The sequence below is a fragment of the Oncorhynchus tshawytscha genome, linkage group LG10, assembly GCF_018296145.1.
Source record: "Oncorhynchus tshawytscha isolate Ot180627B linkage group LG10, Otsh_v2.0, whole genome shotgun sequence".
NCBI lineage: Eukaryota > Metazoa > Chordata > Actinopteri > Salmoniformes > Salmonidae > Oncorhynchus > Oncorhynchus tshawytscha.
Window position 1 is genome coordinate 46687475 of NC_056438.1, and position 288358 is coordinate 46975832.

The 288358-nt window shown below is 42.3% G+C and overlaps 12 protein-coding genes across 20 annotated transcripts in view; 7 read left to right on the forward strand and 5 right to left on the reverse strand.

Annotated features, from left to right (window-relative positions):
* The first annotated feature begins 10223 nt into the window (after positions 1 to 10223).
* On the forward strand, positions 10224 to 41602 carry LOC112260315 (ras-related protein Rab-3A). The gene is made up of 5 exons (XM_024435328.2): positions 10224 to 10390; positions 32002 to 32226; positions 37271 to 37389; positions 38763 to 38887; positions 39145 to 41602. The coding sequence occupies exons 2-5, from the start codon at positions 32002 to 32004 to the stop codon at positions 39333 to 39335; spliced, it is 660 nt and encodes a 219-aa protein (XP_024291096.1). The 5' UTR covers positions 10224 to 10390; the 3' UTR covers positions 39336 to 41602.
* A 340-nt stretch (positions 41603 to 41942) lies between these two features.
* On the reverse strand, positions 41943 to 43774 carry LOC112260314 (transcription factor jun-D). The gene has a single exon (XM_024435327.2). It carries the CDS (start codon positions 43460 to 43462, stop codon positions 42557 to 42559), a length of 906 nt encoding a protein of 301 aa, XP_024291095.1. The 5' UTR covers positions 43463 to 43774; the 3' UTR covers positions 41943 to 42556.
* A 7998-nt stretch (positions 43775 to 51772) lies between these two features.
* LOC112260317 (pyroglutamyl-peptidase 1) lies at positions 51773 to 56286 on the forward strand. Of its 2 annotated transcripts, none has more exons than XM_024435332.2 (5): positions 51773 to 51973; positions 52172 to 52708; positions 53160 to 53276; positions 53563 to 53795; positions 55321 to 56286. In XM_024435332.2, exons 2-5 carry the CDS (start codon positions 52643 to 52645, stop codon positions 55538 to 55540), a joined length of 636 nt encoding a protein of 211 aa, XP_024291100.1. In that variant the 5' UTR covers positions 51773 to 51973; positions 52172 to 52642; the 3' UTR covers positions 55541 to 56286. The 2 variants fall into 2 exon arrangements, with proteins under 2 accessions (XP_024291100.1, XP_024291099.1); XM_024435331.2 differs by having other exon boundaries at positions 52656 to 52708.
* Positions 56287 to 56564: 278 nt separating this feature from the next.
* Positions 56565 to 67590, forward strand: LOC112260316 (regulator of nonsense transcripts 1). 2 transcript variants are annotated; one of them, XM_024435329.2, is made up of 23 exons: positions 56565 to 56929; positions 57481 to 57617; positions 57768 to 57857; positions 58160 to 58327; positions 58499 to 58679; positions 58835 to 58996; positions 59114 to 59201; positions 59456 to 59554; positions 59751 to 59859; positions 59949 to 60108; positions 60215 to 60333; positions 60525 to 60689; positions 60961 to 61075; positions 61213 to 61356; positions 61679 to 61892; positions 62238 to 62355; positions 62480 to 62636; positions 62833 to 62975; positions 63201 to 63375; positions 63556 to 63637; positions 63727 to 64124; positions 64243 to 64362; positions 64534 to 67590. In XM_024435329.2, the coding sequence occupies exons 1-22, from the start codon at positions 56762 to 56764 to the stop codon at positions 64357 to 64359; spliced, it is 3309 nt and encodes a 1102-aa protein (XP_024291097.1). In that variant the 5' UTR covers positions 56565 to 56761; the 3' UTR covers positions 64360 to 64362; positions 64534 to 67590. The 2 variants fall into 2 exon arrangements, with proteins under 2 accessions (XP_024291097.1, XP_024291098.1); XM_024435330.2 differs by having other exon boundaries at positions 59114 to 59198.
* A 4126-nt stretch (positions 67591 to 71716) lies between these two features.
* On the forward strand, positions 71717 to 106994 carry LOC112260318 (homer protein homolog 3). 2 transcript variants are annotated; one of them, XM_024435333.2, is made up of 11 exons: positions 71717 to 72256; positions 72617 to 72665; positions 79911 to 80067; positions 81387 to 81518; positions 81688 to 81795; positions 84155 to 84163; positions 95165 to 95298; positions 96003 to 96159; positions 103453 to 103560; positions 103916 to 103996; positions 105524 to 106994. In XM_024435333.2, the coding sequence occupies exons 2-11, from the start codon at positions 72643 to 72645 to the stop codon at positions 105707 to 105709; spliced, it is 1095 nt and encodes a 364-aa protein (XP_024291101.1). In that variant the 5' UTR covers positions 71717 to 72256; positions 72617 to 72642; the 3' UTR covers positions 105710 to 106994. The 2 variants fall into 2 exon arrangements, with proteins under 2 accessions (XP_024291101.1, XP_024291102.1); XM_024435334.2 differs by lacking the exon at positions 84155 to 84163.
* Positions 106995 to 107259: 265 nt separating this feature from the next.
* Positions 107260 to 109341, reverse strand: LOC112260320 (ubiquitin-60S ribosomal protein L40). Its single transcript, XM_024435335.2, has 5 exons — positions 109188 to 109341; positions 108465 to 108576; positions 108026 to 108112; positions 107535 to 107637; positions 107260 to 107409 (listed from the first exon to the last, which is right to left on the reverse strand). The coding sequence occupies exons 2-5, from the start codon at positions 108565 to 108567 to the stop codon at positions 107316 to 107318; spliced, it is 387 nt and encodes a 128-aa protein (XP_024291103.1). The 5' UTR covers positions 108568 to 108576; positions 109188 to 109341; the 3' UTR covers positions 107260 to 107315.
* A 1259-nt stretch (positions 109342 to 110600) lies between these two features.
* Positions 110601 to 130958, reverse strand: LOC112260321 (ceramide synthase 2). The gene is made up of 11 exons (XM_024435336.2): positions 130711 to 130958; positions 123442 to 123603; positions 122465 to 122582; positions 121998 to 122116; positions 119227 to 119284; positions 118674 to 118724; positions 115598 to 115690; positions 114997 to 115125; positions 112416 to 112525; positions 111967 to 112123; positions 110601 to 111874 (listed from the first exon to the last, which is right to left on the reverse strand). The coding sequence occupies exons 2-11, from the start codon at positions 123600 to 123602 to the stop codon at positions 111656 to 111658; spliced, it is 1215 nt and encodes a 404-aa protein (XP_024291104.2). The 5' UTR covers position 123603; positions 130711 to 130958; the 3' UTR covers positions 110601 to 111655.
* A 13366-nt stretch (positions 130959 to 144324) lies between these two features.
* Positions 144325 to 150999, reverse strand: LOC112260322 (mitochondrial import inner membrane translocase subunit TIM44). 3 transcript variants are annotated; one of them, XM_024435341.2, is made up of 13 exons: positions 150383 to 150880; positions 149431 to 149535; positions 149122 to 149295; positions 148753 to 148833; positions 147697 to 147846; positions 147274 to 147404; positions 147043 to 147128; positions 146660 to 146752; positions 146321 to 146445; positions 145988 to 146038; positions 145447 to 145536; positions 145169 to 145304; positions 144325 to 144917 (listed from the first exon to the last, which is right to left on the reverse strand). In XM_024435341.2, exons 1-12 carry the CDS (start codon positions 150416 to 150418, stop codon positions 145200 to 145202), a joined length of 1227 nt encoding a protein of 408 aa, XP_024291109.1. In that variant the 5' UTR covers positions 150419 to 150880; the 3' UTR covers positions 144325 to 144917; positions 145169 to 145199. The 3 variants fall into 3 exon arrangements, with proteins under 3 accessions (XP_024291109.1, XP_024291107.2, XP_024291108.2); XM_024435339.2 differs by having other exon boundaries at positions 144327 to 144917; positions 145169 to 145279; positions 150383 to 150877; XM_024435340.2 differs by lacking the exon at positions 150383 to 150880 and adding an exon at positions 150895 to 150999 and having other exon boundaries at positions 144328 to 144917; positions 145169 to 145279.
* Positions 151000 to 154574: 3575 nt separating this feature from the next.
* Positions 154575 to 166660, forward strand: LOC112260323 (ras-related protein Rab-11B). The gene is made up of 5 exons (XM_024435342.2): positions 154575 to 154795; positions 157681 to 157876; positions 165558 to 165751; positions 166141 to 166221; positions 166368 to 166660. The coding sequence occupies exons 1-5, from the start codon at positions 154756 to 154758 to the stop codon at positions 166508 to 166510; spliced, it is 654 nt and encodes a 217-aa protein (XP_024291110.1). The 5' UTR covers positions 154575 to 154755; the 3' UTR covers positions 166511 to 166660.
* A 407-nt stretch (positions 166661 to 167067) lies between these two features.
* On the reverse strand, positions 167068 to 176082 carry LOC112260324 (E3 ubiquitin-protein ligase MARCHF2). 2 transcript variants are annotated; one of them, XM_024435343.2, is made up of 6 exons: positions 175752 to 176081; positions 174032 to 174095; positions 173469 to 173726; positions 169148 to 169343; positions 168840 to 169049; positions 167068 to 167784 (listed from the first exon to the last, which is right to left on the reverse strand). In XM_024435343.2, exons 3-6 carry the CDS (start codon positions 173642 to 173644, stop codon positions 167629 to 167631), a joined length of 738 nt encoding a protein of 245 aa, XP_024291111.1. In that variant the 5' UTR covers positions 173645 to 173726; positions 174032 to 174095; positions 175752 to 176081; the 3' UTR covers positions 167068 to 167628. The 2 variants fall into 2 exon arrangements, with proteins under 2 accessions (XP_024291111.1, XP_024291112.1); XM_024435344.2 differs by lacking the exon at positions 174032 to 174095 and having other exon boundaries at positions 175752 to 176082.
* A 20221-nt stretch (positions 176083 to 196303) lies between these two features.
* Positions 196304 to 225957, forward strand: LOC112260325 (solute carrier family 25 member 36-A). Its single transcript, XM_024435345.2, has 7 exons — positions 196304 to 196771; positions 200228 to 200392; positions 207469 to 207546; positions 209825 to 209925; positions 219773 to 219839; positions 220215 to 220507; positions 220846 to 225957. The coding sequence occupies exons 1-7, from the start codon at positions 196731 to 196733 to the stop codon at positions 221037 to 221039; spliced, it is 939 nt and encodes a 312-aa protein (XP_024291113.1). The 5' UTR covers positions 196304 to 196730; the 3' UTR covers positions 221040 to 225957.
* Positions 225958 to 227780: 1823 nt separating this feature from the next.
* Positions 227781 to 288358, forward strand: part of LOC112260326 (SPRY domain-containing SOCS box protein 4) — a 112397-nt gene continuing 51819 nt past the window's right edge. The window contains exons 1-2 of one of the 3 annotated variants that reach the window (XM_024435346.2): positions 227781 to 227974; positions 270353 to 270433. The gene's annotated coding sequence lies outside the window, so the exon portion shown is untranslated. The other 2 variants (XM_024435348.2, XM_024435347.1) reach the window with 2 other exon arrangements.

Genomic DNA, 288358 nt, shown 5'->3' on the forward strand with positions numbered 1-288358 from the left:
AAATTCCTTGTTTTAGGTCAGTTAGGATCACCACTTTATTTTAAGAATGTGACATGTCAGAATAATAGTAGAGAGAATTATTTATTTCAGCTTTTATTTCTTTCATTACATTCCCAGTGGGTCACAAGTTTACATACACTCAATTAATATTTGGTAGCATTGCCTTTAAATTGTTTAACTTGGGTCAAACGTTTCGGGTAGCCTTCCACAAGCTTCCCACAGTAAGTTGGGTGAATTTTGGCCCATTCCTCCTGACAGAGCTGGTATAACTGAGTCAGGTTTGTAGGCCTCCTTGTAGGACTCAGTTATGCCCACAAATTTTCTATAGGATTGAGGTCAGGGCTTTGTGGTGGCCACTGCAATACCTTGACTTTGTTGTCCTTAAGCCATTTTGCCACAACTTTGGAAGTATGTTTGGGGTCATTGTCCATTTGGAAGACCCATTTGTGACCAAGCTTTAACTTCCTGACTGATGTCTTGAGAGGTTGCTTCAATATATCCACATAATTTTCCATCCTCATGATGCCATCTATGTTATGAAGTGCACCAGTCCCTCCTGCAGCAAAACACCCCCACAACATGATGCTGCCACCCCCGTGCATCATGGTTGGGATGGTGTTCTTCGGCTTCAGTGGTCATTATGGCCAAACAGTTCTATTTTTGTTTCATCAGGCCAGAGGACATTTCTCCAAAAAGTACGATCTTTGTCCCCATGTGCAGTTGCAAACTGTAGTCTGGCTTATTATGGTGGTTTTGGAGCAGTGGCTTCTTCCTTGGTGAGCGGCCTATAGATACTTTTGTACGTGTTTCCTCCAGCATCTTCACAAGGGCCTTTGCTGTTGTTCTGGGATTGATTTGCACTTTTTGTACAAAAGTACGTTCATCTCTAGGAGACAGAACGCGTCTCCTTCCTGAGCGGTATGATGGCTGCATGGTCCCATGGTGTTTATACTTGCATACTATTGCTTGTACAGATGAACGTGGTACCTTCAGGCATTTGTAAATTGCTCCCAAGGATGAACCAGACTTGTGGAGGTCTTGGCTCATTTCTTTTGATTTTCCCATGATGTCAAGCAAAGAGGCACTGAGTTTGAAGGTAGGCCTTGAAATACATCCACAGGTACACCTACAATTGACTCAAATGATGTCAATTAGCCTATTAGAAGCTTCTAAAGCCATGACATAAATTTCTGGTATTTTCCAAGCTGTTTAAAGGCACAGTCAACATAGTGTATATAAACTTCTGACCCACTGGAATTGTGATACAGTGAAATATAAGTTAAATAATCTGTCTGTAAACAATTGTTGGAAAAATGACAGATGTCCTAACTGACTTGCCAAAACTATAGTTTGTTAACAAGACATTTGTAGAGTGGTTGAAAAACGAGTTTAAATGACTCCAACCTAAGTGTATGTAATCTTCTTTATTCAACTGTAGCTCAGCATTCAACACCATAGTACCCTCCAAGCTCATCATTAAGCTTGAGGGCCTGGGTCTGAACCTCTCCCTGTGCAATTGGGTTCTAGACTTCCTGACAGACCATACCCAGGTGGTGAAGGTAGGAAACAACATCTCCACTTCACCGATCCTCAACACTGGGGCCCCACAAGGGTGCGTGCTCCGCCCCCTCCTGTACTCCCTGTTCACCCATGACTGTGTGGCCAAGCACGCAGACAAGCATGCAGACAACACAACAATAGTAGGCTTGATTACCAACAACGACGAGACAGCCTACAGGGAGGAGGTGAGGGCTCTGGGAGTGTGGTGCAAGGAAAATAACCACTCAATGTCAACAAATCAAAAGGACATGATCGGGGACTTCAGGAAACAACAGAGGGAGCACCCCCCTATCCAGCGCCCCTTCAACCTCAGGAGGCTGAAGAAATTTGGCTTGTAACCTAAAACCCTAACAAACTTTTACAGATGCACAATTGAGAGCATCCTGTCTGGCTGTATCACCTCCTGGTACAGCAACTGCACCGCCCACAACATCAGGGCTTTCATGAGGGTGGTGCGGTCTGCACAATGCATCACCGGGGCAAACTACCTGCCCTCCAGGACACCTACAGCACCCGATGTCACACGAATGCCAAAATTATTATCAAGGACAACAATCACCCGAGCCACTGCCTGTTCACCCCGCTATCATCCAGAAGGTGAGGTCAGTACAGGTGCATCAAAGCGGGGACAGAGAGACTGAAAAGCAGCTTCTATCTCAAGGCTCAAGGTCTGTTAAATAGCCATCACAAGCACAAAGAGGCTGCTGCCTATACACAGACTTGAAATCATTGGCCACTTTAATAAATGGAACACTACTAAATTTAAAAATGTCACTTTAATAATGTTTAAATATCCTACATTACTCATCTCATATGTATATTCTGCATTCTATACTTCCTACTGTATCTTAGTCTCTGCCGCTCTAACATTGCTTGTCCAAATATTTATATATTCTTAATTCCATTCCTTTACTTAGATTTGTGTGTATTGGGTATATGTTGTAAAATTGTTAGATATTACTTGTTTGACATTGCTGCACTGTCTGAACTAGAAGCCCAAGCATTCATTACACCCACAATAGCATCTGCTGAACAAGTGTATGTGACCAATACAATTTGATTTTATTACAGCATATTGGATGACTGTCATTCATATTCCATTCACCCAGCTCAATGTAACATTGATAGGTTTAGGCTACTACATGATACTCACATGTACCCATCACGAGGTTGCTACAACCTAGCCTATGAATTAACGTTTACAGTAGGTACACAGGTCGAGAGAAATTTGAGTGATCAAGGTGACAGACATTGATACATTCATTGAATGTGTTGGATAGCCATAGCCAGCTAGCCAACATAATCATTAGTCCAATAGTTGCAAACGAGAGTCCTGTAGTCCATAATCAGCTCATTGGTTTTACTGAAGTTGCAATGTGGGGGCGAGCACTGCTGCCAGACCCAGAGGAGCTCACCTGCCTGAATTGTTTGTTTGTTCATAGTTATATTGCTCAATTTTGTTTCGTTTTTGTTGAACACCAACAGTGTCATTGCGCAAAATGGTACGCAGCATCATCTGTTGTGTGCAACAAAAGTTCAACCTTCACCTTCTGCTTCACCTTCTGTCAAGCCGTCTATGCATACTGTGCATTTTTCGCATATGTTAGATAAATCTATGCGCCACACAGAACGCACTGTAACTGTCTCTGCAAAGCAATGCTGCAAGGCAAACGCAGAGTTCCATTTGAAATTAATGTACTTCTGGTGCACCAAAATGCAATTTAATGTAATTATTTAACCAGGCAAGTCAGTTAAGAACATTTTCTAATTTAAAATGACAGCCTACCCTAACCTATGGGACTCACAATCACGGCCGGTTGTGATACAGTTTGGAATCGAACCTGGGTCTTTAGTGACCCCTCTAGCACTGAACTGCAGTTTCTTAGACCGCTGCGCCACCCGGAAGCCTCAATGTGTGATGAGGTGTAATTCCAAGTGTGTCATAAATTTGAAAGTGGATTGTACATGGCATGTGTGACTTTCTCAATCCTAATCGCTGTAATATGCGCAAAATTTTACAATCTATACCGGAAGTTGTATGGATTCAGTGAGTAAATCAACAACCATCCCCTACTCCTGTGAGTTTCGGCTTTCTTTTCGAGATAAAGCTCACACTCTCGAAAACAGCATTGCTTTGCCTGATGTTTGTTCTACAAAGTCAAAAATGGAAACTAAAGAAGCGAGGCTGAAGAGGTGGTGTTAGGAACAGACTACGGAGGCGGGGAAACCGGAGTCTTCACACCACTCCTGCTGAGCACCTGTACAGTGCCAAACAATCCTGGAAGGTGTTGATCATTGTACCAGTGCCTAAGAAGTCAGGGGCCAGATCATCAAATTACTTTTGACCTGTGGCCCTCGTGCACACATTTTATGCACACATTTTATTTATTGATTTGAGTTCATCTTTCAATACAATGCAAATACACACACTGCTGAAACGACTACTGGACCTGAATGTAAACGGAGGCCTTGGATCAAGTTGGATCAAGGAGCTTTTAACAGAGCGCCCGCAGAGGGTCCTCAGGAATGGGGCCCTCTCTGATGAACTGACCCTAAACACAGGGGCGCCCCAGGGGTGTGTCCTTTCAGCGTGGTTGTTCTCTATCTACACTAATGAGATGAAGATCCAAGGAAACAATGTGAGCCTTTTCAAGTACTTGGATGACATGGCTCTGGTAGGACTATTTTTTAAAGATGCTACGTCAGATGGGGACAGCTATTTTAAACAGACCAACAACCTTCAAGAATGTTGCGGGTCAAGTGCCCTCCATATCAATGTGGAAAAGACAACGGAGTTGATCATCAATGACAACAACTTGCCAATGCCCCAATCACTCTCTCTGAACGACCAACCAGTGGTGGCAGTTGAGTGTTTCAAATACACAAATTGATAACAAGCTGAGTTTTACAGAGAATAAAGACGGTATTATTTTTTTTAAAGCAAGCCAACGCCTGTTTTTAATCAGGAAATTGAAGGGGGTTAGTGTCATCCAGGATGTTCTGGAGAGGGTGTACAGCGCCTTGGTGGAGAGCATCCTCACGTTCAATATGACAGTCTGGTATGGTAATCTGAGCATGAGGGGCAAACGCAAACTGACCAAAATAGTAAACACAGCCAGCAAAGTAATTGGTCGACCACAGGCACATTTGAGCAGTCTGTTCCACAAGGCAACCAAAAAGAAGGTTACTTACTGGCTGTTATTGTCAGCTCGAGAGGCTTCCATCTGGCCGGCGCTTCAGAATGCCCATGGCCAAGAACGTGTTAAAACAATTTGTTCCTTGTGCTGTTGGACTACTAAACTCAACGTAAATTATATTGGTATATGTACTTATCAGTCCAGTGCAGTTGTGAGTGAATGTATCAATGTTCTCTATGTTTTTAGTGTGTGCAGTATGATGGACTGGCTGGTTTAAATGTGTGTGATGTGAGAATATGTATATGTGATCCTTTTAATGGAAGGTGATGCCAAAAAAATATATGCATCCTGGATGGACAATAAAGTTTTATTATATTCTACTGGACACATTCAGATATGTTTATCCCCGTTTCGTTCTGTTTGTCTATGTTTAATAAACTTTTTTTCAACAGAAGCAGCGGAATGAATACACCCCTGATCACACGCAAACACATTTCACTTTTATAGTAGCCACATGCAAACAGCACGATCCCTTTAATCGTTGTATAATTCCTTCTCACATCTACGCACTCTCCTCCTCTCACCTTTTCCCTTCGCTTGTGGACTTCAGTGCACAACACATCAGCTGTCTGTGACCAAGCGAAAAAACCTTTCCAAGCCAAACCTTCATATAATAACCGCTAATCTCTACACACAGCCTACATCGTTGTCACCATATTAACGTCATTGTCAACATAGCTACTAGAAATAACGCATTACAGACCCACTACAATCATACAGTACAGTGTACAGTCAGCAGCAAGCAGTTTTGCAGTTTACACTGGCGCGCCCCGATGGCATTACATTTATAAAACCAAAAGCATGACTTGGAAGAGTTCCAGTGTTCTACAGCCATAGCCAGCAAGCTAGCTAACACTGCATTCCTCTCTGTTTGAGCCAGGTATTTGAGTAGGCCAAACTAGCTAGCTGCATTCGCTGGTTAAGTAAGTGAACTTGAAAAAAACCTCTCTTTCGCTTGTAATTGTTCAAAACTATTCAACTATTTTCTTTCCCTCTCTTTGCGGTCATCTACTCACCACATTAACTTATGCTTTCAGTACTAGATTCATTCTCTGATCTTTTGATTGGGTGGACAGCATGTCAGTTCATGCTGCAAGTCCTCTGATAGGTTGGAAGACATCCTTTGGAAGTTGTCATAATTACTGTTTAAGGCTATGGAAGGGGAAGGATGGAAACTAGCTGTCCTCCGGCTACACCATGGTGCTACCCTACAGAGGTCTGTTGAGACTACTGTAGACCTTCATTGCAAAACAGTGTTTTAATCAATTATTTGGTGACGTGAACATATTTAGTACAGCTTTATCAAAAAATGATAACTTTTTTATGTTTCATTATTTGTATTTTTCTGAAATTCACCGAGGAGGATGGTCCTCCCCTTCCTCCTTTGAGGAGCCTCCACTGATGGATATAGATCTTCCATGAACCCGCAAACGTGAATAGATTACCTTGAAAACAACGGGCAGACATCTTGGATGCAGTTCAGTTCTTCCTACTCCTCGATCACATCGACAGCGTAATGGCATTTTGGTACACCAGAAATACATTACTTTTCAAGGGAACGCTGAGTTTGCCTTGCAGCATTGCATTGCAGAGGCAGTTGCAGTGTTTTCTGTGTGGTGCATATGTTGGATTAATCGAACGTACACTACCGGTCAAAAGTTTTGGAACACCTACTCAATCAGGGGTTTTTCTTTATTTTTACTATTTTCTACATTGTAGAATAATAGTGAAGATATCAAAACTATGAAATAACACATATGGAATCATGTAGTAACCAAAAAAGTGTTATTTTATGTTCTTCAAATAGCCACCCTTTGCCTTGATGACAGCTTTCACACTCTTAGCATTCTCTCAACTAGCTTCACCTGGAATTATTTTCCAACAGTCTTGAAGGAGTTTCCACATATGCTGAGCACTTGTTGGCTGCTTTTCCTTCACTATGCGGTCCGACTCATCCCAAAACATCTCAATTTGGTTGAGGTCGGGTGATTGTGGAGGCCAAGTACTCTGATACAGCACTCCATCACTCTCCCTCTTGATCAAATAGCCCTTACACAGCCTGGAGGTGTGTTGGGTCATTGTCCCATTGAAAAACAAATGATAGTCCCACTAAGCGCAAACCAGATGGGATGGTGTATCGCTGCAGAATGCTGTGGTAACCATGCTGGTTAAGTGTGCCTTGAATTCTAAATAAATCACAGACAGGGTCACCAGCAAAGCACCGCCATACAATAACACCTCCTCCTCCATGCTTTATGGTGGGGGAAACACATGCGGAGATCATCAGTTCACCCACACTGTGTCTCACAAAGACACAGTTGGAACCAAAAATCTCCAATTTGGACTCCAGACCAAAGTACAAATTTCCACCGGTCAAATGTCCATTGCTCCTGTTTCTTGGCCCAAGCAAGTCTATTCTTCTTATTGGTGTCCTTTAATAGTGGTTTCTTTGCAGCAAATAAACCATGAAGGCCTGATTCACGCAGTCTCCTCTGAACAGTTGATATTGCGATGTGTCTGTTACTTGAACTCTGTGAAGCATTTATTTGGGCTGCAATTTCTGAGGCTGGTAAATCTAATGAACTTATCCTCTGCGGCAGAGGTAACTCTGGGTCTTCCATTCCTGCGGCGGTCCTCATGAGAGCCAGTTTCATCATAGCGCTTGATGGTTTTACGACTGCACTTGAAGAAACTTTCAAATGTTCTGTATTAACTGACCTTCATGTCTTCAAGTAATGATGGACTGTCGTTTCCCTTTGCTTATTTGAGCTGTTCTTGCCATAATATGGACTTGGTCTTTTACCAAATAAGCCTATCTTCTGTATACGCCCCTACCTTGTCACAACATAACTGATTGGCTCAAACGCTGTAAGAAGGAAAGAAATTCCACAAATTCACTTTTAAGAAAGCACACCTGTTCATTGAAATGCATTCCAGGTGTCTATCTCATGAATCTGGTTGACAGAATGCAAAGAATGTGCAAAGCTGTTATCAAGGCAAACGGTGGCTATTTGAAGAATATAAAATATATTTTGATTTGTTTAACACTTTTTTGGTTACTACATGACTCCATGTGTTATTTCATAGTTTTGATGTCTTCGCTATTATTCTACAATGTAGAAAATAGTAAAAATAAAGAAAAACGCTTGAATGAGTAGGTGGTCTTAAACTGTTGACCAGTTTGACCATCATACCATCAAGCACAAGTTTCCTTTTAGATGGTTGCCTATGGTCTTCACATATTTGGGCATAAAGGTGGATGGTAATCTGAACAACCTCTATAAACTCAATCTGGCCAGTTTGTTGCAAAAGGTGGAGGGTGACCTTTGTAAATGGATGGACTTACCTCTCACTCTACTGGGTAGAATCAATGTAATTAAAATGAATGTCCTGCCCAGATTTCTATATCTGTTTCAATCTCTCCCTATCCCTGTTCCCGCAGCATTCTTTTCCTCTCTCGACAAGCTGACCAGACGGTTTATCTGGCACGGCAAAACCCCTAGGGTAGGCCTGGATAAACTGACCCTTGATTACAGTCGAGGGGGCTTAAACCTCCCCAATTTTAGAATGTACTACTGGGCTGCACAGTCTAGGTTTCTGGCTCAGAGGTTTGACAATGGTCCCTCTCCCTCATGGTTGAACATTGAAAAGCTTGAGGTAAATGATGACACTGGGGCAGAATTGTTTTACAAATGGGACAGAAAATCTGTAAAAACCATCACAGACAACCCTTTAAATCATACATTCTGTCCTGGCATGGTGCAAACTGTATGAGCTGATCAGACCAGGGGGATTCCTTTCCCCTAAAACCCCTTTATGGAACAATAGATTGATTCCTATGTTTTTCCAGAATAGTAACTTTAGACCCTGGTCTGATAAGGGGATCACTCTTCTGGAACATTGTTATGAGGAGGGAGTTCTTCTGTCTTTTGATCAGCTGAAACAGAAATACCACTTGCCTAACAGGGACTTCTTTAGCTACCTACAACTATGAAACTTTATCAGGGTGACTCTCAAGGGACAATGGAACCTACCTAAGATGTCAGCTATTGAACAACTCTGCCACGCAGACCAACCACTGTCCAAGCCCATTTCCCGTGTTTACGATGCTCTTTTGTCAGGACTAACACTGCCTGGGCTAGATAGACCCCGACTTAGATGGGTAAAAGATCTGGGTATTGATCTTGATGAGGATCTATGGAGTGACCTATGCAGGGATGGTGTTACATCCACATTGAACTCCAGATACAGATTGATCCAGTTTAATTTCCTCCATCAGCTCTATATCACCCCATCTAGACTGCACAAGTTCAACCCTGATATCTCCTCCCTATGTTTTAGATGTGGCTCAGATGAAGGAACATTCCTCCATTCCACTTGGCAGTGTTCTAAACTACACAGTTTCTGACAGGGGGTATGCAATACCATATCCTCAATTCACGGGGTTGCATTCCCTTCAGACCCGGAGGTCTGTCTACTGGGCAACTTTACTAACAACAATCTTAGGCAAAGCCATACTATAAAGCTAACAGAAATATTGCTAGCGATTGCCAAGAAATGTATTGCCTTGAAATGGAAATTGGATTCCTCCCTGCCAGTTGCAATGTGGCTATCAGAAGTTAATAGTTGTATCCCACTGGAGAAAATCACTTACTGCTTGAGGAATAAGTTAAAGACATTTTACAGAATTTGGCAACCTTTTATTGACTATAACGAGAATCTCCCTCCACATCACATTGATTGAATCTCTATATAATCCTCACATAATGTTTCACACGTAATGTATAATATGTGACCATATGATCCAATGTCTCATTATTAAATATATATGTATTGTATGTTTGTAATAAAAAAAAATGTTTTTTTACTCTCGTCTGTTACTGTCACTTTGTCCTATTGTTGTCTAACATGTTTTCACTTTTATTTTATTTTGAATGTTCTTAATTGGAAAATGCAAAAAAATATATATATATGTTGACCGGTAGTGTATGCGTCAAACTGTATGTAGGCTTGACCGAAATGGTAGCAGAAGGTGAATGTTGAACTTTTGTTGCACACATATCTAGATGATGCTGCGTAAAAACACAATAGGTGTGATCAAGGCATTATACCTCAGTGGCCAAGTCCCCAACAACCTGGATGCTCTGGATTTCAGAGGAAATGGAAAGAGAGCCTGTGACGAGTCTTCTGCCTTTGGACATTAACAAGGGTCATCACTAGTTACCACAGCCACAACGTCATAAACCCCGCCTATTTTTTAAATGTATCTTCTTAAAATTGTATTTTAAACCTAACCCTAACCTTAACCACACCGCTAAGATGACCCTAACCTTAAATTAAGACCTTAAAGCAACAATGTTTTTACATTTCTACTACGTAGCTGGACTTGACTTTGTGGCTGTAATAACTACTGTGAACCGGTAGAAAGACGCTCCATCGTAACTCTTCCACCACATTTACTGGATTGGTTGAATAGTGCCTCAAATTGCTCAGCAAGCGTAACAGTATTGATTGGTCCACCAGTCTGTCAGTCATTGTCTAGCTCTACTGTCACGCAAGTGACGCCCTAGTTTCTGCAGGTGCAACACTGGGTACTACTGCAACGGAGCTACAGATAAAACAGACAATTCACGGTAAGCCGCAACCTGTATCGTCTGGCGAGGCATTTAAACAAATTAACAGTAGCACCAAAAAGTGTTTGAATATTTCGGCAAATGTAAATCAAATAATGGAGAGGGCAAATGTAGTCGCAAAATAAGGAAGAGTAACCTTCATTTGACATATAGACAAGGATGCTTCGCTAGCATCAATAATAGACTAGTATGCTAGCTAAACCTAATTGCAGGGAGACATGTATTTTCTGGTGAAATAATGTTTATGCTGTCAATGCGGCTCTTTAAAACGAAGAATAGCGACATTTTGTCATTAAAGCAACAGTCCTTTTGATTGACCGTGAGCAGCTATTATTGGGTAGAAGTGTTATTTTTTTCCTTCTGATTGAGTTGTGCGCGAGACCCGGTACCATTTATCCAGCTTGTGGACCTAGCTAGGAAACAGTGGTGACCCAAAGGGATGGTCTTAGCCTAATTGATCTCCCTGTGACCAAGACGGCTAACCCATGCAAATGCAATTAGCTACCAACATACGTTGACTATAGCAAATGTCAAGTTAAACCGCCTGATGTAACTGCATGTCCATTCAATGTTAGACATGCGCTAAAATCTATTCTCAAGACACCCAGCCATAGCTTGTTAGCCAGTTTAGCCAATGATTGCCTAAGCCGCAACGTTTCCGCCTTGTTGATCTTGGTCGGGTGCGTTGGCAAAGACAGGAGTGCCATATACGATTTTAGTGTCTGAAATGTCCAAGCAATGTAAAGCAGTAACTATATACGTTCATCTATAACAACATGTTTGTTTAATTGAATTGCTAAACTGTGAATAATAAAAAGATTATCGCAGCATCGTTTATTTCTGGTTAAACGTTATAAGCGCACTATAATATGCAGGGGCAGACTATAGCACCCCAGGGCACGACATGGGACGCTCACCTTTACCGTTTTCCCCTATGTTGTTGAAGATGATGGGGGGATTGGGGGGAATACCCTACATTTGGGAAGAGATGCTAAGGAAATTTCCACCTCCCCAAGATGGGGTTATGGACATGTTATTTTGGGGGGGTAAATCTGTTTTGATCCTGTGCTTTAGTGGAAAGATGTATTTTGAAAGTAGGTTAGCTGATTAAACTCAACTCCACGATTTACAATGGGGTTGAGTGGCGACTAGTGTGGGCGGGCTGCAGCGCTGACATCACACAATTGTTTTTAATCAAAAACGACTGATTACAGCACCCAAAGAATAGCCTGCAATTACAGGGAATTTGGAAAGTATTCAGACCCCTTGATTTTGTTTCCCCCCCCCACAGATTTATTCTAAAATTGATTCAATTGTTTCTCTCAATCCACACACACTGCCCCATAATGACAAACTGGCTTTTAGACATGTTGCAAAAATAAGAATTAAATATGAAAGCTGGTGGTTCCTTTTAACATGAGTCTTCAATATTCCCAGGTAAGAAGTTTTAGGTTGTAGTTATCATAGGAATTATAGGACTATTTGTCTCTATAACATTTGTATTTCATTAAGCTTTGACTATTGGATGTTCTTATAGGCACTTTAGTATTGCCAGTGTAACAGTATAGCTTCCATCCCTCTCCTCGCCCCTACCTGGGCTCGAACCAGGAACACATCGACAACAGCCACCCTTGAAGCAGCGTTACCCATGCAGAGCAAGGTGAACAACCATTCCAAGTCTCAGAGCGAGTGACGTTTGAAAAGCTATTAGCGCGCACCCCGCTAACTAGCTAGCCACTTCACATTGGTTACACCAGCCTAATCTAGGGAGTTCATAGGCTTGAAGTCATAAACAGCGCAATGCTTGAAGCATTGCGAAGAGCTGCTGTCAATGAATGCTTACGAGCCTGCTGGTGCCTACCAACGCCCAGTCAGACTGCTCTATCAAATCATAGACTTATTTATAACATAATAACACACAGACATACACGGTCATTAATATGGTCGAATCCGAGAACTATCATCACGAAAACCAGACGTTTTTTCTTTCATTGAAATACTGAACCGTTCCGTATTTTATCTAACGGGTGGCATCCATAAGTCAAAATATTCCTGTTACATTGCACAACCTTAATTCTGGCAAATTAGGCGGCCCAAACTGTTGCATATACCATGACTCTGCGTGCAATGAATGCAAGAGAAGTGACACAATTTCACCTGGTTAATATTGCCTGCTAACCTGGATTTATTTTAGCTAAATATGCAGGTTTAAAAATATGTACTTCTGTGTATTGATTTTAAGAAAGGCATTGATGTTTATGGTTAGGTACACATTGGATCAATGACAGTCCTTTTTCGCGAATACGCACTGAATCTGAATGGGGCGGCAGCGTAGCCTAGCGGTTAGAGCGTTGGACTAGTAACCGGAAGGTTGCGAGTTCAAACCCCCGAGCTGACAAGGTACAAATCTGTCATTCTGCCCCTGAACAGGCAGTTAACCCACTGTTCCCAGGCCGTCATTGTAAATAAGAATGTGTTCTTAACTGACTTGCCTGGTTAAATAAAAGGTTAAAAAAAAAATATATATATATGCAACGCAGGACACGCTAGATAAACTAGTAATATCATCAACCATATGTAGTTAACTAGTGATTATGATTAATTGTTTTTTTTATAAGATAAATTTAATGCTAGCTAGCAACTTACTGCATTCGTGTAACAGGCAGGCTCCTTGTGGAGTGCAATGTAATCAGGTGGTTAGAGCGTTGGACTAGTTAACTGTAAGGTTGCAAGATTGAATCCCCGAGCAGTCAATGTAAAAAATCTGTCGTTCTGTCCCTGAAGAAGGCAGTTAACCCACCATTCCTAGGCCGTCATTGAAAATAAGAATGTGTCCTTAACTGACTTGCCTAGTTAAATAAAGATTAAATTAAGGTGTAATAAAATAAAAAATTGTCCAAAAATACAGATTTCCGATTGATTGAAATCGGCCCTAATTAATCGGTCAACCTCTAGTTCATACATTTTTTACGTAGTTAATACACATTGATTACACTATCACTCGTATTTGATATGTCACAATGATTCATCGATATGTATGCAATGATGCTGGTAAGTTGCACCTACAGTGCTGGTCATAAAAAAAAGCTAGCTAGCTCATGGATGCAAACAATGTTCTTCCCCAAAAACATAGCAAAACAACATCATTTGTTTCAGTAGCTATAGTTAGCTAGCTAACTATATAGCTTGGTATCATCATCTAAAATAACCCTAATTTATAAGAAATGTCTTATTTGATTAACGGTGGTCGGACCCATCTATGTGAAGCTAACCACAATAAGGATTAGCCACAATAGTGGACTTTGCGGCTAGCCTTCAAAATAAAAGTATAGCATAATTCTACTATTTGTATTCGCTGTCAATGACATACTTTTATTTTGAAGGCAAACCGCAAATTCCGCTATTGTGTCTAGCTTCATAACACGTAACCCGGTCCGGTCGAGCCTCACTAGCCAGATGAAGCTAGCTGGCTGCTTATAATGTTAGCTTTGGGCAACACGGTTAAAAGTATGTCTAAGTCTAAATATTGCTGTTACATTGCACAACCTTCAATGTTGTCATAATTACATTCTAATTCTGGAAAATTAATTACGGTCTTTGTTAAGGACGAGCCAGGCGGCCCAAACTGTTGCATATACCCTGACTCTACTTGTACTGAACGCAAGAGAAGTGACACAATTTCTGCCTGCTAACATGCATTTATTTTAACTAAATATGCAGGTTTCAAAAAAATATACTTCTGTGTATTGATTTTAAGAAAGGCATTGATGTTTATGGTTAGGTACATTTGTGCAACGAATGTGCTTTTTTTCACGAATGCGCTTTTGTCTTGTCTAATCATCACCCTTTTGGCAAAGTTGAAGTAGGCTGTGATTCGATTATAAATTAATAGGCACCGCATTGATTATATGCAACACGGGACAAGCTAGTTAACCTTGTAATATCATCAACCATGTGTAGTTAACTAGTGATTATGTGAAGATAAGGTGCTATACAAAGTGCTATACAGAAACCCAGCTCAAAACCCCAAACAGGAAGCAATGCAGATGTAAAAGCACGGTGGCTAGGAAAAACTCCCTAGAATGGCAGGAACCTAGGAAGAAACCTAGAGAGGAACCAGGCTCTTAGGGATGGCCAGTCCTCTTCTGGCTGTGCCGGGTGGAGATTATAGCAGTACACGGCGAAGATGTTCAACCATTCATAGATGACCAGCAGGGTCAAATAATAATAATCACAGTGGTTGTAGATGGTGCAACAGGTCAGCACCTCAGGAGTAAATGTCAGTTGGCTTTTCATAGCCGATCAGTTAGTTAGAGAGAGAGAGAGAGAGAATAATATACACTTAAATTCACACAGGACACCGGATAAGACAGGAGAAATACTCCAGATATAACAAACTGACCCTAGCCCCCCGACACATATACTATTGCAGAATGATTACTAGAGGCTGAGACTGGAGGGGTCAGGACTAGAGGTCGACCGATTCATCGGAATGGCTGATTAATTAGGGCCGATTGGACGCCGATTTAGCCTTTTTATTTTTTTATTTACACCTTTATTTAACTAGGCAAGTCAGTTAAGAACACATTCTTATTAACAATGATGGCCAAGGAACGGTGGGTCAACTGCCTTGTTCAAGTGCAGAACGAAATCAAATCAAATCAAATCAAATTTTATTTGTCACATACACATGGTTAGCAGATGTTAATGCGAGTGTAGCGAAATGCTTGTGCTTCTAGTTCCGACAATGCAGTAATAACGAACAAGTAATCTAACTAACAATTCCAAAAAAACTACTGTCTTATACACAGTGTAAGGGGATAAAGAATATGTACATAAGGATATATGAGTATATGAATGAGTGATGGTACAGAGCAGCATAGGCAAGATACAGTAGATGATATCGAGTACAGTATATACATATGAGATGAGTATGTAAACCAAGTGGCATAGTTAAAGTGGCTAGTGATACATGTATTACATAAGGATGCAGTCGATGATATAGAGTACAGTATCTACGTATGCATATGAGATGAATAATGTAGGGTAAGTAACATTATATAAGGTAGCATTGTTTAAAGTGGCTAGTGATATATTTACATTTCCCATCAATTCCCATTATTAAAGTGGCTGGAGTAGAGTCAGTGTCATTGACAGTGTGTTGGCAGTAGCCACTCAATGTTAGTGGTGGCTGTTTAACAGTCTGATGGCCTTGAGATAGAAGCTGTTTTTCAGTCTCTCGGTCCCAGCTTTGATGCACCTGTACTGACCTCGCCTTCTGGATGACAGCGGGGTGAACAGGCAGTGGCTCGGGTGGTTGATGTCCTTGATGATCTTTATGGCCTTCCTGTAGCATCGGGTGGTGTAGGTGTCCTGGAGGGCAGGTAGTTTGCCCCCGGTGATGCGTTGTGCAGACCTCACTACCCTCTGGAGAGCCTTACGGTTGAGGGCGGTGCAGTTGCCATACCAGGCGGTGATACAGCCCGCCAGGATGCTCTCGATTGTGCATCTGTAGAAGTTTGTGAGTGCTTTTGGTGACAAGCCAAATTTCTTCAGCCTCCTGAGGTTGAAGAGGCGCTGCTGCGCCTTCCTCACGATGCTGTCTGTGTGAGTGGACCAATTCAGTTTGTCTGTGATGTGTATACCGAGGAACTTAAAACTTGCTACCCTCTCCACTACTGTTCCATCGATGTGGATGGGGGTGTTCCCTCTGCTGTTTCCTGAAGTCCACAATCATCTCCTTAGTTTTGTTGACGTTGAGTGTGAGGTTATTTTCCTGACACCACACTCCGAGGGCCCTCACCTCCTCCCTGTAGGCCGTCTCGTCGTTGTTGGTAATCAAGCCTACCACTGTTGTGTCGTCCGCAAACTTGATGATTGAGTTGGAGGCGTGCATGGCCACGCAGTCGTGGGTGAACAGGGAGTACAGGAGAGGGCTCAGAACGCACCCTTGTGGGGCCCCAGTGTTGAGGATCAGCGGGGAGGAGATGTTGTTGCCTACCCTCACCACCTGGGGCGGCCCGTCAGGAAGTCCAGAACCCAGTTGCACAGGGGCGGGGTCGAGACCCAGGGTCTCGAGCTTGATGACGAGCTTGGAGGGTACTATGGTGTTGAATGCCGAGCTGTAGTCGATGAACAGCATTCTCACATAGGTATTCCTCTTGTCCAGATGGGTTAGGGCAGTGTGCAGTGTGGTTGAGATTGCATCGTCTGTGGACCTATTTGGGCGGTAAGCAAATTGGAGTGGGTCTAGGGTGTCAGGTAGGGTGGAGGTGATATGGTCCTTGACTAGTCTCTCAAAGCACTTCATGATGACGGATGTGAGTGCTACGGGGCGGTAGTCATTTAGCTCAGTTACCTTAGCTTTCTTGGGAACAGGAACAATGGTGGCCCTCTTGAAGCATGTGGGAACAGCAGACTGGTATAGGGATTGATTAAATATGTCCGTAAACACACCGGCCAGCTGGTCTGCGCATGCTCTGAGGGCGCGGCTGGGGATGCCGTCTGGGCCTGCAGCCTTGCGAGGGTTAACACGTTTAAATGTCTTACTCACTTCGGCTGCAGTGAAGGAGAGACCGCATGTTTTCGTTGCAGGCCGTGTCAGTGGCACTGTATTGTCCTCAAAGCGGGCAAAAAGTTATTTAGTCTGCCTGGGAGCAAGACATCCTGGTCCGTGACTGGGCTGGGTTTCTTCCTGTAGTCCGTGATTGACTGTAGACCCTGCCACATGCCTCTTGTGTCTGAGCTGTTGAATTGAGATTCTACTTTGTCTCTGTACTGGCGCTTAGCTTGTTTGATAGCCTTGCGGAGGGAATAGCTGCACTGTTTGTATTCAGTCATGTTACCAGACACCTTGCCCTGATTAAAAGCAGTGGTTCGTGCCTTCCTGCCATCAATCCAAGGTTTCTGGTTAGGGAATGTTTTAATCGTTGCTATGGGAACGACATCTTCAACGCACGTTCTAATGAACTCGCACACCGAATCAGCGTATTCGTCAATGTTGTTGTCTGACGCAATACGAAACATCTCCCAGTCCACGTGATGGAAGCAGTCTTGGAGTGTGGAGTCAGCTTGGTCGGACCAGCGTTGGACAGACCTCAGCGTGGGAGCCTCTTGTTTTAGTTTCTGTCTGTAGGCAGGGATCAACAAAATGGAGTCGTGGTCAGCTTTTCCGAAAGGGGGCGGGGCAGGGCCTTATATGCGTCGCGGAAGTTAGAGTAACAATGATCCAGGGTCTTTCCACCCCTGGTTGCGCAATCGATATGCTGATAAAATTTAGGGAGTCTTGTTTTCAGATTAGCCTTGTTAAAATCCCCAGCTACAATGAATGCAGCCACCGGATAAATCGTTTCCAGTTTGCAGAGAGTTAAATAAAGTTCGTTCAGAGCCATCGATGTGTCTGCTTGGGGGATATATACGGCTGTGATTATAATCGAAGAGAATTCTCTTGGTAGATAATGCGGTCTACATTTGATTGTGAGGAATTCTAAATCAGGTGAACAGAAGGATTTGAGTTCCTGTATGTTTCTGTCATCACACCATGTCACGTTAGTCATAAGGCATACGCCCCCGCCCCTCTTCTTACCAGAAAGATGTTTGTTTCTGTCGGCGCGATGCGTGGAGAAACCCGCTGGCTGCACCGCTTCGGATAGCGTCTCTCCGGTTAGCCATGTTTCCGTGAAGCAGAGAACGTTGCAGTCTCTGATGTCCCTCTGGAATGCTACCCTTGCTCGGATTTCATCAACCTTGTTGTCAAGAGACTGGACATTGGCAAGAAGAATGCTAGGGAGTGGTGCACGATGTGCCCGTCTCCGGAGTCTGACCAGAAGACCGCTTCGTTTCCCTCTTTTTCTGAGTAGTTTTTTTGGGTCGCTGCATGTAATCCACTCCGTTACACTGGTTGTAAGGCAGAACACAGGATCCGCATCGCGAAAAACATATTCTTGGTCGTACTGATGGTGAGTTGACGCTGATCTTATATTCAGTAGTTCTTCTCGGCTGTATGTAATGAAACCTAAGATGACCTGGGGTACTAGTGTAAGAAATAACACGTAAAAAAACTGCATAGTTTCCTAGGAACGCGAAGCGAGGCGGCCATCTCTGTCGGCGCCGGAAGTACGTAGATTTTTACCTTGTCAGCTCGGGGTTTCAATCTTGCAACCTTACGGTTAACTAGTCCAACGCTCTCACCTGCCTCACGAGGAGCCTGCCTGTTACGCGAATGCAGTAAGAAGCCATGGTAAGTTGCTAGCTAGCATTAAACTTATCTTATAAAAAACAATCAATCAATCATAATCACTAGTTAACTACTCATGGTTGGTGATATTACTAGTTATCTAGTGTGTCCTGCGTTGCATATAATCGATGAGGTGCGCATTCGCAAAAAAAGACTGTTGTTACTCCAAAGTGTACCTAACCATAAACATCAATGTCTTTCTTAAAATCAATACACAAGTATATATTTTGAAAACTGCATATTTATCTAAAAGAAAAGTTAGCAGGCAATATTAACCAGGTGAAATTGTCACTTCTCTTGCGTTCATTGCACGCAGAGTCAGGGTATATGCAACAGTTTGGGCCGCCTGGCTCATTGCGAACTAATTTGCCAGAATCTTACGTAATTATGACATAACATTGAAGGTTGTGCAATGTAACAGCAATATTTAGACTTAGAGATGCCATCCGTTAGATAAAATACCGAACGGTTCCGTATTTCACTGAAAGAATAAACATTTTGTTTTTGAAATTATAGTTTCCCAATTCGACCATATTAATGACCTAAGGCTCGTATTTCTGTGTGTTATTATGTTATAATTAAGTCTATGATTTGATAGAGCAGTCTGACTGAGCGATGGTAGGCACCAGCAGGCTCGTAAGCATTCATTCAAACAGCACTTTTATGCGTTTTGCCAGCAGCTCTTCGCAATGCTTCAAGCATTGAGCTGTTTGACTTCAAGCCTATCAACTCCCAAGATTAGCCCGGTGTAACCGATGTGAAATGGCTAGCTAGTTAGCGGGTAGCGCGCTAATAGCGTTTCAAACGTCACTCGCTCTGAGACTTGGAGTAGTTGTTCCCCTTGCTCTGCAAGGGCCGCGGCTTTTGTGGAGCGATGGGTAATGCTGCTTCGAGGGTGGCTGTTGTCAATGTGTTCCTGGTTCGAGCCCAGGTAAGGGCGAGGAGAGGGATGGAAGCTATACTGTTACACTGGCAATACTAAAGTGCCTATAAGAACATCCAATAGTCAAAGCTTAATGAAATACAAATGGTATAGAGAGAAATAGTCCTATAATTCCTATAATAACTACAACCTAAAACTTCTTACCTGGGAATATTGAAGACTCATGTTAAAAGGAACCACCAGCTTTCATATGTTCTCATGTTCTGAGCAAGGAACTTAAACGTTAGCTTTCTTACATGGCACATATTGCACTTTTACTTTCTTCTCCAACACTTTGTTTTTGCATTATTTAAACCAAATTGAACATGTTTTATTTTTTATTTGAGGCTAAATTGATTTTATTGATGTATTATATTAAGTTAAAATAAGTGTTAATTCAGTATTGTTGTTATTGTCATTAATACATTTTTAAAAATGGTCCGATTAATCGGTATCTGCTTTTTTTGGCCCTCCAATAATCGGCATCAGCGTTGAAAAATCATAATCGGTCAACCTCTAGTCAGGAGACACTGTGGCTCCGTCCGACTATACCCCCGGACAGGGCCAAACAGGCAGGATATAACCCCACCCACTTTGCCAAAGCACAGCCCCCAAACCACTAGAGGGATATCAATTCAATTCAATTCAAGGGCTTTATTGACATGGGAAACGTGTTAACATTGCCAAAGCAAGTGAGGTAGACAACATACAAAGTGGATATATAAAGTGAAAAACAACAAAAATTAACAGTAAACATTACACATACAGAAGTTTCAAAACGGTAAAGACATTACAAATGTCATATTATATATATATATATATATATATATATATATATATATATATACAGTGTTTTAGCAATGTACAAATGGTTAAAGGACACAAGATAAAATAAATAAGCATAAATATGGGTTGTATTTACAATGGTGTTTGTTCTTCACTGGTTGCCCTTTTCTCGTGGCAACAGGTCACAAATCTTGCTGCTGTGATGGCACACTGTGGAATTTCACCCAGTAGATATGGGAGTTTTTCCAAATTGGATTTGTTTTCAAATTCTTTGTGGTTCTGTGTAATCTGAGGGAAATATGTCTCTCTAATATGGTCATACATTGGGCAGGAGGTTAGGAAGTGCAGCTCAGTTTCCACCTCATTTTGTGGGCAGTGAGCACATAGCCTGTCTTCTCTTGAGAGCCATGTCTGCCTACGGCGGCCTTTCTCAATAGCAAGGCTATGCTCACTGAGTCTGTACATAGTCAAAGCTTTCCTTAATTTTGGGTCAGTCACAGTGGTCAGGTATTCTGCCGCTGTGTACTATCTGTGTAGGGCCAAATAGCATTCTAGTTTGCTCTGTTTTTTTGTTAATTCTTTCCAATGTGTTAAGTAATTATCTTTTTGTTTTCTCATGATTTGGTTGGGTCTAATTGTGCTGTTGTCCTGGGGCTCTGTAGGGTGTGTTTGTGTTTGTGAACAGAGCCCCAGGACCAGCTTGCTTAGGGGACTCTTCTCCAGGTTCATCTCTCTGTAGGTGATGGCTTTGTTATGGAAGGTTTGTGAATCGCTTCCTTTTAGGTGGTTGTAGAATTTAATGGCTCTTTTCTGGATTTTGATAATTAGTGGGTATCGGCCTAATTCTGCTCTGCATGCATTATTTGGTGTTCTACGTTGTACACGGAGGATATTTTTGCAGAATTCTGCGTGCAGAGTCTCAATTTGGTGTTTGTCCCATTTTGTGAAGTCTTGGTTGGTGAGCGGACCCCAGACCTCACAACCATAAAGGGCAATGGGCTCTATGACTGATTCAAGTATTTTTAGCCAAATCCTAATTGGTATGTTGAAATTTATGTTTCTTTTGATGGCATAGAATGCCCTTCTTGCCTTGTCTCTCAGATCGTTCACAGCTTTGTGGAAGTTACCTGTGGTGTTGATGTTTAGGCCAAGGTATGTATAGTTTTTGTGTGCTCTAGGGCAACAGTGTCTAGATGGAATTTGTATTTGTGGTCCTGGTGACTGGACCTTTTTGGAACACCATTATTTTGGTCTTACTGAGATTTACTGTCAGGGCCCAGGTCTGACAGAATCTGTGCATAAGATCTAGGTGCTGCTGTAGGCCCTCCTTGGTTGGTGACAGAAGCACCAGATCATCAGCAAACAGCAGACATTTGACTTCGGATTCTAGCAGGGTGAGGCCGGGTGCTGCAGACTTTTCTAGTGCCCGCGCCAATTCGTTGATATATATGTTGAAGAGGGTGGGGCTTAAGCTGCATCCCTGTCTAACCCCACGACCCTGTGTGAAGAAATGTGTGTTTTTTGCCAATTTTAACCGCACACTTGTTGTTTGTGTACATGGATTTTATAATGTCGTATGTTTTACCCCGACACCACTTTCCATCAGTTTGTATAGCAGACCCTCATGCCAGATTGAGTCCAAGGCTTTTTGAAATCAACAAAGCATGAGAAGACTTTGCCTTTGTTTTGGTTTGTTTGGTTGTCAATTAGGGTGTGCAGGGTGAATACATGGTCTGTTGTACGGTAATTTGGTAAAAAGCCAATTTGACATTTGCTCAGTGCATTGTTTTCATTGAGGAAATGTATGAGTCTGCTGTTAATAATAATGCAGAGGATTTTCCCAAGGTTACTGTTGACACATATTCCACGGTAGTTATTGGGGTCAAATTTGTCTCCACTTTTGTGGATTGGGGTTATCAGTCCTTGGTTCCAAATATTGGGGAAGATGCCAGAGCTAAGTATGATGTTAAAGAGTTTTAGTATAGCCAATTGGAATTTGTTGTCTGTATATTTGATCATTTCATTGAGGATACCATCAACACCACAGGCCTTTTTGGGTTGGAGGGTTTTTATTTTGTCCTGTAACTCATTCAATGTAATTGGAGAATCCAGTGGGTTCTAAGATCTGTATTTGATCATGTATATGTTTTTGCTCTTTATTCTTTGTTATAGAGCCAAAAAGATTGGAGAAGTGGTTTACCCATACATCTCCATTTTGGATAGATAACTCTTCGTGTTGTTGTTTGTTTAGTGTTTTCCAATTTTCCCAGAAGTGGTTAGAGTCTATGGATTCTTCAATTGCATTGAGCTGATTTCTGACATGCTGTTCCTTCTTTTTCCGTAGTGTATTTCTGTATTGTTTTAGTAATTCACCATAGTGAAGGCATAGACTCAGGTTTTCCGGGTCTCTATGTTTTTGGTTGGACAGGTTTCTCAATTTCTTTCTTAGATTTTTGCATTCTTCATCAAACCATTTGTCATTATTGTTAATTTTCTTCAGTTTTCTATTTGAGATTTTTAGATTTGATAGGGAAGCTGAGAGGTCAAATATACTGTTAAGATTTTCTACTGCCAAGTTTACACCTTCACTATTACAGTGGAACGTTTTACCCAGGAAATTGTCTAAAAGGGATTGAATTTGTTGTTGCCTAATTGTTTTTCGGTAGGTTTCCAAACTGCATTCCTTCCATCTATAGCATTTCTTAATGTTACTCAGTTCCTTTGGCTTTGATGCCTCATGATTGAGTATTGCTCTGTTTAAGTAGACTGATTTTGCTGTGGTCTGATAGGGGTGTCAGTGGGCTGACTGTGAACGCTCTGAGAGACTCTGGGTTGAGGTCAGTGATAAAGTAGTCTACAGTACTACTGCCAAGAGATGAGCTATAGGTGTACCTACCATAGGAGTCCCCTCGAAGCCTACCGTTGACTATGTACATACCCCGCGTGCGACAGAGCTGCAGGAGTTGTGACCCGTTTTCGTTGGTTATGTTGTCATAGTTGTGCCTAGGGGGGCATATGTGGGAGGGAATGCTGTCACCTCCAGGCAGGTGTTTGTCCCCCTGTGTGCTGAGGGTGTCAGGTTCTTGTCCGGTTCTGGCATTTAGGTCGCCACAGACTAGTACATGTCCCTGGGCCTGGAAGTGATTGATTTACCCCTCCAGGATGGAGAAGCTGTCTTCATTAAAATATGGGGATTCTAGTGGGGGATATAGGTAGCACACAGGAGGACATTTTCTCTGTTAGGATAATTTCCTTTTGAATTTCTAGCCAAATGTAGAATGTTCCTGTTTTGATTAATTTAATGGAGTGAGTTAGGTCTGCTCTATACCAAATTAGCATACCCCCTGAGTCCCTTCCCTGTTTCACACCTGGTAGTTTGGTGGATGGGACTACCAGCTCTCTGTAACCTAGAGGGCAACCAGTGGGTCCGTCTCCTCTATACCAGGTTTCTTGCAGGATGACAATGTCTGTATTACCGATTTCTTTGGTGAAGTCCGGGCTTCTGCTCTTTAGGCCAAAGGCAGATGACCTCAGGCCTTGGATATTCCAGGATAATATAGTGAAGGCTTTTTGTTCCATAGAGAGACCAATGTTGTTGGTCGTGGTTTGGCCTCAGGCCAGTATGTGTGAGCAGAGCCTGCTGAGCATCTGGTACATGCCATTGGCTTTGGGCGAGTGTGAGAGTGGGGGTTGGGACTGTTTGCCCGCTCACTACCTGGGCGTATATGTGGCTTCCATGTTGAGGCCCTCTTTGTGGGGGTGGGGTGCATGGGGTGGGCAGGAGTGGCATAGGTCTGATCTGAGGGGGCCTAAATGGGGTGTGGTCATGGTTGACGTGGGGGGGTGTTGATTGGTTGGGGTGGGGGTGTGGATGTGTCTGGGTGTACTGTGGTCTGGATGTAATTCCTCTTGGCGTGGGTCCTCTATGTGTAGGTCCAGGGGGTCCTGCAGATCTGGGAGGGTGTCTCGCTGGTCTGGGTGGGGTGTCTATTGATCTGTTGCTCCTGTGTGAAGTGTTAGGGATACGTTTGAGAGCGATGTCCTTTAGAGTTCGGGCAAAGGTGGGCACTGCTGCCTTGTAGAGGTGGACCTGGTCATAGAGGCTGTTCAAGTCCAGGGTGGAGTGGTGGGCCAGGAAAACGTTTGGTTTTGAGGCACAGTCACGGGAAATGCTTGCATTTACCCGCTGTATTGTGGCAGGGTGGAAGTCTTTTTGTGGTAGCAGGGTGGAGATAACCACTTGTGCGTTGGGGAAAGTAGAAGAAGCCTTTTCAATCACTCCCTTCAGTGCTGTGGCCACTCTTTCCTGCTGTGCTCTCAGGTCGTTTGTGCCTGTGTGTATTATTATGTGGCTGGGTGAGCCTAGTTTGGCCTCGGACAGAAGGTCTAGGGCGCGCTGGGTGTTTGGACACCAGAGTTTAGACACACTGTGTTTGGGAAAAAGTTTTTTTTCTTCTATATATTTCCCATTTGAGTCCATAAGTAGTACAATCTGTGTCTTGTGTTTGTCCTCAGTGGGTGTGGGGGGTTGTCAGAAGGGCTATCAGGGTGGCTGACAGGGGGGGGTGCTCAGAGGGGTGAGAGCCTCTGGGCTTGGGGTTCTTCATTTGTCTGTTCTGCTGTGATGTCGACTCTATGGTCAGGGTCTGGTGTGGACTGTTCTGCTGTGGTGTCGAGACTTTTGTTGGGTGCTGAGGTGGGCTGTTCTGCTGGCTTCTCTGTGGGGGTGGCCACCTCTCTAGTGGGTTGTTCTCTGTCACACGCCGTCCCCCTCAACTTCTCCTCCATCCCCCTCAACCTCTCCTCCACCAGCAGTCTGATCCTCTCCTCTAATGCTCTGTTCTGCTCCTCTTTCTCCTGTTGTATTTGTCTCACCACTGTCCAAAGTGCAGATATGTCTCTGTCCACCTCCAGCTCTCCGGGTCTGGTTAAGGGGCTGTTGTTGTGCTGGACTGTTGTCTGGGTCTGTGCTGACTGAAGTGTAATCACCTGCTGTTCCAGCTCCACCTGCCTTATCTCCAGCTGGGTGAATTTGTACTTCATTTCAATGAGGGAGTGGTAATCTGTGCTGGAAGGTTGACTCTCCGCTGGGGGTTGCTCGTCTGTGGGGTTACATAATGAAGAGGTCTGGTCTGACCCGCTCGGTGTGGGGGTATCTTTATCAAGGGAGAGCTTCTCCTGCTGGGCTAATTCTTTGATTAGGTGAAAGTCCAGCTGAAACTGTTTGGGGTTACTCTGTACCATTACTGTTCCGGACTTCAACCTCCGGATCTTCAACCACCAACTTACTACCCTGAACAAAGGCAGAGTATAGCCCACGAAGATCTCCCCCACGGCACGAAACCGAGGGGGGCGCCAACCCGGACAGGATGATCACGTCAGAGACTCAACCCACTCAAGTGACGCACCCCTCCCAGGGATGGCATGGAAGAGCACCAGTAAGCCAGTGACTCAGCCCCCATAATAGGATTAGAGGCAGAGAATCCCAGTGGAGAGAGGGGAACTGGCCAGGCAGAGACAGCAAGGGAGGTTCGTCACTCCAGTACCTTTCCGTTCACCTTCACACCCATGGGCCAGACTACACTCAATCATAGGACCAACTGAAGAGATGAGTATTCAATAAAGACTTAAAGGTTGAGACCGAGTCTGCGCCTCACATGGATAGGCAGACCATTCCATAAAAATGTAGCTCTATAGGAGAAAGCCCCTGCCTCCAGCTGTTTGCTTAGATGTTCTCGGGACAGTAAGGAGGCCTGCGTCTTGTGAACGTAATGTGTACGTGTAAGTATGTATGGCAGGACCAAATCGGGAAGATAGATAGGAGCAAGCCCATGTAATACTTTGTAGGTTAGCAGTAAAACCCAGCCCTAGTCTTACCAGGAAGCCAGTGTAGAGGCTAGCATTGGAGTAATGTGATCAGAAGATAGCCCTATTTGGTAAAAGACCAAGTCCATCATATGGCCAGAACAGCTCATATAAGCAAAGAGAAACGACAGTCCATCATTACTTTAAGACATGAAGGTCAGTCAATATGGAAAATGTATATCTTTATCTTTTATATCTTTAGAGTTTAAGTCGGGAGATAGTAACTTGTTAAACAACTTTTCCCGTGGCGCCCCAACTTCCTAATGAGTTGATTGTTACATGAATTTAATCGAGTAACACTTAAACATAGTTAGTTGATAAAATAAGTAAGTCATCAGATTAACTCTTAGTGCTGAAACCCCGCCAAATTCAAAATACAAAATCGTAATATTAAACATTCATGAAAATACATTCATCAAAATGAAAAGTGTCCTACATCATTTAAAAGCTTAACATCTTGTTACTCCAGCCGCTTTGTCAGATTTCAAAAAGGCTTTACGGCGAAAGTATACCATGCGATTATCTGAGGACAGCGCCCCGCGTACAAAAGCATAACAAACATTTTCCAAACAAGCAGAGGCGTCACACAAGTCAGAAATAGCGATAAAATAAATCACTTACCTTTTGAAGATCTGCCTCTGTTTGCAATCCCAAGGGTCCCAGCTACACATCAAATGATCGTTTTGTTCTATAAAGTCCTTCTTTATGTCCCAAAAAAGTCAGTTTAGTTGGCGCTTGATTCAGTAATCCACCTCTTTCCCTCGTTCAAAATGCATACAAAGGACTCCCAAAAGTTACCAATGAACTTCGTCCAAACAAGTCAAACAACATTTGTAATCAATCCTCTGGTATCCTAATATGTACATAAATGATCAAATTTAAGACGGCGAATAGTATGTTCATTACCGGAGATAAATAACGAAGTGCGCGCCCTCATCCATGCGCGCCACAATACTGCAGTCAAAATGGGAGCCACCTAGAAAAACTACAAATTCTAGCTCATTTTTCAAAAACCAAGCCTGAAACTCTTTCTAAAGAGTTAGTGGAAGCCCTAGGCTCCATCAATTCCATTTATTTTCCCAATAATAAGGATTAGAATGGGCAGACACCTCAAAAAAAAAGAATCTGGATGGATTCTCCTCAGGGCTTCGCCTGCCATATCAGTTCTGTTATACTCACAGACATTATTTTAGCAGTTTTAGAAACTTCAGAATGTTTTCTGTCCAATGCTGTCCAATATATGCATATCCTAGCTGCTGGGCCTGAGTAACAGGCAGTTTACTTTGGGCACATCAGTCATCTGAATTTCCAAGTACTGCCCCTGGCCCTCAAGAAGTTAATGATAGTCACGTCACGACAATGCGTAGGCACAAATCTGTGCGGAAACCATGTGTGGGATCACAAACTGAGTACCACCACCACAGTTTTTCCACAGCTAGAGTTCCTGCACCTCTTACGCCTCGATCACACCGACAGCGTCATTGAGCAAAATAGTACGAGGCATCATCTGGATATGTGTGCAACCAAAGTTTAACATTTACCTTCTGCTACCATTTCTGTCAAACCGTCTACGAATACAGTTTGACACACATTTGATAAATCAAACGTATGCACCACACAGAACGCACTGCAACTACCTCTGCGATGCTGCAAGGAAAGCTCAGCATTCCATTGGAAATGAATGTACTTCTGGTGTACCAAAATGAAATAACGCTAACGGTGTGATCGAGGCGTTTTATATAGTATTAGCGCAAAAGTATTGCAGAGTTCTTGCACCTAAAGGTAAACAGTACCGGCACTTAAAATGAGTAGCGGCACCTATTTCAGTCCAAGTCAAGCCCTGATAGCATTCCACAAAAATATATTGCTTTAGGTTATTTTAAGACCTCGTTCTCTTTAGTTGATTTAAATACATTTTGACGGTTTTTCTCTGTGTAACTTCCCAAGTCAATAATTTAGTAAAAGGCTTTACGGCTCATTGAACATAGATCATACTGATTGATGTTGACTAATGTACTGCAGTTTTGACATAAGTTATCTGTCCCTTTCCCAGCAGTAGACTTCTCATTCTATTGGCCACTGCTGTTGAAATATTTCAAAACTAGTTTGATGCCAGAAACATGTTGACTTTTATTAAAACTATACTTTTTTATTAAACTATTTTTCATAAAGTGGAATACTGGTGACATGAGTGATAATGATTTGGTAGGTCAGTCTACTTAACTGCACTATATAAATTAGTCATCCCACAGTGTTTGTCATTATACCCTGATGAAGACAGCTTATCTGTTGAAACGTTGGACATAAATATTTTTGCATCTGAGCTCCTAGAGTGTGCGGCTCTCCTTTTGTTTTTTTTAAGTGTTCCACTCCGCTAGCCAGCCTAAAGAGGTGTGCGTTTCTTTCGCCTCTAGATCAGCCTACTTAACTGCACATTTCCTCCATGAACTTCTGTCATTTTGAATGAAGACATTAATACTTTTGTGTCATCCATCCTCTTCTACAGTGTGCAAATTAAAGGGCCCAGGGAGCTCAGTTGGTTCATGTTCTTTCAATCGCATTCATCGCTCTACTCCCACTGTCTTTCGCTAGCAAACTTACATCATTCTATTGACTGGGTCCAGCCAGCTAGTGAACTTGCAACATTGTTTCAACTGGGCCCTTCAGTTTCCCGGGACAGCTGTATTTGCCTCCTGTATTTCAGACCCTTTTCAGGTCTCCCAGCTTTCCTTTTGACAAAGAAGGTCAATTTGTCAGCAAGACGCATCAATTAACTCGGGCTACAAGAGTGTAGGCCTAATGACAATTGCCGAATGTCGTTACAGTTTTTGGTGTTTTGTAACCGATGTCTCTTTCCATTCCTCACATGGCAGGTGTAGTGGCGATTCCCTTTGAAAAGCCACTGGCAGATGAGAGAGCCGTCAATCACGCTTCCACAAGAAACCGCTTTCCAAGCGTTACTCTTTTGAAGTTTTAATGTCACATGCACAAGTACAGTGAAATGCCTGTCTTGCAAGATCTAAACCCAACAATGCAGTAATCAATGTAGTACTAAAAATAACATAAGGTAAAACATCACAAGAAATAAAATAAGAACACGGGAATTAAGTAAGCTATATACAGGATCAGCTCCAATACCATATTTACAACGTGCAGGGATACTGGAGTGAGAGCGGTAGATATGTATAGATAGGAGTAAGGTGACTAGGCATCAGGATATGATAAACAGAGTAGCAGCAGTGTGTGTGGAGTCAGTATAAATGTGTGTGCATTAGGCTTGGGCGGTATGTCGTTTACTGAGTTATTTGGAAATAGCCATGGGATGATTTTCACTACCTTCAATACCATTTGAAACTCTTTCTTTGAAGTATTTCAATAAATTGTCATATTTGTAGCTACTTTTTAAAGTAATAAATACCGGCAGTCAACTTGTGCAATACGTTAGGAGATAAAGCAGATCTCTTTTCTTTTTCTCCTGTCACATTATTTCACATTAGGAAGCTTACCGTAGTTCCCCAGAACAGTTGAGACAGTCATGTGTTTATTTGTAAATGGCACAACGGGAGAAAGCAGGAGCAGGTCCAGCTGTGTATAGACGGGGGTCGTGTTTTGTAATGCAAGTAAAGGTTTTTTTTTTCTTCAATATGTCACGCCCTGGTCTTAGTATTTTGTGTTTTCTATTTATTTGGTCAGGCCAGGGTGTGACATGGGTTTATTTTGTGTTGTGTTTTTGTATTGGGGTTTTAGTAGGTATTGGGATTGTGGCTGAGTAGGGTTGTCTAGCATAGTCTATGGCTGCCTGAGGCGGTTCTCAATCAGTCAGGTGATTCTCGTTGTCTCTGATTGGGAACCATATTTAGGTAGCCTGGGTTTCACTGTGGGTTTTGTGGGTGATTGTTCCTGTCTCTGTGTTAGTTGTCACCAGACAGGCTGTATTAGGTTTTCACATTTCCGTTTGTTGTTTTTGTATGTTTCGTATTTATCGTCATTAAAGATGTCTCGATTTAACCACGCTGCATTTTGGTCAGACTCTCCTTCGACGGAAGAAAGCCGTAACACAATAGAGTAATCAGGGACGTGCAACTATAGTATTCATTCACAGAAAATACATTAGTGCAACACATTCATGAGAAAATAGCTTAATTTTCATCAGATGACACACAAGTGGGCTAAATGAGCTTACAATGAAAAAGCCTGGTCTTTTTGAGAAAAAAAAACTATGCATGGCCATCAGATTTCTAATGTTTATTATAAAAAGAATGTAGCCAGCTACATTTCCTAAGGTTTTGCTTAAATGTAGTCTTGCATTTTTACCTGAGAAAAGTAGCTACACATCAGTCAGAGCGCTGTCTGCGGATAGAAAGCCCGTAAGGGGAATGAATTCTCAGTGGAGAAGTGTAGCTGAAGCACTAAATGTGTCTTGATGTCGAGCAGAAATGACAATAAGAAGCATTTCAGATCTGCATTTACAAAACGCAGAAAGATACAACGCATAAGAAATATCTTATTTTCCTGTAAGAAAAATGCAGAATTCTGCATTAACCCAACCCCTAAATTTGACTTGCTAGTTAATCGAAGTAAGTGGCTGAATTAAGGTGACTGGGCATCATATTGCTCTCTGCCATGTTTGAGATATCTAAACCCCTTTTGGATGAGTTGGTGGCAGCTGTACAAATATCTAGATTTCCTAGTTTTTTTTTTCTCCTCTCACTTCTCGGCTGTTTTCTCTCTTCTTAGAGCAGAGCAGGCCTGTTGCCCTAGCGATTTAAGATTTACACACAGACACCACGTGTACACATGCTACTTCAGAGCCGGTACTGTTCATCCTTCAGACGATCATGCGTCAACTTTGTTCATTTGCACAGTTTATCTCATTCACATTTGCTTATCCAAGCTCACCAAAAATGACATTCGGTAGCTCCTAACTATATATGTATGACTTTATGAGCTGGATTACCTGTCTTTGCAATTAGTTTATTTTTGTTTGCGCTCGTTAGCATATTTAGCTAGCAGCCTCCATGGAAATCCCTTATTGTGCTTTTTTGTTAACATTCTGGTAATAGACGCCCAATGGGCTTTTTTTTCTCAGTTTTGGCGCCCCCTTGTGTACTAAACCAGTAATACCGTATATTCCGGTATGATGATATGAAAATCTGGATACCGCCCAACCCGTGTGTGTGTGTGTGTGTGTGTGTGTGTGTTGGTGTGTCAGTGTGCATAGACAGTGCAAAAATAAAATACAAGGGGCAACTCTGATAGTCCGTGTAGCCATTTTGTTAGCTATTTAGCAGTCTTATGGCTTGGGGATAGAAGCTGTTCAGGAGCCTGTTGGTGTCAGACTTGATGCACGTTCGGAAGCTGATAGAACAGTCTATGGCTTAGGTGGCTGGAGTTTTTAACCATTTTCCGGGCCTTAAGGTGAAGTTACCTTTTTATATTAGGCATATAAAATATAAATAGCTCCAATACACATATTCCCATACAAAAGCTGCAGAGAGATGCAGTCTATAAGCTTCATGGCTCCTACAGCGGGCTCAAAATGCACTGTTTGAAAACAAATTATTTTGTAGTGGACCAACGTGCGCAGGTCTACTAAGTGATTTGTTTGACAATCGGAAGAGAACCTCTAGGCAGGTTGTGTTCATGCCACATTAATAGGTAATGCATATTTACCATTAAAATGCATGTCTTTACTATTAGTCCCATTTAAAAAATAATAATCACAAACTGAAAGTCCTGGGAAAGAAATTTAGACCCCGAATGTCCCGGTGTGATTTGCGCTCTGCTTTTCTCCCTTCAAAGATGGCCTCAGCAACAGCCACCTATGGACAGAAGGAGTCCTCCGACCAGAACTTCGACTACATGTTCAAGATCCTGATCATTGGCAACAGCAGTGTGGGTAAAACCTCCTTCCTGTTTCGCTATGCTGATGACTCCTTCACGCCGGCTTTCGTCAGCACGGTGGGCATCGACTTCAAGGTGAAGACCATCTACAGGAACGACAAAAGAATAAAGCTGCAGATCTGGGTGAGACACTGACCTTAACTGATTCTGTCATCCCTCTGTTAACCACAAATGAGGTCATGTTTGTTATTAGGGGTGTTCTGGCTTTAAAGGTCCAATGCAACTGTTTTTATCTCAATATCAAATACTTTCTGGGTAACAATGAAGTACTTTACTGTGATTGTTTTCAATTAAAATGGTTTAAAAAAAAGAAACAAACACAGCTTCTTAGCAAAGAGAAATTTCTCAAGCAAGAATTTTGCTTGAAGTGTCTAAGAGTGAGGAGAGAAACTGAAAACGACCTGTTATTGGCAGAGCGGTTTGGAACCGTGATGTCACAAGGCAGGCCAAAACTCCATCCCACCAACACAGGCTGACATTTCAGGCAGTCTTTTGAAACAACTCTTACACTAAAAGAGCAGTATCATACTTTTCACAATTTCACATTATTTCTAACTTCATTGTGTATATATATATATATATATTAGTTAAAAGTTTGGACACACTTACTCATGCAAGGGTTTTTCTTTATTTGTATATAATAATAATAGTAAAGACATCAAAACTATGAAATAACACATGTATTAATCAAAAAAGTGTTAAACAAATTTAAATATATTTTAGATTCCTCAAAGTAGCCAATCAATCAAATGTATTTATAAAGCCCTTCTCACATCAGTTGATGTCACAAAGTGCTGAACAGAAACCCAGCCTAGAACCCCAAACAGCAAGCAATGCAGGTGTAGAAGCACGGCGGCTAGGAAAAACTCCAGAGTAAGACCGGAACCAAGGAAGAAACCTAGAGAGGAACCAGGCTATGAGGGGTGGCCAGTCCTCTTCTGGCTGTGCCGGGTGGAGATTATAACAGAACATGGCCAAGATGTTCAAATGTTCATAGATGACCAGCAGGGTAAAATAATAATAATCACAGTGGTTGTAGATGGTGCAACAGGTCAGCACCTCAGGAGTAAATGTTAGTTGGCTTTTTCATAGCTGATCATTCAGAGTATCTCTACCGCTCCTGCTGTCTCTAGAGAGTTGAAAACAGCAGGTCTGGAACAGGTAGCACATCTGGTAAACAGGTCAGGGTTCCATAGCCTCAGGCAGAACAGTTGAAACTGGAGCAGCAGCACGACCAAGTGGACTGGGGACAGCAAGGAGTCATCAGGCCAGGTAGTCCTGAGGCATGGTCCTAGGGCTCAGGTCCTCTGAGAAAGATGGCGCGAGAGAATTAGAGAGCATACTTAAATTCACGCAGGACACCGGATAAGACAGGAGAAATACTCCAGATAACAGACTGACCCTAGCCCCCTGACACAAACTATTGCAGCATAAATACTGGAGGCTGAGACAGAAGGGGTTGGGAGACACTGTGGTCCCGTCCGACGATACTCCCGAACAGGGACAAACAGCCACCCTTTGCCTTGATGACAACTTTGCACACTCTTGGCATTCTCTCAATCAGCTTCACCTGGAATGCTTTTCCAACAGTCTTGAAGGAGTTCCCACATATGCTGAACACTTGTTGGCTGCTTTTCCTTGACTCTGTGGTCCAACTCATCCAAAACCATCTCAATTGGGTTGAGGTCAGGTGATTGTGGAGGCCAGGTCATCTGATGCAGTACTCCATCACTCTCCTTCTTGGTCAAATAGCCCTTACATAGCCTGGAGGTGTGTTGGGTCATTGTCCTGTTGAAAAACAAATGATAGTCCCACTAAGAGCAAACCAGATGGGATGGCATATCACTGCAGAATGTGTGGTATCACTGCAGAATGTGTGGTAGCCATGCAGGTTAAGTGTGCCTTGAATTCTAGATAAATCACAGACTGTCACCAGCAAAGCACCCCTACACCACCACACCACCTCCATGCTTCACGGTGGGAACCACACATGCGGAGATCATCCGTTCACCTACTCTGTGTCTCACAAAGACACTGCGGTTGGGACCAAAAATCTCAAATTTGAGCTCATCAGACCAAAGGACAGATTTCCACCTGTCTAATGTCCATTGCTTGTGTTTCTTGGCCAAAGCTAGTCTTTTCTTCTTATTGGTGTCCTTTAGTAGTGGTTTCTTTGCAGCAATTCGACCACGAAGGCCTGATTCACACAGTCTCCTCTGAACGATTAATGTTGATGTGTCTGTTACTTGAACTCTGAAGCATTTATTTGGGATGCAATTTCTGAGGCTTGTAACTCGAATGAACTTATCCTCTGCAGCAGAGGTAACTCTGGGTCTTCCTTTCCTGTGGCTGTCCTCATGAGAGCCAGCTTCATCATAGTGCTTGATGGTTTTTGCGACTGCACTTGAAGAAACTTTCAAAGTTCTTGAAATGTTCCATATTGACTGACCTTCATGTCTTAAAATAATGATGGATGACAACTTCTCTTTGCTTATTTGAGCTGTTCTTGCCATAATATGGGCTTGGTCTTTTACTAAATAGGGCTATTTTCTGTATACCACCACTACCTTGTCACAACACAACTGATTGGCTCAAACACATTAAGAAGGAAAGATATTTCACTTTTAACAAGGCACACCTGTTAATTGAAATGCATTCCAGGTGACTACCTCATGAAGCTGGTTGAGGGAATGCCAAGAGTGTGCAAAGCTGTCATCAAGGCAAAGGGTGACTACTTTGAAGAATCTAAAATATATTTTGATTTTGTTTTACTTTTTTTGGTTACTATATGATTCCATACATGTTTTTTCATGGTTTTGATGTCTTCACTATTATTCTACAGTGTAGAAAATAGTAAAAATAAAGAACCCTTGAATGAGTAGGTGTGTCCAAACTTTTGACTGGTGCTGTATATAACACAGAACAATCTGGGTTTTGACTGCACTGGGGATTGCTCCCCCAAATGACAAATGTATCTCATCTTATGGATACATAGTCGCCTGGTTTAGGTGGAAAACTGACATTGACAGATTTCACCACAGTGGTAAGTAATCGCCAACACTGGCCTTGGAGATCAAATGTACAGGCTTTTGTTTCAACCAAGCACTAACACACCCGATCCAAAGAATAACTGCTCGACAAGGGCGTGATTAATTGACTCGGGTGTGTTAGTGTTGGACTGGAACAAAGGCTTGCATAACCTGTATGTAGCACACCAGGACCAGGGTTGGTGACTACTGTTTTACCTTATTTTCATATGAATGAGCTCAAAGGTCTTGGCATGCAGGCTAGTTCTCCAAGTTTGATACCAATAGGCTATACAGTAATGGGGGAAAGATGGGAAATATCGCATGACAATAGGCTAGACTCATACTATAATAGTAATATATGCCATTTAGCAGATGCTTTTCCGTACGAAAGTTTGGCTTTTTAGGGGGCGAGTTTGTTTAGGATTTTGGCAGACCCCTATGCTTTCATGCACACATCTCCATTAGAGGCCTATGACAGCGGTGCCTGGAGAGGGGAGGAGCAGTATCCGCAGTATCGGTACACTGGCAGGAGGTTTGTGTCTCTAGTGCCAGTCTCTCTCTCTCTCTCTTTCTCTCTGTCTGTGGCTCCTGTGAGGAATACATTTAGTTCTGAAGAAGATTGGTTGTGACACCACGTGCGTCATGGTGGGTCGTCTGCATCCACCCCTTTCAGCAGAGTAGACCTCGCTGTTGAACAACACATACATTACCAGTCAAAGGTTTGGGGACACCTACTCATTCCAGGGTTTTTATTTATTTTTACATTGTAGAATAATAGTGAAGACATAAGGAATCATGTAGTAACCAAAAAAGTGTTAAACAAATCTAAATATATTTTATATGTGAGATTCTTCAAAGTAGCCACCCTTTGCCTTGATGACAGCTTTGCACACTCTTGGCATTCTCTCAACCAGCTACATGAGGTAGTCACCTGGAATGCATTTCAATTAACAGGTGTGCCATATTTAAAAGTTAATTTGTGGAATTTCTTTCCTCACTGCGTTTGACTAAATCAGTTGTACTGTGACATGGTAGGGTTGATATACAGAAGATAGCCCTATTTGGTCAAAGAACAGCTCAAATAAGCAATACACACACTGCTCAGATCTAAGGTGATGGTAGCTATTCTCATCACAAGACTTTAATAAGGAGGGTACATCCACACCCATTATATAATCTTGATTTATATGATGCTTGACGTGTGGAATAAACTAAGATTATATGCTGTCAGTGTGGGTTTACTCTCTTCATATGATCTTGTGAGCACGACCACGTCCCTGTGTCATAAGATAGCTGAAGACCGAAAAAATGAACAGAGATGCTGATAAATGTGTGTGGTTTCCTAAATTGCCTCGATTAATTTGCCAAAGCGGCTGCCATTGCTGTCTCTCAAGTGTAGAATCATTTATGGGCTAATGACGCCCATCTATCGCACTGCCATCTCACTGCTTGTTTAAATGTGAAATATGCATAAATTGCTCCGCCATTTCCGGGTTGCTAAAATTCAAATAGTTCGCCTAATTTCAGTTTGTGACAAAACAAGCAATGGATAATGTAGAGAATCATTGTACCATCTAAACCGTTGTGAAATATGTTTTTAATAAACCAAAAACATTGTTTTCAGCTGTTTGAAGCTGGTGTTCAAAACCGAATGTAAAAGACAAACTAAACTTAAGAATGGGAAGCATAGAAATAGAGCACATAGAACCGATCTACCACTTCTTAAACAAGCTCCTTTCACTTCAAGGAGAGTGGCAGATTTATATCTCGCATTTCAATGTGAATGTGGTCGGCTCGTCGCCCCAAAAGTTACATATTTCAGGTATAAAACAGTGTTTTACCCTGATATACTGCACTGCGGCATGTGCTGGCTATAAATTGATACTATAACTAAACTTCTGACATCACATAGAATATTCTGATGTTAGTATTTTGTCTTTTTTTTTAAATCCACAACTACATTGTTATATGCATCTACAATGTTTAAACGTGGATGTGGGGTTCAACTTAATGCGTTCTTCTTATATGCTGTAGTACATTGGGATTTGGAGTGCTTTTTCTGCTGCAGGACTATTTTTGTGCGTGATTATGTGTGTGTAAGATAATGATTAATTGTGTGATATGTGTGTTTCTCCCAGGATACTGCCGGACAGGAGCGCTACAGGACCATCACCACGGCCTACTACAGAGGAGCCATGGGCTTCATCCTCATGTATGACATCACCAACGAGGACTCCTTCAACGCCGTGCAGGACTGGTACGGGACCTGTGTGTGTGAAACAACTGTATGCATGTTTGTCTGTCTGTATCGGTATTTACACGATATACAAAAGTATGTGGACAGCCACACCCGTTGCCGACAGGTTAATAAAATCGAGCACACCGCCATGCAATCTCCATAGACAAACATTGGCAGTAGAATGGCCTTACTGAAGAGCTCAGTGACTTTCAATGTGGCACCGTTCAACAACTGTAAGTGCTGTTATTGTGAAGAGGAACGATCTAGTAGCAACCATGGCTCAGCCACGAAGTGGTAGGCCACACAAGCTCACAGAACAGGACCGCAGAGTGCTGAAGCGGGTAGCGAGTAAAAATTGTCTGTCCTCGGTTGCAACACTCACTGCCGAGTTCCAAACTGGCTCTGGAAGCAACATCAGCACAATAACTGTTCGTCAAGAGCTTCATGAAATGGCTTTCCATGGCCGAGCAGCTGCACACAAGCCTAAGATGGTATTGCGAATGGTGTCGCAATACCAAGCGTCAGCTGGAGTGGTGTGAAGCTACCTCCATTGGACTCTGGAGCAGTGGAAAAGTGTTCTCTGGCGTGTTGAATCATGTTTCACCACCTGGCCGTCCATCGGACGAATCTTGGTTTTACTGATGCCAGGAGAACGCTACCTACCCCAATGCATAGCGTCAAGTTTGGTGGAGGAGGAATAATGGTCTGGGTCTGTTTTTCATGGTTCGGCATTGCCCCTTAGTTCCAGTGAAGGGAAATCTTAATGCTGCAGCATACAATGACATTCTAGATGATTCTGTGCATCCAACTTTGTGGAAACAGTTTGGGGAAGGCCTTTTCCTGTTTCAGCATGACAATGCCCCCGTGCACAAAGCGAGGTCCATTCAGAAATGGTTTGTCGATCGGTGTGGAAGAACTTTACTGGCCTGCACAGAGCCCTGACCTCAACCCCATCGGACACCTTTGGGATGATTTGGAACACCGACTGCGAGCCAGGCCTAATCACCCAACATTCGTGCCCGACCTCACTAATGCTCTTGTGGCTGAATGGAAGCGAGTCCCCCGCAGCAATGTTCCAACATCTAGTGGAAACCCTTTCCAGAAGAGAGGACTGTTTTAGCAGCAAGGGGGGGGAACTAACTCCGTATTAATGCCCATGATTTTGGAATGAGATGTTTGATGAGCAGGTGTCCACACTTTCTTTTTTTTGGTCATGTAGTGTATGTACTGCAAAATGTGAATAATTTGACGACTGGGTGAAACAATGGCAGTACCAGTCAAGCGTCACTTGCTTTGCCCGTTAGGATGAGGGTCAATGCATGGAACTCAATTTTCTTTAGCTGTGATTGGATCCGTAATATAACTACAACAGTTGAATGCGTGCGTGTCAGGTCCACCCAGATCAAGACGTACTCCTGGGACAACGCCCAGGTCCTGCTGGTGGGAAACAAGTGTGACATGGAAGACGAGAGGGTGGTGGCAGCAGACAGGGGCCGGCAGCTCTCTGACCAACTGGGTGAGTTAATTACCCAGTAATATAGTAATAAATCCTGTGTCCTTTCCCTAGAAAATGAGTCATTGTTTAATGTGCCTACTCTGCTGTTACTGTGTACAGCTGAGTAATTACGTTCTGCTTGCCGGAGTAGTTATTGAGCAACTTCACGCCATAAGTACAAGTTCATGTAAAGTGTTGCTCATTACAACAAATACACATTGCGTTACATTCAAACGACTCTTAATTAATCAGACATCTGTCTTTCCTCTCCTCTGCAGGCTTCGAGTACTTTGAGTGCAGTGCCAAGGACAACATCAACGTCAAGCAGACGTTTGAGCGGCTGGTGGACATCATCTGTGAGAAGATGTCGGAGAGCTTAGACAACGCCGACCCCGCCGTCACAGGGGCCAAACAGGGGCCCCAGCTCACCGAGCAGCCCGAACGCCCCCACCAGGACTGTGCTTGCTAAACACCCACTACACACGTACCACACACACCTGACCCCTCACACACCCCTTCCTACAGCCTCCTCAGCTGGTGGAAGAGGTCTGTGATGGGTTTGTGTTTTAGATGGAAGAGCCTGGCTGAAAACTCAGTTATTCCATATTTCAGTCCCCCGTCCATCCATAGGTGTTTAGAGTCCAAAGTTCACATTCGGACTCCCCTTACTGCGGCCTCGAACCTGAAGGGATTTCATGTATTTTTTCGAAGGGCCACATTGCTGATGATCTGTTTACTGTTGATAGCTTTGTTGTTTTTTTCGATGTCCTCGATTGGCTGGTTAACAATCAAATCCATTTAAGTGGCGTGAGTGAGGTATGTTCTAAGTCCACATTTTGGATAACAAATATTTTTATGAGATTTGTTTTTTCAAACATATCTGACCAAAATCCCATGCATATCAGTTATCAGTCATGGTCATTTCCTAATATTCTATCATTGCTGGATTTAAGAAAAAGAGAACTTGATGATGTGGTAAGTACTGGTCCCTGTCCCAGTTTTTTTTGTTATTTTTTTAACTCCTCTTTTGTTTTTTTTAGCAAACCTAGAAGTGTCTTTAAGTAGAAGAGTATATATAAATGTTCCACTTCGTAATATAATAAATATGCATTTTAGAATTCAATAATATATAAACAAATGGTGTAAAATTACAATAATTTAAGGTGTAAAAATATCTGTGCTTTGTGAGAGGTGCATGTTGCGTTTTTTAAATGTATATATATTTTTTTTTTTACCATGGAACGTCTAAGAGCTGTTGGCCACTTCCTGCTGAATCAAACTGGCTTGTTTGTTTCACTGTTAGGGTCGTGTGAACAACAGTTGAAAATGTAGCTTCTTATTCCTTGTCAGTGTGCATCACTGCTATTCTACAGCACAATCGCCTCTAATTCATGTGTATAACGCGAGCACACGCGCACACACAGTCAGGACAACACTGGGCTACTGCACCCATATACTACAACACTGACCAATGTTAACATCACGTTCCAATCTCTTTCCCATTGTCCGTTTGACTTTTAAATTGATTTTTTGGATAGATTTTTTATTTTTTTGCATGTTCAACGTCATGTTTGTGTGATTTTGATCTGTTTCAGTGTAGAGATAATTGCTTGTTGGTATATACATGAGGATAACGTAGTCAATGAAATACACTCAGGCACATGAAGGTATTTGGTCAGTTATGTTACGACCATCTATATTTACACAGTATTATGTCTTATTTTTTTAGATGAGGTTCTTCATAGATTGTTTGCGGGCTGCGCTCTATCATGGTTGGAAAAAAGACTTATCAGTATTGTATGGGGTGGTTGGTTTAAACCAGGCTGTCCTTTTTGAGATTGAATTGGGTTGTCATACTCCTGTCCGAAAACACTTACATTCCACTGTATGTTCTCCTGATTATGTACAAGCTGTTTCAAGGAACTGCTTTTACTTCCATTTTCCATGTTTCTAAACCAACTGAACCGTTTAGGGTGGTTGTAGTACCAGTGTGAATACTGTATTACTCTCAGAGAAATACTGTGTCATTCGCCAGCCTGGTTCTCCAATATTAACTGCCAACAAACCTGCTAAAGGTCATGTCTGTTACAAATACTGTTTGTGTTTAGTCTTAAGGCAGCTTTGCTTTAATGTTTTTTTCCAAAGACGTCCCAATTAGACTACCAAGCCAAAAATGACACCCACTGGGACAAGACTTGTTTGACATGTTTTTGGAGCTGCACTGAGTAAAAGGCCTGTAGTACTGTAGTACAAGAGAAGCATTTGGTATGTATGCCTACTCCCTGTGGCAGTTTCCAATAAGGGAGAAGTGTGTAAAGTATAATCAGTACTTTATTTAACTTAGCAAGTCAGTTAAGAAAAAAAATATTCACAATGACGGCCTACCGGGGAAAAATGGGTTAACTGCCTTTTTCAGGGGCAGAACGACAGATTTTTACCTTGTCAGCTCGGGGATTCGATTACTGGCCCAGCTCGGGATTTGGTTACACGCTCTAGCCACTCGGCAACCTGCCGCCCCTAATCACTTCCTATTAAACAACTTTAGTTTTCTTTGATTTTGTGTTTTGCTGTAAACTTGCCTCTGACTTAGGTATGTGTCCAATTCAGCTTTCTTAGCTCTCCTCCCTTCCTTCCCCCTGTAAATAAGCATTTTTTTGTTGGGTTTTAGTCTTGAATTGTGCTGTAATACTCCAGGTTTGCTAAAACCAAGGAATTAATAAACAAAATATAAAAGCAGTATTTGTATAAACTTAGTTAACATTTATTTGAATCTGAGGCAACTCCACATTTTAGCTTTCGATGTCCCTTAGTCCAAACTGATAATTGTATCACCCTCATCGAGCCACTAGGTGGCATAAGTGTAGAGCTCCCAGTACATCAAATGCATTTAGGGATGAAGTTCAGTTCAAGCATTCTGGTGACCTGTATTGTACTAATGTAATACAACAGGATAATAGAGGGGGGGAGGAGGAGGAGGAGAGACATATGCACCTATACTAATGTCTCTGGGAGAGGCCCTAATAATAGCTAGCACAGTGTGTGATAGGGCAGTCAGCCCACAATAAGACTTGACAGATTAAATAATTCAGTGAATTTAATAAACATCTTTGAGAGATAAAATCCCATTAAAAATGGCTACATGGGGCCAACAACAATGAAGGCTACATTCATGGTGACAACACAGAACTGCACAACAGAATGAACAGAATTACTGTACACGAGCTTACAAGACATGCACAATTCATATTTGCAAAATAAGACGTTTTGGTAAATAAAATATAAATTTGTCATTGGTAAGTGCTTGTAAACAAGTAAGGCATATATTACACAGTGGATGACAGGCACTCAATGACATCCTGGTGTTTAGTTGCACTCATTGAGATTGTCCAGTTTACATGCAGATAATGCTATCCTTGTAGGTAGGCTATGTATTGAATTTGTCCATTGGAGAGCTGATATGCATGTTGCCCGACAGAGGGCAGCAAAAATGGTCTGTTTGCTACAAAACGGGCTTATAAGCCAACATTTTTAAGAGACCCATAGTGTTCCAGTTCTAATGGATTTTCAGGTGTGAATTTGTATTCTATTATATGAGAAAAGGCAAATAGCCTACTGTGTTTCAGTTAGTCAATATCCTCAGAGGATAACTAACCCCATAATGTTGGTTGCCTCAAAGGCCTAAACAATCCTCTAGTAAACTTGTACTTGCTTTGGCATAAGCTGACATCCATTACTGACATGGTTCATAACCTTTTGTTTCAACTGGGCCACCTGCTCTCTGAGCACACTGGCTGTGGAGGCCAGTTCAGTGTTCTGAGTCTTCAAGTTTTTGACCTTGTCTTCAAGACGCGATATTCTCTCCAGCTTTCTTTTGCGGCACTTGGACGCCGCTATTCTGTTGCGCAGCTTTTTCCTCTCTGCTTTGATGCGCTCCTGGTTGTCCATGTCAATGGGAGACAACGGCGGGCTGTCTACAAAGCACTGCATGTCGGGGACCGTCTGCGGCTCGTCCTTGAACGCCTGGAGTCGTGACAGCGCTGCCGCAGCCGCCTGTTGATGGGCGCTCATCAGATTAGAAGGTGGCGGTGGGAATGGAATGGTATCCGTGGAATAATTCACTGTGGTGCCCAGTGGGCTATTTCCATAGCCGTTCAAAGTCGTGTACACTGGCAGATCTGACGGCAAGCCGACCGGGGCTGCGTTGGAGCCGATTAGGTCCAGTCTGTCCGGTGGTGCGCACGTCCCCTCGCTCAGTTGGTTCTGCTTGTGAAGATCCTCCAGCGCCTTCACGAAGCCTTCCGCGAATTCTTGTTCGTCGCTGGCTGACTTCGGGTAGAGGAACTGAGAGGTTGGGGTCGTCGTAACCATTCCATTCGATTGGATAATCAACCGTTCTAGGTCCGGGGTGGCCAATTTCAAGAGTCCCAAGTCCGAAGAGTTCAGAATTCCGTCTGCGTCCCGGAGATTCGGTTTCAGATTGGAGCTTTGGTCGTCCAGGTTTAGACTCATGTCTTTTTTCATCATGCTGTTGTAGGAATAGAGGCTTGCGATCCCTCGAGTATTCAGCACACTACCAGGGTAGAGGGTTATTTCCATTATAACCCTTCACATGAGGGTCTGTTGAGCTTCACGCATAAACTAAGACGATTCAACAGTTAAACTCAGGCAATAAAACACAGTTCAGGTTAATTTCCTGTATTTTTCCTCTCTTCAAACTCTGATCGAGTTAATCGACTGTCCCCCTTTAGCCTACCTTTTATGCCTGAGGCTAAAACAATAGTAGTGGCTTAGCTTTTCCTGCTCTTCTCGCCCGCTTCCAGCGCTTTTTTCCCAATGGAACGACTGCTATGCACACACCCAACCCTCTGCTTGCTTGCTTGCTTGCTTCCTAACCCTAAAAATTCCATTATGTCACTTCAGCGCGCTAAGATTGGCCCAAAATGACGTATGCTTCCGGTCTGATTTAAATAATGGGCTGAACCAGTCATTATTACCATGGAGACTTTAGGTAAACTGCAAACAGTGCAGTGCATTGTGGTTTGATGTCATAAAATAGAATACTCGGGGTCGCCAAAAGAGACTGGGCGGGGCATTATTGGAAACTAGGAAGGCGCAAATAAATTATATTCAGCTCACTCAATTTGAATTTAGACAATGGGGTCGTTTTGAGTGGTAAAGCGAAAGCAACCGACTGTAGATTGAAGTCGACGAGTGAAGTTGGGGGAGGTGCATCTGTGACAGCCGAAAATCGGACACGTGGTTATCCAAAATCTAGGTTTAGTGCGACACGGCAGTCTTGCCATTGTTTATAATGCCGAAATAAACAACCCCCATATCACACACTCACAAGCTGAAAAAATATGTGTGCATTGTAAACCAATTGTTGAGAGTTCCTCAAATATCACGTTCATTTGAATTACAGTAAAGTTGGTTCCTGGTTCAGTCACGTCTTTGGTCACGTTCGCGTGGGTCAAACAAAAACACCCTAATGATTGGTTGACAAATGAACCTCCAACAATGTAGGCGATTGCTGCAGGATGAAGTTGGTGAAGAGCAACTGCAGAAACTTGCAGTCGACTACAGTCAAAACTTCAGGAGCTTTAATCACATGATTTTTTTGCAAGTCAGACACTTTTTATCCCCAAAATGCAACACGGTGAAAGGCGGTGACCATGACAACTGTTCCACTCGAACGCGCCCATTGTTCACACGCCATTTCAAATCAAATTGTATTTATCATATGCGCCGAATACAACCGGTATAGACCTTACAGTGAAATGCTTACTTACAAGCCCTTAACCAACAATGCAGTTTTAAGAAAAATACCTACAAAAAAAGCTACAAATAATTAAAGAGAAGCAGTAAAATAACAATAACAAGGCTATATACATGGGTACCGGTACAGAGTCAAGGTAATTGAGGTAATATGTGCATGTAGGTTGAGTTAAAGTGACTATGCATAGATAATAAACGGAGAGCAGCAGTGTAAAAGAGGGGTCTGGGTAGCCCTTTGATTAGCTGCTCAGGAGTCATATGACTTAAGGGGGTAGGAGCTGTTAAGAAGCCTTTTGGACCGAGACTTGGCACTCTGGTACCTCTTGCCGTAGTAGAGAGAACAGTCTATGACTAAGGTGGCTGGAGTCTTTGACAATTTCTAGGGCTTTCCTCTGACACCGCCTGGTATAGAGGTCCTGGATGGCAGGAAGCTTGGCCCCAGTGATGTACTAGGCCGTACCCAGTACAGATGGAGAGATTGTTGTCCTGGCATCACACGGCCAGGTCTCTGACCTCCCTATAGGCTGTATCATCGTTATTGATGATCAGGCCGACCACTATTGTGTCATCGGAAAACGTGATGTTGTTGGAGTTGTGCCTGGCCATACAGTCATGAGTGAACAGGGAGTACAGGAGGGGACTGAGCACCCACCCCTGAGGGGCCCCCGTGTTGAGGATCAGCGTGGCGGATGTGTTGATACCTACCCTTACCACCTGGGGCGGCCCGTGAGGAAGTCCAGGATCCAGTTGTAGGGGGAGGTGTTTAGTCCCAGGGTCCTTAGCTTAGTGATGAGCTTTGAGGGCACTATGGTGTTGAATGCTGAGCTGTAGTCAATGAATAGCTTTCTCACATAGGTGTTTCTTTGGTCCAGGTGGTAAAGGGCAGTGTGGAGTGCAATAGAGATTGCCTCATCTGTGGATCTGTTGGGGCGATATGCAAATTGGAGTGGCTCTGGGGTTTCTGGGATAATGGTGTTGATGTGAGCCAACACCAACCTTTCAAAGCACTTCATGGCTATGGACGTGAGTGCTACGGGTCGGTAGTCATTTAGGCAGGTTACCTTAGTGTTTTTTGGACACAGGGACTATGGTGGTCTGCTTGAAACATGTTGGTATTACAGACTCCGACAGGGACATGTTGAAAATGTCAGTGTTGCCAGTTGGTCAGCACATGCTCGGAGTACACGTCCTGGTAATCTGTCTGGACCTGCAGCCTTGTGAATGTTGACCTGTTTAAAGGTCTTACTCACGTCAGCTACGGAGAGCGTGATCACACAGTCGTCCGGGAACAGCTGATGCTCTCATGCATGCTTCAGTGTTACTTGCCTTGAATGAGCATAGAAGTAATTTAGCTCCTCTGGTAGGCTCGCGTCACTGGGCAGCTCGCGGCTGTGTTTCCCTTTGTAGTCCGTAATATTTTTCAAGCCCTGCCACAACTGAGCCGGTGTAGTAGCCGGTGTGGTAGGATTCAAACTTAGTCCTGTATTGTTGCTTTGCCTGTTTGATGGTTCGTCTGAGGGCATAGCTGGATTTCTAATAAGTGTCCGGATTAGGGTCCCGCTCCCTGAAAGCGGCAGCTCTAGCCTTTAGCTCGGTGCTGATGTTGCCTGTAACCCATGGCTTCTGGTTGGGAAATGTACGTACGGTCACTGTTCGGACGATGTCGCCGATGTACTTATTGATGAAGCCGGCGACTGAGGTGGTGTACTTCTCAATGCCATTGGATAAATCCCAGAACATATGTGCTAGCAAAACAGCCCTGTAGCATAGCATCCGCGCCATCTGACCACTTCCGTATTGAGTGAGTCACTGGTACTACTTGCTTTTAGTTTTTGCTTGTAAGGAGGTTTCAGGAGGATAGAATTATGGTCAGATTTCCCAAATTAAGGGCGAGGGAGAGCTTTGTATGCGTCTCTGTGTGTGGAGTAAAGGTGGTCTAGAATTAGTTATTTTCACCCTCTGGTTGCACATGTGACATGTTGGTAGAAATGAGGTAAAACAGATTTAAGTTTGCCTGCATTAAAGTCCACGGCCACTAGGAGTGCCGATTATGGCCTTATACAGCTCGTTGAGTGCGGTCTTAGTGCCAACATCAGTTTGTGGTGGTAAATAGATGGTTACGAATAATATAGATTAGAACTCTCTTGGTAGATAGTGTGGTCTACAGCTTATCATAAGGTACTCTACCTCAGGCGATCAATACCTTGAGACATCTTTAATGTTAGACATTGCGCACCAGCAGTTATTGACAAATAGACACACACCCCCACCCCTCATCTTACCAGACATAGCTGCTCTGTCCTGCCAATGCACGGAGAAGCCAGACAGCTCTATATTATCTGTGTCGTCGTTCAGCCAAGTCTCGGTGAAACATAAGATATTACAGTTTTTAATGTCCCGTTGGTAGGATAGTCTTAATCCTAGATCGTCCCGTTTGTTTTCTAATGATTGTACATTGGCCAATAATACGGAGGGAAGTGGTGGTTTACCTACTCGTCGGCACGTTCTTACAAGGCACCCTGCCCTGTAAGAATTCATTAATAGGTGTGCAGTCAAACACTGAGTGGAAACATTTGATCTCAAAAATGGTTTAATAATGTGTCTTTCAATCCAAGCACATTTCTAAGAGAGACGGCACAGCTTCGCCAAATAGATTAAGGGGCATTTTATTGAGGATACAATTACCTATAGGTTTTAACAGAAAAGAGGAAGGAAATACTGCAAAGAGAAAAGGAAACCATGTTTTTTTCTTAGTCAAACATCGGCTGTTATTTTCTAAGAACTCAACCAAAAAAATGTGAATGGTTAGCTTATAGCTCTTCTGTTGGTTATTGCAAAGGATATTTTATCTGCCCGGAAACACAATATTAGACTGGTTAAGCATGAGAGATATGTCAACTCAGACCAGAAAGCCCGAGTGAGAAATAAGGAGTGATGAAAAATGGTTTCAAGCTCTAGGCCAATAACACTGTAAAGGGTAATGGCTGTCTGCTGTTCCTATGAATAGCCCAGCGCAGCGGGGTGATAGGCAGCCAAAATAGCCAAATTCCCCCAGTAAAAAAGTAATGACGTCCATAGACTGGCTGCATCAGCACCACAGAATAGCAAGGGCATCAGTTGTTACCATGGCAACATTGACATAGGCTGTGACGCAAGAGCAGGTGAATGAATGGGGGGGAGGGGGGGGGGTCGAGCTTGTTGAAGACTGCAGTACAGGATGATGCGTGGGTGGTGAATGGAGGATCGGGCAGTATGTGTGTGTGATTGTCTCTCACCAATAAACACACACACACAATCTCCAGATTTACGTCTTCCAGCATTCTTCAGAATATTATACATTAAAAATACAAATGGTTAGGATGTCATCAGTTAAAATATGTTCCTTTAGTGAAATCATCTCCCTTTGATGTCTCTTTCTTGGAATAGATTACTCAAACCAACCAAAAGTTTCCTATTTATGTCAGAAACAACTGCCTTTTTTCTTTATTCATCCAGAATCAGCATGGCATCTAAAATCAGGCTAGAATGTATGAGTCATGTCCCGAAACAGGGGTGTGGCCTGAACACAAAACATGTTATTATGGTGAACAGATATCAATATGGGAGTGCCTTTATTATCAAATTCAATTAATGGATTCATATTTTGCTTTGCATATGTGATAAAGCTGAGAAGATAGCTGAAGTGAGATGTAACAACATTTACCTTTTTTGTAATGAAGTTTATAAATGGCTAAATGCGAACCCTATCAGGTCCTATGAATTTAAAGGCCTCTACAGCTGACATTGCTCTATTCTGCTGAACCTGTCCTCATTTTGGAAGTTGGGATTTTTTAAATATGATTTACATTTTATTATATGCAAAGTGCCAATGTTACCAAATGAAGAGATTAAAAATGCATGAGGAAAATACATCTGATAGTGAAAAGAAGACTTGAAATGCCTTATAAATACAAACATTTATTAATATACATTTACTATCTTCTGGCTTTAGACAGCCTTTACAAATTGATCATCGCATGTGTCATTTCAACAATAGGCAGAGCAAATTAGTCAAGCCAATAAACTCAGGAGAATGAACTATGGGAGGATGCATGCAGGGTCAGCTCTAGCATTTTGGGGGCCCTGAGCAAGATTTGATTGGGTACCCCCCCACCTTGCGGCAAAACAAGTTTTAAAGATAATTGGGCACAGAGAAAATGTTGCAATTTCATAACAAATTTCATGCAATTCTACTAATTTTGCCATGGAACAGAGATATTCGTTTTCTCAGTTTTAAAGCTAATTTCCTGCAATTCTACACATTTTGCCATGACTTATGCCATGTTAATATGATATCTGAGTGAGAATGACTAACAAAATGATTGGCCATGATTACTACAAGTTTAGATATCTGGCTAGACTAACTACCAATCTCAAAATTGTTAGCTGACAAAGGGAAGCCCAGCCTCGACCTACCCGGTGACACAAACCTATTAAACTAGCTAAATTACTTCCATGCACGCTTCAAGGCAAGCAACACTGAAGCATGCATAAGAGCACCAGCTGTGGCGGATGACTGTGTGATCACACTATCCGTAGTCGATGTGAGTAAGACCTTTAAACAGATCAACATTCACAAGGCCACAGGACAAAACGGATGACCAGAACGTGTACTCAGAGTATACGCTGACCAACTGGCAAGTGTCTTCACTGACATTTTCAACCTGTCCCTGACCTACATGCAGACCACCATAGTCCCCGTGCCCAAGAATGCCAAGGTAACCTGCCTAAATGACTACCGACCCGTAACACTCACGTCTGTAGCCATGAAGTGCTTTGAAAGGCTGTCATGGCTCACATCAACACCATCATCACAGAAACCCCAGACCCACTCCAATTCGCATACCGCCCCAACAGATCCACAAATGACGCAATCTCTATTGCACTCCACACTGCCCTTTCCCACCTGGACAAAAGGAACCCCTACATGAGAATTATGTTCATTGATTACAGCTCAGCATTTAACACCATAGTGCCCTCAAAGCTCATTACTAAGCTAAGGACCCTAGGACTAAACTCCTCCCTCTGCATCTGGATCCTGGAATTCCAATTGGCTGCCCCAAGGTGGTAAGGGTAGGCAACAACACACCTGCCACGCTGATCTTCAGCATGGTGGCCCCTCAGGGGTGCGTGCTCAGTCCCCTCCTGTACTCCCTGTTCACCCACGACTGTGTGGCCAAGCACGACACCATCTTTAAGTTTGTCGATGACACAACGGTGGTAGGTCTGATCACCGACAAGCTTCCTGCCATCCAGGACCTCTATACCAGGAGGTGTCAGAGGAAGGCCCTAAAACTTGTCAAGGACTCCAGCCACCCTAGTCATAGGCTGGACCTAAGTCTATGTCCAAAATGCTCCTTAAGAGCTTCTACCCCCAAGCCACAAGACTGATGAACAGTCAAATGACTACTCTATTTACATTAACCGCCCCTTTTTTTTAAACCTCTGCTGCTACACGCTGTTTATTATCTATGCATAGTCACTTTACACATTACCTACATTGAAAGTCACTCAATTATCCATGTCAAATCAAATTGTATTTGTCACTTGCGCCGAATAAAACAAGTGTAGACATTACCGTGAAATGCTTACTTACAAGCCCTTAACCAACGATGCAGTTTTAAGAAAAATAAGTTAAGAAATGATTTACTAAATAATCTAAAGTAGAAGAAAATAGGTAACACAATCAAAGAACAATACCGAGGCTATTTACAGGGGGGGCCGGCAACAAGTCAATGTGCGGGGTACAAGCATCTCCAATCCAAAATTAAATCTAGAATCGGCTTCCTATTTCGCAAAAAAAGCATCATTCACTCATGCTGCCAAACATACCCTCGTAAAACTGAGAGCATACAGGTCGCAGTGGTGGGTAGTATATGGGGCTTTGGTGACAAAACGGATTGCACTGTGATAGATGGCATCCAATTTGCTGAGTGGAGTGTTGGAGGCTATTTTGTAAATGACATCACCGAAGTCGAGGAACGGTAGGATAGTCAGTTTTACGAGGGTAAGCTTGGCAGCATGAGTGAAGGATGTCGATGACATTTTTTTGCGAAATAGGAAGCCAATTCTAGATTTAGTTTTGGATTGGAGATGCTTAATGTGGGTCTGGAAGGAGAGTTTACAGTCTAACCAGACACCTTGGTTTTTGTAGTTGTCCACATATTCTAGGTCAGAACCTTCCAGAGTAGTGATGCTGGACGGGCGGGCAGGTGCGGGCAGCGATCGGTAGGTAAAGCACCTTCCTTATCTAAGCTCACTGGTCACCATAGCAGCACCCACCTGTGGCACACTCTCCTGCAGGTATATTGCACTGGTCATCCCCAAAGCCAACACTTGCTTTGGCCGCCTTTCCTTCCGGTTCTGCCAATGACTGGAACGAATTGCAAAAATCACTGAAGCTGGAGATTCTCCCTCACTAACTTTAAGCATCAGCTGTTAGAGCAGCTTACAGGTCATTGCACCTGTCCATAGCCCATCTGTAAAAAGCCCACCCAGCTACCTCATCCCCATATTGTTATTTATTTATTTGCTCCTTTGCACCCTAGTATCCCTACTTGCACATTCATCTTCTGCTCATCTATCACTCCGGAGTTTAATTGCTAAATTGTAATTATTTGACCACTATGGCCTATTTATTGCCTTACCTCCCTAATCTTACTTAATTTGCACACACTGTATATCGACTTTTCTATTGTGTTTTGACTGTACTTTTGTTTATTCCATGGGTAACTCTGTGTTTATGTCGCACTGCTTTGCTTTATCTTGGCCAGGTCTCAGTTGTAAATGAGAACTTGTTCTCAACTAGCCTATGTTGTTAAATAAAGGTGAAATAAAAATAATAAAAACAGGTTAGTCAAGGTAATTGAGGTAATTTGTATGTGACTGACAAAACAAGAGAGAAACTGCCAAATGATGCCATCCTGATGTATTCTACTATTGTTACTCTCAATAGCAAATTGCGTTGCTAAATTACTCATATTTTTTTTGTTTGTATTTTATTTATCTATTGGGTTGGTGGCCCCCTATTGGTCGAGAGAGCCGGCCCTGCATGCATGCCATTACAGTAGATGGCGATAGACCGCTGGATGTTGAGGTGTACAGTGTTGTCAAAGCGTCGAAGAAAGAACGAGAACGCTTGAGCTCCTGCAAAAATAACGAATCAATAGATAGCGAAAGAGAATCGAGGAGGAATTCTCAACTCAACGGCGTTCAGAAATAATTGATGAAATCTTTGCAGAATTTACAATAACTCACAAATTATGGCGACTAAAAGCACGGTAATAGTGACAGGTAATTAATTTATGTAAATTGCTGATAGTTTGCTGTCAGTTTTCACCAAACTGTTGATTGAAATTAGTTGCCTGCACTATTTGAGCCATAAGAATAACCATTTTAGGTTTGAATGACTTTAACCTATAATGTTGTTTCTACACCTTGAAAACTACATTATTTTTAAACTACTGTACAGTATTGTCATCTTCCATTCAGGAAATGTCTGTCTGTCAGATAGCTGACGAAACTCAACTCCGTGATGAAGCAGAAGAGCAAACCAACCAATGACAAGCATATCAAGACAGAGGCGGCAATGTAGCCATTCAGCCATTCATGGATACATTGTTGCGGTGTGACACTCCTGTGAATTATGTATTGACAAGAAGTCTGGTCTTCTCCTATACAACTAAAATGAAAATTATAGCAGCCTATAGTGTCACCTCATCTATAAAACCCATGCACTGATTGGCATATATTGTTTGACAATTGACTGTAGGTGTCAGCTGTTGTAATGGATAATATTTAACTTGATCTAACCTTTAGACTTTGAATGAAGAGTCTTGCCACTCTCATTTACATAGGCCTAGAGTGATAAAGCAGCTACCTATAAAAAACAGTGTTTCCCACCGGCGTTGGGGTATACTGGTGTTGCTATGCGATGACTTTAAAAGGCTATCGATATCATCTATGTTTTTTTTAGGGTTTGAACCTTTTGGAGATCACACCATCAATGCTAGCTGGGTGGCAGTACAGGTACGTGAGTTCGAGTGCTCTGCATGGCGCATCATTAGGAGGTCTAATCTTATTGGTAACACTGATTGCACGTGTACATCAGTAGTAACACTGCTATTATTTAGTAGCAAAATTGTATCCCATGAAATGTAATTTAGTAATTACTTAGTAACACTGTTATTATTTAGTAACACAGTTGTATAACATTAAATGTCATTTAGTAATTACATAGTAATGGAGTTTAGCGTTTTTCTTTATTACACGAGTGGAATAAAGAATAGCACGAATACCTATTTAACAATGTGTGAATGTTGTTACTACAGTTATTAGTGTTATCACGGCACACTACACAGGTATAAAATCAACAGGTTTTTAAAACAATGATGCGCTTCTCAAGAGGTATAATAAAGCTTTAGCAAATAAAATAGGGTTTTGTGGTTTCTCGCACCCTTCCTGTTTCCTCTGTGTACAGGAACTGGAGCGGTTAGGCTTGGCTCAGAATGTGGATCTGCACATCTGTGAGGTGCCAGTGGAGTACCAGGCAGTTCAAAGTCTGCTTCCATCTCTATGGAAACAGCACCAGCCACAGGTAGCCAAAAGAAATCATGGCAAGAGTCAAGTGTTGTTCCTCACTTTATATTTATTTATGACATGGCATAAAAGCCCTGACGTAGTGTCTAGGTGCACAGTCTGCACACTTACTGTATGACATACTGTAGGCTATTTATTTCTACTGTATGATGTAAACATAATGACATCATTTATTGCCTTTATTGATATTACTCAGTATCTCATGATACAGTGAATACAATCATCTCTTTAAATTCCCGCTAACAACCCCCACCCAACACATCCTCTTCTCCGCTGGTCAACAGTTGGTGGTCCATGTCGGAGTCTCTGGCATAGCCACCACGGTCACCTTGGAGAAATGTGGCCGCAACCACGGCTACAAGCGGGTGGACAACTGCAGCTTCTGTCCAGACTCTCAGTGCTGTATGGAGGGGGGCCCTGAATGCATCGATTCAGTCATAGACATGGACCTGGTATGCAAGAGGGTCAACTCCTCAAGGCTGGGTGTGGCAGTGTCGGTATCAAAGGACGCAGGCCGGTGAGTGATGTGCTAGACTCTACTCTCAATCAACCAATCATACTGTATACATCTGGCTCTTCTTAAGTCACTGTGCTAACAAACCTCCAAACGAGCTTCAACGCCATACAACACTCCTTCTGTGGCCTCCAACTGCTTGTAAAACCAAGTGCATGATCCTCAACCAATTGCTGCCCGCACCCTCCCCCACGACTAGCATTACTACTCTGGATGGTTCTGACTTAGAATATGTGGACAACTACAAATACCTAGGTGTCTGGTTAGACTGTAAACTCTCCTTCCAGACTCACATTAAGCATCTCCAATCCAAAATTAAATCTAGAATCGGCTTCCTATTTCACAAAAAAAGCCTCCTTCACTCATGCCGCCAAACATACCCTCGTAAAACTGACTATCCTACCGATCCTTGACTTCGGCGATGTCATTTACAAAATAGCCCCCAACACTCTACTCAGCAAATTGGATGCAGTCTATCACAGTGCCATCCGTTTTGTTACCAAAGCCCCATATACTACCCACCACTGCGACCTGTATGCTTTCGTTGGCTGGCCCGCACTATATATCCGTCGCCAAACCCACTGGCTCCGGGTCATCTATAAGTCTTTGCTAGGTAAATCCCCGCCTTATCTCAGCTCAGTGGTCACCATAGAAACACCCACCCGTAGCATGCGCTCCAGCAGGTATATTGCACTGGTCATCCCCAAAGCCAACACTTCCTTTTCCTTCTAGTTCTTTGCTGCCAATGACTGGAACGAATTGCAAAAATCTCTGAAGCTGGAGTCTTATATCTCCCTCTCTAACTTTAAGCATCAGCTAGCTGTCTGAGCAGCTTACCGATCACTGTACCTGTACACAGCCAATCTGTAAATAGCACACCCGACTACATCATCCCCATATTATTACTTACCCTTTTGCACCCCAGTGTCTCTACTTGCACATTATCATCTGCACATCTATCACTCCAGTATTAATGCTAAATTGCAATTATTTCCCCCTCTAGGGCCTATTTATTGCCTACCTCTCTACTCTTCTACATTAGCACACACTGTACATAGATTTTTCAATGATTTTTTATTTTGTGTTATTGACTATACGTTTGTTTATGTGTAACTGTGTTGTTTTTGTCACACTGCTTTGCTTTATCTTGGCCAGGTTGTAGTTGTAAATGAGAACTTGTTCTCAACTGGTCTACCTGGTTAAATAAAGGTTAAATAAAACAAATACTGCACTATTTATGATCCCTTAATTTTTTTCAATGAAACTCCATTAAAGGGAGAGTTTACTCAAATTACAAATGTATTCTATCTAGAAACATCCGAATCTGTAATTGTAGCATACTTTTTAGGTATTGATAAGATAGTGCTATGCCAACATTTGGGTGGTGTATGCCTTTATAATCTGAATTTCTAATTTTAGTTTCCGCTTCAGAAATCCTATTCACCTGAATGGCAAATCCATTGATTCTGATAAAAGCTAATGCTTCTTTTTGTCTCTCTTACCCTAACTCAACCTCTGTCCCTGTCAGATACCTATGTGACTACACCTACTACACGTCACTGTACCTGGGGAAGGGCAGGTCAGCGTTCGTTCACGTTCCTCCTCTGGGGAAGCCCTACAATGCCCAGGACCTAGGCAGAGCCTTGCAGGCCATAGTGGGGGAGATGCTGGAGCTTGTGGGTCAAGCTGAGGGCGATGACCATCACCGCCACCACTGCAGCCACCAGCACCATCAGCATGCTCACTAAAGAAAGACTTCCGGTGACCTTTGTCCTCAACTCACTGCTGCTGTCCTCAATGGACAGATAAAGCACTTAAAACATCATCAGCATCTACCCATGGTAGTCTGGGGAGCGTTAGCTAAAGAGAGGGGCATCGGCACTCCACTGTTGTAGAAACTAGAGAAAGGAAGAGTATGTGAATAAACATAGGCAGAGCCATGGCTCTATCCATGGATAGTAGATCTATGGCTCTGGGTGTGGATGTTTGACTGCATTTCACAAACAGAGTAATGGTCCAATGAACGGCGCTGTAGATGAGAGAAACATCTTTGTATATCCAGTGTGCACAGACGTGTGCTTTTATGCCAAGTCCTCCTGACAGAAATACCATTGGCTGCCTCTCACTATTTTCAATAGTTCCCCTTTTAGTTCCTTATTCACCTCACCAATCACTCTCGCTTTGACATAATGGTTCATGTAGTGTGCCGTTTATTGGATCAGCTCCAGCTCCCCCTTTGTCTGTTATTAATGTTTGTTGTGAAATTGTACAATAGCTGTATATTACTATAGTGTACAATATAAGGAGGAAAAAATATGTTTTCTTTGATAAATGTACCTCAATCATGTGTTAATATCTCAGGTAATTTATTGCATATACAATCAATATTTATAATGTGATGAATAATGATATGACGTTTTTTATCTTGTGTTCGGTATCTGTATTCTCTACTTCAGAACAGGTCTAATTCTGTGATTAAATCACTAATGTCAGAGTTAGCCTCTTCTGTATTTTTGTAAGAAATTCACAAAATAACTATTGCTGTGGTGTATACGGTAGTAGAGTACTTGCTGTTCTTCATTACATCTATTGCAAATGAAAAGCATTCAGTTGAATGTCATCTGACATAATATTATCAGGAAGGGTAAGCACTTGTGCTAAACCATTTCTGACTGTGCCCTAAAGCTCCGTGGACTGTACAGTGGGCCTAATCAAGGATGGTGAAAAATATAGACGTTTGTGTAAACGTCATGGACACTCCTGTGCTCTATGCATTTGTTCTGCGGTGCAAGGTGATACGTCATTATTTCGAGTGGGAGTTGAGGCTCTCGATCTCGTCAGTTCTTTATTCATTTGCGCAGGTTTTTCGACATTTGTTCAAGTACACTTTTGACAGGGATATCTACACATTGCTGAGTTAGCTACTGTACCTAAAATATCATTCTGAAATATCACTGTTGGTGGAGAACATGAGTGTTGAGGCGTACGGGCCGAGCTCGCAGACTCTCACGTTCCTGGACACTGAGGAAGCCGACTTGCTTGGAGCAGATACCCAGGGTTCGGAATATGAGTTCACAGATTTTACCCTACCGAGCCAGACTCAAACAGGCCAGACGCAGAGTCAGTTGGACAACCAGGTTCGTGGAGTAATTGTTGCCTGTTTTGTGGCAAACTAGCTCGCTAACAGCGTTCTTAATATGGATCTTGGAGGTAGGTAGCTAGCTAGCTAGTTAGTTAGCAGAAGCTACTAGGTTAACATAGCTAGCTTTCGAGCTACATAGAAAACACATGCATCTGCCCCACAGGCCACGCAGCTGGCTAACGAATTAGCTTAGCCAGAATGTTTACATAATGATTTAGCATGCTAACATGAGTAAATATGCGTTCAGAGATGGACACCAGGAGTATTTGACGAGCAGTCTGTCGTTTTCTTGATAAGGTAGCCATGACTGAACCATTTATCTGCATGACAGTCACAACAGGTAGTTGGCATGCTTTAGATAGTAGGCATAACGTTACTAGCTAGCTGCTCCGAGTTTGCTACAGCAAGTGCATGTGATGGCAAGTTATCTAACTAGCTGTCAAATGCACTTGTAGCTAAAACCTTTTTATTTGTGGTGGTGTGTCCTTTTCCAGGTTATTTACATTATTTTTGCCACTGTCTTTAAATGTCCACGTTACTCTCCAGGTGAATGGACCTGATGGAGTTCTGCAGAATGGGGAAGACTCTGTTGTAAAAACAAGTCAACTCCTTGCAGAGTTGAACTTTGAAGAAGACGAGGAGGACACCTATTATACTAAAGACCTCCCAGTCCATGCATGCAGGTAATGTTCAGAACTACTTTTTAGTTCTGTCGGACAGATAACGAAAAGAAAAGAGGTTTGAAGTGTTGATAGCTTGTTTTATCCGACGTTACCTTGCTCTAAACACCAATATTAAAGTTGTCATTGTGTTATTTATTTCCTTTTGCCCAGTTACTGTGGTATTCACGATCCGGCATGCGTGGTGTATTGCAACACCAGCAAGAAGTGGTTTTGCAATGGACGCGGCAATACGTCTGGCAGGTAGGCTTCAAAGACCAACCAACGGGCGGTTGTTGACCTTCCATCTGTGGTGTATTTAGCTAAATGTAGTTGTTGTCTACTCGATGTGGGAGGCTGCACACATGAAGTAGGAATGTGATGCAAATGGAGACTGAATTGACTTGTACCATTTTAACATGGGTCAGAAAGACATTTACCTGAAATGTTGATAAACCTACATTTCACAATTACATTTGAGTCATTTAGCAGACACTCTTATTCAGAGCAACTTACGGTAGTGAGCGCATACATTTTTGTGCTTTTTCTCTCATCTACCATCTCAGTCACATTGTGAACCACCTGGTCAGAGCAAAGTCCAAGGAGGTGACTCTGCACAAGGACGGTCCTCTGGGTGAGACGGTGCTGGAGTGCTACAACTGTGGCTGTCGCAACGTCTTTCTCCTCGGGTTCATCCCCGCCAAGGCCGACTCTGTGGTAGTACTGCTTTGCAGGTAATGCAGATCTATGGTGTTTGTTAACCTTTATACCGTTCTGTATCACAATGATCAGATGCCCTGTTCTTAGGCCTTCTCAGACCCAGATCCAGTGGCTCTAATCATTGAATCAAATAGATTTTGTAATAGTGTGTTGATAGACGTAATGTGTGTGTTTTGGTAATGCAGGCAGCCATGTGCCAGTCAGAGCAGTCTGAAAGACATCAACTGGGACAGCTCCCAGTGGCAGCCGCTGATCCAGGACCGCTGCTTCCTCTCCTGGCTGGTGAAGATCCCCTCAGAACAGGAGCAGCTTCGGGCCCGCCAGATCACCGCCCAGCAGATCAATAAGCTGGAGGAGCTCTGGAAGGTTTATGAGATGCCTTATTTAGCATAAGTTAACCAGCAATTTGCTACAGGCCAGTGGCCTACTACTTTGGTCCTTTTGATATAAAAGCCAATTATAGAGCAGCACTCTTTTAGTTGTTGTTGTTTGACTGTATCTATCTGTCTTGGTGTCTTCAGGAAAACCCCACAGCCACTCTGGAGGACCTTGAGAAGCCCGGCGTGGACGAGGAGCCTCAGCACGTGCTGCTGCGCTATGAGGATGCCTACCAGTACCAGAACATATTTGGCCCCCTGGTCAAACTGGAGGCCGACTACGATAAGAAACTCAAAGAGTCCCAGGTAAGACCAACTGTGTTCTGCCGGACTGTTCAGGCTAGCTCTTCCTGCTTTTGGATGTAAAAGCAGTTTTGGTTTTACATGTATGATTGATCGTTCTCTCGTCTGTTTGTTTCACAGACCCAAGACAATATAACTGTCAGGTGGGACTTGGGACTCAATAAAAAGCGGATTGCTTATTTCAGCCTTCCCAAGACGGACTCAGGTGGTAATTCCTTTTTTTGTTCATCTCCATCAACGTCACGTGGTCCATGTCCATTCCATTCCGGCCACAACCTCCCCTTACATTCTCCCTGACGCGCATGCTGGCCTGTCTTCTAGTCTAAGTCTGAATGTGTGTGCATGTACGATTACATTTTTGTATGATGAATGTTCCATAATCTATCAATTCTATATTGTGCATTTCATAAGCTAATTCCCTTTCCCTTGCTGTCCCTCTTTTCATTCTCTGTATTTCTGTAGACATGCGCCTGATGCAGGGTGATGAAATTTGCCTGAGGTACAAGGGAGATCTTGCCCCACTCTGGAAGGGTATTGGACATGTCATCAAAGTACCAGACAGTATCCTTTTCATTGCTATGCTGTAACGTTGCTATCTTTTACTCTTCAGCATCTTGTTTGCCGCACAATTGATTGACGTAATTGTTTCTTTGTTTGGCGTTATCCTTTCAATAGCACCGCAGTATCGCCACATTAGTTTCTGGGAGGAATAGGTGTAAGGTTTTGTGGTGTATTGTCCTTAATCCTTCCCTAATAGACTATGGCGACGAGATAGCCATCGAGCTGAGGAGCAGTGCTGGGGCTCCCGTGGAAGTACCACATAACTTCCAGGTTGACTTTGTGTGGAAGTCCACCTCTTTTGACAGGTAGGAATCTTCTGACACAAATCAATATGTGATGCAATGGGTTGGGCTCAGCTGGCTTGACACGGGGACTTGTTACAACTTTCCTCCAGGATGCAGAGTGCCCTGAAGACCTTTGCCGTGGACGAGACCTCTGTGTCCGGGTACATCTACCACAAGCTGCTGGGTCACGAGGTGGAGGACGTGGTCATCAAGTGTCAGCTGCCCAAACGCTTCACCGCCCAGGGCCTGCCTGACCTCAACCACTCACAGGTGGGTGTTGTCGTAGACAGAATCTATGAGTATATTTGAGTTATTCCTTCGACGATTACGTTCGCTGACCGTTTGCCAGATGCCAACGTCGTGTGTCGTCACGTAGGTGTATGCTGTGAAGACCGTGCTGCAGCGTCCTCTCAGTCTCATTCAGGGGCCCCCTGGCACGGGGAAAACGGTCACCTCTGCCACTGTAGTCTACCACCTGGCCAGACAGGGCAACGGGTAAGATGTGCTCACTTAATAGGGGACACTATACACAGTACTTAGTAAACAACTTCCACTACAATAGTGACTACATTAGTGTTGGTAGAGGTCATCATTGCAAATGACACATTGTTCTCAGTTGAGCAACCAAAGGGTTAATAAAAGCCCCTTTTATCCGTCCCTAACACCAGTTGTGTGTGTTTCCTCAGGCCAGTGCTGGTGTGCGCTCCCAGCAACATCGCGGTGGACCAGCTGACTGAGAAGATCCACATGTCGGGCCTGAAGGTGGTGAGGCTCTGTGCCAAGAGCAGAGAGGCCATCGACTCTCCCGTGTCCTTCCTGGCTCTGCACAACCAGATCCGCAACATGGACAGGTAACCTGGGACTGCTACCCGGGGAGGAATGGTATCTTTATCTCATCAGGTGTCCTGTTAACTAGAGACAAAGGATCGATTCCACTTGAGAACTTAGCTATGGGCCACGAGAGTTGCCTCAGTTTGGAAGCATAGATGCGCAGGTCATGTTCCCGAGGTCTTTCCTCTGTCTTACAGCTTTTCTGCACGTTAGCCTTCATTATAGGCTACATAATTTCAGCACAGTAAAGAGCACTGTTTTCTCAGTTTGTTTTTCTGTATTTGTGTGCAGTATACCAGAGCTTCAGAAGCTGCAGCAGCTGAAGGACGAGACTGGGGAGCTGTCCTCCTCTGATGAGAAGCGATACAGGGCCCTGAAGCGCACCGCCGAGAGGGAACTACTCACGGTAACGCCTGCTCCTTTTCCACTCTCCCTTAAAACAAAGTCCTTCAAATGTCTTAATTCCACTGTGAATAAATATCTACTTCCTCAAGTTGATTATCACTGACCACGTCTCCCTTCACTCCCATCTCTGCTCCTCAGAATGCTGATGTGATCTGCTGTACCTGTGTGGGGGCAGGAGACCCCCGCCTGGCCAAGATGCAGTTCCGCTCCATCCTCATTGATGAGAGCACGCAGGCCACTGAGCCCGAGTGCATGGTGCCTGTCATACTGGGGGCCAAACAGGTACGTCTCAGTCTCTTAAGAAATCTCAAACCTCTAAGAAAAATGATGCCCAGTCACTTAGTTCAATGACAGGCCCCAACTTCTCTCTGTTTCTCATACAGAATGTTTATCAAAAGTTGTTGCTGATGGAAACGTGTAGTGCCATTTATTGCCTGCAGGTGTCTGTGCTTGGTTGAATTCAACATTGTTGCAGGTGCAGAACACTGAGTGAGGCACACTACCTACACCCAATGCTAGTTCCCAAACCACACGATTGGATTTGAATTGGAATGACCTTTCTGTTCATAGTAAATCTAGGATTTCTCGGTCTGTTTCTCTCCAGCTGATTCTGGTGGGAGACCACTGCCAGCTGGGTCCAGTAGTGATGTGTAAGAAGGCAGCCAAAGCGGGCCTGTCCCAGTCCCTGTTTGAGCGTCTGGTGGTGCTGGGCATCAGGCCCATCCGTCTGCAGGTGCAGTACCGTATGCACCCGGCCCTCAGCGCCTTCCCCTCCAACATTTTCTACGAGGGCTCCCTGCAGAACGGAGTCACCGCGGGTAAGTCACTGAGGGAGAAGGGATCGGGGCCAGTGTGTAGAACCCTCACAAACAGAGGTTAGGGTTAGCTTGTTCTGCTGATGTGCTTGGCCATCAAGCGGGGAATGGACTCCCTGCTGTCTACTAGCTAGATGGGCAGTTTACATAATCTGTCTCGAAAAGACCAAGAAAACAGAACAATCGTGTATTGCTTTATAACAGCAAGTTTTACTAAGTTTGCACAAGGTGGAAAACACTGAAAACAAAGCTAAAACATGTCACTGGCTTCTACACTTAATTCTGGATTAACCTTCATGTAAATGCGCTAACTCTCCCCAACTTGACCCCTTTCTTTTATTTATACAGCTGACCGCATCAAGAAAGGCTTTGACTTCCAGTGGCCACAGCCAGACAAGCCCATGTTCTTCTATGTGACCCAGGGCCAGGAGGAAATCGCAAGCTCCGGAACCTCCTATCTAAACAGGTATTTGACAAATGGAAGCATTTGTCATTTTTGACCAAACAGACAGACTTCATTCATAAAAAGTGTATTTCATTTTTGATTTTTTATGAATAAGCTTTTCTTTTCTCTTTCTCTCTGTGTACAGAACTGAGGCTTCCAACGTGGAGAAGATCACCACTAGGCTGCTAAAGGCCGGGGCCAAGCCTGACCAGATAGGCATCATCACCCCCTACGAGGGCCAGAGGTCCTACCTGGTCCAGTACATGCAGTTCAGTGGCTCCCTCCACACCAAGCTCTATCAGGTACAGCATGCTCACAGGGTTAGGGAGAAAGAACATAAAATAATGGCACGCCACTGTGGCACTCAAGTCTGTAGTGCTTTCTGCAGTGACCTTAAAAAAAAAGAAAAATGGCTACCTTTACTGTTTTTAAGTGGAGGCCAGATGGTGATTGGAACAGTACTAGTTCATAGTTTCTCTGTCTCTTGGCTCTCCCCAGGAGGTGGAGATAGCCAGTGTCGATGCCTTCCAGGGCAGAGAGAAGGACTTCATCATCCTGTCCTGTGTCAGAGCCAACGAGCACCAGGGCATCGGCTTCCTCAACGACCCACGACGTCTCAACGTGGCTCTCACCAGGGCCAGGTAAGTAACACCAGGACATGTGCAGTCCCTCTGTCTCCTGATGCTCAACAGATATTTTGAAACATCTTATTATTCTGTCTTTAAAAAAAATATATATCTTTTGCAAGACTATTTCAATGTTTGTCTTTGGTGGTATGTCAACCTTTTGCTGTGAGGATTCACAAATGATCATTACTCTGACAGTAAAGGAACTGTGTGTGTGTGTGTGTGTGTGTGTGTGTGTAGGTATGGGGTTATCATCGTGGGCAACCCCAAGGCCCTGTCCAAGCAGCCTCTGTGGAACCACCTTCTCAACTACTACAAGGAGCAGAAGGTTCTGGTGGAGGGACCCCTCAACAACCTGAGGGAGAGCCTCATGCAGTTCAGCAAGCCTCGCAAGCTGGTCAACGCCGTCAACCCTGTGAGTCTTGTCCAGCCCCTTGAGCACGCGCGTGTGTCTGACCGTGTACATGTTTACGCGGTGCGCTGTTTTTCCCGATTTTACTTTAGTGTAGACGGTACACCGTTATTAAAAAAAGAACGTGCGTCAGCTTCTGTTTCGACTTAGTGAAGTGTTTTTTTCTATGTGTGGGTTTTTCAGGGGGGCCGTTTCATGAGCACAGCCATGTATGATGCCAGGGAAGCTCTTATTCCTGGATCTGTGTATGACCGCAGCAGCACTGGTGAGAGGCGACGTCAAACTGTAAACTTGTGTGTCTTTGTACTTGTTTTGCCTTTGTCTAAAAATGGTCTCTTTTTATTCTCCCTTCAGCACGTACATCCAACATGTACTTCCAGACCCACGACCAGATTGGCATGATTGGCCCAGGCCCCATGGCCTCTCTGAACATCCCCATCCCCTTCAACCTGGTCATGCCCCCCATGCCCCCGCCAGGCTACCTGGGCCAGGTCAACGGCCCCCAAGCAGGCCGTGGCGGAGGTATGAAGAGTAAGGCGGGCGGAGGGGCACGAGGCGGACGCCAGAGGAGCCGTGGTATGGCGAGCCATGGCGGGGGCAACGGGCAGCACGGCCACATGAGTGGCAGCCAGGCCAGCCAGGACCTGGGCTCCCAGCCCTTCTCCCAAGGACCCCTCACACAGGGCTACATCACCATGAGCCAGCCCTCCCAGATGAGCCAGCCTGGCCTGTCCCAGCCTGAACTCTCCCAGGTAAGTCAGCAGAACCCTTTACATATTCATCTTTTAGCAGACTTTATTGGTATGACGTAGACATACAGGCATGAAAATCAGCAGGCTAAAAGCTTCTCCTTTGTTGTTTTCCTTACAGGACAGCTACCTTGGCGATGAGTTCAAGTCCCAGATTGACGTGGCCCTCTCCCAAGACTCCACCTACCAGGGTGAACGAGCCTATCAACATGGCGTGACTGGACTGTCCCAGTACTAGAGTGTAAGACGACAGTTATCTGTGAACTTTTTGCACTGTACATTCTATGAGCTAAGCCAACAGTTACTGTAAGATGTTATTTAGTAATATCATAGTATCAGGTGGAGTAAGTAGGATACCAGAAGCTCTCTATCAGGGTATTACAATTATCTTTTGTTTTTATTTTACTCTTAGGTCGTGGGAAAAGGAGCTAAGCCTGTGCTGAGCTTAGTTCGCCTGCATTTTAATCTGGGTAAAATCAAAAAAAGAAACATGGATACCCGTTTTCCACGGCTACAACTGAAGCACCACTGTGTGAAAGCAACAGGAGAGAGACCGAGAGAGACCAACCAATCACAAGAGTGAGAGCAAAATGGGGGTTGAGCTGGACAGGCCGAGCGAGTGGGAGGGAGGGAGAGAGGAGGCCCTGCTCGCACACGGAGAAATGGAGAAAAAGGAGAAGCAGCATACGTCGGAAGTAGCGCCATCGGAGAGATGGGACCTCCGGTGATGATTTGAGGGACGAAGGTTGTGGATCCTCTTTGGGGGACACAGGAGTCACATCTCCCCGCCTCCCGGGACCACCAGTTAGTTGGCCGAGTTCCTTGCTCTTGGAGCAGAGAGACTGAGAAGAGGAGTTCTAACACAACCCTTCAAGCTCAATCCACAAAACCGTCTCCTGCCAGCCAGAAGGGGGGGGGGGAAGCAGTCAGTCGATTTGGGAAAATTTCTAACCTCAAAGTTGAACCGTGCTCTGCATTTGAACATGTTTGAGAGAGGAGAGGGCTCGTGCGGACCAAGAGGTCTTGGTGGAACATCTCAAGCGGAATCAAATGGTGCAGGAGTCGGGAAAGGGTTCTGACCCTTCATCTTTTTCAGCTTTGAGTTGGAAAGTTTTCTACACGAGGTCTGTCGTCGCAGAGGTTCTGAAATAAGAAGCTTGTGAATTTCGCTGGCTTTCCGCTTGGGTCTTTCAAGGTGGTCTACTAAGGAAAAGTGGTGGAATGGCTCTTGGAAACTATTAAAGGAAGACATTATTGTCTCGAGATCCAAAGTGGTAGTTTGCGAGACAAGTTTTCATTTTTTTCCTGCTGTGTATCGTTCTGTAGTACAAAAAGAGTAAAAAGAATATCATAACCAACTGATTGTAATCGATTGAAGCAGCTATCACTTGATCTTCTAAATGACATCCAGGTTATTAGTTTAAAAAGCATCACAGCTCCACAGACATGAAAGCGCTTGTAGGACACACATCTTTTCCATGGCTACAATTCATTAACCCCACAGTAAGGGGGGGAAGTTATCCCTAGAGCCCTAAGTTTAAACATGAAATTCTGTATTAAATCATGTTTTCCTTTTATTGGTCATGATTCGCTTAGCTTCAGATAAGAGGTGCTTCACATGGGAACATGAATTTATGTTCAGAGAGGTTATAGACATGAAGCTTGTGAATACTACAGTCATAAGACTGGAAGTCTTGAAGTATAACTGACTACAAAGGAAGGTTGGAAGCGTCTGGCACCTGCTAAATGTAGGTATTCAGTGCTGGCTATCATTGGCCCCATATGAAAAAGATAACTGAAATGTATGAGTTTCTTGACAGATGGGAGGCATTTCTGTCTGCCAGAGGACGTGAATTCATTTTGGTCCACGTTGGTGTTGTAGACACAGGTAGTTTTTATTTAGTGCCCATTTTTAAAGGGTGTGGTGTAGATTTGTCTAGCCCCCACCACATCTTGCCCCCTTTAAAAAGTGTTGGGGGATGTAGTAGATTGCGTGAACTGTATTTTCCAGTTGAAGTTGACATTTGACTTTTGCCCTCAATGTCCTTTTAGTTTTGATGAAAACGCCAATACTTACATCTTCAAACATGAAGTAGGCCTACCCTGTCTCACACAGAGAGATGTTGATGTCGTTTGTATCATTCATGGTAAAGTTTCCCACGTGTAAAGTAGTATTTTGTGTAAGTCCTATTTCTGTCACTTCCCTGCCATGCAGTGCTTGACTTGGACAGAAATAGGTACCGGTACTTATTTTGTGTGCCGGTACTGCTTATATTTATGTGCAGGAGCTAGGGTTCGGCGGTATCCAGATTTTCTTACAGTTTCTGTACCATACTGGGGTATACGGTATTACCGGAAGTGCACACAAGGGGCGCTATTTCAAAACAATAATAAGCACAAACCCCCCCCCACCCATACCGTGGGCAGTATTGAAAATCATACTGTCTGTATTTTGAAATATCCTGGTATATCGCCAAGCCTAGCAGGACTCCACAATACTTTTGAGCTAATATTCTATAAGAGGTACAGCAGTTCAAGCAGTAGAACATTTTAGGTGCCGGGTCTCCGCTCCGGTGAGCTCCTGCCCAAGTCTAGCGCTGCTGCCATGTTCGTTTTAGGTTTGAGATCTTTCACTCTGATATGATGAAATGTGTGTAACCATCACTCAGTAATTGTGGTACCCTTCCTTCCATGCTTGTGATAATTAAGTATCATTTGACATTTTTCATGTAATTTTGCTGAGTCGTGAGAGGCTGCGATTTTCACAAGTCGTAGTTGTATGCTAGTGACGTGGTTAAACAGTCTGTTATGAACACCTGTGGAAAGATGTTTAAGATGCCACCCATTCTGACTAAATCTTTGTACTTACCAAAATATCTGATGATATCTGTATCTTATAGACATTAACCACTACCCTCAGATAAATTATGAAAATGTGTTATTTTCCCGTGACAACTATCCCTATCTGACAAACTGTGTATGTGCCATTCAATAGTACACATCAATTGGCAGTTTTCATCACTAAACATTCATGTATTTTTGTTGTTCCTTTATGAAATCGGCCTATAATTTCAAAGGGGGAACTACTGAAGAGAAAGGAAATGTTGCTACAACTAAATGCAGAGCATTGAAATTCAAGTAGATTAATTATCAGCAAATGACCCTTTGAACTGTGTTTGAAGATGAGCAAACAACATCACTTTTGAGTGCTCCATGAGGTACAGGGAATTTAGAATGCAAAGAACCTTCAATTTGGACAAAATAGCCAACCCCCCCCCTTGCCTGTCTGATCTTAGTATTATTTGCCTCTGAGGGGGTTTTGTATTGAAGTGAGCGAAGTGATATTTCTTTCTCTGTGGAAATAGTTTGAATATGATTGTAGTTCTTTGGTCATCTGTGTTGCTCACTGCAATATCATCCTTGTAAAATCTTTGAAAAATAAAAGGTTGCTTCTTTTTGTTCATTTTAAGTGATTTAACTTCTTTAACGAATCACTGGAATTATGATTAACTCAACTGCTACCAGCACTGAGCTTTAAAGACTTGACATCTAGGCCCCATAGGTTATTGCAGAACCCAAAACTCAAGCTTAGGCCTACATGTGGACTTCAGAATTGTTGTCCTCGTTAGCCTATCATTGTAAACCCTTGTGTGGTGTTCATGTTCTTGATATTCACTTAATGTTCGCGGGTCTGATGGACCATAACAATTTACGTAAAAATACTTAATACTTAGATGTTGCCTTTAATCAATTACAAGCACTATAGACAGCATACATGGTTCATATTTACATCTGCTAGATCACATTTATCAATAAAAGCGCACATTTTTTGGCAAACATCTATGAAAATCATGACGGGTGGAATAAATCATGTTTATCTTGAACAAATATAAGTGAAACAAGGTTTTCATCACTAATGTGTATTGCTTTGAACTGAACAAATTGGAAGGACACATTTTTGTATTTTATGGAAATGATAAATGAGCCCCATTGAACACAGGCCGGTCTACACCACAAATGAAGGCCTGTCTACACCACATGAGGGACAGAGTTTTACTGTGTGTGTTGCATATGTATTTCTTGCACTTGATGCATGTGTACTGTGTCTTCCTGTCCTTGGGTCCACACACATTACAGCACTGCTTCTTGTTGCTACCGGCTTCATTTAGAATGATGAAAACACTTAGTTCAGGAATTTTACTAACATCTCACTCACTCACATATATACAGTTGAAGTCAGAAGATTACGTACACTTAGGTTGGAGTCATTAAAACTCATTTTTCAACCACTCCACAAATTTCTTGTTAATTAACGAACTATAATTTTGGCAAGTCGGTTAGGACATCTACTTTGTGCATGACACAAGTCATTTTTCCAACAATTGTTAACAGACAGATTATTTCACTTAATTAATTCACTGTATCACAATTCCAGTGGGTCAGATGTTTACATACACTAAGTTGACAATGCCTTTAAACAGCTTGGGAAATTCCAGAAAATGACGCCATGGCTTTAGAAGCTTCTGATTGGCTAATTAATATAATTTGAGTCAATTGGAGGTGTACCTGTGGATGTATTTCAAGGCCTTCCTTCAAACTAAGTGCCTCTGCTTGACATCATGGGAAAATCTAAAGAAATCAGCCAAGAACTCAGATAAAAAATTGTAGACCTCCACAAGTCTGGTTCATCCTTGGGAGCAATTTCTAAATGCCTGAAGGTACCATGTTCATCTGTACAAACAATAGTATGCACTTATAAACAGCATGGGGCCACGCAGCCGTCATACCGCTCAGGAAGGAGACGCGTTCTGTCTCCTAGATATGAACGTACTTTTGTGCGAGAAGTGCAAATCAATCCCAGAAAAACAGCATGGACATTGTGAAGATGCTGGAGGAAACCGATACAAAAAGTATCTATATCAACAGTCAAACGAGTCCTATATCGACATAACCTGAAAGGCCGCTCAGCAAGGAAGAAGCCACTGCTCCAAAACCACCATAAAAAAGCCAGACTACGGTTTGTAACTGCACATGGGGACAAAGATCATACTTTTTGGAGAAATGTCCTCTGGTCTGATGAAACAAAAATAGAACTGTTTAGCCATAATGACCATTGTTATGTTTGGAGGAAAAATGGGGAGGCTTGCAAGCTGAAGAACTCCATCCCATCTGTGAAGCACGGGGGTGGCAGCATCAAGTTGTGGGGGTGCTTTGCTGCAGGAGGGACTGGTGCACTTCACAAAATAGATGTCATCATGAGGCAGGAAAATCGTGGATATATTGAAGCAACATCTCAATATATCAGTCAGGAAGTTAAAGCTTGGTCGCAAATGGGTCTTCCAAATGGACAATGACCCTGAACATGCTTCCAAAGTTGTGGCAAAATGGCTTAAGGACAGCAAAGTCAAGGAATTGGTGTGGCCATCACAAAGCCCTGCCCTCAATCCTATAGAAAATGTGTGGGCAAAACTGAGAAAGCGTGTAAGGAGGCCTACAAACCTGACTCAGTTACACCAGCTCTGTAAGGAGGAATGGGCCAAAATTCACCCAACTTCTTGTGGGAAGCTTGTGGAAGACTACCCAAAATGTTTGACCCAAGTTAAACAATTTAAAGGAAATGCTACTAAATACTATTTGAGTGTATGTAAACTTCTGACCCACTGGGAACGTGATGAAAGAAACAAAAGCTGAAATAAAACATTCTCTCTACTTTTATTCTGACATTTCACATTCTTAAAATAAAGTGGTGACCCTAACTGACCTAAAACAGGGAATTTTTTACTTGGATTAAATGTCAGGAATTGTGAAAAATAGAGTTTAAATGTATTTGACTAAGATGTATGTAAACATCCGACTTCAACTGTAGTGACAGCAGACCAAAGTAGGAGAGTCAGACACACACACATGAAACATCACACACTTACCTCCGGTATTGGAGTTGTTGGTTCTGCGGGCCGGGTGGATGGGGCACCAGCATCCTTCTCATGAATCCTCCTCACGATGGCTGCAGAAGCTGGGGTCCTTGGATTGTAGGTCTTACCAATGCCTTGCCCAACTCCTCGAGAAAGCTGTCTCCTCTGGAGCTTCCCTCCGTCCCAATCTGGGTTCAACATCATCCAGATGACAAATGTGCACGTTGTATGAGCTGGTCTGGTGTCTCGGTTATTGAAGCGGATAATCTTGGAAATAATGTGGAAGTTTTCCAGAGACGTTGCATGGAAAAGTTATCTGCCAGTTTCTGCATCCCACATGGATTCTGTGGATTCTGCATTGGATCTGAAAACACCAACAAGGATAACAACCCTAAAGTATGCATGTAAATGAGTTTGGTCCATCTCTCCCCAATAACACGCCTTCCCTCCATATTAGTGCAGCCCAGAATGATTTTCTGGATAGTTTCTGGGATGAACAGTTCAAAAGAAGACTATGTCCTGTACATAAGTAACCTCCATCCGTGTCGGTCCTGGTTGCATCCTTATCACATTGGCAGCCATGCGGGGTGGCTCATTCCTTCAGCAAGAAGACCATTCAATTTCACTTTTTTTTTACATCTGTATTTCTCCTCCTTCAGGCTGCTGATGATCTGGTTGCTAACGGGCTGGTCCTGGACAGGCTGAGGGTCAACCTCATCCTCTCCTTCCAACTCACTGTCAGACTCCGAATTGACAGAGACATGATCCTCATATTCGGAAGATTTTTCATCTTCCAAAGAGGAAGGATGCTCCTTCCACACCAGCTTCTCTCTCTGCAAAAAAAAATATTTCTAAGGCCCTCTGAGCAGAGATTATTTTTGCCATACTGATTGATTGTGGTAAGGAGCCACACATGCAAAGCTATTTATTTATGTCCCTCCCCCAATTTGCACCTGGCTGGGGTCGAATGTGGGAAAATACATTATTTCGATATGTTGTAAAAAAATTTAAAAAAAATGTAAATAAAAAATTGAAATTATGTATTGTAATAACATTGTGCAGGATCCCGCAAGACATTGTGTAGTTTCACACACTACCAAGGGTAAAGAGTGCGAGAAAAGCGGGAGACAGACAGGTTCTTGGTGTTATGTTGAAACAGCAGGCCCAGGGAGGAGGAAGACAAAGTGAAGGCACATAGCAAACCTTTTTGTTTAGTTTTTACTTGTTTTCACCTACACACACACTTTTCCACACTTTTATTACCCTCGGGTCAAGTGGATCCGAATACCACATATGTAATATAAATGTGTAGGGGGGTACACAGTGTGCACTCAATAAAAATGTGTTATTTTACAGAAAATGTGCCAAGGCCCATGAGTCTCAGGTTGAAAACAATAATGAATTGTATAATTTTTATTTGAGTCAACTTTGAAAATGGGTCCCACAGTCCCCAACACCACACAAGGGTTATTGAATTTATTTTAATGTGAGCAATATGAAAATGAAATAGTGTATGGCCTTAATTAGTGTTAAGTAGGCCATATTTATTTGCCTATGGTCAACAATGAAGTAGTTTACAGCACGAGTTTTGTCATTAAAATGAAATGGAATTTGACCCACCACCAAACTGTAACCAGCAGGTGGTGGTATATCGACTGGTTATAAACACAACTGTAGGAAATCGTTACCATGAAGCGCTGCACCGCGCGAGGTTCTTGACGGGATAAGAAATGTAACCAATATAAAAGTAGCGATACTTTGTAGCCTACCAGTGCATAACACTGTATGCTTGCGTCTCACATTGAGCCGTCAAGAGGAGTATAGCCTAGAACCAGAGCTTCGCAGGGCACTGCGCTACAACAAGGTTACTGAAGTACAGCCAAAGATAAGAAAATCGGAGAAATATGCACATGATGGACCGCCCGGACTGTGGCAACTGATACACGTTGCTCCAGTTTAGTGATGCCATCGATGTCCAACGTCGTAGTAAGCCTTTCCAAGTGAAGGGACAGAGCGCATATCATTTCATTGGCAGCTAATGTCCACAGTAGCCTATTCACAGTCAAGTCTTGCCCTTTGCAGTGAAATTCCGGTGGTAAATTGGGAAGCATCCGTATCCGGACACAGGAGAGGAAGGATTTCAGCGCCACTATTCTAAAACATAAAGGAGCCCGTATTAGATCTGGATCAATACATCTCATTAATATTTTACAACGACATGAGGTGAGTGTTTCGAGTAACTATTCAACTCTCACTGACTTATTGCATTGGACCGCTGCTAAATTTGCTATGGGAGAAAAGTTTAGGCTATGCTGCAGTCAGGACCATATTTCAATAGACGGGACAATTCGTTTTAATATTGGTGTACACAAACCTTGATCTGTAAATTGAAAGGCTATTGATACATTGACCAACCGATCACTTTTTTCCCCCGGTCATTATTATCTAGTCCAGTTGTCTGTTTATGTCAAAATATTGTTTGCTGTTGAAACCATAATCTTGATGTGCGTACATCAAGATGACGTTTTCACCCGAAACATTTTGTAACACAAATCAGTGTGTGTTAATTTCCTTCTTCCATAGAAAGAACACATCTCCTGCTTAATAAGATGTATCCACACCATCGAGAAAGGTAAGTGGCTGTCATTACAGTGGTGATATCCTCTCCTGAACACCTACTCAATAGCCCCTGTTGTCTGTTGTCGGTGGTGGCATAATGACCACAAAGTCCAAAGAGATCCATCCCAACAGTTGTCAGTAAAAATATTGGTGTAATGACCTTGGGATGCCTATGACTCTTACAGGACCTCTACTTCAACAGGACGAGAGAGAGAGTCTTCTCTTGTGTCTTATGGAGTAGTAGTCTGATAGTGCACGGATCTGTGATCACAACGCAAGTAGGTCAAATGGCTCTGGAATTACATTTACAAGTTTTGGAGTGATGTTGATGTTGCATCTGAGAATATCGCACTAGATTCATTGTTTCTTGATGTTATATTGATAATAAGTGGTTTCAAACTTGATTTACAAAGTAAACCAGTTAGTGTTTATGCTGTTTATCCGTTTATCTCATGTTATGTTAGTGGTACTGCAGAGACCAGCACTACCTTATTTGAGCAGTACATTTATGTAATTGCTCTAAGGCCACTGTTGGGCTATTATTGCTGTACTCATTCAGGGAGAGTAGTACTCGCCGAGCACAGTATGCCACCAGAATCTCCTCTACAGAAGCATCCATGTAAATTGTTCTGTTTACAGCGTGGTGAGGAATCTACTGTAATACTATGCCAAGAAACCCGTTAGAACTGATAGTGGGAGTGGTACACCATTCTACAAAAAGAGAACATGAATTAAAGTGGTTGTTAATCATAATAGATATAGGAAAAGCATCGTTGTGGATTTCCATCATCAGAAGCTTGTTTTTCATTATCTGAAATCGGATTCTTCTCCCTACCTCTATCCTGGTGGAATTCAGCTCACCTATTTAACAGCTGGAGCATATCTAATGAAACCAATCAATATTTTCAAACCGTGTGCAGGGTACAAATTAGGGCCCCCTATAACAATTCAAATATAAATGTGAGCACCCCCCTGAAATTGTGACTGTGTGTGCGCGCACGACTGTGCACATACTATGTGTGTGTGTGTGTGTGTGTGTGTGTGTGTGTGTGTGTGTGTGTCTGTGCAGCATATGTACACACAGCACACGTACGCACATCCCACTAAGCCATGTCCATCTGTTTAACATGAAGGATGAATAGTGGATCCTGGAAAGAGATCCGTTATCCATTTAGCTCCAACAGAGAGACAGTCGTCTGAAACACTGAAACATCTGGCTTGCGCTGTGCCTGATGCAAGCCCTCAGGTCTCTCGTAGCGCCACACCTCCTTGGCACTGGAGGAATGCGTGTGGAGGTTAAAGAGGCAGCTCCCTGGCGTCCCGGTGGCTCAGGCTCTGCAGGGTGATCTCATCGCATTGGGGTGATCCCTGTGGAGCCGGGAGCCAGTAAAGTTGCTCCCTATGATAATAGAGGCTTGAAGGACAAACCCAACTGACCAAAAGACCAATCAGATGGATGGAGGGTGTAGCTCAGTCCCCATAGAGGATAATTTCTCATGCCTGGTCAAAGTTGGGCTAACAAACCCTTCCCTAATTTCGGCACCAAACGCTCCATGAAAATAACAATCTAATCCAGAATGTCAATCAATTTTCTCATATGTAAAGTAATAATCGGGAAGCTTCGGTGCCAACATGGTAGTCGCTGAATTTCCATGTCTCAAAGTGAGATTGCCGAACTTTGTAGCCTACCGTTTCTGTCCGACTCTGTTCCATGGCACTGCTTCCGTCCCCTGCCTGGCCAACCCTCTGATCAGTGTCTGTCTGAGCCTAGGGTGACTGCCAGCCTTATAGAAGCTGGTTATTAAGCACGAGATCAGCTGACAAGAGTGGGATTACTGTGTGATGAGACAGAGAATTACAGCTCAGGGTTTTTATCAGGGAGTTTGCCAAACATGGTCCACAAGCCCATCGAGGGGTGTGTGTGTGTGTTAGAGAGGGGGAGAGAGAGTCTGTGGGTCTGCTTTGATGGTGGTAGTTGTTATTAGCAGTAGGGTTAATGTGAAGAAAAGTCTTGACGTGGAAAGTAATAACGCTGGCTAGCAACCAATAGTTGTCATTGTAAGCTCATTGTTTTTGTATACTTGGGATTCTTGAGGTTGGAATGTTAGTCCTGTGCTAATTTACACCAAAACTCATGAGATTTAGAGATCCTGGCACATAGAATTAGAGCAAAGATTCAACACCCATTAACTTAAATCTGACCCTGTGTCTGCTTACCTTCATCACCGAAGAGGTCAGACTAGAGTTCATTTGAATACAGTTTAATGTGCACAGTGACCTGGTATTTGCCATGTCTTAAATCATCCATAAATGATCTAGTTGATATTCGTGCTAGATTTATTTTACTTATCGCATTTATTTTACTTATCAATGTTGCGGGTGATACCTGGGTGTCCAGTGGTGAGGGATGTATGTGCCTAGGTCAACAGCCGATCTCTCACCCCCATGGGGACTTAGATGCGTTCTGGAGGGCAGGTAGCAGGAGCAGATATGAAGTTCAGGGAGGAGGCGAGGCCCTGGTCGATGAAGTTCCCAGCGGCACCGGAGTCCACTAGAGCTGTAGAGACAACACTTGAGGGACAGCCAGCCAGTGAAATAGGAACCATAAAGGGTTTGGTGGGAAACAATGATAATGGCGTACTCACTCCTAACCTGGGAAATGGAAGATCACGGGGCTGCCTGGGTTAGGGCGCACCGGACACCGCTGAAGCTGGTGCCCCTCCTGGTGGCAATAGGAACAGAGCCCCAGCTGTCTCTGGCGACGCCGCTCTGCCACGGAGAGGTGTGTGGCCCGTACCTCCATGGGTTCAGGCTCTGCCTCAGGACAGCCAAAGGAGGGAGGAGAGTGGTGATCTGTACACCGGTGCTCCCGAGGAAGGTTATCCAGACGAATGGGCATCGAGATGAGAGTGTCAAAGGATATGTTGTCATCCCGACATGCCAACTCCGTCAGGGCCTCCTTGCGCAGTCCACTGCGGAATAGAGGGCGGAGCGGCGGCTCATTCCATCCGCTGGAGGCTGCCACAGTCTGAAAGGTGAGGGCGTACTCCGCAACAGTCTGGGCCCTCTGCCGGTGCTGGAAAAGTCGCTCACCTCCCTCTCTGCCCTCTGGAGGATGGTCGAAGACTGCCCTGAACAGAGCCATGAACCTCTCATAGGAACCCAGCTCGTTCTCTCTCCCAGATGGCCGTAGCCCACTTCAACGCCCGTCTGGCCAGCAGGGATATTACCATGGCAACCTTGGACCTCTCGGTGGTGGGAGCTCTCGTCTGATAGGCGAAATAGAGAGGGAACTGGAGTAGGAAGCCACAGAATTTTGATGGAGTACTGTCATATTTCTCTGGAAGGGACAGTCAGCATTCCTGACCTGGGTGGAAGAATGGGTAGTGTGGGGGGCTGGCTCACTGTAACAACCCATGGTAGGAGGCCCTCTGATAGGGGTATAGAGAACCTCACTGGCGGTGTCGAGGCACTAGAGAACGTACCCAGTTTTGCCAGCTGGTCATGGTGTTTATGGAGTAGATACTGTAACCTTGTTCGTTAACCGTCTGGAAGAGCGTTGAATCTTCTGCTGCTTCCATATTGTGAGGTGTCATTCTGTAATGTACAGGTGCAGAAGGTGAGTTTAATACTGAACAGATACAAAGAACAAACATGGGAAGGGTACTGAACGCGAGAGAAAACCAATAACACCTAAGGACTGATGACAACTGAGGATTAAATAAAGAGGGAGTAATCAGGGCATTGATAAAGTCGAGGTGTGTCGAATTATGGGACGCAGGTGTGAATAATGATTGTTTGCCAGAACCGATGGTTAGTAAACTGGCTACGTTTTTTTTGTTAGTGGGGGAATAAGACTGAGATGTCTTATTTAAGATAATCTTTGTTTGAAGGGGTTTCAGACATTTTTGGAAGATGGGCAGGGATAGGGGAAACTTCTTCCACCATTGGGGTACCAGGACAGAAAAGAGTTTTGACTGGGCTGAGTGGGAGCTGACCCCTGTAGGGGTAGGAGGGCCAAGAGACCTGAGGTGGCAGAACGGGGTGCTCGGGTTGGGGTGTAGGGTTTGAGCATCGCCTGAAGTTATGGACCAGGGTCTTGAAGTGGATGCAAGCTTAAAATGGAAGCCAGTAGAGTGTGCTGAGGAGCGGAGTGACATTGGATAACTTGGGAAGGATGAACACAGTGGCGTCAGTTCAGCTAAACGTGGGCATGGCAAAGTGGGTATGGCAAAGTGGGGTGTACACCAAGCCGAGTGATTTGGTGTATAGAGAAAAGAGGAGAGGTCCTAGAAACGAGCCCTGGGGGACACCAATAGTGAGAGCATGTGGTGCAGACACAGATCCTCTCCACGTCACCTGGTAGGAGCGACCTGCCAGGTAGGATGCAATCCAGGAGTGTACAGAGTCTGAGATGTCTATCCTTGAGATGGTGGAGAGGATGTGATGGTTCAGTGTTGATGGCAGCGGGTAGATCTAGGAGGATGAGAATAGAGGAGAGAGAGTCAGCTTTTGCAGAGAAGAGAGCCTCCGTAACACAGAGGAGAGTGGTCTCAGTTTAGTGAGCCGTCTTAAAACTTGACTGGTTAGGGTCAAGAATGTCGTTCTGAGAGAGATAACAAGAAAGTTGGTCATAGACAGCATGCTCAAGTGTTTTGGAAAGCATAGAAAGAAGGGATACTGGTCTGTAGTCAGAGGGGTCGAGTGTTGGTTTCTTGAGGAGGGAAGCGACTCTGACCGTCTTGAGCCAATGGTCAGGGAGGAAGGAAGTGAAGAATGGGAGGTCTCCAGAGATCGTCTGGAGGAGGGGATGGGGTCGAGTGGGAAGGTTGTTGGGTAGCTGGACATCACGGGTATAAGGATTTCATCTGGAGAGAGAGGGTAGAAAGAGGTCAAGGCATAGGGTAGTTCTGTGTAATTGGGACCAGTGGACTCAGTTGGCTGAGTGGATGTCATCAACCTTTCTTTCAAAGTGGTTGACAAAGTTGTTCGCAGAGAGGAAAGGGGAGCTGGTGGAGGATTAAGGATGAGAAGAAGGTGGAAGAGGATTGGAGGCAGGAACTTGAAATGTATAGTGGTAGAAAGCAGCTTTAGCAGCGCATGCAGAGGAAGAGAAGGTAGAGTAGAAGGATGATAGGTCCTCCGGAAATTAGTTTTCCTCCATTTTTGCTTAGCTGCCCATAGCCCTGTTCTGTGAGCTCGCAGTGAGTCACTCCGCCATGCAGCAGGAGGGGAGGGCCGAGCCGGCCTGGAGGAAAGGGGATAGTGAGAGTCATAGGATTCTGAAGGAGAGGAGAGTATGGTCAAAGGGACAGGAAACAGGAAAGAAAAGGATTTAGCAGAAGGGAGAGATGATATGATAGAAGAGGAGAGAGTGGTGGGAGAGAGAGGGCGAAGAATGTGATGGCGCATGCCCATCTGGGAAGGCTGAGTGGGCTAGGTGGCCTAAGTAGGTAGGGTTGGAGGATGGGGTGAGGGGGTTTGCAAGGAGATTAGCACGAACAGCCTCTAGTAAATGAAGCGCATTGCCTGCCTTGTGAGTGGGAGGGGACTGGGAAAAGGTGAGGTCTAAAGAGTAAAGTTGTGGAAAGAAAGAGGTGGAAAGAAATTGAGGTCAGGCGTTGGGAGGTTGAAGTCGCCCAGTACAATGAGTGGTGAGCCATCGTCAGGAATTGAGTTTATCAAGGTGTCAAACACATTGAGCAACTTTCCAAGGGCACCAGAGGGGTGTTCTACAAAGAAGATTCAATGAGTTAACCAGATAACTTTGATAAACAACCCGAAATAACTATTGATTTTCTGGTTCATTAAGAAATCTAAACGTATGTGTTTTTGGTGTTGAGTCAATTGGACCATGCCCATTTCAAGCTTATCTTTCTCAAAAGATCTAGTTTTAAATATTTTGTGGAAGTTTGCTAGCTAATTAATTTATTGATCCTGCTTTGTAGTGTACCCCACCTGTCGGTGATAGATAACAACAGCTTGAGTGGACAAGTGACAAGTGACAGTGGCAGCATGGAATTCAAATGAGGAGATGGACAGGTGAGAGAGGGGGGGAAATAAAAAATCTCCACTGAAGAGAAATGAGTATCCCTTCGCCACCACCGCCACGACCAGATGCTCTTGGACTATGAGAGAACACATAGTCAGATGACGAAGTAGCAGTGCTCTCTGAGGTAATCTATGTCTCCGTTAAGGTCAAAAAGTGTGGGGACTGAAGGACAACATGCCGCTCAGCACTGATTGATGATTACCTAGCAAAGATGAAGAAAGATACCCCCTCCAAAAGACACACCCACCAATTATCATAAAAGCTACTACTCAAATTGACCTGAAACCAGTTCAAGTCAATGTTTCAACCCTTCACAGCCACAAGTACTGAGCATTCAGCAGTTCAAACAGCAATGATTTAGCAGGCTACTTGGTAGAGAGACAACACTTAACTACAATTGCCCAAGCCAGACTATACCAACAACAACTTATTGAAAAAGAAAAGATACTTAGGCTACTCTTGCAGAGATTGGTTGTCTTCCCAGGCTATAGATGAGGCGCAGCCTCTCCACTTTGTCTAATTGCATTGCACAGTAACTGGACTTTAACTCCCCCTCTGTGTACGATCTTTCCACTGCTGTCATTCAGATTTGGTTGGGTTTCCATTTTCCCGTGCCACAGTTGCCAAACTAAACTCGAACACCGGTGGCATTGTTGCTTTGAAATATTTACCTCGTTTCTAGGATACCTAGCATGGTCACACTGGCAGGAGCAGGGGTTGGGAGGGAACTTGTGCAAAGGTTCTGAGCTTTTTAGTCAACGGTCTTGTACCAACCACAACCCACTGGCAAATGAGAATAGGACATAAAGAGCTGCCAAAGGTGACGCCAACGTCTGTAGCATTATGGCAGCCAGTCAAGTTTGGGAGCTATGCTCCATTATGGGAGGAATAGGAGGTTGTTTTTCCTCTGCGAAAGCACAAAGAAATTGCAGACATTTCGTATTCATCAGAAAATGAACAGTAGGTCTTGATTAGAATATGAGGGTTGTCCGGAAACATGAGTTGTCAATTTGTTTAGTGAACTGTGTTCATTCAAAAATGTAAACTGAGAAGAAAATAATTATTTAGAAAAATGTGAGCCTTGGTCAAGTTGTCTTTGCATTAGTCTTCACATACTCTCATTTGCTGGGCCATGTTAAGGAATATAAAATTATTGGCCACAATTTGTCTTCACATGCTTAGCTCCATGTCCCCTCCTTGCCCCAGGGAGCAACCGATCTTCAGCGCCAGGGCCCATGTGTTCCAGATCGACCCGAACACCAAGAGGAACTGGATCCCTGCCAGTAAGCATGCCGTCACCGTCTCCTTCTTCTACGACGGCAACAGGAATGTGTACCGCATCATCAGCGTGGGCGGTACCAAGGTGAGCCAGGCAGCTGTGCTGTCCTTGTACAGTGACTCTCTGGAACATGAATGCAGACCACAGTTAAGAGTATGTGAACGTCTTGTCGAAAGCTCTGATTTAGGGAAACGTCCTTTTCGAGAGATGTTCTCAGGACATTGCGGGACGGTTGAAAATATGGTCTCCAGAGGTGCTTTCAGTTCACAATCATTTGCTTCTAGCCAACAACAAAAAAGCAATTTACAGTTTGACAAAGAGAGTAGATAAAGATGGGTCTGGTATGTGTAGCAGATCAGCATTGGCATGTTTTAAGATTGTGTTCACTCTTACTTTTGCCCGTACTCTCATTTATCCTTCCATCTCCAAAGACCTTGGTTGTTCACGAGGCTAAACATAAAATCAGTGTTTGTAGGCTTTTATTAATTTAAAAACAATTGAGCCATTGTTCAGTCAGTAAGAACTAGAACAGAAACTCAATGTCACCAAACAGTGCTCATAAGATCAAGGCACAGATTCCTCACACGTTTTGAATTTAGATTCCCCAATGCTGCCCTGTAATTTATCTGATCTCTTCTTAACACCTCTGGTCTGACCCACATTCCCCACTCCCAGCAGACCCTGTGGTCAGCAACTTAATTCCACGCATCTGTTGTCTGGCAACGTGGTAATCTTTTGTACCACGTCATGTGAAACATGTTGCCCCTGACTCTTGTAATCGTTTGTTTAAAAAGCTCCTCTTCTTTAAGCTGCCCTTGCCCTCTGAGTGTGGGGTTTTACGTCAGTCATATTATAGTAATTCTGCAGCTGATGCAGAAGTTTATAAATGGGTCTGCTTAATGTGTTTTCTCATGTCACGTGAAACCAAATGGAGGGGCTGTAGCCACTTCTCCGCACTGCCCGATGCAATGTTTGTTAATCTGTTAAAGGGTCGGCCAGTCAAATAAATGCCATTTGTTTGGTTACGTCCTGAAAATAATGCAAGCCATTGATTGCCATGCACCCACAGTCCAATCTAAAAGATGGGCATGTCATGCTATCAGAATAAGCTCAAAAGACATTTCCAAAGGAGATAACTGTTTACAGAGAAGATGTGTATAACCATCTGTTTGTACAATGGATTTGAAACGATCCATTTGGATATTATGAAAAGGCAAACGGATGCGTCCGTTATGATCATAGATGTTTCACTTCTCTTTGTTCAAAGTCCGAGAGAACGAGTCCTCACGTTGGCACCAACGTGAACAATAATCTGTTGTGCATGATAGCTTTTGAGGTTCATCAGGTGAGGTGAGGAACTACTACTGCAGTAAGCAATGATGTCCTCCTCCCTCTATCCCCAGGCCATTATCAACTGCACCATTACACCCAGCATGACGTTCACCAGGACCTCGCAGAAGTTTGGCCAATGGGCGGACAGCAGGGCCAACACGGTCTACGGCCTGGGCTTCGCTACAGAGCAGCAGCTGCATCAGGTGAAGATCTTCTAACTTCACTCTACGCAAGGGTCTGGCGTCCCAAAATAATTCAGTTGTTGAATTATGGACAACTCATTTATCTTGTGCGATCATCATTTTCAGGCACATTATCCAAGGCTTACTGCAATTGTCAAACTAAATGCATTTCGCTCTTGTCCGTCCTCAGTTTTCTGAGCGGTTTAAGGAGGTCAAAGAGGCTGCCCGTCTTGCACGCGAAAAGTCCCAGGATAAGATGGAGTTGGCCAACACAGCCCTCAGCATTGCTGCCCCACAGGTGAGCTCAGACAGAATGCTTTTAAGAGAAAAGCTTCTGAGGAGGAACTTTTGAATGTCTGCGGAACTCCTGCGGTACACATCGAGGTATTGCTATCTCCCGCCGGCTGCGAAAGAGAAACGGGATGGGAAGGAATGCGTAAGAAGTATGAGCTGGGTCATTCGTCTCTGAGGAAAGTGGGAGGAAATCTAGGGCGATGGTAAAATTATCCCATGCAGCCCAGTGCTCTGCCTGGCTGGTTATGTCTGCTCACTGCAGAAGCCTCTGAAATGATTTAATTGCATTGATCAATAGGCTATTTTGATTATGGTGGTCACATGTTAACAAAATGTGTAATATACAACAGGGCCTGGGACCCCTTTTGTGGTAGCAAATTCATCAGTGGACCCTTTCGTAATCAGAACACAACTTGAGTGAGATATAAAATGACATGCAAGCAGTTTTACTATGACTTCAGCAGTGCATGGCCGGACGAACCAAGTCTCGGGAAGGAACATTTTAAAGGCCCGCCTCTTGGCATCGGAGAGAACCTTTTGCAGCTTTAAAAGCGAATATCCTGCAATTCTACAAATGTTTCCATGTGTCAGAGAGAACGTTACAGTTTTAAAGTTTAAAGATGGAATCCGCAGTAGGAGGAAACGGCGCCACTGGCTGCCTCGCCACTGGCTGCTCCACCGGCTGCCTCGCCACCGTTATTGTTTTTGTTGCAGAGCTGAGGAGCGTGGTGAAGCATGGTAAAAAAAGAATTGCACTACATATTGTGCTCTTCTATCGCACGTGCAAGGATGTCCAAGGGGAGTAACTTCTTTGTTGTTGTAATATTGAAAAACGGCTGTGTCAGTTTTACCATGAAAGATTCCAGCTTTAAATTACAGTGCATTTATCTAAAAATGTAACATTTTGGGGGGAGTACAATAACTATTGAGTTGAGAAATGTATAATTGATGTGGAGTACTGTGACTAATAATATTAAGTTGTGTTGTATTTACACACTCTAAACGTATTCCACGGATCCATTGGCCAAAATTCATTTAATTTGTTAGCAATATTCATTAAGAAAAAAAAAATATATATATATATATATATATATATATATATATATATATATATATATATATATATATATATCAGTACCAGTCAAAGGTTTGGACACACCTACTCATTCCAGGGTTTTTCTTTATTTTTACTATTTTCTACATTGTAGAATAATAGTAAAGACATGAACACCATGAAATAACACACATGGAATCATGTAGTAACCCAGAAAAGTGATCAAAATATATTTTAAAACGAATCAAAATATATTTTATATTCTTCAAAGTAGCCACCCTTTGCCTTGATGACAGCTTTGCACACTTGGCATTCTCTCAACCAGAATGATGAGGAATACTTTTCCAACAGTCTTGAAGGAGTTCCCACATATGCTGAGCACTTGTTGGCTGCTTTTTCTTCGCTCTGTGGTCCAACTCATCCTAAACCTTCTCAATTGAGTTGAGGTCGGGTGATTGTGGAAGCCAGGTCATCTGATGCAGCACTCCATCACTCTCCCTCTTGGTCAAATAGCCCTTACACAGCCTGTATGTGTGTTGGGTCATTGTCTTGTTAAAAACAAATGATAGTCCCACTAAGCGCAAACCAGATGGGAAAGCATATCGCTGCAGAATGCTGTGGTAGCCATGCTGGTTAAGTGTGCCTTGAATTCTAAATAAATCACAGACAGTGTCACCAGCAAAGCACCATCACACCTCCTCCATGCTTCATGGTTGAAACGACACATGCGGAGGTCATCTGTTCACATACTCTGCGTCTCAAAAATACACGGCAGTTTGAGCTGTTCTTGCCATAATATGGACTTGGTCTTTTACCAAATAGGGCTATCTTCTGTATACCATCCCTACCTTGTCACAACACATTTGCTCAAACACATTAAGAAGGAAAGAAATTCCACAAATGAACTTTTAACAAGGTACACCTGTTCATTGAAATGCATTCCAGGTGACCACCTCATGAACCTAGTTGAGAGAATGCTAAGAGTGTGCAAATCTGTCATCAAGGCAAAGGGTGGCTACTTTGAATAATCTAAAATATATATTTAGATATGTTTAAAAAATGTTTTGGTTACTACATGATTCCATTTTGAATTCAGGGTGTAACACAAGAAAATGCTGAATAGGTCAAAGGGTATGAATACTTTTTGAAGACGCCGTATTATTTGTATCTTTTGAGATCTGGCTGCAGACCCCCATGGGTACCTTCATGGGAACCCCTGATATACAGTATGAGATGCCCTGATATACAGTATGTTTAATTGATATTGCTGTGTTCTTTATTCTCTTGCTATCGGACGACTATTCTCCAGTTCTCACAGGTAGGTCTCACGTGTGTTTGATTTCCAACCTTCGCCGTTCACGTCTAAGAAGGGCCAGTACCAATGTGCTATGACAAGAAAGTAAATCAAACAGAAAATCTTGTGTCTTTATCTTCGCGAGGTTGAGTTGCTCAGAGTTTGATGAACATTTACAGGATAATAGTCACTCCCCAAACTGTTCTTGCTGCTGAAATTGATATCCTTTTAACCCAGCTAACAATTGTAGGGAGAGAGAACGTTTTTGTAATGTTACCCGTAATGTTCCTGTGATGTTTGAAAAAATGTTAGCCAAAACCTCCGGAGAATCTATTTAGCATGTTTTAGAGGTAGGAGAGCATTCCCTTGATTGTCAAACAGAACACGGCTACCATGTTCTCACAATATACAGTATTAATGCATCTCATGAGATGCTGCAAAAACATTCGTGTCCAGTTTTCTGAGGGTTAGGAGAATATTCCATCAACATCACTCCAAGCATACACAGAACATGGTTGCTATGTTCTCAGAATATAATATATTATTGTTCAAGACATGTTTCATGGCAACGTTGGAAGAACATTCATGGGTCCAGTTGTCTGAGGTTTAGGAACATTCCATCAATGTCACATGAAACAAACACAGAACATGGTTGCCATGTTATCAGAATATCTACTCAACAAAAATATAAATGCAATATGCAATGATTTTACTGAGTTACAGTTCATATAAGGAAATCAGTCAATTGAAATAAGATAATTAGTCCCTAATCTATGGATTTCACATGACTGGACACAGGCCCACCCACTTGGGTGCAAGACCCACCCACTGGGGGAGCCAAGCCCAGTCAATCAGAATGAGTTTTTCCCCACAAAAGAGTTTTATTATAGACAGAAATACTCCTGTTTCATCAGCTGTCCGGGTGGCTGGTCTCAGACAATCCCACAGGTGAAGAAGCCGGATGTGGAGGTCCTGGGCTTGAGTGGTTACAAATTATCTGACATACTGCCAGATTATCTTAAAACAATGTTGAAGGCGGCTTATGCTAAAGAAAGGAACATTTAATTTCTCTGGCAACTGCTCTGGTGGACATTCATGCAGTCAGCATGCCAATTGCACGCTCCCTCAAAACTTGAGACATCTGTGGCATTGTGTTGTGTGACAAAACTTCACATTTTAGAAGCCTTTTATTGTACCCAGCACAAGGTGCACCTGTTTAATTCGTTTCTTGATATGCCAAACCTGTTAGATGGATGGATTATCTTGGCAAAGGAGAAATACTCACAAACAGGGATGACATTTCTTTTTTGCGATAATTTAAGCTTTTTGTTTGTATGGAACATTCTGGGATCTTTAATTTCAGCTCATGAATCATGGGACTAACACTTTACATGTTGCATTTATATTTTTGTTCAGTATAAGTAGGACTCTCAAATGATTAGAACATTTAAACAAGTTAATCGGAGGATTTGCTCAAATTCCGAATTTGCTCAAATTGAGCTGTATAATTGAATAGTTTTTATACAAAAAACATAAGAATATTGATGTCTTGATTTTGTCTAAAATAATGGTAAGCAAAATCTAGCAAATTACTAAAGCACACTATCTTTAACCTTAATGTAAACTTGTTTTGACATTGTTGTTTTAGCTGTATATGTATTTTGAATGTTTTCAAAAAATGTGATTATTGGTGGAAAAAATTAATTGTGCCCTAAAATTACAAAACGTTAACTTGAATGAACTGATTAACTCTGACAGCTAATAAACTCAGCAAAAAAAGAAACGTCCCTTATTCAGGACCCTGTCTTTCAAAGATAATTTGTAAAAATCCAAAAAACTTCACAGATCTGTGTGAACGTGCCTTTAGGCATGCTGCAAGGAGGCATGAGGACTGCAGATGTGGCCAGGGCAATAAATTGCAATGTCCATACTGTGGCATGCCTAAGACAGCGCTACAGGGAGACAGGATGGACAGCTGATGGTCCTCGCAGTGGCAGACCACATGTAACAACACCTGCACAGGATCGGTACATCCGAACATCACACCAGCGGGACAGGTACAGGATGGCAACAACAACTGCCCGAGTAACACCAGGAACTCACAAATCCCTCCATCAGTGCTCAGACTGTCCGCAATAGGCTGAGAGGGGCTGGACTGTTGTAAGGCAGATCCTCACCGTACATCACCAGCAACAACGGGTGGGCACAAACCCACCAACGCTGGACCAGACAGGACTGAGAAAAAGTGCTCTTCACTGACAAGTCGCAGTTTTGTATCACCAGGGGTGATAGTCGGATTCGTGTTTATTGTCGAAAGAATGAGAGTTACACCGAGGCATGTACTCTGGAGCGGGATCGATTTGAAGATGGAGGTTCTGTCATGGTCTGGGGCGGTGTGTCACAGCATCATCGGACTGAGCTTGTTGTCATTGTAGGCAATCTCCACGCTGTGTGTTACAGGGAAGACATCCTCCTCCCTCATGTGGTACCCTTCCAGCAAGCTCATCCTGACATGGCCCTGCAGCATGACAATGCCACCAGCCATACTGCTCGTTCTGTGTGTGATTTCCTGTGAGACAGGAATGTCCGTGTTCTGCCATGGCCAGCGAAGAACCCAGATCTCAATCCCATTGAGCACGTCTGGGACCTGTTGGATCGGAGGGTGAGGGCTTGGGCCATTCATGTCTCAGTTGTTGAATCTTATGTTCAAACAAATATTTACACGTTAAGTTTGCTGAAAATAAACGCATTTGACAGTGAGTTTAAATACATTTCCAGTCAAAAGTTTGGACACACCTACTCATTCAAGGGTTTTCAAAACTATGAAATAACACATGTGGAATCATGTAGTAACTATGTAGTAACCACCCTTTGCCTTGATGACAGCTTTGCAAACTCTTGGCATTCTCTCAACCAGCTTCATGAGGTAGTCACCTGGATTGCATTTCAATTAACAGGTGTGCCTTGTTAAAAGTTCATTTGTAGACTTTTTTTCATTCTTAATGTATTTGAGCCAATCAGTTGTGTTGTGACAAGGTAGGGGGTGGTATACATAATATAGCCCTATTTGGTCAAATACAAAGTCCATATTATGGCAAGACCAGCTCAAAAAAGCAAAGAGAAATCACAGTCCATCATTACTTTAAGACATGAAGGTCAGTCAATTCAGAAAATGTCAAGAACTTAGAAAGTTTCTTCAAGTGCAGTCGCAAAAACCATCAAGCGCTATGATGAAGCTGGCTCTCAGGAGGACAGCCACAGGAAAGGAAGACCCAGAGTTATCTCTGCTGCAGAGGATGTTCATTAGAGTTACAAGCCTCAGAAATTGCAGCCTAAATAAATGCTTCACAGAGTTCAAGTAACAGACACATCTCAACATCGACTGTTCAGAGGAGACTGCGTGAATCAGGCCATCATGGTCGAATTGCTGCAAAGAAACCACTACTAAAGGACACCAATAAGAAGAAGAGACTTGCTTGGGCCAAAGAACACAAGCCTCCAGGCTGTGTAAGGGCTATTTGACCAAGAAGGAGAGTGATGGAGTGCTGCATCAGATGACCTGGCCTCCACAATCACCTGACCTCAACCCAATTGAGATTGTTTAGGATGAGTTGGACCGCAGAGGGTAGGAAAAGCAGCCAAAAAGTGCTCAGCATATGTGGGAACTCCTACAAGACTGTTGAAAAAGCATTCTAGGTGAAGCTTGTTGAGAGAATGCCAAGAGTGGGCAAAGCTGCCATCAAGGATCCTTTGAAGAATCTAAATATATTTTGATTTGTTTAACACTTTTTTGGTTACTCTTTTATTGTGTTATTTCATAGTTTTGATGTCTTCACTATTATTCTACAATGTAGAAAACAGTAAAAATAAAGAAAATCCCTTGAATGAGTAGGTGTGTCCAACCTTTTGACTGGTACTATATATATATATATTGTGTGTGTTCTAGACACGATTCATTGGAACGCTGCAATGACATTCCTGTGTCCAAGAACGTTTAAAAAACATAGGACATTCTGTGATGATCCCCTGGAGGTTTTTGTCTAGTTCCTGGCTATTTCCGGGGACGTCCCTTAAGACGTTTTTCGCCTGATGGTCCCAACGAAATGTCTTAAATAAAAAATGTTTCATCACACAGCACCCCTTGTTACTGATGCCGAGCCCATCAAGGCCCTGATTAGTGAACCACTGATCCATTGAACACTATTTGTCTGTTGGCAAGGTTAGGGGCACCCACACTGTGCTTTCAACTTACATATTTGACATTCATTAGTACATTGTGCATGTATACAGTCATTATTATTCAACATGTCCCCACAACCGCTTGGTTCACGGCATTCCTTTGCACGCCAGTAGCTCTACTTGCACATTCATCTTCTGCACACCCGACCATTCCAGTGTTTAATTGCTACATTGTAATTACTTCGCCACCATGGCCTATTTATTGCCTTACCTCCTCTTTATCCTACCTCATTTGCACATGCGGTTTATAGATTTTTCTACTGTATTATTTGATTGTATGTTTGTTTTACTCCATGTGTAACTCTGTGTTGTTTTATGTGTCGAACTGCTTTGCTTTATCTTGGCCAGGTCACAGTTGCAAATGAGAACTTGTTCTCAACTAGCCTACCTGGTTAAATAAAGGTGAAATAAAATAAATAAAATAAAAACATCCGATCATCCAGCTACCCCACCATGTCTGTAACCAGGCTTCCATCAACCATTTGATGTGGATGAATTAACTGACGCATGAAAAAAGTCATGACCGGGCTGATGGAAACAGAAAATGTCAGTACAATTACATAATTGTCGAAAGACAATTTGTTTGTTCGGCATGGTTTAACCATCATATTCTAAACTTGGAGTCACGCGATATGTTGTGTGGTCCTCCCACTACGATTCAGGAACGCATGCAGTTTATTAGGCTGCAGATGAAATAAGTTATGTTGAACTTCACAGGGTGGTGAAAGTACACAGTTATGAGCTTGATGCTGCTTTCCAATAAATATCGAGGGTTTTATTCTGGTGACGTGATCATCGATGCTTGGCTGAAGTTTGACAAATAAAAATTATCTTGCTCTTATCCATAATAGGCTAATCTTATCAGGCTAATCTTATCAGGCTAGTCTTAATAGGCTAATCTTATCAGGCTAATCTTATCAAGCCAATCTTATCAGGCTAATCTTATCAGGCTAATCTTATCAGGCTAGTTTTAATAGGCTAATCTTATCAGGCTAATCTTATCAGGCTAGTCTTAATAGGCTAATCTTATCAGGCTAATATTTTCAGGCTAGTCTTAATAGGCTAATCTTATCAGGCTAATATTTTCAGGCTAATCTTAATAGGCTAATCTTAGCTAATCTTAATAGGCTAATCTTAGCTAATCTTGTATCTGCAAGCTGTTGGCTAGAGCACACGTGCCAAGACCAGAGTGGGCACATTTACCATTGTGACCAAATCACCAGTAGAGTTGAAAATGTGATGGAAATACATTGAACTTTAGATTTTTATTCGTTACGTGAACACTAAAGCGAAAAAGTACCTTTTTATGTGCACTACGTCATCACACACTTCTTTATATCTGCAACAAGTCCGTTTGGTGGAAACGCACCACTGGTGGAAAATGCAAATGTTTTCTTTATCGATTTTTGAATATTTGCATGGAAATCTGTTACTAATTGGATAGAAACCTAGCTCATTTCTGATTTCACCTGATTTGCTACACTTTGCACTTTGAAGTAAATCTCAGCTCTGTTAAAAGTACACTCAAGAATATATGTATTTTTTTATCATAGTGATCAAGGACGATACATAGATTAGTGGCTCACCAATCAGAGCCTTGTCTGTCTTCGCAACAGTAACAAGGGTGATGGGTTATTTGGGAACATCAGGCAAAGTCCTAAAAACGCCTTCAGGGATGTCTCCGGAACAAGCTTGGAACGAGACAAAAACCTCCAGGGGATCATGACAGAACACCCAATCTTTTAAACGTTATTGGACACAATGTTTCCATGAAACGTGTCTAGAACATTAATACAGTATCTTATATTCAGAGAACGTGGGAACCATGTTTTGTGTATGTTTAGGTGTGACTTTGATAGAATATTCTCCTAACCCTCAGAAAACAAGGCACATTAATATTCTTGCAACGTCCCATGAAACATTTCTATCACATTTAATATGGAATTTTCTGAGAACATGGTAACCACATCCTGGTTAAGTTCTATTTGACATTAAAGGTCCAATGCAGCGGTTTTTATCTCTGTCAAATCATTTCTGGGTAACAATGAAGTACTTTACTGTGATTATTTTCAATTAAAATGGTAAAAAAAATGAAACAAACACAGCTTCTTAGCAAAGAGCAATTTCTCAAGCAAGAATTTTGCTTGAAGTGTCTAAGAGTGAGGAGAGAAACTGAAAACGACCTGTTATTGGCAGAGCGGTTTGGAACCGTGATGTCACAAGGCAGGCCAAAACTCCATCCCACCAACACAGGCTGACATTTCAGGCAGTCTTTTGAAACAGCTCTTACACTAAAAGAGCAGTATCATACTTTTCACAATTTCACATTATTTCTAACTTCATTGTGTGAATATATATATATATATATATATATATATATATACAGTATCACACCTACTCATTCAAGGGTTTTTCTTTATTTGTACTATTTTCTACTTTGTAGAATAATGGTGACCTCGCCAGGCAGGCCAAAGCTCCATCCCACCAAAACAGGCTGAAATTTCAGGCAGTCTTTTCAAACTGCTGTTACACTAAATGGGAATGATCATTTTCACAATTTCAGTATTATTTCAACCTCATAGTGTGGACAGGTATATAAAACACATGAAAATCACGTTTTGGAGTGCACTGGGCCTTTAAGGGAATGGTCTCTTAGACACAGTCCTTGCGCAACACTGAAACATTCCTATGAAAATGTTAGGTAAGAACCTAATGAGACTTAAAGGAGAAGTTTTCTTTTTAACAACCAAATCTCAATTTTTCATGTAAATAGGATATTATAGAAGGTTCTAGACACCTTTTTTTGTGATTTCACTTGTTTTTGAGAAACTTACATGGTTGAGGAAGTGATTTTCTGTTTCTCAAAAACTATTGAAATCACAAAAAAGGTGTCTGGTACCTTCTATAGCATACCATTTACGGTTGTAAAAAAAAAAAAAAAACTTGTTTAAGGGAACGTTATCTAAAGCTGCGGGAAACGTTTGTTGTTAGCTGGTAATATCCTCTGGTGACCTCAGCCTCTCCGACACTCCTGTTGTGACTGAGGGCTACAGAGCCTGGGAAGATCCACAGTGTGGACTCTCAGAGGAAAAAAGGGGGTAGATGTAATTCACTTCCCATGCCAAACCTATAGTGTAACAGGAAATTAAGATAGGAGCGATGTAACTGAAAGGATGACGTATAAACCATGACGGATAGGGAATATTTTGCTAAATAACGCTAGAATACATTGATATAACAATCATACTTTCCATCAAGGATGGTAAACTCAGGACATTATATATGTAGCCTCAGCTAGAAAGAAAGTTGAAAAATAAACAAAAACATACAGTGACTATAAATACTGTTCCATGAATGAGAGAAAGGAGGTACAACACAGCTATGGGGAGTTTGTGGGTGCATAACTTTCAGAGGTAAACCCCTTGACATCAGATTGGATCTTTCAGGTGCCAGACCTGTCCCTGCTCCTGGGACAACAGGTCCCTGCGCTCCAGGAGCTGCCACGGGTCCCCGCATAAGGGCGAATGATCTCCGCGAACCAAGGTTGTTTGGGTCAACGGGGGCCATAAGGATCAACGCCGCACCCTCCCTATCGTGGGCTGAATCAGTTCTACGGGGGAAATGCGTGAAGGAGGTTCCGAGGCCACTGGTGCACAAGAGCATCCGTTCCCAATTGAGTATTCAGGTCCCTTATTGCGAAAAACAGCCAACAATGTGCGTTTTCTCATGATACAGAAAGATATGTCTGCCCTGCCTGGGGAGATGCATCACCCGGAGCGAGGGAAAGTGCGCTGCACTCCACAGCAGTAGGGAACAAGCCAAGGATAAGAGGGTGCGAGACCGCACCCCTCCCTGTCTGTTGATGTATGCCACCACTGTCCCGCTGTCGGTCCTCACCAGCAGATGCCGGCCTGCCAACAATTGGAGAAAGCACTTGAGTACTCTATCTACACTGTCAAAAGCTCCAGGTAAATGATGTGCACTGAGTTTTGCGACACTGTCCACAATCCCAGAATTGAACTGCCCTCGCACAGCGCACCCCGCCCTCGGGCAGATGCGTCTGTCTTTATCACCTTGCGGGATACAACTGGACCCATGGAGGTCCCCAGGAGTGACCGGTTTAGGTGGCGCGATGCGTCCATGCGGGTATCTATCACCTACCACCGGAGAGGTTGCATCAGCAACAGCCCGGGGGGAACCACGGCTATCATAGAAGCCGTCATTCACAATAGGCGCAGGCACTGTGTGTGACCTAGCTGAAATTGGGCCAAGCAAAATCGGAATCCGGCCTCCCTTTGCGTGGACAAGAATGCGCGATTCTCAACTGAGTCTAACTCGAGACCCAGAAATGGAATGTGAGATGGAGATAAACAGCTCTTCTCTTGATTCATTATGAGACTGAACATGGGAAACCAGCATGGATGTGTGTAACAGCACCTGCTACCTCGACTCTGCTACCATCAGCCCCAGACACCACTTGGGTGCCAAACCTGCTTCCACAACTTTAGTGAAAGTGTGAGGCGAGAGGGAACGCACGGAAGGGAGGACCAGAAACTCGTACGCTACAGCCTCGAAATGGAACCTCAAGGAACTTCGTGTGATATGGCCATATGAAAGTATGGGCCCTTCAGGTCAATGGAGGTGAACCAATCGCCTGGGCGCACTGACTATAATAACCGGCTGTTCCTGAGCATTCTGAATTTGTGGACACTGAGGTGCTTGTTTAGTGCACGCAGGACTAAAATAGAACGTAGGAACCACTCTGACAAAAACGTGTGGGATGCACAACTAATTGTAGCCTGTACCCCAATGTCACTGTTTGCATATTCCAGGGTGACACTACACATGTGAGCCACTGGTCGACACAGACAGCAAGTCTCCCATAAACTGTGTACTGGGGGGAACATGGTTATTTTTTAATTTCCACCATTCTCGACAACTGTGTATCTGACTGGGGGAGAAGGGGCTCTTTTAATTCTGCTCCCATGTGGAGGACACGACACTCTTGACACCGTGGAACTTTGGATAGAAACAATGTGTTTAAGTGCCAACATTTGCCTGAAGACAAGTCCACTCTGGGTTCCGGGGCTTAGCCTAACAGTGACGAACCCTGATTGGCCGTTGTCACAGCGAACATCTGGGGAGGGGGGAAAGGGGGGACCCCAGCCCGTGCCACCTCCCCTATCTTCACGCTATGTGTGTGGGGGCTGCACACATTAAAAATAGACTCAGAAAACAAAATTATTGTGGAGGTTATCAGGCCCACCAGTCATAGCTACCGGTGACACTGCACCTTGAATCCCAGCTTGAAAAGAGATAGAGCGCTGAAAAACAGACCCCATATGTGATAACAGACAGGGCGATTCCAATTTGAATCTGATTCCCAGGAACTAAACGTGTTGAGCAGGAGACCGACAGCTCAGTAATGTAGGATAATAGCATGACTGCCAATCGCCTACCGAGTCCATAACCTGTATCACTAAGCACCTCATAGGAACCGGTGAGCTACAGGGAGCAATCAGCAATGAATCCCAGTAATAAGCCACCAATGGGGGAGGGGTGCCCACTTGTGGACAGAGAGCGCTGTGATACTGTATAGCCCCGCCTGAAGCCCGCCCTTATATGGGTACAGGAGCTCCAGCAATGGCCCAACTGTTGTCACAGTACCGTATGCAAGCCTACATCAGCCATGCCACTTCTTCTCAGTCTTGCTAAGCCAGTAGCCAGCTACTTTGCATTATCCCCGTGGGCTAGCACCTGCCAAGCCCATTGCCAGCACAGAGCTAACCAAAGAAAAATGTGTGGTATCTTCCTTCGGTGTCGGGAATCTCTCTGATCGCAGCACGGTCCATTTAGAACAACCAAGTCTAGATCGAGAGGAAAACGGTGTCTGACTGTGGCAGACACAGGCGGCAGGGAGTGCCCACCGTCCCGGCCGCCCCGTTCCTTCAAGTCGCCTCCCTTAGCTGGTAACAACCTGGTTTAGCTGGGGAAGCTTTACCACATGCCTCAGCCCAGGCAGACAAGACATTTGATACGACCAAAGCCCCAATTCATCCCCGGGTCCCGTAACTCAGACTCAGCTGAGGTGAGAGGAAGCCATAAGAATTCCATATGTTTGCCAAGGGAACCTGCATGCACCATGGACTAGGGGAACAGTGTCAGCCGTGGGCAGGCCACTGTTACTGACACCGTCCCTTCTTCTCGCACACAAGCTGACCCGAGTGGGGGCAGTCGGAGCATGCACCGCGTCGAGACATACTAGACAACAAAACGCCAGTATAGCCTTCGCTGCTTTGGTTGCGTTAGCCACCGTAGTAAGCCAGGCTAAACAGGCAGAAGAATAACAGAATCAGTACAAAACTCACAAAACCAGTTCCAAAGATTTAACACACAACATCCAGGAGGATGAGCCATGCCCTCCTTAAGTGGAATAGTTAAGTTGGAGCAAAGCCTGATAGATTTTGCATTCCCATGTTTATTTTAAAGAGTGCGTGAAACTTGTTCTGCTCATCTCGTGGTGAAGAGAGGAAGAATTGAAGGAATGAATCCGTGCCTTATAGGTTTATCACCTGTGGACGCGTGGAGCTTCCGGTGAGGCACGGTGTTTATTGGCCTTGTCAGGCGTGATTCCAATGTTTCTCAGTAAAGGGTGCAAGCACGTGCAAACTCCCCATAGATGTGTGGTACTGAGTTGACGGACTGAAAGAGAACCAGCAGACACTGTACCCCTCAGGACTTTGGTATTGGTTTAAAGTGTGTTGTTTGTGTTGTGTTGTGTGTTAGGACCTCAGCGATGAGCTCCAGTCGCCGCCGGTGATGTGTGTGAACGGTCCTGAGGACAAGATGTTCCGGAGCCAAAGCGCAGATATCACACTGTCTTCTGAGAAGGAGCGCATTAAAAAGATGCTTTCTGAAGGGTAACCCACTTATATATGCTCTTGTCCTCAACGTTTTACTCAAGCCAGGGTTCGTTTCATTGTCTGAAAGTACACCGAATATTTTGTGGAAATGTTCTTGGTCTCAAACCCAACTGTTCCATTTTAGAAGGTAAGATAATTGGTCTGGATCTCAAAGGTTCACACACGAAAACAGAGCTTTGGTAAAGAGGATTTTCCAGTCGTTGCTTTAGTTCTGATGGCCTGTTTTGATTACGCTTTCCCCATTGAATAGAGCTGCTTATGGGACACATGGTCCAGACAAGAGCAAGGGGGAGTGTAGCAAAGCTAATGTGCTGACTCACACAAAGAGAGAGAAGGTTGCATATTACCCTGCTATTCAGTGGCCCATTCTACTCACTCTGCTTTTGTCCCTGTTGCCCATTACACTGTTGTACATTATCACTACACAATGCAACTTTTATGGTTGCTATGGTGAGTTCTAACGATTGGATAATCTCTCGCTTTCTAATGGTAAAATTACATGGCATCTAAGGGCACAGGATCATGGAGCAGGAACATATTAAATGGACCAATTTCACAAATTTTACCCAAGAGTTGGTAAAGTACGGACAGAGCGTTATCATTAAGCCCTTCTCCACTGTGTAGTGAATGTCCCCTCAAATCTGTTCCATTCCTGAGAGGTCAGATGGTGTTTGCCTGAGGTCTCGTACGATGTCTTGCAGGTCTATCTGCGAGATGAACCTGGAGGCAGAGCTCTTCACCCTGCAGGACAGTAACTCCAAGCTGGTGGCGGCGCTACATGAAGCTAACAATAACGTGGAGCAGTGGAAGAAGCAGCTAGTTGCCTACCAGGAGGAGACCGAGAGGCTACGAGACCAGGTGAGTGTTGTCACGATGAAAGATCCACCAGATCGCTTTGCTTTCTTTGATCTAGAACTATGGACGCCATTGTCAGATGGGTAAATCCATTTAAATTCAATCACTTTTTGACAGCAGCCCTTTTGATTCAAACAAAACGTTCCATACACGTTTGCCCATGGAAGAAGTGGTCAGAAAGGGACTTTTTGGACCTGAATGCCAAAACATTAAGGAGATCAAGGTGCTCAAAGTTTACCCATTTTGAAAAAAAACACTATATCGTGTGTTCATCATCACTGGAAAAGATAAACGGTTGAGTTTGATATAATTTAAAAGCTTCTAAACATGGTGGTAATTTAAAAGCTTCTAAACATGGTGGTGAAACTATTTTATAGTTTCTTGATAAAAAAAATATTTTTATATTATGTCATTTTATTTTTACCTTTTAATATCAATTATCTAAAAACGCATAAACTTCATAACTTCATTTTGAAATATGTTGTAGCTTAGACCCTATTTCACGTAATTTGTGTTTTTTGTGTTGTGCCCGCCATCGGTTGAGACACAACGTGCTCTTGAATACACAATGGGTGCATTTCAATCATAGAAATAGGATGCATAGAATGGACCTATCCCTTCAGACCACTGCAATTTATCTGGTACACCATTTAAATGTACATTTGATTGAAATTGTAACTTCTAATGACTACCACAATGGCCACCCACCGTCGAATGTCAACTTAAATGGTCATGTGTAATCTATCTATATTCCCAGATATTCCCATTCAAGTCAACATTGAACATTCTGATGTCTGGACCTCCAACCATCTTTGTGGTACCATTTGAACATTTGTCAGCCAAAACATGACACTCACCCTGTATTCAAGATCATGTTGTGTCTGATGGCAGGCAAAACACAAAAACCGATAAAATAAGTAAAAATAGGGTCTAAACTACAACATATGCAAATGTGAAAAGAAACAATGGGCAAATATGTATGGAAGTGATTAAATTCAAATGGATTTGCCCATATCCGTTCCCACAAATGCTGAGTGGACCTAATCTCAGTGGAATCATGGGTAAATGTTAAAGTTCAATGTAATTGCGCAAGTGCATGCAACCGTTCAAGAAAACAGAATTGTGAAAAATACATTGGTAGAATGTAAAGATATGTTACATTTCCGGTTGTAGAATGTAAAGTACAATTAAATACACGACCATGATGAAGATTTGAAGTTATTTTCATGTGCTTAATACCTCACCTCACTTTTCGCTCACACCATAAATATCTCCATGCTGTGACCGTGAGGTCACATTTTGATAGTGAAGGTCACATCTAATTATCAACGGCGGTGTTGTAAAATGCTGCATCCAGAATCGAGACAGAAGGCGGTGGGGCCAGTGTAGCAGCAAAAGCCTTATTCAAACATGAACAGGTGATGAGTCACCGCCACTGATAATGACAACGTTTGAAAGTCTCCGACATTGCCCTTTCTCTGCCGGGGAGGTCATGTAAGTTTTGATTGGGTCATCGTTTTTCAGACAATGGGTTTTCGTTTTAGTCTTTGGAGAAAAGGGAAAGGACGCGTCTGTTGGTAGCTCACATTGTCATCTTTTGACAACACTGGCCTTAAGAGGCTGTAGAACTTTTCCCTGAAGCTTTAATCGAGGTGTGTTGGTTGGTTTGGATTACGGGGCACCCCTTGCAGTATGTTAAACATGCTCTTTGCATGTTCTCACTATCCCACCTATGTTTCTAAGGCAGGGGGTGTCAAACTACTAATTTTGCCTGCGGGCCACATTTGGTCTTCACTGAGGTCCGGAGGGCTGCACTGAAAGTTGTGTTATAAACTCAGCAAAAAAAGAAACGTCCTCTCACGGTCAACTGCGTTTATTTTTTAGCAAACTTAACATGTGAAAATATTTGTATGAACATAACAAGATTCAACAACTGAGACATTAACTGAACAAGTTCCACAGACATGTGACTAACAGAAATTAAATAATGTGTCCCCGAACAAAGGGGGGTCAAAATGAAAAGTAACAGTCAGTATCTGGTGTGGCCACCAGCTGCATTAAGTACTGCAGTGCATCTCCTCCTCGTGGACTACACCAGATTTGCCAGTTCTTGCTGTGAGATGTTACCCCACTCTTCCACCAAGGCACCTGCAAGTTCCAGGACATTTCTGGGGGGAATGGCCCTAGCCCTCACCCTCCGATCCAACAGGTCCCAGACATGCTCAATGGGATTGAGATCCGGGCTTTTCGCTGGCCATGGCTGAACACTGACATTCCTGTCTTGCAGGAAATCACACACAGTACGAGCAGTATGGCTGGTGGCATTGTCATGCTGGAGGGTCATGTCAGGATGAGCCTGCAGGAAGGGTACCACATGAGGGAGGAGGATGTCTTCCCTGTAACGCACTGTGTTGAGATTGCCTGCAATAACAACAAGCTCAGTCCAATGATGCTGTGACACACCGCCCTAGACCATGACGGACCCTCCACCTCCAAATCAATCCCGCTCCAGAGTAACTCTCATTCCTTCGATGATAAACACGAATCCGACCATCACCCTCGGTGAGACAAAACCGCGACTTGTTAGTGAAGAGCACTTTTTGCCAGTCCTGTCTGGTCCAGCGACGGTGGGTTTGTGCCCATAGGCGATGTTGATGCCGGTGATGTCTGGTGAGGACCTGCCTTACAACAGGCCTACAAGCCCTCAGTCCAGCCTCTCTCAGCCTATTGTGGACAGTCTGAGCACTGAAGGAAGGATTGTGCATTCCTGGTGTAACTCGGGCAGTTGTTGTTGCCATCCTGTACCTGTCCCGCAGGTGTGATGTTCGGATGTACCGATCCTGTGCAAGTGTTGTTACATGTGGTCTGCCACTGCGAGGACGATCAGCTGTCCGTCCTGTAGCGCTGTCTTAGGCGTCTCACAGTACGGACATTGCAATTTATTGCTCTGGCCACATCTGCAGTCCTTAATACCTCCTTGCAGCATACTTAAGGCACGTTCACGCAGATGAGCAGGGACCCTGTCAGTAGAAAGGCCTCTTTAGTGTCCTAAGTTTTCTTAACTGTGACCTTATTTGCCTACTGTCTATAAGCTGTTAGTGTCTTAACGACCGTTCCACAGGTGCATGTTCATTAATTGTTTATGGTTCATTGAACAAACATGGGAAACCGTGTGTAAACGGTTTCCCAAAGATCTATGAAGTTATTCGGATTTTTACGAATGATCTTTTTTTTGCTGAGTTCATTTCCTTGCCGTCCAAATTAGTAAACTTTCCTCTATCCATAGTTTTGGGAATTTTCTATGCTCGCTGACTATCCAGCTTTCGTTTCTGCGATTGGTAGCAACATGGATAGAGTGAAGAGATTGTGTAAATCTAGATCCAATATAGTTCCGATTTGGTTTTAGTCATTTCAAATGTAGACTGAGGTTGAACCACAAAACAGACCGCATTGAGGTTTGACACAAGCTCTCAGGCAGGGTTTCCCAAACTCAGTCCTGCCCGATTCAATTAACCAACTCAAACTTTTCTTATCAAGGACCCCCAAAATAGTAGATCTCCCTAATAAGTTTTTTCTTTTGTAATATATATATTTCCACATATTTTCATGTGTAGACCTATAGGCTATAATATTCCTTTAATGAGTAGTAAATAATACAGGCTTCATACAGACATTGGTATGTCAAGTTCAAGGACTTTTTCAAGCACTATCATTGTAATATTCAAAGACCTCAATTATATATATTGTTATAGGAATAATACAACAACAACAAAAAACTCCCAAAAAGTATGCATTACCATTTTAAGAATAATGCATTTTCTATACTTTTCTAATGACATTATGCATTGAAATGATTATTACGTTCTAAAATATGTCCGAATAATGTGGACATAGATTGGATGTAGGAATGGTGATTTGAATACTGGTTGATGTTGCAAGCTCATTAATAAAGTCTATTATTTTTTATTTAACTAGACAAGTTAGTTAAGAACAAGTTCTTATTTTCAATGACGGCCTAGGAACAGTTGATTTAACTGCCTTGTTCAGGGGCAGAACGGCAGATTTTTACCTCGTCGGATTTGGGTTTCGATCTTGTAACCTTTCGGTTTACTAGTCCAACGCTCTAACCACGAGGCTACCTGCCGCCCCATTAATAAAGTCTATGTGGCGGTAGCAGTAATCTCACCTTCGGCATTTGAGATGTTGGGTCATTTGTATCGTGTTTTTAAAACAAGCAAGTGACCATAAATGTGATTCCTATTGTACTGTAACGCTATGTATGAAAAGTTCAAGCCAACATTCGATGTTGTCCTCATCAGAACCTGTTGGAGGAAATTATGGTTGAAGTGACTAATTATGTATACATTCCAATCAGAACTGACTAGTCCAAATGCTATAATGTACTGTACATATATGAATTTTCTCTCTTGCTCCCATTCCCAATTGTATATAATGTAGTCAGGAGTTTAGTAACAATGAAGGTCTGTTCCTTAGTTCATTCATTTGTACAATCTCCAGGTGGCAGGAACGGACTATCTCCAGACTGTCTAGAATGCTGATTTATACTGACTGACCTTGACTTCAGGCGTGGAGCGAAAGCTCGAGAAACTATAGGGCCTCTAAGAGATAGAACATTTAGAAAACGCTGATGTCATTTTCAGTTTATAACTTGTGGAAAAATGTGTATGTGGCAGTACTCTCTTGAAATAAACGCTGTTACCTGACTTTTAAGACCGGGACTCTGTCCATTTCTTATAAAAATATTGGGTCTTACAATCCCTTTAGAATGCATTGACAGAGTAATAATTCTGATTGGGAAAAACTACAGAGGAATTTAGAATTCCACTAACAGAACCCTACATGGTTTTTACAACAACAACAGACCAGCACAGCATCCATCAATTGAGCAGCAGGCAAAACCTGATCCTAAATGAAATCACTGCATAGAAAAAAATATGATTGTCAGTGGCGGTGGATAGGAGAAACAGAAATATAAATAATATTACCCGACTTACAGGTAGGCTATAATAAAACCAATATTTAATTTATCGAAAAATAAAAGGACAGAATTTTTTTTTTTAAACATTTTTCCGTGGACCTCCCCAGTTTGTAAACCCCTGCTCTAAGGCATTATTAGTCTGAATGCAGAGAATCTCATCCATCTGTGGCTTAGAGAGTACACATGGATTCCCATTTTACCTCTCACCCCTGAGATGTATTTGAGGAAGTATATAATACTGTTCTTAGTGAATATTCTGTGACGACTAGACAAGTGGATGATGAGACATTCTCCAATGCATCATTGCTAGCTGGGTCCAGTAAATGTAAAAGCTTTATCTATTTTTTCCAGTTCTATGTCATCAATATCTGTTCAGGGTCACTGGCTGCTAAGTACTGAGTCACTAGGGGATTTGCTGGCTCCAAGCCTGTTGGTGAAATCCTTTGGATTCATCAACCTTTGGATTCGACCACTTCAATGGTTTGAGTGGTGCAAGCTTATAATGTCTAGCCAGAGAACATTGATCTCCACAATTATTTTACCACTTCATGCAGTGTTTCACTGCACTGTGGATATACATCAATATTCCCAGACGACTACGATCCTCCCCGTCTCTACATTAATCGTCCTCGAAAAAGGCAAGCCATCCAGGTCTAGTGGACCAAGATCTCTCGCTTTTTTTGATCTGAATTGGGCGACCAGGTGGCTGAAAATGGTTCACGTCTCCTGGGGGTGGCAGAGAGAGGGGTTTGTAGGACAGCGATATCCTACTTTCAATGCCCTAGTTAGGAGAAAAATGAAAAATCACCAGAGGGAGCTGGCAGCTATCTGCCCCCCCCACACCCCCCCCACCATACACAGTTAAAAATAATCCAGCCTCTCTCAAGGCAGAGACCTTTTAGAGGTCTCTTTTTTAGTTTAGCTCCTATTTTACAGGCTGAGTTAACACTGCAGTGAGGTTTCAATTCCCCGTTACCTGATCATGGTGGTGTCTCGGTCCTTGGCTGGCGCAATAAAGGCAGCAGCCTTGGCCATGGTAAAGGGGGATCAGGGGGATGTTGTATGCTGTGTGTATTATTGAGACCACAATATCTGATCCTCGCAGGAGGCATTATGCCTTTGACTTTATCATCCAATGAGAGATATTTACTTTGTTAACTACTCTGTACTAGAGCTTTGTTGCTTGCCAGTTTTTGCATTTGGGGCTTTGTACTGTTGTATATGTTTCGTGTGTATGACTCATTGTTTGGTTAGCAAGAGATGCTGCTTTTTTTGCATGTCTATGAACAGTATTTTTAGGGGGCACTGCTGTTACTTAATTGGGTTGAAGAGGGATAAGGGGGTTGGAGGGGGGGTATCCTGCGGGAATTATCCAGGTTGAAAGATGGCAGGGTTCCTCACTTTTCCTGTATAACCAAGGACATTTTTATCCACAGATGGGGCAAGGGTTTTGTATTTTCCTTTACCTGCAGTGTGGTAAAACAAAGCCAAACGCATGGATTGTTCTCAATAACCTGTAAATATCAGGATGTAGGATGGGACAAACCGAACAACTTCAATGACTAATTTCTCTAAACGGGTGGGGACGACATCACCTAATTCACTGAGAATACATTACATAGGATGAAGAAACAATACTGCGAGCCGCAGCCCCATACTACTTGTCAGACACAGAGAACTGATACTATAAACGTGCTGTTGGGGTGGAATTGGCGTGAGGTGTGGGAGGTCCGTGAGTAGCTTTTGAACATTCCTTTGGATTCCTCATGTCTAACTCATTGTTAGAAAAAAGTTAGCTCCAAATCAGATGTTAGATACTATATTATTGAATGTTTTATGAATCCTATACATGAAACTAGCCAATTAGCGTGCAATACAGTTATCTTATATTTCAACCAAATAATGTTGCAGTAATGCTAATCTGTGTCCAACATCAGAAACCGTTTCAGACAATCTGAGATGGTGGGAGTCGAAATCCTCTTTCTTGTGCTTTTTGAGGTGGAAAGACCCTATTAAAGAGAAAAGATTCTGAAGGATTTGAATGACCACAACTGGGAACACACTGTAAAATGGCAGGGGCAAGCTGTAAAGACCAGGGATAATTCCTTTCTGGACTCAAGTATAGTACCATTCATGAGTGCAATCTATAAAGTGTCAACAAGAAAGTTGGACCCAGGGGTCCTGTCACACATGTCACAATAACGTTCCCTCTCCCTGTAGAGATCTGACAGGAGCTGCAGTCTCAAGTCTATGATCATTTCCCCTGGTCGTGACTGAAACCTCTCGTCTTTTGGCAGGTGGCTGATCTGGAGGCACATGGCGGACACGGCCCTAGTGACACGCTCAAAGACGAGTTGACTCGTTCTCTGGAGGAACTGGAGGCCCTGCTCAAGGCTAAAGATGAGGTCAGGGGGGCAAGATACACACAGGGGAAAAGGGAGGTATTGTAGGTATATTTATATGCCCTCCGGCAACAAGTGTAAGGCTGTTCTACTCATGCTTATGGATGAGGGTAGGGGGAGACGTTTCTAGATCAGACCAAGGCCGAAAGTAGCTGAGTTTAAATGTTTTAAATGGGATTTTATACCATTTTATAGATGGAGAACATAGTCTTATCACAAAGCTGGCAATTGAGATCAAATCAGTTGTGGTCTTTAAATGGAAGAAAGGCCAATGTGAACCTGTAACCTTCCTTTGTTTTGTGGTGCTGACGGCAAAGGTCCTTGGGCTAACTTGTGAATGATTATGCTTGTTTTCCAGGAAATCCACATTCTGCAGAACAAGAAAGAAGAATACCATGAGATGGAGCAGGAGAGAGAAGAGGCCATACACCGATTACAGGTAGACCTGCACACTGACGAAGGCACATTTGGTAAAACCTTGCATGAGCAAGAACAAGAGACTGAAAAACAGCTTCTATCGCAAGGCCATCAGATTGTTAAATAGCCATTACTAGCCGACTACCACCCAGTTACTCAACCCTGCACCGTAGAGGCTGCCACCCTATGTACATAGACATGGAATCACTGGTTTAATAATGGAACACTAGTCACTTCAATAATGTGTACATACTGCTTTACTCATTTCATGTACATACTGTATTCTATTCTACTGTATTTTACTCAAATGCCACTCCGACATTGCTGGTCCTAATATTTACACAACCGTTCAAAAGTTTGGGGTCACTTAGAAATGTCCTTGTTTATTTTTTAAATATTTTTTTAAAAAGTCCATTAAAATAACATCAAATTGATCAGAAATACAGTGTAGACATTGTTAATGTTGTAAATGACTATTGTAGCTGGAAACGGCTGATTTTTTATGGAATATCTACATAGGCGTACAGAGGCCCATTATCAGCAACCATCACTCCTGTGTTCCAATGGTACGTTGTGTTAGCTTATCCAAGTTTATAATTTTAAAAGGCTAATTGATCATTAGAAAACCCTTTTGCAATTATGTTAGCACAGCTGAAAACTGAGTATCTGGAGCATCAGCATTTAGGGGTTCAATTACAGGTTCAAAATGTCCAGAAACAAAGAACTTTCTTCAATAGCATACCACCCTGCATACCACCCTGCATACCACTGCTGGCTTGCTTCTGAAGTTAAGTAGGGTTGGTCCTGGTCAGTCCTTGGATGGGAGACCAGATGCTGCTGGAAGTGGTGTTGGAGGGCCAGTAGGAGGCACTCTTTCCACTGGTCTAAAAAATGTCCCAATGCCCCAGGGCAGTGATTGGGGACACTGCCCTGTGTAGGGTGCCGTCTCTCAGATGGGACGTTAAACGGGTGTCCTGACTCTCTGAGGTCATTAAAGATCCCATGGCACTTATTGTAAGAGTAGGGGTGTTAACCCTGGTGTCCTGGTTAAATTCCCAATCTGACCCTCAAACCATCACGGTCACCTAATAATCCCCAGTTTACAATTGGCTCATTCATCCCCCTCCTCTCCCCTGTAACTATTCCCCAGGTCCTTGCTGTAAATGAGAATGTGTTCTCAGTCAACTTACCTGGTAAAATAACAGATAAATATAAATAAATAAAATAAAATAGTCAATTACAACATTAACAATGTCTACACTGTATTTCTAATAAATGCTATGTTATTTTAATGGACGAAAATTAGCTTTTCTTTCAAAAACAAGGACATTTCTAAGTGACCCCAAACTTTTGGACGGTAGTGTACATATTTCTTAATTCTATTCTTTTACTTTTAGATTTGTTTATTGTTGTGAATTGTTAGATATTACTGCAGTTGGAGCTTGGAACGCAAGCATTTTCGCTACACCCGCAATAACATCTGCTAAATATGTGACCAATACAATTTGATTTGAACAACAAGCAAGTAGGATGCTCTGTGGTTTCTCAGGAGATGGAGATGCGTAACCTGGAGCTGGAGCGGCGGGTGCAGAACGTGGAGCAGAACCTGTCCGCCTCCCTGGAGGAGCGGGACCGCACGGAGAGTGAAGTGCAGAGGGCCATCGAGATCCTGGACGTCAAGATCTTTGACCTGAACGACCTTCGGCAGAGCCTGGTCAAGCTCATTGACAAATAGTGTGGAAAGAGAAGAGGATGGGTCTCTTAGGGATGGCCAAATGCAAAGTGAGGAATTTGGAAAAGAGAACGAGCTGGTCCTCTCTTGCTGTAAAGCACAACACCACTTCTGCTGTGGGAAGATGGCTGCTCTGGGTCCTTACAGCAGCAGCAGCATCACTGTACAGCTTGTTAAGCGTAGGTTGTGGTGTTACCTAGGCAGTGTGTCTGCTATGTCCGATGTTGTGCTGTAATTCATGTTGCTGTCTTAACATTCAAGGCAATAATCTAAATGCTAGACTGTTCATTTGAGATTAGGAATATTGTCATGAATGAGAACAATAAGGAGATCATTAGGTGCTTGTAGATATAGTTTTCATACTTTTGAAATCAACTGATTTTATACAAAATTGGGAATGTAATGCTATAATGAGCAACGTGGATGATCTGTTAATTCTCCAGTGAGATGAGATTTTTTTTTTAAATGGTTTTGAGAGATCTTTCAGTGCAACCAAACTATGTATTTGGAAAGAAGCAGTACACAATGCAGAAAATAGATTTTTTTTTTCATTTAAATGTGGTTGACATCTATCACCTCATCCAATTAGAATACAACTCAAGAGAATTGGTATTGAAGAGGAAAATAAATTTGCCTTAGTGGACAAATTATTCACTTTTAAAAAAATATATACATCTGAGCAAAGTTAGTGAAAGTGTCAAGAGGCCGAAGGTTATGCCGCCGCAGTGGAGTTGACCTGTGACATGTTAACGATTCATGTATCCAATCAACTAAAACGCATGCGTCAAAGAATGAGCGATCTGTAAAGAAACAAAGGATTCACGGTACTGTTTTGGCACGTCAGCCGTCTCCGGGTATGAGTTGTAGATATAGAAATGTGTTGGTACCATGGCATGCTGGTAGTAGTGATGCATGAGGGTATCTTGGAATTCCTGTGAATGCTCCATCCATCTATGAACTAAAGACACCAAAGAGAGTGGAGTTCTCAAAGTAAGAGCTTTCGAAAGCTTGACTCAGCTTCTCCTGTGTTCATAGAATGTTAAACTAAAGCTTAGATTAGTCCTGGTAATTAGGTAGATGATTTAGGCGATAAGAATTACATGTAAGTGCTTGCTCTTGCAATAAATCAATGTATAAATTAAGATTTGAGCGGTTGTCTCTAGCCAGATTGTCCAGTAATGAGATTTAATTGATAGAAATGTATCATTGACACTTGAATCAATTCATCTGATCAGTGGTTATTTCCCTCCAGCATCTACCAGTAATAGCAGTAGGTGGGGCTTAATGTTTAGCTTAGAGACAATACTATATGCCTGATGTGAGTGGCTGTATTTGTATTTACTGTTAAAGAATGCCTGATGAAATTGCAAGTTTAATTGCACATATGATATTTAGATCAAGGCACACAAGTGGAGCAAAATGTTGCATTTTTAATGAGCCTTGTTCAAAGAAATTGTAAAAAAAATAATAATAAAGGACATGGAATAATCAGCAAATTTGCCTTGTTCTGTATAGTAAGTCAAGGTTTATGGCAGCATGAATGACAGTCCTCCCCCTTTCCAATTCAATTTTATTATTATTGAAAACATTGACAAAAGAGAATGCTAGTTTACTTCAGCTTCTTCTTGGGGCGCAGGTTGCTGGTGTGCCCACACTTTTTTTTGCGGCAGTTGACTGCACGGGGGTGAAGACGTGCATAGCATCTGAAATGCAGAGAGCACCAACATCAATGATAAGACCCCAAACTCCACACAGACATGGATCAGTAGATGGCTGCGACTTGGTGGACATTTTTATTTCGTCTTCAGTTAAATGGAAGCAGACATACTTGCGGCAGATCATTTTGTCACAGTTGTATTTCTGCGCCAGCTGTCTCAGGGAAGGCTCGATGATACCTCCTCTCAGACGCAGGACGAGATGAAGAGTGGACTCTGGGAAGCAAAGTGGTGACACGTTAACAAATTACACAGTATTCTTTATTTCATTGTATTTGAAATAAAGGATGGTCCACTCCATAACACTTGGCACTGTTTTCCATGGAGTATCACAAGATGTGTTTCTAAAAGTTGGACATTTGAACTGACATTGTATTTACATAAACATTTCAATAATGTAGGAGACATTAAACCTGCTAATATGTGATCTGTGAATATTACAAGCATGCATACCATTAGACAGAAGGTCCACATGTTCCCATGGACTATGAAGAGATGATATAAGCCTCAATGCCATGATTAGGGTAAACACTGAAGACTGAGCAATTGTCCATCATGGTCTGAACAAACAGCATTATTGATCATTGGAGTTGTCAAGTAGTACCTTTCTGAATGTTGTAGTCTGACAACGTGCGGCCATCCTCCAACTGTTTGCCAGCGAAGATGAGTCGCTGTTGGTCAGGAGGAATACCTGAAAGGGTAAGCAGCAAACATAAGTATGTTTGGCAGAAACCATCCACATGTACCCCAAATTAAGTAGTTGCCCATCTACAAAGATCTAATGTGGATTTTAGAAGGATTTAGAGAGGGAAAGCCTGGGCTCTCCAACCCTGTTCCTCTCCTCCTGTAGGTTTTCCCTCCAACCCCAGTTGTAACTAAATTGATTCAGTTTTATCAACCAGTTAATTATTAGAGAAGGGTGCGCTAGATTAGGGTTGGTGTGAAAACCTATAGTACAGTAGCTCTCCAGGAACATGTTTGACAGCCCTGGGGTAAACTGATCCTAGATCTGGGCCAATCAACGTTTGCTGAGATTGATTTACCTTCTTTGTCTTGAATCTTGGCCTTCACATTCTCGATAGTATCACTGGGTTCCACATCAAGGGTGATGGTTTTACCCGTCAAGGTTTTCACAAAGATCTGCATATTTGATGGCTGTAGTAGAAACAAGGCGGGGGTTGCATTTATTAAATTGACAGTAGTTGCCTGTTTCGCAAACATAGCAAGGACAGTTTCCTAGAAAAATATTAATCCTAGTCCTGGACAAAAAAAAATGCATGCTCTAATGAGAATATCTACTTAGCTTTATCACGCGTCTGTCTGGGAAATAAGCAGGCTACTAGTTTCATACATCTAGCGTTAACGTTACTAGTTAACGTCAGCTAGCTAATGAAAAACTGGCAATGATTGTCAGCTTGGTCCGGGCTGTTTAGTTAACTACGTGTCTGAATAACGTTACAGTAGTTTATTTCACCAGTCACTCGTCTGATAACTATTCCTAGATAACATGATTATCATGCTTTATATATTCGTAATATGGCTGTTGGCGTAGCTCATTTGGAAATGGCACACAGGGCCACGGGTGTTAACAAGCTAGCCATCAGCTAATGTTAGCCCACTAGCCAACCACCTGTTCTCACACACAGTGGAGCTATCAACCAGTCAGTTTCAGATATCTAGACACATAACTGCTGATAGCCGATCCTCAACATATATTCATAACGGGGGCTATATTGACGCTTTAACTAGCTGGTTAAACAACTCACCGTCAAACACCACTGCTGGCTTCAGGAGAACAGAACATCAGGAACTTGAACGTGTTCTTCCTTCTAACATATCATGCACAGTTATCGCCATCTACTGGTCTGGAGGATTCTTGGCGCCTTGACCACCAGACATGAAAGGATTGCAAATTGGGATGGCTGATCACAGTGTTGCAAATCATGCCATGCTGGAAGATAATTGCCTTAATCCGTGTACAAATGCCTCCCGGGCTTTGTCTTTTTCTATATATGTTGTCTTTGGAAAGCAATCCAGCAAGCAGATGTCATAGGTGTTGCAATGTCTACCCTTTGTGGTTTCTATAAATTTGAACCTCACCAACAACAGAGCCAGAGCTCACTCATCACAGTCACCTGGCGGGGCAGGTGGACGCTTGGCCTTGAGCTGAGAAAGCCGATGCAGCTCAGGTAGTGCCGCAAGTTTCACTTCTTCAGTCAAAAGTAAAGTTGTGCTTCTTCAGTCGTACACACTACCAGTTCATCCAAATATACTCACGTTAGGTAGGCTAGACAAAGGCAAGCAGTTCGAAGACGTTCTCCCTCTAAACCAGAGAGTGGCTACCTTGATGGGGGTGGAGGCCACAAAAAATTGTCACTGCTGATGCATGATGCAAAACCACATTTCGAAATTGCACCTTGAGTATTCTGTTATAGTATTCTAACTCTCGACAGTGAATTGAGACCCCGACTGAGTTCACCAAAAACAGTTGCCTGTAGCTCAGGACCTGAAGCAAGGATATGCATATTCTTGATACCATTTGAAAGGAAACACTTTGAAGCTTGTGGAAATATTAAATGAATGTAGGAGAATATAACACATTAGATCTGGTAAAAGATAATACATTATCTTTGAAATGCAAGGGAAAGGCCATAATGTATTATGCCAGCCCAGGTGCAATTTAGATTTTGGCCACTAGATGGCAGCAGTGTATGTGTAAAGTTTTAGACTGATCAAATGAACCATTCCATTTCTGTTCAAGATTTTGTATCAAGACTGCCCAAATGTGCCTAATTGGTTTATTAATACATTTTCAAGTTCATAACTGTGCACTCTCCTCAAACAATAGCAGGGTATTCTTTCACTGTAATAGCTACTGTAAATTGGACAGTGCAATTAGATTAACAAGAATTTAAGCTTTCTGCCAATATCAGATATGTCTATGTCCTGGGAAATGTTCTTGTTACTTACAACCTCATGCTAATCACATAAGCCTACGTTAGCTCAACCGTCCCGCGGGGGAACCACCAATCCTGTAGAGGTTTTAAAAACAGGTAGGCCTCGTCTGTGGGACCACACCAACAACACGCACTTATCCCTAGTTCTGTGTCATGCAACAATTGATACATTGCATTTCACATGATTAAAAGTTTCAACTAAATTACCCAAAGTCACTGAAGTTAGGCCTATACATTCCAAAATGATGGTTTATTCACCATTTAAAGGATGCTCTTAGGTGGCATTTGCTATGACACAATGACCTGCACCCCTCTGCCCAAAGGTAAATTGAGTAAATTCAATGCAAAAGATCATTAAATATTGAAAACTCAAAGTGTTAGCATAGCAGGACTTCAGTGAATTAAATCATGTATTGTTCCAAAATCATACTTTTTACCAATGTCTTGGTAAAAACGGCATACATTGGTCAAACGAAAAGAACACCAGTCACACTCGGAGATACATTTTAGGACATGTGTAATCTAGGCCAGCTAGGCTAGCACACTATACTATAATTTGTTAAGTGTATTTTGTTGATCCATGCAAAACTAGTCAAATCCGTTTTTCTGCAATTGCATTACAGATGTTATATAGCCCTATCATTTACAACAGTGTAGCCTACTCTAACCTTGGTTAACCCAGAACTAAAGTCTTGTGTAATTGGTCAGATGCTGGATTCTGGGTCCATACGTGTTAAGAGAAGAGATGTATCACTTACAAATTCATACCATATTGTACGAATTGGATGACATAGTACACTATTGTGCACCATTTTAGGGGACTCTCGAGCACTACTTTCTAAATTACTGGCTGAAATTATACAAATGCTCTGGAGCATCACGATAAGCCCACTATTATAAATCTTGACCATGAAATACAATTATATAGTTGAAAAACGACATGTTGAATTACAAAACAATTACATTTACAAAAACTGCACTCAAAACAATTCCTAGAGATATCAAACCGTTTTGTGACAAACATTCAGTATACTGAAGCATGAATCTCTTAATTTAACAAATAATCTGTAGTCAAAATATGAAAGCAATCTCTTTCATACACTTTCATACAGAGTTTTCCAGTCTTGAAAAGACTGAAATAGGCAGACCAATTGCTATCAAGTAGACTATGCGGAGAGGAATAGTGGCCAGATGGAGAAAAAGTACTCCATTCGAACTGGTCTATAATGTAACTTAATTGTTGACAGAAAACAATCACTCTGTCTAGGTTCATAATTCTACCTCGCTTTGCGCATCTTGCTCACAATAGCAGCTCTGTGATTGTTCAGGTTGTTTAAGACAAAGCTTTTGTTCAGCATTTTCAGTTTGGAGTTCAGGGCATCTTTACTCCTCTCCCAACAACACTCCCCCTCTTCGTCTTTCTCCTCCCCCTCTCCCTTGTCGTCGTCCTCTTCTTCCAGCTCACTCTCTTCATCGCTGCGTTCATCCTTATCCAGCTAAAGACACAAAAAGATACACACCATGAACACTCATGAAACATGTGATAGGCTACTTGTTTCCTGGACATTTTGTGACCTCATATACTCACTTTGCCCAAGAATAGAAACTTGTTGGCCATCCGTAGGATTAACACGGCCCAGAAGACATGAAGTGCTTGTAGCACCATCAGAAGAAGGTTGAAAAAGTAGTAGCCAGCAAAGGGTTCGAAGACTTCCATGGACAACACAAGAGTTGTGTGGATTATTCTAGAAATCAGGGCAGGGAGGGGAAGAGGAAGCAAGTAATGCAATGATTAGAGTCAATATATCCCAGTTGTAAACCATTATATTCTAAGACATTTTGTTTATTAAATTGTTGCTCCAACAAACATTGTTGTGGATTAGATGGCCAATAAAGTCGATTTGATACAATTAAGTAACCAATGAAAAGCATTCACTATCAATTATGAATAAAGTCACAATTGCACACAATGTTAATGGTATTATAATGTCATGAAAAAACATTTAGAACTAAGAGACACCACTGAGTTGGTCTTACTTGCTGGGAAACACCACCAGGCGTGTCACCAGGAAAACAGCAGCAAAAATGACAAACAATGTGTCGCACGTCTTCCTCCAGCCCGTGCCGTAGTTGAACATCTTTGCAGACTGTAAAAACAGTAATATATTCTTAGATGGATCCATAATGCAAACAAATGCTTAACATTGAAACATGTTTCTATTGGAATAAATTAGGCGATGAGGCTAATATGTATGAATGTGCATAAAATTCATTACACTTAGCTTTTGGTCTCTTGAATTCTCTCTCTATTAGTGTTGAATTATAATTGACAGACTGGTTCACATTCTTGGCACTACAGGTAAACCAAGGTCACACTAATGTCTGACTATGAATAAGAAGTCACGTTTATACCTGGTGCCAACATGGGTCCTTTGTCCTGATCTTGCCTACATTCTTTAATTGTGCCCACATCTCCAGAAACGTGTCTACACATGGTATTAAAACGTGTGTTTTCCATCCACTGTGTCTGGATTGTGACCAGATTTCCTGGTCCTTCCTTTATGCAAATGATTTCAAAGCTATTCTTTCAAAGTAATATTTACTTATTGTAAGACACATATTGATTTAACCAGTCAATGGTGCTACCTGTCAATAATATTAGAGGGCGGAATAACTATGATTCAAATGGTTTCTCTGTCCATATCTGTCTACACTTGTAAGATATTCAGACACAATGCATGTCTGTCTATCTCCGGGGATGGTTAGGAAGATCTGATCACAATCAGATCACAATGTGTCTTTTGATGGTCTACACCTGTCTAAATACATTTGAAGTAGGAAGTTTACATACACTTTAGCCAAATACATTTAAACTCAGTTTTTCACAATTCCTGACAGTTAATCCTAGTAAAAATTCCCTGTTTTAGGTCGGTTAGGATCACCACTTTATTTTAAGAATGTGAAATGTCAGAATAATAGTAGAGAGAATTATTTATTTCAGCTTTTATTTATTTCATCATAGTGGGTCAGAAGCTTACATACACTCGATTAGTATTTGGTAGCATTGCCTTTAAATTGTTTAACTTGAGTCAAATATTTTGGGTAGCCATCCACAAGCTTCCCACAATAAGTTGGGTGAATTTTGGCCCATTCCTCCCGACAGAGCTGCTGTAACTTAGTCAGGATTGTAGGCTCCTTACTCGCACACGCTTTTTCAGTTCTGTCCACAAATGTTCTATGTGATTGAGGTCAGGGCTTTGTGATGGCCACAACTTTGGAAGTATGCTTGTAGTCATTGTCCATTTGGAAGACCCATTTGCGACCAAGCTTTAACTTCCTGACTGATGTCTTGAGATGTTTCTTCAATATATCCACATAATTTTCCTTCCTCGTGATGCCATCTATTTTGTGAAGTGCACCAGTCCCTCCTGCAACAAAGCACCCCCACAACATGATGCTGCAACCCCCATGATTCACGGTTGGGATGGTGTTCTTTGGCTTGCAAGCGTCCCCCTATTTCCTCCACACATAACGATGGTCATTATGGCCAAACAGTTCTATGTTTGTTTCATCAGACCAGAGGACATTTCTCCAAAATGTACAATCTTTGTCCCCATGTGCAGTTGCAAACCGTAGTCTGGCTTTTTTATAGCGGTTTTGGTGCAGTGGCTTCTTCCTTGCTGAGCGGCCTTTCAGGTTATGTCGATATTGGACTCGTTTTACTGTGGAAATAGATACTTTTGTACCTGTTCCCTCCAGCATCTTCACAAGGTCTTTGCTGTTGCTCTGGGATTGATTTGCACTTTTCGCACCAAAGTATGTTAATCTCTAGGAGACAGAACGCGTCTCCTTCCTGAGCGGTATGAAGGCTGCGTGGTCCCATGGTGTTTATACTTGCGTACTATTGTTTGTACAGATGAGCGTGGTACCTTGAGGCGTTTGGAAATTGCTCCCAAGGATGAACCAGACTTGTGGAGGTCTACCATTTTTTTTCTGAAGTCTTGACTGATTTCTTTTGATTTTCCCATGATGTCAAGCAAAGAGGCACTGAATTTGAAGGTAGGCTTTGAAATACATCCACAGGTACACCTCCAATTGACCTCCAAAGCTCAAAAGCCATGACATAATTTTCTGTAATTTTCCAAGCTGTTTAAATGCACAGTCAACTTAGTGTATGTAAACTTCTGACCCACTGGAAATGTGATACAGTGAATTATAAGTGAAATAATCTGTCTGTATTTGTGGAGTGATTGAAAAACAAGATTTAATGACTCCAACCTAAGTGTATGTAAACTTAGTAGACTTCAACTGTATGTGGACACAATCAGAATGTGGACAAGATCAGGACAAAGGATATAAATTAGAACCAGGTATAAACAGGGCTAGTGAGTCATAAGACATGCCATGCTAATTTGACCATTATGTTCCTCATTGAATGATAAAAATAGTGAGACCAGTGGGGGGAGAGAGACATTTTCCCAACATGTCAGACAAGCTCTAACCTGTTTAGGTGCAGTACATTTCACCGGTCCCAAGTGAAATACATGGTTTTGAATATCTTAGAACATACAGACTGATGTTTATGGGGAGATTGGCTGGGCTGTGATCCAGCTCTTACCTCTAGGAGGAAGTCAGAGGAGTCGTGAAGCAGCATCACCAGAGTACCTATCCGTACGTAGTTGGAACAGTAGGAGAAACCAAGCAGGAAGATGGTGGCAATGTGGTGAATCACCTGCTCCTTGAAATCCTAGAAATGAGAGAGCTAAGTAGAGTAATGTGATCGCTAAAATGTCAAAAGTACGACTTTGTGTAGTGTACATCCAAACATGAAGAAACCCTTTCTGGGGAATACCAAATGCTTTGCTATGCCGTATTTGTTCAACGTGATCTCAACGACTCGGCAGACCAGGGATTAAATCACTGAAAGACCCTGTTCACCCTTTATTTCTCCGAGGAAGAAATGTGAGCTTTGAAGTCAATGATCCATTCACCGGACAGGCCTTTGAGTCTATTGTTAACCGGAGTACAAGTGACATGTACAGTGTCTTTTAAATAGCAGAACCGCCAGTAGTACTGATCGTGTCTGAAATATGCGGGAGCGGCAAATAATGCCGCACCCCGACCCTTGCCCTTCTCTATTAGCACGTGTGCTAAATAGGGACGGCTTATTATCATGGTCCTGGCAGGAAGTGAGGAGCAGGCAGATGAAAGGGACTTACTTTCCTCTTGACGTCCACAGAGACACAGAGAAGCAGGGAGAGGTAGAAGCCCAGCTCCAGCTGGTAGTACCAAAAGTGGGCCCTCTCAATTGGCTGCAGAGGATTTACACATCCTACATTTAGTCATCTCGTATGTATATGCTGTATTCTATACCATCTACTGCATCTTGCCGTTGCCGCTCGGCCATCGCTCATGCATATAGTTATATGTACATATTCTTATTCATCCCTTTACATGTGTGTGTGTGTACAAGGTAGCTGTTGTGAATTTGTTAGATTACTTGTTAGATATTACTGCACTGTCGGAACTAGAAGCACAAGCATTTTGCTACACTCGCATTAACGTCTGCTAACCATGTGTATGTGACCAATAAAATTGTATTGGATTTGATTTGAGGATAGGGAAACACAGTGTTAGCCTACAGCATGACTGTGATTGGGTGTAACATATGCACTTCCACTGGCTATGTACCGGTGCTGAATATCAAGGAAAATATACATTTTCATCTGCAAAAAAAACAAGATTTTAGAACCACAATAGAAAAGGTAAATACAGTAGTTGAATAAGCACACTTGGGATTATACAGTTAAAGTGTACAGAATGTTATTTTTGCTGATGACAATGAGCCGTTGCTCTGAGCTAAGTGTTTTGCGGGGAATGTCTTTGTCCATCACCAAATGAATGGGGAAATTAATGAGTGGGAATTCCAAATCATAATGAACCATACTGTACATCCTCATACTTAGGTAGGGCCGGTGATGTTTTGTTCCATCACGACTATGCACCAAATACCAACACCTGGTTTTTGATTGGATCTAACAGAGAATATTTCCATTGTGTAGTAGGTATAAGGTTAAGCCTACAGTATGTAATGTACACTAAAGGGACAAAAAGAGTACAGAAAAGTACAGTGCCTTCAGAAAGTATTCACACCCCTAAAACTTTTTCCATGTTTTGTTGAGTTACAGCCTGAATTTAAAATGGAATGAATTTAGATTTTGTGTCACTGGCCTACACACAATACCCCATAAATGTCAAAGTGGAATGATGTTTTTTTGTCATTTTTCTAATTAAGAACAAATTTAAAGCTGAAATGTCTTAAATCAACAAATATTCAACCCCTTGTTATGGCAAGCCTAAATAAATTCAGGAGTAAAAATGGGCTTAAAGCGATACTTCAGGATTTAAAAAAATCTATTTCCCCTGAGTCAGATGAACGTGTGGATAGCATGTTTATGCCTCTGCGTGCAGTTTGAAAGAAGTTTCTAACTAGCGCTTGCGGAATTACTAACTAGCATTAGCGCAATTACTAACTAGCGTTAGCACAATAACTGGAAGTCTATGGGTATCTGCTAGCTGCTAGGAGGTACGGCTAGCTTAGTTAGCGGTGTGAAACGGCTAGCTTAGTTAGCGGTGGTGCGCGCTAAATAGCGTTTCATTCGGTGACGTCACTTGCTCTGAGACCTTGAAGTAGTAGTTCCCCTTGCTCTGCAAGGGCCGCGGCTTTTGTGGAGCGATGGGGAACGATGCTTCATGGGTGTCAGTTGTTGATGTGTGCAGAGGGTCCCTGGTTCGCGCGAGGGGACGGTCTGAAGTTATACTCTTACACATAGACTTCCAGTCATTGCGCTAACGCTAGTTACCATTGGCTCGCAAAACTACCTCTAACTTCCTTCATAGTGGACACAGAGACATAAAAATGGTCTCCAAAAGTTCATATGACTTTGGGGAAGTAGATAAAGGGCACCATTGCCAACATCCCGAAGTGTCCCTTTAACAAGTCACATAATCAGTTGCATGTACTCACTGTGTGCAATACTAGTGTTTAACATGATTTTTTTAATGACTACCTCATCTCTGTACCCCAAACATACAATTATCTGTAAGGTCCCTCAGTCAAGCAGTGAATTTCAAACACAGATTCAACCACAAAGACCAGGGAGGTTTTCCAATGCCTCATAAAGTGGGGCACCTATTGGTAGATGGGTAAAAATCAAAAAGCAGACATTGGATTTTCCTTTGAGTATGGTGAGGTTATTAATTACACTTTGGATGGTGTATCAATACACCCAGTCACTACAAAGATAGGCGTTCTTCCTAACTCAGTTGCCGGAGAGGAAGGAAACCGCTCAGGGATTTCACCATGAGGCCCGGTGACTTTAAAACAGTTACAGTGTTTAATGGCTGTGATAGGAGAAAACTGAGGATGGCTCAACAACATTGTAGTTACTCCACAATACTAACCTAAATGACAGCGTGAAAAGAAGAAAGCCTGTACAGAATACAAATATTCCAAAACATGCAATAATACCAAAGTAAAACTGCAAAAAATGTATGTTTGGGGAAAATATAACAACACATGACTGAGTACCACTCTTCATATTTTCAAGCATGGTGGTGGCTGCATCATGTTATGGGTATGCTGATCATCGGCAAGGACGAGATACATTTTTAAGATAAAATCCTAGAGGAAAACCTGTTTCAGTCTACTTTCCAATAGATACTGGGAGACAAATTCACCTTTCAGCAGGACAATAACCTAAAACACAAGGCCAAATATACACTGGAGTTGCTTACCAAGACAACATTGAATGTTCCCTAGGGGTCTACAGTAGTTAGTTTTCACTTAAAGCGACTTGAAAATCTATGGCAAGACTTGAAAATAGCTGTCCAGCATTGATCAACAATCACCTTATCAGAACTTGAAGAATTTAAAAAAGAATGGGCAAATGTTGCACAATCCACATGTGGAAAGCTCTTAGACACTCACCCAGAAAGACTCACAGCTGTAATCGCTGCCAAAGGTGATTCTAACATGTATTGACTCAGAGGGTTTGAATACTTATCTATATTAGTGAATTTTTCTTCCACTTTGACATGAGTATTTTGTGTAGATCAGTAACAAAAAAACGACAATTAAATTTGTACCACAACAAAATGTTGAAAAGGTCAAGGGGTGTGAATACTTTCTGAAGACATATACATATTTGTGCTCTCTAAGTTAAAATCTAGAGGGTTATAAAAGGTAGAGGGTATAGACATGGATTGAAGGGAAAACAAAACATGTGAGCTTACTTGTTGTGGATATCCTGTCCAGCATTCTCTCTGGTCCCAAAACCAGGATTTCTAAAGGGAAAGGAGGTAAACAAGTTTCTCATGGAGATGAAGCCCATGTGACCTGAACAGACCTAGGTTCAAAAACTATTTATGGTATTTCAATTACTTTCAAAGACATGTGGAAGTAAGTATTTTGATATGTTGTATTTGAAAACACAAGTAGTTATATATTTGTTTTATTTAAAAAATATATAACATTTGATTTGATATTAGAATGTATTTGGAAATAGACTTGGAAAGTAATGGCAGGTATTTGAAAAAACTCAAATACACAAATATTTATATACTCCCATGCATTTGAACCAGGTCTGATTGGTTTTGAAATAATATATTTGGAAATAAGTATTTGAACATTCTTTCAGATAGTAGGCTGTTTATTGGAAAGTAATTGAAAATACTTCCAACAGAAGTAGTTGATCCGGGCCACATTATTTGAAAATGCTCAAAGTATATAAAATACACATGTATTTGAACGCATTTCTGAAGGGTTGTGGTTCATACTAATACCCACATTGATCAAAGTTGCGAGTCCAGCTAGGAACGCTATGAGGTAGAAGAAAAATCTCCAACTGCAAAATGACACAGGTTTTAGTTACAATTTAAAGGGCAATTCCGCCACTTTACAACCATCATATCAATTCATCATATCCAGCACCAAACCAGTGTCTACATACAGTACCAGTCAAATGTTTGGACACACCTACTCATTCAAGGGTTTTTCTTTATTCTGAATATTTTCTACATTGTAGAATAATAGTGAAGACATTAAAACTATGCAATAACACATATGGAATCATTTAGTAACCAAAAAAGTGTTAAATAAATATAAATATATTTTAGATTCTTCAAGTAGCCAACCTTTTCCTTGATGACAGCTTTGCACACTCTTGGCATTCTCTCAACCAGCTTCATGAGGAATGCTTTCCCAACAGTCTTGAAGGAGTTCCCACATATGCTGCGCACTTGTTGGCTGCTTTTCCTTCACTCTGCGGTCCAACTCATCCCAAACCATCGCAATTGGGTTGAGGTCGGGTGATTGTGGAGGCCTCGTCATCTGATGCAGAACTCAATCACTCTCCTTGGTCAAATAGCCCTTACACAGCCTGGATGTGTGTTTTTGGTCATTGTCCTGTTGAAAAATAAATGATAGTCCCACTAAGCGCAAACCAGATGGGATGTCGTATCGCAGCAGAAGGCTGTGGTAGCCCTGCTGGTTAAGTGTGCCTTGAAGTCTAAATAAATCACAGACTGTGTCACCAGAAAAGCACCATCACACCTCCTCCTCCATGCTTCACGGTGGGAACCACATATGCAGAGATCATTCGTTCACCTACTCTGCGTCTGACAAAGACACGGCGGTTGGTAGAAAAAATCTCAAATTTGGACTCATCAGACCAAAGGATAGATTTCCACCGGTCTAATGTTTTTTTTATTAGATTTTTTATTTCACCTTTATTTAACCAGATAGGCAAGTTGAGAACAAGTTATCATCTACAACTGTGACCTGGCCAAGATAAAGCAAAGCAGTTTGACAAATACAACAACACAGAGTTACACATGGAGTAAACAAACATACATTCAATAATACAGTAGAAAAACAAATCTATATACAAAGTGTGCAAATGAGGTGAGATAGGGGAGGTAAGGCAATAAATAGGCCATGGTGGCGAAGTAAATACAATATAGCAATTAAACACTGGAATGGTAGATGTGCACTAGATGAAAGTGCAAGTAGAAATACTGGGGTGCAAAGGAGCAAGATAAATAAATAAATACAGTAGGGATGAGGTAGTTGTTTGGGCTATTTACAGATGGGCTATGTACAGGTGCAGTGATCTGTGAGCTGCTCTGACAGCTGGTGCTTAAAGCTAGTGAGGTAGATAAGTGTCTCCAGTTACAATGATTTTTGTAGTTCGTTCCAGTCATTGGCAGCAGAGAACTGGAAGGAGAGGCGGCCAAAGGAGGAATTGGCTTTGGGGGTGACCAGTGAGATATACCTGCTGGAGCGCGTGCTACAGGTGGGTGCTGCTATGGTGACCAGCGAGCTGAGATAAGGCGGGGCTTTACCTAGCAGGGTCTATGTCCCTTGCTCATGTTTCTTGGCACAAGCACATCTCTTCTTCTTATTGGTGTCCTTTAGAGGTGGATTCTTTGCAGTAATTCGACCACAAAGGCCTGATTCACGCAGTCTCCTCTGAACAGTTGTGGTTTAGATGTGTCTGTTTCTTGAACTCTGAAGCATTTATTTGGGCTGCAATTTCTGAGGTGCAGTTAACTCTAATGAACTTATCCTTTGCAGCAGAGGTAACTCTGGGTCTTGCATTCCTGTGGTGGTCCTCATGAGAGCCAGGTTCATCATAGCGCTTGATGGTTTTTGTTACTGCACTTGAAGAACCTTTCAAAGTTCTTGACATTTTCCAGATTTATGTCTTAAAGTAATGATGGACTGTCATTTCTCTTTGCTTATTTGAGCTGTTCTTGCTATAATATGGACTTTGTCTTTTACCAAATAGGGCTATTTTCTGTATACCACCCCTACCTTGTCACAACACAACTGATTGGCTCAAACGCATTAAGAAGGAAAGAAATTCCACAAAGAAACTTTTAACAAGGCACTCCTGTTAATTGAAATGCATTCCAGGTGACTACCTCATGAAGCTGGTTTAGAATGCCAAGAGTGTGCAAAGCTGTTATCATGGCAAAGGGTGAGAACTTTGAAGAATCTCGAAAAGAAAATATATTTTGATTTGTTTAAAACTTTTTGACTGGTACTGTATGTGAAAACAGTGCATTTCTATGATCTGTGGTTAAAAAGATAAGAAAGTTCCTCACAGGGTAGGATTAAAAGTAATTAAACAGTGATTTAAAAAGAAAAAACATGACTTATATATATATATATATATATATAAAGTCATCGGGTAGAGCTTTTTAACTTTATATATTTCTTTCTACAAAAGGTAGAAATATTGCCGTTTTCACAAATGTAGACACTGGTATTGTGCTGGAGATAATGAAAATGTTGAAAAGTGGTGGAATTGCCCCTAAAGTCTTACAACTTGAGCTGCATTGGCAACATGAAAGTGGAATGACATCAAACTTCATTGAATTTTACAGTCCTTTTCCGGATAACCAGGTCTTCATTGTAAAATAAACAAGAATTTGTTCTCAACTGACTGGTTAAATGAAGGTTATATTAAATTATAGGGGGAAAAAATGGTCATACAAGTGAATGAAGCTAAATGAAAGGGCAAAAACCCTTTGCTTAGTAAAGATGGGACTTACCAAGCCTCGCAGAACCTCTTGGTGTAGCTGGGCCTGTCGTGGTTTCTGCGGTGACGGAACCAGGTCTCAATTTGTCTCTGGGTTTTATCACATTGTGCCATTAGACTGATGATATCACTCTAAATATGAAGGATATAGACAGAACATTACTACCGCTGTAAATATACTACAGCTCTCGCTAAAAGTCATTATTTATTCGTCCAAAATATGTCCAAACCTATTTGTAATCTGTTACTATTGCAATGTAGTTACACAGTAACTTAATTCTGTGGTTATGCACCTGTATCAACATTTCCCAGGAACTCGTAGAGCAGGATGCTTGTGCACGATCTATTTCACTATCATAGCAGGCATGTCCCCGTCACCCTTCCATTCCCACAGTGCAAACACTTCCAGCAGCTATGTTGACGTAAGAGGCCAAGACCGGCACATACCATTGTCAGAGTTTGATGTCTCTGGACACTAACCTGAGATGGTTGTCGGTTTTGTTGGGTGTAGAATGACTCGAGCTTTGTGGCGGGAGCGACAGCCATGCGTAATCGGCTCCTCAGCCCCACACATCTGCCCAGAGGGGGAGCCACAACCCTAACGGTGAGGAAAACATACGAGCAAATGTTGACCTTCATAGCAAGAGGTGTAGTATTACTAATGACAATATAGGTGTGTTTCTATAGTTCTTTGATAATCTATACATGATGTGTGTGTGTGTGTGTGTGTACTATACAGAATAGCTGTGCTTGTATTTTATTATTATTATTATTGTGTATCCTGTACATACGACTAATAACACTTTAACTTAAAACTTGTCTGTGTGTTGCCGTAATAACCTCTTTAAGCCATTTGTTAGGCCAGAGAAAGCTTACGGGGGATCAGTTGGGTTACCTTAGGACACGGCTGCTGTAGCAACAGAGCCCGTCCTCTCTCCTCTCTACCTGCTGCTGCTCTTCTCTTTCAGCAAAGTGCTGACACCTGCTCCCTCTACTATTCCCAACTGGCCTACGCTACCGCCAACAACACCCGCCAACAACACCCGCAGGCATACAGGGCAGGGCAACCAACAATACAGCTTCCACCTGTGCGGATTTCATTTCACTGCTGCTGTTTGTTGTCGGGTGATGTTACATGGCAAGACCTCATCGGAAATTCAATCAAACCCGTGCTGCGGAACAGTCCCACTGTGGAAAGATCATGCTATTCTTCAACTCTAAAAATACTTGATGCCATTACTCGAACATTTTCACTCTTTCCCTTGATTTCAGTGAAAGGGTGCAGTTTCACATCTGTGCAATCAGATTGTTCCATTGCGTGAGCTGAATCTTCCCCTTTTTACAAGTCACTGATTCATATTTCAGACACACATTCTTGTTGATTACTGGCCAAAGTATTGTTGCAAACGAAGATCGTATCCAAGATGTGGTCCATACAGTAGTTCCAAAAAAGTTACCTGTCAAATACTAGACGGAGGACAATGAACCCTAGAGCCAGAGGCAAGGCGAACAGCAGGTCACGGGGTCGCGGACACTCCTGCATCTGCTCCATGTCTCTCCAGGTGATCCCAGGAGGCAGCCAGTACTCATGCCTCCACAGATCTGGCAGGAGGTCCATGCTGGATGAAGGCGTGAAGAGGGATAAGTGGCTTAATGATATATAATTGATTTGAGTTGAATTTGTGAATTGTGGATGTCAGTCTGACAGTGTGACTATGCTCTGAATGCTTCTTAATCAGATAACATTTTTGTGTCATCTTTACGATAAGGTTGACATAGCAGGTAATATGTGTAGTACCAGCAATACATTTCGGTCATTCCATGAAATGAGTCCCTTTTGATATTATAAGTAGAAATTGTACACAAGTAATGAATTGTAAAAGCATGTTATATTAAATGAAGTGCCCTTTAATATAGATCACATGGAAAATCCAATAAATCTGATTTTTAACAAAGACTTGCTTAAGTGCCAAGATTCAGCCTTTTGACATGTCCCTCTGTGCACTCTGTGACTCCTAGGAAGAATTTTATCTGCATAACCTCAAAATGTCTCCAATTTTTCACCATCATTGTAAAGCTCTCCTTATTTTGTTGCTTTTGCAAAGTAATTTCTGCAGATTATTATTTATTACATGTGATTAGTTGATTGAGTTATTATTTATTTAATGTGATTAGTGATTCAATTGTCCCTCCCTGTTATACACAACAAGCTTCCATTCCCCTTGTCACAAGGGGATTTATGGCTGATTTAAGATGAAATCATCAACCCTGTTACTTTAATTGGCACCTAATAAGGACTTACCTAGTAGGAAAACATGTATTTTATTAAGCTAAATATGTGCTCTTCATCACAGAATGTTAAAATTAGTTGAAATCAAACGTTTTTTACACTACCCAAAATTGACTAATTTCGTGGAGCGTCCCAGGAAATAGGTGTCTGTTTTGCAGACGTCTTTGATTTAAAGGGGCGGTGCAGTTAAATTGTGATTTTCCCCAAAAAAATTATCAGAGTGAATGTGGTTCTGGATTTTCGGCTCTGGATTTTTTTTATGTGCACGATCATCTGCATGCTTCCCCCTCCGCTGCGCACTTCCACCTCTGAGTCCTTTCAGCTGCTGCTCCGCGCTCGCTCACTCCGTGACTCCGCTGCCGCTTGTTCGAACAAACGTAGTTCTTAGTCTGTCTTAACAGTTATCAAAGCAAACATAAGCGCCACACAACAGGCAGTCTAGCGATTTCATGTTATTTTGTTCAGGAGGGGAGTTAGCCTGCATGCAGCTATTTAGACAAGCTATGCACTGAGTACACCAAACATTAGGAACGCCTTCCTAATACTGAGTCGCACCCCCCCTTTTGCCCTCAGCCTCAATTCGTCATGGACTCTACAAGGTGTCGAAAACATTCCACAGAGATGCTGGCCCATGTTGACTCCAATGCTTCCCACAGTTGTGTCAAGTTGGCTGGATGTCCTTTGGGTGGTGGACCATTCTTGATACGCTCAGGAAACTGTTGAGTGTGAAAAACCCAGCAGCGTTACAGTTTTTGACACAAACCGGTATGCCTGGCACCTACTGCCATATCCTGTTGAAAGGCACTTAAATCTTGTGTCTAGCCATTTCACTTTCCAAATGGCACACATACACAATCCATGTCTCAAGGCTTAAAAATCCTTCTTTAACCTGACTCCTCCCCTTCAACTACACTGATTTGAAGTGGATTTAACAAGTGACATCAATAAGGGATCACAGCTTTTACCTGGATTCACCTGGTCAGTCGATGTCACGGAAAGAGCAGGTGTTCCTAATGTTTTGTATACTCAGTGTATGTACACAGCATATCAACAAGCAAGACAGGCAGTCAATAGCGATTTAATGTGCAAACATTGGCTATTGGGAAGCAGAGTTCCTCTTTCAGCCACATTGGCTATATGTCAGCCACAGAGATTGGTGGCACCTTAATGGGGGAGGACGGGCTCGTGGTAATGGCTGGAGCAGAGTCAGTGGAATGGTGTCAAATACCATTCCAGCCATTATTATGAGCCGCCCTCCCCTCAGCAGCCTCCACTGATGGCAGCATTTCTATGAAGATTACATCACACAAAACTCTGGTAGATTTGTCCCAATGCAATGTGTAGACTGTGTCTTGCTTGTGCTACGGCATTACAGTACCAGTCAAAAGTTTGGACAGACCTACTCATTCAAGGGTTTTTCTTTAAAAAAAAAAACTATTTTCTACATTGTAGAATAATAGTGAAGACATCAAAATGATGAAATAACACATATGGAATCATGTAGTAACCAAAAGGTGTTAAACAAATCTAAATAGATTTTAGATTTTAGATTCTTCAAGTAGCCACCCTTTGCCTTGATGACAGCTTTGCACACTCTTAACAAGCTTCACCTGGAATGCTTTTCCAACAGTCTTGAAGGAGTGCCCACATATGCTGAGCACTTGTTGGCTGCTTTTCATCCCAAACCATCTCAATAGGGTTGAGGTCAGGTGATTGTGGAGGCCAGGTCATCTGATACAGCACTCCATCACTCTCGTTCTTGGTCAAATAGCCCTTACACAGCCTGGAGGTGTGTTTTGGGTCATTGTCCTGTTGAAAAACAAATGATAGTCCCACTAAGCACAAACCCAATGGGATGTCGTATCGCTGCAGAATGCTGTGGTAGCAATGCTGGTTAAGTGTGCCTTGAATTCTAAATAAATCACAGACAGTGTCACCAGCAAAGCTTCCCCACATCATCACACCTCCTCCTCCATTCTTCTACTCTGCGTCTCACAAAGACACGGCGGTTGGAACCAAAAATCTCAAATTTGGACTCATCAGACCAAAGGACAGATTTTCACTGGTCAAATGTCCATTGCTCAAGTTTCTTGGCCCAAGCAAGTCTCTTCTTCTTATTGGTGTCCTTTAGTGGTGGTTTCATTGCAGCAATTCGACCATGAAGGCCTGATTCATGCAGTTTCCTCTGAACAGTTGATGTTGAGATGTGTCTGTTATTTGAACTCTGTGAAGCATTTATTTGGGCTGCAATCTGAGGTGCAGTTAACTCTAATGAACTTATCCTCTGCAGCAGAGGTAACTCTAGGTCTTCCTTTCCTGTGGCGGTCCCCATGAGAGCCAGTTTCATCATAGCGCTTGATGGTTTTTGCGACTGCACTTGAGGAAACTTGAAATTTTCCTGATTGACTGACCTTCAAGTCTTAGAGTAATGAGCGACTGTTGTTTCTCTTTTCTTATTTGAGCTGTTCTTGCCATAATATGGACTTGGTATTTTACTAAATAGGGCCATCTTCTGTATACCACCTCTACCTTGTCACAAGACAACTGATTGGCTCAAATGCATTAAGAAGGAAAGAAAATCCACAAATGAACTTTTAACAAGGCACGCCATTCCAAGTGACTACCTCATGAAGCTGGTTGAGAGAATGCCAAGGGTGTGCAAAGCTTTCATCAAGGCAAAGGGGGCAACTTTGAAGAATCTCAAATATAAAATATATTTGTATTTGATTAACACTTTTTGTTGGGGTTACTACATGATTCCATGTGTTATTTCATAGTTTTGATGTCTTCACTATTATTATACAATGTAGAAAATAGAACAATTCTGAAAAACCCTTGAATGAGTAGGTGTGTCCAAACTGTTGACTGGTACTGTGTACTCTGGGGGGGGAAATGTTCATTCAAATTGCCACCAAGTTTTTATTTCAGCTGTTCAGAAATAGGAGGCAGAAACAGGCTACATCATACAGCAATGTCCATCAAATTGGTTGACGGTTCAGAAGAGGGTGAGTAAAAACAGAAACTTGAATGTCTCTGCCTTTAAAAAAAAGTACATTTCTACACTATGAGGACGAAATGACACCCTGAAATTCTGAAAATGATGATGATGTCCTTTTTGTGTAAGAGCTGTTAGAAGACAATTCTGTAATTTCAGTCTGCTCAGGTGGGATGGAACTTTTGGCCCCACATCATGACGTCACAATGTGAACTGATTATAATAGACCCGAGACATGTACTGTATAGACATGCTGTTCTGTTTTGCTTGTTTACAGTGGTTCAATTCATTTTGTCAGAGGCGTCAGAGGCACTTTCATATTGTTACGTCACCAACATTTTTAGAATAAAGGTACTAACATGGCAGCTGTTTTAAACCTGGCTGAACTCTCTCTATATATATACACAGTTGAAGTCGGACGTTTACATACACCTTAGCCAAATACATTTAAACTCAGTTTTTCACAATTCCTGACATTGAATCCTAGTAAATTCCCTGTTTTAGGTCAGTTAGGATCACCACTTTATTTTAAGAATGTGAAATGTCAGAATAATAGTAGAGAATGATTTATTTAAGCTTTTATTTCTTTCATCACATTCCCAGTGGGTCAGAAGTTTACATTTTGTCAGAGGCGTCAGAGGCACTCTCATATCGTTACGTCACCAACATTTTTAGAATAAAGGCACTAACATGGCAGCTGTTAGTATTTGGTAGCATTGCCTTTAAATTGGGTCAAATGTTTCAGGTAGCCTTCCACAAGCTTCCCACAAGAAGTTGGGTGAATTTTGGCCCACTCCTCCTGACAGAGCTGGTGTAACTGACACAGGTTTGCAGGCCTCCTTGCTCACACACGCTTTTTCAGTTATGCCCACACATTTTCTATAGGATTTTTGTTTTATTTATTTGACCTTTATTTAACTAGGCAAGTCAGTTAAGAACAAATTCTTATTTTCAATGACAGCCTAGGAGCAGTGGGTTAACTGCCTGTTCAGGGGCAGAACGTCAGCTCGGGGATTTGATCTTGCAACCTTACAGTTACTAGTCCAATGCTTTAACCACTAGGCTACCCTGGCACCCCAGGATTGAGGTCAGGGCTTTGTGATGGCCACTCCAATACCTTGACTTTGTTGTCCTTAAGCCATTTTGCCACAACTTTGGAAGTATGCTTGGGGTCATTGTCCATTTGGAAGACCCATTTGAGACCAAGCTTTAACTTCCTGATTGATGTCTTGAGATGTTGCTTCAATATATCCACATAATTGTACTCCCTCATGATGCCATCTATTTTGTGAAGTGCACCAGTCCCTCCTGCAGCAAAGCACCCCCACAACATGATGCTGCCCCCCCGTGCTTCACGGTTGGGATGGTGTTCTTCGGCTTGGAAGCCTCCCCCTTTTTCCTCCACATATAACGATGGTCATTATGGCCAAACAGTTCTATTTTTGTTTCATCAGACCAGAGGACATTTCACTAAAAAGTATGATCTTTGTCCCCATGTGCAGTTACAAACCGTAGTCTGGCTTTTTTATGGCGGTTTTGTAGCAGTGGCTTCTTCCTTGCTGAGCGGCCTTTCAGGTTATGTCAATATAGGACTCGTTTTTACTGTGGATATAGATACTTTTGTACCTGTTTCCTCCAGCATCTTCACAAGGTCTTTTGCTGTTGTTCTGGGATTGATTTGCCCTTTTTCGCACCAAAGTATTTTCATCTCTAGGAGACAGAATGTGTCAGTCTTGGCTGATTTCTTTTGATTTTCCAATGATGTCAAGCAAAGAGGCACTGAGTTTGAAGGTAGGCCTTGAAATACATCCACAGGTACACCTCCAATTGACTCAAATTATGTCAATTAGCCTATCAGAAGCTTCTAAAACCATGACATCATTTTCTGAAATTTTCCAAGCTGTTTAAAGGCACAGTTAACTTCGTGTATGTAAACTTCTGACCCACTGGAATTGTGATACAGTGAATTATAAGCGAAATAATCTATCTGTAAACAATTGTTGGAAAAATTACTTGTGTCATGCACAAAGTAGATGTCCCAGCCGACTTGCCAAAACTGTAGTTTGTTAACAAGACATTTGTGGAGTGGTTGAAAAACAAGTTTTAATGACTCCAACCAAAGTGTATGTAAACTTCCGACTTCAACTGTATGACTCTGTAATAGACCAGTGACTGTTCATTTGGGTAATCGGATGGGCTCTATACCATCATATCAGCCAATCAGGGATGTGTATGTAAATATCTTCACATTTGTTTCCAAATACACACATGATCAGACTGAGCATTTCAAGGGCCAAAGGAGGCTCAGGGAGATAAATGATTTTAAAAAATACATATTTTGGAGTTATTTTCATTAAATAAGCACACACATTGATTTATTAGACACAGTGTCTCCTGACCCCTCCTGTCTCAGCCTCCAGTATTTATGCTGCAGTAGTTTATGTGTCGGGGGGCTGGGGTCAGTTTGTTATATCTGGAGTACTTCTCCTGTCCTATTCGGTGTCCTGTGTGAATCTAAGTGTGCGTTCTCTAATTCTCTCCTTCTCTCTTTCTTTCTCTCTCTCGGAGGACCTGAGCCCTAGGACCATGCCCCAGGACTACCTGACATGATGACTCCTTGCTGTCCCCAGTCCACCTGGCCATGCTGCTGTTCCAGTTTCAACTGACCTGAGCCCTAGGACCATGCCCCAGGACTACCTGACATGATGACTCCTTGCTGTCCCCAGTCCACCTGGCCATGCTGCTGCTCCAGTTTCAACTTCCACCTGACTGTTCTGCCTTATTATTATTCGACCATGCTGGTCATTTATGAACATTTCAACATCTTGGCCATGTTCTGTTATAATCTCCACCCGGCACAGCCAGAAGAGGACTGGCCACCCCATATAGCCTGGTTCCTCTCTAGGTTTCTTCCTAGGTTTTGGCCTTTCTAGGGAGTTTTTCCTAGCCACCGTGCTTCTACACCTGCATTGCTTGCTGTTTGGGGTTTTAGGCTGGGTTTCTGTACAGCACTTTGAGATATCAGCTGATGTACGAAGGGCTATATAAATAAATTTGATTTGATTTGATTTGATTAGACAAAGTGCTGATTAAAAAATTTAATGACAAAGACTGCATGGGGGCTTTAATAATGAAAAACCCATCAGAATTGCTGAAAAGTTAGGCTACAGTGTGAGGATGTTAATCATGTGATCATGAGAAACAATCATCTTTGTGGGGGAAAAGTGTATAATTCAATTAATTAACGAGATCAATGCATTTTGTTATTTTAATGGAAAGTCAAATAGGCAACACTATTTCACCTGGTTGACCAATATCAATATATATATTAATTATCTTAACTTGTTGACTGTTGATTCTATACAAATAACATCATATTTATATTGAGAACTAATAGTTTAGGTAAAAACGGTTGCAACAAGAACAGTTATAACGACCTACCTGTCGGAGCTTGGCTGGAGTAATTGAGGGTGCGTTGCCAAATAAAAAGACGAATCAGCAATTAATCCATCCAGCAGCGAGTTTTCCCACTCTCTTTTCTTTGTAAAACTCCGTCGGGGATCAATTGAAGATCCAACTGCGCTGTGCCCTTTGATTCCACTGATGCCAAAACAGCGTTTGCGATTTAACAAAAGGGGTGTGTTCAGTGTGCGAAAGTTTTTAAGCTCCAGTGAGGAACGAAGACCAGAAGAAAAAACGGTCATGGTTTTATGGCTCCGTTTTTTAAAAGGTGCTCTGCTTAAATTCCTCTCCCTAACCACCAAGTAAAAAAATGTGTCTATCTACCAGTAATTGAAATGTGACTGAAAATGACCATATAGAATATTGATGGCTATATGCTTACGGTATAACTTGTTTGAGGATAGCACGTTGTCCATTCTTGAATCAAGGCCAAATGTAATGTCAGTGTGCTACTTGACCATTGTGTGACACAGAAGTTAAATTATTTAGTGCCTGTATGGAGTTCTTTTGTATTGTTCTGAGGCATGCATGAACGTTATCCTTTTTACATCAGCAGATGGCACAAAGTGCTATTCAGAAACCCTGGCTAAAACCCCAAACAGGAAGCAATGCAGATGTAGGAGCACGGAGGCTGAGAAAAACTCCCTAGAAAGGCAGGAACCTAGGAAGAAACTTAGAGAGGAACCAGGCTCTGAGTCTTCAACATGCATGTAAATGAAACATCTAAGCTAAGGAATGTGTTGTGAGGTCACAAGTTTAGTGATCTAATAAATATATTATTTTGGAGAAGCAGGGACCATTTCGCTCTCTGTCTCCAAACACAGGTTACATTTTGAATTTCTCCAATGCTACTGAAAATCTATTCAAATCAAATCAAATTTTATTTGTCACATACACATGGTTAGCAGATGTTAGTGCGAGTGTAGCGAAATGCTTGTGCTTCTAGTTCCGACAATGCAGTAATAACCAACAAGTAATCTAGCTAACAATTCCAAAACTACTACCTTATAGACACAAGTGTAAGGGGATAAAGAATATGTACATAAAGATATATGAATGAGTGATGGTACAGAGCGGCATAGGCAAGATACAGTAGATGGTATTGAGTGCAGTATATACATATGAGATGAGTATGTAAACAAAGTGGCATAGTTAAAGTGGCTAGTGATACATGTATTACATAAGGATGCAGTAGATGATATAGAGTACAGTATATACGTATACATATGAGATGAATAATGTAGGGTATGTAAACATTATATTAGGTAGCATTGTTTAAAGTGGCTAGTGATATATTTTACATCAATTCCCATCAATTCCCATTATTAAAGTGGCTGGAGTTGAGTCAGTGTGTTGGCAGCAGGCACTCAATGTTAGTGGTGGCTGTTTAACAGTCTGATGGCCTTGAGATAGAAGCTGTTTTTCAGTCTCTCGGTCCCAGCTTTGATGCACCTGTACTGACCTCGCCTTCTGGATGATAGCGGGGTGAACAGGCAGTGGCTGGGAAATAACTAGTATCGTACGAACCATCCTGATCTTGCGAGCTTACATTCCGTTTTTGCTACACAGAATGTGAGCTCATGAGATCAGGATGGTTAGTACAAGGATGGGGAAAGACAGCCTTGCTGAACATTCATTTTTCAAACATGGCACTCAGTCACACCCTCTTTGCTTTGTTGATTTACTTTCATCAGTTCAAATTGAAAATGCCCTCCTGCAGCGTCAACATTGTTCCCCTCTTCACCATGGAGCTTTTATTGGCATCGTCAAGCTTTGCTTGCCTTCCCTTTGAAAAGGTTAAAAGAAACCAAGCCAACTTGAAGTATAGGTCTATGTTTGGTCAGCCACTCCTTGTGTGTACTCAAGTGGATCAGCAGTCAAGGAACTTAAACACGAGTTGTGCACACTGCCGCCCACCCTCCACACTTACTGCCAGCCAGCCACACAGGCCAGTAAAATAGTTATGCTGGTGTGATAAGGAGCCGGACGACTGTCACTAGATGTAATCGCCATTGTTATGCAGATGCCACAATCACTTTTCTTATGCACGTGTACATGGATAGTACATCTGATCCATAATATTATGACAGTGAGCTGGCAAGATGATTTGGCTTATACACTGAAAAAAAATATAAAGCAACATGTAAAGTGTTGGTCCCATGTTTCATGAGCTGAAATAAAAAATCCCAGAAATGTTCCATACACACAAAAAGCTTATTTCTCTCAAAGTTTGTGCACAAATGTGTTTACACCCCTGTTTGTGAGCATTTCTCCTTTGCCAAGATAATCCATCCATCTGAAAAAGGTGGCATATCAAAATGATTAAACAGCATAATCATTACACAGGTGCACCTTGTGCTGGGGACAATAAAAGGCCACTTTAAAATGTGCAGTTTTGTCTCACGAATGCACAGATGTCTCAAGTTGAGGGAGAGAGGAATTCTCATGCTGACTGCAGGAATGTCCACCAGAGCCGTTGTAACCACGCCAGTCAAGGACCTCTGCATCTGGCTTCTTCACCTGAGGAATCGTCTGAGACCAGCCACCTGGACAGCTAATGAAACTGAAGAGTATTTCTATCTCTATTAAAGCCCTTTTGTGGGGAAAAACTCATAGGCGTGAAAAACCCATGGGCGCATCCACTTGGCAGCCAGGGCCACCCATGGTTACACTCCTGCCCAGTCATGTGAAATCAATAAATTAGGGCCTCATTTTTTTCAATTGACTGATTTCCATATATGAACTGTGACTCAGCAAAACCTTTGAAAATGTTGCATTGTTGCGTTTATATTTTTGCTCAGTAGATTCAAAGATGAAAACGTATGTAGGGAATGGTCTCTGAGTTGACGTGGGAATTAACAGCAGAGGGTGCTACATTGGTGGCAGAAGGAGTGAGTTACCCCTACACAAAGACCTACCCTGAGAGCCACTACTTTATCCTCTATTCATCACTCTGGTAAAGTTATCCTATATTCTCTCTTTTTATGGGGAATACATACTGGATTATTTATTTTCTAAGCATGTCAACCATCCAAAATGTTTCGAGGTTAGGGTTCAACACGTGATATTCCATGCAGTGTCAACGCTTTGGTCCATGGTAGGAATGAAGAGTCCCATTAGCTTTGTGCCTACCAGGTTACTACATTGTCAGAACCCACTGTGGCACAATCTGCCTCGCTAATTGCTTGCCTAATGGGATGGGAGGTGTGGCTGTTATTCAGATCATCCTATTGGGCTCCCGTCAACTGGAAGCAATTCACATGCAATTTTAACTTGGTGATAACTCTTTGTCTTATTACAATAGCATCATTTCTGCCACTGGTCACACACCATTCATTTCCATTGCTAAAGCTGTAATTACAAAGGGCCAATGGATATGCGTTCACAGAGGCCCATTGTCAACTGTTGTAGGTCACTCACTCACTAGGAGGTGGAATTGCAGGAGACATATTGGAATTACTCTCCTGGGAGGTTGCTGTGTGTACACCAATTTACCTGAGAAAAGTAAGGTACAGCAATTGATAATAGTACTAGAAATGTAATGAGTGAGGGCCCAGAGTCTTTCCTGGTCAGTTCACATGGTCAGTGAAAAACTCCTGACCCTAGTCATTACATATGTTTACATGCCCATATAATCACGTCATGAATTCATGGATTTCTGTTTGTCTGCATTACCACAAAACAACAACACTGGTGATGACACAAGCTACGAAGGACTGGCACTAAATGGAGCTGTAAGTACCCCAGGTTACCAGATGAGGTCATTGGTTAGCAAAAATAGAAACAGCTACCAGCTCTGATCTCATTGTCCACCTCTAGCAATTGTCCTAATTTGAGGCAAGATGACAAGACAAGACTAATAGTTGATACTATAAAGCCTTGTTCACATTGGCAATTTGAAGTGACTGAAATCCTTTATTTTTTTGCAAATCTGATTCGAATCTGTTCTTTTTCCTGCAGTCTGAACTCAGATATTTCAAACCACCTTTGTAAGTGCAATTTCTCGCATAGAGTAGCCTTCATTTCTCAGAACAAGAATAGACTGATGAGTTTCAGAAGGAAGTTCTTTGTTTCTGGCCATTTTGAGCCTGTAATCAAACCCACAAATGCTGCTGCTCCAGATACTCAACTAGTCTAAACAAGTTTTATTGCTTCTTTAATCAGAAGAACAGTTTTCAGCTGTGATAACATAATTGCAAAAGGGTTTTCTAATGATCAATTAGCCTTTTAAAATGATAAACTTGGATTAGCTAACACAACGTGCCATTGAAACACAGGAGTGATGGTTGCTGATAATGGGCCTCTGTACACCTATGTAGATATTCCATTTAAAAAAATCTGCCATTTCCAGCTACAATAGTCATTTACAACATGAACAATGTCTATACTGTATTTCTGATCAATTTGATGTTATTTTAATGGAGAACAAAATGTGCTTTTCTTTCAAAAGCAAGGACATTTCTAAGTGACCCCAAACTTTTGAACAGTAGTATATGTAAATTAGATATTTCAGCATTTCATTTTCAATAAATACATTTCTAAAAACGTTTTCACTTTGTCATTATGGGGTATTGTGTGTACTGTGTCAACAATCCATTTTGAATTCCGGCTGTAACACAACAAAATGTGGAAGAAGTCAAGGGGTATGAATACTTTCTGAAGGCTCTGTACATGCTGCTGTAAGGACATGGATTTCTGAGCCTGTGGTTAAAAACTCCTAACGAGCCTGCAGAAACAAAAGTAGCTCAGAGAAAACGTCAAAGCCTGAAAACAAGAAAGTGACATTCCAACAAAAGATAGAGAGACATGTTCACGCTGTTGAGCATGAGAACATAGAGGGGAGTGACTCATCAGACGAGGGTGTCACACTGAATATACTGACTGTTGCTGGGGCGGCGGGGCGGGGGTCGCACAGCTACTATGTCTCACTTGCTAGAGGGACAGCCGGTGCGTATGGAGATTGATACAGGGGTAGCTGTATCTCTGGTGTCAGACACAGTCAACAAAAAGACAATGAAACACCTTCCACATCAGCCAGCATACACATCGCGTTAAAAACTTACACAGGTGAAACTGTTTCCGTGACAGGCATCACTGATGTCACAGTTCAGTTAAACTGAATTAGCTGCCAATAAACTGACAAGCTGCCGCTCTACGTCGTGAAAGGGGACCATCTACCACTACTGGGACGTTTGTGGTTGGAGAAAATCACACTGGACAGGCCATCAGTGTGAACACTAAGACGTGGAGACTAGCCTACCTGCCATCTTAAAGAAACGTGGAGGAGTCTTTCCTGGAGAGTTGGGTAGTAATGAAAGACATTACAGTGAAGCTAGGCACTAAGCCAGACAGCAAACCAAAGTTTCTGAAAGCACGACCCATACCTTATGCTATCAGACCAAAGGTCAAGGATGACTTGGACACTCTAGGAAAGAACAAAGTCATGGGGCCGGTCAACGTGAGTGAATGGGCAACACCCATCGTACCAGTCCTTAAGAAGGACGGTGGAATCAGGATATGTGGAGTCTCAGTGTTGTCCACTGAACAGTATCCGCTACAACACATCGACAATCTTTTTCATGGGCTTAGCTGGAGGTCAAAAGTTCAGCAAAATCGACTTCTGCCAAGCTTACTTGCAGATGCACGGGAATGAAAAGTCAAAGTTCTTACCTGGGGTTACTGAATTACTACGGATGCTTTATTCCGAGGTTAGCAACGATGGCTTTGTTGTTGTTTGCACACACCTACAGCGTCAAGTACTGCAAGTCTGAGCTGCACTGCAATTCAGATAGACTTTCCAGGTTACCACTACCTGTGCTCAAGCTGGAGTCAAGCCAAGTGGGCATCTTCTACTTCAGACAAGTGGAAAACACATCAGTCACTTCAAAACAAGCTCGGAGAAACACCAGACATGACCCGGTATTATCTGATTGGATTGAAGCATTGAGGGGAAAGCGAATACATGTTCTTCATGCCAGCAACATTTTAAGCTAAATGTTCCGATCTGTTGTGTGTCAGCCTCATTGCTTAAACACGTTTTTTTGGATGCTAGTGGTTGTATTCGTTTGGGATATATCACATCCCACAACTTTCCCAGACCTTGTTTGGATATTTAATATCTCGCACAGAATAGGTCAGCTTTTATACTATGGGGGATAGTAGATTGACATTGGCAGCCTATGACTATATACTATCCCCCACAGTACAAAAGTTGATAGGCTAGTACTTTTGCTGTTCGTTAGGTCTACTCATCTTGTTGGCTGCCGAAAAGTAAATGTAGACAGTTCTTCCAATATGCACCTCGGGAATTGGATAAGGACGCGCAGTTGCGTACCCGATGTGTCGGTCTTCACTTGTAGCCTGTGAGAAAGACCCAATCAGGTGATGGGCATTGGCTGATAAAAATTGAACTATCTGAGAGAGCCATGTGAGTGAGAGGTGCTTCGGAGCATGCAGCCAGGAGAAGAGAATTATAATGATCATATTCAGCCCAAGGGCACAATGACCACTGGCCGCAAAAGGCATGGTTTCTTTTAGGGGCATTACGGCCACACAAAGGGGATGCCGCTGGGAAATCGAGGCATTATTATTAAATTCGAGGCATTATCAAGTGCTTGTCAAATTGTGAATGAGAGATTGACAAAGTGTGTGCAGCCTGCGCAAATAACAAAGCAGAGCTCATACCTTTCATGTTACTTTTTTCAAATCATCATTAGTCGCATCATGAAGCCTTAGAATGTATAAAAAAATCAAAACATATCGCAACGTTTTTTTATCATACCTAAAGTTGCATGAACAATTCTAAATTAAGCATATAGGAGGACCTGTTTCTTTGTTAACCGCTCAACACAGAATAGTGCGCATGTGTCGTTTGAAGAAAATATCCTTTCTGTTTTTTATTCAGCTATGTTCAATTGTATTCTTCATACTATAAAATACTATAAAATAAAAACGCCACGGAATTCTAAGCAAACCTTATCTGCTAAATGAACTAGTGTAGCTCCCAGCCCTATGTCATAGCCAGATCAGGGCCTAACATAAGTACAACTCAAGAGTATCTTTACCTCAGAACACAAAGGAGATGTCAACAGGAGAGTCAAGTCAAACGCTGTGAAGGACAGAGCTTTCAATCCTGGAGAAACTGCTTAAGCTAGGAACTACCTCAAAGGACCAAAGTGGGTTCCTGCTGCAGTCCTTTCTCAGACTGGTCCTGTGTCCTACACTGTTCAGACTGCAGTGGACATTTAAAAAAAAAAATCACCTTTATTTAACTGGGCAAGTCAGTTAAGAACAAATTCTTATTTACAATGACGGCCTATAGACTTCATCTGGAAAAGCACACAGATCAGTTACTGTTGAGTAAAGCAACACTGACAGAACCACCAGTCAGTCATGAGTGGTCAAGAACTGTTACTAGGTGAATATTGTGGATGATTTAAGCAGGAGGGGGAGAAGATGTGGTGTATTGGCGCTGTGCCGCAGAGTATCATGGGGGTTGTAATGTTGTATACCTTGTATGTCTCAGATATATGGTTGAACTGACTCCTGTCTCATCATTATTGAATTTCTATTAAGACGTGGTTATAAAACCCATGACACTTTTAACCCCTTTTAAACACTGTGTGTTTGAGCTACAGACTTCTGTAACATCGTATTTGTTTGTGAGACAAGGGCGGATCTGGAAGGGGCCCGGCGAAGGGTCTTTTAAAACTTTTTTTTTTTACAATGAGAGAACGTATTAAAGCTACAAACTATTAAAAGCTATCTATGAAAAGCTGAGACTCAAGAACATGCACATGAGACATGTTTTTTCAGGGAAAACTGCAGTATTTCAATCATCTTGATGGAGCAGTGTGGATAAAGGTCAAATTTGGAGTACAGTGGCCTATACCATCCCTGCGTTGAGGTACGTTTTCTGACCCATAGCTCGTGCTGGCTCCACGGTGTCTTAATCTAACCATGATTGCTTTCCGACCCTAGTGCAGCTCAGAGTAAACAAGCGGTAAAGGAAGGGTCGGAATCTTCTGGCAAGACTGCATCCAATCAATCAATCTGGATACAATGAACAGAACCTAACCATAACCAATCAGGACCATGGACAGCAGCTACATAGTGAGCGAGCCATGGAAGGCACTTGCCAAGAGCAAAACATCCCCATTGATTCTGTCAATCTGTCACCTGTTCTCCCTATGGTCTATTTTTACATGACCTACTGCACAGCACAGAATGCACCTTCTAGTGTGTCTCTTCTAATACTGAAGTCATAGTCTGGTAGCGCATGAAAGACATTAAGCTGCAAGGACTTTGCTCTTGACTTTTCTGTTGGTGCACTTAATCTCCTTTCAGCTCCGCTACGGTTCAGTGTGCCGTTCTAAAGACTGGATCAGGGCCACAAAGGATCACAGTCCAGATGTTTATCAAAAAAAGGGTCAGTGTACTCTACTCAAAAGTAAAGTTCTGTGAACAACTCCAGTAAGTCCATACTAAAGTGTTTAACCTTTTTTGTTTGTGGGTATTCACTGAAATGCATCTACTTTGTGTTTCCCCGTGTGTGTGTGTGCCTGTGTCCTCAGGCTCCGGAGAGAGATCAGTAAGAGAAAAGAGTAGAGGAGAAAGGAGGACAGAGGAGTAGCACTGATGGCCTGAGCCATTTATCACAGGAGACAGCAGTGGAATAGGCTCCCCTGTTATTGGCCCTGTGTGTGTTGTTTGAAACTTTATCAGCCTATATTGGCAAATCCATAGCTTATTTATCAGCCTCAATGGCCAAATCCAAACAATGTGTGTCAGTTTTACAGATGAAAAACAAAAATGATGTGCTTACACCCACACGTGCTACATTAAAATTATATGTAGTTATTATCAGTGCCGATTTTAGCATGCAAATCTTTGTGGGGCAAAAAAAAAAAAAAAGGTGTGATGCATGCTAGCAAAGCCACTCTACACAACACATTAATTGCACTACAACAGCAACAAACGGTGCCCACAAACTGCTAGGGCCTACATAAAGCTATCCTTCACAGAAGTTCCAACACCTTACCACTGCTACACCTGGCTTTCAGCGGAGCCCTGTCTGCAGCGTAAGTTCTTTCAGCCTCATTTACTGCCTTTAAAAAAACATAGCTGATATGGCTGACTTGCTTAAACAAATGTGGTTTCTACTGACAATTGAGATGTACAAACTATGGCATAAAGGGACGACAAGCGTGTAAGAGGCAATCCGTAATTCCGATTAAGACAATGAGCAAACGATGACAGACGTAGTCAATATAACTATTTGTTCAGCACCTTTGAAATGTACAGCAACATAATTCCGAACAAGGGCTGTTCTTACAGTGTTCTCCCTGTACAACAAGTCAGAACCGTAGGATAAATAAAGGGGGCATATAAACAGACAATGAAAGCTCTTACAATATTCTATGATTACATTTATCTAAAACAGATTATAGGCTACATGTGCACCACCAAGTTAGAACAGTAGGTGAAATTAAGAGGTGAAAATAGACCTAATTATTAGGGTGAGGCACATTGAACACCGTTTGGGTCTTTGCGTGCCAAAAAAGATACAAGTTACATAACACTATTTGATGCGTCAAATAACACAATTCTATTATAGAATGTTGTGTGTGCTGAATTTGCACGTGCAAGGCAAGCGCCACCACCACCATCTGTAGCTGTACAAAAAAGGTTTGCAAACAAGCACACACTGGCCACGAATGATGTGTTTACAATACCACATTGGTGAAAATAGACCAAATTATTAGGGTGAGGCACATGGCCTACTAACAGGTTACTACACAACATACACTTAGTATTACTTTCTTAGCATCCGTATACTTATCTCCCTTGCGTATTACTTAATTTATGCAGCAGCATACAACACATTTTTGGACTCACCCGTGGTGCGGCGGTCCTTTGTGGGCACATTTTGTCATCTAACTTTGTCATCAAAGTCTGGCATTCTCTGGAGTTATGATGGGAACTCGAAGAAAAAAAAGCCCCACCACCACTCCATTGAATAGCAGGCTAACGTTTGTGGTTGCTTTGCAATGCTTGCAGTTAACCGCTGATTCTGTCCAAACAGCTCATCTCAACTTGTGTAATCTTTATGTCCAATGAGCACCGATTCATTTTATCTTTAATTTCTCTTCATATGACAAGGATTAAAAAGGATTTTCCACTAGATTAATCGACTTGATTCATGATGACTGCTAGCTAAGACTATGAAAGCAAGATGTTGACATGATCAGTCCAATCAAAGCTACTATAGATATAACGTGATTCGATGTCATTTTTATCTGTGGACAACGACCTTGAGCCTTCTTGGAAGGGCACTTGTAATAACTCTGTGGCAGGACCCGAAGGGCTGAAATTTTGGATGTCTACCCTTAATAAGGACTTAAACTTGCCGATGACATACTGTCCCCCATGAATGACAGAACACTGAGCCAATCACGGCGCAATTCTCCTATTTTCTGCTGGCTGCCCCTCCACCACAGAAAGCATTGAGCTAGGCTGAAACCCCTGCATTTTGGAGCTGCCTTACACTCAAGAAAACAAAAAAAAGAGACCATGTGTGTATGCAGCTTTATTAACCTTATGATATATATTTTTTACATCGTTTGCAAACTGATATGTGATACGTCTTAATGCCAAAATAAAATGCAAAACAGGCAAGCCCAAAAATGCCCCACCTGCCCTGAATGACGGGTCGCCGCTGGTTATTATACCACTAAAGACTAATGCTGGAGAATGACAGACAATGAAAAACATGAACAAAGCCTCAGTATCATACAGCATTCTTTTCTCAAGGCAAAAATATAAAGTGATACAATACATAGATATTTCCTTTGGTCGACGCAAATACATGGATGTAAACAAAAGTGAGACTCTCTCAGGATGGAATCATAACCTGAGAGTTCCACAAATCTCCAATCAACATACTCGTACTCAACGCTGGCAAATAATGTATCTCAAGTTAGGATTCAGCCCAGCGTGAACAGGATTATTTTTCACAAAAGAACCCTGTTCTTAGATATACTGTAGAGTATGAGGTCTGCCACTTCAAGAGCCAATCACTTTCTTCAACTTCCAGTGAGCTTTGAGTTGCCCCAACCTCTGTTTTAGGGTCAGATATCGTTTTACACGTCTAATTATTACATATAGGTTTGGGCATAGGGGAAAAATAATTCTAGAGGGGCAACTTCTACTTTCAAATGGACCTTATCTGTCAACCACAAACACCCCCCCCAAAAACAAGGTTAAATCGAGTCACAGTGCATTCGGAAAGAATTCAGACCTTTGGCCTTTCTCCTCATTTTGTTACAGCCTTATTCTAAAATGTATTAAATTGTCCCCCCGCCCCAGCAATCTACACACAATAGCCCATAATGACAAAGCAAAAGGTTTAGGTTTTTCAATTTCAAGTCCGGGCTCTGGCTGGGCCACCCTAGGACATTCAGAGACTTGTCCCGAAGCCACTCCTGCATTGTATTGGCTGTGTCCAGAGTTGTTTTCCTGTTGGAAGGTGAACCTTCGCACCCAGTCTGAGGTCCTGAGAGCTCTGGAGCAGGTTTTCATCAAGGATCTCTGTACTTTGCTCCGTTACTGACTATTCTCCCAGTCCCTGCCGCTCAAAAACATTGCCACAGCATGATTCTGCCATCACCATGGCAAGCTTCACTGTAGGGATGGTGCCAGGTTTCCTCCATACGTGACACTTGGCATTCAAGCCAAACAGTTCAATCTTGGTTTCATCAGACCAGATAATCTTGTTTCTCATGGTCTGAGTCTTTAGGTGCCTTTTGGCAAACTCCAAGTGGGCTGTCATTTGCCTTTTACTGAGGAGTGGCTTCCGTCTGGCCACTCTACCATAAAGGCCTGATTGGTGGAGTGCTGCAGAGATGGTTGTCCTTCTGGAAGGTTCTCCCATCTCCACAGAGGAACTCTGGAGCTCTATCAGAGTGACTATCGGGTTCTTGGTCACCTCCCTGACCAAGGCCCTTCTCCGATTAGAGGCCACTGTGTTCTTGGGGACCTTCAATGCTGCAGAAATGTTTTGGTACCTTCCCCAGATCTGTGCCTTGACACAATCCTGTCTCGGCGCTCTACGGACAATTCCTTTGACGTCATGGATTAGTTTTTGCTTTGACATGCACTGTCAACTGTGGGTGCCTTCCCAAATTGTTGTCCAATCAATTGAATTTACCACAGGTGGACTCCAATCAAGTTGTAGAAACATCAAGGATGATCAAAGGAAACAGGATGCACCTGCTCTCAATTTCGAGTCTCATAGCGAAGAGTGTAAATACTTATGTAAATAAGGTATTTCTGTTTTTAATTTTTAATAAATGTGCAAACATTTCTAAAAACCTGTTTTCGCTTTGTCATTATGGGGTATTGTGTGTAGATTGCTGAGGATTTGTATTTATTTAATCCATTTTAGAATAAGGCTGTAACGTAACAAAATGTGGAAAACGTCTAGGGGTCTGAAAATTTTCTGAATATTCTTCTGTTAGAAACTCACCCTTCTGTCAACACATTCATGGTCCAAGTAAAACATTTCCATAAAAACTCCTGGTTTATATCCTTTAATCTAGAGCTCACAACATTAAACCATATTTTTGTTAGAATGATGGTCCTTGTTTTGATGAATAGTCCATCTCAGAGCACTAGATTTACATGTTATCTATATAGACAGCTGAAATATGATATTGCCCTTTGTCATGAAATATCACATTTCCTTATGCTAGAACCAACTCTGAATGAAACACTCAAATCAGTTAGCTACAACACTCCCTGAAATATTATTTTCTGTTGAGTTATGGTTAACAAAAATATCCCTTTCAGTTACCAGTTTCCTGATGTGAAAACCATGTAATACAGACAAAAAATAAACGTGTAATGTAATTTTTTTTAAATCTAAAAACAGCCATATACATACCCGTTGCAGGCAGTCTCTCATACAGTACCATATAAGTACATCTGGAAGTACTGAGAACATCAGTGCAATGTCTATGAGGTTCAGCTGAAAAAGTAGCTGCCTTACGACAAGCCTGACTGTGGTCCCACCCTAGCTTGCAATGAAGCAGTTTGACATATTTAACAGTTAGTCTGAATTGCCATGAGTATTTGGACACGTGACACGATGGATCTTTAAACATACATAGATATGCTTTTTACGGGAAGACAAACTGAAGATAAATAGGATAAAACATTCTAACAAATGTCCTTGTTTTTGAAAGAAAAGCTCATTTTTTGTCCATTAAAACATCAAATTGGTCAGAAATAGTGTAGACAGTTAATGTTGTAAATGACTATTGTAACTCAAAATTGTAGATATTCCATAAAAAAAAATCAGCATAGGCGTATTGACGCCCATTACCATCACTCCTGTGTTCCAATGGCACGTTGTGTTAGCTAATCCAAGTTTATAATTTTAAAATGCTAATTGATCATTAGAAAACCATTTTGCAATTATGTTAGCACAGCTGAAAACTGTTGTGCTAATTAAAGAAGCAATAAAACTGGCCTTCTTTAGACTAGTTGAGTATCTGGAACATCCGCATTTGTGGGTTCGATTACAGGCTCAAAATGGCCAGAAACAAAGAACTTTCTTCTGAAACTCATCAGTCTATTCTTGTTCTTAGAAATGAAAGCTATTCCATGCAAGAAATAGCCAAGAAACTGAACATCTCGTACAAAGCTGTGTACTACAGAAAGCAAACCTTCACAGAAAGCAAACTTGCTCTAACCAGAATAGAAAGAGTGGGAGGCCCCGGTGCACAACTGAAAACAAACTGTCCTTTCACTTCGTGTCCGCACACACTCTATTTTGTTCCTAAGACCACACACACACACCAGTAGAAGATCCCATCTGCGCCATGAGGACTAACCAAACACACCACTCTAGTACGCATCTGGAAAGTGACATGCCGCCACATCCTCTTGACATACAGTGTGGCTCCTGGATGTGTGTGATGTTGCGGTGTACACTGGCTTGTGTGTGTAGATCCTGGATGTGTGTGTGTGTCCCGGGAGCGTCCCTTTGTCGGGTCCCTCATCTCTCAAAGAGCCTGCTCGGTGCTGGAGGCAGACATGTCCAGTAGTCTCCAGGCCGCGTCGGGGTTGAGCTCCTCCTGGTCCCGACACAGAGCCCACACGTACATCATCCTCAACACCTTCTCCTGGGGGAGGGGAGAGAGAGAGAAAACAGGGTTAGGAGAGAAGGAAAGGTGGGAGCAACAAGACTTATCATCACCAGCAGTCGAGGAAAAAGGGCAACGGTTAGAAGAACGGGACAGAAGAAACAGAGGAACAGGGTTAGGGAAGTAGAACAAAAGATACCATCGTAGGCAGGAGAGACACAGGTTTAGGGGCAAAGTGACCCAGACAAAATCTGCCAGGATAGAGAGAACCCTTTTAGGAGGCAACTCACCGGATCTCCTTCCACCAGGTCTCCCTTGGGACTACGAATCACCATGACCACCTGGGCCTGGAAGGTGATGATCAACACGGGGCCTTGATCCATGAGCTTCCCCATCGCCAACTGAGAGACAGAGATGAAAGAGTAACTGAATGAATAAATGAGAGAGGAGAGAACAGAAATTATATAACAGAGATATAAAAAGGACTAAATCAGCATGCTTCCAAAACGTTGGTGACTTGTACAGGACATTGCCCGGTTGGGCCTGAGCGACACAGTCATGTACTTACATCTACGTTGTCAATATCTAGGACCTTGGACTGGAACATTAGACCCAGGGCCCTGGCCTGCTGGATGGGGTGGGCCAGCTGACTGTATGTCTGAGGACAGAGAGAGAGGAGGGTTAAAACACATTCACAAGACATCAACCACACAGAGTAGCCTAGTGGTTAAAGTGTTGGACTAGTAACCGAAAGGTTGCAAGATCGAATCCCCAAGCTGACAAGGTAAAAATCTGTCGTTCTACCCCTGAACAAGGCAGTAGACCCAGGACCCACTGTTCCTAGGCAGTCATTGAAAAAAATAATTTGTTCTTAACAGACTTGCCTAGTTAAATAAAGGTAAAATAAAAACACATCTGAAGGAAGAATTATGTGGAACAAGAACTTTTAAGAGGTTCCTTTCATTTGAAAAGTACGTGGCCTGCTAAGAAAAACGAACACAAAATATCTCAAACGGAAGAACACAAAGTAAACCCTTTTGTTCAGACATCAATACAAGTGGAAAGGGTGAAAGGAAAAGAAAGCACGCTGTCTGTATGAAAGTACTCACCGCTTCATAGCACCAGTCTTTCAGCATCTCGAGCTCCCCGCGGATCATAGCCTGCAGAAGACAGAAGGACAAAGGTGGGTTCAAGGACATTAGTACGGAGAGAAAATAAAAGTATGAAATGTAAGTCGCTCTGGATGCATGTAAATGTAGTTAATTTACATAGATATTTAGCATGCAATATCAATATGTTTGAAACATCTATTCAACTCGTGGCCTATAGATTGCACTAGTGTTACGCATCTCAAAAGTACTCATGTATTATTACAATTGAAAATAGCAAAACATTGATCTACAAAAATGCTTAAAAAGTGTTAAAGTGTTCGGGGCCCTTACCTCTAGGATGTTGGGGATGATGTCCTTCTCACACTGTTTGAGAAAGGAGTCCTTGTCGAAGCTGGGATCTGCCTTTAAGATCTCTGTCAGCACCTGAGACATCTCCGTGGTAGAGAAGAGACCACCTGCCAACCAAATAAACAAAGATTTAATGGCAAAATAGTGGAAACTTATGTAGTCCTGCCATCTATCAGAACTTACGAAAGAAAAGAGGGTAGTCACCTAGTGGCCACTGACATAAGACGATATAACAGAGAAACGATTGAATGCACCCACTAAACCCCTGACTGATATGATTATTCAACAGACAGATTTTTTTAATAAGGAGAGGTTGTTTACCTAGTAGATCGGTGACTCTGTCGGTCACGGCTCGAGATGCTCTGACAAGGGCGTTGTCACTCTCGTCATACTTCATTTTCATCTCAAAGAACCCTGAGGAGAGAGGAGAAGCAACATAAGAAATACTGAACTGAAATTATCCCAAAGACTTCCAAGACTCTGGGACCATCCACAGATAATCGAATAAGATACAATGTCACAGAAAATGTTTCTTTATCAGGAAAAATTCCATTTCTGATAGGCTTGACATTGAGGTATACCTTGCCAACGAATATAGTGCCACCTGCTGACAGGCCAGTGAAGTGCACTCAACCATAAAATGTGACCTATGATTACATCACTCATGTAACTATATCTGATGAAATACAATAACATTATCTTACTGTTGAAAACCATGTTGTTGTCTTTAAAGTCCTTCCACTGTGTGTACCACTTAGAATCCTTGTGCAGCACAACACCCATGTCCTCTCTATAAATCAACATAGACTGGTTACATCAATAGGTTGTATTTCCTAATAATTTCAAGCATGGCTGAATGGACACCCATAGCATTGTCAGTGAATGGGAAAACTTATCTGTTATAAGTATGTCATGGCTATGAACAAGGGACATACTCATTGGCCTCAAACACTCGGTTGTCGCTCTCCCCTCCCTTGGAGAATTCCCTCCTCTTCCTGAGTTGAGAAGGAGCCCTGTAAGTACCATCGTCCACCACATCAATCTCTCTCTTCACTGACTCCATCCCCTGTACACACAAAGAGGGAACAGATGAGGTCAGTTAAATGATGCCATAGAATCCATGACATTTTACACCATTTTCAGCCTCGAGTTGATGCGTCCAATGTCCCTCAACAGCTGGTATTTAACCAAAACAACTGGTAACACCTTCTACATAATGATCAGTAATAACCATGTAACCAAGCCAATTCTTAAGCAGGAGCTGGGTTAAAAGCAGACCAAGAACTAAAAAGAATAAAGCGTTAACACATGTCCTTCGATGGAGAGGTGGGTTGCTTGTTTAAATGTCAGTCTCTGACCTGTGAGATGGCCCTGAAGGCGCTGGTCACTCCCAGCTTCTCTCCCCCCTTGGACACAGACTCAACCGAGTGCCTGGCAGTCTTGGCTGCCTCCTCCAACCCCTCCTTGATTTTCTTCCCCAGGTCTGTACGGGTCACCTCCTCAAGGCCCTGGACAAACAGACAGACATAGACAGAATGACTTCAGAGTTCAGGCATTATCATGGATGTGAGAAAGACTTCAGAAAGAGTTGTGGTGAGCTACTTTAAAACATAGCTACAGGTTTGTAATGGGCTAATTTGACTCTCCATTAACTGTTACAGGACAGTACTGTTTTACTGTAGCACCGCAAATTATCGACCAACCTTAACGATACTATCTTCATTCTCGATTTGGTCAAACATGTATCTTATAAAATGTCTGTGTCCAGTTGCAGGTGGTTCGTTTTGAATTTAGAAAAATGTGCCAAAGCAAATCCAACAATGTCCATTTCAAATCTTTTCTCATCGATTGAGACTGGTGGGTTCACCCCAAAGTGCCGCAAGTCCCGAAGACACTCACCTGTCTCGATCAATGAGACAAGATTTGAAACAGGCAAGATGACATGGTAAACATTTTTGGTTACTTAATGGAGCAAAAAAATTATATTTATTTTAATAACAGAGCATTTTCTAAATTCAAAATGAACCACCTGCAACTTGGACACGGACATTTTAGAAGACAGGTGTTCGGCCGAATCGAGAACGAAGATAGTATCGCCAAGTTAAGTTGGTCGTAAAATATCTGCGCTAAGCCAAACAGTACCTATCCTCTAACTAACGGATAATGGAAAAATCACATTAGCCTGTGTAGCCCGCTACTATAAACAGTACGTTATAATTGTATTTCTGGGTTGGCACTAAGATAGAAGTTCAACTGATAAACACATGCAATTATATTAAGGAATATACAAATATAGATAAACCCCATTGATAAGATATAAAGGACTTGAAACACTTGCACTTTGGCCTAATACTAACTTCTGATGTCAATAACTTTTCTTCTAGAAATAATTTTTAAGTGTGAAAATGACTCACCTCCTTCACAGTTTCAGACAGAGTTCCAAAGGTCTTCTTGAACACCTCAGAGGTCTTAACGGTTTCAGACTCAATGGTTTTCTGGAGGAAATAAAGAAATGAGCTTGATAAGTGTCCTTGATCACAAGTATGTGTGTGTAACAGGTTAAAAATGCTTATCCAGTTGTCACCAACCCCGGTCCTGGACAGCAACAGTGTGCGCAGGCTTTTGTTTCAGCCCAGCACTGACACAACCTTTTGAACTTATTGTCAAGACCTTCGATAGTTGAAGATTAGTGATGGGCTGGTGAAAAAAAAGTCTGCACAACCAAGGTTGGTACCATTTGCCTTAAAGAGACAATACATTCCAAAATAAAAAATTAAGCTTACAAATTTCCTCCGAGCCTGTTGCAGGGCATCCGACTCTTCTAGCCTCTTGGCCTCCTCTCTGAACTTCTTGATGTTCTCCTTCATCTCCTTGTCCTTACCAAACTCCTGCCTCAGGTTCTCCACAAACTCCCCGAAAAAGCCTTTACGACTAGGTCGTTCTGACGCATACCGCACCTGGGAGAAAGAGGGCACAATTATGAGTGAATGACAGATACAATGTTAAGAGTTTGTGTGTTAGCTAACGCTAGTTAGCTACCTCCAGATCGATCATTATTTGAAGGCCAATGGTGATACTGCTTTGGTCTTTACCTGCACAGGGACAGCCGGAGACCCACATATCCTGTAGGCATCTCCTCTATTGAATGAGGAGACGACAGCACGGGATGACAGGAGCAGAAGACGTCTTCCGACCAGCTAAAGAGAACAACATAGGCCAGGGATGGGCAACTTTGATGGGGGCCACAAAAAATCTTAACTCATCATGAGGAGCCGGGATCTGCATACCCAGCGGGTCTGCATACCCACATCCATACACACCCCCTTGCGAGCAAAACATTAGTGGCCCTGCTCTTGACAGCAGAGAGAACATTTCTACATTTTAGAGCTAAATTCGAGCATTTCTACACATTTTGCCATGAGGTGTAGAGAATTATTTTTGCACCTTTTCTTAAATATTATATCTGAGTGAGACTGACTACCAAAATCAGTGGGGCCCCTGGGTAATTCGACCATAAGTTTAGATAGCTGACTGCAAAACTAATTTAGCAACCTAAAATAAATCCTACTTCTCAACAGCAAATTGAGACCCAGTCTGATTTCCAAAAAATAATCCCTGATGTAGGCTATAACAAAATATCCCTATTGACCCTATTACAAAATATCCCTACTGACGCTATGACAAGACATTCCTACTGACGCTATGACAAGACATTTCTACTGACTTGCTTGATAGATGTGATTTCTGCTCTTCACTCCGTTGTCAGTTTAGCCTACATTTCATTGATTTTAATAGCACAAAGCATTTTTGTAGTTTTCGGTTTGGCTATTTGTTTCAAGTGTATGTGGCGGTTCTAGCTTATATGGGTCGAACCACCCCTTCAGCCCCAGCAAGATGCCGTCCGTACCTAAATCCGCTACTGATTTGTATTCGTCTATAAATATTTCTCTTTGCCAAAATTCGTCCTCTCCAATGTCTTATTCGACTAGTATTTTTTAAAGTCTAGCCACAAAATTAAGTAAATTAGAAAGGTGGGGTACTGACTTCGGGGAGATTTTCGGCAGACAATTGGTCCAGCATCGTCTGGGTTCGGCCGGGGTAAATTAGGCCGTCATTGTAAATAATAATTTGTTCTTAACTGATTTGGTGAAATAAAGGTTAAATAAAAACAAAAAAACATTGCGATTAAAGCTATTACAAAACATGCTCTAACTGTCCTGGCTATGGTGAGCTATTATTTACAGACGTGTTTGATGTACGAATTATTTCCGACAAGCAGACGAACTGACAAGTTAAGTACAATATTAATAGGCTATAAAGAATGCTTGACATGTTTAGCGACCTCACTAGCTAGCATATGTTCACGAACTAACACCGACTGGCCCATTCATCTATTCATAACTGTCTTCAGATGATATAACGTTTTCACGAAATAACGTAAAATGAGTGTTTCTCTTAAACGTTAAATATAGAGCCTTAAAACAATTTCGTCAACATCCACTCTTCGGCAGTGCAAGCCAGGGGGAGAAATGTGAAACGAATGTGCATAATCTCACCTCATAGCACCGACACACGGAGGCTGCCATCTTGATCTTGAATGATGGCGCACGTGACGTGACCACGTGTAACTCCGCTGAGGTTTTCACTAGTTTACCAAAACCCCAAAGTCAAAATTGGTTGTATCATAACAATTTATGAAAACAAAAAAATAGATGTTTGGTCTTAGTTTAAGGTTCGGGTTAGCCAAAATGTTAGCAGTGTGGTTAGGGTTATCATCAGATTTCAATAAGATAAATTGTAGAACTGGGCAGGGTTTAGTCATAATTTCGACTGTGGCCGTGGTAACTAGGGACGACCCTCCGCTATAGCGATAGTCGAACAAGGAGAAAGTAGGATAGAGAAATCATTTTAACCATTTGTACATTGTTAAAACACTGTATATATATATAATATGACATTTGTAATGTCTTTACTGTTTTGAAACTTCTGTATGTGTAATGTTTACTGTTCATTTTTGTTGTTTTTCACTTTATATATTCACTTTGTATGTTGTCTACCTCACTTGCTTTGGCAATGTTAACACGTTTCCCATGCCAATAAAGCCCTTGAATTGAATTTGAATTGAAATCCCATTGGCAATGAACGCAAGTAAGCAACTGACTGTCGACCAATCGCGTTCACGTTGTCATGCTGCGTCACGGAGTTGCTAAACTAATCATCACGCAATCCCTTCTCGGGGTATGAATCGAGAAACCTGCCTATTTTCCTCGAAAGTACGCAATGTCATGATTCCAAAGCTCTACGATATTACAGAAAACACGTTAATTATCTCACATCTTGGAAAATATTTGTAATGTCGTAGTTCTTGTTGACGAAATTCATGCTACTGTTGGGTTTTTGAGTTTGTGCCCAATTCACTCATTGAAGGAGCGCTCTCTTTATCACAATATCGCCAAAAATGCACCGCTCCGCCCATTGACGACGCATGGGCAACGTACACAGTAGGTCTTCAAACGAATCCAATGGAATTCCCCACCTCGTCAAAAGTATCTGTGCTCTTAATCAGCCAGTTTACCACTGGAAAAAAATGGTCAAGGTTCCTGTCTGGGTGTTCCCTCTCAAATTTCAAGTTTGAAGTTTTTATTGTTGACTGTGAAATACATTTCTTGCTTGCTCTTTCCCAACATTGCAGTAATCAATATCAGTACTACTACAAAACAATACAAAGTCAAGTAGAACTTAAACACACAAGACACAAATAAGAAGAACAAGAGAAAGTAACTAAGCTATATACAGGGTCAGTTCCAGAGTCAGTGCCAATACCATATTTATAATGTGCAGGAATACTGGAGTGATAGAGGTAGATATGTACAGGGGTAGGGTGACTAGGCATCAGGATGTATGATAAACAGAGTAGCTGCAGCATATATAATGATTGTATTTGAGTGTGTGTCCGTGCGTGTAACGTCAGTATGAATGTGTGCGTGTGTTATGTGTGTGTGAGCAAATTAATTGTGAGTGAGTGTGTAGAGTGTGCATAGAGTGAGTGTGCATAGTGTAAAAGTAAAATAGAAGTGTCAATGCAGATTAGCCATAAAAAAATGATTAGCAGTCTTACGGATTGGGGATAGAAGCTGTTCAGGAGCCCGTTGGTGTCAGACTTGTTGCTCCTCTTGCCGTGCGGAAGCAGAGAGAGCATTGGCTTGGGAGGCTGGAGTCTAACAATTTTCCAGGCCTTCCTTTCACACCACCTGATACACAGGTCCTGGATGGCAGGGAGCTCAGCCCCAGTGATGTCCTCAACTGTCTGCAACACCCTCTGTAGCACCATGTGATCAAGGGCGGTGCAGTTGCCATACCAAGCAGTGATACAACCAGTCAAGATGCTCTCAATGGTGCAACTGTAGAACTTTTAGAGGATTTGAGGGCCCATGACAAATCTTTTCAACCTCCTAAGGGGGAAGAGGGGCTGTTGCGCCTTCTTCACGACTGTTTGCATGTGTGTGGAACATTTTAAGTCCTTAGTAATTTGAACACCAAGGAACTTGAAGCCCTCGACCCGCTCCACTGCAGCCCCTCCTTGGTCTTACTGACATCGTCAGCAACTTGAAAATGGTGTTGGAGTTCTGCGTGGCCACGCAGTCATGGGTGAACAGAGAGTACAGGAGTGGACATGGCACACACCCGTGGGGCATGTGTGTTGAGGGTCAGTGTGGCGGAGGTGATGTTGTCTACCCTCACCACCTGGGGACGGCCCGTCTGGAAGTCCAGGATCCAGTTGCAGAGGGAGATATTCAGTCCCAGGGTCACAAGCTTGGTGATGAACTCGGAGGGGACTATGGTGTTGAACGCTGAGCTGTAGTCAATGAACAGCATTCTCACATAGGTATTTCTCTTATCTAGGTGGGTGAGGGCAGGGTGGAGTGCAATTGAGATTGCGTTGTCTGTTGGGGCAGTATGTGAATTGGAGTGGATCCAGGGTGGCTGGGATGATGGTTTTGAGGTGAGCCATGACCAGCCTTTCAAAGCATTCCATGGTTACAGATGTGAGTGCTACAGTACGGGGCGATAGTCATTTAGACAGGCTACCTGGGTGTTTTTGGGCACAGGGTCTATGGTGGTCTGCTTGAAACATGTAGGTATTACAAACTGGGTCAGGGAGAGGTTAAAAATGTCAGTGAAGACACTTTCCAGCTGGTCAGCACGTGCTCTGAGTGTGCATCTTGGCAATCCTTCTGGCCCTGCAGCCTTGTGAATGTTAATTTGTTTAAATGTCTTACATCGGCTATGGAGAGCATGATCACACAGATGTGAGTGCTACAGGGCGGTAGTCATTGTGGCAGGTAGCGTTAAGAGTTCTTGGGAACAGGAATGATGGAGGTCAGCTTGAGACGTGGGGATTACAGACTGGGAGAAGGAGAGGTTGAAAAGGAGAAAGCGCCCTGGAATGCCGTCCTGCCCCGCGGCCTTACGAATGTTGGCCTGAATAAAAACCTTACTCATGTGACGTCGGCCTCGGTGAGCGATATCACCCAGTCTCCTGGGTCAGCGCTGCAGGCATTGCATTGTATGTGTTTACGCATTATATTTTGTATAATGCTCAGCGCTTACTATATATGCAATGTATGTTGTAATGACCATGGCAGAGAATGTGGTAATGACATTGTAATAGCAGTCTGCAATAGCTCACCTCTCAGCCTGACTTTCTCTTGATTGTGATTGCCACTATAAGCTTCATGAGTGAGACTATACTTTAATATTATTAATAAGTCATAAATATGTATTTGTTTTCAGTTGATGTTAGTATTGAGATTCGTTAATTTTCATGAGACAGCTGTAGCACTTTAGTTGACGGTCTGTACCTTCTAACCTGTACTTGGTTAGAAGACCTGCTGAAAATGAATATACATTGCAGATGCTCATAGTACACCTACATTTATTGACTAATATTAATACTAATTTATGTATGAGACAATGCTTGCAGACAGGTTACGTTTATAAGCAGACCTTCAAATAGGCTACAGTGAAGAAATGTTGTAGCAGGGATCAGCCATCAGCACAACGGCCCACTGCCAATTTAGGACATGAACTATATGTATGAAGCAGTTTTACCGTGTGATAAGCAAACTGAGCATCCAACACACCTTCAATTGCTCACAGGTGTCAGAGGTTGTGCTTTGTTTCCTATTAGTATGTCAGACAGCAGCGGCACCGTGTGGAAGGCATAGAAACAGGGACTCCTCCCCTTCTGCAGATTTCGGGGAGACGCTCTTCCTGCGGTCAGCCTGTTTGACAGCCAGCATTGGCGCATTGTCTTTCAAATTCATGTCATTTTCTCCTGTACATACAGTTAATTCAGAGACAAAATATTTTACAAATAATTTTCCGAAAGAAGCGTTGGAGAGGCCTCGTCTAGAATGGGGAACAGAGACGATGAATACGACTTCTTGTTCAAAGGTACATGTTGATGACTGCAGCCCCCCGTTGACAGCACATTCAATAATTATGTGATTGTTTAATTCTAAAGACAAATCAGACATCAGCCTTTTGAACGAATCATAACCAATAGTTTGGAGGAATGGTTTTGAAAGAAACATTGTATCAGTCTCTGGTGGAAAACGTTTGCTATGGCTATGTAAATGCTGTCATTGTAACATTGTAACAACGCCCGTGGTTATACCTATAAGTAAGATGCAACACACTATCTGCGTTGCCTCTGACTTTATCAACTTTGATAAGCCCATAAAAGAGTAACTATTTGTAAATCGGTTACTGACAAGAACTCGGTTTTCCCTTTTATGGTTTAAAGAACTATATGAAGTTAAATATTTTGTAGTTAATTGTAACCTATAGGCCCATATGCAAATCTTGAATTTATCTAGGTCTAGACCTACTGTAACTGTGGATGTTTATTGTGTTCAGCTGACAGTGAAATGTTTTGACATACGCTATATATACACAAAAGTATGTGGACACCTATTCAAATTAGTGGATTAGGCTATTTCAGCCACACCCGTTGCTGACAAGTGCACAAAATCGAGCACACAGCCATGCAATCTCCATAGACAAACATTGGCAGTAGAATGGCCTTTCCTGAAGAGCTCAGTGACTTTCAATGTGGCACCGTCATAGAAACGTGGCATCCTAACAACTCAGACGTGAAATTTCCTACTAGATCTGCCCCGGTCAACTGTAAGTGCTGTTATTGTGAAGTGGAAACATCTAGAAGCAGCAACGGCTCAGCCACGAAGTGGTAGGCCACACAAGCTCACAGAACAGGACCACTGAGTGCTGAAGCGCGTAGGGTGTTAAATTGTCTGTCCTCGGTTGCAACACTCACTACAGAGTTCGAAACTGCCCCTGGAAGCAACATCAGCATAATAACTGTTCGTCGGGGACTTCATGAAATGGGTTTCCATGGCCGAGCAGCCACACACAAGCCTAAGATCATCATGCGCAATGTCAAGCGTCGGCTGGTGTGGTGTAACGCTCGCCGCCATTGGACTCTGGAGCAGTGGAAACGCATTCTCTGAAATGATGAATCTGGAAGTCCAACGGACAAATCTGGCGGATGCCAGGAGAACGCTACCTGCATAAATGAATATAGTGCCCACTGTAAAGTTTGGTGGAGGAGGAATAATGATCTGGGGTTGTTTTTCATGGTTTGGACTAGGTCCCTTAGTTCCAGTGAAGGGAAATCTTCTCTCTACAGCATACAATGACATTCTAGACAATTCTATGCTTCCAACTTTGTGGCAACTGTTTGGGAAGGTCTTTCCTGTTTCAGCGTGACAATGACCCCGTGCACAAAGCGAGGTCCATACAGAAATGGTTTGCCGAGATCGATGTGGAAGAACTTGACTGGCCTGCACAGAGCCCCGATTTCTACCCCATCAAACACCTTAGGGATGAATTGGAACGCCGACTGCCAGCCAGGCCTTATCGCCCAACATCAGTGCCCGACTACTGCTCGTGGCTGAATGGAAGCAAATCCCCACAGCAATGTTCCAACATCTAGTGGAAAACCTTCCCAGAAGAGTAGAGGCTGTTATAGCAGCAAAGGGGGACCAACTCCATATTAATGTCCATGATTTTGGAATGAGATGTTCGAAAAGCAGGTGTCCACATACTTTTGGTCATGTAGTGTATCATGTGAGCATTTATGACACAACCGATTTTTTAAAGCACTGGTTGTTGGGGTGGGATTGGTGTGGGGGGTCTGTGGGTGGCTATTGATCATTTTTTGGGATTCCTCATGTCTTAATCATTGTTAGAGAGAATTATGGTCAAAATCAGATGTTAGGTAATATATTTATTGAAGATATGAATCCTTTAAATTAAAATGTCCAATTTAGGTGGAATCAATTAGCTTAATTTCTCAAATATCAAATTATATTTCAACAAAATAAAGTTTCAGGAAAGCTAATTTGATCTGTTTCTAACTACAGAAACAATTTAAGAACAATCTGAGATGGTGGTGACATGACTTGCTGAAATGATATCGAATGACCCTGCAGTTTGCCACTGACACCCCATATAGAGGTCTATTTATGATGTGACACAGAGTATCCCCTGTGGACTAGACATCTGAGAATGAAGAGTTCTGCTCTTCCTCCCTCGCCAGAATTTAGAAAACCTGCTGTAAACAGGAAACCAAAAAGTGTCCCACAACTGTCAATTCAGGTTTGATGGAGCATGTTATCAGCTTCCTGCAGCAGCAGTGTGATGCCACAGGGCCAAAGTTCCCATTGATTTCCTGTACTGAGAGAAAACAAAAAGGACTCCACCTCGACAGCCCCATTCTGAATGCCAGGCCTACTCCTGATATCTCAGCTAAATTTAATAGGCTGTTTCTGTCAGCCTCTTATTGTATTATTGAGCTCAGTGCTTCTCAGCAGTGATCATGGGGTCCCACTGTGTACAAGTTGGATATCACTCCAACTGTGCATCAACTATTATGTCTCCTTGGTTAATTAAGGGCAACCGGTTAACCAAAAGACCCATAAGCGCATAGAAATATTGACAGAAATATACAGACACATGCCACTTCAAAATGGGTCAATTTCAGCCTTCCACTTATTCAATATTGTCAATGGGAGTGAAGGATTGAAAAGGAAAACCTGCATTATGTAACACGGTCGTAGGAGGGAGGGCCGTGTTACATATGGTGAAGAATGCAAACATCCAAGTTCTAGCCCAGGATCCTGGATACTAGTACATCTGCAAAATACCTGTTGACTACGCTACCTCATCTGACTTTAGGCTAAATACATTTCAGCCAGTGTGTTCTCTCAGTCTTTATCTCATTCTCTCCATATCTCTCTCTGTTTCTTTATCAACAGTTGTGTTAATTGGGGACTCGGGCGTCGGAAAGAGTAATTTGCTCTCTCGGTTCACACGGAATGAGTTCAACCTTGAGAGTAAGAGCACCATCGGAGTGGAGTTTGCCACCCGCAGCATCCAGGTGGATGGGAAGACGATAAAGGCCCAGATATGGGACACGGCTGGACAGGAACGTTACAGAGCCATCACCTCCGCGTAAGTCGTGTGGGATCCCTCAAAACGGCCTGTTGAAGCCTCTTGAAAATGAAATGATTGTCAGCAAGGATCGCAGAAAAGAGTAATCAAAATCAAATGTTATATGTCACATGTGCCGAATACAACAGGTATAGACTTTACAGTGAAATGCTTACTTACGAACCCCTAACAAACAATGCACTTAAAAAAAACATGGAAAAGAATAAGAAATAAAAGTAACAAGTAATTAAAGAGCAGCAGCAAAATAACAATAGCGAGGCCATATACAGGGGGGTACCAGTACAGAGTCAATGTGCAGGGGCACTGGTTAGTTGAGGTAATATGTACATGAAGGTAGAGTTATTAAAGTGACTATGCATAGATGATATCAACAGAAAGTAGCAGGGGTGTACGAGAGGGGGCATTGCAAATAGTCTGGGTAGCCATTTGATTAGGTTATTTTATTTAGCCAGGTAGGCTAGTTGAGAACAAGTTCTCATTTGCAACTGCGACCTGGCCAAGATAAAGCATAGCAATTCGACACATACAACAACACATAGTTACACATGGAATAAACAAAAGTCAACAATACAGTAGAAAAAAAGAAAGAAAAGTCTATATACAGTGAGTGCAAATAAGATTAGGGAGTTTAGGCAATAAATAAGCCATGGTGGCGAAGTAATTACAATATAGCAATTAAACACTGGAATGGTAGATGTGCAGAAGATGAATGTGCAAGTAGTGATACTGGGGTGCAAAGGAGCAAGATAAATAAATAAATACAGTATGGGGAGGTAGATAGCCCATCTGTAAACAGCCCATCTGTCTATGTACAGGTGCAGTGATCTGTGAGCTGCTCTGACAGCTGGTGCTTAAAGCTAGTGAGGGAGATAAGTGTCTCCAGCTTCAGTGATTTTTGAAGTTCGTTCCAGTCATTGGCAACTGGAAAGAAAGGCGACCAAAGGAGGATTTAGCTTTGGGGGTGACCAGTGAGATATACCTGCTGGAGCGCATGCTATGAGTGGGTGCTGCTATGGTGACCAGTGAGCTGAGATAAGGCGGGGCTTTACCTAGCAGAGACTTGTAGATATCCTGTAGCCAGTGGGTTTGGCGATGAGTATGAAGCGAGGGCCAACCAACGAGAGCGTACAGGTCGCAGTGGTGGGTAGTGTATGGGGCTTTGGTGACAAAACGGATGGCACTGTGATAGACTGCATCCAATTTGTTGAGTAGAGTGTTGGAGGCTATTTTATAGATGACGTCGCCGAAGTCGAGGATCGGTAGGATGGTCAGTTTTACAAGGGTATGTTTGGCAGCATGAGTGAAGGATGCTTTGTTGCGATATAGGAAGCCGATTCTCGATTTCATTTTGGATTGGAGATGCTTAATGTGAGTCTGGAAGGAGAGTTTACAGTCTAACCCTGACACCTAGGTATTTGTAGTTGTCCATGTATTCTAAGTCAGAGCCGTCCAGAGTAGTGATGCTGGACGGGCCGGGAGGTGCGGGCAGTGATCGATTGAATAGCATGCATTTCGTTTTGCTTACATTTAAGAGCAGTTGGAGGCCACGGAAGGAGAGTTGTATGGCATTAAAGCTCGTCTGGAGGTTTGTTAACACAATGTCCAAAGAGGGGCCAGAAGTATACAGAATGGTGTTGTCTGCATAGAGGTGGATCAGAGAATCACCAGCAGCAAGAGCGACATCAATGATGTATACAGAGAAGAGAGTCGACCTGAGAATTGAACCCTGTGGTACCCCCATAGAGACTGCCAGAGGTCCGGACAACAGGCCCTCCGATTTGACACACTGAACTCTATCAGAGAAGTAGTTGGTAAACCAGGCGAGGCAATCATTTGAGAAACCAAGGCTGTCGAGTCTGCCAATAAGAATGTGGTAAATGACAGAGTCGATAGCCTTGGCAAGGTCGATGAATACGGCTGCACAGTAATGTCTCTTATCGATGGCGGTTATGATGTCGTTTAGGACCTTGAGCGTGGCTGAGGTGCACCCATGACCAGCTCTGAAACCAGATTGCATAGCCGAGAAGGTACGGTGGGATTCAAAAAGTTTGGTAATCTGTTAACTTGGCTTTCGAAGACTTTAGAAAGACAGGGTAGGATAGATATAGGTCTGTAGCAGTTTGGGTCTAGAGTGTCACCCCCTTTGAAGAGGATGACGACCGCAGCAGCTTTCCAATCTTCGGGAATCTCAGACGATATGAAAGAGGGGTTGAACAGGCTAGTAATAGGGGTTGCAACAATTTCGGCAGATCATTTTAGAAAGAGAGGGTCCAGATTGTCTTGCCTGGCTGATTTGTAGGGGTCCAGATTTTGCAGCTCTTTCAGAACATCAGCTATCTGGATTTGGGTGAAGGAGAAATGGTGGGGGCTTTGGCGGGTTGCTCTGGAGGGTGCCGGGCAGCTGACCGGGGTAGGGGTAGCCAGGTGGAAAGCATGGCCAGCCGTAGAGAAATGCTGATTGAAATTCTCAATTATAGTGGATTTATCGATGGTAACAGTGTGTTGGGAAAATTATGATTAAATGACTGAACAAATCATTTTAAATGGAACTGTAACTAAGTAAACTTATACTCTGTTTTATTATATCTGATTAACAATATGAGTTCATAAGAAGGGATTGTGTGACACGGACAAGAAGTAATTAAAGTTAATGAACACCATTCCAACTAGGCAGAAACGAATGGGTTGTGGATTAAGTAAACAGATAAGGTAGTTAACCTATGGTTGAACCGACAAAACTAAGCTCTGGGGTTTTTAGATAAGGAAGTGAGTGCATTCCTAGGTTTTCTGTTAATTAGAACTGTCAGCTAAGTGGTGATCGATAATGTTGGGGGGGTCAAAAGTAAATTCAGTTATGTTGTGTGACCTGTGAGTGTGTTAGTAAATTAGAATGAACTATTAACCTCACTTTGTCCCGGTCGAGAGGAGGGGATTCTGTTAAGCAATGAAATGACGTCATGTTATTGTATATAAACTGTTGCTCGTGGTATAGTGGCAGCGCGCTCCGAGAATAAATTCTGTTACCTATTATTGATAAGACTGGTCTCCGTCTATTTTATGCAAACAAGAATCTTACAAATTCTCATGAAATAGATTAAGGGAATTCAATTAATGAAAACACATTGGTTCAATTAAATTACAGTAACACAGTGTTTCCTAGCCTCAGAGCAGTGGGCAGCTGGGAGGAGGTGCTCTTATTCTCCATGGACTTTACAGTGTCCCAGAACATTGAGTTTGTACTACAGGATGCAAATTTCTGTTTGAAAAAGCTAGCCTTAGTATACACAGGCAGTTAAGAAAGCTAACTTCCCTGAAAAGTTGCATATCACTGGGGCTATTCAATGCTAATGCAAAACGCCACAGGATGTTCAAAATCAAATCAAATCAAATTTTATTTGTCACATACACATGGTTAGCAGATGTTAATGCGAGTGTAGCGAAATGCTTGTGCTTCTAGTTCCGACAATGCAGTAATAACGAGCAAGTAATCTAACTAACAATTCCAAAAAAAACTACTGTCATACACAGTGTAAGGGGATAAAGAATATGTACATAAGGATATATGAATGAGTGATGGTACAGAGCAGCATAGGCAAGATACAGTAGATGATATCGAGTACAGTATATACATATGAGATAAGTATGTAAACCAAGTGGCATAGTTAAAGTGGCTAGTGATACATGTATTACATAAGGATGCAGTCGATGATATAGAGTACAGTATCAACGTATGCATATGAGATGAACAATGTAGGGTAAGTAACATTATATAAGGTAGCATTGTTTAAAGTGGCTAGTGATATATTTACATCATTTCCCATCAATTCCCATGATTAAAGTGGCTGGAGTAGTCAGTGTCATTGACAGTGTGTTGGCAGTAGCCACTCAATGTTAGTGGTGGCTGTTTAACAGTCTGATGGCCTTGAGATAGAAGCTGTTTTTCAGTCTCTCGGTCCCAGCTTTGATGCACCTGTACTGACCTCGCCTTCTGGATGGCAGCGGGGTGAACAGGCAGTGGCTCGGGTGGTTGATGTCCTTGATGATCTTTATGGCCTTCCTGTAGCATCGGGTGGTGTAGGTGTCCTGGAGGGCAGGTAGTTTGCCCCGGTGATGCGTTGTGCAGACCTCACTACCCTCTGGAGAGCCTTACGGTTGAGGGCGGTGCAGTTGCCATACCAGGCGGTGATACAGCCCGCCAGGATGCTCTCGATTGTGCATCTGTAGAAGTTTGTGAGTGCTTTTGGTGACAAGCCGAATTTCTTCAGCCTCCTGAGGTTGAAGAGGCGCTGCTGCGCCTTCCTCACGATGCTGTCTGTGTGAGTGGACCAATTCAGTTTGTCTGTGATGTGTATGCCGAGGAACTTAAAACTTGCTACCCTCTCCACTACTGTTCCATCGATGTGGATGGGGGGGGTGTTCCCTCTGCTGTTTCCTGAAGTCCACAATCATCTCCTTAGTTTTGTTGACGTTGAGTGTGAGGTTATTTTCCTGACACCACACTCCGAGGGCCCTCACCTCCTCCCTGTAGGCCGTCTCGTCGTTGTTGGTAATCAAGCCTACCACTGTTGTGTCGTCCGCAAACTTGATGATTGAGTTGGAGGCGTGCATGGCCACGCAGTCGTGGGTGAACAGGGAGTACAGGAGAGGGCTCAGAACCACTGTGGGGCCCCAGTGTTGAGGATCAGCGGGGAGGAGATGTTGTTGCCTACCCTCACCACCTGGGGCGGCCCGTCAGGAAGTCCAGTACCCAGTTGCACAGGGCGGGGTCGAGACCCAGGGTCTCGAGCTTGATGACGAGCTTGGAGGGTACTATGGTGTTGAATGCCGAGCTGTAGTCGATGAACAGCATTCTCACATAGGTATTCCTCTTGTCCAGATGGGTTAGGGCAGTGTGCAGTGTGGTTGAGATTGCATCGTCTGTGGACCTATTTGGGCGGTAAGCAAATTGGAGTGGGTCAAGGGTGTCAGGTAGGGTGGAGGTGATATGGTCCTTGACTAGTCTCTCAAAGCACTTCATGATGACGGATGTGAGTGCTACGGGCGGTAGTCGTTTAGCTCAGTTACCTTAGCTTTCTTGGGAACAGGAACAATGGTGGCCCTCTTGAAGCATGTGGGAACAGCAGACTGGTATAGGGATTGATTGAATATGTCCGTAAACACACCGGCCAGCTGGTCTGCGCATGCTCTGAGGGCGCGGTTACAGAAGTAAAAAAATGAGAGCACCTGGGGAGTGGAGGTGTTCAGGAGTCTTATGGCTTGGGGGGGTAGAAGCTGTTTAGAAGCCTCTTGGACCTAGACTTTGCGCTCCGGTACTGATTGCCATACGGTAGCGAGTTGGAGTCATGCCTGGCTGTGCAGTTGTGAGTGAACAGGGAGTACAGGAGGAGACTGAGCACGCACCCGAGGGGCCCAGTGTTGAGGATCAGCGTGGCGGATGTGTAGTTACCTACCCTTATCACCTGGGGGCGGCCCGTCAGGAAGTCCAGGATCCAGTTGCAGAGGGAGGTGTTTAGTCCCAGGGTCCTTAGCTTATTGATGAGCTTTGAGGGCACTATGTAGAGCTGTAGTTAATGAATAGCATTCTCACGAAGGTGTTCCTTTTGTCCAGGTGGGAAAGGACAGTGTGTAGTGCAATAGTGATTGCATCATCTGTGGATCTATTGGGGCGGTATGCAAATTGGAGTGGGTCTAGGGTTCCTGGGATAATTGTGTTGATGTGAGCCAGCCTGTCAGAGCACTTCATGGCTACAGACGTGAGTGCTACGGGTCAGTAGTCATTTAGGCAGTCTACCTTAATGTTCTTGGGCACAGGCACGATGGTGGTCTGCTTAAAACATGTTGGTATTACAGACTCCGACAGGGAGAGGTTGAAAATGTCAGTGAATACACTTGCCAGTTGGTCAGCGCATGCTCTCAGTACACGTCCTGGTAATCCATCTGGCCCTGCGGAATTGTGAATGTTGACCTGTTTAAAAGGTCTTACGTTGGCTGCGCAGAGCGTGATTACACAGTCTTTCAGAACAGCTGGTGCTCTCATGCATGTTTCAGTGTTATTTGCCTCTAAGCGAGCATAGAAGTAGTTTAGCTTGTCTGGTAGGCTCGTGTATTGAGGCTTTGCCTGTTGGATGGTTCGTCGCCGGGCATAGTGGGATTTCTTATAAGCTTCCAGGTTAGAGTCCTGCTCCTTGAAAGCGGCAGCTCTAGCCTTTAGCTCGGTGCGGATGTTGCCTGTAATCCATGGCTTCTGGTTGGGATATGTATGCATGGTCACAGTGAGGACGACGTCATCAATGCGCTTATTGATAAAGCCAATGACTGATGTGGTGTACTCATCAATGCCATCGGAGGAATCCTGGAACATTTTCCAGTGTGTGCTAGCAAAACAATCCTGTAGCTTAGCATCGGCTTCATCTGACCACTTTATTGGATCTAGTCACTGGTGCGTCCTGCTTTAATTTTTGCTTGTAAGCAGGAATCAGGAGGATATAAATATGGTCAGATTTGCCAAATGGAGGGCGAGGGAGAGCTTTGTATGCGTCTCTGTGTGTGGAGTACAGGTGGTGCACAGTTTTTTTTCCTCTAGTTAGAAGTTGATAGAAGTTTGCATTAAAGTCCACGGCTACGTGTAGCACCACCTCTGCGTGAGCGTTTTCTTGTTTGCTTATGGCGGAATACAGCTCATTCTATGCTGTCTTAGTGCCAGCCTCAGTCTGTGGTGGTATGTAAACAGCTATGAAAAATACAGATTAGAACTCTCTAGGTAGATAGTGTGGTCTACAGCTTATCATGAGATACTCTACATCAGGCGAGCAATAGCTTGAGACTTCCTTAGATATCGTGCACCAGCTGTTATTTACAAAAATACATAGCCCATCACCCCTTGTCTTACCAGACGCCGCTGTTCTATCCTGCCGGTGCAGCGTATAACCAGCCAGCTGTATGTTGATAGTGTTGTCGTTCAGCCACGACTCAGTGAAGCTTAAGATATTACAGTTTTGAATGTCCCGTTAGTAGTTTAATGTTCCGCGTAGGTCATCTAATTTATTGTCCAAAGATTACACGTTTGCTAGCAGAATGGAAGGAAGTGTGGGTTTATTTGATCTACAAATTCTCAGAAGGCAACCCGCGCTCCAGACCCTTTTTCTCTGCCTCCTCTTAACGGAAATCATGGGGATCTGGGCCTGTTCCCAAGAAAGCAGTATATCGTTCGCATCAAGCTCGTCAGACTCGTTAAAGGAAAAATAAAAAAGATTCTGCCAGTCCGTGGTGAGTAATCGCAGTCCTGATGTCCAAAAGTTATTTTTGGTCATAAGAGATGGTAGCGGCAACATCTTGTACAAGATACATTTTAAAAAAGCACAATTGTTGGGGGGCACGTAAAACGTCTGCTTTCTTCTCCGGCGCCATTTTATGTATAATGTAGTGGTCTCAAATTATAGTCTCAGAGAGGTAAAAATGATTCAAATCAATCAACTGCTCAAGTCCTTGATTAGTTGAATCAGGTGTTTTAGTGCTGGGTTGAAGTGTGGAACATAAACCTGCATACCCTATAGCTCAACGAGATCAGGTTTGAGCACTAGCCGATTACAAGCCTCAATCAGTGCCTGACATGGAGCCTCACTTGGGATACATACATTGTCTGTTTGTGCATTGAGATTGATACGCAGTCTCTTTCCGACAGCTATTACAGAGGGGCAGTTGGTGCTCTCCTAGTGTATGACATCGCCAAGCACTTGACCTATGAAAACATGGAGCGCTGGTTGAAGGAACTGAGGGATCATGCCGACAACAACATAGTCATCATGCTGGCGGGCAACAAGAGCGACCTGCGCCATCTCAGGGCCGTGCCCACGGACGAGGCCCGGGCTTTTGCAGGTACTTGCATATTTTGGCAGAGGAAACAGCCTGGCCACAGATCTAGTTGTGCTGTCTTGTCAACTCCTATGGTCATTGTCATGGCTTGTAGGACCATGGCATCTAGGACCAGGCTCAGGGGTAAAAGGGCTTATTGGGACAATCTTGGAAGAGTCTTCTCTTTATATTTTGTGGTCCTAAATGACCACTGAAGAGATGGATAGGATGAAAGTGAAATGAGAGCAACACCATATAGTTGCTTTCACCTATCTGGAACTTGTATATCAGTGGTCATCACAAGGGAAGGGAGGAGAGTATAATATTGGGACTCAATGTGTAATACAGAAGGATTCTGTCCTGGAACAATTTCTTGATGTGTGACTCACTTTGCCTTTTCTTTAACCCTGCAGAGAAGAACACTCTATCCTTTATTGAAACTTCAGCCTTGGATTCAACAAATGTAGAAGAAGCTTTCAAGAACATCCTTACAGGTACAGTACAAGAGCAAAGCAAATTGATTTGACATTTCCCAACTTTTGTTCTTAGACACGTGCAGATTAAGTAGACTAGAGAATAGGAAAGAAATCCTCTTTGAAGTACTGAGATGCACCACAACAGTCTAGTCTACTCTCCGCAGAAATCTATCGCATCGTATCGCAGAAGCAGATCGCCGAGCGGTCTGCCCATGACGAGTCCCCTGGAAACAATGTGGTGGACATAAGTGTTCCACCCACCACAGACCAGAAAGGGAACAAACTGCAGTGCTGCCAGAACCTGTAACCCATTGACGACCATCACCGTTCCTCCCTTTCTGTCATCTCAAAGTGTTGTGCGTGCCGACTTTCTTCATTTTGTGTAATATATTTATTTGTTTTTTGATAGCTTGTTCACTCACATATTAATGCCATGAAATTACATTTTATAATACAAGTAGTTGAGTGGATCTCTTTCATGGTACCTGTTTACTTTTTACTCCTTCGGGATCTGCAAGGAGAGTAATCCCATAAATATCCACTAGATGGTGGTATGGAGTGGTGCAGAAAATATATATATATTTTTTTACATTTAACTAGGCAAGTCAGTTAAGAACAAATTCTTATTTACAATGACAGCCTACCCCGGTCAAACCTGGACGACGCTCGGCCAATTGTGCGCCACCCTATGGGACTCCCAATCACAGCCGGAAGTGATACAGCCTGAATTTGAACCAGGGACACCTCTTGCACTCGCAGTGCCTTAGACCGCTGCGCCACACAGGAGCTAGATTGTTACAGATCCAATACTCCTGTATAAGTAGCACAAAGAGTTTCAGAACAGAGGACATTTTACACATGCAAGCCATTGTACGGTGACAAGAGTCCCTTATATTTTATTCCACAATGACCCAGCTTACTCAAAAGGAGTCCAACAGGAAGACTAAAATTACATCAAATACTTTTGCATACATTGACTAACACCAAAGCCCACTCTCTCCTCCCAACTTCTACCAGCTTCAAAAAGGGAAAAGATTTTTTCTTAAACAGAGAACATCATATTTAAACATGGTCGTTCTGAGTAAATTCACGAGTCTATTGGATGGCAGTTGTCCAAAAAAAGCTAAATACATTGTGATGGGGTGGGGTGGTAGGTAGTATGTTACTGTATTAACATGCTGCATCAGTATCCCGCTATTGGCTGTCACCTTATGTTCCAGTCCAGTGTTCATAATCCGGCGATGACATCAGTGGCACGTCCTTCTACGAGTCCAAAATATCCCAAAATCAAAATGGTTATAGTGCTTAAATGGGCTCAAGTGCTTCAAAAGTGAATATGGAAAAATGATCCCCCAGAATGGTCCTTAAGAGCGCAGAAGTTCGAGGTATGTAACACTTTATTTGCGAGAACACGTCGCACGGTGCTCATACGATGGTCTCGTCAGTCATTTTCTTGGTTGACTTCGTCGGCACGGAATGTTGAGTGGAGTGCGCTCCTTTTATGTCGGGCATTAGCAGGCGCACTTTCTGATTGGTCCTCCTCCACTCGGAGTATAACTGACAGTGATAGCGGAACGATACCTGAGGGGCACGAAGACAGACGTCAATGAAACTAGACATTTGATATGACCTGCACAGAGCAGAATCTCTGAATATATGGTTGCTATTGCAGGCACGCACAACCAGGTATCAATTCCCTTTCAATTCAGAGAGCAAACCCATGTCCAATTCTTCCTAATTGAAAAGCATTGAAGATACTTGGAATTTCAGTGTACTTCCTGAATTGACTGGAATTCAAATGGAATTGACCCCAACCCTGCTCAAAACACGACGTGAAACATATTGCATGACATTTGTATTTGGTCTACAAAATGGTTCCGCGTCAGTTGCTGATTTTGTAAGTATTGTAACTAAGTATTTTTTCAGAGTACAGTAGTCTTTCCAGAGAAGAGACAAAAGATTGTTGCAGACAAAAAATATTTATGTTGGCTCATTTATTTGTCTCCCCTGAATATAAAATGGGAACAGAATTCCAGACAAGAAAAAAAAGAAGTATTATTCATCTTACAAAATGTACTAATAGCTATTGTAAAGCACACATTTATACTGCAAAAAAAATGCTGTCAATTAACAAAGGTGGTGTGTGTGTGTGTTCTGTGTGACCATGGTACTTACCTACGGAACAGCAAGAGGAACTGCCCGTCCCTACCTTCAGACTACGCTCAAAACCTACACCCCAACCCAAGCATGCCGTCCTGCCACCTTAGGTCTCCCACTCCTACAGGAGGGCAGCTCCCGCTCAGCCCAGTCCAAGCTCTGTTCCCTGAAACTAGGACAGCCTGCCCATCTTCCACAAACATAACTCTTCAAACAGTATCTTAAATAATCCTCCTCCTCACCCCTCTCCCCCCCAAAAAATATATAAATACCAAAAAAAGAACACTTTACCAGCACTTGCACTTGACTCTACTGAGATAGAAATTAAATTTTTCCTCAACCTAGCTATGCCTGTGATGTGGTTGTCCCGCCTAGCTATCTCAAGATGAATGCACTAACTGTAAGTCACTCTGGATAGGAGCACCTGACAAATGACTAAAATGTCATGCGTATCTGGTCTCTGTGTGGGGCCTAGTTACCAGTGTCCAGAGGATGTAGATGGTGAAGAGGGCGATGGTGAGGGCAATGAGTCCCACGGCCTCCAACCGGCTGTTGAGGGTCAGGTGGTCCTGGGCTCCCCTCAGACACAGCCAGCCTGAGATGGCTGCCAGTGGCGTGATGAGCAGGAAGCAAGCCATGTCGCACAGCAGCGTGCGCTTCTCACTGCGAGGCCCCGGGTCCCGCAACCACTGGGAGGATGCAAGGAAAGGACCACTATTATTACAGTCTTTTTCCCGTCAATTATTATGGTGTTTGAGGACACACACACAAACTGCCAATGTTGTACCTGTGTGAGGGGCTGGGGTCGCCGTTCAACAGTGAACTCTGTGTGGCAGAGCTCACAGTAACTGGTGTTGGAGGATGACAGCCACTTCTCCAGGCAGCTCTTGTGCACCTTACCCAGGGTCCCTGTGCAGTCACAAGGGGAGAGCAGCATCTCACCACCGGCCCCCTCGTGGCAGATACGACACATGCCTTCATTACTGGACAAATAGGGGAGAAAAAAAAATGTGCCTAGTGACCACTCATTTCAAAACACATTACATACTTACGAAATAAGGCCCGAGGAGGTGTGGTACATGTGATATATGGCCAATATTGACCATATATCACAACCCCCCCCGAGGTGCCTTATTGCTATTACAAGCTGGTTACCAACATAATTAGATCTGTAAAAATAAATGTTTTGTCATACCCATGGTATACGGTCTGATAAACTGATTGGATGACAGCCATGGTATTCAGGGCTCGAACCGCCCAGTTTATAATGTACATATAAACAGGAGACATTTACTTAATCAATATACAAAATTAATTTATCAGATATGCTAAATATGAGATTACTTAGTATATTGAGAATTAGGCCATATATAACCAGTCAAAAGTTGACACCTACTCATTCAAGGGTTTTTCTTTAATTTTACTACTTTCTACATTGCAGAATAATAGTGAATACATGAAAACTATGAAATAACACATGGAATCATTTAGGAACCAAAAAAGGTGTTAAACAAATCAAAATATTTTTAATATGTGAGATTCTTCAAAGTAGCCACCCCTTGCTTTGATGACAGCTTTGCACACTTGGAATTCTCTCAACGAGCTTCATGAGGTAGACACCTGGAATGCATTTATTAACAAATGGCCTGTGTATTTTTAAAAGTTAATTTGTGGAATTTCTTTCCTTCTTAATGTGTTTGAGCCAATCAGTTGTGTTGTGACAAGAAGATACAGAAGATGGCCCTATCTGGTAAAGACAAACTCCATATTATGGCAAGAACAACTCAAATAAGCAAAGAGAAATGACAGTCCATCATTACTTTAAGACATGAAGGTCAATGAATCTGGAACTTATGAAGAACTTTGAAAGATTCTTCAAGTACAGCTGCAAAAACCATCAAGCGCTATGATGAAACTGGATCTCATGGGGAGTGCTACAGGAAAGGAAGTCCTAAAGATACCTCTGCTGCAGAGGATAAGTTCATTAGAGTTAACAGACCCAAAAATTGCAGCCCAAATAAATGCTTCACAGTGTTCAAGTAAAAGACATCTCAACATCAGAGGAGACTGTGTGAATTCGGTCTTCATTGGTCGAATTACTGCAAAGAAACCACTACTAAAAAGGACACCAAAAAGAAGAATAGACTTGCTTGGGCCAAGAAACACGAGCAATGGACATTAGACCGGTGGAAATTTGTCTGTTAGTCTGATTAGTCCAAATTTGAGATTTTTGGTTCCAAACGCCATGTCTTTGTGAGAAGCAGAGTAGGTTAACGGATGATCTCCACATGTGTGGTTCCCATCGTGAATCATGGAGGGGGTCTGACGGTGGGGGTGTTATGCTGGTGACACGGTCAGTGATTTATGGAGAATTCAGGGCACACTTAACCAGCATGGCTACCACAGTATTCTGCAGCGATACGCCATCCCATCTGCGCTTAGTGGGACTAGCATTTGTTTTCAACAGGACAATGACCCAAAACACCTCTAGGCTGTGTAAGGGCTATTTGACCAAGAAGGTGAGTGATTGAGTGCTACATCAGATGACCTGGCCTCCACAATCACCCGACCTCAACACAATTGAGATGGTCCAACTCATTCCAAACCACAGAGTGAAGGAAAAGCAACTGACAAGTGCTCAGCATGTGGGAACTCCTTCAAGACTTTTGGAAAAGCATTCCAGGTGAAGCTGGTTGAGAGAATGCCAAGAGTGTGAAAAGCTGTAATGAAGGCAAAGGGTGGATACTTTGAGGAATCTAAAATATATTTTGAATTGTTTAAAACGTTTTTGGTTATTACATGATTCCATATGCGTTATATCATAGTGTTGATGTCTACACTAACATTCTACAACGTAGTATATAGTAAAAATAAAGAAAAACCCTAGAATGAGTAGGTGTCCAAACTTTCGACTGGTACTGTCTCTCTCTCTGTGTGTGTGTGTGTGTGTGTGTGTGTGTGTGTGTGTATGTATCTGGTTGAAGTCGGAAGTTTACATACACTTAGGTTGGAGTCATTAAAACTTGTTTTTCAACAACTCCACACATTTTTTGTTAACAAACTATAGTTTTGGCAAGTCGGTTAGGACATCTACTTTGTGCACGACACAAGTCATTTTCCCAACAATTGTTTAAAGACTTATAATAATTATAAGATATAAATAATTATTATTATAATTCACTTATAATTCACTGTATCACAATTCCAGTGGGTCAGAAGTTTACATACACTAAGTTGACTGAGCTTTAAACAGCTTGGAAAATTCCAGAAAATGATGTCATGGCTTTAGAAGCTTCTGATAGGCTAATTGATATAATTTGAGTCAATTGGAGGTGTAGCTGTGGATGTATTTCAAGGCCTACCTTCAAACTTGGTGCGTCTTTGCTTGACATCATGGGAAAATTAAAAGAAATCAGCCAAGACCACAGAAACAAATTGTAGACCTCCACAAGTCTGGTTCATCCTTGGGAGTAATTCCCAAGCGCCTGAGGATACCACGTTCATCTGTCTAAACAATAGTACGCAAGTATAAACACCATGGGACCATGCAGCCGTCATACCACTCAGGAAGGAGACACGTTCTGTCTCCTATCGATGAACGTACTTTGGTGCGAAAAGTGCAAATCAATCCCAGAACAGCAGCAAAGGACCTTGTACCTATTTCCTCCAGCATCTTCACAAATGTATCTATATCCGCAGTAAAAACGAGTCCTATATCGACAACCTGAAAGGCCGCTAAGAAGCCACTGCTCCAAAACCGCCATAAAAAAGCAAGACTTTCGTTTGTAACTGCACACGGGGACAAAGATCATACTTTTTGGAGAAATGTCCTCTGGTCTGATAAAACAAAAATGGTGTGGACATAACGTGTGGAGGAAAAAGGGGGAGGCTTGCAAGCCGAAGAACACCATCCCAACCGTGAAGCACAGGGGTGACAGCATCATGTTGTTTGGGTGCTTTGGTGCAGGAGGGACTGGTGCACTTCAAAATAGATGGCATCATGTGGACGGAATATGATGTGGATATATCGAAGCAACATCTGAAGACATCAGTCAGGAAGTTAAAGCTTGGTCGCAAATGGGTCTTCCAAATGGACAATGACCCCAAGCATACTTCCAAAGTTGTGGCAAAATGGCTTAAGGACAACAACAAAGTCAAGGTATTGGAGTGACCATCACAAAGCCCTGACTTCAATCCTATAGAAAATTTGTGGGCAGAACTGAAAAAGCGTGTGTGAGCAAGGAGGCCTACAAGCCTGACTCAGTTACACCAGCTCTGTCAGGAGGAATGGGCCAAAATTTACCCAACTTATTGTGGGAAGCTTTCGGATAGCCGTCCACAACGTTTGCCCCAAGGTAAACAATTTAAAGGCAATGCTACCAAACACTAATTGAGTGCAAGTAAACTTCTGATTAAATGTCAGGAATTGTGAAAAACTGAGTTTAAATGTATTTGGCTAAGGTGGATGTAAACTCCCGACTTCAACTGTATATTTGTCCATTGTTATTCTCCAAGGAAGAAATTGTGTACATATCAGATCACCCTCTGCAGGGTCGGTAACAACCAAATGCATCCGGGCTTCCGAGGAAATGGAATGAGAGTATAACTTTAGACCGTCCCCTTGCCCATACCCGGGCACGAACCAGGGACCCTCTGCACACATCAACAACAGTCACCCACGAAGCATCGTTACCCATCGCTCCACAAAAGCCGCGGCCCTTGCAGAGCAAGGGGATCTACTACTTCAAGGTCTCAGAGAAAGTGACGTCACCGATTGAACCGCTATTTAGCTAGCCGTTTCACATCCGTTACAAGAGCCTGTGACGCGACTTCCGCTTTTGGCGACACTCCATCGTACCTCTTCCTCATCCACATTAACTGAATTGGTTCAACAGTGCAGAAGAGAACTTCCAACAGTGTATTTTTTTAATTGTCAGGACAAGAAAGAAAGAACACTGCTATTTTATGCCTGCTATGTTAGGTTAATGTCAGATAGAAGCAAAGGGACACAGTCTCAGGAAGCCATACATACACAGAAAGCGGGATACCTAGTCAGTAGTACAACTGAAATGTGCCTGAGTAGAAACTCTCTCGAGGAACCACCTTACCTCTGTGAGCCCACAGCTTTGACAACAGTGGAGAGTGAGCGACCATCTTTGGCCGTAACCTTAGCGACGTACTGGGCCTGGCCAGCATCTGGCTCCTCTACCACCTTGGGCAGGTCGGCGCTGCCTGAGTAGTCACACAGGGAGCCAGGCAGGTGGCAGCAGCCTGATGTAGTCATGGCTCTGTTGGTGGTGGTGAAATGCCAGAGGAGCCAGCAGTCAAGGAGTCAGTCACACACCTCTCCTCCCACTGTTGGGCAACTGTTTGGATAGCGTGACAATGTTAGAACGCAGCATTGTTACAACTCTTTGCAGTGTCAAAACCGGAATTGGTAACTTCATGTAACAAAGAGAATTTGAATCTATTAACAGGGACATTCTTTAAATCACAGACCATTTTGACAAGTACAGTACCAATCAAAAATTGACACCTACTCATTCAAGGGTTTCTTTATTTTTTTACTATTTTCTACATTGTAGAATAGTTTAGGTGTCTTCACTATGAAACAACACATGGACTCATGTAGCAACCGAAAAAAAAGTATTAAACAAATCAAAGTACTCACCCTTTGCCTTGATGGCAGCTTTGCACACTCTGGGGATTCTCAACCAGCTTCATGAGGTAGTCACCTGGAATGCATTTCAATTAACAGGTGTGACTTGTTAAAAGTTCATTTGTGGAATTTCTTTCCTTCTTAATGCATTTGAGCCAATCAGTTGTGTTGTGACAAGGTAGGAGTGGTATATAGAAGATAGCCCCATTTGTTGAAAGCCCATATTATGGCAAGAACAGCTCAAATATGCAAAGAAAAACGACAGTCCATCATTACTTTAAGACATGAATGTCAGTCAATCCAAATTTTAAGTGCAGTCGCAAAAAACCATCAAGCACTATGATGAAACTGGCTCTCATGAGGACCGCCACAGGAAAGGAAGAGCCACAGGTACCTCTGCTGCAAAGGATAAGTTCATTAGAGTTAACTGCACCTCAGATTTCAACCCAAATAAATGCGTCACAGAGTTCAAGTAACAGACATCAACTGTCCAGAGGAGACAGTGTGAATCAGGCCTTCATGATCGAACTGCTGCAAAGAAACCACTAAAAAAGGACACCAATAAGAAGAGACTTGCTTGGGCCAAGAAATATGAGCAATGGACATTGATCTGATTAGTCCAAATGTGAGATTTTTGACTCCAACCGCCGTGTCTTTGTGAGACGCAGAGTAGGTGAACGGATGATCTCCGCATGTGTAGTTCCCACCGTGAAACAAGGAGGAGGTGTGATGGTGGGGGTGCTTTGCTGGTGACACTGTCTGTGATTTATTAGAATTCAAGGCACACTTACGTGAACCAGCATGACAACCACAGCATCCCGCAGCAATACGCCATCCCATCTGGTTTGCGCTATAATTTGTTTCTCAACAGGACAATGACCCAAAACACATTTTCAGGTTGTGTGAGGGGTATATGACCAAGAAGGATAGTGATGGAGTACTGCATCAGATGACCTGGCCTCCACAATCACAAACATCAACCCAATTGAGATCGTTTGGGATGAGTTGGACCGCGGAGTAATGGAAAAGCAGCCAGCAAGTACTCAGCATATGTGGGAACTCCATCAAGACTGTTGGAAAAGCATTCCTCGTGAAGCTGGTTGAGAGAATGCCAAAAGTGTGCAAAGCCATCATCAAGTTAAAGGGTGGCTATTTTGAAGAATCTAAAATATTTAACACTTTTTTTGGTTACTACATGATTCTGTGTGTGTTATTTCATATGTAGAATATAGTAAAAAAAATAATTAAAATCCTTGAATGAGTAGAATTGTCCAAACTTTTGACTGGTACTGTATGTGGTGGGGAATCGATGGCATGTTTACTGTGACGTGAGATGTCATGCATCTCACGTCACAGCTATACTATTTACGAATGAGCTTGTAACAATGTTACATTGTACCATCAACATACAATTTTAACAGGCTGTCAGTTACAGACAAAGCTTGGTTCCAATGAATCAATAAATAATCAACAGACACAGCCAGGCAGGTGAAAAGCTAACGATAGCTAGTTAAGACATTCATGTTTTCACATCCTCTAAACGCTAGAAAGCTAGCTAACGTTAGCTAGCTAACTGTTCAGTGATCGACATTTCCACTAAAAGTTAGCAACCAAGCTAGGTAGATAAAGAAATACAATACAGTGAAAATATATGAAGGTGAGCACTTAGCTTAGCTAAATATATATATATATATATATATTGAAACAGCCGAAACAACAAGGGATAACGTACCGTAGTCACCAGCAAGCTCTCCCTGGCCTTAGTTAGCTATTTAGCTAGCTAGCTGTATGAGATGACATTGACATTTAGCCAAAACGATGGTTCGGGAAGAATACACAAAACAACGACAAGCCGTGTATCTGCTCCATTGTTGGCCGGATCCTTTACTGGTTTGTAGCAGTCTCCTCACAGAAACGGTGTAACTTGCACAAATTTGTGACAGCTAGCTTGTTAACATGTTTACACTGCCTGGCTGGCTAATATCTATCAGCTGTGCACTGCTGTATCATTATGGTCCAAGCTATTCGGGATCCTTGGGACGTCCCTATCAAAGATTTGTATAACTCGCTAACCCAAGATAGATCACCGCCTGTCGTTTCCAACGTGAGCAAATTAAATCATAGTGGGGCATAACAAACAAGGAGGTGGGCAGAGCCAAGCACAAGCTAGTGAGATCCTATTGGCGCGTGCTAAGCATTTATTTTCATATTTCCGTTAGGGAACGCCTTACCTGTGAAGTGCGCGTCTGCAATAACTCAATTCGCACTTGTATTCCTCTTAAACAACACTTTTTTTTACAAGTCTGGCAAAGGGTAAAGTCTACAAAACGTAGAACCCCTCTGTTTGTTACCGATCGTAGTTTTGGAAACAGAAAACTGTATGGAGATCAAATGTTAATCGATCAGAAATGACCAAAAAGTTTACCAAAATCCATCTCGCGACATCTTCTCCCCTTCCGGCAACTAGAATTCTTCTCATCACCATATTTGAAAATGAATGGAAACGTAAACCAGATGCTTCACATATATACATCCGGTGAAATATCTGGCTCATTGCTCTATCTGCGTCCCTTCTTCTTCTTCTTCTTAGTCTTCATTTTTATTGTTATTCTTTTTTGTTTTTTAAATGGCGGTTGGCAATCAGAAGGTGCATTACCGCCACCAACTGGACAGGATTATAAATTCATTACACTTTGTAATAAAATAGATACAAATAAAATAAAAACACTTTCGACTAATATTCAAAACCCACTACCCCATTCCACTACTTTGACCCTGTCTGCTCATACATAGTGCCAACGGCCTGGGAGGACGGGACACCACCATGCAACACACCCTGTAACTCTTCTGAAGTCAAATCTAATACACCCAACAAGTACTTCTTTACATCTGCCACAACATATATTTTCTGTGATTTACATTCCATTTCTGCAGTACAGTTAATAACCATTGCTATGAATGGCCTATCCCTCTGTGTTGGCACAGATGTACTACTCACAGGGATCCTCTCAGGATCCCTCGCCCTTGACCCATCCTCCTCTACTTCCTTCACTGCCTCAGCATATGACATCTTCTGCACTACTCTGACCCTGGCCACCTCAATCTGCCTCTCTTGCACTGGACTTTTTCGATCCCTAGCAACATGGGCACCCCTACAGTTGACACACACAACTTTTTTGCCATAGGGAGTAGAGAAATGTTTGCAGTTTTTAATATGATATCTGAGAGAGGCTGACTAACAAAATCACTGTCCGCTAATTCAACCATGATAACAAATTTAGATAGCTGGCCGCTAAACTAGCATATCAATAAAAAAAGTTAGCTGACATGGGATAATTGACTGACTATCAGTGACTAACATAAGAGAAAAACTGGTGATGCACAACCAAAATTGCACTTTGTGTATTTTACTATTCTAACTCGTAAGCTGAAACCCCTCATGGGGAATTGATCCAAGGTTCTTCAAAAGAGGGTATGCGGCTCGTGGGCCGCCAGTTGCCCCTCCCTGACATAGAGTTATGCCGAATTTATAGCTAACAACAACAAAACTGCTTTGTGGATTAGTCTTCTGCTCCCATCACAAGCACAGGAAGTGCAGCCACGAGCTGCTATTTAAAGAAAGTCCACTAGAGGGAGGAAACCATTTTTATGTTGTCCATGACAAAGAAAATGAACAAGATTTCTTGGTGCTTTCAAGACACTTGGGAATTCCGAAATAATGAAGGACAATTCATGACATCAGTGATCTCCAGGTCGGAAAGTTGAAGCTCTTTTTAGAGACCAGAGTTCCCGACATGGATGACCGTTCAAAATTATTTTCCCAGTCGTCTTGAACCAACTGAAGTCGGAAATGTCCTAGTTTCAGTTGTTTTGAATGCGGCATCTAGCAAAATTAGAAAACCTTTGTCAATGGTTTCTGTCATGCACGTCGCCTCATTGCATCATGCATTTGTTAGGCTGCGTTCAAGTGCTAGTCGGAACTAGGAAACTCGGGAAATGTCAGATTTGCTAACTGGTTGTAGTTATACACGTGCCGCGTTCAACCAATTTCAAAGTCGGAAATTTCTGAGTCTCCTAGTTCCGCCTAGCACTTGAACGCGGCGTTAGTTTACACATATGACGCATATGATGTAATCTGGTCAACAAATACATCATTTGAATGTGAATGTTACACAGGGTGAATGACTCCAGGATTTTTGGAGTGGACTCTCCACCACTAATATGTAACAGCACTTCAGATGTCGGTAGTTCATTACGGACTCAGTCAGTCTGTCACTTCAGCCAGGAAAGAACACCAGCTCAGACTTCGTGAGGTCAAGTCAGACAGTAACAGATGCTAGCTTATCGATGAATGAGGTACATTTATGAAGGCCCCTGCGACTTCACCAGCGGTGTTGCCCATCAATGTGTTCCCTCGCAAGTTAAAAGACTGGCAGAGGCTAGGCAAAGAAAACGCTCTCCAGTTTTAACTTTGCCCACTTGCAAACTGTTGCCACCGGAGTTCTCTACTTTTTATAAACTGTTTGCTGTTCCCTGTTAACGTTCTGCTAACTGGGCACTTTGAAGATGAACCCCTACAAGGATGTCAAAGAAAACGCATGATATTGGTGGTGGCAGGGGCCCACTTAGTGATTTGGAGGTCCCAGGCAGAGGCCATTCTGAGTCCCTCCGATGTCTATGTCTATCGGAGCCAGCTTTTAGGTGAACGAAACAGAATGAAAACGCAAACTGAAGAGTTGAAATGCCCTTCACTAGTAGGTCTTGGCATCACCTCATAGAAAAGGGGTGGGCAATCATTTTGGCTTGAGGGCCACTTCGGGATTTCAACGCACAGATTTTTTTCCAGATTGATTTGTTTGTCAAAAGCAATTTGTGGGCAAGGAAAAGGCTTGTTATTTAAAAATATAGGCTAATACAGTCCATTATCATTTCTACACACTTTCTATTTGGTTTTAGTTAGGGCTGGACTGATTCTGGGATAATACCTATATCTGATATTTTATTTGCAATATCGACCAATTTGATCATTGTTTTCATTTTAGGTCATTTCTAACCATTTTAGCACAGATACAAACAGCAACCAAATGTCTATGTTCATAAGGCTAATAAGAACATATGTCAAATGAGGAACATAGAAAAGGTGCAACAATCTTTTTTCCCATTCAAAAGTGAGTAAATTGCATCAGAAAGGTATTGGAAAGTCGGTGAGAAAAAAATATCTGCACAGTTTTCAATTGTCGTTTTGTCATGGCCCCTTCAAATGTGTTCTGTGAAGCCTGTGAGCATCGTAGAGGGGAATAGAAGATACGTGTTCATGAGCGTCTCAGCTTGCAGGGATGGGGTCATAATAGCTAATCGTCCACCAACAGTTCAAAAGCTAGAGCAACATTTGGGGTGAAGAAATCAGAAACCCCTCCATGTCACAACCAGAGATGGTCATAGCCACGAAATGGCGCACACCGGAGGAGGAAGGCAAGATAACAGAGAAATCATGTATTATTAAATCAAATGATTCCAACTTCACAAGGCCCCTGATGATGTGAAGCCCCAGGGAATCAATTCCCAGGGAATTGTCTGTTGCCACCGTGTGGTGGGACTATAGGCTACATTCTTTATTAAAACATTTCTAAAACCTGAAAATGAATTCATATTTAATTGTGGAAATAAGATATCCGTTTATCTTCAGATTTCTTCATTCTGAAAATGTCTGACTACATTGTGAATATCGAGGGAGATGGTCCCAAGGTGCCTAAAGTATGTGGACAACTGATCGTCACACATCTCTTTCCAAAATCATGGGCAATAATATGGAGTTGGTCCCTTCTTTGCTGTTAAATCAGCCTCCACTCTTCTGGGAAGGTTTTTGACTAGATGTTGGAACATTGTTGCAGGGACTTGCTTCCATTCAGTCACAAGAGCATTAGTGAGGTTTGGCACTGATGTTGGGCGATTAGGCCTGGCTCACAGTCGGCATTCCAATTCCTTCCAAAGGTGTTAGACAGGGTTGAGGTTAGGGTTCTGTGCAGGCCAGTCAAGTTCTTCCACACCTATCTTGATAACCCATTTCTGTATGGACCTCGCTTTGTGCATGTGGCATTGTCATGCTGAAACAGGAAAGGGCCTTCCCCAAACTGTTGTCACAAAGTCGGAAGCACAGAATCATCTAGAATGTCATTGTATGCTGTAGCATTAAGATTTCGCTTCACTGGAACTAAGGGGCCTAGCCCGAACCATGAAAAATAGTCCCAGACCATTATTCCTCCTCCACCAAACTTTACAGTTGGTACTATGCATTCGGGCAGGTAGCATTCTTCTGGCATCCGCTGTTATGGGATTTTTATGAACAATGACTAAATTATGTATACATTGAGCTTAGAATTATAACTAAACAGAATACTTGTTTAACAGGTGGCAGACAGTGTGAGAAGGCTTGTGAACTATATTGCCATTGTATCTGAGAGGAGGAGGGACATTTATGACGAAATGTGAGGTATATAAACCAATGTACATGGTATTATGACCAGAGCTCTCGGGAATAAACGCTACTGATTAATTTTGAGACTGATCTTTGTCTATTTTATGCAAATAAGAACCTTACAAATTCTTAGAAACGGACAAAGTGTTTTGCTTTGTTACAATTGAATTGGTTAATGAACATATGGGAATTAATTTCCTCTAACATCCGCCAAACCCAGATTCGTCTGTCGGACTGCCAGTTTCCATGTCACAATAACATCACTTACAGCTGACTGGGGCAGCTCTAGCAGGGCAGAAATTTGATGAACTGACTCATTGTGGAAAGGTGGCTTTCTATGACGGTGCCACGTTGAAAGTCACTGAGCTCTTCAGTAAGGCCATTCTATTGCCACTGTTTGTCTATGGGGATTGCATGGCTGTGGATAGATACACAGATAGATGTAGAAACGGACACTCAAAAACCAAAAACCAAAAACCAACCATTGTCCTGCCGGTGACAGATCTGGCTTATGTTTGAGCAATGGAAGACGCAGTGAGAAATTACTATTGAAATTGTCAAAGAACGTTAAGAGCATAATTGGTATTCTTCTAATCTTCTGGGTCTAGTTAAAAGCATAAGATAGGATACCAACCTATAATCTACAATAGTCTATCTACAGGTAACTGACAAAATAAAGCAAACACCAACATAGTGTCTTAATAGGGCGTTGGGCCAACAACGGTGTAAAATTGTGCAACTTAAACATCCTCAACAAAAAGAGCTAAATTCATTACAGATTTATTGAGTTCTGGGGATTTTGAGGAAGTGAAATAGGCTTCCGCGTCTGCTGTGTGTCATGGGGGAGAAGCATCACCAACCGAACGTGGAATCGGTCAGGAAACACACCTCCAAGACTGAAATCTTGTTTTTCTAATGAGCAACAGACAAACAAACGTGCCAAACGGTGTGTTCAGTGGCTTTTCACATGTGAGAGTTGAAAACAAGTCCTAGATTTATGAAAGTTATCTGTATAAACCCAATGTTGTTGTACATTGTCTATTGTGGATCATTACTGTTCTGTTGACACACATGGGGCTGATGTTGGCCAGGAAAACAAGGAAGAGGTCAAGGTGCCAGCAGCTAAGGGCATCGTACTCGATATTGACTTCACTTCATTCTCCTTAAGACAGGATATCCTCCCCCAGCACTCATCAGGAGGAGAAGGATAGAGTATTGGACATGGACACTGTGAAATCAGCCCCATTCCGGGTGGAAATCAGCCCCATTTCGAAGAGAAGTATTGCAATGGTGTATGGTCGCCCACCACCTGTCAGTCAAAATTATAAGTTCATTTTGTTTGACTGATTCTGTGACGGCCTATGTCATGCTCCCGAGTGATGCAGCGATCTAAGGCACTGCATCTCAGTGCTGTGTGACAAAACTGCACATTTTAGAGTGGCCTTTTATTTTCCGAAACACAAGGTGCACCTGTGTAATGATCATGCTGTTTAATCAACTTCTTGATATAGCACACCTGTCAGGTGGATGGATGATCTTCGCAAAGGATAAATGCTCACTAACAGGTATGTAAGCAAATTTGTGCACAATATTTGAGAGAAATAAGCTTTTTGTGCATATTATGGAACATTTCTGGGATCTTTTAGTTTTGCTCATGAAACATGGGACCAACACTTTACATGTTGCGTTTATATTTGTGTTCAGTGTGTGTCGTTCACAACATTTGAACGGGAGCTATAATCCTTTCAAATCAGAAGATACATCTCCTTGAAATGTTGATATTTTGTTGCGTTGACAACCAAACACAATTCAATATCAGTAAATATCATTACATTTGAAATCAACCAGAGCTTGAAACCCTAAGCCTATTGTACTGTCTATTTTTTTGTTGAATTCTGGGTTGATTTGAAACCATAGCTGTTGACGACATTGCAAATTATATTTAGGCCTAAACAGCATCATTAATGATAAGGTATTGTCACATTTCATTTGCTCTGTTAAACCTACTCTTTGGAATGTCTTCGACAGCAACAGTTAATATATTTCATTTTTAAGTGGAGATCTTTCAACAATCATTCTCACGATAGCACATTGATCGCAGTCAGTGACAAATATAGTAGCAAAGCTGGGCTTGATTAAAACCCTGAATGGGAGAACTAAGGATAGCTGTTGATAGATATATTCTGCAGTAGGTGCTGCCCAGCCTACAGTTTTTTCCCTGACAGTGGATATACCATCAAAGATCTGACGTTGTTTTAAAGTTGCAAATTCAACATATTTTATACAAGGTTTGTCTATGCTGAAATTTGGTGACCATGATGACATAATCCTGTGGTTGAAATTTCACCCTCAAAACAACAGTTTACATTGAGGACGTTCTTTCAAATCCGATGCATTTTCCACGTCACAATAAGTTGTCAAAGTACGTTGAAACGACATTGATTCAACCAGTTTGTGCCCAGTGGGAGACTACTTAAGTTGCTTCCAGAAGCATACAGTTAGTGCTGTGCATGATCATGAGGCGTATTTGCTATCATCTATTTTCTAACACCACATTATTTGATCACAGCATTCTGCACTACTCCAACACCAGAGGAGAACGCACCAAAACAAAGGGGACCATCTTGCCTCCTAATCCACAAAGAGGAAGGAGAGGCTCAAGAAGAGTTCCTTTTTTCACTGCCATAACCATCAATTGTTTCAACTCAGTCCTACTGACATTTGCTGCTGTCACTGAATGGGCAATAATAGTTTTTTTTTTGTCAACCAGTCTTTTCGACTCTTTTAAAAACAGACACCTCAACTCTCCTTTCACATATTAAGTTCCTCCACAAAGCTTCCAAAGATCTGTCTCAACAAAAAGGTAAGTAGATCTCGTTCCTCTTCAGACCATCCAGGGTGAGACCAATAAGGATCCTCCGGGTGACCTTCAGGCCATCCAGGGTGAGACCAATAAGGATCCTCCGGGTGACCTTCAGGCCATCCAGGGTGAGACCAATAAGGATCCTCCGGGTGACCTTCAGGCCATCCAGGGTGAGACAAACAACATACAGGTAGAGCTATGCATGATCAGTATTATCTATATTTGCTATTATCTATTTATCTACATTATTTTGTTCAGTATCCTACACCACTTCACCATCACCAGAAGAAGAACTTGCCTCATTCTCACCAATGAGTAAGGAGAGGCCCATGAAGCGTCCTTTTACTTCCTTCAATAAACTGTTGTTTCCCCATTCATGAGTCCTTAAGTGAAATTTCTATAAAACACGTTTTAAAGTAGATCGATGAGATCAACAAACAAGAAAATGATTGGGCATTCTAAGTTCAAAGAAACCCTCCATGGCATTCTATGAGTCTCATTTCAGTGGTTGAGTTCCAGACAGACTAGACCTTGTTGCCAAGGCTGTAAATCCTATTGTAGTCTATTCTCCCCTTTGGACTCATTAATAAAGTCCCTAGTAATCAAGTTAATGTGTGACACGAGTGGTCTGGCAAAAATATTGGCAAGGAATATGAGTACACCACTGCAAAGCATGAGGCAAGCTGACCATCTCTAATAAATAGGACATTAGTCGACATTGTTTGTTAATAAAGGGACATTTCTAAATGTTTCAACTTCATATTTATCATCTCCAGCGCCACCCCAGCATACAATGGCAAGAAAAAGTATGTGAACCCTTTGGAAATACCTGGATTTCTGCATAAATTGGTCATAACATTTGATCTGATCATCATCTCGGTCACAACAATAGACAAACACAGTCTGCTTAAACTAACACACAAACAATCGTACGTTTTCATGTCGTTACTGAACACACTGAGTAAACATTCAGAGCATAGTGAAAAAGTATGTTAACCCTTGGATTTAATAACTGGTTGACCCTCCTTTGGTAGCAGTAACCTCAACAAAACATTTTCTGTAGTTGCAGATCAGACCTGCACAATAGTCAGGAGGAATTTTGGACCATTCCTCTTTACAAAACTGTTTGTTCAGCAATATTCTTGTGATGTCTGGTGTGAACTGCTCTCTTGAGGTCATGCCACAGCATTTCAATCGGATTGAGGTCAGGGCTCTGACTAGGCCACTCCAGAAGGCATATATTCTTCTGTTGAGCCATTCTGTTGTTGATTTACTTCTGTTTTGGTTTGTTGTCCTGTTGCATCACCCATCTTCTGTTGAGCTTCAATTGGCAGACAGCCTAACATTCTCCTGCAAAATTCTTGATAAACTTGGGAATTCATTTTTCTGTCGATGATAGCAAGCTGTCCAGACCCTGAGGCAGCAAAGCAGCCCCAAACAATGATGCTGCCTCCACCATGCTTTACAGTTGGGATGAGGTTTTGATGTTGGTGTGCTGTGACTTTTTTTCTCCACACATCATGTTGTGTGTTCCTTGTAAACAACTCAACTTAGTTTCATCTGTCCACAGAATATTTTGCCAGTTAGCGCTGTGGAAAATCCATGTGCACTTTTGCAAACTTCAGACGTGCCGCAATGTTTTTTTGGACAGCAGTGGCTTCTTCCTTGGTGTCCTCCCATGAACACCATTCTTGTTTAGTGTTTTACGTATCGTAGACTGATCAACAGAGATGTTAGCATATTCCAAAGATTTCTGTAAGTCTTTAGCTGACACTCTAGGATTCTTCTTAATCTAATTGAGCATTCTGCGCTGTTCTCTTGCAGTCATCTTTGCAGGATGGCCACTCCTAGTGAGAGTAGCAACAGTGCTGAACTGTCTCCATTTAATCGACCATTTGTCTTAACGTAGACTGATGAACATGAAGGCTTTTAGAGATACTTTTGTAACCCTTTCCAGCTTTATGCAAGTCAACAATTCTTAATCTTAGGTCTTCTGAGATCTATTTTGTTCGAGGCATGGTTCACATTTTATTTCTTTAACAAGGCAAGTCAGTTAAGAACAACTTCTTATTTACAATGACGGCCTACCGGGGAACAGTGTGTGAACTGCCTTTTTCAGGGGCAGAACCACAGTTTTTTTACCTTGTCAGCTTGGGGATTCAATCCAGCAACCTTTCAGTTACTGGCACAATGCTCTAACCACTAGGCTACCTGCCTCTCCACTTCAGGCAATGCTTCTTGTGAATAGCAAACTCAAATTTTGGGAGTGTTTTTTTAGAGGGCGAAGGCAGCTCTAACCAACATCTCCAATCTCGTCTCATTGATTGGGCTCCAGGTTAGCTGACTCCTGACTCCAATTAGCTTTTGGAGAAGTCATTAACCTAGGGGGTTCACATACCTTTTCCAACCTCCACTGTGAATGTTTAAATGATGTATTCAATATGGACAAGAGAAATACAATAATGTGTGTGTTATTAGTTTAAGCACACTATGTTTGTCTATTGTTGTGACTTAGATGAAGATCAGATCAAATTTGATGACCAATGTATGCAGAAGTCCAGGTAATTCCAAAGGGTTCACATACTTTTTTCTTGCCATTGTATGTAAAAATGGTGCATTTCTATGTTCTGTTGTCAAAAAAGACAAGTGTTTCCAAGGACACTGGTGTGCATCGTGTGATTTTGACCAATTGTGAGTAGGCATTATCTTTCTCAAAGTTTTTCAAAAAACATCATCAACCAATTAGTAGGCAATGCCAACTCAAAATTGATCAAAATCACACGATGCACTGGTGTGCATGAAAACATAGAAGTGCACAGTTTTTATATATGTTGGGGTGGTGATGGAGATGAATATTATTAGCTATTCATTTAACGTTTCAAAGGCCGTCCATAATATACTATGATCATGTGTTCAATCACATGATATAACAGTATTAATTACTCCAATGTTACACAGAGGCCCCAAAGGTCACTAATATTGACGGCACTGTCTTCCATCCGCCCATTGGCTAACATAGCTAAATCTATAAACACACTCTGAAGCGTGCTTCCCATTAGATGGTGTCTCCTCGATCAGAGTCCAGTGGGAGTCATGAGACTGGAGCACAAAATCTCAATGTGTGTTGGTGGGATATCATGAGATGTGTGTTAGCAATTAGCAGAGTGTAACACAACCATCTCACTTTCTCTAATGTGTAATGCACTTTCGTAACCTACAGAACATTTTCTTACTGACAGTCTCTGTTTTTGGGAAAAGCTTTGGGATGGAGCGGGAGAAATGTAACCACTATGGATGCAAGGACTGATATCAAATGGATAGTTTTAACCATGTTTTGAGGCTATATAGTGTTTGCTACATTTACTTTGTTTACAAACATTGGAGTAATACAAGCTTGTGTTTTGGGTTCTGATGGGGTACGACAGTTGAACTAAGCTCATGAGGCATTTACTATTTAAACAAAATAATGTGGACACCCCTTCAAATTAGTGGATTTGGCTATTTCAGCCACAACGGCTACTGCAAGGTGTATAAAATCAAGCACACAGCCATGCAATCTCCATAGACAAACATTGACAGTAGAATGGCCTTACTGAAGAGCTTGGTGACTTTCAATGTGGCACAGTCATAGGATGCCACCTATCCAACTAGTCAGTTCGTCCAATTTCTGCCCTGCTAGAGCTGCTCGGTCAACTGTAAGTGCTATTATTGTGAAGTGGAAATGTCTAGGAGCAACTGCGGCTAAGCTGCGAAGTGGTAGGCCACACAAGCACACAGAATGGGATGACCGAGTGCTGAAGCGCATAAAAATCACCTGTCCTCTTTGCAACATTCGCTACTAAGTTCCAAACTGCCTCTGGAAGCAACGTCAGCACTAGAACTGTTCGTCGGGAGTGTCATGAAATGGGTTTCCATGGCCAACCAGCCTCACTGGGTTTGGCGGATGACAGGAGAGTGCTACCTGCCCCAATGTACAGAGCCAACTGCAAAGTTTGGTGTAGGAGGAATAAATATCTGGGGCTGTTTTCATGGTTCGGGTTAGGCCCCTTATTTCAAGTGAAGGGAAATCTTAACGCTACTGCATACAATGACATTCTAGACGATTCTGTGCTTCCATCTTTGTGGCAACAGTTTGGGGAAGGACCTTTCCTGTTTCAGCATGACAATGCCCCCTGTGCACAAAGCGAGGTCCTTAAAGAAATGGTTTGTCGAGATTGGTGTGGAAGAACTTGACTGGCCTGCACAGAGCCCTGACTGCAACCCCATCGAACACCTCTGGGATGAATTGGAATGCAGACTGCGAGCCAGGCCTAATCACCCAACATCAGTGCCCAACTTCACTAATGCTCTTGTTGCTGAATAGAAGCAAGTCCCCACAGCAATGTCCCAACATCTAGAGGAAAGCCTTCCCAGAAGAGTGGAGCCTGTTATAGCAGCAAAAGGGGGACCAACTCCATATTGATGTCCATGATTTTGGAAGGAGATGTTCGATGAGCAGGTGTCCACATACTTTTTCTCATGTAGTCCATATTCTACAAGAATCAATGGGTAAATATAATTACATTTATAAGTCCCAAAATGGATGTATTAACTGCAGATTGCCCATTTAAATGACCTTCAAAGTAATTGCATTATGATTGGGTTATTAATGTTTCATTGTGTCACAATGTTCCCATGAACGATTGGTTCTCCATCAAAATGTCTGCGGTCAGTCTGCCATTTGAATGGAATTTGTTCAGCTATGACTTATAAGCTGTTTTCAGCTACATGAACCAAATGTAAACATGACCAAGTGACAATGATCACGTTCCCCTGCTCAGACGTTGCATGCATCAACCAATGGTTGCGTATCCACCTCATCGACTGTGTCATCGACTGACAGATTGCTAGTGTATGATGTGGTTAGCTGATACTTACACACACACGTTCTCGTGTTTCCACATCGTCCACACTAAATTGTGGAAAGACTGGTTGCATAACAAGTTTCAAGTTGCATTTGTCACATGCACAAGTACAGTGAAACGCTTAACTTGGAAGCCCTTCCCAACAGTGTAGTATTCAATATCTAAATATTAGAACAAAAACGAAAGGAAAAATAAGCAATAAGAGGGGAAGAAGAAGAAGATAATAACTAGAGAATGTAAGCTGTATACAAGGTCGGTGCCAGTACCAAATGTACAATGTGCAGGGATGCTGGAGTGGTTGAGGTAGATACAGTATGTACATGTCAGTAGGGATTAGGAGAAAGTGGCTGGTAGCAGAATAAATAATAATAACACAAATAAAAAAACTATAGTAAACAATATCGTAGCAGCATAAGTGCTGTGGGTGCCTGCGTCGTGGTGAGTGTGTGTGTATGTTTGAGTGTTACGGTGTGTGTATGTTTGAGTGTAAGTGTGTGTGTGTGTGTGTGTGTGTGTGTGTTAGTGTGAGTGTGTGTATTAGTGTGAGTGTGTGTATGTGCAAGAGTGTCAGTGAAGGCGGCTGGAAAGTAAACAGGGCTGGAAAGTGACTGGTAGCAGGAATATATATACACACTTATGGTTATATACTAATGGTAATATACAGTATAAGTACACTCCCATTCAAAGTTTTGGGGTCACTTAGAAATGTCCTTGTTTTTGAAAGAAAAGAAAAGCACATTTTTTGTCCATTCAAATAACATCAAATTGATCAGAAATACAGTGTAGAGATTGTAAATGACTATTGTAGCTGGAAACGGCAGATTTTTTATGGAATATCTACATAGGCGTACAGAGGCCCATTATCAGCAACCATCACTCCTGTGTTCCAATGGCACGTTGTGTTAGCTAATCCAAGTTTATCACTTTAAAAGTCTAATTGATCATTAGAAAACCCTTTTACAATAATGTTAGCACAGCTGAAAACTGTTCTTCTGATTAAAGAAGCAATAAAACTGGCCTTCTTTGAACTAGCTGAGTATCTGGTAGCCTAGTGGTTAGAGCGTTGGACTTGTAACCGAAAGGTTGCAAGATCGAATCCCTGAGCTGACAAGGTAAAAATCTGTCGTTCTGCCCCTGAACAAGGCAGTTAACCCACTATTCCTTGGCCGTCATTGAAAATAAGAATTTGTTCTTCACTGACTTGCCCAGTTAAATAAAAGGTAAAATAAGATCTGGAGCATCAGCATTTGTGGGTTCGATTACAGGCTCAAAATGGCCAGAAATAAAGAGCTTTCTTCTGAAACTCGCCAGTCTATTCTTGTTCTGAGAAATTAAGGCGATTCCATGTGATAATTTGCCAAGAAACTAAAGATCTCATACAACGCGGTGTACTACTCCCTTCACAGAACAGCACAAACTGGCCCTAACCACAATAGAAAGAGGAGTGGGAGGCCCCGGTGCACGATTGAGCAAGAGAACAAGTACATTAGAGAGTCTAGTTTGAGAAACAGACACCTCACAAGTCCTCAACTGGCAGCTTCGTTAAATAGTACCCGCAAAACACCAGTCTCAACGTAAACAGTGAAGAAGCGACCGGGATACTGGCTTTCTAGGCAGAGTTCCTCTGTCCAGTGTCTGTGTTCTTTTGCCTATCTTAATCTTTTATTTTTATTGGACAGTCTGAGATATGGCTTTTTCTTTCCAACTCTGTCTAGAAGGCCAGCATCCCGGAGTCGCCTCTTCACTGTTGACATTGAGACTGGTGTTTTGCGGGTACTATTTAATGAAGCTGTACATTTAAACAGGAGTAATAAGTGACCTGTAGCAGGATAAATAGATAGATACTAATGGTTATGGTAGTAATAAATCCAATCAATAATCATTATAGCAGCAGTGTGTGAGTGTGGCATCAGTAGTGAGTGAGGGTGTATCTGAGTACGTGTATGTAAGTTGGCGTGTGTGTGAGTAAGAGTGACATTGATGGTGTTTATCTGAGTGGGTAGAGACCTGTGGATGGGCACAAACTAAACACTAAAGCCGGGAACTAATTTCCATTTAGTATTGAAATAAATTACAAATAAAAACTTGAAGCTGCAAGTAGCATTTATATTATTAAAGTTTTTGTAGGGTAGTCTGTGGGAGTGGGAGAGCAGTAGTTATTAGCCATTTAACATTCTTATGGATATAAGCGGTTTAGGAGTCTGTTGGTATGAGCCTTGATGCACCAGTAACCCCAGCCGGACGGGAGCATGGAGAACAGTCCATGTTTCGGGTGGCTGGAGTCTTTGAGAATTTTTCAGTCAGTCAGAATGCTCTCGATAGTGCAGCTATGAACGTTTCTGAGGGGCCACGCCAAATCGTTTTAGCCTTCTGAGGGAGAAGAGGCACTGCCGTGCCTTCTTCACGACTGTGCTGGTGAGATGGACACTGAGGCTTGAAGCTCTTGACCGTGTGCACCCACCTCCTCCCCATTTCAATAATGCACTATGGCGTGCAGCATAATCCCATTGCTGCAATCTCGTGATCCTCTTAAACTGTTAGTTTGAGAAACCGCAGACAAACTTTGTGGAAAAAAATGTGGTCATTATATTTCATTAAGTTACTGTGCTCTCGTCCTCACGGCAAGGTGACTTACATAACGTACTTTGATCACTTTAGCTCATGCCAAACCATGATCACTTTAGCTCATGCCAAACCATGATCACTTTAGCTCATGCCAAACCATGATTACTTTAGCTCATGCCAAACCATGATCACTTTAGCTCATGCCAAACCATGATCACTTTAGCTCATGCCAAGAACCTAATTTGGGTGGGTAAATGCAGAATTATGACCAAGGTTTTGAACTGGCAACTGGGGGAGGGCTGCGTGGGTGCGTCCCACGCCACTGTTTGCCAGTCCAGTACCATCATTCATCATCTCAACTGTCAATAGCAAATCATTACCCTTTTTCCATGTCCTGTATTGCGGTTGCCAGTTTCTCCGCTATCACTGTACTGCAGTGTCCATTGTTGATTTACTTGTGCAAGATAACAACAAAGGGAGCTGGATATTGGGTAAATCCATTTGAATTCAATCACTTTTTGACAGCACCCCTTCTGATTTAAACAAAATCTTCCATTGTAAAAGTGCTCAGAAAGTAACTTTTGGAACCTGAATGCCAAAACATTAAAGCGATAAAGGTGCTCAAAGTGGAGCTGTTTTGCATACCATACCATAAGACATCCATGTCTTTATCACTGAAAAAGATAAATGTTTGTGTTTGATATAATTTAAAAGCTTACAAACAGGGTTTTCAAACTGTTTTATAATTTCTTGTAAACATTTTTTTTTAAATAAATATTGTAATTTTGTTTTAACCTTAAATGTCAATTATCTAAAAACAAGTAAACTCCGATTTTCTTTCTCCATATTCACTTATGTTGTAGAATGGGCCTATCCCTGAATGCCATTGCTTTTGCATAAAAGGTCCAAAAGGTCACTTTCTGACCATTTCTTCCATGGGCAAACATGTATAAAAGGCTTTGTTTAAATCAAAAGGGATGCTGTCAAAAAGTGATGGAATTCATATGGATTTACCCTACTGTTTTAAGAGATTGGTGTCCAGGCAAACTATAAGCTTCTTCTCTCTACTTATTCTTCCTCACATAGGACCTATCTGATCGGGTCTCTTTTCATATTTCTTTTTAACTCGAAGGGAAAGTGCTATATGAATAAAGTAATGTGTATTTTCATTGTTACAGTCTTACAGGACAGTTACACATCATGGGAGCATAATCTACTTCCTATGAGCTGCCGATCTCGTTTTAGTCTACCAGGACAGTTATAAATAACTTTAGCCTCCATGCACATGACTTCAACTTGTCAAATTGTGCCTCCAATTAGGAAACCAAGAGGTCCATTCATCCCCTATTAGCTCAGCCAACCACATTTCCCATAATGGATGGTACAATCTCTTTCAACTGATCTGGTTGCTCTCACAGGGACCTCAGTCTGGTTTCACATCATTGTCAGTCTGTAGCAAGTCTGCTTTAGGACTATTGGGCTTAGACTCCCATGCCACAATTGTATATCTTTTTTTATTTCCTGTTCCAGTAACAGAAATATTTCCCCCCATTTATCGTTTTTCACAGTTCATTGTACATATGAGGAGACCTCTCCTCACTAAGTTGGCAACCTAATTTTATTTCACGGCATCCCATAAAGCACAAAATGGGCATAGAAATTGAAAATGCAGTGTACATAAACCAAAACACTTGACGTAGTTGTTATAAATATGTAATAGGTGACTAGGAGAATAATTAAGTGATAATGCCCGAGAAGCCAGTGTTTGGAGGAGATATTTGTGCGGGTGTTGTTTCATCTCGTGCCAGCAAACCTTGCCAATATATCCTCCAAAACACCGGCTTCACGGGCATTATCACTTTTATACAACGGGTTACCAACGTATTCAAATAATGATTGACATATTTCATTAACGTTATTTGGATTAATTAATTCATACTATTTCATTATTCCACAAGATATAGTCCCGACACAAATCTGGGGTTGACACCGAAGCAGTCTGGATGTTCATTCTATTGGTTCGGTTGCCAGAGACGCGACCCAGTTGTTCAGTCTTTTTGTTCGACTGGGTCGAGTCCATAGGCACCGTTCAGTCTTTTTGTTCGGTGCCTTTAGACTCGACCCAGTCGTTCAGTCTTTTTGTTCGGTAGCTATAGACTCGACCCAGTCGTTCAGTCTTTTTGCTCGGTAGCTATAGACTCGACCCAGTCGTTCGTTGTAAATGTTTCATTGTCATTCTAGCTGGCAAAGGTTCTTATCCCTTGCTTGCCAGCTACGGCTAATTTACAGTCACGTCAAACAGTGCAGCCAGAATAACAACTGTAGTTCTATTTGCATTTTTTATGCTGTTTTCTAGTGACATTTATTGTGACTTCCATAACAATGAGCTAATGAGGCGCGATTTCGCCTGAAATAGAACATGTGCTCACTCGTCAGGACACTTGTTCAGAGGAGCTAGCCTACAACACAGCTAACACAATCACTTCAAACTGAAGCTAGAAAGACCGCAAACTACAGTAGCTGCACTTCGTTTAGTTGTACCTTTTTTCAATTCGCATTTCTTTGTATATATCCATAAAAATGATGCAAACTGATTCATGAGTTCCACTGGCTGAGAATCAAATCAAATCAAATTTATTTATATAGCCCTTCGTACATCAGCTGATATCTCAAAGTGCTGTACAGAAACCCAGCCTAAAACCCCAAACAGCAAGCAATGCAGGTGTAGAAGCACGGTGGCTAGGAAAAACTCCCTAGAAAGGCCAAAACCTAGGAAGAAACCTAGAGAGGAACCAGGCTATGTGGGGTGGCCAGTCCTCTTCTGGCTGTGCCGGGTGGAAATTATAACAGAACATGGCCAAGATGTTCAAATGTTCATAAATGACCAGCATGGTCGAATAATAATAAGGCAGAACAGTTGAAACTGGAGCAGCAGCACAGTCAGGTGGAAGTTGAAACTGGAGCAGCAGCATGGCCAGGTGGACTGGGGACAGCAAGGAGTCATCATGTCAGGTAGTCCTGGGGCATGGTCCTAGGGCTCAGGTCAGTTGAAACTGGAACAGCAACATGGCCAGGTGGACTGGGGACAGCAAGGAGTCATCATGTCAGGTAGTCCTGGAGCTCAGGTCCTAGGGCTCAGGTCCTCCGAGAGAGAGAAAGAAAGAGAGAAGGAGAGAATTAGAGAACGCACACTTAGATTCACACAGGACACCGAATAGGACAGGAGAAGTACTCCAGATATAACAAACTGACCCCAGCCCCCCGACACATAAACTACTGCAGCATAAATACTGGAGGCTGAGACAGGAGGGGTCAGGAGACACTGTGGCCCCATCCGAGGTCACCCCCGGACAGGGCCAAACAGGAAGGATATAACCCCACCCACTTTGCCAAAGCACAGCCCCCACACCACTAGAGGGATATCTTCAACCACCAACTTACCATCCTGAGACAAGGCTGAGTATAGCCCACAAAGATCTCCGCCACGGCACAACCCAAGGGGGCGCCAACCCAGACAGGATGACCACAACAGTGAATCAACCCACTCAGGTGACGCACCCCCTCCAGGGACGGCATGAGAGAGCCCCAGTAAGCCAGTGACCCAGCCCCTGTAATAGGGTTAGAGGCAGAGAATCCCAGTGGAAAGAGGGGAACCGGCCAGGCAGAGACAGCAAGGGCGGTTCGTTGCTCCAGCCTTTCCGTTCACCTTCCCACTCCTGGGCCAGACCACACTCAATCATATGACCCACTGAAGAGATGAGTCTTCAGTAAAGACTTAAAGGTTGAGACCGAGTTTGCGTCTCTGACATGGGTAGGCAGACCGTTCCATAAAAATGGAGCTCTATAGGAGAAAGCCCTGCCTCCAGCTGTTTGCTTAGAAATTCTAGGGACAATTAGGAGGCCTGCGTCTTGTGACCGTAGCGTACGTGTAGGTATGTACGGCAGGACCAAATCAGAGAGATAGGTAGGAGCAAGCCCATGTAATGCTTTGTAGGTTAGCAGTAAAACCTTGAAATCAGCCCTTGCTTTGACAGGAAGCCAGTGTAGAGAGGCTAGCACTGGAGTAATATGATCAAATTTTTTGGTTCTAGTCAGGATTCTAGCAGCCGTATTTAGCACTAACTGAAGTTTATTTAGTGCTTTATCCGGGTAGCCGGAAAATAGAGCATTGCAGTAGTCTAACCTAGAAGTGACAAAAGCATGGATTAATTTTTCTGCATCATTTTTGGACAGAAAGTTTCTGATTTTTGCAATGTTACGTAGATGGAAAAAAGATGTCCTTGAAATGGTCTTGATATGTTCTTCAAAAGAGAGATCAGTGTCCAGAGTAACGCCGAGGTCCTTCACAGTTTTATTTGAGACGACTGTACAACCATTAAGATTAATTGTCAGATTCAACGGAAGATCTCTTTGTTTCTTGGGACCTAGAACAAGCATCTGTTTTGTCCGAGTTTAATAGTAGAAAGTTTGCAGCCATCCACTTCCTTATGTCTGAAACACATGCTTCTAGCGAGGGCAATTTTGGGGCTTCACCATGTTTCATTGAAATGTACAGCTGTGTGTCATCCGCATAGCAGTGAAAGTTTACATTATGTTTTCGAATAACATCCCCAAGAGGTAAAATATATAGTGAGAACAATAGTGGTCCTAAAACGGAACCTTGAGGAACACCGAAATTTACAGTTGATTTGTCAGAGGACAAACCATTCACAGAAACGCTGCCTGCCTGTCTCTCATCCCGACTCCCAACACGCTCATTACTATGGGACAGCTGGAGATGGTAATTGAATATTGAAACAATGTTGCAAATGTCGGAGAGACAGACAGCAAGGTTTCTACAAATGATGTTTTCTTGATAAGTGCGTGAATTAGACAATGTTCCTTTCCTGCTAAGTATTCAAAATGTAACTAGTACTTTTGGGTGTCAGGGAAAATGTAAAGAGTAAAAAGTACTTTATTTTGTTTAGGAATGTAGTGGAGTAAAAGTAAAAATCGTCAATAATATAAATAGTAAAGTAAAGTACATATACCCCCAAAAACGATTTAAGTAGTACTTTTATACCCCTGGATTTAGCTGGTGGTAACGTGTGGAATAGACACCGGCTGGAATGCGGTTTAACCAGCGTTCAGCATTCGGGATTAGACCCAACCGTTGCCTAATTAAAAAGAACAAATCCATTCATGCAATGTGCATATGACATCATGTTCATAGGTTAAACACCGGCAAAAAATGTAATAGACATATATGACCACATGTCATATCCTCATAACCATTACTTGTTAAAAAAAGTTAATTTAGTTATTTATACATGTAAGGACCTAAAACTGCCCCTTTTTATATAGGGTGCTGCAGCTGATCATGTGAAAGATTGTATAAAAGGTTTCATGTGAAATTTGCGTGATCCGGCGGAGAAATTGACGTAATAAGGCAAACTGTCCAATAGCGGACGCTGTTTTGCAGCCTATATGATTCTACAGTAGTTATATACTAGGGATATGACCTATCGCCTCTCACTGCAGCGGTGAACAGTTGAGAAACGAAAGCTAGGGGGACAAAAACGCGATTGATAGAAGCAAGAATACATAAAACAATCTTCCTTTTGAAGTTCTCTTCTTTTGTAGTATAACGCTCTACAAATTCAAATAAGGTCTGTTCAAAGAGGGGATTGCTCGAAACGAAGATAAGGGTTTGTGTAGCACGCAAGTTGACTAGCTGTCTAGCTAACGTTGCTACGGCAAAACTGAATCACCGTTCTAACTGTTACTGATTGATAATCGACGTCGCTAATTTATCGACGTGCGCAAGTCGTTTTCGAAATCGGGGTGGTCGACCGTTCGCCATCCAACCCTGTCTTCCCCCTTGACGCAGTCCGAAGAGTGTACTGGTTCAGAGAATGCTAAAGAATGAGTCAAAGGGATACCTTGGTTCATTTGTTTGCCGGAGGGTGAGTAGCTATTATTTGCTGGGAATAAAGTTAGCTAGGCGACAACATTTCGTGACTGACTTTTATAGTCCAAATGAGCTTGCATGGTTATCTTGGTGAAAATAACACCAATTTATTTCCAACATTGCCATTTTCCCAGGCGCGCGTGCATGTTACATTAGCAACTGCACTACCCGACCCATCCTCAGGCAGCAGCTAGCCAGTTGCAGTATCAAAGTAGGTACCACGGTCTAGCTAGCTAGGCGCTGGCCACTGCTATTGTAGCCTAGTGTCAACACATCAGAGACATTGCAGTAGTGTCCGATGTTGACTTTTATCACACACGACAATTATTTAATTTGACAGAAAACAGGTTGACACCCACGCATCACACTCCTCCACAGTGGTCGTGGTTTGCCCTGACAGATGAGAAGGCTCGTGAATGAAACATCCATGACGCACGAGCCTTTGTTGTTCTCGAGCAGCGGTTGACCGATTAGTTATAGCTATGTCGCCGAACAGCATGATTACATTTCTTGACACATTTATTTAGCATTTTATTACACAGACAAACCACCTGTATAAAACACACATTTGTAGAGACGGAGAATATGCCCAGGCCTACAGAATTCATACACTGTATCAACTGCTGCCACACCATTCCATAGACTGGAGAAAAAGGTGAGGTCAAAACAGGGTTGTAATCATTAATCCGAACAGGAATAATGATGATTGCACTATAATGATTACATTATTCCAAACAGTTGGAACGTTTTACAACTAAAACGATAGTTTTCTATTGGACAAATTCAGGTAGGTCCCTCCCCGTTTCGTTCCATCTGCTTCCGTTTAAAAAACGTTTTGCAACAAAATTGGCGCAATGAATACGCCCTAGGTAGGCTACAATATGTTAGTTTGACTGACACACACGGTAGGCTATAAGTAAAACTCAACGCCACGATGTAATTCACATCAGCGGAGTTGAGCCGTGACTAGTGTGGGCGGACTTGGGCTCCGACCTCACACAAAATGTAGTTGTTTTTAATCGATAACTAAGGATTTCAGCACCCCCAAAATAGCCCGCAATTATATTGCACATTCATTGTACTGCTCTACTCCACTCCATTGTGAAGTTGTTTTACTTGGTTAAGGATAGTCTAGTTATGCATGTCAGTGAAAATATTGAGGAACAGTATTCTCCGTGAATTCTATTTCTAGCACGCACAGAACAAAACGGGTCTCGTTTGATTTGGGCAGAAGTCTCCCAGTGTTTATTTCAAGTGTCATTCTCATTGTCTAAAATAAAACTGTAAGAATGTCTCAATTGTAAACGTTGTCAACATACTACCTGCGTGTTTCCGTTCCTGTAGTGTATATTATTGGAGACATATGTGTCACTAATTTTCTAGCTTTGCTACATTGTAGTAGACATTTACACTCAATACATCATGCTGACACAGGGGAAGTTGAAAGGGTTAAAGGGCACCTGTCTGTAGTCTAGGCTGTGGAAAATTGACTTGACTTGTTATTTGTGTTGATTCTATGTCAGACTGCTCCAAGTAAATTGAGATTGTAGATTTCACCAATGTGCTTAGGGGCATTGAAACATGACCAGTTGGTTATTAGAGCCATTCTCGCAAATTGGACACTAAATATGCCTACTTATCACGGCAAATCTAATTCTAGTATGGTTTTAGGCGCAAGTCTTTGGATGACACATTCAGAGGAAGACAAGATGCTGCTTGATTCCATTGTAGTGCCAGAATAGTTTTCTTCATTTCCTCTTTCTTTCTTTCTTAGCTTTGTTTTCCCCTTTTTATGTTGTTTACTTTGTCTGTCAGCCTCTTCTTTTATTTCAGGCACTCTGCAAACTTTTAAAATGTCAGCATGTAAGGCATATCTTGCCAAACCAGAATATTTTGTATCTCCTTCATTGGGCTATGAAAATGCAATGTTAGGGGCACAAGTTGTGACAAAGTTACTTTAATTAATTACAGTCCCCTTGATATTTCTCACAACAGGGCTCAAGGCCTGTACATGTTAACTCTTACTGCCTGTTGTACACACGCACACACACACACACACACACACACACACACACACACACACACACACACACACACACACACACACACACACAGCAGCATGGAACAGCCTTCTGAATCTAGGCCAAAGGTCGCTCTTGCCTGTATGTGGGTTAGTCTGACAGAGAGCTCAGCCTGTAGCAGCCAGTCAGCACTCACCATGTATGATACTCACATTCAATAAACCTAACCTACAGATTATATACACAATGGTGACTATTTTCAGGAACCATTCCACTATAATTGTGCCTTGTAGTGCGCATTCTACACAGCCCTGAGCCCATGTTGAGGTTCATTTGACGAATATTATTTGAAAGAGGAGCTGGGAAAGCCTGTAACCTAGCAAACACAGGAGTCACAACATATGAATAGTAACCCTCTTAACTCAGGGGAGGGGGGGGCAGACAGACCATGTCAAGGTGTTACAGGCAAAAGGGCCAGCACCTCAGTTTGCACATTGTCACAGACGAGTTAGTCCAGTTCAGTCTCCCAGTCAGTGGGTTGGCCCCTGGCCATAACGGTTAGAGACTATTTACAGTTGCACGTTTTTATGTTCAATTCAAGCTGAATGTGTGTCAATAGACTGAACCTGACCCAGATCCAGCTGCTGCTAGCATTGAAAATCAGCTGGTTGTTTCCAGAAATACCAGGTCTAGATGTGGGTGGTTCTTACTCTACTTCTCCACTGCGTTGTTGGCCCCAATAAAATCGGAGTTGAATGATCCACCATTCACTTCAGGAGATTTTATGCCCGTCTTCGTATCACAAAGCTTCGCAATGTTAAACAACCCCCCCCACAAGCAACAAACTAGAATATAGCTGTTTGTTTGGTAGCACTTTCAATTACAGCACAGAATAAAGTAGTTAGGCCCATAACATGGTAATAAAGTAGTTAGGCCCATAACATGGTAATAAAGTAGTTAGGCCCATAACATGGCAATAAAGTAGTTAGGCCCATAACATGGTAATAAAAGTTAGCCCATAACATGGTAATAAAGTAGTTAGGCCCATAACATGGTAATAAAGTAGTTAGGCCCATAACATGGTAATAAAGTAGTTAGGCCCATAACATGGTAATAAAGTAGTTAGGCCCATAACATGGTAATAAAGTAGTTAGGCCCATAACATGGTAATAAAGTAGTTAGGCCCATAACATGGTAATAAAGTAGTTAGGCCCATAACATGGTAATAAAGTAGTTAGGCCCATAACATGGTAATAAAGTAGTTAGGCCCATAACATGGTAATAAAGTAGTTAGGCCCATAACATGGTAATAAAGTAGTTAGGCCCATAACATGGTAATAAAGTAAAGTTTAGCACAGTATTTACTGTACTTTTGGCTATTCTGACCTGCCCATCTTCCTCCCCTACTCTTTCTCTCTCTCCCCATCTAGGTGTGGGGGCACAGTGGGTGCTATTCTGACTTGTCCGCTGGAAGTAGTGAAGACCAGACTCCAGTCCTCTCATGTCACCTTTTACATCTCTGAGGTGCAGCTCACCACCGTCAACGGGGCCAGTGTGGCCCGCATGGCCCCCCCGGGACCCTTGCACTGCCTCAAGTAAGTTCACCAACACACAGGGGTCACAGAGAACATCCTACACATTATGTGAGTTTACAGGGTTTGGTGGGTCAGTTTTATTTTCATTTCAGTTCCAGACTATTCAGGTGATGAACTGAAATGTTTGCACTTACCACAGAGAATACACACTGTCTACTCAGTGAGGTTGGAGTCAATTCTTTGAAGTTTAGTTCAGTTCCAGTCTATTCTTGGGATGAGTGGGTGTTTATGGACATTGCACAGACAAAAACCATGTGGGTCAAATTCCGACCCAAAACGTTCACGTGTAACCTGATAAACTCTGTTGACATCAGTGCAGGGTTTCCGTGACCCCAACATTTATTGTCAATCTGATCTCTTATCAATTCAATTAATCAATTGAAAACTCACAACGGAATGGAGTTAAAATAGAAATCATCCTAACCCTTGGACCAGCAACTGGCAAACCAACAGCAGACATTCCTCCATCATCAAACGATCGCCGACCCTCTCGGGAAGAGTTTATATCTGGCTGTTTCACTGTCAAGGCCACCTACAGTATCGTACCTGCCCTTTTAATACCATTACCGAACACCCTATGACTCAAAGATGAGTTACTGTAGACGGGAGTGTTACCAGACAGAAACATGTTTCAACTTCTCCTTTTTCATGGTTACGGAGCGGCCATCTTTTATTGTCCACAAAGGTCATTAATGAAAGAGCCTACTTTACCCCGTCTAAATTGTTTTTATTCATCTAGGAGAGTCCTTCCCTGCTTTCATCATACTATGTTATGACTGAATCTTCACCTGCATTCAGCATTTTGATCGCGGGAATATGGATCTCCCTTACAGTGTCCGACATTAACTATGCCCCAGGACCAGTAAGAACATGTCGGGCCAGTGGATCTTGTCGGTGCATTTTTGCATTCCAGTTCAACATTTATCTGCTCTGTCGCAGTCTACCATTGAAGACTACAGTCGTGCTTTTTGAATTTGAGCAATACGATTGGCCGTTCGTTCAAGCTCCACCACTGCACTCAAGCAGTACAGAAGTTAATGTGTTCACACAGCACACTCAAGCTGTCCAGAGCAAAAATACTTGCCCATCAATCAACTCGCTGAGCTTATTATTTTTTTAAGGAAAGTGATTTACAAAATGAATTGTGAACATACTAGCAATATGCTGGCTACTATTGATTGTCTGCAAAAAGAAAGTTCCAAAAAGACACTTTAGCATTAGTCTTGGCTAGCCTACTGTAGCCAGGCCGCTATCTCTTTTGGAACGCAGTTCTCTTAAAGGGGCAGCGTCCTATTTTTAGATCAAATAAAAATATTTTCAAAATGGCATACTTTACAAATAATAATGAATACAATGCAATTCTAAAGAATGGAGTAATGACTTTGCTAAATTATATTACACAGCCTTTTAATACATAACCAAATGTTGCATGTTAATAGCTGCATATTGAGAGAAAGGATGCCAACCAATAGGCTCTGTATGATCCCAATTAAAACCACACCATGTCCGGCCCAGTAGAAATTCTGTTTGGGCAAGTAGATTTATGGCCAGGCCAGTGAGAGAAAGTTTACGTTGGACCCTGCCCACACACAACCACATAGCGGGAATAGCTTCTAGACATTATTTTGGTAAAACACATCTCAGATTGGGGATTTAGCCTTGTTTTCATCATTTCTGATAAGGCAAAAATATCCCTTATCATATTGGACAAGAACAAGTTGTTCCATAGCATACTTAAATCTGCCTCTCGCTCACTTGTAAAAATAGGAGAACAGAAGGGGGAGAGGCTTAGTGTGGTTCTGTTTTGGTTTGCTTATACCGACAGCTGTTAACATGCCCTCATCTCAAATATACCCCACCAAGGGGCCTGGAGGCACAACCTGTTTCACAACTGGCGTTATGAAGGGAGCATACAGTAAGGGAGGGGTAATGGAGGCTTGAGCGTATTATCAAAAAATACTGGGCCATAGACCTTGTAGTTGTATGGGCATACAGTGCATTCGGAAAGTATTCAGACATCATGACCTTTTCTAGATTTTGTTACATTAAAGCCTTATTCTAAAATGGATTAAAGTTTTTTCCCCTCATCAATCTACACACAGAACCCCATAATAACAAAGCAAAAACAGTTTAAAAAAAAATGTTTGTAAATGTATTAAAAATGGAAATTCAGACCCTTTACTCAGTACTTTTTGAAGCACCTTTGGCAGTGATTACAGCCTCAAGTTTTCTTGGGTGTGACGCAACAAGCTTGGCACACCTGTATTTAGGGAGTTTCACCCATTTCTTCTCTGCAGATCCTCTTAAGCTCTGTCAGGTTGGATGGGGAGCGTTGCTGCACAGCTATTTTCTGGTCTCTCCAGAGATGTTCGATTGGCTTTAAGTCCGGACTCTGGCTGGGCCACTTAATGACATTCAGAGACTTGTCCCGAAGCCACTCCTGCATTGTCTTGGCTGTGTGCTTACTGTCATTGTCCTGTTGGAAGGTGAACTTTTGCCCCAATCTGAGAACCTGCTCCAGAGTGCTCAGGACTTCATCAAGTATCTCTCTGTACCTTGCTCTGTTCATCTTTGCCTCGATCCGGTCTAGTCTCCTAGTGCCTGCCACCGAAAAACATCCCCACAGCATGATGCTGCCACAAATGCTTCACCGTAGGGATGGTGGCAGGTTTCCTCCAGATGTGACGTTTGGCATTCAGACCAAACAGTTAAATCCTGGTTTCATGGTTGGGAGTCCCATAGGACGGCGCACAATTGGCCCAGCGTCTTCCGGGTTAGGCCAGTGTAGTCCGTCATTGTAACTGACTTGCCTAGTTAAATAAAACAATCATCAGACCAGAGAATCAAACTCCAAGGGGGCTGTCATGTGCCTTTTTAACTGAGGAGTGGCATCTGTCTGGCTACACTACCAGAAAGGCCTGATTTGATGGAGTGCTGCAGAGATGGGTGTCCTTCTGGAAGGTTCTCCCATCTCCACAGATGAACTCTGTCAGAGTGACCATCAGGTTCTTGGTCACCTCCCTGACCAAAGCTCTTCTCCCCCGATTGCTCAGTTTGGCCGGGTGGCCAGCTCTAGGAAGAGTCTTGGTTTAAAACTTCTTCCATTTGAAATTGATGGAGGCCACTGTGTTCTTAGGGACCTTCAATGCTGCAGAAATGTTTTGGTACCCTTCTCCAGATCTGTGCCTCGACACAATCCTGTCTTGGTGCACTACGGACAATTCCTTCGACCTCATGGCTGACACGCACTGTCAACTGTGGGACCTTATATAGACAGATGTGTACCTTTTTCAAATCATGTCCAATCAATTGAATTTACCACAGGTGGACTCCAATCAAGTTGTAGAAACATCTCAAGGATGATCAATGGAAACAGGATGCACCTGAGCTCAATTTTGAGTCCCATAGCAAAGGGTCTGAATATTTACGTAAATAAGGTATTTGTTTTTTATTTTTAATACATTTGCAAAAATGTCTAAACCTGTTTTCACTTTGTTATTCTGGGGTATTGTGTGTAGACAGATAAAAAATTTATCCATTTTAGAATAAGGCGGTAACGTAACCGTGGAATAAAGGAAGGGGTCTGAATTACTTTCCAAATGAACTGTATTTGTGGGTCTCAATGAAATACTGTAACGGTCATCGTATGAGAAGGTGTGGACCAAAGCGCAGCATGGTAAGTGTTATTTGTATTTAAACTGCACACAAAACAACAAAGGGAATGAACAAAAACGAAACAGTCCCGTCAGGTGCAGAAACACAAAACTACTACCCACAAAACCCATGTGGGAAAAAGCTGTCTAAGTATGGTTCTCAATCAGAGACAACGATAGACAGCTGCCTCTGATTGAGAACCACACCCTGCCAAACAACAAAGAAATACAAAACATAGAAAATGAACAGAATGCCCACCCTACTCACACCCTGGCCTAACCAAAATAGAGAATAAAAGCCTCTTTATGGCCATGGCGTTTGTCACGGGGGACTAGGTGTGTGAGGGAAGAATCAGGCGCAGAGAGCAGAGAGTTCCACAGGAAGAAGTGCACTTTAATATGGCACCAAAAGCAATGCCCACAACACAGGGCGCAAAAAATATGGACCAACCCAAAACACAGGGTACCAGGTCTGGAGCATGAACACACCTAACACAAACACAAGAATAATCTCCCACAAAACAAGGGCGGGTATACTAGCTTTAAATAAGGAAGCCCATCAGGCAAACACAAATAGACACAGGTGCAACTAATAAGACAAAACAAACAGAAAACGAAAAAGGGATCGGTGGCAGCTAGTAGGCCGGTGACGACGACCGCCACCCGAAGAGGCAGGGGAGCCAACTTCGGCGGAAGTCGTGACAGCATGACAAATACATTTTTCAGAGAATCTATCTTTTCAAGGAAATTAAATATTACACTAGTTTAGTACAGTGTCTGTAAATAAATATTGATAAAGATGTGGAGGGTGCTCAACCAACGTGAGTCGAGGTGCAAAACATTAAACAAAACAAAAAATCCTAATTGAAATGAAAAAGGTACAACGTGCGCACACAGGTTAGGTTTCTATGATGAGCGAGCGTTGCGCCTTTTCATTTTCAGGAAATATTGATTTCCCATTTATTTGTCTCTGCCTGCAAATCGTCTTCTTAAAGGCAGGCTATATCCTATATGCAAAGCGTAGCTCAAGGGAAAGTGCAAGTGTCTGCTGTCATCATTCTTGCTGCTTCAAGTTCAGAAGCTATATGTGCAAGATCATGTGCACGTGTGTGGTCTCAATTAAATAGAGTAGGCTATAGCCTACGCGTGGACGAAGAGGCACGGGACAGTTATCTTTTCAAGGAATTGTACTTAGTAAATATGATTGGGCGATAGTTGACTACATTGCCTAGAAATAATAATTGATCACCCAGATTTGTCTTGGTCTGAATAAATCAAACGTAGCTCAAGAGAAATTGCAAGTCTCTTAAACCCTTTTGAGTCGATTTCTGCGGCCCCGCTGAATTTTAATTGGCGTAATAAAAAACATCAAAATCTGTCTAAGGTAGAGATTGCATTTTGGATGAGTCTCAAACGATCGCATCCGCCGATGTTGCCCTTCCGCATCTGCGGTGAAAGGTGGCAGAGCTACAGCGGTGTTTTGTCAGACCATGAGACATCCTTTAGCGCCCGAACGGTTTTGCCCAACAAAATCTTATGACACCTCTATTCTCTGATATAGCCCAGTAATACCGACAGCCTAATATAATTGGCCACGAGAATTCCTGATAATTTAACCTATTTCTATGGTTATTTTTGCTCATTTTGATGTTGCCTACAGGGCACAAAATTGCTGGGACTATGGCTGCCAAGTGAGCTGCGTCACAGGTGCCTAAAATAACATTGCGGGACTGCGATTGGGTTCGCGACCAGTTCTTGCGGTAGCGGGTCGGAGTCGGACAGAAAGCCAGCGGGTGCGGTATGGAAAGCTGCGGGCGGGAGCAGGATGAATAAATCCATCCCACCCAGACCTCTAGCTGGAGGCTTGGTTCCGTCTTATCACAGCTCCGCTGCAGTGTTCTTGGACCTGCTTCTCTCCTGTCTTTCCCTCAGTCAACCTCCATGCTTCCGTCCTCGGGAAGCACTAGCTGAAACCCAACACCACCACTAGGCAGCACAGGGAGAAAAACCCTGCCGAAGTGGGTCAGCAGCGTACGCAGCGCTGGCCAAATGAGCTGAGCTCTGTAGCTGTGTAGATATGAGGGAAGACGCTGGAAGTCTTCTAGGACTGTGTTCATAGTTGAATTCACAGTTGAATCTAGTGTCGTTAATCCTTGATTTTAGGCTATTTCAAAGCAGTGCGCGTGTGCTATCTCGGTGGAGTAGGTTATTAGTGGAATAACCTTGGCTTGAATTCAGGCTAGTGATTCCTAGGGTGTAGGGTAGCAGCGATGTCAGGAAATGGGGTAACATTTTGTCATGGAGCTCATACACTGAGTGGACAAAACATGACACAGACTGACCAGGTGAAAGCTCTGATCCCTTATTGATGTCACTTATTAAATTCTCTTTAATCAGTGTAGATGAAGGGGGGGAGACAGGTTAAAGAAGGACTTTTAAGCCCCGAGACAGTTGAGACATGGATTGTGTGTGTGTGCCATTCAGAGGGTGAATGGGCAAGACAAAAGATTTAAGTGCCTTTGAACATGGTATGATAGTAGGTGCCAGGTGCACTGGTTTGAGTGTGTCAAGAACTGCAAAGCTGCTGGGGTTTTCATGCTCAACAGTTTCCTGTGCGTATCAAAAATGATCCACCACCCAAAGGACATCCAGCTGACTTGACACAACTGTGGGAAGCATTGGAGTCAACATGGGCCAGCATGCCTGTGGAACGATTTCCATGCCCTGACGAATTGAGGCTGTTCTGAGGGCGAAAGGAAGGTGTTCATGTTTTATACACTCAGTGTATAGGCTAATGACACTATAAACACAGCATGAGCACAATCCTCAGCCATTACCATGTTACATAGAGCAGCTACTCGCACTGCGTGCCCTCACAATGTCATGCTGTCTCCATTGGAGGCCTGCCATCTATCTTCACTGTTTGGCAAGCCGCCTAATGCTACTCTTATCCGTCGTCGCCGACGACACAGCGTTACGTATCAGGTATATTGCCCTGTAGTACATTTCCTCTCGTTTTAAATCACCATAATGTCCCAATGTCACACTCCCACAGACGAATGCGGAGATGCGTCATCTAATCGACTGCGTCATCTGTTATATTGATCCGTTTTTACACGTTTTTGGTTCCTTCCATTTGTGACTAATATTGTAATACACAGATGCATTTGTGGTCCATTTCCTGATGCTGTGTGTTATTGTAAAATAGGACATAAATGCATCGGTATATTAGTTAAGATTTTAGGCAAAGGCCGATGTGCTATGGTCATGGCAGTCTGATTATACACATTGGCACTAGCCCACGACTGGAGCACTGTCTTGAAATCCATATTTTCTTATGTTTCAGCATAATGAATAATTAGCTCTTTGATTTAGCACTATGCTAACTGACAACGCCCCTCTCTCTACTCCCTCCCTCTACAGGTTGATACTGGAGAAGGAGGGACCCCGCTCGCTTTTCAGAGGGCTGGGGCCCAACCTGGTGGGTGTGGCTCCTTCCAGGTATGACCTCACTTGTGCAATAATTATCCTTCCTGTTGTGGCTTCTGCTGCTATTTTCTGTCTTTCTTGTGTAGGCTACTTCATGGAGCTTTTTTTTCTGGCAACTGCAGATTTCAACGTGGGTGGCGATGTAGATTTTATATTCTATTCAGCTGGGAAACAGAGATAATTACGTTTGTCTTGTGTGTGTTTTCCATCATTTGACCTCCGCTTCAGAATCCCTTTTTTGTTTTAAACCACAACCCTCATCGGAGGACAAGATGATTACCACAATTTACGTTATTTTTCATTACCACACAGAACATAATCTTTGTTCCATGAAAAGAACAATACATGATTGCTACCGAATCTCAGTAAAATTCCGCTCCTGCCCCGTCCTCATTTTCCGCCTCCACCGGGGCATTATTCATTCTCCCTAGTGGTAGAACCCAGACAGAAAGGAGACCGTTCTAAGTGTGAGCCATATTACGCAACAGCAGCCTCCGGGGTCCAGTCTCTGTTAATCAGAGTCACTGTGAGCAGAGCAGCGGTCGTCCACTGGGGCTGCTGCTGGGTCATGTGACTGAGGGTGTCGCTGCCGAAGCAATCGCAATGCAGCGGCACCATTGGCCCACTCTGTTGTTGTGTGTTAATCCCCCCTTCCCTGGGTGAGATGGTTCTTTCTGTCTCTGTTTATCTTACACATGTTTTTTATCACTTTCATTTTTTTATCTCTATCTGCTTTTCTTTCTTTACCTTTCTGCATGTAGATTATCTCTCTCGCATTCTGTTTTTCTCACCTTCTCTGTGGCGGCGTTATATGCCCTTTGACGGTCTGCCCTGTTTCCGGCTGTGTATTTTGTCTGTCTAGGCTGTGCCTGTGAGTATGCAGAGTCTGAATAGTGTGTGTGTGTGTGTTTTCCCGTCCTCTGTGGAGTGAGCTGCTCTCCCTAGCTGTGGCGGCCGGCTGCCTCGTGACGGGCAGGGAAGAGAGGGGACGTTATGTAAAGTCTGCCTCAACACTGCAGCAGAGCGAGACCAACAGCAGGGCACACTAAACCTGAGCACGCACACGCCTTTGCTAGCACTGCAGGACAGGAGAGAGGGAGGTAGTGAGAGAAAGGTGAAAGACTGACCTGAGCTCAGACTGCCTTGGAAAAATACTGAGGAGGAAAGAGTGAGAAATGCAAGGGGAGAGAAATAAAACTGCAGGTTCCTCAATGCTGGACTGGGACAGAGAAAAAAACAACAACTCTTCACCCAATACTGCCCACCAGCGACTTGACACTAACCAGGCTTTGCCTACAGTAACACAGCAGGACACCTCCTCTAACCAGGCTTTGCCTACAGTAACACAGCAGGACACCTCATCTAACCAGGCTTTGCCTACAGTAACACAGCAGGACACCTCATCTAACCAGGCTTTGCCTACAGTAACACAGCAGGACACCTCATCTAACCAGGCTTTGCCTACAGTAACACAGCAGGACACCTCATCTAACCAGGCTTTGCCTACAGTAACACTGCTGCTGTGTGCTCTAGCTGTGGACAGATAATGGCTGATTTGCCTCCCCTAGGCAGCGGGCTGTCGAGCTGAGCATCTTGTTGGCCATTAGAGCATGGCTGGATGGTTGGCTGGGCAGTCAGCTGTTCATCCAGAGCACAGCACACACTCAGCATCACGGGCTTTAAATCAGTCCATTTCACCATCACTAAGGTCAGCTGTTACGTAATGCTTACACTCTGACAAACGCACACTGAGGGCGACGTGAGCGAGCCAAGTGCAGGCGTGTCGTTGGTTGTGAACCCCCACAGTGGAAATGTCTACTTGAGTAATCCTGTGATTTGAGTTAAGTAGAGAGAGTAAGAGTTGCAAGGGCAATAAATCTCCAGCTAGAGCAGGGCATGTGATCTGGGAGTGGAGATGTACGCGCTACGCAGGAACCCTCCTAATGGACCATTACATAGGCGTAGATGGAGGTTTAATGTGGGTTGGTGACATGGGGACACAGACACAACTACCGAAATGAAGGCAACTGGTTTCAGTGGAAATCGCTCATGTCATCAGTCCCAGGCCATTTACTCCGTGTCAATTTGGACAGAGGGGACGCTGCCTGTCATTTATACTGTGCCATTTTGCCCTAATCTCACAAGAAGGAAACGTTTTTTGTTTACTGTGTTGGTATGGACTATCGTGACCCAAAAAAATATTGTTTATTGGAAACGGCCCAGAGTTCCGGTGTTACCGGTTTGATTCACGGTATTCTTAGCTCCCATCAATTTCCTCCTGTTTCCACAGAGCCATCTACTTTGCAGCTTACTCCACTGCCAAGGAGAAGCTGAACGGTGTGTTTGAGGCTGACTCCACGCAAGTTCACATGGTGTCTGCAGGCCTAGCAGGTAACAGTCGTTCCACAACCCCCCCGGCTGTCTATAACATCTGGTCAGTGCAGTTTCTACTGGTTGTTGCTGCTTTCAAAGTTCACTTGTTTAGACAATTGATTTCCAGCAACTTATTTTACTTTGACAGATTACATAGAAACATCAAGGGGATAGTTTATTTTGTAATATTTATTTTTTGTTTTAAAGTAACATTTTAATTTCATGATTTTTTTATTTTTTTTTACATTGTGTTATGGGGTGTATGGAGTTGCTGTTTTCATTTGAAGATAATTAAATGTTTTAGAAACATTGCTCTAGCTTATATCCAGCTACGGCTATGTGCTAGACATTGCCACTATAATGGCATACCTTGTTGTGGACATTTTCTTGTGTTTTGAATATCAACCACAGATGGTTTGTCCGAAAGCACAATTGAAGACTTTCAGGATCAAACGGGTCAAACCTCATTTTATATTTATAGTGACAGTGAAGAGGTTACGGTTTATTCTGCTCTTCAATATTGCAGTTAAGTTAAGATGTGAAAAGAAACCTTTTGTCAAAGCACTTAGAAAAGACAAAAAAAAAGTGTGAAAAGGACATAGCACACAGTTAACAGTTGCATTTTGTACTAACTGCCTCTATTCATACATTTAACTGCTCTCTCTCTCTCAATAGCTTTTACACTCAGTGAATAGACCCACAAGTGCTTTGTCTTTAACCTACAATGATATACAGCCAACATGGCAGAGGCTCAACATTTCACTACATACCACTATAATACTTACCAGTAGCTGGCTGGTCCAGCAATTTGAAAAAAGAAACATCCTCAAAGTTTGGGTTGTGCTTTCTGTCCCACCCCCACTTCCCCCAGTTATTTTTCTCCTTTCCCCGTTTCTTCATTTGTCGTCTCTTTTGAGGCTCTTCGGAGGACCCTAAATCGTGTTGACGTACCAGTTGGTTGCTAAACAGTGAGTGTGGCCCTTCACGCGCTGTCTGTGCTGTGTGTGTGTGTGTGTGTACAGTAGTAAAGGGCCCCAGGGTGCTAACATGTCAGGGGCCTCACTGCGGGAGGTCTCCTCGCCTCGCGGCTACACGTCGGCCGGACGTTGTTGGGCGGACGCCTCAGGTAGCACCCCATTTCCTTTCACTGGTTTGACCATTATGCTAATGATGATGATGATGATGCTATTGATGCTAGTAATAATGATGATGCTGATGATAGGTCACGGCCAGCTGGTTTGCAGCTCTCGTATCTCCTGTAACTTTAATGTGATTGCGCCGCCTTGATACACTGCCCCCCTCCCCCTTTTACCAGCCTGTTACACCCTCCCCCGCCCCCCACTGTAAAAAGGAAATGAACATCACACTTTGATTTTCCTTTAAATCGGCATATGAAGGGAAATGCTAACCTTGTCACTATTAGAGGTTTGAGTGTCCTTATTTGGCTTGTCCATTCAACATCGTTAGTCTTGAACAGCGAACACAGCAGACGTAGTAAATCTGTCGTTTACGTGTGGTTCAGCTATGTACGTCCGCCCTCGCCTTTGAAGGAGGCGGCTAACGGGAGCTCTCAACTGTGCCTTCAGTGCCTTAAATATGGCACGCTTGTACGGTGGGTTCCGAAATGATTGACACCCTTGATATAGACGAGCAATTATGACTGTAAAATAAATAATTAAAATACTGTACGCTATATTGTATGCTAAAAAAAATGCAATTGCGAGAGAGTCATTTAAAAAAATTTTTTGCCAAGTAACTCTCAAAAAGGTAGGGGTTGAAATTGACACCCATAAATATTATTATAAATAACGTAGTCAGAAGTTTATTATTTGGCTACATATTCCTAGCACGCAATTACTACATCAAGCTTGCTTCCAATTTGTTGGGACCATTTGCTTGTTTGTTTCGGTTGTGTTTCAGATTATTTTGTGACCAATAGAAATTAATTGTAATACTGTAGTGTTATTTTGGAGTCACTTTTATTGTAAAAAATGAATTATCTTTCTAACCACTTCTACATTAATGTGGATGCTACCAGGAGTACGGATAATCCTGAATGAGTCGTGAATAATGATGAGTGACAAAGTTAGAGTCAAAGATCATAACCCCAAGACATGCTAACCTCTCACCATTACAATAACAGGGGAGGTTATGGTAATGGTGAGAGGTTAGCATGTCTTGGGGTTATGATCTTTGACTCTAACTTTGTCACTCATCATTATTCACAATTCATTCAGGATTATCTGTAATGATAGCCTTAAACTAGGTTGTAGATTATTTGACCCCCTCAACAATAATATTGCTGCGTTTAAAAACAACTGTGAACTTGGAAAAATACGAGGACAAATCATCATGTCAGTTACCTTCAGGTCGGAAAGTCTGAGCTCTAGAAAGAGGTCTGAGTTCCCGAGTTGGAACTTCGAGTTGGATGACTGTTCAGTGCTTTTTCCCCCAGTCGGAGCTCACCCCCCCCAGAGTTCCCAGTTGTTTTGAATGCGGCATTGGTGACCCTCTTTGTGAAGACAGATGGATACCTTCTCCTCCTCTGTCATGTATTTTAATAGAGGGCTCCATTCAGTTTAAAAGCACACTGCATTACAGCAGATGACTGCAGTAATAACACTGGAACTAAGCCACACCATTGAATTTGTTTAGATATGAAACAAAGGGGCCCAGCAGGAAAAGGCTGAGTGACACTCCAGAAAAAAAGAAAAGGAAAATGACTGTTTGCGAGGTCAGGCCTCCACACAATATTTTGTCCAAAATACTATCAGACCCGATTGGTGGTATTCTTGAATTGGCATATCACAAAACTGCTAATCAGACCTTCTAAGTTAAGTCATTTATAGACTATATTAATACATATGATATTATATGCCATTCTTTATAAACCAGCTTGATAAGGTTAGCATTTCAACCCTCTCTTGCACTACTTGACCTATTTTTATTAGGACAGCATTGACGGTGTCCCCAATTTTTTTTTCTGTGTGACCCCATTTCTCATGTTTTAGAATCAATAAAAGTGATTATGGTAATGATACGATGGTACACAAGGAACGGCACCTGTAGCATCAGCTAAGAAAATAATTGAAAGAAAATATTGGATTCTTATTGTGTACCTCGCATGTTTATTTGTTTTGTCCTGCACATCATTTGAATTCTACCAGAGGGCTGATGTTCTGTTTACAACAGACTTGCATTTTTCTCTTTCTTTCCCTTACCAAGAAAGACATACCTGACAAAACGTAGGGGAGAGAAACGACACGAGACGTCCTCTTGCATTTAAAACAGGTGTGGGTCGGGAAAGGTCACGGGGTCGGGGGAAGAGATGTTGTGTGACCCCTTTCTTCTCTCACCTTTAGTTGTTGGTTTAACAAAATGGTGGGTACAAATTAGAGGTCGACCGATTTATGATTTTTCAACGCCGATACCGATTATTGGAGGACCAAAAAAGCCGATACCGATTAATCGGCAGATTTTAAAAAAAATTTTTTATAATGTAATAATGACAATTACAACAATACTGAATTAACACTTATTTTAACTTAATATAATACATCAATAAAATCAATTTAGCCTCAAGTAAATAATGAAACCTGTTCAATTTGGTTTAAATAATGCAAAAACACAGTGTTGGAGAAGAAAGTAAAAGTGCAATATGTGCTATGTAAGAAAGCTAACGTTTCAGTTCCTTGCTCAGAACATGAGAACATATGAAAGCTGGTGGTTCCTTTTTAACATGAGTCTTCAATATTCCCAGGTAAGAAGTTTTAGGGTGTAGTTATTATAGGAATTATAGGACTATTTCCCTATTGGATGTTCTTATAGGCACTTTAGTATTGCCAGTGTAACAGTATAGCTTCCGTCCCTCTCCTCACTCCTCCCTGGGCTCGAACCAGGAACACAACGACAGCCACCCTCGAAGCGGCGTTACCCATGCAGAGCAAGGGAAACAACCACTGCAAGGCTCAGAGCGAGTGACGTTTGAAACGCTATTAGCGCGTGCTAACTAGCTAGCCATTTCACTTCGGTTACACCAGCCTCATCTCGGGAGTTAATAGGCTTGAAGTCATTAACAGCGCAATGGTTGACGCACAACGAAGAGCTGCTGGCAAAACGCACAAAAGTGCTGTTTGAATGAATGTTTACGCGCCTGCTTCTGCCTACCACCGCTCAGTCAGATACTTAGATACTTGTATGCTCAGTCAGATTATATGCAACGCAGGACACGCTAGATAATAACTACACATGGTTGATGATATTACTAGATAACTTGTGATTATGATTGATTGTTTTTTATAAGATAAGTTTAATGCTAGCTAGCAACTTACTGCATTCGCTTAACAGGCAGTCTCCTTGTGGAGTGCAACGAGAGAGAGGCAGGTTGTTATTGCGTTGGACTAGTTAACTGTAAGCTTGCAAGATTGGATCCCCCAAGCCGACAAGGTGAAAATCTGTCGTTCTGCCCCTGAACGAGGCAGTTAACCCACCGTTCCTAGTCCGTCATTGAAAATAAGAATGTGTTCTTAACTGACTTAACTAGTTAAATAAAAAGGTATAAAACATTTTTATATTTTTTTTAATTGGCAAATCTGCACCCAGAAATACCGATTTCCGATTGTTATGAAAACTTGAAATCTGCCCTAATTAAATTGGCCATTCCGATTAATCGGTCGACCTCTAGTGCAAATGTGGGAGTGGGGAGGCTTAGGGGGATCTTACCTGTTTATATAAAAAGTGTGTGGGGGGGATAGTGGGTTGGGAGTGATGCATTGTCCTCCTATTTTTCCTGTTGAAAAAAAAGTGGGATTAGGTAGGATTGGTAAATTTCCTCTCCCATCTATGCATTTGTGGGTGGGTGGGTTGGTTGGTTGTCTGCTGCCTGTGTGTGACTGTGGTACAGAAAAGCCTGTGTCTATTTTAGGGCTTTACTGTAGCTTTCACCCCTGCGTGAGGGGGGGGACAGCCCCAGCCACCTCAGCCCCCTCTCCCCCCCCCATATCTGCAGGCTTCTAGCTGCAGCTGTGAGGCGGAGTAGCTTTGCCCCTACTCTGTGAGTACACGCCATAGACGCTATCTCTCTTCTTCCTCTTCTTTTACTTCTTCTTCCGCAGACTTTTCATCCTCTTCACGCAGTTGCCTTAGGACTGTGTCCCTTGAGACAGTAGAGGCTCTAGATCGAGACTGTACTGTAGAACTTGTTTAGAGAAGATGCTATCGTCCATCTTAGCTCATATGTATACTTCTGTTCGTTTTCCAATGGCCTTGTTTGACTTCTGTTGTTTAGAGATTACAGTGCCTCGACCACAACGGCACAAAGCACACGTGATGTGCCAGATTTCTGTCCGTCTTTAAATATGCACACCTTATTGTCACACTACCATTACCGGCACCTTACACATTTGTCGTATACCTCGTAAAGTGTATGACATAACACTCACTTCTGAAGTAACATACTGACTTGATGCATTGTCAGGGGATTCATTGGGGCGGCAGGGTAGCCTAGTGGTTAGACCGTTGGACTAGTAACTGGAAGGTTGCAAGTTCAAACCCCCGAGCTGACAAGGTACAAATCTGTCGTTCTGCCCCTGAACAGGCAGTTAACCCACTGTTCCTAGGCCATCATTGAAAATAAAGGTAAAATTTAAAAAAAAATTGGTCTCGGATTGAAAACTCATTAGTTTAAGCAACTTATTAGTAACACAAAAATAATACATGTTTTGGTATCACTTATATACAGTACCAGTCAAAAGTTTGCTCACAACTAGACATTGAAGGGTTTTTCTTTATTTTTTACTATTTTCGACATTGTGGAATAGTAGTGGAGACATCAACTAGGAAATATGGAATCATGTAGTAACCAAACAAAAGTGTTGAACAAATCAAAATATATTTTAGATTCTTCAAAGTAGCCACCCTTTTGCCTTTTGAGAGCTTTGCACACTCTTGGCATTCTCTCAATCAGCTTCACCTGGAATGCTTTTCCAAGAGTCTTGAAGGAGTTCCCACATATTCTGAGTACTTGTTGGCTGCTTTTCCTTCACTCTGCGGTCCAACTCAACCCAAACCATCTCAATTGGGTTGAGGTCGGGTGATTGTGGAGGCCAGGTCATCTGATGTAGCACTCAATCATTCTCTTTCTTGGCCAAATAGCCCTTGCACAGCTTGGAGGTGTGTTGGGTCATTGTCCTGTTGAAAAACAAATGATACTCCCACAAAGCGCAAACCAGATGAGATGGTGTATCGCTGCAGAACGCTGTGGTAGCCATGCTGGTTAAGTGTGCCTTGAGTAAAAAAAATAAGAATCACCAACAGTGTCACCAGCATAGCACCCCTACATCACACCTCTTCCTCCATGCTTCACCGTGGAAACCACACGTGCAGATATCATCCGTTCACCTACTCTGCGTCTCAGACATGGCGGTTGGTACCAAACATCTCAAATTTGGACTCCTCAGACCAAAGGACAGATTTCCACCAGTCTAATGTCCATTGCTAGTGTTTCTTGGCCCAAGCAAGTCTCTTCTTCTTATTGGTGTCCTTTAGTAGTGGTTTCCTTGCAGCAATTCAACCATGAATTTCATGCAATCTCTCTGAACAGATGTTGAGATGTGTCTGTTACTTGAAGCATTTATTTGGGCTGCAATGTCTGAGGCTGGTCACTCTCTAATAAACTTATCCTCTGCAGCAGATAACGCTGGCTCTTCCTTTCCTGTGGCAGTCCTCATGACAGCCAGTTTCATCATGGCGCTTGATGGGTTTTTATGACTGCAGTTGAAGAAACTTTAAAAACTTCTTGAAATTTTCCAAATTGACTGACAATGTCATAAAGTATTATTTGAGCTGTTCTTGCCATAATATGGACTTTGTCTTTTACTAAATAGGGCTATCGTCTGTATACCACCTCTACCTTGTCACAACACAACCAATTTTGGCTTTTAATGCATTAAGAAAGAAAGAAATTCCACAAATGAACTTTTAACAAGGCACACCTGTTAATTTAAATGCATTCCTGGTGACTACCTCATAAAGCTGGTTGAAATAATGCCAAGCGTGTGCAAAGCGGACAAGGCAAAGGATGGCTACTTTGAAGAATCATAAATATAAAATATTTTGATTTAACACTTGTTTGGTTGCTACACGATGCCATGTCTTATTTCATAGTTTTGATGTCTACACTTTTATTCTACAATGTAGAAAATAGTAAAAATAAAGAAAAACCCTTGAATTAGTAGCTGTGTCAACTTTTGACTAGTACTGTATGTACTCTGCATTCGGAAAGTATTCAGACCCCTCGACTTTTCCCACATTTTGATACGTTACAGTTACTTATTCTAAAATCGCTAAAGCAAAATGTAATCTCAATCTACACACAATTGCCCATAATGACAAAGCAAAAGCAGTGTTTTTACAAATATTTTTGCACATGTATAAACAAATACATTATTTACATAAGTATTCAGACCCTTTTGTATGAGACTCAATTGAGCTCAGGTGCATCCTGTTTCCATTGATTATCCTCGATGTTAATACAACTTGATTGGAGTCAATCTGTGGTAAATTAAATGGACATGATTTGGAAAGGCACACACCGGTCTATATAAAAGGTCCCACAGTTGACAGTGCATGTCTGAGCAAAAACCAAGCCATGAGGTCAAAGGAATTGTCCGTAGAGCTCCAAGACCGGATTGTGTCAAGTCACAGATCTGGGGAAGGGTACTAAGAAGTTTCTGCAGCATTGAAGGTCCCCAAGAACACATTGTCCTCCATCATTCTTAAATGGAAGAAGTTTAGAACCACCAAGACTCTTCCAAGAGCTGGCCGCCCAGCCAAACCGAGAATTCCGGGAAGAAGGGCCTCCGGGAGGTGACCAAGAACCCAATGGTCACTCTGACAGAGCTCCAGAGTTCCTTTGTGGAGATGGTTGTTCTTCTGGAAGGTTCTCCCATCTATGCAGCACTCCACCAATCAGGCCTTTATGGTAGAGTGGTCAGACGGAAGCCACTCCTCAGTAAAAGGCACATATGACAGCCCGCTTGAAGTTTGCCAAAAGGCACCCAAAAAACTCAGACAATGAGAAGCAAGATTCTCAGGTTTGCTGAAACCAAGATTGAATGTTTTTCAGCGGCAGGGACTGGGAGACTAGTCAAGATCGAGGGAAATATTAACGGAGCAAAGTACAGAGAGATCCTTGACGAAAACCTGCTCAGGACCTCAGACTGGAGCGAAGGTTCACCTTCCAACAGGACAACAACCCTAAGCACACAGCCAAGACAATGCAAGAGTGGCTTCGGGACAAGTTTCGGAATGTTCCTGAGTGGCCCAGCCAGAGCCTGGACTTGAACATGTCTGGAGAGACCTGAAAATAGATGTGCGGTGATGCTTCCCATCCAACCTGACAGAGATTGAGAGGATCTGCAGAGAACAATTGGATAAACTCCCCAAATACAGGTGTGCCAAGCTTGTAGCGTCACACCCAAGAAGACTCAAGGCTGTAATCGCTGCCAAAGGTGCTTCAGGGTCTGAGTAAAGGGTCTGAATACTTATGAAAATTTGATTTTATTAGCAAAAATGTCTAAACCTGTTTTTGCTTTGTTATTGTGTGTGGAGAAAATAACAATTTATTCCATTTTACAATAAGGCTGTAACAAAATGTGGGAAAAGTTGAGGGGTCTAAATTCTTTCCCGAATGCACTGTGTGTATATACACGCACGCCTACTTCCCCTGGGAAATAACACTTTACCTCCTCTACTCAGAGATATTCAGTTATTCCTCTTAGGTCCTCATTAATAATTCAAGAAAGCCAGACTCCATTTTGTTTCCTCATGGTCCGTGGCAACCGATGAGGCCTTCAGCTGAGGCTCACACCATGACGACACAGCACAGTTACTTGTTATTTTTATGTAGGCCTACTGTAAGGCTGAGCTCTCCCCATCTGGGAGCTAGCTACTAATGTTCACATTAAATTTGACAAAATTCATTGACTCATTTATACGGTAGTCCTTTATCAGGCACTCTTAACCAGAGTGAATAATAATAATATGAATTGAGGAGGCGGAACAATAGAACAGCACTATTATACTTCTATAGTGCCTGTTCTGTACATGCCATTCAGGCCCACCTTGTTTCTATATAATTAAGAATAGTATTTATGATTTAAATTACAGCCAAATCTTAGATACATGTGTTACAACTTCTAGATATGATAATGAAGAATGTTAGATACTTTGACTAGGCTAAATCTTTAAGCTGAGTTTTTGTTGTTGTCCGTGCTGTATTACAACCTTGATTGAGGAATCCTGTGAGGACAAACCGTCTGCCTTAAATCGAACGATGATTAAGGCCGACTGAATGAATGAAGTTCATTTTTACATCATCTCTGGCCTGATTTCCGGAATACCGGGGATAAGGAACGGTTTTACGAGATTGCCAAGACGTAAACAAACGGCTCATAAACGCAGCTTAAAGATGTCAACAATGCTTTTACACACTGTGGCCAGTTGAGAAGGAAAGTAGCTTTGTGTAGAATTCACCGGGGTTGTATTTCACAAACGCAGGATCGATAGATTGGCCAGCACTCAGTTCTAACTCGTACTTTTTCTCATTCATAAAGCCAGCTGAAGTTTAATGTCATTCGGTTGGGTTACTGCGAGTATTGAGTCGGTAATATCATTCCCGATATTCAAGTGTTTCTTTCTTTATCATCCAGGAAATAGAGGAAATGTTCTTAGCTGGCCAACTCCTTGCTGGTGCTTTGTGAAATACCCCCCCACCCGTAGGCCAGTGTACATCTTTGTCCTTGGATAGGCTGTCTTTCACACTGTGTCACTCTCCCCATCTGAACCTCTGAACTCTTCTTCCCAGGGTTCACTGCTATCACTGCAACCAATCCCATCTGGCTGATAAAGACCCGGTTGCAACTGGATGCCAGGTAAGCACTTAGCAGGGAGTTTGAATCTAGGCCATTGGCCGATTTAAAAAAAATTTAAAGTTAGTTTTCCCCTTAGCTTATGTTATTCCCCAGCTGTTTCATATTTTACTGGTTCTCTAACTATGTTATGGGTTGTCATGCTTATTTGACTAGTTTCATATTGCATTGACTCATGGTACTAGGGGAAAGAAAGAATAACACCCTGAGTAGTATTGCATATACTTTATTGGACTTTGCAAATCCCTTTTCAATTATTACCTGCCAATTGTTTCCTGTTTGCTGTATGATCAAATATCCTTTTGCATACCTTTTGCATACCCTTTTTGCTGTGTTCAACTATTAAATTTACTCACACGCTACATGTTTTTACAACAGGAACCGTGGCGAGCGGCGCATGAATGCCTTCGAGTGCATGCGGCGGGTCTACCAGACGGAGGGCTGGCGGGGCTTCTACCGCGGTATGTCTGCCTCGTACGCCGGCATCTCCGAGACAGTCATCCACTTTGTCATCTACGAGAGCATCAAGCGCAAGCTGATGGAGTCCAAGGCCCAGGCCAGCATGGATCAGGACGAGGATGAGTCGGTGAAAGACGCCTCAGATTTTGTGGGTATGATGCTGGCAGCCGCCACGTCCAAGACCTGCGCCACCTCCATCGCCTACCCCCACGGTATGCACCTACACCTTCCATTTCTATTTATTATGTGACCTCAAAGAATAAATTAAAAGAAAAGACAAATTAAGACAATATATTCTGATCATATCTTTGATTCTGTTTTATTATATTTAAAAAGTTCAAACGAATCATGGTTATTAATACATAATTTGGTTGTTGCTCCCATCTCACGGGGAGGAAGTTATTTTTTCTTTTTCCATATTAGTATTGGTAACGTTCATCATGTTGAAGAAAATATTGTCTATTGTATCCGTCCGGAATTTCTATACTGTTGTGTCCATGTTCTAAGTTAGTCCCCTCTTCTCTACCCCCTCTTGCCTCTTCCTTTGTAGAGGTGATCCGCACCCGGCTACGAGAGGAGGGCAGCAAGTACCGCTCCTTCTTCCAGACATTGCTGACAGTACCTAAGGAGGAGGGCTACCGCGCCCTGTACCGCGGTCTCACCACCCATCTGGTCCGCCAAATCCCCAACACCGCTATAATGATGTCCACCTACGAGATGGTGGTCTACCTGCTCCAACGCTAGCCCCTCCCCTTCCTGTGTGGAGAGGAAGTAGGAAGTGACTGATTTGGTTGGGGATATCTAAGATGGAGACCAAAGGAAAACCGATACTGACCAGAACCAAGAAAGAAGAGCTCCCCCACTAATTCCCCACCAACAACCCCAACCCCCCTAAGCCTACAGGCCACCCCACAAGGGGGCGCTATGGTCTGGGATGATAGAGAAAGGATGGGGTGGGAAGAAGAGAGAGGGACGGCGAGAGACCGTTGGGTCAGTCCTTTACAGAGCCTGTCAAACAGTCTCAAAGAAAGACGGAAATCATTTTGTGGCCTTAAAGAGTTTAGTCTGTCTCTCTGTAGAATGAAACTAATCTGCTTTAGCCTGTACGGAGATGACAATCTGAAAGGGGAATGCAAGAAAACAATCGATTTAAAAAAAAAAAACAGGTGTCATAACAACACTGAACATTATAGAAAATGTTTATTGCAAAATGTTCCACCAGTAGTTCTATTTGATTAGATTAGCACTTTTCCCCTAGGATTCAGCATTTAAGCCAGGGATGGGCAACTGGCGGCCCTTGGATCAACTTCCCTGAACTCAGTCGGGGTCTCAACTTACTGTTGCAAGTTAGAATAGCAGAATACACAAGGTGCAATTTCAAAATGCATCAGCAGTTTCTCTTATGTCAGTCACTGACAGTCAATTAGCCCATCCATGTCAGCGAAAAATGTTTTTGAATAGTAAGTTAGTCGAGAGGCTGGTGGGCCCGCATTGATTTTGTTACATGCTGACCACACTGCTTGCGTTGCAAAATAAATTTACACATACATGTTATTCAATCATTGCACCCACACTGCTAACGAGCGTCTGCGTTGCCAATCGCTAAAACAGAAGTCAGTTCTATTTGTGACGCTCAACGCGGTGCAAGTTCTGCCTCTCCCATCTCCTCATTGGTTTATAGAAGCAGATACCCACGTGCCATCTCCTTATTGGTTATACCCACGTGGGTGATTGAAAGATGAACTGAGGTCGGTCGGTCGTGGTAATACTATGAAAGTTAGATGCCAATTCCCATATAAAGTCCAAAGAAGGAAAAGGCCTGGAAAGAGGAAAGATGACTAGAAACGATTATGTTGACCGTTTTATGTGTGGATTAATTGTGCATCAGGTAAAATAACAACAACATTTATATCCCAGAACAAATTAGCTAGCAACAGCAAGCTAGCTAGCTAAATTGCCATAAATGTTTAATGCTTTTTGACCTGTCCCCAAATTAATAGAATTGGTTGAGTTTGTTTTGTTATTTCAACCTGCGTGTCGTGATAACGTTTGGTGTGGGGGGGACAAAATCAATTGCGCATGATGGCGCATTCGCACGTCTGGTCTGGGCATGGTGCTAGTCTCTCAGTTTCACTCATAACATTTCTCTACACACCATGGCCAAATGTGTAGAATGACAGGAAATGGGGTGTAAAACAGCTCATTTTCCTCTCTGCCCCATGGCAAGATGATTAGAATGGCATGAAATAGTTTATAAAGTTGTAAAAAAAAAATACTCTAAAACTTAGTCTGTCAAGAGGGGGGCTGCTAAAATGTTATCCTAGCAAAGTGACATGGGGGGGGTGTATGGATGTGGGTATGCAGACCTGTGAGCAACTGCAGCCCATCCAATTTTTTTGTGTAGCTCCCACCCCCCATAAAAGTTGTCCATCCCTGATGCAAGCTAATGTTTGAAACAAGCTGTGTCTGCTTTGTTTCAGCAGCTTGAACCCAAGCTATATGTTTAAGGAATGTCAAACAAACATTGGCGAGGGAAGTTGTTTTTAAAGGACAATTTTACGTTTTTACAACCATCTCTAAGTGGTACGCTATAGAAGGATCCAGACACTTTTTGGCGATTTCACTTACCCCCCAAACCTACCCCCAGCCAGTGTCACTTCCTCAATGTCACTGAAAAAAAAAACATGAACAAATGCTCCAGAAACATCCAAATACGTAATTTTCATTCCAAACTTTATCGGCAACGTTATATTCCACTTTGCGGCGTCGAGCTGCTTCCCCTATCCAGCTGTTCCATTCTTTGGTAGCCTGCTGCTAGAATGGACGGATAAGTATGGCTTGAGTCACAATAAAATTGAATATAACGTTATAGATTCGGTTATTGTTCGGAATGACAATTTCATGTGTACAACATCTAAAGACCTGCGTCACTATACTGAGAGCATTTCCATTTCTAAAATGACGTATTTGGGTGTTTATGGAGCATTTTGTTCATGTTTTTTCAGAGCCCCCGTACTGCACAATATGAATGAGGAAGTGACTCACTGGTTGGCCTACGTTTCTCAAAAACAAGTGAAATAGCACAAAAAGTGTCTATCTTTCTATAACATGCCATTGTAAAAACAAAATATATATATAGAGAGATGGTTCTTTTAAAAAAAAGATTTAGGCACCGTTTTTCTTTTTTCCCCCCCAGATCATTTAAGATCTCTAGCTAGCTATATAATAAGAGAATAGCAAGCGGACATTTCATGTACTGCAATGAGTTTGTCTTCAAGCATTCCCCTGAAGGCCAGAGTTACCCCTTATAGTCTGAAGCAATGCATATGGTGCACAAGACTAGGGATCGCCGCTGATCACAACACATGCCACAGACGCTTATCCAGTGTTTTTGGTATTGTTTCTCTGATACTAGTCATTGGGAGGGACATAATTGTCTCTCGTGAGTGCACAGGATTTCTTTGATCTAGATAGGGTGCGAGTCTTTCCAACAGGTACCAACACTTAGCTGGTTAGAGGTCTGTCTACCGGTGTGACGCCGCTACTTGAAGACAATTAGTTAAATGTTGGAAGTCAGGAAGTGTCAATGTCATTCCATCATCTCTCCCAACCTTTCGTGTGAGATTTGGATGGTGACTGTGGGTCGATGTGCATTTGACTCTGTGTTTGTGTGTGTTCGTGTGTGAGGTGAAAGCGAACTGCCCTGATATCTACTCCAGAGGTAGTGAGTGCCCTCCACTAAAAGTTAATCATGTAGATTACTGCGGTTGGGAGCAAGGCAAAGCAGTGAGCCACACCAGCTGCTACACAGTAGCCCTTCCCTACCAGTGGCTCCCAACTGAAGTTGTATACACTTTTTTTTGTGGCCTTTTGGGTTATGTGCTTAACATTTTCTTGTGTGGACATTTTAATCTTGTATTATCGGAATAGTATTACTGTATATGCAAAAACAGTGTTTTGCTCAGCAGTTCCCATTGCAGATACTGTACAGTTCAGAGTACTTCATCTTGTGAAGGATATTCGTGTATATAATACATATGCATATCAACTATTGTGTGTATTTTGCTTAGGTCCATGTGTTATTATACTAGTTGCAAATGATTTGTTTGACTGCATTTGTGTACAATCGTAAGATGTTTGAACCTGTTGCAACATGGTGTGTTGACATATTTTTCTTTTGTTCAAGTTTTATATTATACAATTTGTATTTCATTTTACATCATGCAAGCCTTGGTGCTGAAAGACAGTCTTTGATTTTATGTCAAAGTATTATTTTTCAGAATTATATATATTTTTGTGTGTGTGTAAATTCCCCTCCAATCTGATTTTTACATTTGAATTTGCTCTCCAGCCATCTTCAAGCGATAGTATCCTGTATATCTAACTGTGTAGGCTACTGCATCCTATCTGGTCTTTGTTACAAATTCTCAATCTGGCATTCAGTAGGAAAAAAACAGTGTGATGGAGTGTAAGATAAATGAATATTATATTAATGTCAATATTATGACAAGATGATGTTTTGGCGTTCAAGTCACCCTGAACTATTTTAAACTGATTCAGGCTCTGGATTCATGACTGAAGACTTTCCGACAGTGCAGAGGCCACATTGGATTATGGTGCGCATCGTTTAGATGGTTGTAAATATCCTTCTGTACATTGAAGTTTTGACCCGAGGCCTCTGCCTATGGTAGTTGCTCATTTTGTCAGGCCAATTTCAAGAGTCTTTTTCCTATTCCACTGGCATACTATACAGAACAACTGTACTGTGAATATGCTGGAGTCCTTTTCCCACAGACTATAGCCTAGCTGTTTTTGTTACTATCGTTGCCCTGACAGTCATACTGTGACTTGAATAACTAGTATACAGTACATAACTGTGATGTATTTTGTAGTGGAGCGTAGACTTGCATATAAGGTGATCTGTGAGACTTTAGTGACTGCCCCGTGCTGCTATCTAAGAGATGGGGCTCAATGCCGCTACGCTTCCACTACACTCAAGACGGCTCTGTTGTATTGAAAACAAAACACTACACAGACCACCAGGTCTGCAGTTTCATGACTTATCCCCACATAGTCTTGGGTTAGTAGGTTGGCAATACCTCAACCATGTCACTAAAGACTAATCCATGTAACACTGTGGATGCCATCATGGTGGGTCCCATATGGCTTCTCTATTGGCAAAACCAGAGTCTGCCAGGGAGTGTATACAGATTTTATACAGCCAAGGTACAGTTTACACAGTTTGGAAAAGTAGGCGTACATTTTTATAGTACGGTACTGGAGAACTAGTAACTCAAGAATCTACTTCTCAGCTCTCTATCAATGTTATTTCGTAGTCAATAGGGGTCCAGGTTGACATGACTACCATGCTGCCCAATTTATATCTGGGCTAGAGAAATATGCTTACTCATTCATGTCCATGTTTTTGCCTGACTCAATACTTCAAGGAGAAATGTGATTACTATATGTAAACATTTCAGTGAACTGATTTTTTTTGGAATGTTGTTTTGTTGATTGTTTTCCCTCTTAAATCAGCCAGTACCCCCCCTCCTATTTGTTTGGTTTAAGCTGGTGAAATTAATGTGGCCTATTCTTTGCCATCTATGTATCATCATACCTCCTTTTTGTACAAAAGTCAATAAAAACCAGATTGCAACTCCCATTGCTTGCTTGCTTAATTTTTTCTTATGGCCTAGAAGCACAGGAAAGAAAGGCCATGTTTGTTCTGAAAAAATGGACTGGATTTTCTTGAAGGTTTATAGGCCATTTTATTCTGAGCCTGTTTTACACTGTTCTACTCCATTTCTCCACAAGGTGTCGGGCAAAGCCAATGTGACGACTGTATACACTCAGTGTACAAAACATTAGGAAGACTTTCCTAATATTGAGTTGCGCCCTTTTTGCCCTTAGAACAGCCTCAATTCATCATGGCATAGACTCTACAAGGCGTTGAAAGCGTTCTAGAGAGGGTGGCCCATGTTGACTTAAATGCTTCCCACAGTTGTCAAGTCGGCTGGATGTCCTTTGGGTGGTGGACCATTTTTGATACACATGGGAAACTGAGTGTGAATAACCCAGCAGCGTTGCAGTTCTTGACACACTCAAACAGGTGCGCTTGGCACCTACTACCATACCATGTTCAAAGGCAGTTAAATATTTTGTCTTGACCATTCACCCTCTCAAATGTCACACATACACTCCATGTCTCAAGGCTTGAGTATCCTTCTTGAACCTGTCTCCTCCCCTTTATCTACACCGATTGAAGTGGATTTAACAGGTGACATCAATAAGGGATCATAGCATTCACCCGGTGAGGCTGTCATGGAAAGAGCAGGTGTTCCTAATGTTTTGTACACTGTAAATCCCGCAGTAAACTATGTAGGTTTCAGTGGTGCACTCTTTAACCATAACTCGATGCAAAGAGGATGTACGTTTCCAATCTGAGCGATGGGCCGTCAGGTCATCCACACAACCATGGAAGAGGTTCTGAAGATCAATTAATTAATCAATCAATCATAGATCTTTGTCTCCCTACTTTTCAAAACAATATAGACACCGATTTCCTTTGTTTGGTCTCTGCCAGACCTCACGGGCCCACCCATGGTTGCGCCCCAGTCATGTGAAATCCATAGATTAGGGTCTAACGAATTAATTTCAACTGACTGATTTCCTTATATGAACTGTAACAGTAAAATCGTTGCATGTTGTGTTTATATATTTGTATGTACCGTGTCCAGTGGAGGTCGTTGTTTGAAAGCAGCTTGGAATCGAAGAAAGCACCAGAACCACTGCGGAATCTTGCATTATTGCAACGAGCAGGTTTGAAAAATCACGTGATCAAATGAAGCTTTTGACGTCATTGATTATATACTTATGATAAAGCGATACAAGCATCCACACTGCTTCAAAGCATTCCTCGGAGCTCCGTATTACGACAAAGCGGCGAGGAGCGCCCATCTCAAATCGAACAGTAATCTACGATCGGTCATATTGTCAACAAGGCAGCATATGGCACATCAATCCAGAAACATACAACACGTTCCCATGAAATGTTTAAATTAAAATTCGTTTTCATTGGGAAGGCAGATAAAGCACTTTTGCATGAGAAAACAAAGAATCATACTCATTACTCCATGTGTTAATTACCTCACTTTTGTTTTGAACCAACTTCGCCGTGGGCTTTGAACCGACACCTTGCCCACGACCGGTAGGCAGCCAAGGTCCAAAACTTAATGCAATCAACTTCCCCCCAATGCAAAATTTACCTGGACAAGAATAAATGAATCCTCTCATTGAATGAATATTGACATCCATTCAAATCTCATTGACTGTGGCCTTTTCTCAAATGTACTCACTCGCGTCCTCTCTCCTAGCCTCCTTCTCAAAACCCATTGGAGGAGAAGGTGAAAGGGGCGGGACCTCTGGCTTTCTCATCCAATTGGTTTTGAGAAGGAGGTAACGAGCGAGGACGCGAGGAAAATAAAATTGAGATTAGGCCTGCCTCTGTGTGCTCGAGCGATTATGAAGTAACAAAGAAACGAATGCGGTGGGTTGTTACAATTTTATCGGTAACATTTTATCAATATCAAGCGGTTTTTTTGTACGCTGAAAGAACTTTGCAAGTGTCCTGTGGCGTTGACATTCTTCACAATTGTCGCTTTGAAGTTGACTTCTCGACGGTGAGTGTTGTTCCAATGTTTACGTGCCTTCAAAATGGAAAGCGCTCGTTTAGGCTACAGCGAAAAATTCTGCAAAGAATAACAATGTGTATATAGATTAGTTTATTTTGGTACACTCGACAACCTATGAATATGCAGGCTACTTATTTGTAGTTTAAAATATCTTTAATATCAGTTTCAGGTGTTTTCAAATGTGTTCTAAGTTCCCATTAGTGTGTCTAATGGTAACCTAGGTAAACCAATGATTTAGTTGAATAATCGTTCAAGACAATAAGCTATTACACGAAAGTTGGTTTCTTTTTTAATTTCATAGTGATTATCTGGTTCTAATCTAATTACATTGGCTGGCAAACCGGTGTTTTCATAATGACGTCTTCTTCCTTGGCCGGATGTCAGTCACTTACTTTAATCCTACATCAGGACAGGGATTATATTTGATCCACGAAGGGAAAAACTCTTGTAACATTTGCCTATACCCGAGTATCCACTCATTTGGCCTCTGTGTTTCTCTCACTGTTTTTGTGTACATACCATGTGGGCACCTCGTTTACTCGTTCACATGGTCAACTGATATATTAATCACATCTCAAAATGGTGGGACAAGGTTACTTGATTGTGTCTCTGATACACTATGTTCTGTGTCATGCAGGACCTGGATTTGCATGGATTATGGTGGTGGTCTCTGTTTGTACACACCTGTACTGACAGAATCTTGAGTATACTTTTGTTTGACCTTTTTTACTCTTTGTTGAGATGAAAAGGGTGCTGTGCAACTTTAAAAAAAAAATGTTTAAATTATTTTCCCAATAAATAATTATATAGTTTTGCATTTGATCAACAGTGTCTCAAATGTCTAATTACTTTCCTCCCTCTCAACCTTCATACTAGAGTCAATCCATGTTAGGGATGGGCACAGTTATATCGAATATCTGAACAGACTTTAGTATTTGATTAGGCTACATGGGAGTTATCTTTTATTTTAATATTTTTGCTCTGTTTAAAGTTAAATGATCTATGTGACACTTCTACATAGCCTACAAGGATATACTATTACATTCCATGTATTTAAAAACATAAAATGGCAGTTATTGCAGTATTTATGTGTGCCCCATTATAAAAGATGCACAGGTAGTCTACACACTTTATATAGGTGTAGCTTGTTGTTTTTGTTAATTCAAAGTGGTGCTACAGTCAGGCTCTGTAGAGTAAGTGAACTCCATTTTGCATTGATTCAAAATCTTTAATTCTGTAATTTTAAATTGGCTAAATGAGGATGAGTAGGCTACAATGATCAACCAACAGGGAGGCTGTTGTGAAGTTGTTGTAGACAAGGACCTGAGAGGGCAGCAAAATGGCCTCAATTAGCCTTGCTACTTTAGTTAGCTAGCTGGTGACTGTAGCTAGCTAGCTTTTTTCCAACGCTTTGATTCAATCAAGACCGGCACTACCAGATGGTATGATAAATAACCTATGGTAATAATTTATTATCACAGAGCGGTCATGAGCAGATGAGCTCCTGCATGTTTTGAGAAAAAAAGATTGAGTTAAACTTGGATTTTTTGTCAGGGACACGTACAGGATGCTACCCGCTACTACAACCTTCACTCCAAATCAACTCCAATCCTACAACCTGAATTTTTTTATTTAAAAAAAAATGGAATTACCTGAAGAGCTTCATACCACCAATGATTATTATTCTCAAACTATACAGCAAATGCTCTGGAAAACAAACAGAAACCTGAGAACACTATCCAACCTGGTACTGAGTGTGTGTGATGTCTAGTCTGAAGCTGAGTGTGTGATGTCTAGTCTGAAGCTGAGTGTGTGATGTCTAGTCTGAAGCTGAGTGTGTGATGTCTAGTCTGAAGTCTTTTATTTTCAAAAGGCAAGAAGAAAATGCATTACTATGATATATTTTACTTTAAAAGGACTGAATGCTAAGTTGAGGCTCACAGCTGCATGTGAGCTCTCACACTTATCATCATGTTTTTTACAATAAGATAGTTTTGATTTTTTTTTTAGTTTACTTGATGCTACCGTTCACAGCATAACCTTCACTCCAGATCAAAACTCCAAACCTACAACCTAGGCATGAAGTGTCTGAGCCTTTGAGCCAAACACATGGCAGGAGTCTCATAGGCTACCCTTCCCAAATCCAGAGACCTTGAAGCACGCTCTTGCTGTTCAGGGCCATCCACTGGCATTTTCTTCAAGAAATCTGCCTCCAGAAGTAAAGCTTCCTACTCCCGCTGCCTACTGCACTGCTGCTTGGATTCCACCTGGCGATCTGTTCACTGTCTGCCCTGTCTGGTACAGGTACCCCCACCACACTCCCCCCCTCCCTACCAAGCTTTCGCTTGCCTTCAGCACACAGGCACTGTTGGGGCGAGTGACTCTGAACTTATGGCTAGCCCCAAGTCACATTTTTTTTTTCTTGTGCACTTTGCTATTTGCCTCATGGCTCCTGCTTGCTTTGGTGACTGAACCTTCTTGTTTGCCCTACCGTGGGACAGACTGTTTGTTCCCACACTTGGGACTCTGACTCTATTGGCTACATACTTTTGGCCTCCCATCCTGTTCTAACCACTCGCCGGCTTTGTATTCCTGTTACCTGATGAAATTGCTGTACAATATTATCCTGTTGCCATCAAATGCACATTCAAATGTCATAAATCAACACTGCAGTGCTCTCCCTGTCCTCTGCTGTACCTTGATTGTATTACTGTTGATGGTGTACACCCTGGCCCATCTACTGTTGCTAGCCCCAATTGACTTGTGCTCTGTCTGTTTCACTTTTTTCTGCTCTTGTAAAAGCCTGGATTTTCTGCACGTTAACACTAAACTTTTGACCTAAAATGGATCAATTGAAAGTGTGGGTTCCCAGCTCCAATCCAGATGTTGGTCAGTAATGAGACATGGTTAAGAGTATTTTGAATACTGATGTTAACCTTCCTGTCTTGCTGAAAAAGGTTATAGCCACTCCTCCACCTTTGGAAGATCTGGCTATCTTTACCAATAATTACCTTCAGTGCTCGGTTGTCAGCACCAAGTCTTTCCCCAAACAATTTGATTCAGTGGTTTTAAGCATTAAACTTTCAAATGGCTCTTCATTGACTGTTGTGGGGTGTTTATCGTCCTCCATCAGCACTGGCCTGTACCCTACCTGCCCTAAGCTCTCTCCTGGTCCCTTACACTAAGTCTGAATTTTTCCTAGGTGACCTAAACTGGGACATGCTTAAACCACCTGACCAAGTCCTAAAGCAATGGGACTCCCTAAACCTTTCTCATTATTACCAATCCCGCAAGATGTGACTCCAAACACCCAGAAAAGGCTACTCTTCGTGACGTTATCCTCACAAATAATCCTGATGGGTACCAGTCTTTCTGTAATGCCCTTAGTGATCACTGTTTTACAGGCTGTATTCGTAATGGCTGCTCAGTGAAATGTCCTGATTTGTCAGACGCTTGCTAAAAACCTTTAATAAGCAAGCCTTCCTTCATGACCTGGCCTCTGTAAATCGGTATAGAATCTGCTTGTTACCCTCTGTCGGGTGCTTGAACTTTTTTTATTTTATTTTTTTAATCTCTTCAATGATATTAACACAGAATTAAAAACAGGTTCAGCCCCTGGTTCGACTGATCTTGCAGAGTTACTCCACCTCAAGAATTGCATTTGGCAAAAGGCCCGGCACACGCATACTCAGGCCTACTGGCTCTAGTTCAGGCAAATGAGAAATAAGTGCACTGGCTATCTGGGAGGCCAAAGTTGGTTACTTTGAGGAGCAGTGCTCGCTCTGTGGGTCTAACCCCAAGATGTTGTTGACGCTGTGGTTGTTACTGACAAGAAGCACATGGCTGAGCTCTTCAATCACCACTTCATTAAGTCAGGATTCCTATTTGACTCAGCCATGCCTCCCTGCCCGTCCAACATTTCCTCATCTCCCACCCCTTCCAATGAGACTCTCCCCAATGCTTCCCCCCTGCCGCGTTACAAAGTTTCTCCCTGCAGGCGGTCACTGAGACAAGGTTCTAAAGAGCTCCTTAAACCCCCCCAAAAAAAACAACAACATCTGGTTCAGACCCTTTCTTCTTTAAGGTTGCTGCCCTTATCATTGCCAAGCCTATCTCTGACCCTTTTTAACCCTTCTCTTTTCAGGGGAGGTTCCCATTGCTTGGATGGCAGCCACGGTTAGTCCTTTAAATAAAGAGGGAGATCAAGCTGATCCAGCTGCTATAGGTCTATTTCTATTAACTTCTTGGTGCCGCCATACCGTTAGCGGGATCATTTTCGCCAACATCCGCTGAATTTGCAGAGCGCCAAATTCAAATTAAATTACTAAAGATATTTAATTTTAATGAAATCACAAGTGCATTATAGCAAAACATATCTTAGCTTGATGTTAATCCACCTGGTGTGTCAGATTTCAAAAAAGCTTTACAGCAAAAGCTATCACAGTTTTCATGTTAGGAAATCTCTCTTAGCAGACAAAACATTACAAACAGCAAAGTAGATTGGTCAGAAAAGCAATAAAATTAATTGCTTACCTTTGATCTTTGGATGTTTGCACTCACGAGACTCCCAGTTACACAATAAATGTTCCTTTTTGTTTGATAAAGATTATTTTATATTCAAAAACCTCCATTTGGTTGGCGCGTTTTGTTCAGAAATCCACAGGCTCATGCATGTCATGATGGCCAGACAAATTCCAAATAGTATCCGTGAAGTTAGTAGAAACATGTCAATTTTTTTTTAATAATCAATCCTCAGGTTGTTTTTACAATAAATAATAGATCATATTTAAACCGGACCATAGCTTTTTACAATAGGAGAGAGAAAATATAATATGCTCCAAGCTGTTGCGCATGCAAAACTCTGCTGGCACCCAGCCATCCACTGATGCGATGTGATCGTTCTCGCTCATTTTTCAGAATAAAAGGCTGAAACTATGTCTAAAGACTGTTTACACCATGTGGAAGTCATAGGGAAAAGACTCTGGTTGATATCCCTTTAAATGGAGGGAAGGCATGCAATGGAACAGAGAGCTTTCAAAATAAGAGGCACTTCCTAGTTGAATTTTCCTTAGGTTTTCGCCTGCAATATCAGTTCTGTTATACTCACAGACAATATTTTGACAGTTTTCAAAACTTTAGTGTTTTCTATCCTAATCTGACAATTCTAAGCATATTCTGGGCCTGAGAAAAATGGGCAGTTTCATTTGGGTACATTTTTCATCCAAATGCTACCCCCTACACTCAACAGGTTAAGTGTTGGAAGTACTTGTTCAGCCATTTTTGGGAGTTCCAACATTTTCTCTCCTGGCAGTGACGCAACAATGACAATGTGGCGATTGACAGTTAGCTGGCGGTCTAAATCTTATTGTTTCTATTCCCCTTTAACGTTGTTCTGAACACCTCCAAAACAAAGGTCATGTGGTTTGGTGAGACTGCCTCTCTCCCCACAGGTGTGATTACTACCTCCTGGGGTTTTAGCGCTTGAGCTAGTCACCTCACACAAGTACTTGGGAGTGGCAAGATGGTACACTGTCCTTCTCTCAGCACATATCAAAGCTTGAGGCTAAAGTTAAATTTAGACTTGGTTTCCTCTATTGTAGTCGCTGCTCTTTCAACCCAGCTGCCAAACTATCCCTAATTCACTCGAGAGATTCCACAGGTTGGTGGTATTTTTTGATTTAGCTGTTGCTGACCCCATGCTTACATCTTTATCACAAATAAGACACCTTGCTTTCTCTGGTGCCAATTCCATGTAATAGTCCCACACTGGTGTTCTGCTTTTCTCTACCATCTGTAAAACACACACACACACACACACACACACACACACAGCTCTGAAGTGACAATGATACTGAAGAGTCTGCTTAGGAGACAAATACTCTCAAAGAGCCAGGCGGCCCAAACTGTTGCATATACCCTGACTCTGCGTGCAATGAACGCAAGAGAAGTGACACAATTTCATCTGGTTAATATTGCCTGCTAACCTGGAATTATTTTAGCTAAATATGCAGGTTTACACATATCTACTTGTGTATTGATTTTAAGAAAGGCATTGATGTTTATGATTAAGTACACATTGGAGCAACGACAGTAGCTTTTATTTTTTTAATAAGATTAATGCTAGCTAGCAGCTTACCTTGGCATACTGCATTCGCGTAACAGGCAGGCTCCTCGTGAGGCAGGTGGTTAGAGCGTTGGGCTAGTTAACTGTAAGGTTGCAAGATTGGTTCCCCCGAGCTGACAAGGTTAATATCTGTCGTTCTGCCTCGTTCCTAGGCCGTCATTGAAAATAAGAATGTGTTCTCAACTGACTTGCCTAGTTAAATAAAGATTACATAAAGGTGTAAAAAAAAAACTTAGTCGGTGCCCAAAAATACAGATTTCCGATTGTTATGAAAACTTGAAATCGGCCCTAATTAATCGGCCATTCCGATTTAATCGGTCGACCTCTAGTCTGAAGCTACCACGTTAATCTGTACAAACAATAGTACGCGAGTATAAACACCATGGGGCCACACAGCCGTCATACCGCTCAGGAAGGAGACGCGTTCATCTCTAGGAGACAGAACGTACCTTTGTGCGAAAAGTGCAAATCAATCCCAGAAAAACAGCAAAGGACCTTGTGAAGATGCTGGAGGAAACCGGTACAGAAGTATCTATATCCACAATAAAACAAGTCCTATATCGACACAACCTGGAAGGATGCTCAGCAAGGAAGACGCCACTGCTCCAAAACTGCAATAAACAAGCCAGGCTATGGTTGGCAACTGCACATGGTGACAAAGAACGTACTTTTTTAGAGAAATGTCCTCTGGTCTGATGAAATAGAAATGTTTGGCCATAATGACCATTGTTATGTTTGGTGAAAAGGGGGAGGCTTGCAAGCTGAAGAACACCATCCCAACCATGAAGCACCGGGGTGGCAGCATGTTGTGGGGGGGCTTTGCTGCAGGAGGGACTGGTGCACTTCACAAAATAGATGTCACCATGAGGAAGGAAAATTGTGGATATGTTGAAGCAACATTTAAGACATCAGTCAGGAAGTTAACTTTTTTGGGATAAGGGGCAGCATTTTCACTTTTAGATGAATAGCGTGTACAGAGTGAACTACTCTGTCCCAGATGCTAATATATGCATATTATTAGATAGAAACTTCAGAGTGTTTTCTAAAACTGTTTCAATGATGTCTGTGAGTATAACAGAACTCCTATGGCAGGTGAAAATCTGAGGTTTGTAGTTTTTCAAAGCTTGGCATATCAAATAGTGTCTATGGAGTCAAGTTGCACTTCCTACGGCTTCCACTAGATGTCAACCGTCTTTAGAAACTTGTTTGAGGATTCTACTATAAAGGAGGGGCTCATGAGACCTGTTTTGAGTCAGTGGTCTGGGAGAGTGTCTCGGGCTAGTGACGCGCGGTCCCGACAGTTTGCTCTCGTTCCAGTGCTTTTCTTCAGACAGGAATTCTCCGGTTGGAAGCTTATTGATGATTTATGTTAAAAACATCCTAAAGATTGATTCCATACATCGTTTGACCTGTTTCTAAAGGACTGTAACGGAACTTTTCGAGTTTTTGTCTGGGCGACGTGCTCGCGCCTCATGGAGATGAATTACTGGGCTGAACACGCTAACAACAATTAGCTTTTTGGACATAAATTATGGACTTTATGGAACAAATCAGTTGTTGTTGAACTGGGATTCCTGGGAGTGCCTTCTGATGAAGATCATCAAAGGTAAGTGAATATTTAGTGTTATTTCGAACTTCTGTAAACTCCAACATGGCGGATATTTCTCTGGCTGATTTGGACTCTGAGCGCTGTTCTCAGAATGCTTTTTCCGGAAAGTAAAAAAAAAATAATAATCTGACACAGCGGTTGCATTAACGCTTGGTTACAAAAATATCTTCCAAATGGACAATGCTACAACTTTTTGGAAGTATGCTTAGGGTCAAAATGGCTTAAGCACAGCAAAGTCAAGGTATTGTAGTGGCCATCACAAAGCCCTGACCTCAACCCTATAGAAAATGTATGGGCATAACTGAAAAAGCATGTGCGAGCAAGGAGGCCTTACAAACCTGACTCGGTTACACCAGCTCTGTCAGGAGGAATGGCCCAAATTTCACTCAATTTCTTGTGGAAGACTACCCAAAACATTTGACCCAAGTTAAATAATTTAAAGGCAATGATACCAAATACACAATTAGTATGTTAACTTCTGACCCACTGGGAATGTGATGAAAGGAATAAAAGCTGAAATAAATAATTCTCTATTCTGACATTTCTCATTTCTTAAAATGGTGGTGATCCTAACTGAGGTCAAGACAGGGAATTTTTACTAGGATTAAATGTTAGGAATTGTGAAACTAAGTTTAAATGTATTTGGTTAAGGTGTATGCAAACTTCAACTGTACATGTAAAATACCCATCAACACCTGTGTGTGTGTGTGTGTGTGTGTGTGTGTACACACACACTGTATATGGAGAAAAAAAATGGTGTTGAAGTTATGGCATTTACATTTTCCATCCAAAACATTAGGGATAAGCAAAGGCTTTGATTTCTGGTCGAACAGATGGAAAAGGCATCTTGGATAACATCTACCAGGAAAAAGTCCAAGGTATTAGAAGTATTTCAAACCACAATGTGGAAGTATCTCCCACTGCCAAGTAATAGCAACACTTATATTTTGTTTAGAAGACATTCTCCTGTCTTCTAAACAAGTGATAGCCTTCCTTCTTCAAGATCCCTTTTTACCCTGTACAAATTTCCCACTTCACCACCACCAAAGCACCCCCAGACCATCACATTGCCTCCACCATGCTTGACAAATGGCGTCAAGCACTCCATCTCCCTCTGTTCAGTGTCTGTTTTTTGCCTGTCTTATTTTTATTGGCCAGTCTGAGAGATGGCTTTTTCTTTGCAATGCTGCCTAGAAGGCCAGCATCCAGGAGTTGCCTCTTCATTGTTGATGTTTTGCGTGTACTATTTAATGAAGCTGCCTGTTGAGGACTTGTGAGGTGTCTATTTCTCAAACTAGGTACTCTAGTGCACTTTTCCTCTTGCTCAGTTGTGCACCGGGGCCTCCCACTCTTTCTATTCTGGTTAGCCAGTTTGCGCTGTTCTGTGAAGGCTATTCCATGCATTTCTGGTTGTTCTAAGAAATAGACTGACAAGTTTCAGAAGAAAGCTCTTTGTTTCTGGCCATGTTGAGCCTGAATATTGAACCCACAAATGCTGATGCTCCAGATTCTCAACTAGTCTAAAGAAGGCCATTTTTATTGCTACTTTAATCAGAACAACAGTTTTCAGCTGTGCTAACATAATTGCAAAAGGGTTTTCTAATGATCAATTAGCCTTTTTAAAATGATAAACTTGGATTAGCTAACACAACGTGACATTGGAGCACAGGCGTGATGGTTGCTGATAATGGCCTCTGTACGCATATGTAGATTCCATTAAAAAATCAGCTGTTTCCAGATACAATAGTCATTTACAACATTAACAATGTCTACACTGTATTTCTGATCAATTTGTTATTTTAAAGGACACTTTTTTTTTGTGCTTTTCTTTCAAAAAACAAGGACATTTCTAAGTGACCCCAAACCTTTGAACGGGAGTGTATATATCCTTACAAATGAGAGCTAGGTTTAGTTTAAAAAAATAAAAAGTGTATTGGAAAGTTCTTGCTTAGCTTACTTTTTAGTTTGGATCCCGCGATGCTGTTCGCATCAGTTGCTGGGACTGCTAGTCTCGGTCTAGTGATCCTTCCAAACCAACACCTATTTAGTGTTGCTAGCTAGCTGCATATCAAGCTAGTGTTTTGTTTTGGGGGTGGCTTGAACGCAGCCTGCGATGAGGTTAGTTATTGTGGATTGTCCCAGGTTTATGGCTGTCTAGATCCCTGCTGTTTTCAATTTCCCCTGTGACCTGTCTGGAACTGGGAGGAGTAACAGCGTAACCTGCGTTGCTACCTACCAAGACCAAAGCCAGCGTGAGTACCATTGAGGACAGTGGTGTGTCTCTATCACACGTGAAAGATGTTTTTTTTTAATTAACAAAGAGTTCTACAAGCAGTTGATACTTCAAGAAAATGGCTTTAAGTGTTTTGACCAAATACTGGTGGATTCAACTAATAAGAATGGACGACCTGACCACAGAGGTCCAAGACCTGAAGAACAGTTTCCATGTCCACAGACTCATGTCAAAAGGTTTTTTATAATCAATCCTCAGGTTGTTTTTAAAATATATAATCGATAATATATCAACCGCAAATGTCTTTCACAGTAGGAGAGGGAAAAGCAATACCTATCCACTCTGTTGCGCGAGCAAATCTCATGTGACCACTTGACGGGATGTTATCGTTCTGGCTAATTTTTCAAAATAAAATCCTGAAACTGTCTGAAGACTTGACACCTGAAGGAAGCGATAGGAAAGGAATCTGGTTCATATCCCTTTTAAATGGAGCAAAGGGAGGCTATGGAACATGGAGTTGTCAAAATAGAAGCCACTTCCTGCTTTGATTTTCCTCAGGGTTTCACCTGCAATATCAGTTCTGTTATACTCACAGACAATATTTTGACAGTTTTGGAAACTTTAGTGTTTTCTATCCAATAATAATATGCATATATTAGCAACTGAGACTGAGGAGCTGGCCATTTACAATGGGCACCTTTTCACCCAAGCTACTCAATACTGCCCCTGCAGCCATAAAAAGTTAAAGGCACAGTCAACTTAGTGTATTAACTTCTGACCCACTGGAATTGTGATACAGTGAAATAATCTGTAAACGATTGTTAGAAAAATGTGTCATGCACAAAGTAATGTCCTAACCGACTTGCCAAAACTTTAGTTAACAACAAATTTGTGAAGTGGTTGAAACACTTAGTCCTCGTTGATGTTGAACTCAGAAGAACCTATCCTAAAGCTGTGCGCCAGAAGAGGAAAGAACCTATCCTAGCAATGAATACTGCCAGATAGCGTGGGGACATAGCAGATGTAAGCGATTACAGGCTCGTTGCCCACCCACCTTTCCAGAAGCCTTGAAGGGATGAGAGAGCCATGCCAATGGGTTCGTAGCTTTAACCCTGCAGCACGCGCAAACCAATTGATTTAATGGACTGCTGAATGCATTTATTTTTATCTTGCTTTGTTTGTGCTTTTCAGTGTTATGTCTCTCTGATAAGCTACCCAGGAAAGGGATGAAAATGGCCCATATTAATATGATCTCAGTAAAAAGAAATGTCCTCTCACTGTCAACTGCGTTTTATTTTCAGCAAACTTAACATGTAAAATATTTGTATGAACATAACAACAAGATTCAACAACTGAGACAAACTGATCAAGTTCCACAGATGTGTGACTAACAGAAATTGAATGTGTCCCTGAACAAAGGGGGACCAAAATCAAAAATAACAGTCAGTATCTGGTGTGGCAACCAGCTGCATTAACTACTGCAGTACATCTCCTCATGGCCTGCATCATTTATTTCCCCCCAGTACTTGCTGTGAGATGTTACCCCATTCTTCCACCAAGGCACCTGCAAGTTCTGGGGGGAATGGCCCTAGCCCTCACCCTCTGAACCAACATGTCCCAGACGTGCTCGATTGGATTGAGATCTGGGCTCTTCGCTGGCCATGGCAGAACACTGACATTCCTGTCTTGCAGGAAATCCCACACAGAACAAGCAGTATGGCTGGTGGCATTTTCATGCTGGAGGGTCATGTCAGGGTGAGCCTGCAGGAAGGGTACCACATGAGGGGGGAGGATGTCTTCCCTGTAACGCACAGTGTTCCGATTGCCTGCAATGACGACAAGCACAGTCCGATGATGCTGTGATGGACCCTCCACCTCCAAATCGATCCCGCTCCAGAGTACAGGCCTCGGCGTAACGCTCATTCCTTTGATGATAAACGTGAATCCAACCATCATCCCTGGTGAGACAAAACCGAGACTCGTATTTCCTGTCCTGTCTGTTCCAGCAACGGTGGGTTTGTGCCCATAGTCGACGTTGTTGCCGGTGATGTATGGTGAGACCTGCCTCATTCCAGCCTCTCTCAGCCTATTGCTGAGAGTCTGTGCACTGATGGAGGTATTATGCGTTCCTGGTGTAACTCGGGCAGGTTTCGTTGCCATCCTGTCCCACAGGTGTGATGTTCGGATGTACCGATCCTGTGCAGGTGTTTTTACATGTGGTGTGGCACTGTGAGGACTATCAGCTCTCCGTCCTGTCTCCCTGTAGCACTGTCTTAGGCGTCTCACAGTACGGACTTTGCAATTTATTGCCCTGGCCACATCTGCAGTCCTCAGGCATGCTGCAAGGAGTCCTAAGGCACGTTCACGCAGGTGAGCAGGGGCCCTGGGCATCTTTCTTTTGGTGTTTTTCAGAGTCCGTAGAAAGGCCTATTTAGTGACCTAAGTTTTCATAACTGTGACCTTAATTGTCTACCGTCTGAAAGCTTAGTGTTTTAACGACTGTTCCACAGGTGCATGTTCATTAATTGTGGGAAAGCATGAGAAACGGTGTTTAAACCCTTTACAATGAAGATCTATGAAGTTATTTGGAATTCATAAAATTCTTTGAAAGACAGGATCCTGAAAAAGGGATTCTTTTTTTTTTGTTTGTTTAATGTACTTCAACAAAATGTTTCAGGAATGCGTACCATTTTGTTTCTAACTAGAAAGGATTACAGAACAATCTGGGTGTCAATATTCTTTCTTGTGCTTTTTGAGGTGGAAGAACACACATTACTAGACTACTAGTCAGAATTTGACTATTGGTGTGAACGCAATAGGCCTGTCTAGATGGTGGAAACCTATCAATTTCTCAGTATTGGTGATCACTAAGGAAAGGTTATAAAGGAATAATATTTAGACCTGGCATTGGCCTGTTTTTTTAAATGCTTTGAAATGTGTATTTTCCTTTTTCTGTGGGAGTCATTGCATCCACCTGTCAATTCATATGATTTCCCTCAAAGGGAGGAAGGAGGTTGCATTGTCAAAGCCCTGTGCCCCGGTTCGGGTTCAGAGGCTGGCACACCTGGCTGTCATTGGCCAGGGAGGGTTTAGACACTGAACATCTGGGTACTGTGGGTCCTCAGGGAGGGGGCCAGGTGCCACCCTTTTTAATTAGACTATTCAGTGTGGGTGGTGTGGGGGGGATGAAAGCGGGATGGATGGATAGAGGGGAAAGAATAGGAGGTATCCAACACCATGGTGACGGGGTCCTTTATCTGTCTGCTGGATCTGCCCAGCCAGTCACGTAAGAGAAGACCAGAGGCACCCCAGGGCACCCCAGGGCACCCCAGGGCAATCTGTTTACCTGCTTTCCCCCTCTTCTGTGCCTTCATTTCTCATTCTCTCTCCCATGTCTTATTCTCTGTCTGGCTCTATCTGTGGTGTTTTTAAACAAATGAGCATGTCTCATTAAAGAAAGATGGTCAGTCTGACTTTCTCTCTTGCTCTTTTTCTTTCTAGTGTTCTTCTTTCATTCTCTCTGTATACCACAAATTTTGATCAGTGTCTTCCGTTCTCCCTGTCTCAACACCCTCCGCTCTCATACTCTTATGTATTTTTTTTATTGCGCTCTTCCTTCCTCTCAGCCAGTTATCATACCACAATGCACAGTAGTTCACCCTCTTTCTGTTTCACATGCCATCCGACTCGCTTGCCTGTAGCATGAATTCTCTTTTTCGCTTCATTCATTTCTGGTCATCTCTCTTGCATTTTCTTGTCTTTCATGTTCTCTCAATCTCAAATGTTCTTATCTACTCACTCTTATTCTCTAACTCAGTCATTCTGACTCGTTTTTTCACTCTTTCGTTCATGCTCTCCCCCTTCCCCTCTTTCTCTCCCTCGTGATAAATGGCCTAAAGTTATGCGAATGTGTTAATGAGAGGGGTTCAGTTGACAGACCAGCAACTATCCTGCCTAGTACTAAACTGAAGCACTTTAAAGATGAGCATATCTATTTTCATTTAAAAAAAATTTTTTTTTACTAGTGCTGGCTGTCGGCTATAGAGCCGGTTACACAATTCACAAGTGAGATATGCATCTTCCAGTGATCTATTGATATGACATGCCTGTCAGCCACAAAGTGAGCGACGACGGGGAAACACTGCTGGTTTGACAGTGCTGTCTGTCCCGGTACCTGGGTGGGTAGGTGTGTTGTACGCTGTGGTTGCAGTCAAACTTCTTTACATGGAGGGAGAGCGAGTGATGCTCCTTCATCGTCTGAGTCAATTTGCACGTCCCATATAATGTTGTAACAATGAGTCGACATCTACTTAGCCTGTTTTCTGGCACATGAAGTGATTTTTCTGTCGCATGTTTCATATGCCGCCACGAAGTGCTGGCTCATAGGCTTACTATGCTTTGATTGATGATCAGCAAGCTTGACTGGTTTATAAATGGTGTTGAACTGACTGAATAAAGTCTATCATGTTGTCATTTAGAAATCATACAACCTAGTTATATGTCCATGTTATGCATCGGGACAAGTAAACTAAAAGATCTTGTTTTGTATTTTCAATATAAAGTCCAGTGGTGCCGTAAAAATAGCGCCAGAGAAGAAGTCTGACGTTCTACGTGTCCCCAAACAAATTGTTTTTGTTTGTTTATTTGCCTTGTTTGACTTTATTTTTGTTAACTATTTTGTGCATAATGTTACTGTCTATGACCGAAAATAACATCTGGACATCAGGACTGCGATTACTCACCAGACTAGCAGAGTCCTTTTTTTTTTTTCCTTTAACGAGTCTTACGAGCCCGACGTGAACGATATACTGCTTTCTCGGGAACAGGCCCAGATCCCCATGATTTGCGTGAAGAGGTGGGAGAAAGGGGCCAGAGTGGGCTGCCTTCTGAGAATTCGTAGGCAATCGAATAAACCCCCACTTCCTTCCATTCTGCTAGCAAATGGGCAATCTCTGGAGAATAAAATCCATGACATTCGTGGAGGTTAAATCCGTTGTACCAAATTTCTATCAGCATGTTAAATGTGCAACCAGAGGGGGAAAAAAACTCTGGACCACCTTTACTGCACAAACAGAGACTCATACAAAGCTCTCCCTCGCCCTCCATTTGGCAAATCTGACCATAATTCTGTAAATCTGCTTACAAGCAAAAATTAAAGCGGGAAGTACCAGTGACTAGATCAATAAAAAGGTGGTCAGAAGAAGCAGATGCTAAGCTACAGGACTGTCACTAGCATAGACTGGAATATGTTCTGGGATTCCTCTGATGGCATTGAGGAGTACACCACATCAGTCATTGATAAAGCCAATAAGTGCATCTCTGACATTGTGACTGCAAGTACATACTCCAACCAGAAGCCATGGATTACAGGCAATATCAGCACTGAGCTAAAGGCTAGAGCTGCTGCTTTCAAGGAGCGTGACTCTAACCTGGAAGCTTATAAGAAATCCCACTATGCTCTCCGACGAACCGTCAAACAGGCAAAGCATCAATGTCAGGACTAAGATCGAATCTTACTACACCGGCTCTGACGCTCGTCAAATGTGGCAGGGCTTGCAAACCATTACAGATTACAAAGGGAAGCACAGCCGAGAGCTGCCCAGTGACACGAGCCTACCAGACGAGCTACACTACTTATATGCTCGCTTTGAGGCAAACACTGAAACATGCATGAGAGCACCAGCTGTTCCAGAAGACTGATCACGCTCTCCGCAGCCAATGTGAGTAAGACCTTTTGAAAAGGTCAACATTCGCAAGGCTGCAGGGCCAGATGGATTACCAGGACGTGTACTGGGAGCATGCGCTGACCAAATGGCAAGTGTCTTCACTGAGATTTTCAACCTGTCAGTGTCTAATACCAACATTATTTTTTAAGCAGACCACCATCGTGCCTGTGCCCAAGAACACTAAGGTAGCCTGCCTAAAATGACTACCAACCCGTAGCGCTCACATCTGTAGCCATGAAGTGGTTTGACAGGCTGGCTCACGTCAACACCATTATCCCAGGAACCCTAGACCCACCCCAATTTGCATACCGCCCCAACAAATCCACAAATGCTATCTCTATTGCACTCCACACTGCCCTTTCCCACCTGGACAAAAGGAACACCTATGTGAGAATGCTATTCATTGACTACAGCTCAACATAGTGCCCTCAAAGCTCATCAATAAGCTAAGGACCCTAGGACTAAACACTTCCTGACGGGCTGCCACCAGGTGGTAAGGGTAGGTAACAACACGTCCGCCATGCTGAGCCTCAACATGGGGGGCCCCTCAGGGGTGCGTGCTCAGTCCCCTCCTGTACTCCCTGTTCACTCACGACTGCACGACTCCAACGGCATCATTAAGTTTTCCGATGACACAACAGTGGTAGGCCTGATCACCGACAACGATGAGAGCCTATAGGGAGGAGGTCCGAGACCTGGCCTTGTGGTGCCAGGACAACCTCTCCCTCAATGTGATCAAGACAAAGGAGATGATTGTGGACTACAGGAAAATGATGACCGAGCACACCCCCATCGATGGGGCTGCAGTGGAGCAGTTAATTTGTTTTATATATATATTTGTTTTTGTTTTTGCGGCGGTGTTTTTAAGTATTCTAGTGCAGTTGAATTGTTAAAACCCATACGGACGCATCGGTCTAAGTGCAAGAGGCATCACTTACAGTCCCTGGTTTGAATCCAGGCTGTATAACTTCCAGCCGTGATTGATAGTCCCGTAGGGCGGCGCACAATTGGCCGTCATTAAAGGACTTGCCAAGTTAAAGGACACACACCACTGACAAACTTTATTTTGTTGGTATTTATGCATGTCCCCATTACCAGTAAAACATAATCAAAACCTATTTCACTTAGTTGCTGTGCTGTTTTAATTTTCAACCAGGATTTCTATGGAACGCCGTTTGGGTCTTTGTGTCAAAAGATCACACGTCAAATAACACGACATCCATTTCAGTAGCTATAGTTAACTTGCTAACTATATAGCTTGTCATTTAAATAACCCTAATTTATTAGACCGTTCTTATTTGATTTATGGTTGTGGAACCCATCTGTGAAGCTAGCCACAATAAGGATTAGCCACAAATTTCAAACTGCAAATTCCACTATATTGTGCCTAATCCTAATTGTGGCTACTTTCTCAACAGAACCCGGTCCGGTCGAGCCAGATTAAGCTAGCTGGCTGCTTACAACATTAGCTTTGGGCAACAGGGTTAAGTAGCTGGCTAGCTATTTATTTTCACGAACTGAAGTTCAATTTCAATAGGCGAACAAGTGGCAACCTAGCAAATACTTACCTCACAAGGATGGCTAAGAATAATGAAAATGACTGCAGTTTCTACTGGTCATTGTTTTTAGGCTGGTTGTATTGGTGCGGAAGTTGCAGTCGAACAAATGATGCTTCATTACCAACACGGTATTGTAAACGCATCGTTTTTGGCCGGTGTTTGCTTGGTGCAGACTTTTGTACAGCTTTGACAGTGCTACTGTATCTTTTTTTGACACGCAAAGACCCAAACAGCATTCTGTACCAGGTATGTCGTGAAACTAATAGCAGTGATGCTATTACTGTGTAACTCCGGTAGGGCAACATCTGAAAAAATGGAACACTTGGTAGTGTGTACCTGTGATCGACCAGTCGGCGAAAACCAACATCACCCACGGCAGAACACTTGATTGTCAAGGGCATTGAATTCCTTTATCTTGGCTTTAATGGATATCGCTTTTGAGTTGTCTCGCTGAAATTGTTAATCTTTCAAATGACTGACTTGACTGCTCGATTCCCACAGACATTGTGGGCTAGGAGAGGAATGCTGTGTTGCACGTGTAATGCAACATTTTACATGGTGTCATGTACCTACGTTATATTGGTATGCATGGTACCTTTGACATCAGTTTTTAACATCGCCATTAAACTAGACATCGGCCGACGTTATGAACTAAAAATGCCAACGTCAGATTCCGATATGTTCACTGATATCGTGCATCCCTCCCTACTTTTTTAATCTCAAGAAAATGGAAAATTAGGCCTGGATGATGTAGTCCTAGCCCTGAACGAACAGTATTTCATATTGGGAACAACTATTGTGTTTACTATCTGGGTGGTTAACTCAATCAAGAATTTAATTTCGCTGTGTATTTTGGATGGAATCAAGGCATTAGAGCTTGTTCGGCAAACAATTCTTAACCCGGGGATCCCTCGGCCTGGGGGTTCCTGGCTGGTTACTTTCCCTATTTGGCTAGCTACTCTGTGCTTGTGGAAAACACTGTATCGTTAATACAATTTAATTTGTTACCTTCCACGTGTCTGCTTAAATTTAGCATTCAAAAATCCTGTGATATTTGAACAGTGGAAGTCCTGAGATATATATATATATATATATATATATATGAATTTCTTTCAAGGGAGACCTGGCCAAGATGGTATGATTTCTAGCTAGTTTTTTTGTTTTACATACTTACTTTTTGCCCGCTTGCTGTGCTAGCATACAAGCCCTGGTGGAATAATTATGTCAACACATGTAATTTTTTTTCCTCCTCAAAAGAAGTGCTTATATCTGGGGTAACTTTTTTGCATTTGGTGGCACACACGCTCAACCATCATAGGTGTTCAGACAACTCTCTCTCTCTCTCTCTCGTGTTCTCTCTCGCTCCCTCTCCTCTCACTCGGTCTCTGTTTCTGCATCTCTATCTTCACTATGTGTTTTAACATGTGCACAATATTTCATACCAGGTGATTTGACAAAGAAGCATAGGTGGCTGCAAGACTAACCTGGTGTCTGTTGTGTCCCCATCTTCTCTGAAGTTATTTATTCTCATTCCCAGAGAATCAAGATCTGTCTTTAGAGTGAGCCGAGTGACGGCACTTCTCATTTGCATTTAGATGACAGACGGTCAGGTTTCCCCCATCCTTGTTTGTCATGTTGTGGTGAGTCAATGTCTGGCTGGGTGTTAAGGGGACTTTTAGAGTGTGTATGTGTGCTTACACATAAGTGTGTGTGATCCAATTCTAGTGTGTGGTTGTGTAAGCCAGTGTTCCCCAATGTGATTTTATTTGTTCCCCTTTAGGGGGGGGTGATTTTCATTATTGGACATGAACTGTCAAAACATCAGGAAATCAGCTCCAAGGGATTTTAATTTGGGACATCAGTTCCCAAGTATTTCTACGCATATTAGACACGTGATCATATACAAATGTAAGCCAGGTTTGATCTACTGGTATCTTTGACTAAAACATGTCTCTTTTGACTGCAAGAAGCCCAATGATTTTCAATTATGTTCCTGCAACCCCGATAATTCCCCCCCAAGAAAATTGTCCCGCGGCTGACTTGATTGATGATCCTTTGTGTAGGCTATACTTCATGTCTGTGTGGTTTGCCATGTCTGGGGTGTGTTCATTCATTACAGTGTGGTCTCTGTTTGGCTGCCACAGACAGACTGAGCTGTCCTGTGATCCAGTGAGGTCATACAGTATGTGGTCTGTGTGTTCCATGTGGTTTGACGCCTGATGGCTTTTCCAGTTATGTCCGTAAGAGTCCAGTGTCTAGGGAAACCGTCATAAGGTAAATTTAGTGCTGTACCACCCTAAGGAATACGGTTTTGGATGTTGGGTGAGTAAACTGAGGTGGGGGAGGGGGGTGTGAGCAATGACATGGTTTTAGAGGCCCTCTTGGCCACAGAACATTTTGTTTTTAAAGAAAATGTCCTGTAATACTACACATTTTGTCATTTGGCAAGATAACGTTTTACCACTTCTAAAGCTAGTGTCCTGCAATTATTCATATTTTGCCATGGCTTATGCCTTTTGCGTAGGGTTATCTGAGTAACTCAAATCAATGGTGTCATGTAATGAAACGTAATTTCTTTTACATTCTCCTTGACGGTCTAGCTTTTATTTTGGTGATTTGTTAGTTCTCAAATAGGATCTAATCAAATAAGATGGCTCAATTATATTTTAAATCTGGTTTTAGACGTTTAACTTAAACACTGAAACGCTGTAGAAGAAAAAGAAACGCACACCTATTTAGGTGAGGTGCTGGCTGGCGGAGTAGAAAAGTTGAAAATAAGAGCCGCACACTAGGAGCTCAGATGCCAAAATGTAATTACCAACATTTCGACAGCCAAGCTGTCTTCATCAGGGTGTAATCACAAACACTGCGGTATGACTCGTTTATATCGTCATAATCATGGCCAAGAGTGGCCTAATATCATTGGTTAATTGTCAAATATTAAAATGGCATACAAAGAACCGCATACAAAAAACAAATGGATAGCATACGATCATAGATTCATTTTACACTACACAAGCGTACAAACAATTACAATGGCAAAGTCACAAGAATGGCTTCACATCAAAGTCTACGTCGAGACCGAAGGGAACAAGGCTCTTTAAGTTAAAGATCCATGCAGCCTCTAGTTTTAACAATACATTATCAAGGTCACCCCCTCTCCTAGGGAGGGTGACATTGTCTCTGCGTTATACTGGCATCGACCATCGAGTGGCCTGCCCCCAAAAAGTGAGCCGCAACTGGGTAAGTCAAGTTTTTGCACCTAATGGTGCTACGATGCTCTGAGATACATGCTTTGTTTTACCCACAATTTTTACCACAAGGACAAATTATAAGATAAATAACTGCCTTAGTGGAGCACGTAATAACACCTTTGATTGGGATCGATTTCCCTGTTTGGGTGTTTGAAGGATCTACATTTATAAGTGCTATTGCATTGAGCACAGCCATTACACTTGTAATTTCCATCCAGTAGGGGCGCAAATAGACGTTATTCAGGAATTTCTTGGGGTGGTAAATCAGAGCGTACCAATTGGTCTCTGAGATTTCTGCCCCGGGAGAATACGGCCAAGGGAAGGTCTGAAAACACATTACCGAGACTTATCTTTTAAGCAAAGAGACATGGGCAGGGCTCAATATCTTGCTTGATAAACAAAAGACACTCAGTCCTGTGGGTTCTGGGACCGTGTGAACGGTCTCCTCTACCTCTGATAGTCGTTTCTTCTTACCCCGTCGGGTGCGGCATCTCGTCGATGCGCGTGCCTGCGGCCACCTCCGCCCTTCCGTCTGTCCAGTCTCTCGTTGAATAAAAAAAACTACCACTGGAAGCCGACGAGGGGCTGGTTGTAGAGCTTTGATCAGACGGGGGTGGATCGAAGTAAGCGGCATCCCTCCTGCGTCTGCCATGGAGAGGAGGAGCAGGACCTCCCTTGTCAGGGTTTCTCCAGAAGTAGACTATCCTCGGCCTTTTTTGTCTTGGTTTAATTTCTTGATTTTTAAGTTCCTTTATTTCCGTAGACAACTTGTCCTGAAGCTCTTGGTTAGTTTTCATCAGTTCATTGAATATGCCATCACCATTAACAGCTATTTGTAGAGCTGTGCGTTTGTCTTTTAATTTTGTTATCCATGTCAATAAAATCCCTTTTCAACTGGTAAACAATTAATGTAATTAAATCAATAGAGCATTTGTTCAGGATGGCACACCAGCGCTCACAGAAATCATCTGTGCGCTGTCCCAATGATGGTTCTTTTTGCCACCTCAGTCCCCGTGGAATAATGCCTTGACGGACATAATCACTAAGAGTGACTATATGTAGATGCGTTCTCGTCTGGCGCTTAGATACCTGTAACCGTTCCTTCGAGAGGTCAGAATTACCTCCCAGCATGTCAAAAAGGGACTCCGAAACTATGATCTTATCACGCTCTCTTTGGCTATATTCAAAGTAATCTTGTATGGGTCTATGACAAGTGTCAGGAAAATAATTATCATTCGGCATCGTTTAAAAGCTTTTTTGTCGGTATGGTGCCGTTTACTGGGTAACGGAACAATCTAGATGAAAAAGAAACGCACACCTATTTAGGCGAGGTGCTGGCTAGAGTAGAACTTAAATTAACACTCTAGGAGCTCAGATGAAAAAACACAAACGTTGTACCATTTATTTATTTTAGCAGTGTGGCAGACACAATTTAGCGTTGGCGATGCGCCGTCGCTAAATGCATATAGGGGAAACTTGTGTGTGCTGGTCATGCTCATGTCAGAGCCATGTCCGAGATGAGCTATCTGGGGACACGAGAGACAACTGGGCGACTGGCGTCGGTCAGTCACGTTCTGCTCTGGAAAATGTCATGGAGGAAAAAGGGGGGTTGGGGGGTGGAGGGAGGCAGAGGGAAAGATGGTGATGATGAGATTGATAAGCATAGAGGGATGAAGAAAAGAAACTAAGACGAAGGCCACCCTGGGTCATTGGATAGATGGCTGTCAGTTCTGAGAAACAGCAGAGTGCGTGAGTGGGTGGGTGTCTGTCTGGGAGAGTGAATGAGACAGGGTGTTTGTGTCTTTGGGCATGGGTCATGCTGTGCCACTTTGCCTTGACTGGCTCATTGTATTGACAGGAGTTACTGGTAGCCCATAGAAAGGAACCAAGTGGTTTTCATAGAGCATTATACAACAATATGGAAACGCAAGTGCACCAGCATAGAGGTCGCCTGGATGGGATAGTCTACACACGTCTTGGTGTCTAGCCAACATTTAATAGCCCATTAATAATTTCCCCACATGTTAGCCTACATTAGTCGGTCGGCACGCACACACAGTACTACAGGATACACATGTTACAGAACTCTGTGTGTGTGTGTGGTGACATCCTGTTACAGTGGAGCCATCAAGGGCTTTTGATTTAGTCTGGGCCTAGCACCCTGTCTAATCTGCTACAAAAAACTGCGAGGGGTGGAGGGAAGAAAGAGATGTAAGGAAAGAATTGTCGGCTTCTTACTACATTGACTTGATTCTACAGCATGACTGGGTTTAGACAGGAAGAGAATCTTGGCTAGAATCTTAATTTCCTGTGGAATGGGCCTAATAATGTTCAAGAAATCCACAGATCAACATAACTCTTTCAAGGTATTTAAAAATAAAAATATAATATATATATATATGCAATTACTGTGCGAAAATGTATTATATATATATATATATATATATATTATATATATATATATATATATATTTAAAAATATAATATATATATATATATATATATAATATATATATATATATATATATATATATATATATATATAATATATATATATATATATATATATATATATATATATATATATAATATATATATATATATATATTATATATATATATATATATATATATATATATATATATATATATATATATATATATATATATATATAATATATATATATATATATATATATATATATTTAAAATATAATATACAACATATATAAGGTATATATATATATATATATATATATATATATATATATATATATATATATATATATATATATATATATATAATATATATATATATATATATATATATATATATATATATATATATATATATATATATATATATATATAATATATATATATATATATATATATATATATATATATATATATATATATATATATATATATATATATATATATATATATATATATATATATATATATATATATATATATATATATTATATATATATATATATATATATATATATATATATATATATATATATATATATATATATATATATATATATATATTATATATATATATATATATATATATATATATATATATATATTATATATTTAAAAAATATAATATATATATATACAATATATATATTATATATATATATATATATATATATATATATATATATATATATATATATATATATATATATATATATATATATATATATATATATATATTATATATATATATATATATATATATATATATATATATATATATATATATATATATATATATATATATATATATATATTTAAAAAATATAGCTATATATATATATATATATATATATATATATATATATATATATATATATATATAATATATATATATATATATATATATATATATATATATATATATATATATATATATATATATATATATATATATATATATATATATATATATATATATTATATATATATATATATATATATATATATATATATATATTATATATATATATATATATATATATATATATATATATATATATATATATATATATATATATATATATATATATATATATATTATATATATATATATATATATATATATATATATATATATATATATATATATTATATATATATATATATATATATATATATATATATATATATATTATATATATATATATATATATATATATATATATATATATATATATATAATATATATATATATATATATATATATATATATATATATATATATAATATATATATATATATATATATATATATATATATATATATATATATATATATATATATATATAATATATATATATATATATATATATATATATATATATATATATATATATATATATATATTTAAAAAATATAATATATATATATATACAGTACATACTTATATATACAGATCAAACATAAATTCTTTCAAGGTATTTAAAAATATAATATATATATATATACAGTGCTCATAAAGTATTATATATATATATATATATATTATATATATATATATATATATATATATATATATATATATATATATATATATATATATATATATATATATATATATATATATAATATATATATATATATATATATATATATATATATATATATATATATATAATATATATAATATATATATATATATATATATATATATATATATATATATATATATAATATATATATATATATATATATATATATATATATATATATATATATATATATATATATATATATAATATATATATATATATATATATATATATATATATATATATATATATATATATATATATATATATATATATATATATATATATATATATATATATATATATATATATATATTTAAAAATATAATATATATATATACTATATATATATATATATATATATATATATATATATAATATATATATATATATATATATATATATATATATATATATATAATATATATATATATATATATATATATATATATATATATATATAATATATATATATATATATATATATATATATATATATATATAATATATATATATATATATATATATATATATATATATATATAATATATATATATATATATATATATATATATATATATATATATATATATTATATATATATATATATATATATATATATATATATATATATATATATAATATATATATATATATATATATATATATATATATTTAAAAAAATATAATATGTGCCTTGCGAAAGTATTCGGCCCCCTTGAACTTTGCGACCTTTTGCCACATTTCAGGCTTCAAACATAAAGATATAAAACTGTATTTTTTTTGTGAAGAATCAACAACAAGTGGGACACAATCATGAAGTGGAACGACATTTATTGGATATTTCAAACTTTTTTAACAAATCAAAAACTGAAAAATTGGGCGTGCAAAATTATTCAGCCCCTTTCAGTGCAGCAAACTCTCTCCAGAAGTTCAGTGAGGATCTCTGAATGATCCAAAGTTGACCTAAATGACTAATGATGATAAATACAATCCACCTGTGTGTAATCAAGTCTCCGTATAAATGCACCTGCACTGTGAGAGAGGTCCGTTAAAAGCGCAGAGAGCATCATGAAGAACAAGGAACACACCAGGCAGGTCCGAGATACTGTTGTGAAGAAGTTTAAAGCCGGATTTGGATACAAAAAGATTTCCCAAGCTTTAAACATCCCAAGGAGCACTGTGCAAGCGATAATATTGAAATGGAAGGAGTATCAGACCACTGCAAATCTACCAAGACCTGGCCGTCCCTCTAAACTTTCAGCTCATACAAGGAGAAGACTGATCAGAGATGCAGCCAAGAGGCCCATGATCACTCTGGATGAACTGCAGAGATCTACAGCTGAGGTGGGAGACTCTGTCCATAGGACAACAATCAGTCGTATATTGCACAAATCTGGCCTTTATGGAAGAGTGGCAAGAAGAAAGCCATTTCTTAAAGATATCCATAAAAAGTGTTGTTTAAAGTTTGCCACAAGCCACCTGGGAGACACACCAAACAAGAAGGTGCTCTGGTCAGATGAAACCAAAATTGAACTTTTTGGCAACAATGTAAAACGTTATGTTTGGCGTAAAAGCAACACAGCTCATCACCCTGAACACAACATCCCCACTGTCAAACATGGTGGTGGCAGCATCATGGTTTGGGCCTGCTTTTCTTCAGCAGGGACAGGGAAGATGGTTAAAATTGATGGGAAGATGGATGGAGCCAAATACAGGACCATTCTGGAAGAACCTGATGGAGTCTGCAAAAGACCTGAGACTCGGACGGAGATTTGTCTTCCAACAAGACAATGATCCAAAACATAAAGCAAAAATGTCGTAAATGTCGTTCCACTTCATGATTGTGTCCCACTTGTTGTTGTTTCTTCACAAAAAAATACAGTTTTATATCTTTATGTTTGAAGCCTGAAATGTGGCAAAAGGTCGCAAAGTTCAAGGGGGCCGAATACTTTCGCAAGGCACTGTATATAACTAGGCAAGTCAGTCAAGAACAAAATCTTATTTACAATGACGGCCGAACCTGGACGATGCTGGGCCAATTGTGCGCCACCCTGTGGTACTCTTTAATCACGGCCAGATGCGATACAGCCTGGATTCAAACCAGAGACTGTAATGGCGCCTCTTGCACTGAGATGCAGTGCCTTGGACCACTGTGCCACTCGAGCCCTATTATTTCATCCCAATTAGCACTGACTTTTCTATGTACGCGAAAGTGTGGGTGGGTGAGCGAGGGAGATTAATTTTGCTGATGTTGGGGGGGGGGTGATGTGTGTTGAAAATATCATTAGCTGAAGAAGGTACCACAGAGGCATCCAGGTAGGCTGTGGCCCTCCCAGACACTGTAGTAGTGAGGCGGGCACCGGGTTCAGAGAATGGAGCACCCCCCCCCCCTCCTGGTTTATTCATTAATTCACTTTCTTGTTACATTTGGGAGAAGGATCTAGGTCAGACCTTTTATAGTGTGATACAGAGGAAAGATGTTTAGCACTGCCAGTGACTGTAATTAAATAACATGACAATCCATATGCTAGAATGATAATGGTGAAGCCATGTTTCTATTATTAGCTTGCCACCTGAATGTGTCAAGTTACATTTGTGTTTCAGGTTGGATGTATTGTCAGTTTTGTGTTGAGGGGAAAACTTGTTTGCGGTTTTTATGGTGTTAGATAACGTTATTCCTGTGAAGAGATGTAGCAAGATAACAACCTTAATTCTACACTAGACAACCCATCTGGATAGACTTTCTATAGACTCACTCTGCTAAATGGTGGCACTGTAGGCCTTAATGGTCGCTGGTGCAAATAGGTATGATAGCAAATAGCTCAAATAGTCCTCTAAAACAAAAGCAGCAATACATACCTATGTAGCCCTACCTACTCAAAAGCGTACTTCAAAGTAATGGGTCAGACACACACATCCTGCACTCTCTTTAGACTGAGTGTAGAGTCCCGCCTTACACTGAGACCTTGACTAATTCAGGAAGGAAACTTATTGATTTCAGCCAAGCAGGGTCACCTTTTATCTACAGGAGAGCACTGGACACTGCTGCTGGCCTGGGGAGGCTGGATGGAAGGAGCAAGATTGAGGTAGATGGATGGAGGTTGACAATAGGCTAGGGCTGTCCCTGACGACGACGACAAATCTTGGTCGTCCGTTCTTTCAACCAATCGATTGATCGACATGTTTAAACTTGTATTTTTCCATATCGACACAACCTATGTTTGAATAAAATCAACAGTACAGTGTCCTTACTCAAGATTGACAGGAGCGCTCCAAACAAAAGACAATTAATAAATGTACAGCTTATAAATGGATTGAAATAAACCCAAACTTTTTTTCCTCACAAGTGTAACCTGGGTTGTGCTGTCTGCAAACAGTGTCCACGCCCACTATGACAATGGTAAAACTGTGGTGGTGATGAATACATTAACAGAAATGACCATAACCAAACATTGTAGATTAGAAATGACGGTAATTAATGGTAAATGTACTTCTGGTGTGCCATCCCTGTGGCCTCGGCAATGGATTAGTCCACTCACAGGCATGAATCAGACAGGTGTCTCGTGTGCCATAACATTTCATTTAATATATTTGCCACTGCTTGACTAAAACAATCTTGGTCGACCAACAGCCTGTCGACTAAATTTGGTCAGCCCTACAGTAGGCTGCATTTATAGAGTGAAAGCATTGGAAGAGTTTCATGTTTTATCAGTGGTGGAACAAGTAGCCAATTGTTATACTTGAGTAAATGTACCTTTTTTTTTTTATATACATTTTTTTAATAGAATATGACTCGTGAAAGTCACCCAGTAAAATACTACTTGAGTAAAAGTCAACGTATTTGGTTTGAGTTATACCTAAGTATCAAAAGTAAACATGTTGGCACTTTTTTCTTCTTTTTTACAGATCGCAAGGGGGGGACACCAACACTGACATCATTAACAAATGAAGCATGTGTGTTTAGTGAATCTGCCAGATCAGCAGCAGTAGGGATGACCAGGGAAATTCAAAATAAACAAACTTTTCGGTCTCAGGGAAAATGTATGGAGTAAAAAAGTAAATGTGTTTTCTTTAGGAATGTAGTGAAGTAAAAGTTGTCATTATAAATATTAAAGTACAGCCACTTTTTGTTGTGAGTAGCACTTTAAACTAAACTATTTTTACTTGCATTTTATTAGTCCTACTGGATATACACGGTGTACATCGCCCACTAAATGTTTACTTGCAGGTTCCTTCTCGACAATGCAACAACAGTAAGAAAAGAATACCAACACAAAGTAAATGGCAGTAGAATAAACATTTTAGCATAAGAGATTAGATGTATTGTTGACGGCCTAGTGAAGGATAAGAAGTGTGAGAATTAAGATGGAGTAGGCCTGTAAATAGAGGGGATTTATAAATGGCTGGTTGATAGCATCCAGAAGACATTGGAAAGAGGGGGAGAAGAGGACATTTCTTTTCAGTGTAGGAATGTGCCTCTCCTAGAGGTGACATGTTTTCAACTGTAAATCTATATAAGTAGAGCAGTACCATGGAGGTTGTTAGGCTAGCCTTTTAATGGTTTACCCTCTCACCGCTATAACTAACTGGTCCTATTTCATTCAGTTGACTGAGTCTCAGTGAGGCTGTTCAGACTGGGCCACTGCCCCAGATCCCCAAATCTCTCTAATCCCTCTGGGATTTAAGACACTAAATCTCCAGGGAGCCGGAGCCAGAAAGCTTGAAGAAACAACACTGGTGGCTTGGTGGTGCAGAGCCATATAGACAGAATAGAGTGAACTAAATCCACCATCTTGGCTCCAAACACCCCCCATGGCAAAATAGCGTAGTTTACATTTGAGGGGAAAAATATATAGGCTAATTGCCCTGGAATCTCTGTCATGTAGAATATTCTCGAACAAGTTTATTTTTATACCCTTTCAGACTTTACGGCAGTGTTCCCAACAGGTGGGGGAAAAAAACACCAGGATATCAGCTGATTTTATTTGAGCATCTGTTTCCAAGTATTCCCACGTGTAATCTGGCAATGTTTTTTAGAACCCAATTTATAACCACATTCTTGCAGGATAAGCCTTTTATGTCTCCCGTGCACGTGCAGGCAAGTTTAGGAGTGGCTGGATGTCTATTTGAATAAATCCATTAAATATACACATCACAAAGAAATCCATTAGTGTTTCTTAGGACCTGCCTAAAACGAATAAGTATTAATGTATTTTCAAAAGAATAGAAAGGCATATTTTGAGATTAATTATGCTACTTGACTGTGCCACGCACATGAAATTAATAGTTTTCTTTAGGAATCACCCCATTTTAATCGACTGGTCGATAGGCTGTTGGTCGACCAATATTTCTTTAGTCAAGCAGAAGCAAAAAAATAATAAAATGGTGTACAAGACACCGGTCTGATTTTGTTCCTGTTTGGGTGGACTAATCCATTGTGGGGGTGGCACAGTCCATCACTCTGACATGTGCTATTGAAATAAGCATATTGTATATTGCTCATATATTACATAAGAAATGTGCTTTCTCCTGTGTTAGATAGCGGTTGCTGTCCACGGTTCTGAAACGTCAATGCGCTGTTGTAATGGTGCCTTTTTCCTAGACCATGTTGCTATGCGCATTATAGCAAAGTTACCCAGCATGTTAGAGGCAGAAGTGGAGTTAGGAGACAAGAAAATGAAGGCAAGGGCTGTTAAGAAAAGTGAGGAGAGCGGAAACCCCTCCTTAATTATGTCTGCCATCAATAGCCTAACTGTTAACTGCGCCTGGCTTTTTATATATATACACAAATTAGACAGATCCTGCTTGTTGCCTGTGAGTGTTTTGTTTAATAGCCTACTGATTCCGTGAGCACCAAACCTCATGCAACCACGTCGGCTGTTTTTAATCTTTGCTATGCTGTAATAAAGGCTTTTCATTAGAACCGCCTCTCTGGTGTTGCATATTTTATAGTTTACACTTCCAAATTGTCTGACAAATTTATATTCAGAAAACCCCACATTTTTCTTGATCTCATTGTTATCATTATAAGTAATGTTATCATTAGTAGGCTTAGTATAGCAGCCTTGTATAACTACCATTGAGCTGTAGGCCAAAGAGCGCATCCTGTTCAGTCTCTATACTGTAACTTACTTACGCCTATATTTTAATGCTTCTATAGGCTACTGTGTCAATCATTCCTTTTTTTCATGTCATCACACAGCAAATTAGTCATTCATGATTTGAAATGCAATCAAGTATTTTAGGTGTAAAATAACAAACCGACCCTTGAACAATTGGCATAAACAATTCCATGTCGTCAATTGCATTCCCAAATTCATGCTAGTTTTTAGTTCTTTGCTGTAATAAAGGCTCCCCCCCCCAAAAAAAAACATTTAAAAAACATTACAATTACAATACTCTATTACGCTTATCATTTATTTTGTTCCCCATGGTCAGAAAAATGGCTATTGTAATCTAACCGGACCTGTTTGGCATGCATAATATGAACAACGCTTGCTCTTTACCAATTTTGTTTTTTTCTTGATCCAGTATTTTCCACAATTAGTCAAATTTATTCTACACTTCTGACTTCCCCCTTTACCTCCTGCACAACCAAACATTCCCCCGTTTCGAGTTTGTCATCTGCATCCATTTTGCTGTTAAGGTGTTCAGAGTAACAGATTTATAGATGCAATTATGATAAGCTATAGTTTAGGCCTTATTGGTCACATGTATTCAGACCCCTTGACATTTTCCACTTTTTGTTACATTACAGCCTTATTCAAACATTTTTTTTATTTTTTCCCCTCATCAATTTACACACCCTACCCAAATAACACAACACACATTTTTGGTCATTAATCAGATGATGCACTTAGGTTACGCTGAAAAGTTTGAACGCACCTACTCATTCAAGGGTTTTTCTTTATTTTGACTATTTTCTACATTGTAGAATAATATTGACGACATCAAAATTATGAAATGACACACATGGAATCATGTAGTAACTTAAAGTGTTTTCTAGAAGACAAGGTGAGCGCTACCATCAGTCCTGTAAAGCATTCGGAGACCATTCATGTGTGGGGTTGCTTCTCAGCCAAGGGAGTGGGCTCACTCACAATTTTGCCTAAAGAATACAGCCATGAATAAAGAATGGTACCAACACATCCCCCGAGAGCAAATTTTCCCAAACATCCAGGAACATTTTGGTGTCGAACAATGCCTTTTCCAGCATGATGGAGCACCTTGCCATAAGGCAAAAGTGATAACTAAGTGGCTCGGGGAACAAAACATCTATATTTTTGGTCCATGGCCAGGAAACTTCCCAGACCTTAATCCCATTGAGAACATGTGGTCAATCCTCAAGAGGTGGGTGGACAAACAAAAACCCACAAACTTCATGCATTGATTATGCAAGAATGGGCTGCCATCAGTCAGGATGTGGCCCAGAAGCATGCCAGGCTGGATTGCAGAGGTCTTGAAAAAGAAGGGTCAACACTGCAAATATAGACTCTTTGCATCAACTTCATGTAATTGTCAAAAGCCTTTGACACTTAAGAAATGCTTGTTACTATGTAATTATACTTCAGTATTCCATCTGACAAAAATATCTAAAGACACTGAAGCAGCAAACTTTGGAAGTTAATATTTGTGTCATTCTCAATTTTTGGCCACGACTGTAGCTAATTTTTTAATATACTTTTCTGGTTACTACGTGATTTCATAGTTTTGATGTCTTCACTATTATTCAATGTATAAAATAGTAAAAATAAAGAAACGCTGGAATGAGTAGGTGTCAACTTTTAATGTGTGTGTGCTACTGTTCAGAAGTTTGGGGTCACTTAGAAATGTCCTCGTTTTTGAAAGAAAAGCTTAATGTTTTTTGGGGGGTCTATTTTAAAATGGCATCAAATTGATCCGAGTGTAGACATTTAATGTTGTAAATGACTATAGCAGCTAGAATGTTTTACATTTTTTTGTATGGATTATCTACAAAGGCCCACTTTTTATTGGCCAGTCTGAGATATGGCTTTGTCTTTGCAACTCTGCCTAGAAGGCCAGCATCCCAGAGTTGCCTCTTTACTGATGTTGAGACTGGTATTTTGCGGGTACTATTTAATGAAGCTGCCAGTTGAGGACTTGTGAGGCGTCTGTTTCTCAAACTAGGTACTCTAATGTACTTGTCCTCTTGCTCAGTTGTGCACCGGGGCCTCTCACTCCTCTTTCTATTCTGGTTAGCCAGTTTGCTGTTCTGTGAAGGGAGTAGTACAAAGTGTTGTATGAGATCTTCAGTTTCTCTGCATTTTTTTTTTGCTTCTTTAATCAGATCAACAGTTTTCAGCTGTGCTAACATAATTGCAAAAGGGTTTTCTTATGTTCAATTAGCCTTTTTAAAATGATAAACTTTGATTAGCTAACACAACGTGCCATTGGAACACGAGTGATTGCTGATAATGGGCCCCTTTACGCCAAGGTAAAAATAAAAAAAAAGCTACATTAATAATTTACAACATTAACGATGTCTACGTTGTATTTCGGATCAATTTGATATTTTAATGGACAAATGTGTTCAAAAACAAGAATTTGTAAGTTACTCCAAACCTTTGAGTATGGCTGTATGTACAGTTGAAGTCGGAAGTGTACATATACATTTAAACTCAGTTTTTCACAATTCCTGACTTTTAATCCCCGTAAAAATTCCCTGTCTTAGGTCAGTTAGGATCACCACTTTATTTTAAGAGTGTGAAGCGTCACAATAATAGTAGAGAATGATTTAGTTCAGCTTTTATTCCTTTCATCACATTCCCAGTGGGTCAGAAGTTTACATACACTCAATTAGTATTTGGCAGCATTGCCTTTAAATTGTTTAACTTGGGTCAAATGTTTCAGGTAGCCTTCCACAAGCTTCCCACAATAAGTTGGGTGAATTGTGGCCCATTTCTCCTGACAGAGCTGGTGTAACTGAGTCAGGCTTGTAGGCCTCCTTGCTCACACGCTTTTTCAGTTCTGCTACAAATTTTCTATAGGATTGAGGTCAGGGCTTTGTGATGGCCACTCTAATACCTTGACTTTGTTGTCCTTAAGCCATTTTGCCACAACTCTGGATGTATGCTTGGGGTCATTGTCCATTTTGGAAGACCCATTTGTGACCAAGCTTTAACTTCCTGACTGATGTCTTGAGATGTTGCTTCAATATATCCACATTTTCCTGCCTCATGATGCCATCTCTTTTTTGTGAAGTGCATGCAGCAAAGCACCCCCACAACATGATGCTCCCACCCCTTTCCTTCACGGTTGAGATGGTGGTCTTTGGCTTGCAAGCCTCACCCTTTTTCCTCCAAACATGATGGTCATTATGGACAAACAATTATATTTTTGTTTCATCAGACCAGAGGACATTTTTCCAAAAAGTAGGATCTTTGTCCCAATGTGCAGTTGCAAACCGTAGTCTGGCTTTTTGATGGCGGTTTTGTAGCAGTGTCTTCTTCCTTGCTGAGCGGCCTTTCAGGTTATTTCGATATAGGACTCGTTTTACTGTGGATATATATTTTTGTACCTGTTTCCTCCAGCATCTTCACAAGGTCCTTTGCTGCTGTTCTGGGATTGATTTGCACTTCTCGCACCAAGGTACGTTCATCTCTAGGAGACCGAATGCGTCTCCTTTCTGAGCGGCATGTTGGCTGTGTAGTCCCATGGTGTTTATTCTTGCGTACTATTGTTTGTACAGATGAATGTGGTACCTTCAAGCGTTTGGTTCATCCTTGGCAGCAATTTCCAGACTTGTGGAGGTCTACAATTATTTTTCTGAGGTCTTGGTGGATTTCTTTTGATTTTCCCATGGTGTCATGAAGGTAGGCCTTGAAATACATCCACAGGTACACCTCCAATTATGTCAATTAGTCTACCAGAAGCTTCTAAAGTCAAGACTTAATTTTCTGGAATTTTCCAAGCTGTTTAAAGGTACAGTCAACTTAGTGTATGTAAACTTCAGATCTACTGGAAATGTGATACAGTGAAATAATCTGTCTGTAAACAATTGTTGGAAAAATTACTTGTCATGCACAAAATAGATGTCCCCACCGACTTGCTTAAACTATAGTTTGTTAAGAACTAGAAATTTGTGGAGTGGTTGAAAACGAGTTTTAATGACTATGTAAACCTCTGACTTCAACAACTGTATGCATGTCTCTAACACACACACACATTTCTCATCTTTTGGTTCGTTTATATTCCGTTGCCATGCTCGGTGGCAGTGTTATTATCCTTTGCTTGCGGATAGCTAGCTACAGCTACAAAGTCACTATCTCTGCAGCCAGAATAACAGCAAAGTTTATTCTGTTGCATTTGTTTAAGCTGTTTATCCAGCTTATACCACAGTTGCCAAAGAAAACAATACTAAGCCCATTTTTACTGGTAGACATACATTTTATTTTCGTTTGTATAAGGAAATACCTACTTTCTCATCTTTTGGCTGCTATAGATGCGATCTAGTCGTTCGTTCTATTAGTTAAATATTTTTGGACGCGATCCAGTCGTTCTTTATGTTCCGTTGCCGTGCTCGCTGGCAACTTTCTTATGCCTTGCTTGCCGGCTAGCACAGTCCTCGTTGGACCTGCGTTTACAATGTATCCAATTTCAGTATGTGTGGTGGTTGGTTTAGCTTTCTGTAACTTTGTAGCAAGTACGGTCTGCATGTGTAGGCGCATATTGCTTCATGATTGCAAGGTGTACCGATATCTGTTTTTAATATCCATTCTAGAATACCCTTCTAGCCAATCAGAAACAAGTATTCAACACTTGTGGTATAATGAAAAATATAGCAGAATAAGATGCAAATAATTTCCCTTGCGGCATGGCAACATGTTAACCGCTGTCAAATAAAGTGATATTTTGAAACGGAGCCCACTTCACCTCTTAATTACATTCACTCCGCTTTGTTAGGGAGCCGGCGAAGGGTCTTTTTAAAAATATTGAGTACTTTCATCATGATCCTTTATTTTTTAGAAAATAATAGCATTCTATATTTTCAAAAGCATTCGCGTCTCTTGCTCATATTTCACAACCGTCTCCAAGCTATTTGGTCTATACTTGATTTAGGCTACATTATTGTACGCTAAATGTTTCTGATCAGTGGTAGTATAGCTCATCTATTCAGCGACAAACAGATGAGCTATACCACCTCCGCTTATTTGCCCAGCCAGAGAATATACAGGCCCGAGATTCAGTGAAACAGACGAGTCACAGGCTTTTGGTCAGGAGTAGCCCTAGACTATGACATGACTGAAGAGCAAAATAATCCACTTGTTAAGGTACATGCTGGCAAAATGTTCTGATCAGTGCTAATGAATGAGCCAACTAGACAAGGTGGTCATCAGCAGCACTAACCTCTCATCTCAGCTAACATTTCCACACCATAATTGTAGCCTAATCAGTATCCCAACAGTGCAAAATCTACAAGCGTACTTATCTTTTGGTTGATTGAAAAATCGGACATTGATTGATTTTTATCAAGACCGTCCCCACGCTTGTCTCGAAGCAGCGCGACGTGGTGCTAAAATAGTTGAACACGCGGTCGGCCATTGCTTGACGTTCTATAACAATTGGATGGCTTTGGGAGTTTCCGTTAGCTACAGTTTGATGCCTTCAATTGCATTAGCCTACTTTATTCCAATATTTTCGGCATTCAGTGATATTTATTCCCACAGTAATTCTTCATGGATCCATCCAGTTGAGGTTATGAAAACATTGTGTGGTGAAAGAAGGATGAAGTGACATGCCTCCCAAAGTTTGGAACTGGCAGGAGGATAGTAGTAACGGGTGTGGTGTGTGTGCCAATGCCGCCTCAGCATTACGGCTATGTACTAAGCCATAGGCAGAACTTGACCGTAATCGTGATTAGTTCATTTGGCTGAAAAAAAAGTGTAGACTTTGTCGCCGGCGAATCCTTCCAGATAGAGAATTTGGCGAGATGCTTGGTTCAAAAAATGTATTGGTTTGAAAGGTATATTAAAAGCGAGAGAGGGAGAGACATTCATTTATTTTCGAAAATAGAATGTAGATCTACTTATCCATTTCATTATTTCAATCCCCTCTATTTCTATCCATGATTCCACATCTGTTCTGCTCTTCAGTGGTAGTCCTTAGCCTGACCCTCGACCCAGATGTACGTAGCCTAGCGACTAGCCTTCTGTTTAGTGAGCTGGATTGAGCCTCCTTATCGACTTGCTCTCTGACGCAATCAGCTCTGTTGTTGTGACGCCTTTGCCTCAGCTCCACTTCAAACGTGTCCATGACTAACACAGTGATAAAGTGACTCTCAACCTGCTCCACTCAATTCACTCAGGAAAAAAAAGCAAGAGGCCCTGTTCTGATACTTTTAAAATGCTTCCTTTTTCCATCTTTCCTCCCTTCCGTCCTTGAGGTCATCACTGATCTCACACTATCGGATCGATAAAAGCAAGGATCTAGTAGATGGCTAGGCCTACATGGTGATGCCCTCAAGTGAGGGGAGGAGCTGAAGATGCATTTTACAAGTAGCCTATTCGAACAGGGCATACCTACACACTCGAGGACAGAAACTGCTCCTCTCGGGCCTCTGGGAAATTTAGCAGTGGGGTAGAATGAGGGTTTCTGCCGTCGACTGGTTGGATTAAGTGAAAGATGGGAGATGGGATGGAGTGGAGGAGGACATGTAACGATAGGAACCCAGCTCATTATACTATTCCTATATTTGGCCTACTTCACCTTTCATACCCTCAATTTCCCCCCTTTTCTGTCTTCATGAGGGAAGTTGTCTTTTGCGTGCATCCATCCCTGTCTGTCGTCAGCACGTGTGTGTTTGTGTGTGTGCCTTGCCTTCCTCTGTGGTTGTCATAGAAACGTTAGAAGGACATCTTCCTCATGGGGTTCTGGGTTCATGTGTTGGAATGGATAACGAACGAGATAAGCCTTTGTTTCTCGCGGGATATTCATTGATTTGCCCTTAAGGGCAATTCCACCCTTCTCAATCTCCAGCACCATACCAGTGTCTATATGTGAAAACACTGTTTCTATGATCTGTGGGTGAGTTAAAAAATTTTTTTTAAATGTGCAACCAGTTTCTAGCCAGAGGGAGGTTATTTTCTTACTCGCCACGTCACCATAAATCTGTTTTTGAATATCATTGTTTTTAAAATGTTAAGATTTGATGTGCAAAAAATGTTTTTAACTACAAAATGTAGGAACATGCCGTTTTCACACATGTGGACACTGGTATGGTGCTAGAGATGATGAAAATCAAATCACATTTCAGAACATGACGGGCCTGCACAGAGCCCTGACAACAACCCCATCGAACACGTTTGGGATGAATTGTAATGCTGACTGCGGGCCAGGCCTAATTGCGTGATCTTACCAACACTCTTGTCGCTGAATGGAAGCAAGTCCCCGGAGCAAGGTTTCAACATCTAGTGGAAAGCCTTCCCAGAAGAGTGCAGGCTGTTATCGCAGCAAAGGGGGGGGACTGACTTAATTTAATGCCCATGATTTTGAAAGGAAATGTTCGTGCAGGTGTCTATACTTTTGGTCATGTAGTGTATGTGCTGTACATATACAGTGGGGCAAAAAAGTATTTAGTCAGCCACCAATTGTGCGAGTTCTCCCACTTAAGATGAGAGAGGCCTGTAAATGTTCATCATAGGTACACTTCAACTATGACAGACAAAATGAGAGTGTTCTTTGGATGCAACTCAGCATTCTTTGTCCTTTTGGATCATCCAAATGCTCTCTAGCAAACTTCAGACGGGCCTGGACATGTACTGGCTTAAGCAGGGGGACATGTCTGGCACTGCAGGATTTGAGTCCCTGGCGGCGTAGTGTTACTGGATGGTAGGCTTTGTTACTTTGGTCCCAGCTCTCTGCAGGTCATTCACTAGGTCCCCCCCGTGTGGTTCTGGGATTTTTGCTCACCGTTCTTGTGATCATTTTGACCCCACGTGGTGAGATCTTGCGTGGAGCCCCAGATCGAGGGAGATTATCAGTGGTCTTCTATGTCTTCCATTTCCTGTTGATTTCTTCAAACCAAGCTGCTTACCTATTGCAGATTCAGTCTTCCCAGCCTGGTGCAGGTCTACAATTTTGTTTCTGGTGTCCTTTGACAGCTCTTTGGTCTTGGCCATAGTGGAGTTTGGAGTGTGACTGTGAGGTTGTAGACAGGTGTCTTTTATACTGATAACAAGTCCAAACAGGTGCCATTAGAGGTAACGAGTGGAGGACAGAGGAGCCTCTTAAAGAAGAAGTTACAGGTCTGTGAGAGCCAGAAATCTTGCTTGTAGGTGACCAAATACTTATTTTCCACCATAATTTGCAAATAAATTCCTAAAAAATCCTACAATGTGATTTTGTGGATTTTTTTTTTTTCTTATTCCATTTTGTCTGTCATAGTTGAAGTGTACCTATGATGGAAATTACAGGCCTCATCTTTTTAAGTGGGAGAACTTTCACAATTGGTGGCTGACTAAATACTTTTTTGCCCCACTGTAACTAGGAATAAAGTGACGGCTAATAAACTCAGATTGAGTTGGTGCAAAAAGGGTCAATGCAGAGCGTCCGTGTAGCTATTTGCTTAACTATTTAGTGGTCCTATGGCTTGGGGGTAGAAGCTGTTCTGTTGCTTCGGGGTCTATTGGCTTTCAGTTTCATATGGGTATCCGCTCCGTCATAGGAATGTGGAATCTCATCGTAGCTTTCTTATTTGGATACTTTTTTATACTGTAGCTTTAAGATGGATGTATGGAATCAAATGTCCTTGGTTGCGTACACACGTTTTGCAGATGTTATCGCGGGTGTCGTGAAATGCTTATTTCCCTTGCGCCAACAGTGCCGTAAAACCTAACAATGCAAAGCAATAGAGCCCCACAGTGGAGGTGTCATAATAACAGGGAAATGGTTCCAATTGATTTTCCACCATTTTTCCAATAGGGGATTTTAGAGACACTTAAAATAAGGACTGTTTGGTGTAGGTTTACCCTGGCGTGACATTTTGATAACTGTGTAAATCTTTCTCGCAAATGTGACTTCTTAAAATTATATTTTTTATATAATCATTATTTTAGTTTTACCACCCCAACAAATCCACAGATGCCACGCTGATCCTCAACATGGAGGCCCCTCAGGGGTGTGTGCTCAGTCCCCTCCTGTACTCCCTGTTCGCCCACGACTGCATGGCCAGGCACGACTCCAACACCAAGTTTGCCGATGACATAACAGCGGTAGGCCTGATCACCGACAACGATGAGACAGCCTATTAGGAGGAGGTCAGAGACCTGGCTGTGTTGTCCTGGCATCACAATCTGTCCCTCAACGTGATCAAGACAAAGGAGAGGATTGTGGCCTACAGGAAAATGAAGACTGAGCACGCCCCCATTCTCATCGTCAAACCAGGATAAGCCTATATGAAACGCAGACCTTTATTTGAAGTGTTTATACAATCCTCTGAGGTAAAGGGAGCGGTGAAAAATGATTGGAACCATTTATGGGTACTATGACTCATACTGTGGTACTCTATATACTCCATATTAGAATGAGGAATGTCAGAGTCTGGAATATAAATATACAGGTGTCCCCTCAATTGGAATGAGAAGCCTTGTATGCAATGTTTCAAAAGCAGGGCTCTATTACTGATACTGTAAAAGTTATTGATTTGGTTTCTAAACCTGAGCTGAGATCTTCGAAAACAAGATTATTATTTTTTTTAATCTGTTTTGTAGAGATTGTGTGCCTGCATGTTTGTGTGTTTACGCATGCGTGTGTTTCTGTGTGTGAGGGAGAGACCTGTCTTCCCACTAATTCCAGGGTAAAGTGGCTTATTTAGCTCCACAGCCCACCCCGGTCTTGAGGAAATGGAGAAACCATAAACCAGACAGCCAGCCTCATGGGCTTTCCCCTGGCCTGGGCCGTGCAGCAAAGTGCTGAGTGTGTCAGCGTTTTTCTCTCTCTGTTTGTATGTGTGTGTGTACTCTATCTCTAAGTGTGTCCGTGATGTGCAAAGAGCCCCCATCTGAAAAGCCTCTTGGCCGACAGTTCTGTGTTTATGTAAAGATACTCTCTCATGAAAATACACTTTTGACAAAAATGACCCTGTGTGTGGGCGGGCATGTTTGTGTGTGTGTATGTTTTATGAATCTGAATAAGATTAACCTACAACCCCATATTTGCCAAAGACACACCACACACTTTCCTGTCCACTTCATTCACATTGAGGGTGATATTTTAAACCTGAAACCATTTAAAAAAAAATGTCTATAGCAAATTGAGTTTCAAAACCGTGGTGCATATGCAAAAATTCCACTCTCAGTCCGACGACTAAGATGTTTCGTTTTTTTCCCTTGTTTGTTCTCTATTGCTCCTTTATTGTTCCTCAAGCAAGGGGGAGGCCGATGACATGACGACTTCCCATCAAGCCAACTCCTTGAATGCCCTACTCCTTGAAGTTGGCAGTTGTCTAAAAAAAAACACTTTCTCTTTTTACCCTTTAGTGTGTGTGCACCTCATTGTGTTTATACTTGGGATATCGCTTTTCAACAGGAAAAGGACGTCTCAGGGATTCAGGGAGGGTAAGCTGATCCTAGATCTGTGCCTCAGGGCAACTTCCACTGGGAGCCATGTCTGCTGCTGAATACTATCGGTTCACATTTGTCTTGTGTTTCACACACTCAATTTGCATCATTCCATGTGTTGTTTTCTCTGAGGTCTTCTCAGGTCCAACAAGTTGGAACCCGTTCCAAAATGGACCCGGGGCTTACTCAAATAAATAACAATTTAACAGACCAGAGGACAACCAGACCTGGCCCCGTATAGACCCGGTTGTGTCCAGATCTGATCCAAGTGAGGGAAGCGGCAGAATAATAAAATATATATATATTGTTATTAACTTAAGCTGTTGATGCGCACACAGAGATCAGCAGGTGGGGGGAGGGGCTGTGTGTCTGAGTGGCGAGATTGAAAGACCACGGCAGCCAAACTGACACGCAGTAGTTACTGTAACTACTGTAGGTTATTCATCATCCAGTGTGATGACATGGTACCTGTTTTGATTGCATCAGACAGAGAAGAGAAGCTCGTTAAGCTAGCTAGCTGGGTTGGCTATTTGTGGCTACATAGGCTGCGCTTTCCCTAGCCATGTTTTTCTCAACTCCACAATGTACATCAATGGAGTTGTGTGGAGATGACTAACAGCGACTCTGTAGTTGAAGGTACACTTCGCCCACATTTTGATACTTAATTTTTTTTTTTTAATAATAATTCTTAAACACTTACCTATGTCATCTGTAGCTGCCTGCCTTTCTTTCCTTGTGGAAATTATTTAATCAAATGTACTATTTAATAAAATGTTAATCAAATACGCGGAAACTGTCGGTGGTTGTATCGACTAACAGCGACTCTGTAGTTGAAGGTACACTGCCCACATTTGTGCAACCTAACTCCGAAGGTATATATCGTGGAGTTGAGAAACCCAGCTACGCTACCCGTCCCCATCCTACACAATTACAACAACAACTCCATTCTAAATATTAAGCAGCAGCCTACGTGTTGGCTCATGGTTGTAGACAATTCTTGTCATTTCACTTTTAACTGCGTCATTTTAATTCCAACTTGCATGTCACGGGCACCCAGAGACTAGTGCCACTTTGACTTGTGATTGGCCGCCAAAATAAGCTACACGTGCCACTCGTGAAAAATCTGAGCAGCAGCATAAATGAGAATGTTCTCTCTACTGTTTGCTTGATAACTCTACCTCTTATCTGTTTCAGACTCACACCATATGTTGTACTGATCTTTGAACCAGAAGCACACCAACAGACTGACGATGTTGCTTTCCTAAGAACCAACAGGTAATAAATGCATTGCTCTTGTTTTGATTCTTGCTTGACCCATTTGATCCTTAAGTGAACTGTATAGTTAGTATGTGAATGTGTCTTACCCATGGTTTGGGTGATTTGTAACTGGGTAATTTCTTAAGTATATAGCAGACGGTACATGTACATCGCTAAATATAATACGCTTCTGTGTTTTATATCCAAAGTGACTTAGTTGTTGTGCGTGCGTACATTTTTACATAAGGCTGGTCCTGGGAATTGAATCCACTACCCACTGCGCCATTGACCTGATAAGGGGCAGGACCCTTTTCCCAGTATCGTGCCGGCCCAAACTCCTAAGGGGTTGGGGGTACTGCTAAGTCTTCTCTTTCAGTGGGCGCTTTATATAGAAACGCACACCACACACTCAGTGAAACTAGGTCAGTCGTAGCATGTATGAGCCTAGCTCTCTGGTGGCGTGGTGGTGTTAGCTGACCTCTTTGATTATTTGCATTGACCCTGATTAAACCAGGTAAATAATGGTGAGGAAACATTGCTGTATGTGGGAATATACACGAGTGCATTACACACACACTCCCTCCTCACTGAAAGCCTCTTAAACCTAGTGAATGCAGGGTGAAACCTCAGCGCCTTGCTCCTGTTTACTGTCCATTGACTGGTGCCCTGAATATTTCAGAGGCAAGGCAGAAATGCTGTTCACTACCATTCCCTCCCTCTTCATTTCCGTATGAACTGTAACTCAGTAAAATTGTTGCATGTTGCGTTTTATATGTTCATATCTTTTAAAATTAGCGTATAAAAGGTGTCATGCTCATGGCTCCAGTTATGCATTTGGTTTGCTTACCTGCTAGCTAAGTGGCTAGTTTGTAAGATAAAGCTTCTTTTTTTTTTCTTTTTTTACAGCAGCAGAGACAATCCCCTAATGGATCAAGATCCCTGCTGCCTGATATTTGTTTTGTGTGTGCCGCAAACCTTTTTTGAGATATTGCAATTACCACAGCTCATGAAGTTGAACTTTTTTTTTACGTTACCTTGCGCTTGTTAGCATTTAGCTCGCATCCGCTATGGGAATTCATTGGTACTTTTTTAGCATTTGTCAGCACTATTATGATTCATTGGTACTTTTTTAGCATTTGTTAGGACTATAATTATATATATAATATTAATAAATGTTTGGAAAGAAATGGCACTGCCGGTAATACCGTATGGTACAGGAACTGTATGAAGGTATGCAAATTTAGATACCGACCAACCCTAGTTCTTGCTGTGGTGAAAAATCTAACTATTTTGGTAGGCACGAGCTAGCGGATTGATATCCAGTAGTGAATAAGTGAGTGAGGTGAGGGATGCACCGTTTTTCCTTATTTTAGAAAGGGGGAAGAACAACAGGGAAGAGGGGATGCACCAGATGGGGCCCTATAAAATCTGTGAAATGAACTTAATGTATTGAACTTTATTAGACAATGTATTACTTTGTCCAAGATTGTTAAGACATGAACAAAATGCTTAAGGGATTTTCCTTAAACTTTCTCAAGAGGCAACGGCACGCAAATGCCCCTCTGTGTGCACGTTTGTCAGTCGTTAATGATGACAACCGTTCCATTTACCAGAAAACGGTTTTGTCAACCTGGCTTTAGAATGTCCAATGTTGTTTTTCTATTAAAGTGCAATTTTGAGAGCGAAACCTGGAAAAACTAAACAAAGAAACAATTTTTCTACAAAAATTCTGATGGAATTAGGCATGGACCTGTTTATTGATTTAATTTTTGTACCTTTTAAAAAATTTAAAAAAAAATCTAATGTAAAGAGAATACAGTGGTCTGGATCTCTTTGTCATATGTAGCTATAGCCTTCTTTTGGCACAATAGCCAGTGACAATATGCTGTGATACAATTTCACAATTAAACCTGACAACAATGGAAAGCGGGAAAGAAACGATTGCATGGTAGACATTCAACTAATGAAATTGAACGTGTGTGTGTGAGATTTTAGCAGCACTGTGGGATAGCTCGGGGAAAACTTGACGCGTGGCAACAAAGGGTCGTGAGCGACAGACTCAGACAGCAGATGCCAGGATAGAAGGGAGAGAGGGAGATGGAGATGGGGGGGGTGGAGGCCATCAATCAGATTTAACTGTGACCTGTAACCTTTTACCCCCTTATGACCCTTGCAGTCTGGGTGAGTGCGGTCTGTATCACAAGAACTGGGGTTTACTGGAAAATGGAAGGAAATGTTTGGGGGCGTTGGCGTTAGGGAAAGAGCGGAAGCGAGACCGACGTTTGGAGATGGAGGCGCTATACGAATCATAAATTCAATTTCTATTCCCTTCAGCTATCTGGGACCCAAGAAGCATGTTGACACAGAGATGGACTGTGTGTGAGAAAGATGGAAACATATCGTTCTGCTCCTGTCTCAGCTCTCAGCATCCTACTCCACTTACCTGTATCAGTTGTAAACCTTAGTAGTACTATTATTTACCTACTCTAGCTGTCTGTGTGCATGCTTCAGTAGTCTGCCCTGAATGATTATAGTCTATACGCAAGATGACCCATTCTCATGCTGATTATCAAGTAGATCCAGCTGTGGGATTATTTTTTTGAGCGGATGGTATCACTTGGAGCTGATTTTCTGGGTTTTATACGTCTGTGCTGCCAGTTGGGGAACCCTGCTGTAGAGAAATTTCCTGTGCCCTTACATGGTGTTGAAGAACATTTATTCACAGTCTAGTAGAGAGACTTAAATTGTGGCTGGCCCCTGAACGTGTGTGTGTTTTCACACGTATGGGAGGAAGGATGACGGATGAGCAGTGGGTGAGTCTTCCCTCTGTCCCCCTCTCCTCCCCATCCCTTTCACCATCACCCTCTCCAAACTGAACCTTTCCTCTTTCTGTTTGTTTGCCATCTGTCCGGGGTCACTTTGACGACTGCCAGATGAGCGTCCCTCCTTTCTCCACGTCCTCTTTCTCTCCATCCTCCTCTATCCGAATCCTTAGGGCTCTAGTACCCTGCATTGTTTTTCTTATCTCCATTCATCCCCTTCTTCCTTTCTCGCTCCCTTGGGCCTTGTGTTGAATGGTTGGGAGGCTTGGTCTACGACACGTGTGTTGGAAGAAGATGGTTCACACACACACTTTTGCTCTCTGGCCTATGAGCAGCTTACTGACTATGGGATACTCTGGTCCCTATTCTTTCTATGAACCCCCTCACACACTTTAACAAAGCACACCCTACACTCACCCCTTCATCCCAGCTCACACGCGCACACACTAGTGATGCGTGGGTCAGCTGTTTGTTCACCTGCACCCGCCTGCAATTGCTAATAATCCATCCGCAACTGGCTGACTGAAAATCTGAGTCCCGACACTAACCCGCTAATATAGTAAATGTACTGTAGGCTACAGCCAAATACGGTAGGGGGTGCAGGATTTTTGGGGGGATATGTTTTTGCTATTTGTTAGTCAGCTTGTCTATAATTGGATACATTCAGCTTATCTTCTGTCATATGTTGCCTTACATGCTGAACACACCGCTTGCATTATGCAGGCTAGTGTTGCAATATGAATGTACATCTTATTCAATAATTTCATCCAAACTGCTCGCTCGCGTCACGAGTGTTTTGCATTGCCATAAATAGAACTTGGTTATTTTTTTTGGGACGCTTGACACGCTGCAAGTCCTGCCTCTCCCATCTCCTCATGGGTTTTAGGAGGATATACCCATGTGAGTGATTGAAAGGTGAACTGAGGCCCACACACCAATCCAGTTGGTGGTGGTAATGCACCTTGAAATTGGTTGCCAACCGCCATGTAAAGTCCAAAGAAGGAGCGATTACTAGAAACTAACTCAGTTTACCCTTTTATCTGTGGATTAATTGTCGGAGTAGAGGAGCTTGTGCATTTCAGGTAAAATAGCAACCCAATGTTTATATCCCAGGACAAATGAGCTAGCAACAGCAAGCTAGCTAGCTAAATTGCCATAAATGTTTCATGTGTTTTGACCTGTCCCCAAATTTAATATAGTTGGTTCAGAGTTTTAATGTTTTTCTTTTATTTCAACCTGCGTGTCCTGATCGCATCAGGAAACATAATGAAACAGAGTGTGCACAATAATGGAGCGCGACGTGCCTGTTGAGCGTCTTTGTCCCTCCCCTTGTTCTGGTCTCGACATTTAAAATGATGCTCGAGACACTTTCCTCACACATAAGCAGTAACCTCAATAACATTGTCAGGACGTAGCAGTGGTCATTTTCCCTTCAACTGAAATCCCCAAAAGGAGGGTCCTCACCAGTACCTGACTGGCACACTTGACCACACCCTTACAAATGAAATATTACAGGCAGAGGTGTATTCACTTAGACTACCACAGAGATGAGAAGCGGCTGCTCGGCTATTGAAACCCATTACATGAAGCTCCAGATTTTTATTTATTTATTTTATTTTACCTTTATTTAACCAGGTAGGCAAGTTGAGAACAAGTTCTCATTTACAATTGCGACCTGGCCAAGATAAAGCAAAGCAGTTCGACAGATACAACGACACAGAGTTACACATGGAGTAAAACAAACATACAGTCAATAATACAGTAGAAAATAAGTCTATATACAATGTGAGCAAATGAGGTGAGAAGGGAGGTAAAGGCAAAAAAGGCCATGGTGGCAAAGTAAATACAATATAGCAAGTAAAACACTGGAATGGTAGTTTTGCAATGGAAGAATGTGCAAAGTAATAACAATAATGGGGTGCAAAGGAGCTAAATAAATAAATTAAAATTAAATACAGTTGGGAAAGAGGTAGTTGTTTGGGCTAAATTATAGGTGGGCTATGTACAGGTGCAGTAATCTGTGAGCTGCTCTGACAGTTGGTGCTTAAAGCTAGTGAGGGAGATAAGTGTTTCCAGTTTCAGAGATTTTTGTAGTTCGTTCCAGTCATTGGCAGCAGAGAACTGGAAGGAGAGGTGGCCAAAGAAAGAATTGGTTTTGGGGGTGACTAGAGATATACCTGCTGGAGCGTGTGCTACAGGTGGAAGATGCTATGGTGACCAGCGAGCTGAGATAAGGGGGGATTTTACCTAGCAGGGTCTTGTAGATGACATGGAGCCAGTGGGTTTGGCGACGAGTATGAAGCGAGGGCCAGCCAACGAGAGCGTACAGGTCGCAAAACGCTTTGGCTTTGGTGACAAAACGGATTGCACTGTGATAGACTGCATCCAATTTGTTGAGTAGGGTATTGGAGGCTATTTTGTAAATGACATCGCCAAAGTCGGATTGGTAGGATGGTCAGTTTTACAAGGGTATGTTTGGCAGCATGAGTGAAGGATGCTTTGTTGCGAAATAGGAAGCCAATTCTAGATTTAACTTTGGATTGGAGATGTTTGATATGGGTCTGGAAGGAGAGTTTACAGTCTAACCAGACACCTAAGTATTTGTAGTTGTCCACGTATTCTAAGTCAGAGCCGTCCAGAGTAGTGATGTTGGACAGGCGGGTAGGTGCAGGTAGCGATCGGTTGAAGAGCATGCATTTAGTTTTACTTGTATTTAAGAGCAATTGGAGGCCACGGAAGGAGAGTTGTATGGCATTGAAGCTTGCCTGGAGGGTTGTTAACACAGTGTCCAAAGAAGGGCCGGAAGTATACAGAATGGTGTCGTCTGCGTAGAGGTGGATCAGAGAATCACCAGCAGCAAGAGCGACCTCATTGATGTATACAGAGAAGAGAGTCGGTCCAAGAATTGAACCCTGTGGCACCCCCATAGAGACTGCCAGAGGTCCGGACAGCAGACCCTCCGATTTGACACACTGAACTCTATCAGAGAAGTAGTTGGTGAACCAGGCGAGGCAATCATGAGAAACCAAGGCTGTCGAGTCTGCCGATGAGGATGTGGTGATTGACAGAGTCGAAAGCCTTGGCCAGATCAATGAATACGGCTGCACAGTAATGTTTCTTATCGATGGCGGTTAAGATATCGTTTAGGACCTTGAGTGTGGCTGAGGTGCACCCATGACCAGCTCTGAAACCAGATTGCATAGCAGAGAAGGTATGGTGAGATTCGAAATGGTCGGTAATCTGTTTGTTGACATGGCTTTCGAAGACTTTAGAAAGGCACGGTAGGATAGATATAGGTCTGTAGCAGTTTGGGTCAAGAGTGTCCCCCCCTTTGAAGAGGGGGATGACCGCAGCTGCTTTCCAATCTTTGGGAATCTCAGACGACACGAAAGAGGTTGAACAGGCTAGTAATAGGGGTGGCAACAATTTCGGCAGATAATTTTAGAAAGAAAGGGTCCAGATTGTCTAGCCCGGCTGATTTGTAGGGGTCCAGAGTTTGCAGCTCTTTCAGAACATCAGCTGAATGGATTTGGGAGAAGGAGAAATGGGGAAGGCTTGGGCGAGTTGCTGTTGGGGGTGCAGTGCTGTTGACCGGGGTAGGAGTGGCCAGGTGGAAAGCATGGCCAGCCGTAGAAAAATGCTTATTGAAATTCTCAATTATGGTGGATTTATCAGGAAACGCTGTCACCACTATCTTCAGTGCAGTGGGCAGCTGGGAGGAGGTGTTCTTATTCTCCATGGACTTTACAGTGTCCCAGAACGTTTTTGAGTTAGTGTTGCAGGAAGCAAATTTCTGCTTGAAAAAGCTAGCCTTGGCTTTTCTAACTGCCTGTGTATAATGGTTTCTAGCTTCCCTGAACAGCTGCATATCACGGGGGCTGTTCGATGCTAATGCAGAATGCCATAGGATGTTTTTGTGTTGGTTAAGGGCAGTCAGGTCTGGGGAGAACCAAGGGCTATATCTGTTCCTGGTTCTAAATTTCTTGAATGGGGCATGTTTATTTAAGATGGTTAGGAAGGCATTTAAAAAAATATCCAGGCATCCTCTACTGACGGGATGAGATCAATATCCTTCCAGGATGCCCCGGCCAGGTCGATTAGAAAGGCCTGCTCGCAGAAGTGTTTCAGGGAGCGTTTTACAGTGATGAGTGGAGGTCGTTTGACCGCTGACCCATTACAGATGCAGGCAATGAGGCAGTGATCGCTGAGATCTTGGTTGAAGACAGCAGAGGTGTATTTAGAGGGGAAGTTGGTTAGGATGATATCTATGAGTGTGCCCGTGTTTAAGGCTTTGGGGAGGTACCTGGTAGGTTCATTGATAATTTGTTTGAGATTCAGGGCATCAAGTTTAGATTGTAGGATGGCTGGGGTGTTAAGCATGTTCCAGTTTAGGTCGCCTAGCAGCACGAACTCTGAAGATAGATGGGGGCAATCAGTTCACATATGGTGTCCAGAGCACAGCTGGGGGCAGAGGGTGGTCTATAGCAGGCGGCAACGGTGAGAGACTTGTTTTTAGAGGTGGATTTTTAAAAGTAGAAGTTCAAATTGTTTGGGTACAGACCTGGATAGTAGGACAGAACTCTGCAGGCTATCTTTGCAGTAGATTGCAACACCGCCCCCTTTGGCAGTTCTATCTTGTCTGAAAATGTTGTAGTTTGGAATTAAAATTCCTAAGCCAGGATTCAAACACAGCTAGAACATCCGGGTTGGCAGAGTGTGCTAAAGCAGTGAATAGAACAAACTTAGGGAGGAGGCTTCTAATGTTAACATGCATGAAACCAAGGCTATTACGGTTACAGAAGTCGTCAAAAGAGAGCGCCTGGGGAATAGGAGTGGAGCTAGGCACTGCAGGGCCTGGATTCACCTCTACATCGCCAGAGGAACATAGGAGGAGTAGAATAAGGGTACGGCTAAAAGCTATGAGAATTGGTCGTCTAGAACGTCTGGAACACAGAGTAAAAGGAGGTTTCTGGGGGCGGTAAAATAGCATCAAGGTATAATGTACAGACAAAGGTATGGTAGTATGTGAATACAGTGGAGGTAAACCTAGGTATTGAGTGATGAAGAGAGAGATATTGTCTCTAGAAGCATCATTGAAACCAGGAGATGTCATTGCATGTGTGGGTGGTGGAACTAATAGGTTGGATAAGGTATAGTGAGCAGGACTAGAGGCTCTACAGTGAAATAAGCCAAAAAACACTAACCAGAACAGCAATGGACAAGACATATTGACATTAAGGAGAGGCATGCTTAGTCGAGTGATCAAAAGGGTCCAGTGAGTGGAGAGGTTGGTTGGGGGTCACGGCGATTTAGACAGCTAGCCAGGCCATTGGTAGCAAGCTAGCATAGGATGGAGGTCTGTTGTTAGCCACCTCTTGCGTTCCGTCAGTAGATTAGTGTGGTAGAGGGGATTAATCCAAATCACACAACAACAAAAATAAAAACAATAGATATAGTTATAGAGGCCCAAGAAGAAAACAACATAGTAATAATAAAAATAAATAAATTGTCCGATTGTCTATTCAGATAGCAGCCGGTAAGACAGCTAACGGTTAGCAGGCCGCAGATGGGCGTTCAGGTAACGTCGCGACGGAGGAGCCAGCCGGATCTCCTTCGGGTAGATCACGTCGGCAGTCCAGTTGTGAAGGCCCAGTGGGGCTCCACGTAGGCAGTAAAACGGGTCCGGATAGGTGACTGCAGCCCAGGAGTGATTGATGGAACTCAGGAGTGATTGACGGAGCTGGCTAGCTCCGGAATAATTGATGTTTGCTCCGGAATCGACGAAGGCCGATAGTCACACGGATAGCAGCTAGCTAGCTGTGAGATCCGGGTATGAATGTCCAGAGAGCAGTCGAAATCCAGGGACATGGAGAGAAAAATTGGTCCGGTATGTTCCGTCCCGAGCCGCGCTGCGCCGTACAGAACTGGCGATAGATTTTCGAGCTAAAGGATAGCTGATGACCACAAACCGTGGTTAGCTGAATACTAACGATTTGCCAGTAAAGAAGCTAACTAGCTTCTGATTAGCTTCTGGATTAGCTTCTGGCTAGTTTCAGGCTAGCTTCTTGGAGGATTACAGATTTGAGGTAAATAATACTTTTTTATAAATATAAATTGGTGAGGCGGGTTGCAGGAGAGTGTTTTGAAGATGAGTTGATGGAAAATAAAAATAAAATGTATGTGAAAAGTTGTGTGTGTGTGTATGTGTGTGTATATATATAATATATATAATATAATGTGTGTGTGTGTGTGTGTATATATACTATACACCACACACTATATATATATCACACACAAGACGAGGACAAAGACGTCTGAACTGCTATGCCACCTTGGAGTGAGATGAACAGTTATTGTGCTGACGTTGCTTCTAGAGGCAGTTTGGAACTCGATAGTGAGTGTTGAAACCGGGGACAGATTTTTACGTGCTTCAGCACTCGCTGGTCCTGTTCTTTGCGCTTGTGTGCTCCTAGATGGTTCTATGTCACAGTAACAGCACTTAGTTGACCAGGCAGCTCTAGTAGGGCAGAAAAATGATGATGGGAAGGTGGCATCCTATGACTGTGCCATGTTGAAAGTGAGTGCTTCATTACAGGCCATTCTACTGTTTGTCAATGGAGATTGCATGGTTGTGTGCTCGTTTAAAATAAAAGGTTTTATACACCTGTCAGCAACTGGTGTGGCTGAAATAGCCAAATCCACTAATTTGAAGGGGTTGCCATGTCGTGCATGTCTAACTAATAGGAGGGAAACAGTTTGGTTCAAAGTTGCCTATCTTTGAACACACTGTAGTTACTTTCTAATTCTTTCTTTAAAACAAAAATCTGAAACACAAGCGTTGGTAATGTATATTATGTTTAGCCTACGGTGACTGCCTACATTGTCGGCCGTTTAACCGGCGTGGGCTAGCCTCCGTGGCTATAATGGCTAACGGTGAGTAATTTTAGTGTGTGTGTTGGTAAGGTCAATGGGGTTAGAAGTATATTTGACTCCGTTGATCCGCAGCGAGGGCTTGTGTTTTTACAGTGCTACGCGTTTCCCCTTTACCTCCCTCCACCGTAGTGGGCTGAGGTGGGACTGGGAGGGTGAAAGGGGGCGATTGAGTAGTCTGTGTGTGTGTGGTGCAGAGAGGTGGAGGTTCAGGCCCGGTGTGGTGTCAGTTAGTGCTCCCCGGTGGTCCGCGTGGCCCAGGAAATAGGAAGTCCACTCAGATACTCTGTGCCTCATTCATGACGATGGAACACTCACGCTGTCTGTGCTGGTGCCGGAGGGATGTGTGTGTATACTGTGTCTTGAGCTGAAGTTTTTATTTGGTCTGTCTATGGCAGGAAAAAGCTGTCAAACTGTGTGTCTGGAATGGAGCACATAAATAACTGTTTAAATGCTGCTGTATGTGTATGACATCTGTTTGTATTACGTTGTATGTCTAAATGTGTGTTTTAGATTCTGCATAAAGGCATGATTGTATATGTACCTGCGATTCTAAAGTATATACCATATGGGTAAGTGTATATTTTGTACTATATTTTAATATAGGCTTAGACTGTGATTGTAGAAGTGTGGTGTTCTATCCGTGTGTGTATTTTATGTGTTTGCTGCCTGTCTCTCAGTATCTGTATGGCAGAGGGGGTTGGTTGGGCTCAGATGGGGTGAGGGAAATGAAATGGGCGTGTGTGTCCCCCCCCCCAGCCCGTCTGTCTGGTCTCTGTCGTAACCCTGCTTGATGAGATCAGAGGGGTTTGGCTTTCAGCATGAGGCAGCCAGCCTTCCCTCTCATCCTTGTCCTACTGTCTCTCTCTCGCTCACTCACTCACTCTGTGCTGAACTGAAACTAACTCTGAAGAAGAAGAGTGCTCGATAGCGACAGGCGGCGGACGCCACGGCAACGAAGAGTCGCCGAGGGCAGGAGCAGTAGCGATAGCGGCCGGACGGCTTAGCTTCTGCCAGGCAGGGAGGGAAGAGAGGGTGGGTCACCTCTAGGGAGAGGGAGTCTTTTCCCTCAGCAGGACTCAACTGGCTTGTGTTCTCTTCTGTTCTTTCCACAACGGAGAGAGGGAGAGCTTTTATCACCGCTCTTCTCTTGATTAGTTTTTTTTTTATCGGCTTTGAGGTGGAACATGAGACGCGGAGTTTCACAGAAGAGCTACACTGCTGTTACTACTTACTGTAAGCGGCCTGTTTAAGACTGTTAGAGAGCGCATGGTAGCGAGGTGGATGGCTTTTGTGAAAGTTACGTTTTTGTGTGCGTGAATGAGGGATGCCGACACCTCGTGATGCACTCTGTACTGTTTATTTGACTATGTACTCCTTATCTAAGAGTTTATTCTTCTGTGTGTGTGTGGCATCCTGCATCTCTCTCATGGCTGACCAGATTTCTCCCAGACGCTGCGTGTTTCCTCTCTTCCCTGTCCCGTCTTTTCCTGTCTTTAATTTCCCTAATGGACCAGAGGCCCCAGCTGTACAGGATACTCTTCCCTCCTCCGCTCCGTGTGTGTCGGGAATTCTCCCATATACTGTCCTCGGATTTCCCTCCCCTTACTGACACTTAAAAGCATATCTACTCCTGAATTCTATCTATTCTAAAACCTGACATTTTCTATACCTCTGACTTCTATATATACCCCCCGCATTCATCTAATATGGTTTGTGCCACAGCTATAGGTTTCTGTTGTCCTACCATGTTTAGGTTAGAGGGGAGGGGGTAAATCTGAGCTGTGCTGCTGGGATGGTTAGATAGCGGGGCTTCTTTCTGACTTCATCTCTTTTGTTTTGTCAGCTGCTGACCTCTTGCTTGGCTTGTTATCGCTCTCTTTCTCTCTGTCTGCCATTATGTTTGTCTCTCGCTCTTTCGCTCCCCCTTTCTTGGATAAGGTGATTTTAGATAGTAGCAGAGGTTGTGGTGGGTTTCTCTGGCCCATACTGTGTGTTCAAATCCCTATTGTTTGTGTGGGGGGTTCCGGGGTTCCGGAGGAAAGTCCTTGAGCAGTGACTAACATTATGCTTGGGAGAAGACGGCTGTTAGGAAGTCGTGTTCCATGTACATTTTGGGTTGGTATGCTGTGCGTGTCTTCGCAACGCTAGCATGCAACTGTGTGTGTGTGTGTGTTAAGTGCCCTTCTATGAGTTTATACCACTGGCGTCAGTTCAGCTAAACCTAGGATATGGCGGGACAGGTTAGGGTTTACTCTAAAATGCTATTTGGAGAACAGAACAAATTACCCCCGCCATTCATTATTATTGTAATGTTTGTTTTAAACGTCTGTGGATCAACATACACTGTCAACCCCTACTCAACCTTATCATAAATGTACTTTTACTTACGCATGCAGTAGGGTAACTATTGTATAAGGCACAATCATCGTTTTAATTCAGTTTTTTTTCAGGCTTTGGACTCAAAAGCCTATACGTAGGGTCTATTCATAGACTCTAATATGCGTATGGATGTTTTGAATTAATCATCAGAAAGCACTGTCCGTTTTTGTGTTAGGCTTTGAAACGACTACCACTGTTTCAAGCTGCTGTTGAACTTCTTTCTTCAAATTGATCATCACAGTGACTTGATGATATGTGTTTTGATGTGATTTTTGACATCAATGCATTTGCATTGCTGTCAGTGGTTAGAGGGACAATAGAGCCCTGAGTACCAGGCCATTAGGACTTGATGCTCGTTAGTGAGATGGTTACTACCAAGCATGTCCAGAGTGCATAAAACGAGATTACCATGTCTCAATGGTCACGTGAAAATGTTACTGCGGTCATGACTGCCGGTGTGTCTGCCGCCATCGCCTCATGTTTCAGTATGATAATGCATGGCCCCATGTCGCAAGGACCTGTACACAATTCCTGGAAGCTGAAAATGTCCCAATTCTTCCATGGCCTGCATACTCACCAGACATGTCACGCATTGAGCACGTTTGGGATGCTCTGGATCGACATGTATGACCGCGTGTTCTAGTTCCCGCCAATATCCAGAAACTTCACACAGAAATTGAAGAGGAGTGGGACAACATTCCACAGGCCACAATCACCAGCCTGATCAACTCTATGCGAAGGAGATGTTGCGCTGCATGAGGGAAAGTGGTGGTGGTCACACCACACACTGACTGGTTTTCTGATCCACACCCAACTTTTTTTGTTGTTGTGTTCTGTATTCCCAGTCATGTGAAATCCATAGATTAGGGCCTAATTTATTTACTTAAATTGACTGATTTCCTTATGAACTCTAACTCCGTATAATCTTTTGAAATTGTTGCATTTTATGTTTGTTCAGTGTAAATTCAAACTGATATATTGGTGCAATGTTTTTTAACCAAGAGCTCAATGACTATTAAAATTCCCATAAATGCTAGTAATCCAAAACACATGGCATATCACAGTGCTGTGTGTGTGTGTGTGTGTGTGTTCCTGAAGACATCTCTGCCAATCAAGCATTCATTGAATGCAACAATGCAAATTGCTTGGGCCGTTTTGTCGGCAGCATGATATAATTTGTACCCACTGATAGGGTGTAAGTGCTGTTTTACCCTTCGCTGATGATTTATTGTTGCTACAGAGAGCAGGATGAAGAAACAAAGGCACAGAGAAAGGGGTGGGCGTATGTCAGGGGTACTCAAATATTATTTGAGACTGTTTGGTCACACATTTCCTATGTGGCAAAATTCCAGATGTCAATTATCATTGTAGAAAGAAACCACCTCGTGACCCATGCATGGTTTTTATGTTCAGTTAAAATAATTGAAATCTATGGATTTAAGGCGTCTAATAGAATATATACTGGTCAAAAACGTGTGTAGACATTAATAAATACATTTCTATAGCTTCCAAAATATTTTTTACAAGGTGGGGGAGTGCCAAGATAACCGTGCTGGCTTCAATACAGCGACCCTGGCAGACATCTAGTGTATGTTCACATTGTTTTGTTCACGCCCCTCTTGTTGGCAGAGCGTATATTTAGCAGTTTTAAAACTTATTTCCTGCAAGTAAAAAAATATATATATTTCTTTTTTCATTTTGCGATGTCTCCTTTGTGTTCATATGAGTGGCTCAAACATCGCAACCAAATCAATGGGGACCCCTGTGCGGTCTAGGCCCATGGGCACATAATCTGCCCATGATAACTACAAGGTTTAGATATGTTAACTACCATGCTAAAGAATGTTAGCTGACATGGTCTAGTTACAACAAAAATGGGATAGAATCAATCCCTCTGTCGAAGACACTTGGACACGTACTCAGGCTGACTGGCTCTAGTTCAGGCAAATGAGAAATAAGTGCACTGGCTATCCGGGAGGCCAAAGTTGGTTACTTTAAGGAGCAGTGCTCGCTCTGTGGGTCTAACCCCAAGAAGTTCTGGGAAACGGTTAAACACCTGGAGAATAAACCCTCACCGCTGCCCATGTCCCTAAATGTTGTGGTTGTTACTGACAAGAAGCACATGGCTGAGCTCTTCAATTACCACTTCATTAAGTCAGGATTCCTATTTGACTCAGCCATGCCTCCCTGCCCGTCCAACATTTCCTCATCTCCCACCCCTTCTAATGCGATTATCCCCGACGCTTCTCCCCCCCCCCCCTGCCCCGCTACAAAGTTTCTCCCTGCAGGCGGTCACTTGGACGAAGTGCTAAAGGAGCTCCTTAAACTTCTGGAACTGTTGGAAAAACTTGTCAATAATCAACTGACTGGCTTCTTGATGTCTATAGTATTCTCTCGGGTATGCAATCTGGTTTCCACTCAGGTTATGGATGTGTCACTGCAACCTTAAAGGTCCTCAATGATGTCACCATTGCCCTTAATTCTAACCAATGTTGGGCTGCTATTTTTGACTTGGCCAAAGCTTTTGATACGGTAGAACATTTTGTTCTTGTGGGCCGGCTAAGGAGTATTGATGTGTCTGAGGAGTCTTTGGCCTGGTTTGCTAGCTACCTCAAAAGAGTGCAGTGTCTCAGCCACTGCCTGTCACCAATGCAGTACCCCAAGGCTCAATCCTAGGCCCCATGCTCTTCTCAATTTACATCAATAACATAGCTTAGGCAGTAGGAAGCTCTCTTCCATTTATATGCAGAACATAGTCTAATACTCAGCTGGCCCCTCCCTAGATTTTTTTTGTTAAACGCTCTACAACAAAGCTTTCTCTGCCCTTAACCTTGTTCTGAACACCTTCAAAACAAAGGTCATGTGGTTTGGTAAGAAGAATGCCCTTCTTCCCACAGGTGTTTTTACTATCTCTGAGGGTTTAGCGCTTGAGGTAATGACCTCGTACAAGTACTTGGGATTATGGCTAGACGGTGCACTGTCCTTCTCAGCATATATCAAAGCTGCAGGCTGAGGTTATATCTAGACTTGTGGTTTCCATGTAATCGCTGCTCTTTCACCCCAGCTGCCAAATTAACCCTGGTTCAGATGACCATCCTACCCATGCTAGATTACAGAGACGTAATTTATAGAGCAGCAGGTAAGGGTGCTCTCGAGCGGCTAGATGTTCTTTACCATTCGTCCATCAGATTTGCCATCAATGCTCCTTATAGGACACATCACTGCACTCTATAATCCTCTTTTAAACTGGTCATCTCTGTATACCCATCGCAAAACCCACTGGTTGATGCTTATTTATAAAACCCTCTTAGGCCTCACTCCCCCCTGAGATATCTACTGCAGCTCTCATCCTCCACATACAACACCCGTTCTGCCAGTCACATTCTGTTAAAGGTCCCCAAAGCATACACATCACTGGGTCTCGTCTTTTCAGTTCGCTGCAGCTAGCGACTGGAACGAGCTGCAACAAACACTCAAACTGGACAGTTTTATCTCAATCTCTTCATTCAAAGACTCAATCATGGACACTCTTACTGACAGTTGTGGCTGCTTTGTGTGATGTATTGTTGTCTCTACCTTCTTGCCCTTTGTGCTGTTGTCTGTGCCTGATAATGTTTGTACCATGTTGTGTTGCTACCATGCTGTGTTATGTGTAACTGCCTTGCTATGTTAGGTCTCTCTTTATGTAGTGTTGTGATGTGTGTTCTTTATTTACTTATTTATTTTTAATGCCAGGCCTCTGTCCCTGCAAGAGGCTTTTTTTGATAGGCCATCATTTGTAAATAAGAATTTGTTCTTAACTGACTTGCCTAGTTAAATAGTTGCTTGCAAAATGGCACCTTGTGCATTCTACTGGGTTCTTTAAAAGAAAGCTGTGACCCCGCGTATTGAGTCCGTTCTGGATCCGGACAGTGTTCCGCCTGAGTATGGCTGGGGAATGTAGTGTTTTGGAGCGGTGACTGGAGGGAGAGTGGCTAAATAAACTGACAGGGAAAGTTGGAGGGAGAAGGATCGAAATAAATGGATAGATTGAGAGCTCTCCCGCCGTTTTCTCCTTGGCTTAATAGGATCAACGGCCCCCGTTAGCAGTGTGGAGTATCCTTCCTTATCTCTTAAAGATGAATCATCCTGTGGAATTCTGTCTATTTTGACGTACTCTAAATAATAACATACTGCGTACAACCTACCTACCGCTGGCATATCCTCACTAGAAATGAATCTCAATTATGTAGACGCTAACGGTTGTTGTCGAATAGTTTGTAAAGGCTTTACTCTCCACTGCAGTTCACACTTCATAGCAACACACGCACCACTAATTGGAAGCAGGGTTGCTAGGTATGTGTTGGTCTGTTTTAAACACACTGTTTTGGATTCCCGTTAACAGGCTGGTCTGGGTTATTCCTCCTGTGAAGCCGACAGACCGTGATCTTTTTGGTAATTTCCCAAACATTATGAGTTTTCCCTAGAAGTCCTCCATCTTGTGTTTGTGTGTAGCTGTTCCGAGGTAATGACTCTACTGTGACAAATAATGTCCGTGTGAAGGAGCTGTGTCTGAGAGTGAGATTGCGTGTGTGTGTGTGTGTGTCACATCAAAGCCCGTCTCCCCAGTCAGAGCATTTTGGATATGCATGAAAGCATGGCTCTGAGGCAGAAGGGACCGAGCAATGATTTTATACACGCATTATGCAACGGATTTTTTTTTAAAGCGTTGTTAGAGGGAAGGTAGCCAAGTCACCCCCACCAATGTTACACATCCCTTTGTTTGGTTCTGTCTTTTTCAGTGACTTTCTCTGTTGGTCTGTGGCTTCGCTCTCGTTCTCGCTCTGTCCTGCGTTCACTCTTGCTCACGCTCTCTTGCTTTCTCTTCATATACCCCCATTTCATCATGCTTTTCTGTCTCCCTCAAGAAAGAAAAAATATTATTTAGGTCTTTCCCATCCTATATGCTGTCCTTTCTGCTCCCCTAACTGCCATACCTGTCTAGCCCAGCTAAAGGAAGGGATGATGACAGAGAAGAGCAGACTCTCCTAAATAAGTCGTCAGAAGGCTGGGGGGAGCGAGGGAGTGTGCCAGAGATGGGTGAGAACGAGAGGGAGAGCGGTCTAACTCAAACGGGATGGTAGGATCTAAATGGAAACAGCTGGTATGTTGCAGCTCTTCACTGCAACCTCTGGGTCTAGCCCCCTTCAGAGGGGTAATGTGGTGTTGCAGGTCAGAGGTCAAGCACCCCCTTGAGGAAGCCGTAATGCATAGGTTACCACCCACATGCCCTCCCAGACTGGGTCTAGGCCAGCTGAGCTCGATGTAGAGGAGCCATCTGGGGGAAATGGGAGGAATGGACATGCTGTGTACACTCTAGGTCGACTGATTAATCGGAATGGCCTATTTTAATTAGGGCCGATTTCAAGTTGTCATAACAACCAGAAATCAGTATTTTTGGACACCTATTTTGCCAATAAAAAAATGTACACCTTGATTTAATCTTTATTTAACTAGGCAAGTCAGTTAACATGTTCTTATTTTCAACGACTGCCTAGGAACGGTGGGTTAACTTCCTCCTTCAGGGGCCGAACAACATTTATTTTCACCTTGCCAGCTCAGGGGATCCAACTTGCAACCTTACAGTTAACTAGTCCTTGTGCACTCCACAAGGAGACTGCCTATTACACGAATGTAGTAAGCCAAGGTAAGTTGCTAGCTAGCATTAAACTTATTTTATAAAAAACAATCAATCACTAGTTAACTACACATAATTTATGATATTACTAGATATTATCAAGCGTGTCCTGCGTTGCATATAATCTGACTG

Coding starts and splice junctions, on each gene's coding strand:
- LOC112260315 (XM_024435328.2), top strand. CDS start 32,002: ATGGCCTCAGCAACAGCCACCTATGGACAGAAGGAGTCCTCCGACCAG. Junction 32,227..37,270: donor GAATAAAGCTGCAGATCTGG/GTGAGACACTGA, acceptor TGTTTCTCCCAG/GATACTGCCGGACAGGAGCG. Junction 38,888..39,144: donor GCAGCTCTCTGACCAACTGG/GTGAGTTAATTA, acceptor TCTCCTCTGCAG/GCTTCGAGTACTTTGAGTGC.
- LOC112260314 (XM_024435327.2), bottom strand. CDS start 43,462: ATGGAAATAACCCTCTACCCTGGTAGTGTGCTGAATACTCGAGGGATC.
- LOC112260317 (XM_024435331.2), top strand. CDS start 51,943: ATGGCGACTAAAAGCACGGTAATAGTGACAG. Junction 52,709..53,159: donor CTAGCTGGGTGGCAGTACAG/GTACGTGAGTTC, acceptor CTCTGTGTACAG/GAACTGGAGCGGTTAGGCTT. Junction 53,796..55,320: donor GTATCAAAGGACGCAGGCCG/GTGAGTGATGTG, acceptor TGTCCCTGTCAG/ATACCTATGTGACTACACCT.
- LOC112260316 (XM_024435329.2), top strand. CDS start 56,762: ATGAGTGTTGAGGCGTACGGGCCGAGCTCGCAGACTCTCACGTTCCTG. Junction 61,357..61,678: donor TCATACTGGGGGCCAAACAG/GTACGTCTCAGT, acceptor GTTTCTCTCCAG/CTGATTCTGGTGGGAGACCA. Junction 64,125..64,242: donor CCCAGCCTGAACTCTCCCAG/GTAAGTCAGCAG, acceptor TTTTCCTTACAG/GACAGCTACCTTGGCGATGA.
- LOC112260318 (XM_024435333.2), top strand. CDS start 72,643: ATGTATCCACACCATCGAGAAAG. Junction 95,299..96,002: donor AAAAAGATGCTTTCTGAAGG/GTAACCCACTTA, acceptor GATGTCTTGCAG/GTCTATCTGCGAGATGAACC. Junction 96,160..103,452: donor CCGAGAGGCTACGAGACCAG/GTGAGTGTTGTC, acceptor GTCTTTTGGCAG/GTGGCTGATCTGGAGGCACA.
- LOC112260320 (XM_024435335.2), bottom strand. CDS start 108,567: ATGCAGATCTTTGTGAAAACCTTGACGGGTAAAACCATCACCCTTGAT. Junction 107,638..108,025: donor AGACTACAACATTCAGAAAG/GTACTACTTGAC, acceptor TTTGCTTCCCAG/AGTCCACTCTTCATCTCGTC. Junction 107,410..107,534: donor GACAAAATGATCTGCCGCAA/GTATGTCTGCTT, acceptor TCTGCATTTCAG/ATGCTATGCACGTCTTCACC.
- LOC112260321 (XM_024435336.2), bottom strand. CDS start 123,602: ATGGACCTCCTGCCAGATCTGTGGAGGCATGAGTACTGGCTGCCTCCT. Junction 112,124..112,415: donor CTGGTGGTGTTTCCCAGCAA/GTAAGACCAACT, acceptor CCTGATTTCTAG/AATAATCCACACAACTCTTG. Junction 111,875..111,966: donor AGTTTCTATTCTTGGGCAAA/GTGAGTATATGA, acceptor TTGTGTCTTTAG/CTGGATAAGGATGAACGCAG.
- LOC112260322 (XM_024435339.2), bottom strand. CDS start 150,418: ATGCTGGACCAATTGTCTGCCGAAAATCTCCCCGAA. Junction 146,446..146,659: donor CAGAGTCACCGATCTACTAG/GTAAACAACCTC, acceptor TTTGGTTGGCAG/GTGGTCTCTTCTCTACCACG. Junction 146,039..146,320: donor TCATCCCCAACATCCTAGAG/GTAAGGGCCCCG, acceptor TGTCTTCTGCAG/GCTATGATCCGCGGGGAGCT.
- LOC112260323 (XM_024435342.2), top strand. CDS start 154,756: ATGGGGAACAGAGACGATGAATACGACTTCTTGTTCAAAG. Junction 154,796..157,680: donor ATACGACTTCTTGTTCAAAG/GTACATGTTGAT, acceptor CTTTATCAACAG/TTGTGTTAATTGGGGACTCG. Junction 165,752..166,140: donor CGAGGCCCGGGCTTTTGCAG/GTACTTGCATAT, acceptor TTAACCCTGCAG/AGAAGAACACTCTATCCTTT.
- LOC112260324 (XM_024435344.2), bottom strand. CDS start 173,644: ATGACTACATCAGGCTGCTGCCACCTGCCTGGCTCCCTGTGTGACTAC. Junction 169,050..169,147: donor GACCCCAGCCCCTCACACAG/GTACAACATTGG, acceptor GCATCCTCCCAG/TGGTTGCGGGACCCGGGGCC. Junction 167,785..168,839: donor TCTACATCCTCTGGACACTG/GTAACTAGGCCC, acceptor CGTGCCCCTCAG/GTATCGTTCCGCTATCACTG.
- LOC112260325 (XM_024435345.2), top strand. CDS start 196,731: ATGAGTCAAAGGGATACCTTGGTTCATTTGTTTGCCGGAGG. Junction 200,393..207,468: donor GGACCCTTGCACTGCCTCAA/GTAAGTTCACCA, acceptor CTCCCTCTACAG/GTTGATACTGGAGAAGGAGG. Junction 219,840..220,214: donor CGGTTGCAACTGGATGCCAG/GTAAGCACTTAG, acceptor TTTTTACAACAG/GAACCGTGGCGAGCGGCGCA.